Raw genomic sequence first — 258,180 nt, 5'->3', positions numbered from 1 at the left:
AAATCCTTACCATCTGTTCTCATATACTGTTCCAGTCTCAAGCAGTGATTAACCAGCTACTGTGGAAAAACACCTGTTCCTTTAATTCATGGTCATGGTTAGTTATTAATTTAAAGTAAGCTATGACTTGCTTAGAATTTTGAAAATCAGTATGAAAACCCAATTTATATAATACATCAGACAACAGAACTGCAGGTTATACAGGTTGCAGAACTGCGGTTGATTAATTAGAGACAGACAGTCTCTGGCAAGAACTTTCACCCTCAGCTCTTCAATGTGTGTGGCATAGTATTATCATTTGGGTCCATTGGTCCATGATATCAACTCCATTCCACTTTTTCAGAGCTCTTCCTTTCCACTCTCCCATTGTGTTTTTGTTTACTTTCCTCCCTTCCTGAAATCATTCAGTTTATTCAGCTGCAATGAAACCAAGTGCTTGTAACCTGATTCGGATTTGGGACATAGCATTTTAATCGTCGCAGCTGTCTCCTACAATCTATTGTATGGACCCCAAATAGGAAAATAATTAGCCATTATAAGAATCCAGTTCACTTAGCTTCCATTCCCTAAAGTTAGACAACGTACCTCGCACGCAAGTTGATGAAAGGTTGTGATCTAATGCTCTGATCAGAGGTGCCAACTTGAATAAAATATGGGGGGGGCAGGCAGTGTGCTTTTTTCAGGGGGTACTCGTGGGTAGGCATTACCGGCACCTCTTTCTTGTTGTCAAAAGTGTGGCACTTACTTGTAACAACTTCATAAAGTGGACCGGCATCTATTTTTCTATTTAAAGAAGTACTGGGGCAAGTAAGCCCCGCCCTTCATAATCGATCACAAGATGTGGCACATGCACACCGTTTGAATGGCAATGCCCATCAGCTTTGTGGAGGGGCAGCCCCCTCAAATATTTCATTTGGGCGGGGCAAAGGGACCTGATAATAGTAATAGTAATAATAATAATTTATTATTTCTACTCCGGCCATCTGGCTGGGTTTCCCCAGCCACTCTGGGCGGCTTTCAACAGAACATTAAAAACAGAATAAAACTTCAAACATTAAAAACTTCCCTAAACAGGGCTGCCTTCAGATGTCTTCTAAAAGTCAGCTAGTTGTTTATTTCCTTGATATTTGATGGGAGAGCGTTCCACAGGGCAGGTGCCACTACCAAGAAGGCCCTCTGCCTGATTCCCTGTAACCTTACTTCTCGCAGTGAGGGAACTGCCAGAAGGCCCTCAGAGCTGGACCTCAGTGTCCAGGCTGAACAATGGGGGGGAGGTAGGTAGCTGTGTTGGTCTGTCATATTTGAAGAAGCGTGCATGCACACGAAAACTCATACTAATAACAAACTTAGTTGGTCTCTAAGGTGCTACTGGAAGGAGTTTTTTTATTTTGTTTCAGTGGGGGTGGAGACGCTCCTTCAGGTATACTGGGCCGAGGCTGTTTGGGACCTTGGCCTCTAGGAATGGCTCCTATGGCTCTGGTAGTCTCCCATCTCCTCGTCACTGTCACTCGGGTTTCTTCCTCCTCTAGTCCCGCAAAAGTGTTATGCCCACTTTCTGGGCTATGTGCAACCCTTGTGTTTGGCTGCTCAGAGTGACCTGTCAATCAGTGCCCACCCAAGGTCAAGAGCCCTTAAAAACAGAATGTTGCCAACAACCCTTTATCTTTAATCCCTTGTCGTGCAACCAATGCCAGAGATTACAGGGTCAGAAGTGACCTTCAGAGGAAGTTTTGCTGTTATATTTTCTAGCATAGGGTTACACTGGCTAATATTCCGGGTTAGTTGTTTACTACTCATTAATACTACTCCACTTAAATAAACTGCTTAATTAGGCTTCTCGGGCTGGACTGATTTCTGAATGTGCTTAAGGGCCGTTCGTCCTCTCCTGTTGGTTGAACTGCACTGGTTTGGAGGTCAGAAAGGGGTGAAGGGTGGAAGCTGCCAGGCAGGAGACATGGAGTTTGGCTGGCTGTCCTCCTACTCCCAAGTAGAACACCATAAAGCAGTGGGAATCCTGCACACCTTGCCCTAGGTGACAGATGGGCAGATAGCAGCAAGAAGAGAGAGTAGGACCTGTCATCCGCTGCTAGTGAGCTACTCTGCTGGGTTGGCATTGGAGTGGAGGGACACCATCCATGACAGCATTCAAATCAAAGACTGCCCAAAGACTTCAGTCATTCAGCTGTGATGTTATATTAGCTCTTGTGAACCAAAGGCTGGAATCCAGTGAGTGTGTGTACACCAACTGGAGAGCGATACCAAGGTGAACATTGTAAGAGCTTTTAAAAGTAGCAAATGTGATATATTCAAGGGCATGAGCATGGTTGCACAAGGAAAGAAAAAATCCACAGGGGGAAAAACATCTTGCTGCATTATAGAGAAAAACTTTTCTTACTTTCTGCATCCATTCCCCTATTTGGAATGCCAGAATCCAAAACAGTCATAAACTGCATTTAAGGCTTTATCATGAGCATGACTGGAGCTATTGTTGTTGTTATGCTGGCTTTTTTTTAAAATTCCATGCTATGATTCTTCATTTACTGCCCCAGTTTTGCTCTGTAGCATCAAAGATTTAAGAGCTTTGGGGAAAGGCAGATTCTGCAATAAAAACACTTTTTAAGTGTACCATTAGCATTCATACAGTCATGCTTTCACAGAGTCTTCTTAAATGGCTTAGATGCAAACAAAAGGCTTCTCTGTTTTCTTTTATAGCCCCAGCATCTTCTGATCCATTCATGTTTAGCGCAATTGGATTCCAGCAGACATTATCCTTCGAGACGTCTTCATTCTGAATGAAGCTTGCTCTTCCAGCAACTCTCCTCCCCACCCAGCCCTATGAGGCTACTCATGATTTAAAGCAACGCTGCCCAAAGAGGCGGAGAGGCCGATGACAAGGAAGCAGGTTAGACAGATGCTCTAGAGAGCAGAGCCTTTGATGAGCTGGCATCCATTAAATGATTCAGTGTGGCGAAGCGACGCAGTTGTTATCTGTCAACAGCAGCAGACTGCAACCTGAACCCAGGAAAACATGCGCTCAAATGCGCCACTGACCCACAACAATGCAGATACAAATGCCAACATAGAATACAGTGGTACCTCAGGTTAAGTACTTAATTCATTCTGGAGGTCTGTACTTAACCTGAAACTGTTCTTAACCTGAAGCACCACTTTAGCTAATGGGGCCTCCTGCTGCCACCGCGCCGCCGGAGCACGATTTCTGTTCTCATCCTGAAGCAAAGTTCTTAACCCGAGGTACTATTTCTGGGTTAGTGGAGTCTGTAACCTGAAGCGTATGTAACCCGAGGTACCACTGTACAGTGAAACAGTCCCAGCAGGGATATTAGGAAAACTTCCGTCTCTTCCCTTTATCTTCTTCTTGGTAGAGGGAAAAAAATGAAAATCTCATCAACCAAAGAGGCAGGGGCAAGAAATTGTTGGGTCATGGGGAAGGAATTTGCATAAAACCTGCCGACTCTTTCAGAGCTGATGAGGCAAGGTGAGGTGGCTGCCTCAGGCATGTGATGGGGGGGCCATTAAGGACAGCAGATTGAAGGCAGCCTGATATGGCCCTTACTCAGTTCTGCATAAGTCTCATGGAAATGGACAGGCATTGCACAAGGCTTCGTATCCACTATGCAGCTCCGTTCCAGGAGTAAAAGGAGATTTGTTCAGGCTGTCACATATAGCTGCTGGTTATGAACTGCATATGAAGTAATAGTGCTTGCTGTCTTTTAAAGAGCAGAGACCCATCTGAGCCCTGTGGGACTGCCGAGCTGTGATTGGAGCTCAATCTGTGCCTGCTCCTGCAGGTAGAACTTCAAATCATCTGCCGTCATATGATGCCACGTGATGGACCCTGCACATCTGTCAACAAAGGCCCTCCCACCAGGTCCACTTCCTCACCCCAGACCTAGGCAGCGTGAACCATCCTGGGATATAGTTTAATGAACGGTGGTATAGAAATGCGTTAAAATAAATGCATTCCTGTGGGGCACTATTGGGCTTCACCACAGAGAATTGGGCTTCAGGAGAGAAGATCGGCAATGGTGGGGAATCTGTTTGGCATTAAAGGCCTTATCATTATTAACTACTGAAGCTTTAAAAGAATCTAGGACTTTCTGACCAGAAAGCAGTTTAAAAACCGATAGTGTAACACGTAGAGGTATTGCACTAAATTTTGAATATTTATGGATATTTTGTTTGTCTCTAATAAAATAAATACTTCTTGGGGGTTTTTCTCAGTAGGCTCTAAGGAAAGTTGAAAAGCATTCACAGTGAAATTCACATTTAATTAATTTATTGCAGTGTTCAAGTCTAAATTACATTGATAAGAGGGAGTTGCAAGATGTCTAAGATATATTCTTACCCTTCAAAAGTAGCAGTAATGGAAATTGGTTCTTACTGACTGTTATGTACTGAAGTTCTCACCCTGGGCCAGCAAGTGATGTTCAGTGATTGGATGGATACTGCAGATAGTTATGCAAATGAAGGATCGAAAGTGACGTTCAGTGATTGGATAGTTTTAGAAAGTTGTTACAGTAACGTGGTATTGGAGCTCTATATAAGCAGGCTGACTGAGCCCTTCAGTTCAGTTCTGTCCTGGCCTGTGAATAAACAAGAGCTGTTTGAAGAATTGCTGTGTCGTCTGATATGTTCACCCACAACTTAACACTGACAAAACAATTAGCTTGGAACATGATGAAGTTAAAATTCCACTAGTTAATTTATTGTGGTTTCAAGAACAAGCACAAACAAAGTGTTCTTTGGGGATAAAAATCAGTAGAACACTTGATGTTTGGCACAGACTAAAAACCAGATGATCCCAGGTGTGCCACGACTTTCTCGCAGTTCCTTTTTGCAATAATTCATTCCCCTTACCTGATCTCTTAGTTCAGGTTTCCTTATGGCAGGCTTGGGAGAGGAAGTCCCATTACATGTGCACACATAAGTCCTACTTACTGCTACGTGTTCACAGAAGTTAAGAGCCTTAATAAGGTGCAATCCCCTAGCAAAAGTTGGCCCAACACACTATTAAATGTTCTCATTAAAACAAAAAACTACTGTATTTTGTTCAGATCTACAAGTTCACATACATTTCCCCCCTTTTCTGTTGTGACTGCTTTCTTCCCATTCCATCCACATATAATTTTCCCCAGTTTGCAAATAATCCTCTGCTCTGCACTTTATGGAAGCAGTAGTTACCGTATTTTTCGCTCTATAACACGCACCCGACCATAACACGCACATAGTTTTTAGAGGAGGAAAATTCGTAGGCATGCCACCCATAGGCATTTCCTCCATAACACGCACAGACATTTCCCCTTACTTTCTAGGAGGAAAAAAGTGAGTGTTATGGTGCAAAAAATACGGTATTTCATACCTCTCAACAAAGAATAAAGGAATGAGGCTGCAGGATTTACAGGTTCTTAAAGAACTGCCTCATTGATTGAATGAAAATCCCATCTAGTACGGCATTCTGTTTGCAACAGCAGCCAGAGAGATGCCTTTAGGAAGCTCATAAAAAGGCAAGAATCTCTCTTGCCTATTGTCTCTCTCCAGCATCTGGTTATAGAGATATTCTGCCTCTGTATAAAGAGGTTCCATTTCGCTGTTATGGCTAATAATAATTGATAAGCATGATTATCAGTTCATGAATAGTTTTACTCCATTCATTTATCCAATATTTTAAAATAGCCATATGGGCCAAGAACTGGAGGGCTGAATCTTCCAGCGACAAATTAGATTTGGCACCAAAAGTATCGCTGTGGAAGTGTGACCGCTTCAGGGACAAAGTGCTGTTGCAACCACAGAGGGGAAATCTAATTTAAAGTTGTTGTTTAAAAGGAAAACAACTCAATTTGCAAGTTCATGGGTTTGCAAGTTCTGCCCATTCTTGAATATAGATTCCTACATCAACCTGAGAATTTGGGCAGCTGTACTTGAGGCTTAAAGACTGGCAAGCCACATGCTAAAAGTATTACTAGAAACTAAGAGTTACATGCTGACAGAGGCCTGAAGGGCCGTATTCAATGTCGACATCTGTTTTCCCTCCCCTGCCACAAGGGAGAACAATAATAATCTCACTTACGGACTAAGTAGAGAGCTAAGACCATGCGGCAGCTTCTTGGTCTGAGGGTCTGAAGTCAACAACAGAAGCCCTGTCCTCCTTTGCATCTGCTCCCTTGACCTCTCACAAAAGCTAGACTTCTGTCTCAACACACCTGGGAGATTAATAAACTGAAGAGTAGGCATGCAGGAGAAACCCATTCAGCTGGCATTTGAAGCCTTATCTATCAAATCTGCACTTCCCCAAACAATACACCAACTGGCCGGCTAAAGCAGGTGAGTTAGGGAATTCCCCTGCGTGTAAAGACAGGCTCCGGCAAACTGAATTCACACTAAATTCTGATGAATTTTCACTGCAGAAATGCAGAGAACTGTAGTAGTAGTAGTAGTAGTAGTAGTAGTAGTAGTAGTAATTTTTTATTTATACCCCGCCCTTCCCAATTCAAAAACCGGGCTCAGGGTGGCTAACAACAAATTTAAAACATTTAATTGTAAAAGCAGCATAAAATACAGTTTAAAAACATGAATAACAATAAAATTCAAAGTTCAGAAATCAATTTGGGGAAAATCCATCTAATAAGCATTAGATAATCACCAGGGCTAGCTGGCTGAATTAGTCCTACTTGGGCCAGTGAGGAGGCCAGGGGAGAATTAGCTGTGGGGTCTCAGAGCGGGTAATCTTCATAAAAGGGGAGGGGGAGGGAAGGGAAATAAAAGATCAGGCTGAATTCAAATTAAAGGCCCGGCGGAATAGCTCTGTCTTACAGGCCCGACAGAAGGAGGTTAAATCCTGCAGGGTCCTAGTCTCATGGGACAGAGCATTCCACCAGGTCGGAGCCATCACTGAGAAGGCCCTGGCCCTGGTGGAGGATAGCCTGACTTCCTTAGGGCCCGGGACCTCTAAACTGTGGTTATTCATGGACCTTAAGGCTCCCTCGGCCAATAAAGCGAGATGAGCGCCGCAACCCCAGACGGTCACGACTGGACCTAATGGTCAGGGGTCCTTTACCTTTACCGTACCTAATTGTGAGAAATTCTATACCAATGCTCTAAAACCAGACAGTGACAAAACTGACATAGGAGTTCTTTCATCAGAGCAACAAAACCCAGTCCAATAAACCCTGCATCTTTGGTACTTAATTTTGCCATGGCTCAGGTCTTCCTGGAAGCCAATTCTCAGGCTCTTAAGTATTTTGCTTTTCTCCCAGGCACATGAAGGTCAGCAGGGCTCATGCTCAAGCTCTTTACTGTTTTGCATATCCAAATGCAGAACCCCAGGACTCATAGCTAATCTACAAAGTGCAAGGGTCTGTTAGCAGGCTGAGAGAGCAGCTAAATGAAACATTGCACCTAAAAGTTGGTTAACAACTGTTTGGATAAAGTCAAGCACTTAGTGCATCACTGCAGTTTGCTGCACTGTCAAACAACAGTTTTTGGCTCGCATTTAGAACTGTGAACTCCAAGCGGCAGGGCCGGGGCTATTTTTAGCAGAGCACTTAGTTTAATGAAGTTGAACTTGCCTCAAGAGGTTTCCATGAAAAGTCAAAATGCTTTCAGAAGTCTGGAATCCAGAGCTTTCGATTCTGTGTGTTTGCTCAGAGCAAACTTTGTTTCCCTTCACTCTGCAGTTTCATAAAGCTTTGGCAATATTCAAAATCATCTGCCTAGACCACAATTAGACCTATGTCAAATTATATTTTTAAAGTAGGTTCCTGTTTAATTATGGTCCGGGCAGCTGATCTACCGTACTTGTAATATGTATATGCTCATTATCTTTCCTTATGGAACATGTACTATTGTGTGGGAAGGTCAGGAGGAAAATAGTGGGGTAGAGGAAAGGGTTAAGAACTGGTAGCCACTGGTAGCTACTGGTAGCCTTCTGACCCCTGGCTTTGCCTAATCCTCGTTTAAAGCCATCCAAGTTGGAAATGAGAATTACAACCAAACAGCCCACAAATTACAGAACACATATGCGAACACAGAAGTGACCTGTGGCTTTATGATGGTTTTAGAGGACAAGCCTTGGCAAAATAACCAAATCTAAGGTTTGCTTCCGTCCGATCCGCCACTATAAGCTGCAATGTGACGGTAGCTTTTGGGGACGCCATGTGAAAAACTGCAAATTCAGGGATATCCATTTTAATTCTAATGGACCCAAGTTTTATGTGGACCCTGAAGAAATGCAAAGAACCTCTCTTCCCCACTCCATTTTCTTCCTTTCTGCTGTGTGTGTGTGGAGAAATAAGCAGCCGGAGCCTGTGGCGTCCGCACGGCCGTCCAGATTCCAAAAAGGTGAGCGAGACCTTGAGAACCACCACCTGCCACCCAACCACAGCTTTCAGCATTCAGAAACCATGGCAGGAATAGCATTCAGGTGGGCTGCAAGTTCACTGGATGGAAAACAAGTTTTTTCCTATGATGAAATTGCGCTTGAATGCTGGGGAAATTAATATTCCAACCAAAACACTCACCACGCACTCCAGGAAGGAAATGGATTTGTACAACAAATGAGTAACAACTGACTGGGCAACAGCAGCAGCAAAAAATCAATACGTTTGAAATACATACATCTGAAATCAATACACCATCTCAAAAATCACCTTCCCTGTTCCTACACTGCCTAGGTCACATCTTGATTTTCCTGGTGCTCAAACCTGCTTTTTGCCTACCTGGCTTCTGCTGGGCTTCCCCACCTTCAGACCCGCCCCCCCCCATCTTGGGTGGCGCCCACAGCCCTGTCCCAGAAGGCACCCCCCTCCCCTGTGCACTGAGGAGGCGGCGGAGGCAAGTGAGCCGGCACAGGCAGGCAGCCACACAGGCAAGTGAGCTGGCACAGGCAGGCAGCCACACAGACAAGTGAGCCGGCACAGGCAGGCGGCCACACAGTTAAGTGAGCCGGCACAGGCAAGCAGCCACACAGGCAAGTGAGCTGGCACAGGCAGGCAGCCACACAGGCAATGAGCCGGCACAGACAGGCAGCCACACAAGCAAGTGAGACGGCACAGGCAGGCAGCCACACAGGCAAGTGAGCCGGCACAGGCAGGCAGCCACACAGGCAAGTGAGCCGGCACAGGCAGGCAGCCACACAGGCAATGAGCCGGCACAGACAGGCAGCCACACAGGCAAGTGAGCCGGCACAGGCAGGCAGCCACACAGGCAAGTGAGCCGGCACAGGCAGGCGGCCACACAGTTAAGTGAGCCGGCACAGGCAGGCGGCCACACAGTTAAGTGAGCTGGCACAGGCAGGCAGCCACACAGGCAATGAGCCGGCACAGACAGGCAGCCACACAAGCAAGTGAGCCGGCACAGGCAGGCAGCCACACAGGCAAGTGAGCCGGCACAGGCAGGCAGCCACACAGGCAAGTGAGCCGGCACAGGCAGGCAGCCACACAGGCAAGTGAGCCAACACAGGCAGGCAGCCACACAAGCAAGTGAGCCGGCACAGGCAAGCAGCCACACAGGCAAGTGAGCCGGCACAGGCAGGCAGCCACACAGGCAAGTGAGCTGGCACAGGCAGGCAGCAACACCCTCACGTGTGAGGAAGTCTCTTGGCACTTACTCAGGCTTACTTCTGAGTAGGAGGCCGAGTTCTTGGCTGTGTCTCGTCGCTTCTCCCTTTACTCACCTCAGGGGGCTGTTGTGACACCCATCGACCCACCCGCAATGTGCATTCCCCCTGCCCTGAGAATGTACTCAGAGCAAATATAGCACTGATAGCAAGGCAATGCAGACGCCTGGAACACATTCTTGTTTGGTAGTCACTAAAATGAAGTTTAGTCTGTAGCAGCAAGCGAACAAGACCCCCAAGGGAAGCAGCAGAGCACATGCATTTCCCCGGCTTCTGCCGAAAAGAGGGATGGGGCGTGTCGGAGGCTCCCTTCATAAGTTGCTTTATTATTATTATTATTATTATTATTATTATTATTATTATTATTATTTTACACGAACTTGATCTGAAATACAAATGGTTCAACGGAATGTGAGAAGAGTGAACAACCAGCATTGGTAGGGAACCACGAAGGGTTGCAACTAATGAGCAAAACAGATTGGGGAAAAGCATGATGAGAAAAAGCTGTAACAAGAAAAAAAAGAAGCGTTGAACAGAGCAGTAAGAAATGCCCTGGCTCCATCTGGTGGGAGGAGTGAGGAAATGTCCTGCTACCATCTGCATCCCATCCCATTTTCTTTTGAGAAGTTGCAGATCATGTAGTGGAACATCTCTCAACTCTAGTAAGCTCAAGGAACTCGAAGAAGCTGAAAGCTACAAATGTTTAAAAGCTACCAAGGCACAGCCTGTGAAATCAAACTGCCATGATCTGAAGGGTGTTGTTTGTTCCTCTGTCGTGTCAACCAGTAGTTCTGAGCATCTTATGCTTCTGAAGTAGGCTTTGGTTCTGGCAACTTGGCTGAGATGGTTTGCCTGTGCTGGGCTGTAAATATCCAAACAAGCACAGGCTTACAAAAGGGAACTCAAAATCCCAGTGTGCTGTTTCCAGTCCCTTTCCACTCCATATAAAGAGAATAGTAACCGTTGATAGAGCTAAGTACTTTTTTCACATGTGGTAGGAATGACGACCTATTAAACAATTCTGGAATGAAATTTATGAAGAAATCAAAAAGATATTTAAAATATCTTTCAGTAAAAACCTTTTAGGTATAATTACAAACAATATTCCCGACAATCAAAGGAAAGTATTCTTTTATGCAACAACAGCTGCCAGGATACTTATAGCAAAAAATTGGAAAGGGAGAAAAATACCATCAATGAAAGAGTGGCAAATTAAATTTTGTGAATATATAAATCTGGCAAGACTCACAGCATTCATAAGGGGACAATCGGACCAGAAATTATTAAAAGAATAGGGATGTGCTAAAGAGCCTATGAAAAAACATTGTTCTGGAGTAAGCATATTGGTATGTATTGAACGATGCTTTACAGGATTAAAGAAAAAGAAAAATGGTGTAAAAAAGTACAAAGATGGAAGTAATCTACATTAGACACAACAATACAGTAAGAGTAAAAATTTTGAGGTCTTAGAACAAAGGAAGTAAGTCAATATGTAATATATATATATATATATGTAATATATATGTAATGACTAGATTAGAATGATGATATGGTTTTATTTGTAGATGTATGCTTTTTTGTTTTCTTTTCTTTTTGTGTGTGTATGTCTGTGTGTTCTGTTTTTCTTTCTTGTTTGTATAGTATTATTTTGGATTCAATGTTTGTAATTTTTGTTATGATGTTATCATTTTGCATTGAAAATAAAATAATTAAAAAGAAAAGATAGAGCTAAGTACTTCGAAAGCATAAGATGCTACTTCCAAGTCTTTCACCCTGGCAGAAACAACCTGCTGCTCTCCGGCTGTTGGGATCCACTGCCCTATCTGCATCAAAATTAATTTCAGTGCTCCATATTTCACACTAGAGCATGATGGGAGCAATATTGACCCCAATCAGTTTTCTAGCAAATCAACGAACTTTGCCACTAGGAGTAAGCCTCCAGGCTGGCCCATTTATCTAATTCGTTCTTAAACAGAGCAGATGGAGTTTCTTTGCTTAGTGCTGCCTCTCCTGCCTTGGAGCTGTGTACCCAAGTCCAGATCTGGGGCCGTGCCAACGGAAGCAAACAACTTGCTTTGAATACCTTTCTTGTTCAAAGCTGCAGATGTTCTCCCTTGGGCCACTGGGCCTCACAAGCCATGGACATTCTAGAGGTGTTCCCTTTCTGCTGTCTGCAAAGCTATGTTTGCAGATGCAAACTGGAGCTGAAGAGGCAGTGTTTGGCTTTTGCTTGGTTCATGGCATCCTCTGGTTATTTTCCCTATTTGAAAAAACAACAACATGTTCCACAAACATTTCCACCCACGAGAGAGCAAGGGTTTAGAACAGGAGTCAGTTTTCCATAACAAATGCAGGAAGTCTTTTTCATCCGCAGGTGAGGATGGTGGACATCCTCTATCTGGTTTCTTTTTAAAAAAAAGTAGAGAAAAAAGCAACACTGTGGTATATTTTAGCTTCCACTAGTGTAAAAGGTAAAGGTACCCCTGACCATTAGGTCCAGTCGCGGACGACTCTGGGGTTGCGCGCTCATCTCACTCTATAGGCCAAGGGAGCCGGCGTTTGTCCGCAGACAGCTTCCATGTCATATGGCCAGCATGACTAAGCTGCTTCTGGTGAAGCCAGAGCAGCGCATGGAAATGCCGTTTACCTTTCTGCCGGAGCGGTACCTATTTATCTACTTGCACTGGTATGCTTTAGGTGGGCAGGAGCTGGAACCGAGCAACAGGAGCTCACCCCACTGCGGGGATTCGAGCCACTGACCTTCTGATTGGCAAGCCCTAGCTCAGTGGTTTAGACCACAGTGCCACCCGCATCCACTAGTGTTGGAAACCGCTTAAAAGATGTGGTTTCCAGGACAAACTTATAATACTGGCTGGATATACCAGAAGACACAGCAAAAAAGGAGCATCTGGTAAGGGCATGAGCTGTGCTTGGTTTCAATACTTCTTCATAACTAAGCCCATGGTAGGCTGGTTGGTCAGGAAAACAGCCAATTTAAACAATTAAAACAAGTCTCCTATTTTGAAATTAACATTTTAAAAAACAACCCTAGCCAGGTATGACCTCTTAGAAGCTTTTGATACATTAAGCCATGCTATCCTAATGGAGTAGCTGTCCGAGATGCAGGTGGGTGGCCCTGCTTCGCAGTGGACCTAGTCCTACTTGGATGGTTGCTCTCAGAGGGTGATGCTTGGAGAATGCTCTTCAGCCCCATGGGGCATTCAATGTCACAGGGTTTGATTTTAGTCTCCATACAGATGAACACCTACATGAAACCGCTAAATGGGGTCATCCAGGGGATTGGAGTACGCTGTCAGCAATATGCTGATGACACTCAGCTCTACTTCTCCTTCACATCTGCAGGGGAGGCAGTGGAAGTGCTGGACCAGTGTTTTGCCTTGGTAAAGGACTGGATGAGAGCCAATAAACTGAAGCTAAGTGCAGAACAGACTACTAGACCAGATGGATGGGAAATTGCCTCTGTAGCTTTGGGTTATTTCCGGATCCTTTGCTGTCACGAGGTTCAGGTGGCTTCAGTGGTGCAGAATGAAATAGATAAAATATAGCTGACACAAGATATTGGTTTGCAACTAAACTGAAGTCTTTCTAAGGCTAAGATAATGCAAAAATAAACATGCAATGCATGGTTCTCTCTCTACATAAGCAAGGATAGAAAACTCTGTCACTTATCCTACAAATGTCCAGAACTTCGCATTAACAAGGGCTGACATTTTCTCAATAAGAGGAAAAGTAAACAACAAGGCTGTGTTAGATTAGCAGAGTTATAAATATTCATGACTGAAGAGTATAGACTGTGGGAGGGAATAAATAGGAGCCAAATACCAGCCGTATAGGAGCCTAGGGAACTGCCTTCTATTGAGTCAATCAAGCAGTCCATTTACCTCAGTACTGTTTGCACTGACTGGCAGTGGCTGTCCAGGGGTTCAGGCAGGGGGCCTTCCAAGCTGCTCCTTGAGATCCAGCGGATTCAACTAGAGACCTCCTGCAAGCAAAGCGGATGCTATGACCCTTCCCTGATACAATCTTGTAGTGAGATAAAAGGATGGTTTCTAGTGACTATGATTACTTGCTAGATGCTAGCTCCAAGTGGTAGCCCTAAATAATACATATCAGAGTTCATACAGCACCTAACATTTGCTAGGCACTATATGGAGAATTAGTGATGTATGGAATTAAGAGCTGGACCATAAAGAAGGCTGATCGCCGAAGAATTGATGCTTTTGAATTCTGGTGCTGGAGGAGACTCTTGAGAGTCCCATGGACTGCAAGAAGATCAAACCTCTCCATTCTGAAGGAAATCAGCCCTGAGTGCTCACTGGAAGGACAGATCCTGAAGCTGAGGCTCCAAGACTTTGGCCACCTCATGAGAAGAGAAGACTCCTTGGAAAAGACCCTGATGTTGGGAAAGATGGAGGGCACAAGGAGAAGGGGACGACAGAGGACAAGATGGTTGGACAGTGTTCTCAAAGCTACAAACATGAGTTTGACTAAACTGCGGGAGGCAGTGGAAGACAGGAGTGCCTGGCGTGCTCTGGTCCAGTGGGTCACGAAGAGTCGGACACGACTAAATGACTAAACAACAACAACAATACGGAGAATTAAAAACAAGACAGTCTCTGCCCTCACAGTCTAGTGGACAAAAGCAAAAAGATGGGAAGGGATGTTGTGCAGTTGTCATTGCTTTCCTCTTTTCGATGCTGCTCACAGAGAGACGGAACTGAGTGCCCAGAAGGGAACTAACTGCCCATATACATTTCTGAGTGGGGAGAAGGGAACAAGTTATCAGACTCCAAACCTGTGAGTCAGACTTTGGGAGAGTCTTCTTGGAACAGCCCACCCACTACCCAAAGCTGTTCGCCATCCTTCAAGGAAGCAGCAATCACCATTTAAAGCATTCAGCGATGCCGCACTGCATAGCTTCTTCAAACCACAATGCCCCTCCTTGTTTAAAGCATTGCCAACCACCAGCCTTGCTTGAGGAACAGGACAGCTCAGGTGAGTTGTGGAGGAGATGCAAGGAAGGGGCTGGTGATGGTGGCACTTGCCAGGGAGTGCCCCGTGCAGTCGTCTGTTGGCATGGCTCCAATAGTCAAATCACACACGTTCTATTTAACGCATCTACCCAGCCTTCCTGTCTCCTGTCTTTCCCTCTGACCGAACTGGGAGATGGACATGATGAGGTTTTGGGAGCTGCTGGTCATCTTGCTGTTTCTGGCAGGTACAATTGTTTAGTGGGAACAAGTTCTGGGACTGGAATGGGACAGCGTCTGAAGTTGCATCTTAAGCGGGATACATGATTGATTAGGCTTAGGGTAGGAGACATCCCTGCCTCCCCCCCCCTTTAAATGTCCATACTTTGGCCAATAGATTTAGATGTTTGCTTAGAAAAGTCCAGGCTCAAGGTTTTGCAGGTTCTCTCATTACTCCTTCGGTATTCTAAAAGGGGCTGAAAATGCATTTGTTACATTTCTCTGATACCCGAAGTTTGCACAGGTAATACAAAAGAAATGTCTACCTGCAAGATCAGAATATTACCAGCACCAAGCACTAATATTTTCCCCAGAAATTGAATTTGTGGGGGTGGGATGTTTGAATTTTCAGGGGGCCACAGGCTCAGACCCTTTGTCTTTGGCAAATTTGGTCTCAGAGTGGATAGCACCACAGTAGAAGAATTTAAACTGTTTCAGAATCATGACTTCATTAGATTTAACCTAAATTCTAACTAAAACTAGCTACAATTCCTTGTTTTATGTTGTAATTTTGCACAACTCTTAAGTGATTGAATGCAATGTGTTCATTTGCAGCCACCTCATTCATTCAGTAGTTTCAGTCCTTCAGTTGATGCTTTATATAATCACAAAGAACACAACTTTTTTCAAAGTAAAAAATTATGTTCAGGGATAAGAGAACACACTGCACAGTGTTCAAGCTATTGTGCTTGAAAGTAGATAGCAATTTCTACTTCATTAATTCCAGGAAAACAAGAGTGGGTGGAAATAATATCTCCCCCCCCCCAGTTAGAAAACAGCAGCATCTGACAAGTGGATCCCTGGTGGCGTGTGTTCAGAGACCTCAAGAATATGTGTCCCTGTCTCACTCCTTGCTTTGTAAAATTCCCCATGAGCATTTCGGAGGCTGGCAGCAGTTAATGTCCTGACATCCATCTCTTTTTGGTGACAAGTAAACCCTTCCTCTTCTCCCAGATGTTGAATGGAATATGATGAGCCAGTTGCTGTCTTCAGTTGACTCACACACTGGCGACACTTTTGAGTTCCCTTTTGAGAATGGTGCTGTTTTTTATACTGTTATGTTCAATTATTGATGGTTGATCTGTTTTCCATTTTGTGTATGTTTTTAACTGTTGTGCTGTGAAAGGCAATTAAGAAGCTGAACAATTCACTGTCCTTGGCACCATCCAAAGTAGCAGGGATGACAAGAGCTTCCCAGGATACTGTAACTGGCTTAGAAGATGAGCTCCGAGGGTCTCACCCTGCGCTTGTCCTGGGCCTAGAAGACATGCGTCAAAGCTCTCTAGGCATGAGTCTGGGCGCTTTTTTGTTCGTCCCTCCTCTTTCCCCAGGAAAACCCACTCTTTAGCACTGAATCAAAACAAATGTTAATCTCCAGAAAACCCAACAGACATTTCCTCCAGTTCAGTGGTCAAGACTGGGTTTCCCCATGGAAAGCGGCAGGACTTTCAGAAGTCTGGATGAGCCCTAACAATGGGCAGCCAAATACTTTTGGGAAGCTTCCAAAAGCACTCTGAGCACTCAGAATAGTACCTTGTGCGTGGGTGTGCATGCATGCGCAAAGTATGTTTCTTTTTCTCAACACCTAAAACCAAGTTACCTTGGTTCCATTTGCTCCATGTCTTTCTGGACCAGGTGCTGGAAGAGGAACGAGAAACATCCCTGGCAGTGAGGCGGGATCCAAAAGCAGAGCCAGCTTTGCCGATAGCATTGGAGGCGCAGCGAGTGGGATGGGATCTGTCATTGGTGGCTTTTTTGCAGGCAGTTCTGGGAATTCTGCACAGCCTGAGGGGGATTCTGGGACCACCAACTCCCAGCCAGGTACCATATTTTCCCATGTATCTTATACATGACTCCTATTTTTTTTTTAACCCCAAATTAAGAAATTAAGTTGTTCAGCTTTTTTTGGGTGGGGGGAGGTCACTTCTGCCAATTTCTCTCTCTTTTTTTTAAAGAATATTTATTAAGTTTTCCAATTTTTTAAACAAAACAAACAAACAAAACAAACAGAAACATTAAACAAAAGCATAAAATTCATAAACCATACTTTTAAATAACAAATTTCTCAGACCTCCTCATACTTCTCCTTCTTGTATCCCAATTAAGATTATTTGTTCAGCAAATCCTTCATTTAAAGCATTACAGCTTGTAACATTACCTTATTTTTCAAACCCTTTCCCCCCCCCCATCTGTGTTCTTATATATCATTGCAGCTAGAAACCTCTCAATTTCAATCCAACACCATCTAACTTTCTTAAATTTTACAATATTTCTGTAAATTCTGCCAATTTCTCACCTGCCTGCCTGCCACTGCCAATCGCTTGCCACAGCCACTGCCGATTGCGCACCTCGCCGCAGTTGCCAATTACCGTATTTTCTGCACCTAGTTTTTAGAGGGGGAATGCAAGGGGAAAAAAGTATTTAAAGGGAGCGCTGAGCAGAGCCTTGTATGCATCACAGGCTCTGCACAGCGCTCTCTTTCACGAGCCGCCTGGAGCGTGTGTGAGTTGCTTGCAGGCTTTCCCCTGAGGACTGTCACTGACAGGCTGCCCTTCTCCCTCCTCAGGAAAAAGCCCCCAAGAGCCACACACACACTCCGCGCGGCTCTTGGGGGCTTTTGTGGGAGGTGGGGGAAGGGACAGAGCGCACGATGAAGGCTCCCCGTGCCCTCTGGAGGCTTCCGGTGGCTAAGCCAGAAGCTAGAACAGCAAGAAGGAGTGCTGTGCAGTGCTCCCTCTAACTGTTCTGGCTTCTGGGATAGCCGCGCAGCCTGCATTCGCTCCATAAGACGCACACACATTTCCCCTTACTTTTTAGGTATCTGCCCACTCACCGCCACCAACAGCCCACCCACCCACTTGCCGCAGCCGCCAATCACCCGCCCAATCGCCGCTGCCAATCTCCAGTTTGCTGCTGCCATTAATCACATGTCCCCCCCCTGCATTCACTATCCGTTTATAAGACTACGCCCAACTTTTCCCTCACTATTTTAAAGCAAAAAGCATCGTCTTATACACGGAAAAATACGGTATTTGGGACAGCTTTCTTTATTCAAATAACCCCATATTAAAGAATCTCAGGGGTGTATGAACATCATACACCTAGCTTTATGAAAGCTGGTGAAAGGCATCCCATTTGGCAACTAATCTCCATTTTCTTGCTGATGCTCTCCATACAGATGCCATGTACCTTATTGTGAAAGTGGACTTGGTTTCATCGGGCACAGTATCCATTTCTGCTCTGAATCAGCCACTTCTGAAGGAGGTGAGGTGCAAGAGAAACCGCTGGTAGTAACTGATCACAAATTTTGGTTTATGAAAGCATCCTTCTCCCATGCCAATAATCGGCCAGGTAAGTAATAATGAAGAACTGGGTGCTATATAGCCCATAAGGAGATTTCTGCCACCCCAATTTATATTCTGAAAAAACCCAAGAATGTCTGTGCCCCCTGGGATGGCATTAAGACCCATTAAATATGGCCTCCCCACGCCAGTGCAGTAAGATGGCTCATCTATTTAATATACATGTAAGTGAGTAAAGTAAAAACTAAGTTTTGGATCACCTGAAAGGAAAGCCCCCACTCCCTGAACAGTGTCCTCTTTAAAATGCTCAAGCATCATATCCAGTCCAGTTTTAGGGTAGACAACCTAGACCCTTATTCATTTCTATAAAAGCTGGTCTGAGCCCAGCCCAGGAAAATACACAAAACACTCTATTGTGCCAAAATCAAGGGGCTGTGACGGAAAAGTTTGTTTTTGCTGGGCAGGTTAGGTCAACAAGTGTTTTCTTTTTCTTTTTCCCTGCCAGCAAACGGTTAACGAATGGCAGCCTCTGATTGGCCGAGGTTCCAGGAGAGAGGTTTGAAAAGGAGAGGATTTGGAGAGACAGTTCTTTAGGTTGGGAGTCAGGTTGGGATAGGAGGGAGAGTTGGTTCTGGGTAGAAACATCCCCTCTGAGGAATATATCACAAGCTGGAGAAAGGAGTCTCTGAGCTTAGTGTGAAGGACAGTGTGCGGTGTCCTGTGAGAGTAATAGGCCAGGAATTAACTGGGAGGCTGAGGCAGAGCCAGGAGAAGGAGAAACTGAGAGAATACAGTCTACTTAGGTCTCATTCCTGTCAGGAGGGGAGAGATTCCAAAAAGAGAATAATAATAATAATAATAATAATAATAATAATAATAATAATAATAATCTGGCTGGGTTTCCCCAGCCACTCTGGGCAGCTTCCAACAAAACACTAAAATACAACCAGGAGACTCCCAATCCAGTTAAGAGGGGTGTGGAGACCTCTTGGGTCTGTTACATGGAGTACCTCAGGAGTGGGGTTGTCCAAGGGGTGTGTAACTGACAGAAAATACCACCTTGTTTAAGAACCAAAGTATTAAGTGGCAACAGCTGGGCAACAACTGAGACAGAACTGAAATTAACATTATAATCCGAAGTACCCTATGTTTTACCCACTTGTGTCATAAACTTCCTTTGTTTAATAAAATCTTTATTATTTATTTGATCAAATCCTGCCTGAGACTCCAAATTGTTAAGTTTTCCCTCACACAAGAAAATCTGGGGTAGTTTGTAGGAATTCGTGGAATTGGTCTTCTGTGAGGGGGGTGCACTATATTTAGGCGAGGGCAGGCCCAACGGCGATAGGGGGAAAAGTGCCGTTGCGCCGTCGTAGGGGCCAGACAGGATGCTGGGATGGCTGATAGAGGACACCCTGATGGAGAGGTGGACTATGAATTGCAGTGGCCCAAATCTCCATTTCCTTATTAATTTCTGCACAGACTGGCAATTGTTGGCATACCTTGTCTCTCGAAACTACGTTTACTGGAATTTGAGGTGGGGGGAACCTTCTATTACACATAAAAGGATGGACTAATTAGTGAGGACATTTCCTCTGTGATAGCTTTGTATACTGGAAAAGCATAAACAACTATGTGAAGCTCTCACAGAAAAGTTCACTTTAGGTTAAACTCCATTCTTGGAATACTTCACCTTTTTTTTTTTTAAATAAATGTTTATTAAAGTTTTACAGAACATAAAAACATAAAAAACATAAAATCTCATCACATATAACAAACAGAAACAGCAAACAAAAAATACACACTTGACAAAGAAAAGAGAAAAAAGAAAAGAAAAATCCACTTTTAAATTTCAAAATTCCATGTCCCTCTTTCCTGACCTCCTCACATCTCCCCTTTTTGTATTCCTCTTTATTCCGTCAGATTCAGCAAATTCTAACCCTTTTTCAAACCTTGTTTATAATTTATATATTTCCACTTACTATGTCTCTAATTTCCCTTATCTTGGTCCTTTACTCCACCTTATATACTTTGACATAATATTATTCTAGTCATACCCCCCTTCTCCTTTTTTTAAAAATTCATCTTTTCATAGCTCTTTTAACCATATCCCAAATGCCCTGTTACCTTCACATCCCACATCATTTTAACACTCAGACATTTTACAATGTTTTTGTAAATAGTCCTTGAACTTTTTCCAATCCTCTTCCATCAATTCTTCTCCCCACCTTCTTTTTTAATGTGCCAGGTGCAACAGATGTTGGCAGGTTTTCTCAAAGGCACCTTCCACTTGACATGGGTCACCTATAAAGAGAACAAGTAGACCTAGGAAAGGCCTTTGCTCAGATGCCACCTGGACCCAGAGGAGAGAAACTGCATTGTCATTTTGAACCATGGACTGATCATTTCCAGATCACTGGGACAGAGATCAAGAGGGCGTTAGCAATCAGAATTACTTACCTGCTTTAACCTGACTATCCTACTTTCTTGTACTGGTGAAACTTGTTATCATTACCATATGCTCTCGAGATCTTTAACTTTTATATTCTGCTTTATTTTCCTTATACACAACAAAATGATTTTGTAAGTGACTTTGTATATTTTGGATTAATAGAAAGCCATTGCAAATTTAATTCAAAATAGGCGGAGGGGAAGAAATGAGCAACAAGCACATGCCATGCCAAATAATTAACCCGTAAGAAAGGTTGCAAAGCCATACTCTAACCCAACCCCACTTATGTCCAAGAAGTTCCAAACACGGGCTTGTCATCATCAAAACTGTATTTCAGAAAGTATACCAACAGTTCTCTATTGTTAAATCTGTAAAATAACTTAAAATGTGATAAAATGGTAAGACAAATAAAATGATAAGACTTTTAAGACAAATCAGTTTTTATTAGAAGTTGGATCCATGGACCAATTCATATCACAATTTGAGCGTGTTCATCTTATATGTTGTGGCCAATTCAAACTTTTCAATACCCCTTCTTGGAAAGAAAGCACTTACAAGTGTAGAAATTGTGATGTAACACACAAGATAAGATTGCGTGAATGTTGCTGTATGGGCACAAGGTATAGAATGGATGGCAAATCTTGTCAGGCTACAACTCCCACCATCCCTGGCCATGGGCTTGCTAGTCAGGGCTTGTAAAGCTCTATACAATATACCCCTTTTTTCATTTTTTAAAATTTTAATAATTTTTTAAATGAAAAAAGGTGAGGAAATCAAAGTGCATTTCACCTAGATTGCCACAAGGTGTCACCATATCTTTTTAGATCCTGGAGTTGTGCAATTTAAGGCAACCTCAAAGCCAGGGGTCAGTAACAGTTTTCAGCTGTGGGCCGGTCCACTGTCCATAGCTGTCAACTTACAGAAAATAAGGGACCAGCAGCCAAAATAAGGGCCTCACCTGTTCCAGGCACTCCAGTTTTCCTGTCCTCCTGCAGTCTGGTCAAACTCACGCTGGTAGCTTAGAGAACACTGTCCAACCAACTTTGTAACCAGAGGTTCAACTGAATAGAATTTGAATTACATGCACCACAAGGCCTATGCAGCCTCAACTTAAGATGGTTCCCTGGCCTGCCTTTGCACTGCAAAGTTTGCAGCAGCACATGCAACAAAATGGCGTCCAGCATTCAAAAAAACCCCTAGCTTGCATTAACTAGCCACACACATGCAAGCTCCACCCCCCAGTCATTCTTAGACTTCTTATTGGGTGAGCAACACAGCCAAGCAACACAGTTGGAGCCTCCCACCTCCCTGGCCGGCAGGGAGGGAGGGAGAGGAGCTGCTTCCTTTGAAATTTAAGGGACATTTAAGGGACATCCATCAATAAGGGACAGCAGCGGGACATGGCACTGGAATAAGGGACTGTCCCTTCAAATAAGGGACACTTGACAGCTATGCCACTGTCCCTCAGACCATGTGGTTGGCTGGACAATATTTTTTTTTGGGGGGGGGGGAAACGAACCAATTCCTATGCCCCACAAATAACCCAGAGATGCATTTTAAATAAAAGGACACATTCTACTCATGTAAAAACACGCTGATTCCCAGACCGTCCATGGGCCGGATTGAGAAAGTGATTGGGCCGCATCCGGCCCACGGACCTTAGGTTGCCTAACCCTGCTCAAAGCAGACCAAAAACTAGGATGAAAAATAAAGGACAAAACTAGGCATGGTATAGCTGCATCAGTGCCCGTTCTCCATCTCTTTCCTTTCTTTTTCCAAACAGGCATGGGGGGCCCAATCGCAATCAGGATATTGAAGGGAAAGAAGGGGGGGGGAGATCCTACTCTGAGTAAAGCTCCTGATAAAATTCCTCCCCCACCAGTTGCTTAAAGGGAGAGTGTGCAACCCTGTTCAAAACAGACTGCATACCTACTCCTGGACCAGCTGACACCCCCCCGACCAACACTATGACCTTTCAGCATGCCCAGGCCTTTTAATGCTGCATTTTTGAGACATTCTCAGGGTGTGGGTTTGAGCCCCACATTGGGCAAAAGATTCCTGCACTGCAGGGGGTTGGACTAGATGGCCCTCAGGGGTCCCTTCCAACTCTGTAATTCTGATTCTATGTTTTGTCTTGTGCTGGATGTTGTGAACATGCCCAGTCATTCAGATCAGCCTCAGAGGCCCTGCCCTCAGTGTCCCCTGTCTACTGAAGGAAGGCAGATGGAGACTGGAAATAGGGCTCTCTCTATAGTAGCTCCTGTTCATTGAATACCTTTCCTGACGCTAGCATTTTGACAGAACCAGCTGATCTTCTTTCTTGCCCAGGGCTTCCCCTGCTTTTCCTATGCTGAGTTTTAACAACTCCTTAGATCTTGAGGTCTTGTACTCTGCTTTTACTGGCAACTATTGATTATATTGGTTTTATGCATACCACTCTTGCAGCCAATAACAAAATATTAAATATGGTCACCCACATTCTTTCCACTACCGACCTCACACATGGGTTCGTATCATCCATAGGCTCCCTGGGGCCTAATGAAAAGGGAGACAGCATACATGTAATGTGACTAAGCCCACATTTCCAAGTAACCACACCCAGTGTGGTTTAATGTACATATTAAAACAGTATGGGAGACAAAGTGGATCATTTTGGCACCTCATAAGCTGCTGGCTACAGGACAAAACAGCAGTCTCTTAGCAAGCAGTGCCTTCTGAGCGCTGGCCCCCAAGAAAGATGAGAATCACCTAAATAAATCCAGCCCCATACTAGCAATGCATTGCAGGACACCATGAATAGCTGAAGGATGCTGAGAGGGTCCAGGACCTGTCCATCTTTTCACATAGGTTGCCAAGGTGACTTGAGACTAAAACCACGTGGGAAGCTGAACTGAACTTCCTCCAGGAAAACATGGAACTGCTTTGCCATAAACTGCCATGAATCTATCTTGAGCAGGGCTGAGCCAAGATATTTTGGCACCCAAGACAAACCCCCTCATGGCAGGGTCTAACAGAATTTGAGCTGTACACCAACTCCATTGAAAACTCAGATCTGCTTCGAATGATGCACAAAACCTGCCACTTTCGCTCATGGGCCCTGTAATCCTGAGGTCATAAAAGTGCAAGGCTTCATCAATGGTTTGTTCGACAACTCAACATTTCAATTTCTAGCCTGGATGAACAGCTAAAGTTTCCTTCTGAGATTTTTTAGGACATTTCCACTCACCCCAACTCACATGGCTCCATCTTTCATCAGTGCAGACACAGGCTGAGTCCAAAGTGTTTAAAGTTAAAGTTTATTTTGTAATTCTTTGTAGGAATATCAATAAAAGACCTCAAATGTATCTATATCTGTACATATACAAGAAACTGTTCAAAAATATTCACAGAACAAAAATAAATCTTCTTTAGAACAAACCCAGACAATGAAATGCAGAAGTGGTCCAGCATTACTGGCATAAAAATACAGGCTTAGAGAGGGGAACGGGGAAACAAGGTATTGTGTGTTAAGGGGGAAACCATATCAAAATAAATTATTCAAAGCTAACATTGCAAACGAAACAAAACAAAACAAAGGAAAGGGGAGGAAACACTCCTGTAAGATGACCTTCTTGTTAAGGCCCAGGAGGCAGCAGAAAGATTGTGAAAGGACTTGTGGAAGAAGGTCACACCAAAACATGCTGTCTCCTCTCTTTCCTCCCAAAACTTTTGGGATCTAAGTTATTGGAAGGATAGAGATTTCTCTGTACCAAGATCAGAATGGTTTGGGGAAGGGGCTTGACCAAGATTAGCAAAAAGCTGCCTCAATGGTCCCCAAGCCTGCCTGCCTGCCACTGGCGGACGAAGGTGGGGGCGGGGGGAGGGCGGCCCACCCTGGGTGCCATCCCGGGTGTGTGTGTGACATCACGGCTGCCCCTGCCTGCTCATCGCTTGCTGTGCACTCCCCAGATGTTTGGTGCTCACTAGCCACACCCTATAATCTGCGACGCTTGCTGTGCACCCCCCTTACGTGGGCAGCGTGCCACGCCCCCGGGACACGCACCAGACATGCCCCCGGATGTATGCCGCTCCCCAAGCAGGTAGCTCCACCACTGCTGCCTGCCTCAGAGAAGAGGTGGGATCGGCTGCACAGCTTCCTTTGACGGGGGGAGGGAGGGAGGTGGGATGGCAATCCCGCCTTCCCCCCTCCCCCCGTCAAAGGGAACTGTGCAGCCGATGCCGATCCCGCCTCCCCCCCCCCATCAAAGGGAGCCACAGGCAGCGCAGTTGGTGATGGCTGCCCTTAGGGGCTCTGTGCTGCTATGGCTCCCGCCATCTTGCCTCGCCAAAAGACATTCTGACCTTGGTACAGAGAAATCTCTCTTCTTCATCCCCAAAGAGAAGGCAGAAGAGAAGAGCAGGGAGGAAAGAGAGGAGAGAGCCTGTTTTGGTGTGACCTTCTTCCCCAAGCTCTAGTTGTGCAGCATTTCTGCTGCCTCCTGGGCAGGCAGGCAGGCAGGCAGTCTGGGGGAACGTTGAGGCTGTGGTGTGGACAGGCTTGGAGTGGGTGGGAGAAATGAGGAGCTGGCAACTGAGAGAAGTTGCAGTTAGCAGCTGCTGTTTTTAAATTCACCGTTCTCCGTGATGGAAAGCCTGGTGGGGTTGGTGGGGGAGATGCCGTTCCGAGCCTGCATGCTGTAGTGTTCCTTCACTTGCGTTAGGGCACTCATGAGCCGCGTGTTGGCTGAGTCCAGAGACAGGATTCTTTTTTCCTGCAACAAAACACACTGATTCAGATCAGAACTGCCTGGCTTCACTGCAGCGAGGCCTTAATGACTTCACAACCTGCAACATCTGGGTCTCAAGGTGAGCAGCAGTTCTCTAAAGGAGGGCTGTTGCTTTTTCGCCATAGGCTGGCCAGGGCTCTGCAGCAGAACAGAACAAGCCTGCCTCTTTCTGCTGCCCAGCATCTGTCCTGTGGAAGCTGCCAATTAGCCACGTTTAAAAGCTGATTTAGTGGTGGATCATGTAAGATCACAGAGGCAGAAGTCAGCAGGGAGATTCCTGGAGATTTAATGGGTTAGTTTTTGAACAGAGGAAAACAGAAAAAGGCAGCAGGAGGATATGAGAAAGAGAATTCTAGAGTGGAGGTGGAGTATGGATTGGGACCCTCCAGAGACACCCTCCCACTGAGAGAGGGTTTGCAATACACCCCAGGGACACTGAAAATTATAAATGCGGATAGATGCCAGCAGTGTGAGGGTGCAGCAGCAACACAGGAGCGGGGAGGGGGGCAGAAAGCAGCCCAAAGCTGGAGGGAAGGAAGTATGCATGACAGGAAGGGGCAAGGGGGAAGAGGGAGAAGGAGGGAAGTTTGTGCGAAGGGTGGCAGTGATGGTAGGGTGATGGGGAAGGTGGCACTGATAAGACACAAAAACCAAACAGGGCGCCTGGCTTCTTAGACCCATTCCAGCTCAGTTACTCCAGGACTCTGCAGAATCAAAAAGCCCTTTCTGGTTTTGATTCAGAAACTAGGGGCTTTTGCGTTAAAGAGACAAGAGAAGGCCGGGGACATGATTGGCGGACATGTAAATCTCTGGTACTATGTGGCAGGGGAGAACCAAATCAAAGAGGCACAAGGACTTGCTTTGGTTTAACCTTAACTTCCAACAAAAACTGGCAATCGTGTCAGGCTGGCCGGCCTTTGAGTGGAAAAACCACGGGTTGTGCTTGGGCATTCCTGTTGAAACAGGAACTGATGCAACATGCAAGGGCTCTGTAGGGCTCCACACAAATGAGGGAAGGCAGAACAATGTACAGAGGGCACAAACATGAAGGAATGAACACGTCACTTCCCTCTGGAGACAAAAGGCAGGAGACACACTGAGTGCTGCAGTTGCTGCACAAACTCTGCTGGTGGGTAGGGCACAAGCCCTATGGCAATGGAGAGAGGGGGCACAGCAGGAGTGGCAAGGTCACTTCCAAAAGCACTACCTTAGCCAAAGGGGTGGGTTTTCCAGCACCTCCTCCCAGATGGGGCTGCTCTGTGTAATCTGAGGCCTGAAATTCCGAGAAAAGTAGCCTGCGCTGGAGGACAAAGGGTTTGATATGCAAGCCTGCTGCTGATGTATGCTTCTGGCCTTCAGGAGAAGCAACTCACAGTTACCAACATTCATGCGAGAGCTTCCATATTTCTTGCTAAATTCAGAACCCTTCGTGGGCTGGGTAGTTTGGGCTGCTGGGAGCCTTTCACTCATTTACTTCCCCATCATGTCCAAAAGGGACGCGGGTGGCGCTGTGGGTAAAAGCCTCAGCGCCTAGGGCTTGCCAATCGAAAGGTTGGCGGTTCGAATCCCCGCGGCAGGGTGCGCTCCCGTTGCTCGGTCCCAGCGCCTGCCAACCTAGCAGTTCGAAAGCACCTCTGGGTGCAAGTAGATAAATAGGTACCGCTTACTGGCAGGAAGGTAAACGGCGTTTCCGTGTGCTGCGCTGGCTCGCCAGATGCAGCTTTGTCACGCTGGCCACGTGACCCGGAAGTGTCTGCGGACAGCGCTGGCCCCCGGCCTCTTAAGTGAGATGGGCGCACAACCCTAGAGTCTGTCAAGACTGGCCCGTACGGGCAGGGGTACCTTTACCTTTACATGTCCAAAACAGCTCTCAGTCATGGGAAAGCACTGCAATCCATAAGGAGTATGTGCAGCACACATAAGCGATGCATTTGCGAAGACACTATCCCACTTTTTAAGGCACTACTGCACAGAGGTAATACTTTTAGAGGGAGCAATCTGTCTCTACATAGAGGAAGCCTGCCTAAGATCAGCTCTCTTCCTGACTGAGGTCCTTCTCCCTGCCGAAATCTATCAGTTCATTCTCGATAAAAGGAATAACTCCAAAATATCTATCACAAAACAGTACTTTGAAAGGTGCCAAGCCAAAGTCTCTGACACCAAATGAGAATGCCCAGCACTAGAGATGCTAGAATTTCAGAATCCGGGTTCCACCAACTGGATTCGGGGAGGGGGGGGGGTCTGATTATGTTAAGCCACATTTTAGCGTCCGGCTCAAAAAGCCCTAAACATGTGCACAAAGGGCCTATGGGAATCAATCTGGGGGAAACAACTTCCAGTTGCCTCATGACCATCCTTATAATTAATCTAGTTAATTTTTCTGAATCAGTTTTAAATTATATTAAGAGGAGCTCCCTGCATATAACACACCATACTTCCATTGTTGACTCAGAAAGAATGACTGCAAAATTGCAGATGAAAAGCTCTCACTGCTGCTGAAATAATCCAGCAAGGTCTCTTGTTTAAGGTTGACCCTGCTTCCGCTGGCATATGAACATGGGTGCATTTGTCCCTTCTGTGGCGATTCAAATTCAAAAACAAAGGCGTGAGCTTGGGAGTTCAAGGGGAGGGGCGCTGACGACACCCCCTCCGTCCAAAAGCAAGCAAGGGGCAATCCAAGCTTATTCCAAACTGTCTGTGGATGAGGCGCAGGGAGCGGCAGGAGCTGGAATGTGTAGGGGGAGGTGAGTGCGCCAGGCCAGGGCAGGGGGGTGCTCAGCTAGAGAACTGATTGGGTGTACTTGCCTGCTTGAATTATCTCATCCCCATTTAAGACCTGTAATTTAACACAGCAGTGATGTCACTTGCAATCACAAACGGAAGCTCAGTGCACAGTGAAGCTCTGCGAGTTCATGGAGGTGTGCGGGGGGGGGGGGTAGAAGTGACATCCAGGGTCCCCCTTCCCCATCCAGCAAAAAGAGATTGACTAAAGAAACAAGAACTGCCAGGGGGGTGAAATTTGGGGCAAATCATCCTAAAAGCTGATGCTACGAGGATGAGGGCTCCTTGCTTCAGAGCACATGGGAGGGAGGGTAAACCAATGGCCACATGCACTTCAGCAAACCAGCAACGACCGAGTTCAGGGCTTTTGCTTCCTACCCCTCTTGCAATGGCCTCTCATATAGTCATGGTGGCTCCAGCCAGGTTCTTGGTTGCTGCGGGAAACTGAGGCAGCTCTGATGCATTCCTAAAGCCCTCAGCCATCTTCTGGAGAATAACCCATGAAATGATTAAGTACTGGGGAGTTGCGTCCAGAGCTTTAACCAATGGCATGTTTCTGTCACAAATCATTTGGGAGTGGTGCCCTCCACATAGAAACAGACCTTATTCAGCCCAAAACACTCTGTTTGAGTCCTCAAGTTAGACAAGCGGCTCTGATCGAGCTGCTGTGTAATTAACTCAGTCTTGCAAAGAAGTACTTAGAAACTACTAGCCCTTCTGCCTGTACAGATTGTGGCCCCAGAGCAAAAACAAAAAAACCCCCTTGCTTCTGGAAAAGTTCCCTGGAGAAGATTTACACTCATGACAGGAGATCAGGCAATACAGTCATACCTCGGGTTGAATACGCTTCGAGTTGAGCGCATTCGAGTTGTGCTCCTCGGCAACCCGGAAGTAACGGAGCGCGTTACTTCCGGGTTTCGCTGCTTGCGTATGCGCAGACGCTCAAAATGACGTCACGCGCATGTGCAGAAGCGGCGAAAAGCGACGCACGCGTGCACAGATGTGCCGTCGCTACTTACGTTTACTTCTAGATGTGAACGGGGCTCCGGAACAGATCCCATTCGTATCTAGAGTTACCACTGTAACTTGTTCAAAAGCATAAGTTATAGCAAGGCATTTCTGCTTAGATCTGAACTGAGAAATCATCATGGAACAGCTGGGAAAAGTAGCCAATAGGCAAGCTGCATACTCGAGGGCAGGTGCAAAGGGGGTTGGTTAGCCCTTCGCAATAAATCCCTCTTGAGCGGAGTTGTATTAATAGTCTTTCATTTGTAAACTATTTACAAAGTACAGAGCATCTCTTCAAGCATCCGAATGGTCTGTAACGGAGCCCAGGAGTGGGGGCTTCCTGCTCCACCTCCAGCAAAGCAGCCTGGGCAATCCCAGACGTTGGCGTTGTTCTCTACGCTTTAACCCTCTCCTGTCCTGGGTGGATAGAACTGGTGCCCCTCTCCCTCTGATGGAGTGGTGCTGGTGCTCTCTAACATCAGGAAGCTGTGCCTCCGCCTCCCCTCGCTCTCCACCTCCTTCCAAGGCTGCCTCTTCTACTGCCCCCCCCTCCAAACAGAAGGGGTGGAGAACCTTAGGCCTGGGGGACCAAATGTGGCCTTTGGACTCTAAGCCACACCCTTCTCCAGGCCACACATGTCACCAACATCTACCTTGAATGCTTCTGCGCACTACGGTCTTTTCATGCTGGGTAAAGCAGATGTCTATGGCTGATGATGAAAGACACAAAGACAAAGATTATCCAGCAATGATAAATACTATATGGGGAAATAACTTTGTGCTCCGAGGGCAAGGGGGATTCCACACAAGCACAGCACACAAGAAGAGATCAAAGTGATTTCTCTTCCTGTGTGGCTTAATCCTCTTTTCTCTTTGCTGAGCAGAGAGCCAATGGAAGCCCAGGAAAAACTCCCAAACTCACTCCAGGAAAAGCAAGACAGGCGAAAATACGTGCGCCCACATGCAGGTCCATTTCTCCCAATGCCAACCAAGGCAGGTGCCAAAGGAGGACATTTCACAATAGGTACCATTGCAAGCTGCAGTCACCCAAGGTCACAAGCCAAAGCTTTGTCTGCGTCTCCAAGAGCACTCAAGAGCAGTCGCTTGGCCCTCGGCTGTGACCTAATGATGCTTTGAGTGTCAGGAGGGTACATGCTTTGACCCTACATCATCCAGGGAGCCTAAAGCAACAGCAAGCCTGTTCTGTACAAGGGAATAGTCCTTGCCTGCCCCACTGAGATGCTGCCATGGGCATTTTCCAGAAGTTGCTTCAGTGCATCAGTGACTGGTCACAGGAAGTGGAATAGTGGGAGCAATGTCTGTAAGCAAGGACACTTCAAGACTTACCTGTGCGTCAATTATTTTCTGCTTAGTGTCAATAACCGCCTGCATCTCGGCATGGTCCTTCTTCAATTCCTCCTCAACAGCCATCAACCTACGGTAGAGGCAAATGATATAAGAAGGGGATCTGGCTGTGCCTTTGGGGCATCACAGAAAAACAACTCTCAAGCCAGCAACTGACTTAAAAGACAAAAAACCCAACACATTGTGTTCCTCAGCCAACAAGCTTCAAGTCTTTTGAGGAGCTATTTGAAGGAAAGAGGAAGGTCTGAACTTAAAGGCAACACCTTCACACACAGACATGTGAGAAGATGAGCTGGCATTTCAACTCGGGTCCCCCTGTCTGCTTTATGCAGTGGGCTCTAGCTAAAGAACACAGTAGATGATGGAGAACTGACTTCCTGGCTCACCCCCCCCCCCAATCTGCTGCACGATCCTTAGCTGAGTGATTCATCTCCCTTATGTCTCTGGTTCCTATGTGCTAAATAAAGGTAATTTCCTCTTCTGCAAGCCACTGTTACATTTCACAAGGGAGCTGCCCACATGTGAAGATGGAAAGCTCAGATTGCAATTCAGAGCAGTCTTTTTGCTCCTTCCTTCAAACTTTCCAGCCTCTCCCACCTATGACAAGACCCTTTCACCTTACCTGCTAATGATGCTCTTCATCTGACTATCCTTCTCCTCCTGCTGCCTTCGCAACCTCTCCTCGCTGTCTTCCAACCTGGCCTTATATTCCATCAGCAACTTCTGCATTTGCTGCTCCTGCACCAGGAGCCGCTGCTCGTACTCCTCCAGCCGCTGGCTCGACACCTTCAGGCGATCTTTGAGTTTGGTTATCTCCTGTTCATACTGCAGGTTGGAGGCAAGGATGGACATTGTTTAGTTAAAGCATTTATTAGCTCCCTTTCCAGTATTCAAGGTGGTGTTCAATTAAAGTAAAGTAAAAACAGCAAGAAATCTGCAAAAAAGACCAAAAACAAAACCCACAGCAACCCTCAAATAAACGTCAGAAGAGACCAGCTATAGAGCTGAGTCAAATGCCAAATGGAAGAGATGTATTTTGCACGGCTGATAGAGGGCAAATGGTGGACACCAGGGGGAATTTCTTCCCAGAGCTCCTGTGACATTTCTCACTCTGCATGGGTGTTGGTACTTGAAGCAGGGCCTGAGAAGATGATGCGGGAGATGACATAAGGAGATGCTCTTTGAGATAAAATAGGACCCAGGCTGTTTGCATACAGGCAAACCACAGTGCCTTGAACTGGACTGCACTGGAAACATCTTGACAGCCAGTGCAGGTGCAACAAAACCAGCTGGATGCGTTTGCAATGCCTCATATCATAAGGAGAAGTATAGCAATATACTGCACTAGCTGAAACTTCCAAGTTGACTTCAAGGGCAGCCCTATGCAGAGCATGATATAGTAGTCAAGCCCGGAGGTTCCAAAAGCATGGATTTGCATTGCCAGGTTCTCTGTGCCAAAGAAGGGATGAGCCTGAAAAGCATGTGAAACCAATAACCAAAAAAGCAGGGCTGGATCAAAAACAACTGCCAGATTCTGAAGCTGTCCAGCTGAGGGAAATTTTGTTCTGTAAATCACAGAAAAACCTACTCTGTGCTAGTGGCATTGCTAGGTATTTGAAGTTCTGAGAGAACATGTTCATGTTCAATTTGCATATGTATAGATGGGAAATTAAGATGATGGTTTTAGTGCACACTGTAAAAAAACACACCAGTAACTGAAAAACAGGAAGGAGCCCTTAAGCCCCATGGGCAATTCCTCCAATAATGCCCTTGCTCTGCCCAAGACTTGAAGAGATCCTGTTCACCTGTCTGGATTCAGCCTCTATTGGCTACCCCACATCTGCCTAAATTCAGTTTCCAGACACTGATATTATATAACAACAACAGCATCCAGTTGTTTAATAACTGAAATACAGAGCTGGGTGTCGTCAGCACTTGGAAACTTCAGGTGTTTCCCTCTTCTTGCAGACCCGTTTGGGACCCAGAGCTGGCATGCAGCCACTACCTTTTCTGCGTGCTTGGCTTCATCTTGGTTTTGATCGGCATCTTCCTCCTCTTCTTCATACTGCCCATTGTTGAGGACCCAAGCAGCTGTCCTTTCCACAGGCGACATTGTGGCAGAGTCTACAGGTGAATGAATCTGCAAGTAGAGCATGGGAGTGTGAGAGGCTCCCTATCTCACTGTTTGCCAGAAGGAGAGCTATCCTAGCCACAGGTTACACTCAACGACACTGGGAGCCAAGACACACACTTGGGCAGCGGCACGAGACAGCCTGTTCTCCAGAGTGTGCTTGTGCCCCAATCCACTAATGTGCATGAAGGAATCACATTAACAGAGCCCATTCTGTTTCTCCTCCCATGTGAAGGGAGTAAAGGAAAGTATTTTTATTAATTCCATCGACAGATGCATGCAACATTATCAGTTAATAATGTTTTTGCTATAATCTGAAATGCAACACTGTGGGGTGGGTTTTGTAGTGCTGCTTCCATTTTAATATATCACAATGTGGAGGAGTTCAACCCTACGTTTCAACATCTGTTCAGGCTGGACCTGGCCAGGCTTGGGGCATCTTGCTCAAGGTCTCTAGTTTTCATTGGACTTTACTTCACTTAAACCTGGTTTGCAGTGACAGTCTCCCGGCCTCTCCTTCAATCCAGACAAATCACAATTTATAGCAATTCTAGCTTATCAGAAGAGAAGAGTTTTGGACGGCCTGATTGCTGGAAGACAGACTGTGGTATAAATAGGATCCACATATTCAATCACAGTGAAGCACCCTGCTCAAAGGATGCTCTGGGGTCTGTCAGCTGCTGACAAGACATATCACACTCTGCTTCAGGAAAGTATGGAACAGGAGCACAATACAAAGCAATCAAGAAAAGATGGTCATTTTTCTGTGAAAGACAAGATGCAGATGGCAAAAAACTCTTTCTTAACACCACAGCTGACTGCTTTAACTGCAACCCTATACACCAAGCAGGCGCTACCGTTTGAGACTGTGCTCCGCTGTCCTGCAGGGAGCATTGTACAAGGAAGAGAGACTGTGCAACATGAGCCCCCTTGCTGTCCAGGAAAAAGAATGACTGCTGCAGTTAATATGCCTTGCTTAGAAAAGCCGCCAGGAATTTTTTTATCATGGAAGATCATTGGCCATTCTTCCAAGGAAGATGAGAGTGCAGAAGGGAACAGATTAGACTGCATTAGTTAGGCTTATGCAACCGCAGCCATCCCATTTATGATTAAGACAACAGCTGTGACGTTTTTAGAATAGCTGGCACTCTTCCCACCTTTGGTATGAATCTACTTTCCCCCTTTCTTAGATGAGCTCTGGAAAACCAGTTCAGAATTTCCCCCCAATGTGGCTGTTTGCAGAAAGGAAAAGCTGGCGCTAGAGGATGTCAGTTGGCTAGCGCGTGTGACGCCAACCTCCCTCCATGCATTCTGCAATCTCTGAAGCAGTCAGTATTGCATGGTTTTGAAAATTGTTTACACCTTTCAAAAAATAATCTGAAATCTGAACGTTTAAAATAAATGTACATGTGCTGATTTAACATGGCCGGGTAATCTACTTTAAGACACTTTTATGAAGGCAGAGGGAGGAGCTACACTACAATGAAGGGCTGATCAAGTATTAAATACTATTTGATTTTCTGATATTGTTTCATTTGTAATAAAAACAGTTATGTGAAAGAAACCGCTGAGATTATTCTTAAAATAGCATGCCCGTTAACGTTTCAAGTTTCAGAATACAACATTGCAAAGGGACAAAGAAGCAGCAGCAAAAAGATGAAACAGGTTCACTCCATCAGCAGAAACCTAATTACATGAAGTTGCCCAATTCACTTACTTCATCATGAGAACCCATCCTAATAAGAGTAACTATAGCATTATAAAACATCTATTTTTCATATGTATGTTTTATATAAACTCATTTAAAGTGCATAGGCTGCATGCAAGCCAGTCCTCATGTTAAATGATGAAACGGGGTGGGGGGTGGGGGAGAAAGATTACTGAAAATCCCATTCCTCACATGAAATTTATCACTTTCTTTGCTACTATAGGGGTTATAATGCTTCTCTCTTCTTCTGCTCTCTGCCTTTCAAGGGACATATGAGTTCCAATTAGTGCTAGAGGTAGATTTGAATAATTGCTGGCTTTTGTATTTTAAAAGAAACAGCAGCCATTGCGTCTGTGTTCTAGTATGCTTTCATGATTCAGTGCTGACCTGTGATCTACTTGCATTGGTTACATCAAAACAATTAAGTTAATCTGCAAAGAGCTTCCTGAACCTCATCTCCAGGCTTTCACATACTGCAGACAGGGCTTCCACCCTTGCCAGCAACGCTATTTCCTCCCTGCCCTCCTTCTTTTGCTTAACGTCCAGCCCGAAAGCGTTTTGTGAAACTCAAAGGCTCACTACTCTGCTACGACTCTTGCTTGGTTCTAATGAAGGCATTTTGCTGCTGCTGCTTGTTTGCATTTGTTCCCCACCTACTCACTCAAGAGGAATACAGAACACACAGGGGACTCTTCAAGTCCAACAAAGGGCTCCCCTCTCTCGCTGGGAACAAACAACCATTAATAAGGAAAGGGGAATCGGACAATCAAACTTGCCCACAAAAGACTGGCCACATTTGGGGGGAGAATTCCATGGCATAAACTACCAGTATCTGCTGGCATTAAACGATCTCCCCTTCTGCAGGCACTGAACAAACTACAAATGGATTAAAATCTACAAGACTTGAAGGGGAAAAGGGAGAAACAAGAAGTGGAAATCTGAGCAGGCATTTGCAAGGTCAGGCTAATGCTACTGGCTGTAGTGAAAGTGATGTCAGCACCATTTTCTAAGCAAGCATCACTCACTTAGGCTGTGTACACACCATACATTTAAAGCACATGGCTCTCCCCACAAGAATCCTGGGAACTGTAGTTTACCCCTCACAGAGCTACAATTCCCAGCACCCTTCACAAACTACAGTTTTCAGGATTTCTTTTGCTGGGGGTCATGTACTCAAAACACATGGTGTCTACAGAGCCCAGGAAGTCAAAAGCAAATCCTGAAACATACCGTATTTTTTGCTCTATAAGACTCACTTTTCCCCTCCTAAAAAGTAAGGGGAAATGTGTGTGCGTCTTATGGAGCGAATGCAGGCTGCGCAGCTATCACAGAAGCCAGAACAGGAAGAGGGATCGCTGCTTTCACTGCGCAGCAATCCCTCTTGCTGTTCTGGCTTCTGAGATTCAGAATATTTTTTTTCTTGTTTTCCTCCTCCAAAAACTAGGTGCGTCTTATGGTCTGGTGCATCTTATAGAGCGAAAAATACGGTACATGCGCCTGGGGAGCAGTAGAAGGAGTAAGACTAGGAAAAGTTTGTTTTAAATGCTCTGGGCTTATGTGCTTTCCATATGTAAGCCATCCTATGACAGCATGACATCATATGCACGATAGAAGCATCACTGACAGTAAGACATTGCTCCTGAAAAACCCAACAACAAGCATATTTTCCTCCTCCTTCTTCTGTCTTCAAGTAAGTGCTTGTTTATTTTCCAGCTATTTCCAGTAACTTACCCCCAAGGAGACAAACGCACCTCTGGAGGGTGTTATGGCAAGGCAGGGCTTTTCCCAGCAAGAACTGCATTGGTGTGTGAACAAAAACACACATTCACGACGATCCCTCTAAGATCCATAAATTGGGCAAGCAATTGCTGGATTTTCAAATGGGAAATTCTTATTTTGTGGCTCTACACACCACTCACCTGCACTTTCTTGGCCAAAATCAACCAACTGTATCCTAATGACTAACTAAGAGTCAGACGTAAGTCAAAACGGCTGCACAAGCAATGCTTGGATTTTTTTAATTGCATAAACAAGAATGCCTAGAAAATCTGACCTTGACAAAAGATATCAGTCAGTACTTTACATTTATATATTGCACTGGAACATTCAAAATATATTTTCATCAGTAATCCTTACAACAACCTTGTATCATAGTAATTATCACGCCCCACAAACCCAATTTCTGAGGGGTTTGTTTAGGAAAAGAAGATTTTCTCTCAGTGGCTTGCATTTCCTTCTCTGTATAGATAGGACGCAGGTGGCGCTGTGGGTAAAACCTCAGTGCCTAGGACTTGCCGATCGTATGGTCGGCGGTTCGAATCCCTGCGGCGGGGTGAGCTCCCGTCGTTCGGTCCCAGCTCCTGCCCACCTAGCAGTTCGAAAGCACCCCTAAGTGCAAGTAGATAAATAGGTACCGCTTTATAGCGGGAAGGTAAACGGCGTTTCCGTGTGCTGCGCTGGTGCTGGCTCGCCAGAGCAGCTTTGTCATGCTGGCCACGTGACCCGGAAGTGTCTCCGGACAGCGCTGGCCCCCGGCCTCTTAAGTGAGATGGGCGCACAACCCTAGAGTCAGACACGACTGGCCCGTACGGGTAGGGGTACCTTTATAGATATTTCACACATGCACTTTAAATGATTGTGTGCCCATTTTTATTTAGAGTGTTAGTAGTGTTTTAAGTTGTTCACTGCTATGCACTGCAAATTGCATCCCCTGCTCTCTGTCACTGGGAGCCGACTTTTCGTTAATCATTCCACAAGCCGGGACCACAAATGTGGCAGTGCCCATCTTATGAGGACCACGGCGCAGAGGCGCCCCCCACCCATGTACCTTGGAGCCACTTTCTTGCAGTCTAGCAGCTTGGCACTGAAGAAGCAGGCCAGCCTGGGTCCGCCCTAGGACTGCAGGTCATCCTGTTCCTGTCCAGATGTGCCACAAACTACTGCTCCTAAGCCTTTCATGGTCCCCGAGTTGTAAGCTCGCCACTTATGCAAACTGATCCCTGTTCCTTCTATCATGCACAACATACACACACATAAACTAGCCTCAAATTCAGAGGTACCAGCACAGATTATGGTCCTACCTGCTGCGTTTGCTGCCTCTGGATGGCACGCACTTTGGGAACTGGGCTCTCCCGGGACGATGAGGATTGTTGCCGGGACCGGTTGCCGTTCTGAAGAGGCTCCGCTGCCATTGTGGCAGATGCTACAGACACGCTCCCTGTGCTTCGCAGAGAAGCGCTGTGCGGAAGGGACTGGGGCGCCTTGGCTCTGGCACCCAGTCCCGCTTGGTCCACTTTGCGGATCTGGGCCTGCCCAGTGCTGTTCTGGCGAGGTAACACCATGGGCACGTGCTTGTCCAGTGCTGTGCCCCGCCGGGGAAAGTCCTCGCTTTGTGTGCTGCGTTTGGTGAAGTCCTCCATGCTGCTGTTGCTCGGCCCGCTGAGTTTAAGGTCTTCGCTATTCTGGCTCCGGGAACTGGTGACACTCAGATTCTCCAAGCTGGAGTCCATGGACACCTTTGGCATGGCCTGGGCGGGGTTGTTCATATGGTAAACAGGGTTCTGGAAGGAAAGGGCCTGCAGAGGGCCCGGCTGGCTGAGTGGGGTGTGCAGAGGCCTCCTGACCTGAGGGGTGCTCTGCGGTGTGCTGTGGAGCTGCTTGATGTTCGCCACCTGGATGACAGAAAGCTGGCTGCCGGATAAACGTACAGGAGCATCGTGCATCACAGACCCAGAATCACACTGCACAACATTGGGATCTTGGAGATCCATCAGCGATATGCTTCGGACATTGGGCATGTTAGTCTCGTCACTCTTGTCGGAGTAAGTCACACTTCGTGACGATGACTGTTGGATCAGCAACAACTTGCTTTTGAAGTACCCTTCATTTTCCTGGGGTGGCGACTTCAATTTGACCTCACTGTGAAGTTGAACAGAAACAGTACCAATGTCTAATAGGTGAGAACAGAAGCTGTGCCCCACAAAAATGCAGCTCTTTTCTTAAAAACAACAACAAACAAAACAAAACCCACGCATTCACTGGAACAGTATCGCCTAGGCCAGGCTCAGAAAACCACCTAAGCCATTGTTTAGGTTATCATAAATGAGTTGCTGCAAGCCTCTGGGCTCATCTGCTCCCCAGTCTCCCGCTCCTTTGTACATGGGAAGAGAACACGGAAAGCCCTCGATTTCAGTTTTGAATAAAGAACAGTTTTGCATTACTTGTGGCTTGTTCTAACTAAAGTTAGCTTATACAAATCAGGCTCAAACTGTGGAACTGGAAGCCTCCACTGCCCTCCTTTCCTGTATAGTAGGCAGGGAGGGAAAGGGAGTTCACAAGCTGAGACTTGTTTTGATCCCCTAAATCCAAAGACCTGAGCTGGCCCTATAACACACTGAGCATGGCGATTCCTTTTAAGTTTTAAGTGAAACTGACAGAACGTTTACATGAGGTTTCACTTTCCCAAATACCCTCTCCTTTCAGCTACAAAGAGATTGTTTTGACTGTATTTATCTCATAACTTGATAATGAATCCAATTTCGGATTCCAAAGCTAAAGCTCTACCCTCATACTGCGAGCTAAGCCCAGGAAATATCCTTGACATTCCTAGGGTGACTTGCCACCAGAATGGAAACCTTGGGCACCCACATTGTTAGACTCCACTCTTTTTGCCTTCATTCCTGCCTACTCAGAATACCATCGCCCACAATCATGTATTAAACAGTGATGGTGGGAGAAAAGCTTTCTAACCTTACTGGTGACATAGAGAAAAGGGTAAAGTTTGTTAAGGAATAATAAACAAACCCTTGCAAATAAATCATGCCTACCCATACATAGCTGACTCATTTGAGGCCTAAAAAGCATGATAAACAGAACTCTCCGGCACAACTTGCCTGCTTGGAAGACAGGTCTTATCTGCCACAGGCAATTGGCTATTTACAACTATGCATTAAAACGAGTTTGAGAAAATGTGGAAACGCACCGTTTACTCATTGCTATGGCACAGGACTATTACAGAATGAGAGCTAGTGTAGCATGGTGACTTTCACATCTGGTTGGGGATGATCAGACTGGCTTACCTTACAGGGCTGCAGTCAGCACTGCTGAGATAATAACAGTGAGCACTGTTCAGCAGTATATGCATGCTAAGTGTTAATATAATATGGGAAACCCAGTCCTTGAGATACCAGCTTGACCAAGGTCTACTCTGGGTCAAACACTTTGGTCACAAGCTGCAGCTCACTGCTGCCACCTTCACTTAGAAAGGATATCAGACAGCAGGGCTGGGAATGTTTGACTTGGAGATGTGCTGCTGGTCACAGTAGAACACAACAGGCTGCATGGACCAGGGGTTTAGTATAAGGCTTCTCAGTCTATAAAATGATCACTTTAAGCCAGGGACGGGAAAACCTACGGCTTTCCAGATGTTTTTGCGTTACGGCTTCCATCATCCCTACTTGTGAGCCATGCTGGCTAGGGAAAATGGGAACTGGAGTTCAACAACTGGAGGTGTACAGGCTCCCTCATCCCAGGTATAAGCACAGCCAAGACCTCCCCCCTATTTCCCTGGGCAATGCGTCTTCCTGACAGCCATATAACCCCAGGGATAGCTGGGTGCTGCGTACCTGTCAATAGGGTCCTCAAAGATTTTTTGCAGCCCTGAGGAGAGGCTGACGTTGGGGCTTGAGTTGTGATCTGCCAGGCGTCTCAATTGTTGCTGGATCGGCGTGGGGTTTGTTGTGGCCTTCGCAATATCTGCGAGGATGCGTGGCAAAGGTCCCAATTTTTCTACCGTTGCCTGTAGGAAGGAATTTTCACCCTGATTCGACAATAAGCACCGTGGCACCCGCCATTTGAGTATTTGTTTTGTTTTGAATGTGGTTTTTTTTTTAATAAAAAAAATAAAACAATGATGAACATGGGTGGAAGAGTGGAAGTTGGAGGGAAAGAAGGTGGCATTTGTGTGTGGGTGTGGGCAGGACCACAATGCATTGTTATGGAGCAGCGGAACCACGGCGACCAGACGGATGGAGGAGACGAAACAGGGTGCGGCAGACATTGAGGAAAGAAAAGGAAATAGAAATTAAAAACTGACCCCCCAAAATAAAAAGGTCATGCTCAACAGAACAAGACTAATTGCCATTCCAACACAAAACTGTCATGCAAAGCAAACTGCATTCAAAGGGAAGGGTAGTAGAAACGGGACTGGGGGGGGGGCAACTGTAATTGCTACCAACTGAAATGGGATTTAGAAAACTAGAGAATAATTCAACTGCAAAGAAGTTTCCAGCCCCCCACCCCAAAAAGTGTCCTGTGGTCAGGGAAATGCATGCTGACATACAGGGAGATTTGCATTCAGGAGGTTTGCAAGAGCACTAAAAGAATATGTGCAGAAGTGCAGTGTTTGTGTTTAAAGATATCCATTTAATTAGTCTTTGCCTTTAACCTCTTTATGAATTTGCTGTTTGTAATCATTAATAGGTAGAATTCACCTGTTCTGATGTTTAGCTTAACTGGAATAGACCAGGTTAATTTTATGCACGTTCCCTGAGCTCTATATCATTTATTGTTAAAAAAAATGGGATGTTGTGTACAAGCGTGAGTGTGAAGTGGGTTCTGTTCTGTCTATAACAGGTAGGGCATTTTTGCTACCTGGCTATCATGCTGGAGGCAACTGGAAGGTGTGGATGGCCTGATCCTGGGCAAGGTAAAACCTGCTTGGAAGCTGCTGTGTTGTGCGATGGATTCAGAACCTCTCTGCACACAGGAACTATACTTCCAATGTTGACAAATAACTCATCAGTGTGCAATAATATCTATAGCCTAAGAGCAAGATGCATCTTTGTGCCAGACCTTAGAGGCCTCTGAGTGGACTCTGGTTTGGATATAAATTCATTTCTGTCCACAGCAGAGTCCAGGAAGTCCCATCTGAAATCCATATAGAACAGTAATTCCCAAACTGCAATCCAGGGCACACCACTGTGCCAGGAGACAACTGTCAGTGTGTCATGAGAAGCCAGTTAAGGTTCTGATGAATCTCAAGCGCCAACTCACAGAGGAGGTTGCTGCTGTGCCTCTGTGTGAGTTCCTGCTCTGAGCATGCTTCTTTCCAATTAACTGGCCCTGGGAGCATGCAAGTCTACTGTAGTTACCTCTTCTACTTCAGCAGTTAATTAACATAAGATAATTGCACTATTGCAAATGGCAGCTGTTGTGAACGGCCATTGTGCTTATCTTTAAATTTAAAAACTAACAACTAGACTGATAGAGATATAATTAAACACTTCCTTTTTTGAATCCCAAGTGGTCCCCAACTTTATGGCTTTATCCTCTTGCCTGATCATCGCTACTTATTGCGAAGAAATAAAGCAAAAAGCCATTTAAGCTGGAATACCATCAATCACATTAGTCCATAGTATCACTGTACTGGAAAGGAAGAGCACACCTGTCTCTAATGTTAGGTTTTGGCTAATTTGTATTTGCCTACTTTTTCATTAACAACTGAGACAAATGCTTTGCTTTTAAGTGGCCTCATGCACAGGGGAAATAATATTATGTTAAGACATAAAGTCATTCCAGCGGCCTGGGAGGAATAACCTACCTAAGGAAAATTTGTCCAGAAATATGTGGGTTTCATGAATGCAAAATATGGATGTGTGGAGGAATGGAGAAAGGAAAAGAGGCAGGGAACTCCACATTTTGACAAAAACACAAGATGCAAACGTAATGTTCCTGTACAAAATACTTGTGTGCAGTGCCAACAGCAAATTCAATTAACAGTAATTTTTCAGTTCTTCAAAGAGTAATAACCCACCATCACCACCAAAACAATTCCCTGACAATCTGTTCCTTCAGAGGAAAAGTCTAGCTGGAGTAGTTTAATTATAGAGAATTATGGACAGCAAAAACTTGCAAGAGTGATGGGCAGTAGCTACTGAACACAGCTAAACCATCTACCAATGTGAACAGCATCTCTTTGCTGTGTTTTTGGTCCAGGGCAATCATGACTGGTGCACTCCCCCGCCTGCCACCCTCTTTATGTTCTCCCCACCCCACCCTGGCTTCCCCTTTTCAACATTATGCATGGCGCGTTGCATCATCTAAGGTGAAACCCCATGATTATGTTTGTGAGAGGCCAAATTTGTTTTAAAATGTAAAGGCCAAACAAAGAATAGCTTAAGCTGTTCAATTGGAATTAGTGGAGGATTTTAAAAAAACATAAACAGCTTAATAAAACTACACTTGAGGCTCTACAAAATTCATGCAGTTGGCTCAAGCTCCTTATTGACTCTTCTCACCATCTCAAACCTTTAGTCGTGTGTGGAATAAAGGCTGGTCAATTACTTTTCTTTATTTTAAAGTTAACTTCTCATGAAGTATTGACTCCTACAGAGTAAGAATTATTGTAACCAGGAGACTATCACGGATCCGGCCAGCCCTCCCCAACCTCCAGCCTAGATTACCTTGTCCAGCTGACATACAACTTCCCACAGCAAGGAATGCAAGACAGCGATCTCCCGTCCCAAATCTATGAAGCCTTCAAATCCTGGAGTGCCGGAGATGGTGTCCGCATTAGAAATTTCTATCAGGAAGCGTTTCATGCCGCCCCACTCATGCTCGAGAAAGTCATTCATAAATGTAATATATTCTTCTTTGTTCCCAAATCTTGATTTTCATAAGGAGGAAAGAGAGAAAGAGATAGAGAGAGAATTAACTTCTTTTTCTGGGGATGGATGGAACAGTTTCAAGGGAATCTGTGATTTCCTTAACTTATTAAAGGACTGTAATTACTACTTTTTCTCTGACTAAACCACAGGTTCCATATCAATACTCCTTTTAGTTATGGCTGCTGACAATAATTCATTTTAGAAATAATTGAAGATAGAATGAGAAAGTCAGTGTTACCTGTGGTAACTCTGGCTTCTTTTCAGATTGTCCCTGTGGTATGTATGCTTCTTTTTTGAGTTCTGCTATTATCTCTGGCCAAGCAGGCTTTATAGGCTTCAAAAAATGATCAGAGATTATATTTGGAGAAACTACATAATGAACAGGCAAGCAACCTTCAGAGTGGCTGCGGAAACCCAGCCAGATGGGCAGGGTATGTGTGTATGTATAAATCATCATCATCATCATCATCAAACTCTCTACGAGTTACTGCATCTGAGTACTTTTGCTCCATTTCAATCTGTATGCATGGAAATTCAGAGCCAAAGCTTTGACATTAACTTGAAGAGTTGTTTGTTTGTTTAATGCAGATGGCATCAGCTGATGGGAGGCTGAAAATTAATGGGATCAAAGCAAGCAAGGAAAGTCCTCTTTGGAGTTAATGGGAGATTCCCCCACAATGCAAATACATTTATTTATTTAATAAAATTTATATACTGCTTGACTGTGAAAAAAACCTCAAAGAGGTTTGCAAAATATCATCTTCAGAAGTGGCCCTTTCCACCTGGCCTAGGGGGCGAGGCCTACACTCACCAGCCTACTGAAGAGGCTCCTCATGAGGCCGGAGGAACATCGCCTGGCTATTGTTTTATTGTTTTAATATGCTGTAAACCGCTTTGAGATTTTTTTATTAAAAATATAAAGTGGTATAGAATTATTATTTTTTTTTAAAAAAGTGGGATAGTCCTTAGGACCATAGTAAGGAAAGATAAGGTTAGATCTCCATTGCTGCTCTGAACGTATTAATAATCAGACAGCTCCAGGGAATGCAATTTGCATTTAAAACAAAAACAAAAGGGGAAAAACACCTGAGATGCAGAGACGCATTTAACATCAGATGTAGCTGTGGGCCTTCAGAAAGAAGGATCTGTATGTTCAAAATCCACCTCTGAACTCAATGAAGCTGAAATACGTGGATTTTAAGTTAATTATATTCTCATTGATTTCAGAGAAACCAAAGTAGTATCTTGTTTATCTGTTAATTGATACAAAATGTGGTAGTTTGATACTCCTGAAAAACTTCATAGAAGCGGGTTAAGGTGTAGATTCTCACGTCCATTTTTGCTACATAAGGAAGTTGCTTCCTAGAAAACTACTACTTATATGTCCTGTGTGGGACTCTGACTCTTCCTTGCCCAGCCCCATAGGGCTACTAGCACCAGTGCGTGGGACCATCAAACCATACTGGAAAAAAGGAAACTCCAATGCCATTTGAGGCAGTTCAGTGTGCTTTCCCCTTTGCAAAATTTATGTCTGCTGAGTTGTGTTAAGATTGCCCTTTTAAAACAAGCTAAATATCAGTTATAACAATGTGTGGGGTGCATGCAGCAAGGGCGGCATTGAAGTTAGCCCTACGGTGATGTTTTGGGTACTACAATGGGACGCACTGCACATCTCTGCAGGGACCTGTCAGTGGTGCCAGACGAATCAATGTGCGTCTTGCCCTTAGGGGAGCGCCATCTCCAATTACTGGGGGGGGGGGGGAGTAAAGCAGTCAAGGGCACATTGGGGTAGGAGCTGAATTACTTTTGTGACACCAACATCTAGGGCAAGACTGGGGATGAGTCATCTGTAAACCGTAACCCAGAATGCAACCAAACTATTTTGCCATCGCAAAAGTAACAGGGCTAGTGCGATTCTTCTATCTGTAGAGCCGAATCCTAAGTCCCAATGACCACTTTTTTGTAGCACAGTGAGCTGAAATTGGTGTGTCCTTCAAGCCAGTACAATTTCAAGCATGTTATTTCGATATGAAAAAGATTCCCATATACTTTTGACAGAGCCAAGGCAAGTCAGCAGCTGTCGCCATCGGAGCATTCATAAGTAATGACACAACCCACAATGATGTGCCCTAGTTGCTCTTTTTTTGCTCTAATATCACTTACCTTGTGAAATTTGCCAGATTTTGGATAACCTTTGCAATTAGCGTGAGCGTCCGAGAGGTGCGGTCATCAGGGTACTCTTGCATGAGGTTGAAGAGACTTGGAGACATGATGGCTGGGCAGAGGAAACGGAGGAAAAGCGAGGCACTGATCAAGCGTTCACTGATATCTTGCTTCCCCCTGTTGAGGCACTGCTGCTTCCATGATGCAAACACCCCCTTCAGCTCCCGGGGAAAGACACTGGAAATGAATGAAACCGCACAAGGACATTAAGTATGCAAGTTGAACCAGCAAAGCCCTAGGTGCCACTGGGCTTGGTACAGGGTCATTCAGTGAGAGGAAGGAGAGGGGCGCTGGCAGAAATGCAGGGTCAGATGAAGACATTTGCCTATCTAGTTTCATCATTCAGTGCTCTCCCCTCATTTAGTGAGGAGGGCGACGCAAACCAGCCAACTCCCACCTTGTGAGCGATGTGTGTATGACATGCTAATTTGCATGATCTACAAACATACTTACGGTATGACATACCTATTGGGAGAGATCCTGTCCTAGAGTGTACAATTCTGACAAATTAAGCACCTTCCCTTCTGATTGCACCACCAGCCCTTGTGACATTATGGGCTGGTATTCCACATGCAGGAAATGCCGCTAAGTTTTTAAGCTATAGCTTTCACATTGTTATGCCGTTCAGTGTAATTAAAGCACAAATTTAGGCTGGATCTCTTCTTAGGAGGTTCTTCCCAGCTTACAGCCCATTTCTGAGCATGATTTGATTCCACAAATAGGAAGCTGTCTTATATCTGTGCATGGCACAGACAGGCAAGTTATGGAGCATGTGGGCTCCCAGAGGTGGACATGTAGTCACTTTGCTCTTCCCTGTACTTGTCCATCACTTTCAATGGGTCTACTCTAACTAGTGCTGGCTATTTCCTCAAATCTCAGATCCACAAAGCTTCTTCTCTTCCACAACGTTTCTAGGAGATTCAGAATTTCATTCAATATTAGCCTGAATGTCTAGGGCTAAAAGTGAGTCTCTTCTACCTCCACTTATCCTTGTTCCAGCAGGGAACAGTGTTTTAGAAGAATCATGTGGATAATTTCCTTGGTGAATTCAGCTTGGCTATCTGTTTCTGTTTGACCAAACTGCGGGAGGTAGTGGAGGACAGAGGTGCCTGGCGTGCTCTGGTCCATGGGGTCACAAAGAGTCGGACACGACTAAACGACTAAACAACAAAAATCTGTTTCTGACTTGTCCAGTGATGAAACCAGGACATTTAAAATTTTAAAACTTATTAAACATTATTTTTTTGGTAATACCCTTAAGTAGCATCTATAAATATACAAAGACAATGAAGGAAAAACAAAACTAAATAACAGAAAACAGATGCTTTATGTTCTAAATAGAGGAACAAAGAGAAACTAAAGATACAGTTTATCTATCAAGAAGAAATATTTCCCCTTCTAACTTGCATAAGTGCAGGACACTGATTTTCTGTTATCCAGAGCAAAAAAAAAACCCCAATTACAACAAAGATTGTTTTTTCTGGTTAGGAATGGTTTGGTTTTGTATTTGGGGAGATTCAGATACCATTTTCCTTGTATTAGGGAGGCTTAAAAGATATTTGACTGAAGCTGACCTCAACTATGTCCCCCGCAGTGCTTTATTTTATCTTTTAGAAACTGCCATTCACTCTAAGAGAAGGTAAAGATGTCTCCTTGGGAAAACTGTTGGGGTGGGGGGTAAATGCACCCCATGACCTTAGGCCTGTTTCTTGCAGCGGGGAGGCTCCCCAACCCTGACAGTATTCTTGCCAGTTCAAGTCTATTTAGCCTCTGATTAAGTCCTGTGAAACAAAGACTGCCTAGAACTATGGGCAGTGCTGGGGGGGCGGCGGGGGGGGGGGACACACAACCCCCCTCCCAATAGGGAGCTCACTCCTCACTTGCCCCCTCACATTGCTGGACTCCTGTCCTTAACATATACTGCTATTTTTCTTTCAGATATCTTAACATGTGGGGCACAGGTTGCTCACCTAGAAATATACTTTGCCCCTTTTGCGCCCCCCCCCCTGATTTTTTTTTTGTCTGGTGTTGCAACAGGCTAAAACCATATTTTGATCTGCATAGCTCTGCCGTAGTTTTTGTTTGTTTGATTTTTGTTGTTACAGAGTGTGACAAAGATAAGGTTACCAGATTTTTTTCAATGAATCCAGGGACACTTCTCAACTTCAATGGATTTTGTATGGGGACTGATATGTAAATCTGGGGACTGTCTCCAGGAAACGGGGACGTCTGGTAACCTTAGACAAAGACAGGTATGGCCTCTGTATGTATTTGATTGGCTAGCCTTATTAGAACCTTAATGGAACAGTAGCTGCTGAGTTATCCTTTTCAGTGTATTAGTGCATTTGTATTCGCATCTTAAAAAGTAGAGACATCGCCTTGCCAACAAAGGTCTGTATAGTTAAAGCTATGGTTTTCCCAGTAGTGATGTATGGAAGTGAGAGCTGGACCATAAAGAAGGCAGATCGCTGAAGAATTGATGCTTTTGAACTGTGGTGCTGGAGGAGACTCTTGAGAGTCCCATGGACTGCAAGAAGATCAAACCTCTCCATTCTGAAGGAAATCAGCCCTGAGTGCTCACTGGAAGGACAGATCCTGAAGCTGAGGCTCCAAGACTTTGGCCACCTCATGAGAGAGGAGACTCCCTGGAAAAGACCCTGATGTTGGGAAAGATTGAGGGCACAAGGAGAAGGGGACGGCAGAGGATGAGATGGTTGGACAGTGTTCTCAAAGCTACCAACATGAGTCTGACCAAACTGTGGGAGGCAGTGGAAGATAGGAGTGCCTGGCGTGCTCTGGTCCAGGGGGTCACGAAGAGTCGGACACGACTAAACAACAACATTCTTCCTTTGAACTGCCAAAGACCCCTAGAAGTCAGCTCAGCTTTGAGGAAGCTCACTTTACCCATCACAAACCTATCAAAAATCCAGTTGCATAGTCACAGTTCCACTTGACCTCTAAAGCTAATTCATCTCAATTAAGCTGCCTTGTGCTGATAAATGGGACCAGGAAGAACCCACTGAAGCCCACTCCTGGTAAGCTCAATTCGCTTCAATGGGACATGCAGTTCTTGGTTGACCGTGTCTGCGGAGTCCTTTCTGCATACTCCGCTCACAGCATGCAATCCCTGGTGAAATCATTCTTGCCGATCTTTAAAGGAGGAGGCAGGCTGTGTTTACTTTCCTTAAGGTGAACCACCCCAATCAGCAAATCCCCATCGCAGAAGCGCTCCCTGAACTCACCAGTAGGAGTTGATGATCTTGCAGAAGGCTAGCTCGCAACACATTTTAAGATTGGCCTGGTGATCGGCTAGCTCGCTGGGTGAACTTTTGCTGGGATCCACTTCACAGTTCTCGTCCGACTCATACAATGCCTTGATAAATTCACCTAGTAGTTGGGTGGCAAGACACACCAAATCAGGAAACAGTCTTATTGAAATGTTACCTACAAAATTTCTGCTGATAGTTCCACAGATGATGACACCACACATTCCCCCACCCTGATTTGAAGCGTAAGGTTGACCAAAGTGTGTCAAATCACTGATGTTTGGCCAAATTCCGCAAAGGATGCAGAAACTTCATTCCTCTTCCCTGATTTATAATGAAGCCAACATTCTCCCTGAAGGTGGGGTACAGAGACCTCTTTGTCCCCTCCAGCAATCAGCTTATCTTCTAAAGAATGATATTAAACTAACCTTATGTCATATGACCTAGATACAGATTAGTAGTGACCGGAAGATTATTTATCCCCTTTGGAATTAAAACCATGCCACTTATGTCTGTCAACTGCTTTGGCTTATGGCCAAAAAACCTAAACATTCCTTTGCTGCCCTTTAATTTCAGTGGCACATAATTTGATTCTCTCCTTACAGAAAAGGATAAACAATGATTACAGTAAGTCAGCGTTCACCTTGCCCTTCATGAATAATAACTTCACTTATTTAAACTAGGTCAAACAGCTTAAGCCACTCTGCCCTCACTATATCTGTGTCTGTGATTTCTGTAACTAGCCCATTAATTTTAAGGATGAATAGTGAAAATGGACATTGACTTTCAGGAATGAGGTTAGCAGAAGCAAGAGGGCAAGGCCAGTACAGTGGTGCCCCGCAAGACGAATGCCTCGCAAAACGAAAAACGCGCAAGACGAAAGGGTTTTTCCGTTTTTGCGTCGCTTCGCAAGACGATTTTCCCTATGGGCTTGCTTTGCAAGATGAAAATGTCTTGCGAGTTTGTTCGCTTTTTTCCTAAAGCCGCTTGAAGAGGCACAGTTGCGACGGACCGTGCTTCGCAAGACGAAAAACATCGCAAGACGAAGAGACTCGTGGAACGAATTAATTTCGTCTTGCGAGGCACCACTGTAGATTCTTGTTATGACTGTAATGTTGTAGGACTTTGTTGGTGCGCAAGGTTAGCTCTGGGCACTGATTATCCTACCAAAATTGGGAATCACTCTCTTTATCGGATTCTGTTCTCTGCTTCTCATTGGAGCATGGCAGTAACTGTGGAGATCTAATGGGACTTGTGGTAGCACAGCCTCTCTGCTCTGTCAGTAAGTGGTAGTACAAAAATCTTCTGGGAGTCCCAAAAACTCAAGCAAGTTTGTGGACCACACTGTTGCGCAGAAAATAGGAGTAAGTCTTGCAGTTTCTACTGAACAGAAGGGCATACATGGAGATTTTGGTAAGAAGAAAATGGCTTCTTCTCTCCTTACAGGTTATCTCAACTCCCTTTAATCACACGCTGATTCTCTATTTTATTTAAAATCCAAGGCTACTGCGAACTGAAAACTGCATATTCTGCAGAACACACAAATTACGGTTTGAGCGAAGTAACCATTTGAATATTTAATCTGAAGGATGCGTATTTCAGATTTTTAGTGAATTCTAAATTTTTTGCTTTGAGAGTTCAAGAGAAAAGGGAGGCTACTGCTACACCAGACGCATCTGAGCCCCAGGCAGTAATCCCTAATTCCTTAAAGGTAAAGGTAAAGGGACCCCTGACCATTAGGTCCAGTCGTGACCGACTCTGGGGTTGCAGCGCTCATCTCACTTTATTGGCCGAGGGAGCCGGCGTACAGCTTCCGGGTCATGTGGCCAGCATGACTAAGCTGCTTCTGGTGAACCAGAGCAGTGCATGGAAACACCGTTTACCTTTCCGCCGGAGTGGTACCTATTTATCTACTTGCACTTTGACGTGCTTTCGAACTGCTAGGTTGGCAGGAGCTGGGACCAAGCAATGGGAGCTCACCACGTCATGGGGATTAGAACCGCCGACCTTCTGATTGGCAAGTCCTAGGCTCTGTGGTTTAGACCACAGCGCCACCTGCGTCCCTAATTCCTTACTGGATCCCTTTTATTTTTACCTTTCCCAGCTTTCTTTCTGGACCCAGTCCCATCTCTGTAAACTGAACCCACCCATTACGTTATTTTAGAGAGGCTAAGACTTCAAGGTGATTTTCCTGAGAGGTGAAAGCAGCATTGGAAACCAGAAACATTGCAGCAGCTACTGAAAACACCCCCCATGGGCCCAATGTTGTTTTCAAATGCAATTCTCTACACAGGTATCTTTGAACTGGGTAAAAACAACCCTGAACTATTTTTTGAAACGCAAGCAAGCACATTTTGAGCAGCTAAGAGAAATGAACGTTTACGTGCTCAACAGAGCACATTGCCACCAGCAGCTGAAATTGGGTAACTAAAGAAACAGGGGGACATTCTGAGAGCATGAAATAAAGCAATTGGGAGCATTGCTGGAATAACTACTAACAGAAAGATCCAGTTAACGTTCAAAAGAAGCATTCAAGGAAAACACAGGTGATTCAACACAGCAGATAATGAACTATGGCATAGGAGGAATGGAAAAAAGAAACATGGCACAATAGGTTTCCCCCGTCTCTCCCAGCCTCAATATGCTGCAGTACTTATTCAATTTCTTAACAGGCTGACGGACCCTGTATGCGAGGTCTCAGCTTGGAAGTGCCATTTGGAAAGCTTCAGGGTAGCGGGTATGTTTGCATCCCATAGCATCTATGGAGTGCACATTTTGGGATTAAATAGAGAATGTTATAGTCAGGTGTTTTGTGAGGGTACTGGAATATTTTGTCAGGTGTTTTGTGAGAGAAATTGGAGACCAGACAAGGAAACAGGCCTGTTTGCAGAGGAAGAGGAAAATGGGGAACGTGGCCTGGGAAGCGCCTGACAGTGGCACGATTTAACACCAGTCAATTCTCTGAAGCAAGGGTGCCAACTTTAATAAAATATTGGGGGGGCAGGTAGGCCCCACCCCACATAACTGATCACATGATGTGGCACACGAACACCATTTGAATGGCAATGTCTATAAACTTTGGGGGGCCTTGCTCTCTCAAATATTTTATTGGGGGGCAAAGGGACCTTGGCCCCTAAGAGTTGACTCCTAAGCTCTGAAGATTCAGCTCTACACCAGCCTGCGCTCTGTGTGTTTGGCCAATCTTACCAATACATTTCTCTGTGACAATGAGGGATGTAAACTGGGGATGTGTGTGTTTATGGAGGAAACAAAATATTCTCAGGACTTGAGAGTCCGCATTAGATAAGCCTATCTTCCATAGAAAGATTACTGTCTATCTGTTTCCAAGAGCTCCTTTCAGACTGAACTAACCTCAAGGAACCTGTCAGCCTGACTCAGGATATCATTGATACTATTATGCCACCAGGAATGTGACTTTAATACTCTGACTTTAATACCTCACTTTCTTTAATGGCCTTATAATAGGCTTGTTAAAAAAGGCCATGAATGCAAACATGGTTTCCCCCCTGTGAAAATATAGTGAACCACATAACAGTTTATAGTGTAAAAACGCCTAAAACTAACATAGTGCTATCCTATATATGTTTATTCAAAAATAACTCCCATCACATGTCAGTGGAAACAGGATGGCAGCCTTAAAGATTTATTTTAAATAGTCAAGATAAATTAGGTGCTCTTAAAACACACTTTAATCAAACTGTTATTATACTGTGAGATCTAAGTGAAAAGGACTCTAGAAAGAATTACAATGGAAGCAGTCTTGGCTTTTGGAAAAGAAAAGCTGCAGAATCCTAATTAGCATTTTTGATGCTGATGTCTATGATTTAAAATCTTATCTCTCCCAGTGGTATCTTGAATCGCATATTAAAAACTTCTAATTTTAAAATAACTTCATATAATTACTAGACATTAAAGACTTATAGCCAAAGGATGCAATCCAGCAGGATTCTATTTTACGCAATCTCCATTTGAATGAATGGGAGCTGGATGAGAGCACTATTTGCTCTTCCACAGTTGCCAATCCCGCCCTACCAAGCTGTTGTGCAAATCCCATTTATTTCAATGGGTTTGGTGCAAGAGAGATTCCCATCAGATTGTGCCTCTAAAACCTGGATTGAAACGAATTACAGATTTTTAATTTGCTTGGAAATTCATTATTACCACAATGAGAAACATACACAGTAAGTACAGTTGGTAACTGGAAAATGAGGAAAAGACTTAAAAATGTGTACGTAGGAGAAAAAAGGGATGCACTTACTTGAAATTTTGTTAATGAATAGTTTTCTGTGCAGTTTCATACTGGGGAACTTTACATACGTAGATGCCCAGTGTGGAACTGCACAGGGACAATGAAGTATAATTGTCTGCCTAATTTAAGCAAATGTCCCATTTGTCTGGATCCTTAAAAGTTTGATTTTAAGGAGAGTTGTAATTCCCTCCTACCCCAGATTCACTCTGAAGAGTACGAAATATTCCCCAGGTCAGGCCTTCTGGATTGCTTCTAAGGTGTGGTTTTAACAACTTGGGAGTTATTTCATTGCATGTCTTCCCACGCTGTTTTGGTAGAATCAGATACCTCGTGCCACATGGGTAGAGCTGTTGTCCTGGTTTTGTAAGAAGGCAACTGTGGGAAGGGAACCACACTGTGGGTGGGCTCCATTCACTAGAGGAGTCTGATGTTACTGAAGCAGTACTGTGAGAATATTGGCATCCCCATGCCACTTAATCAACATCAGAAAGTTTCCTAATATAGGTACACCAAAGGAGATGATAACCAGATGAATGTATGCGCGTGCACACACACACACAGTCAACACCGACAACCAAATTTGAATCAAATACAGTGGTACCTCTGGTTACGAACTTAATTCGTTCCGGAGGTCCGTTCTTAACCTGAAACCGTTCTTAACCTGAGGTAAAGGTAAAGGAACCCCTGACCATTAGGTCCAGTCACGGACGACTCTGGGGTTGCGGCGCTCATCTCGCTTTATTGGCTGAGGGAGCTGGCGTACAGCTTCTGGGTCATGTGGCCAGCATGACTAAGTGGTTTCTGGCTAACCAGAGCAGCGCACGGAAGCGACGTTTACCTTCCCGCCGGAGCAGTACCTATTTATCTACTTGCACTTTGACGTGCTTTCAAACTGCTAGGTTGGCAGGAGCTGGGACCAAGCAATGGGAGCTCACCCTGTCGCGGGGATTTGAACCGCTGACCTTCTGATTGGCAAGTCTTAGGCTCTGTGGTTTAACCCACAGCGCCACCCGCGACCCTGAGGTACCACTTTCGCTAATGGGGCATCCCACGGCTGCCACTGGCGATTTCTGTTCTCATCCTGGGGCAAAGTTCTTAACCCGAGGTACTACTTCCAGGTTAGTGGAGTCTGTAACCCAAAGTGTTTGTAACCCAAGGTGTTTGTAACCCGAGGCACCACAGTAGAAACATTTTAACCCACAGAATGAACAAAGACCCTATTTCTGCGAAAGCATGTCAGAACAAGAATGAAAAAGCTGTTTTTCCTTTACCGAGAGCATCTTGCAGATACTTCTGTCCCACTAGCTTGAGGTATTCTTCAATGGCTTTAGTGGCAAGTGTATTCTCCCTGAAGATCAACACATCATGCTCCCCACAACGATCGACCTCAGACATCACCAAGTCAGTCAAGAAGTCCTGAAGGAGAAACGGTTGGACAACAGAAAGGTGTTTTAACCCATGGTAAAATGTGCAGCAGGGGTGGGTAGGATGGACTAGATAAGAAGGATAGGAGAATTGCTACATTCAATGGGGAAAGAAAGAGAAGTGGGGCCTAATTAGGCCAATAGGTTGGAGGTTCTCCACCACAGGTTCATAAAATGCCAGTGTGTTGAGCCTCCAAGCTTGTCAGAAACGTAAGTACCACTGAGGAATACGGAGGAGGAGCAATTCCCCCCATCCTGTGCCTTCTGTAAACGGTTACCCAGGACCACACTGGAAAATGGTTGCCAGGTTCAGATCTCAGAGAAAGGGCTGCAGCCGGGTGAAAAGCCAAGGCAATGGGTGAGAGAGTATTCCAAGGTTTCTAAAGCCTGAGCGACAAGGCCAGAGGACAACCCTGACATGTCACTCGCTGCTCCCCAAAGGCCAAAGGAATACTCAGATATTGTTTTATCAAGCTCTCTTCTCTCTCTCTTTACTTATTTAAATGCTTATCCTGCCTTTAATTCATCTTGGAATACAAGGCTTTGCATATGGAATACTCAGGCAGTCTCCCATCCAGGCCCTGGCCCGCTTTAAACGTCACAATAAACCAGAGTTAAACACCAATTAGGAGACTGTGAGCGTGCAGCGTACAGAACTACTTTAAGGCTCCCAGATGTTCCTTTCATTCCTCTCCTCCTCATCCCATGCCAGGCTGGCATGCTGTGATATGTGAACACAAGCACATGGTTTGCTGCTTCTATGCAAACAAACCACAAGCAGTATTACTGTATTTTTTGCACCATAACACTCACTTTTTTCCTCCTAGAAAGTAAGGGGAAATGTCTATGCGTGTTATGGAGGGAATGCCTACGGGTGGCGGGGGGGATCTGCTGCAGTCGTGAGCAGAGGATCCATGGTTCCCCTTCCTTCCCTCCTCCGTGGCTCGCTTTGAAACAGCAAAGCGGGAGAAGAGCCGCTGAGAGGGGAGGAGAGAGGGACAGAGAGCCTGCTTCTTTAAAGGAGCAAAGCGGGAGAGGAGAGGAGCCGCTTACACGAGTGTAAGCGGCTCCTGCCCGGTTGGTTCCTTTAAAGCAAGCAGGCTCTCTGTCCCTCTTTCCTCCCCACTCAGCTCGCTACATAGCAGCAAAGTTTTTCAGCTCGCTAAGCCGGGGATGAGCGGGGAGGAGGGAGAAAAGCAGAGCCTGCTTGCTTTAAAGGAGCAAAGTAGGAGAGGAGAGGAGCCTTCTCCCCTTATACCCCTCTTCTTCATTATTAGCAGCATCCTTCTCCACCCACCCCACGCATGTTCCTTCTCCCCTTAAACCCCTCTTCTGCATTATTAGCAGCATCCTTCTCCACACACCCCACGCGTGCTCCTTGTCCCTTGAGTGCTTTTCCTTCCCTCCCCACTTAAAACGTGGTTACAAAGCACGGGTCCACATGGATCCTCAGGATTTTTGCACTGGGTCACCCCAAATTCACCATCAGATCACATAGCATGTCCATGGCTACAGCTTGCACCAAAAAATCACGCATCCACTGTTGCCTGGTGCAAAAACGTGCTTACAAAGCATAGATCCACATGGATCCTCAGGATTTTTGCACTGGGCTACTCCAAACTCACTATCAGATCACATGTCTGTGGCCACAGCATGAACCACAAAAATCATACATCCACTGTTTCGTTTAGAATATTTTTTTTCTTGTTTTCCTCCTCTAAAAACTATGTGCATGTTATGGTCTGGTGCGTGTTATAGAGCGAAAAATACGGTATTTTCATTAAAATAACTTATCTACTGCCTTTCATTTCAAGAGGAAATGGTCAGTTTCTAGACAAACAAACCACAAGTCTGGGTTCAGACATCACAACAAGTGATACTCTGGCTTGTATCCTGGTAGTACAGCAGGAGGAGGATTAGGGGAGGAACAGTGCAAGAACTGTTCAGCAGTGTGCACTAGCAACTGCTCATTCACATTAAACTACAGGTTTTAGTTTAAACCATAAAAAATATGGTTTAACATGACATGCAAACCAGGCCATTAACTGGTCTCAGACCTGCTTAGCTTCAGCAAGGTTGCAACATCATGCATCTTCAAGACCATGTCCTGGGGAATGGGAATCATCATTGATTATGTTGTAAAAGTCTTGACTTTTCTGGGAGCTTAACATGCCAGTTATCTCAAAGAAAGCATTGATTAGCCTTCAGGATTAGATCTATACATCTCCCTGGGTCTGGGGAGACGTATTTGCTTATAACATCTTGTCAGCGCCCAACGATAATGCAATGGAGGCCTCTTAAACATGCAGTAAAAACGAGTCACCTCTGACTTTGAGGGAATGCTGCAGCTTGGCCTAAGATTTAATGCAAAGCATATTTTCAATTGCTAAATATATTCAAGGATGTCACTTTATACTAGGGAGCTTAATATAATTTTTGGTAACTTTAGTAATATGTACAAAAATTGACTTTGCTTTATCTAAGTTATTAACAATTATTGGTGCTCAGTGGAATGCAAAGAGAGGAAGCGCACAGTTAACAATTAAATCATAAAATCCTCATATGTTCTTTCTCTTCTTAAAACTTGAGTCTTTAAAATTTGAATTCTAATGATTCTGTAGTGTAACAATATTAAGAAGGCAGAGCAACAATATGCTGATATACCCAGTGTACAGTTTGTACCAAAGAAATCTGAGGTCACTTTTCTTCATTACTTCGGGGGAATATTATGGAAGCAATGATAGCTATGAATCATGGTGGTTCAGCAAATAGTTCCTGTAACTCTCACACTAATTGGTCAGACGGAAGAAAAATGAGTTTGATTGATAGAATGCTCAAATAGTAAAGACTGGATGTACAGGAGGAATTCAATGCTTCACTATGTTGAATGTTCAGACGTCCTTGCACAGAGCTTTTATTGACAGGACGCATTAGGTGACTCCTGTGCTATGTTTCTGGTGCCTAGTGTGTAATACAGCAACTTCACTGTAGTGCCTGAATGCGACAGACCCACACATTTCACCTTAAGTCCCATGCAGGAAGGAGGGATATAAAGTGCAAAACACACATTTTTAATGTCAGTGTGTTTATTTTTAAAGCAGTAGATGTCTTTGTATATAGACCCTCTCTTCTTAAAATAATACTTTTGCTGCACAATCCAATGTGTCTACTCAGAAGTCAGACTTCTTGAGTTCAATAGGCTTTATTCCCAGGTAAGTATGCATAGGACCACAGCCTTAATTATTCTTTAAAACACTGACCACTGTCTTTGCGTTATGCTCCGTTTCAAGACATCTATAGGTAGAGACAAATTTTGCTTTCAAGATCATAACAACAAAGAATCAGTTTAATTACTTGGCAGAACCCAATCTGCCACCATCTTTCAATAGCACTAAAAATGACACGGGGGCAAGAGCTTTGCATGTTCTTACCTTGGCTCTGCCAGTGCTCTGAAGAATGTGCACTAAAGCACAGGCCATCTCCTCTTTGTTCCGGACACTGATGACTGGCTCCAGAACAGAGCATAACATTGTGTAGTTGTTGGTCACAAACTCTGCAAACTCTTTGTACTGCTCCATGGGGAGGATGGTAATTGTCTGATAACGGCATTTTATCCGTATGGATGGACCCGTCTTCCCTTTATTGGGCGTGGGAGTGCTGATGGGGTACCACTTCTCCACGAATTGCCGACCAGTCACAGCAGCTATGGGGATGTTAACCAGACCCACATAGTTGTTCTTGTCCTTCTTCTTTTTCTTTTCGACATCTTTATAGATGTGGATGGTGATGCTGTGGGCAGGTGGAAGGCCAGAGAACTCAAAGTGCTCTCCCCAGAAGATATTATCGTTTTTCATTTTGCTGGTTGTGCGGGCAAATAAGGTATCGTCCACGCACAACTCACAAAAGTACCTCTTCTTGGGGGCCAGGTCTTTTGCCTCGATGATCCAAAGGCGGAGCACGTTTTCGGCTCGTCGGCAGTTGTCCTGGAGAGAAAAAGGCTTATTTAGTTTACCCGAGGCCAACCTCATTGCAAGGGTCAAATACCTAACATGTGGATGACTTCTTGTTCTACGCTGCTCTTAACTTTTATTATCACTGGTTTTATATCAAAATGCTGTGAAGGAGAGAAACTGTTCTCAAGTTTGCATAAAACACTAAAGACATAGAAGATAAAACAATTAATCAACCATGCTCTGGGCTACAATGGCGATCAGCCAGCCGGCATGGCGAATGGTCAGGGTGTTCGTAGCCTTTATCACTCTAGGGAGGGTACAGTACTAAAAACACTTGCAAAAAAATAGCCCTCCAGAAGAACCCGCTATGAATAATTTTATGGGAGAGGATGCTTTTTTTCTACGATGTCCTGGACTCAAGCTGTTTGGGACTTAATAAAGCATAATTGGGAGCTTGAACGTATATCCAAGAGAAACTGGTAGCACTGCAGCTCAAGAAGAAATTTGACAGAAACAAATAAAGCCGTTTATCTCACAAGCCCTCGCTGGAAGCCAGATTTAGATGGATCTCTATAGCAGATAGTACCATTATTCATGTTGTAAAAGAGGGATTGGAAAGAAAGACCAGCAATCTAGCAACCGATCACAGATTCTGTCAGTGGATACATTCTATTTTTAATGCAAACACCAAAATTCAAAATTCTTAGCCTCTGTCTGTTGGCCACTTTGCTAAAGAAAGAGCTCACAGGCACTTTTTCAATAAGATAAACCGTGACAAGTCTCCTGGAAAACATAAGCATTAATGAGGGTGACAGAAGACCATGTGTATCTATTAGACCTTTGTGCAAAGTGGAATCGAGTATCATTTTGTGTTATTGAAGAGTTTTCCTCTGGGGCATTGATGGCATTGCTGCCATCAACTTAATTAAATGGCTGTGCTTGTTTGGGGAAGAATGGGAGAGATCTATCACTTGGCCCAGAAATAAATTACCCCGGGTGCATTAAACCACTGGATTTCCCTTATACCTTGTTTGGTTGGATTGCCCTCCGCAGGTTTTCCATCCACTTGTCTCTTTCTCCCGCTGAGGAGCAGCTGAAACATTTACTGCCACACGAATAAGTTACCTAAAACAATTTTTTTAAAAAAAATATTAAAACCAGCTAAACTCATAATTGCAACTTATGTAAAATAAGGAATGGCATGAAAATCTTGAATATCCTACAACAAACAATTCTAGAATACTTGCCAATACTAAATTAAGAAAACAGAGGAAGCATGCACATGTATAAACATGCATGTATGGACGTACAGAAATGTACGCATTATTTAATTCGCCTTCACATATTAAGCTTTCAGAAAAAATGGATTTGAAATGTGGGGGATCAAAGGAGTGCATGGAGATCAGGAGGGAGCAGGGTTCACGCCTGAAATATGGTAAACTGGGTGCAGTCTCTCCCCCCCCCCCAATTCACAAGGCAAGGTCCCTCTAAACTTCTCTCCAAAAGACAAACAACTAGAAACATGATTTCAAAAAACAAACAAACACAGAATGCTGATATTCCCATGTTGCCAAGTTTTGCACTAGACATCTGATTGGATTATTAAATGACAAGGAAGCAACTAAATGACAGAAATTAAAGTTAAAATAGGGTTAAAACAACACAAGGAAAACAACAGAAAAGAAAACAAACAAGTTGGAAAGGGAAAAAGAAAAGCTCAGGGTTGGATTACCTGTTCTGCTCAAATATACCGTATTTTTCGTTCTATAGGGCGCACCGGCCCATAGGACGCACCTCGTTTTTTGGGGGGGGAAGTGAATAAAAAAAATTTATTCCCCCCCCAGCCGCAGCTGCCGCCCCAAGCCTTGCGCACACCAGCCCGAAACACGGGCACCCTCCGGAGGGCTCCGCATGCTTCGGGCTGCAGGCTGCCGCCCCAAGCCTCGCGCGCCCGTTGGGACCTCCCGCCGGGCGCGCAAGGCTTGCAGACACTTGCCCGAAGCACGGGGAGCCCTCCGGAGGGCTCCGCGTGCTTCGGGTGACAGGCTGCCGCCCAAGCCTCGCGCGCCCGTCGGGATCTCCCGCCGGGCGCGCAAGGCTTGCAGACACTCGCCCGAAGCACGGAGAGCCCTCCGGAGGGCTCCGCGTGCTTCGGGTGACAGGCTGCCGCCCCAAGACTCACGCGCTCGGCGGGACCTCCCGCTGGGCGCGCAAGGCTTGCGGACACTCGCCGGGGCTGCAGGCTGCTGCCTGCAAGCCTTGTGAGCCCGCGGGAACTCCCGCCGGGCTTGCAAGGCTTGCGGATAGCTTCCTGAAGCCTGGAGAGCGAGAGGGGTCGGTTCACACCGATGCCTCTCGCTCTCCAGGCTTCAGCGAAAGCCTGCATTCGCCCCATAGGACGCACACACATTTCCCCTTCATTTTTGGAGGGGAAAAAGTGCGTCCTATGGGGCGAAAAATACGGTATTACACAAAACTGCAAGTCTGTTACTTGAGTACTGTTCCCGCCATGGTGTAGGTTCTTTTTTTTTTGTAATTTCAAGAATTTGTTTTTATGCATTGGGTGCTATTTTACTACATCAGCTGCCAATATCACTTTGTGTAAAAAGTTGCTAAATGAAATAAATAAAACAAAAAGTAAAAATGGCCAAATAATTATTTTAGACCATGACGGTTTCCTTATTGTGTAATAGGGGAGCAACTTTTATGATCCTAGTTGCTCTGAAATTAGTTTGAAGTACTGTACCATATTAAAGAAGGAAAGCAAAGTGCCCATGCTAACCGAACTGCTATACAAGTAGAGACGTCTGCAGGACTGCTTGCTCTTTCTGCAAGAATTACTTCACTCAGCAGACAAACCCAGGTTTCTCATAGGTATTTACATTAAATCAAAGCCTGAAGCAAACTAAAACATGTTCCCCTCTAATGAGATACCAATGCAAAGTATGTTGTAATAATTCTTGAGAGTTTCCGCCAGCAAAACAAAGTTGCCAGGACAACCAGAAAAAGAAGCAAGAACAGACCAACGTTTGTGCACAAGTTTTTACATTACATTATCTTAATTTATGTCTATGGGACTGCACATGCACACACTTGCACACAGAAGGCTAACAATATGCCAGTATATAATGTATTGAATCATTTTGCCTGACAAAAGATTATCATTATGTTCCAACGTTTGCACAGATTGTTAGCAGATGACGTTATGCCGGGTTAATACAGCACTTCTAAATCCATTCATTGCAACTCAGAGAAACACAACACTATGGACTTCTCAATAGCTTATGGGTGCTTGAAATAATGCTGTCTCTTTAAATGTAACATACATTATGCACTGGAATAGTAACAGACAGTAATTTACAGAATTACTGAATCACAAAAGGATCAAGCAGGAATGAGGGTGCAGGGGGGAAAGCCGAATTCCTTAGCTTTTCGATGCTAGAGAGGCCCACCTACCAGATTTTTCATAGTCCTCCCTCCAGCGTTATCAATTTTTACCTTTACTGCCTTTTAAGATTATCATTCTAAGGCAGTCTTGCTGCAGGAACTTTCTCCCTAAGTAGCTAGACTGGTGACTGGGAGCGGCCGCTGAAACCATATAACACCGGTCTTGAAAGACCTACACTGGCTCCCAGTACGTTTCCGAGCACAATTCAAAGTGTTGGTGTTGACCTTTAAAGCCCTAAACAGCCTCGGTCCAGTATATCTGAAGGAGCGTCTCCATCTCCATCATTCTGCCCGGACACTGAAGTCCAGCGCCGAGGGCCTTCTGGCGGTTCCCTCACTGCGAGAAGTGAGGTTACAGGGAACCAGGCAGAGGGCCTTCTTGGTAGTGGCACCCGCCCTGTGGAACGCCCTCCCACCAGATGTCAAAGAGAAAAATAACTTTTTAGAAGACATCTGAAGCTTTTAATGTTTAATAGGTTATTGTATTTTAGTGTTTTGTTGGAAGCTGCCCTGAGTGGCTGGGGAAACCCAGCCAGATGCGTGGGGTATAAATAAATAAATTATTATTATTATTATTATTATTATTATTATTATTATTCCTATGTGAGGCATGGACTTTTTGTGGGAGTTGCACAATGGTGGAATGGACCACGGAGACTGGCCGGCTGCTGCTTTAGGAACACTTTGGAAGCTAAATACGTTCCTCCAAATTGCCCCCCCCCCCAAATCAAGTCAATTTGTATTAGTTCAGACTGCTGCTGTTTTAGTTATATATTCTGATTAACTGGTTTTTACAAATTTCCACCAAATCTTTGGTTTATGTGATTTGTAAGTACGCAGGTCCTGTTTGGATCTGAAAGGTATGGCATAGGTATGGCATGTCTCTCAGTCTGACCTACCACAAAGGGTTGTTGTGAGGCTATAATGGGAAGCGGGGAACAACCTTGTAACATCCCCCTGATCTCCTTGGAGGGCAGGTGGGATAGAAATGTGATCAATGTACCGTATTTTTCGCACCATAGGACGCACCGGACAATAGGACGCACCTTGTTTTAGAGGGGGGAGAACAAGGGCAAAAAATTCTTCCGCTCTCTGCCCAGCGCCCCTTCAGTGAAGCGGCAGGAGGCGCTGCGCAGAGAGTGGGAGAATTTCCCCCCTCTTGTTTTCCCGCTCTAAAACAAGGGGCCGTTTAAGGTGCGTTCAGGCGGCTACCTTGGAAGGTTCCTTTCGACCTGCTCTTTGGGGCTGGCGGGGGGAAGCCCACCACCAGCCCCAAAGAGCAGGTCAGGGAGCAGCGGAAAGGCGCAGCGGAGACGCTGCTGCCATAGTCACGCGTCACTTCTCCAGCTGGGAGAGGGTTGCAGGGCTATGGCTTCTTTAGCCCCGCGCACGCTCTCCTGGTTGGAGAGGTGACGCGCGCCTATGGAGGCTCCTGCCATAGGCGCGTGTCACCTGGGAGAGGGTCGCGGGGGGCTTCTTTAGCCCCGCACGCACTCTCCCGGCTGGAGAGGTGACGCGCGCCTATGGAGGCTCCTGCCATAGGCGCGCGTCACCTCTCCAGCCGGGAGAGGGTCGCAGGGCTATGGCGTCTTCGCTCCATAGGACGCACACACATTTCCCCTTCATTTTTGAAGGGGAAAAAGTGCGTCCTATAGAGCGGAAAATACGGTAATATTATAAACAAATATTATCAAATAGATGAAATGTGTCTGCAGAAGACATCCGTGCAGTTACCAAAATATTCAGATTTGAGTAGGCAAATTGTAACGAGTGATGGAGTATAAATTGGGCGGAAATTGGAATATAAATAGGGTTGCCATCTTTTGAAAATGGCCTTCCCGGACAGACCTACCCTTGAGGTGGAAGCCAGGCGGAAGTTTTTTCTCCCTCTCCCTCTCAGGCCCTCAGCTACTGGCAAGGTCGCGCCTGGGATCGGGCCCAGACAGGGAGGCTCGTTGATCTGCGCCTCTCCAGTCCTGCCTGGGTCTTCCCATCCGTCACGGCTTGAGCAGCTGTTGGGGGCCACTGCTGCTGCTGGGGAAGGCCCAGGCAGGACCAAAGAGGTCATGGAGCCGCCAGGGCAGCTGCCGCCGCCGCCCGCATCCCCTCCAACCCGGCTTGAGCAGCCATATGGCTGGATTTTCCCAGATATTCCACTGATTTTCACCTGGACACTGGTTCTGACAGCCGGATCCCAGCAACGTCTGGGAAATTCTGGTCATATGGCAGGCATAGGCAAAAGCGGCCCTCCAAATGTTTTGGGACTCCAACTCCCATCATCCCTAGCTAACAGTACCAGTGGTCAGGGATGATGGGAGTTGTAGTCCCCAAACATCTGGAGGGCTGAGTTTGCCTATGCCTGACATATGGCAACCCTAAATATAAAACTACGCCAGTTCAAAATATCTCACTACAGGAGAAAGGCCGAATCACTGCAAATTTGGTCCTGGGCTTCTGTGGTGCCTGTCAGCAGCTGTCTCTTCACCCTCCTCCCCTTCTTCCAAACTAAGTGCTGGTGGAAAAGGTGGAGTTGTGGCAAAGGCCAGGTCTCCTCCCTTCTTTTTAGTTTCTAGAGTGTATCTGGGATGTTGCTGTTGCAACCTTCTGGGTGCCAGAAAGAGAAGGGGAGAAAGTGACACACAGGAGGGGGTGGAGAAGGAAAGAAGTGGCACTGCCGGAATTGCCCTGTCTCTAAGTAAGTTTGAGTCAAGAAAAGGGGGACAGTGGCTAGCCAAGGCTGCTTGTTATCAACTGCTCTGATCTACTGTGCCACACATACTGTACATGCCTCCCATTTCTCAGGACACTCACCAGGAAATATTGCAAAAAGCAAGTGGAAAGCGGGACTACCCCAAGCACAATTTGCCCCTTACTAATCATGGGACACGGGTGGCGCTGTGGGTTAAACCACAGAGCCTAGGACTTGCCAATCAGAAGGTCAGCGGTTCGAATCCCCGCGATGGGGTGAGCTCCCATTGCTCAGTCCCTGCTCCTGCCAACCTAGCAGTTCGAAAGCACGTCAAAGTGCAAGTAGATAAATAGGTACCGCTGTGGCAGGAAGGTAAACAGTGTTTCCGTGCGCTGCTCTGGTTCTCCAGAAGCGGCTTAGTCATGCTGGCCACATGACCCGGAAGCTGTATGCCGGCTCCCTCAGCCAATAAAGTGAGACGAGTGCCACAATCTCAGAGTCGTCCGTGACTGGAATTAACTGTCAGGGGTCCTTTACCTTTAATCATGACCCGTACAGTCAAAACATGTAAAATAGTTCCTGATCTGGAACTATAATACTAATTCAGTCCTCGCAGGTGGAAAGACTGCTCAACTGTGGGGCAATGCTCAAAATGGCCCAGGAAGTGGTAACGCCTTTCTAAGTTCCCACTCTTACACAGCCCAGCAACTGAAAATATTTCTTTCTGTTGAAGGATTGAAGGCAGTAGCTCCAAGAATTTGAGAGTCATCTGATGATCAGATAGTCCACGCCCTTCCCACGGTAAATCCCAAGCAGACACCAATTTCCTCATCCAATTATGAAATTACAAGGAGTGGGATAAGCAACCAAACCAAGTCGGTTAAGCAATCAATTGTTCCTCCCCCCTTTCTTACTCTTATGTTCCCCCCCCCAGAAACAAAGGAATACATTTGCTTTTTTCTTTGCTTTTTTACCTCAAAGCAGAAGTCGTGTCCCAGTATACTGCTATGAAGTGGCTTGACGAAAACTCTCTCTTCTGCCCCAAGATCTAATGTCTCCACAGCACTGCCTGGACTCAGCAAAGATTCATGAGAACGGGACTCTTTCAGCTTTGGTAAACCGCGAGACCTGTGCAAAGACCAAAAGGGGGTGGAAATAAGACACCACACAAAAAAAGAAGGCGGTTCATAAAACAAAGTTTTCTCAAAAGCGGCTTTTAAGGTGCCTCACTCCAACTGTTGGCTTTAGAAATAAGATACCCCTGACAAATGCCAGACAAGATTTGGCAGATCCAGAAACTCAGAAATATTTGGCCTGTTGGCAAAATAAAACTAGACAACACAACCATAACATGTACACACCCCACTTTCTCCAGCTGCCGGCTAAGTACTTGGGATCTACAACTGGCTTTATGATGCTAACAAAAATAAATAATATATACTAGCATCTCAAACAAACATTGCTTATTTTTACAGGACCCAGAGAATTCTGCTAGTAACAATGCTGTTGATATGATTCAGCATATCTCCTTGGGAACTGCATATATTTCAGCTATAGTGTGAAAATGATACATCTTAAACTGCTCCCAATTCATTTATACATCCTATAAAGCAGGGGTGGCCAACTCCCAAGAGATCGACTCACAGAGTTAAAAACTGGCAGTGATCTACCCCCTTTTGGGGGGTTCAGGTCAAAGTTGTTGATCTTATTTTAGGAAGGAGGAAATTTTTGGGTGAGCTTTTTTTAGGGGAGCCAGTGATCTACCACAGACTTCCAGTGATCTACCGGTAGATCACGATCTACCTGTTGGACGTGCCTGCTATAAAGGAATGAAAAAAGCTGCTCTGGGCCCCCCCTGCTAAGAGTGCAGGGCAGTAACGCCCTGCCCCCCTTCATCCTTTCTTGGGGTTGCACACCAGCCTGGTAGAAATGAGTGAATGTTCATGACTAGCTCAATATGACTTAGCAAAATGGCAGACATTTGAACCTAGAGCTCTCTGGCCCAAGTCCAACACTATTGCCTTAACTACACCATCATTCTGGCTCTTCCCTTTCCAAGGGCAAATTTAACACATTGCGTTTCCATCTTGGGTGTGGGTCCTGCAAGACCTGCTCCTGGCTGCAGGCCTTTTCCACCTAGGCTGGGAGGGCGGGGCCCTGACTGACTCCAGCTACAAAAACTAAAGCTGTTGGGGATGGGGTGTTGTTTTGGTTTTTCCCGGGGGGGGGGGTTGTTGCTGTTATTGTTTTGTATCTTTATTTTAGATTTTAATTGTGTTTTATGTGGAAACTGTTCAGTTAATTTGTGGATTATTTAATGTTTTATTTATTTGTTTATAACTACATTTGTTATAGTGTATATAGTGTATAGTGTATATAGTATATTTTTTCATGTTGTAAGCAGCCTTGAGCATGGCTTGAACCGTGGAAAGGCAGCATAGAAATAAAATTACGCACATATATTTTCCTTAACTACAAAATCGTTAAACTACTGAAATATATAACCAAAGTCAAATCTAAAATCATTTTCATGACAAGAGAAAACAGGCTGTCAACCTTTTACACTAACTTCCTTCATCCGGGTAAGCAATCCAGATTTTCATTACCACCCACTCTTGTCTGTTCCTTGGTTATGATCACCATAGTTTATATATATGTATACCAGCAGGGAGTGCCTGGCTCTGCCCAGTAATTTTTAGAAACAAAAAAAATTGTGATTTTTAAATGGATAGCGTAATTTGTGATTTTGGAACAGTCACACCAAAAATCGGATGAAGTCAAGCCAAAGGGACACTTTGGTCCACCAACTCGATTCAAAATGGTGCACAGCATCCAAATGGTGATGAAGTCTACACCCTCTACAAACACACCATGGGAGTCCTCGTGCCAAGTTTGGCAATGATATCTCAAGAGGCAGACAAACCTATGCAAAAAAACAACAACAATAAAAACACAGGCGATTCAGTTCACCATATTGAATCAAAATGGTGCCTGGCATCCAAAAACTTGTTGGAGATTACTGCCCTCGTCTCAGAAACCCTCATTCCTAGTTTGGTGATGGTATCTCAAGAGGGGTCTGAATGCACAGAGAACCAACTAACAAACCATTTCTTAAAATATGTAGGATATGTGTATGTATTCAAATACAGTGGTACCTCGGGTTACAGACGCTTCAGGTTACAGACTCTGCTAACCCAGAAATAGTACCTTGGGTTTAGAACTTTGCTTCAGGATGAGAACAGAAATTGTGAGGCGGCAGTGTGGCGGCAGCAGGAGGCCCCATTAGCTAAAATGGTACTTCAGGTTAAGAACAGACCTCTGGAATGAACTAAGTTCTTAACCCGAGGTACCACTGTACAACAGAAGACATTGCTAAGTAATAAAACCAATGCACAGTAAAATGCAAGACAATCAGAACAGGAATCACTCTAAAACAAACTAAAAACAAGATGCAGCCAGCAACCTTTACTCACCTACCCATGAGTCCCATTTCCAAACCCATGTGTTCACAAATGACAGAAAGAACATATATGTAAAGCTGGGTGGGTCTCAACCCAAGCAGTGGCCTGCAGGACTCTTTCCTAATCCCTACTACATCTGATGTAAGATATAGTCCCACTGATCTGAGCAGCAAATGCCTTAATTATATAGAAGCTTACTATTTCTCATTGTTAACTTCTCTTTCTGGCCAATACTTTGCTTGCCCCCCCCCCGCCCCCTGAATTTGGTATTAGTCATGGTTAAGTGTTAAAGCAGCATTGATGTTAATTATGGTTCAGGCTGAGGTTTCCTCCTAACCAGGGTTAACTCACTGTTGTCGAGTGGTACAAATGACTCAGTCAGCCATGAAGCAAACTAGGTGATCTTGGGGCAACTCTCTCTCACTCAGCCTCAGGGACGTCTTTACCACTGGGCGTAGTGACGCAGTGAGCCAGGGCGCCAGGCAGAGAGTCCGGGGAGGGGAGAGTGGGGAGGTAAGCGAGGTGGAGCTGGGACTTGGTGCCTGCGCATCTCCAGCACCCGTTGGAGGCAGGAAGGCTCCGGATGTTTTCCCGCAGTCCGGAGCTCTCTCCACTGGCTCTGCGACACACCACCTCCTTGGCTGCATGGTGTGTGCTTGCATCCCAAGCTCTGTGTATAATAAACATGATTCTACCACCGCTCCCCCATCCACTCTACCTCGAAAGATCCCTGCGCTCGAGGCTACACGCTGCAACTGCTGCCCCCAGTGCCTCTCCCTCCTTCCCCTGCTTCTCTACTGCCTTGCACGGAGCCTGCCTCTTCCCGCTGCCCCCAACACCCCTGCACTCCTTCACATCAACCGCGTTTCCTTCCCCTGCCAGTCACGCTCTCTCCTCCCCTCCCTTCCTCCCCAAGCAAGGACGGCGAGGCTGTGGCTGAGTGAGTGCGCTTCTCTGCTGCGGCAACGCAGATGGCCCAACTCGCTTCACCTGTCCCTGCCTGGATGAGACCGCCTGCCTCCCATGCTGCCCCCATTGCGCCCAGCTGCCCAGTCCCACACCATGATCCCGCTGTTGGAGCTGACGCCCGGCTGCTGCTCGGAGCAAGAGCGTGAGCAGCTTGTTAGGATATTTCCGTTCCACCTTAAAAGGGAGCAGGCTTTGTGAGTCACAGAGTCTGCGTATTTCCTGTTCACAGGATGTTTATGTTTTCAGTTGCTTTCGTTTCCTTCTTGTTGCCTGAGCATACCGATGCAGGCGGTCATGTTTTTCTTTGTTCTGATCAACGCTGAATAAACTTGGAAAAATGCTCTCCTGCTGTGCATCTTTCGCTGTGTGAATTCTGCTGATAGAGTGTGCACCAGCCTAAGAATGTGGTAATCTATTTCTGAGGCTTCGTGTCGCTAATTGCTGATACTGCCTGTCTACGGGAGGTCGATGGATCGTCCAGCAGCCGGCTTGGGGGCTATGATGGACTTTGCCTCCCTGGCAGTATCCCAACACAGCTTTGGGGTCCCCCCCTTAAAAAAGGTCAACAACTCTGGGAAACGGGGTGTGTGTGTGTGTGTGCCGGAGGGATCTCTGCATCACAGCACCAGATATGCTTAAGACAGCCCTGCTCAGCCTAAAGGGATAATGCAAGGTTTAGCGTTTGGGGAGAGGGAAAGACCCTGAACTCCTTGGGGAAACGGTGGGGTACAAATGTAGTAAATAAAGAGAAATAGTGCTAGCAGTGGGAATCTGCCATCCAGGAAAGGGGAAGGGCAGCCAAGGAGGAATCCTGCAGCTCACTCTTCATTGCTAAGCCAAAGTTGACTTGTTCACAGGCCCTGTGTAAGACATTTCTCTCTCTTACACACACACACACACCTGCATAAAATGAACAGCATGAAAATCTTCATTCAGACTTGATGAGTATCATAAACATTAACTATTAGAAAATAACATAGGTTTGGTGCGTGTGGAAAAAATATATTTAATCTAATAACAATTAAAAACAGACAATATGTACCTACTTATTTCAGAAGCAAAACCAAATATCAACAATGTGAACTAGTTATGACTCAGTAAGTGTAACAGAACCTAAAAAGTGTTTCAACCTTGGTCTTCCTCAATGTTCTCTGTACTATGTACATAAAACTTTTTGGCATCAAAGCAATTTTTATATATACAAATCAAAAAGCAACACCATCGACTGGGGTTTACATTTATCTGGCCTTTGAGTGTCATACATGAATGTAAGAAGGCATTGTTCAGTTAAAGTGGGCTCTCAAAGCCCTTTCAAATGGAGCAAGTATTGCCAATTAGTTCAGCTAATGTGCCATCAAACATTATGGTACATCCTTAGTCTCTTCTGTCTGGCTTGATAAGTATTATTACTAATCCTAATTGGCGGTATTATTTTGGATTTGTATACTGTATAGCCAATTTGTTTTATTGTTTCTAAAGTCACATTTGCTTTGATGCCAAACAGGTTTTATTATAGGGACGTTGTGGATATTTTGTCAGTACAAACTCTTTCTATTTCAGTTCCTTTATAGGTCTGTTTTCAATTGTCACTAGATTTCATATAAAATTGGTTCAGAGACCAAATTTATTCATAGTAGCTTGTAATAGCTAATTTTTTTTTTTAGATCCCAATCAACTTTCAAGGCATCTTTTAGTTTGTTGGGATGCAGTTTCTTTTTTGTACAACAGGCCTCATCTTATGCAAAGACTATTCCACATCCTAGCTCTGTGCATTAACCCCGACTCCATCATTTTGCTTCCCATCCCATGTAAAATGAAGCAAGCCAAGATACAAAAAGCTTTGCTCAAACCAGTGGATTCCATTATGAATGAGGAATCCTAGCTGGCTGGCTTGGCAGAGCACACAATCTGCATGCAGAAGGACTCAGGGGTCAACCCCAGGCACCTTCTTTTCAAAAGGATTAGGCAGTAGGTGAAAGGGAAGACCCCGAGACCCTGGGGAGCTGCTGTCTGTCAGGGTATGACAAAGAGTTGTACAAATAGGGCTAGATGGCCATAAAGTCCCATTTGATAGAAGACAGCTTCCTAGAAAGAAAGAAATCTTATCAGAGATGGCACTTTGCAAATATTCAGAAGCCTATGCAAATGTCCTAGGAGCCCAACTGGTCCTGTTGCTTTATCCTCTGTATGCGCTTGGAAAACAGAAGTAAAGGCAGCCTGCCCTGCGGTGACTTGACAAGGATGCTTAAGAGAGTCCCCAGTGAAGCTGAGATGTGCCTAATTTGGGAGGGGAGGGCATGCACAGAAAATAAAATGCACGCTATTCTGGTTTCGTTTAAGGGAAGGATTTTGACATTTCCCACAGAATTTCAATGCTTTCTTTATAATAAAAATAAGAATATCCTTGTGCAGTCCCCTTTGGAGGATTTGTAGTACTGCATCCCAATCCTGGATTTGCATTAGGCCAAGGTGTGTGGTGGTGGAGCTAAAGAGGAGGCAGGTTGCACAGCAGCAGTGGCCGTGGCATGGGAGCGAGAGGACAGGGACACGGAGAGGCAGAAAGCGGTGGTTTAAAACATCAGCAGATGCAGAGGGGCACACAAAAGGAGGAGAAGGAGGTATAGGCATGGGGTGAAGATGGAAACTGGGGATGCAGAATAGAAAAGAGAAGTGGCTTCAGAAAGGTGAAAGGGGAGTTTAGGACAGTGGTACCTTGGGTTACATACAGTTCAGGTTACATATGCTTCAGGTTACAGACTCCACTAACCCAGAAATAGTACCTTGGGTTAAGAACTTTGCTTCAGGATGAGAACAGAAATTGTGCAGCGGCAGCGCAGCGGCAGCGGGAGGCCCCATTAGCTAAAGTGGTGCTTCAGGTTAAGAACAGTTTCAGGTTAAGAACGGACCTCCGGAACGAATTAAGTACTTAACCCGAGGTACCACTGTAGTTCTTTGTTGGGGAGGGGAAGCTCTAGGTGGTTAATTTGGGGAAATGGCAAGGGGGTTGACGTGCAGAGTGAGCGAGGGCAGAGCCCCCACTGAAAAAATATTTTTCATTTCTGGTAAACTGCCCATAGCAAGAGAAGGGCATGGTATTAGTATCTTTAACGCAACAACAAATAGAATGGAAAGTGCCATTTCACACCTTGGGTAGTATACTCTGTTTCTGACTGCTCCCTTACATAAAAATTCCAAAGTTTTTAGGGTGCCACAAGCCTCCTTGTTCTGGATCGTTATCACTCCAGCAAACCTAAAGCCCTCGCTTACAAATAAATCACATTTCAACTGTCCTCGTGCTCTCATCTGACATTTAAACAGAAGCAGAATAGTTTCTTGATCATTTCCCCTTTACTCTGAGATTAAAAATTATTCTCTGGGATTAATTCTCTGCATTTGAGATTGGTTGCGTAACAGCTGTAGTTTTTAACTCCCATTGTCTCTTACTTAAACAACGTCCTTTTGTTGGGATCCTATAAATTATATCAGTCGATTTTAAATTCTTAAACACATATTTAGTTTTTATTGGAGGAAAAATACAAATAAAGAAACCGTTTGAAACCCACTGTTCCTACCTTGCAGGTTTGGCAATTCTTACTGGCACTGTTCCTATGCCTTTGAACAGCAATCCCTATTATTATTATTCTTCCTTCCAGGTAAAATTACTTGCTTAATTTCCAAGTGTCAAGCACTCGGAAGGCACAGGAGCAAGAGCAGTTTAAAAAAAGCAGAGGGGGGGGGATGAGAGCAGCATTTCTCCCCCCCCCCCAAGGCTTGAATGTTACACGGTTGCTGCCCAAGTCCGTGTTTAAGAAAAAGCCCACAAGCAGCTGGGGGAATTTGCTTTGCTTCATTCCTGCCTGGGATAGAGAACTCTGATTTAGAAATCCTTAAAAAGGAAAAATTTCAAGTTACACAAAAAATTTCAAGTTACACAAAATATAGTAGCGATAAATGCTGGGGTGCAGGGCAACGGGGGGGGGGGGAGCCTGAGGGGTCTTTGCAAGGAAACAACAAAAGGTTTTTAGATGCAAGATGACAACCTTGCACAGGTACCAATGAAACCTAAAACATCAACCATGTAGATTTCATCACCAGCTGCGAACAGGCAAAGTGCATCAAAAATATTAAATTTAAAAATCAAATCTAACAAAATCCTCTCATTTGACTATCTCCAGCCTGCCAAGGCAGCCCTTTTCTGCCCAATCGCCAGACTCCCTGCTCTGCCCCCCACAAAGGATAGCAAATAGTTGAGACTGAAGGCCAAGGATCACATCTATTCCAAACTCAGGTTTACACCAGAGGGATATACTGGGGAATAGCCAAAGCAATAAGCAATAGAAAACATATTTCTATAACCGTTAGCTGCATTGCTAAATTCCCACATACAAATAACTCACTAATTCTGACAAATCCAGCACACCTACATGAAGCAATTGTATAGCCATCTGACGGTGCAGCCCCAAATCATAGCGGTGCCATGTGCCTTGGTACCCCACACCTTCTCCTCCTCTTTGACTACACCGCAGAAGAGGAATTCCTCCTTGCAGAGGCAGCAATGGCTCAATCCAGAAGCGGGCAAACTGCCGATGGCTCTGTTCTAAAGTTTCACAGGTGCGCCTCTGAGAAGAGCCAGGAGGAAAACCAGTCTGCCCACGCAGGCTAAGGCATCCCTCTTCTCCTCTTCATCTTTCGCACTCCGCATCCTGTCCCTCAGGTGACACAAACAAGGTTCCTGGTATGTGCCCAGCTCACTCAGCCCTGGGCCTGTTGCCATGGTGCCGCATCTATAAGGAGATTAGAGGTGGAAGACAGCAGGGAGAAGCAGCAGTCAGCAGAGCTCAGGGAGCACTCTCTGCAAACACAGCAAAGGTGACCTTTCAGGGGAGAGGAGGAGGCCCTGCCCTCCCTTTCGGCAAGTTAACCAGACACCTACATCGAAGGAGGAATCATCACGTCAGCATCTGAGTGGCAGAAGAACGGCACACCAGAAAAGCCCTATCCATCTTGCCTCACATATGATTCCTTCTCCCGGGGGGGGGGGCATTTACATATCCCCCCATGCAGGCCAAATCCTCCACTAAAATCTGCTCAGCTTCCTAGGCAAACACCACTATTGCTGAACATTGTTTTCTAAGGTTTCAGACCCACTACAATGTGAACAGGTTCATCTGGTCAAGACGGAAGCGGAGTCTTGCATGATATATGCTTTAAATCTAAACCACGAATAATTTAAATGGATGCTTTCTACACCCATAAGCTACGTACTCATATGACAATGGACACTAAGAGCTGTCTCACAATTAATGGCTTCCTTTACAAATCAGCCACCACTGCAAAGGATTGTCTCCACATCATCACAAACACATTCCAGTGACAGTTTTACACGGAGCAGAGAATGCCGGAAGGTGGTGGCCAGTCTATTTGTTTCAGTTCACCACTTCTCTATACATAAACATTTCCTGCATAGTAAAGAAGCTAGGTGTTATGGTAAGTTTCTAGCCGATGCTTTCTGCTTGACATGCTAGTTTTCTTATTGCAAGAAATGTGTGTACATGAAGAAGGATTCAGTTATGTGAACCTCAACCTGCAGTCTGAAGTGGAAAAAGCCTGACTGAAGCCTATGTTTGCTATAATAAATATTTTAAATTACTTTAGATTTACAGCTGTCTATCAGATGCTTGAGGAAAGCCCTTACAATACAGTGGAGGGATGGAAGTTGAGGCATCTGGATTAAGATGGCAAGATGAGAGCTGCAGGCAAAACACAGAATCCAATGAATGCAGATCAAATGGGTGTGAAGGAAAACAGGATGGATGAGATCAGAGATGATGATGAGAAGCTTATAGGGCCCAGATGACATGAGACAGTAAAGAGGGAGAATGAGAAGGCACATCCATTAAATGGCTTGTTGCACAGACATGGAAGCCACAGCAGGGGCAGAGGAAGGGGGTGCGGTCCGCCCCGGGTGTCACCACTGAGGGGGGTGACAAAATGCCAGGCGGCACTCAGTGCGGGGCATGGGAGAGACACGGTGGCTTGGGCACGCACAGGCTTCGCGCTACCCAAACGGTCCGCCCGCTGACTCCCCCTCAGCTTTAGGGCGGCTGAGTGGGAAGAGGCAGGCGGACTCCAGAGGCCCTGCGGTGCGCCCCACCCCTATAGGCGGCTCACCCCACCCCTGGGCACACCGCCCCAGGTGCCCGAGCAATTTCCTCCACCGCTGAGCCACAGGAAGGGGAAGCTGAAATGGGTGCTATGACCATCGTAAAGATGTGAAGAGCTACTTGAGTCAAGGAGGCTGGATGAGCGCAACACATCAGCAGTGGCTCCTCCACACAAGGTCAGCGACAGAATCCATATTCTGTCTGCTTCCTACTATTATCACCATCTTGTAGGTTCAACAGTGTCATTTTTGCCTTATTGTATTAAAAACCCACCACTCGTGCCCATTTTACAGATGGGACACAACTGCATCTTCCAATTCTAGCATGCCTTGGTGGTGAATGTAAGCGCCTGCTTGAAATAGCAGGGATTGATGGAGTAGCCTAGCCACCACCACTTCCACAACTCTGCCACTCATGCCAGAAGAAAACATGTTTGCTGTGCCAGTTCCCAGGCGGGTTCAGTGAAGAGGCCCAGATCTGGCTCGATGGGACTGCATACGGCAGGAAAACTCCTGACAAGTCCTGGTTTTCAGATGTAAAAATGGAATTTGGGGGAATTTTGTCGAATTGGCAAAATGCTAGGGAAAACCCAGAAGTATGGCAAGGTGGTGGAAAAAGTAGCGGAAACAGCTCAAAAAGTTTAAAATCCCTATTTTTGGGGTTTAAAAGGTAAAGGGACCCCTGACCATTAGGTCCAGTCGTGACCGACTCTGGGGTTGCGGCGCTCATCTCGCTTTATTGGCCGAGGGAGCCGGCGTACAGCTTCCGGGTCATATGGCCAGCACGACTAAGCCGCTTCTGGCGAACCAGAGCAGTGCACGGAAATGCCGTTTACCTTCCCGCCAGAGCGGTACCTATTTATCTACTTGCACTTTGATGTGCTTTCGAACTGCTAGGTTGGCAGGAGCAGGGACCGAGCAACGGGAGCTCACCCCGTCGCGGGGATTTGAACCGCCAACCTTCTGATCAGCAAGTCCTAGGCTCTGTGGTTTAACCCACAGCACCAAGCGTGTTTGGGGTTAGGTTTCCCCAAAAAGGCTCAAGAAGCTCAACAAAAAGCTCCACTCTTTGGGGGCTTTCCTGCTGACCGCTGCCCCAGGGGCAGTTTCCACCTGCTTGGATGGATGCATTTTGCTGGTGGGGCTCCCCTGCAGTTGTAGAGCTCCCCCAACAGTGGGGGCTAGCAGAGCGACACTCCCAGCCCATCCAAACCCCTTCCAGCACAGCGGATCATGGATGGATTGCTCTATCCAACATTAATAGACCACAGAGATGGAAAAGCAGCAGCTGCTTTCATATCTGTTAGTCTACAAATAGTTCTAGCTCACAAAGCAATGGCCTATATGTAAAGAGTTATCTTCCTAGAAAATAATAATAATTTGATCCTACCACAAAACAGAATTCTCTTCTGACATCCCAGTGCTGCAATTAACAAGAGGCAATTTGCCCAGCCCTCTTGCTTTGGAGCTCAGAGATAATAACTCAAAGCCACTCCACTTGTTTTCTAATGACCAGTGATGATGGTAGATTAAAAGAGCCTTTCCCGTATTAGGGCGGGGAGGTATTGGAAAAATGAGTGGCGCTTAGTCTCTCTGCAAAGATGGCAGTTAATCACGGGCCAGCAGGATTACTGTAAACAGGAAGATCATGCAGGCATATAGGGTGGCAAGGAGGCTGGTGGGAGGGGGGGATGTTTGCACAAATCTGTTTCTTCTCAACAGCTCCATTAACCACCCAAATCCCTATTTCAATTACACTTAGCTAGGATAATTAACCTTTTATAAGCTATCCAAGTGCAGCATAAACCTGACAGAAGGCGATATCTGATTATCAAAACCTACCAACACAGGATAGTAAGTAGTGTGAAGTTGGTCCCATACAGTGAGGCCAGGAGCAGGTAAATATGTTCTTTTTCACTGTACCAACACTTTAATTGTTCCATAGGCAGTGGCGGAGGAAGAGGAGGGTGGGGGAAGCACACCGCCCCTGGTAGCGCGATCCTGGTGGGGCGCCATCGCTGCTGCCCCCTGGGCACCACGCCCCCACAGGCAGTGCGCCACACCCCCAGGACACCTGCCCTGCCCCTGTAGGCGGCGCACCACGCCCCCGGGACACGTGCCAGCCCCGCCCCGCCTGCTCTCCGCCCCCCGGTGCCAGAGCATGTCCTCTTTTCCAGTTTTTTTTATACAATTGTTTATAAAAGTTTATGAATCCTCTTCTGATTTCTTTTGGGTTTTCTACTTCTTTTCCATCCAATATTATTTTATTTATTGTACTTTGGGCTTTTCTGTTTTTGATTTGCCATGCCAACCATTTACCTGATTTGTTAGCATGTTCAAAATTCATCTCTCTCATTCTCTTTATGTTCCATTCCATGTCTTGGTTAATTATCATTGCAAATTGGCTTTGTAACATCTTTATATTTTGGTTAATTTTTGAGTCTTTCAGATGTTTTATCCCCCCCCCCCCCGTTTTCCATTATCTGATTTAAAATCTCTTTTTTTCCCTTTCTGTCTAAATTTTTTATTGATACTATTTTGTTGTATAAAGAAGCCTCTCATAACCTCTCCAGAGGATTTCTAATTCTGGCCAGTCCCAGCCAAGCAGGGCCAATAGTCACGAGTTGCAGTCCAGCACCATCTGGAGGGCCACAGTTTTCCCATCCCTGCTTTCAAACATTCCTTTCAATCTAGTAAAGGAAAATATTTTAACATCCCTTTGCTGCTCCACAGCTGCACTCACAAAACAGGTTGCAAAACCACAACTCCCCGAGCAGCCGGCTCAGGAGCAGGAGCCACTGCCAGCCAGTAGCAGTTGGGGGAAAAGACTGTCAGCCACAGCAAAGATGGTAAGGAAACACCCCTGTGCATTAGGGAACAAAGGTGGAGGGTGCTGTGGCCAAGTTGCTGAATGGATGCTTGCCCCACTGTAGAGCTCTCTCACTCCAGAATGGATGATTTCAGCCACGGACACCATCAAACATCACTCCTCTGTTCCATTCAGTCTCCATTCGGAGTGGAGAACCGAGGGCAGAGGGAGCCATTCAGGCAATCCAATACTTGCCTGACCAGCCTGGTCTAGCATTCAGGCATAGGGGAAAAAGAAGGGTTAAAAATCAAATTGTCCTCTGCTTATGAAGTCCTCCTGCTGCTTTTGACCTATTTAAAAGCCAGACTCCAAAGTACATGTTTCAATTACTGTGATTACTATGGGATGTGGGGGTTTGCTCTGAAAAATAATTATTAAGGATTGGAAATCTCTCAGAAGCAAATATGACATAGGTGCTAGCACTTAAACAACAAAATGCACAATTTAATTCATCCACCATCTTATTATAGGGAAGAATCAAAGGACATTAATGAAAGGGTGCATCAGTTCACACAGTTAGGTTCCTCTCAGACTTCATATATCTGATTAAAAATGCCACATACTGTTTTCTCAGCTGCCCTTTTATTAGAGAGATGCTTACACTCCCATGCCCTAACGCAGCTTGATTTGTCTCAGGTCAGACCAAAGGCAGCCCATATTCAAATCTCAGTTCAGTTTATGGACTCACTGCTTAGGCCTGAGCAACTTCCTTTCTCAGCCTCAGCTTACTCATCTGCAAAATGGGAATTAAAAAACATGGTGAGAATAAGACTGGGAAAGCAGGTTGCACTATTGATTTTTGGTGGGGTTCAGTCTTCAGTTAAAAAGCTGGCAATCCCTGGTGGGGAATGTTCATGGGAAAAATCCTGCTTTCTCTTTATTGTGCATTGTTGTGCCTGTTTGTAACCCTTTGCTAGGTGATGACATCACTAATGGCAAACGAAGGCTTTGCATTTCCCTGGCTCGCTCAGGTGCTCCGGCTGACACTCCCTGCTTTAACTGGGCTTTGCTGGCAGCTTCATTGCGCTCTAAGAGCGACCAAACAAGACTTTCAACCATGACCAGCCCCAGTTGTGCGTAGTTACTAGTTGGAACAGAATGCAGATGCACATTCCTAGGTGAATCAGTCATAGCCTTTCAAAAGAAGGTGCAAAAAGCTGCTGGAACAAGATGGCACATCTTTGGGAGAGAAAACATACCTTTGTTTTCAGACAAAGTTGATGGGGATATACTGGTTATTAAGTGCCATAAATTTTGGGGCTGCTGAGCTGAACCCTCAAAGGCCTCGTTTTTTAAACCAAAAGCACAAACTATGTTTTCAGCGCCAGCCTCAATTTTACAGACATTATAACCTGCTTGATCGTCTAAATATGAAATAGTCAGACACCCCCCTCTGCCTAGCAAATATTCCTCGACCCACTGCAATTAATGAACAAAGTCTTGACTAAGTTAATGTGCCTAAGTCAAGCAGCTGAATACCATCCTAGAGATTTAACTACTTACGTACACAAAAATTGACGCGAGAGATCTGCCTGGATTAAATTATTTAATAACCTCTGCGTTTGCATGAAAGGCACAGTTCTCATTTAAAAACCATTATATAGCCAAAGATCCTAAACTCAGTTTGGTATGTTTGGTTGCATATGCCTTCCTGAAACATTCTCAATATATTGCAGCTCATTTAAACTGATATATTGTGTGGGACCGCTCAGGATTACAGGCTTAGCTTCTCTCTACTAACAATTCCATTTTACCGAACAGATATATTGCACCTATCAGGTTGCACCAACAGCTATTTATGGAAGTGTACTCCATAGGGTGGAATCCCCATTCTGCCTGCCCCGAAACAATGTGCTACATGTTATTGAGAAGCATTTTGTTACACTGCTGCCAGATCCAACTAAGCTGAAAACAAGGACAGAGCAGTTCCTAACAGAAAAAATCCTCTGTGGAAGGAGGGACATGACTTCCTTCCTCACCCTTCAGAAGAAAACAGTTACTGAAACCTTCATGCAGAACTACTCGTATTCCTTTTCAAAGACAAAACAAAAGGAAGAACTGCAATATTTGCATCTACCTTGAAGCACCCACAAACTCCAGAGTGGAGTCTTACAATTTAGACATTCTCTCAGAAACATATGCACATACCACAATTGTCTCTTATATCAAAGATGTAGAAAAATGTAGCGTCAGAACTATGTAAACCCAGCAAGACTTTGTTTCAAAGACTGACAGAGTCCTATAACACTGTACCACAAACCCTCTTTATGCAATTGCATGCACATATTAATACACCGCAAGTGGAGAACTACAACAACCTTCCCTGTGCGCATGTGCAGGCACACACACAAACACAATGTGCTCAGAAATAGCATCTGCTGAATGTGAGGCAAGTCATCAGCACATTCCTCTCCTTTCAGCTCAAACAGGATCAAATCGACCCGCACCAATATTGTCATTTTCTGTAAACTAGGATTAGAATCCCGACAAACAACAGAGGGTCAACAGCCTGCAATATTTGTTTCTTAGGTTGACTTGCCATTATTCTCTGTATTACAAATATGACATTCTAAATGAAGGAACCCACCCGTAGTAGAAAGCAGCGGTGTGTGCACAGCGGTAACGCTTCACGACAAATCCCAAAGCCATGTCTACTTGATATGCTGGAGCCCAGGAAAGGCCATTCTCAGGAACCAGGGAGAGAATTCTCTGACGAGCTACAGCTGTCTGATAATGCCATAAAATGACTTTTACTAAATCAGGAGGATTCCCACGTGGCAGTAAATCCCAGGACGGCAAAACCCTCCCAGCTGTCCACAGAGCTTTAAGTATATCCACTGACAGCATATGCAACCTGTCTCAACCATCATTCTCTCCCCGCTCATCCCCCCCCATGATAAACAAAACTAAGGTCAAGGATTAGGGGGCCAGTTAGAAAAGCCTGCAGTCCCTGATCCCAAACTGGCAATATCCGCTGACTCCCTCCCTACATACTAAATATGTTTTAACAGAATCGTCCCCTGGTCGTTTGTCGATTATTCTTCACTTTTAAAACTCAAGAGATGGTTTTAATATTTTGGCACTCTTAACAGCGTGCATAAGATGCATATGGGAGCCCTGGAGGGCTAACAATAATGCAATGGACAACAAGCCGCAAAGGGCAAATATTGTGACTGATTCTGTAAAACGATTATATGCATCTCAAAAGAATCCTTCACTGAGTAGAAGACCGTTCAAAATATGCCCAAGGCACAAGCTGGAGCATGTCAGCCAGCATCAGACTTCACGGCGTATTATTGGGAGGATAATTTGCTGAGAGGGACTTGGAATAGCAGGGGGATTTCTAAGACACTAGAAACTGCATACGAAAGTGTTTGTGATACGCAAATAGCTGGGAACAGCTGTTCAGCGAAAGTCAAAAACAAAAACAAAGCTTGCAAAAAAGGACTCTTCTCCTCCTGCAAGCTTATTTCAGACCTGAACCGTACACATTTGGGCACCTGCTCCCTCTTGATGACTGCCGCCCGAGGTCTGCAGCATAGATGTGCAGCCAATGTGCAGCCAAGGGCTGCAGCATCAGGGGGGGTGCAATGCTCTCTGAGAAAAGGCAAAGTCCACACAACTGCCTCTGTGGCACAGGCAGACACCCTTACCTGCTGCTTGCGTCGCTCCCTGGCACTGAACTCAGAGGATCAGAGGCAGTCATATGCGGGGATCACAAAGCAAGAATATTTGTACAGACTATCTTAACCAGGGGTCAGCAAACAGTCCACTGTCCCTCAGACCTTGTGGGGGGCTGGACTATATTTTGAAAAAAAGATATAAACAAATCCCTATGCCCCACAAATAACCCAGAGATGCATTTTAAATAAAAACACACATTCTACTCATGTAAAAACACGCTGATTCCCAGACCATCCGTAGGCCAGATTTAGAAGGCGATTAGGCTGGATCTGGCCCCCGGGCCTTAGTTTGCCTACCCATGATCTGAACAGTTAAGGCACAACTAATCTGGATCTGAGTGAACCTTAGTATGTGTCCCTGCCAGGCCTGCCAACTTGCCCCATGACCATGGGTGCCCAGGGCTGTGGGTGCCATGCACCGGGCATGGCTCTGACACCAAAATTTGTGGGTGCCTAGCCCCTTCATGGGGAATTTTGTGGGTGCTCGGGCACCCAGGGCCCCTGGGAGTTGGCACCTATGCTCCCTGCTTAAGAACAGAACCAAGATCTACCTATGTTATCAGTCTACATAAGAATCGCAGCTGCAGGAACTGGCCAGTCATCCTGGCCAGCCCTCAATGTAGTATATGCCAGCAGTGGCACCATCTAATTACGTGGGACACTTGTTGAAAAGGTTGAAGACTATTACTGCAATGGCAGCCTTTTCGTTTCCAGATTCAATTTAAAGTGCTGGTTTTAGCCATTACAGTCTGGGGACAGTTTGGGGATTGCCTTGGTAAACTCTGCATGTGCCTGCCCACCAGTTAAGATTGATCTCAGAGGTTTATGGTTCTGGGTCTCACTCTTGCATTAGATCAGATGGCCAGGTGTGTAAGACAGTGGCACCAAGACACTGGAACATTCTTCCTGGGGACACCCACCAGGCCTCTTTCCTCTTAGTTTTCAAATATTCATTAAGATTGTTATTTCATAGGACTTTTAATATATTATTTTAGTCTATTAGCAGCCTGCCTTTAAATTCTGCTGCCATTTAAAAGATCTGCTTTTACTGTTACTTTTGTTATCATGTTAGTATTGCTTAGCTTACTAATTTTAATGTGGGTTTTAACTTCTGTAAGCTGCTTTGCATAGCATGTGGGGTTCTTTCTTTTACAACAGTAGAGTAAAACTACAAGAACAACTAACACTAACGTCTCAACAAATGAAACTGATCTGTAGAAAATGTAACTTGAAAAAAGGGACATTGCACATACTTTTGTAAACCAATATATATTTAATTTAAAAGCACGTTTAAAAAAGAACAACAAACAACTATTCATGCCTACAGGATTCTTCTTGAACCTGGAACATAATATGTGACAGCAACTTCATACACTCTAAAATAGGTCCAGGTTTAGTACAGCTTCTTTCTATTTTGTGATATGGTTACATATCTGACTTTCCTCCATTTATAGCCTGCTAAAATACTTTAAAAATAACTTTGCCCCCAGCTCTCCGACTTGCTTGCACAGTATAAATCTGGGGGTGGGGAGTGTGCATGTAGATGCTTCACATTTTACAAGTTTATCATAAACATGTACCCACTGTAATACGTGGGCCTGAGTCTTTGAAGGAATGGAAGACCCAATTCCCTTTTGCACCACAGGCAAGAAGGCAGGGTTTGCACTTTGGTCTTCTGATAAATTAAAGTCAAAAAGGTCTGTATTAAGCAAGTCTAGTTTCTCCAGTCAGGAAACCCAAATTCTATGGGTTGTAGTCAACTAAGTCCTACTAAGAGGGGACCTATTGAAATTAAGGAACCTAAGTTAGTCATGTTTATTAACTAGCACAGAATCCCACCTTATGAATGCATGTGAGTAATTTGTAGAATATGGATTTTTGCTTGATTGATTGGAAGTGGTCCTTTAAAACAAACACATGCAATGCAAGTGAAAATGGTCTCTAAGAGCCAATGGCTACAAACTGGTCATTAACTAATATATACAGAAAATTGAAAGAACATTTTTCAACTATTAGAGGTGTAGATTAATGCAACAGCTGTGGATCAAAGTTCCTCAGTGGGTTCAGGAAAATGTTTAAGAAGAATATTGGAATTTCCAGTTGTGGCTTGTAGGATGGAAGAGTTCCTTCCATAGGGAAAAAGGAAAAAAATGGTAGGTGTCTTGTGCATAAGCATACATGGTTCTTGGCAATAAGATCGTTTGTTTCTGGGGAGCCTAAATTTGGCAATGGATGATGGAACATATGAAGAGGTAATATAACATGTAGAGACCAGGTGGGGAGGGAATTCTGTTCAGTTTGAATTTTCACATGAACTTACCTAATTCACACTTTTCAAAACAATATGCAGTCTGAAACAAACTTTCCTTTAAAATTCATACCTCTGAATCTTTTGATGCAGTTCACCACCACCAACAAAATGTACAGAAAGCATGTATTGGGGGGAAGCGTGCATAAGCATGAATATATTTGTGATAATACGCAAAAATGCATTATATTAAGGAAAACTGCTTGCAAAAGTGTGTTTATTAGGCAAAACTGCATCCAAAAATGTGCATATTGCAAGAAACACACGCTAAAATGCTGACATTTTTTTTGTAAGGACTTAAAAGAAACTTCACAAACTGACATGGACATGTGGCAAACTGATCTTAAGATTGGGTAAACGAGAGAAACTTCTATTTTCTGGGGACCGTCACAGCAACAGACTGCTGAATACAATACAAAGGATGAGTGAGTTCTGTTTTGCTGGCAGACACTGAGAAACAAAGGAAAAGTTGCATTTCAACAACTATATACAAAGCTGGGGTAGCCAAGGAGTTGGCCTGATACGCAGGTGCATTAAAGGGAGATCAGAATTCAGGAAAAACATCCAGCCTCTTTAGCCAGAGGTACTTCCTGGGCTGGGCGTCATTTCCACATGTGCCCATCAATTTCTTCCCAAAGAGGAGTCATTTGTGCAGGCAACTAGCACAGCACTTTTGGAATGGATTGACGGGCTTAATGCCATCAAGAGAAACTGCTGCAGACCTCAGATGGGTGGATAACGCAGGCATAGTGTTAAGAATGCTACTTTACTGGTACCAGTACAGAAGCTGAAGTAGCTTCTGTACTGGTACCCACTGTTAGATGAGAGTTTTACGTCCCCACACAAATCCCCGCCAACTATCCAAACAGGATTCTTCTGCTGTCAATAATCAATCTTATTGGTCTTCTTCACTGTTCAGTTTCTACAGAACCCTGAGGTGGTTCTGTAGCTTAATGCTACAGTTTATAAAGGGACGCGGGTGGTGCTGTGGGTTAAACTACAGAGCCTAGGACTTGCCGATCAGAAGGTCGGCGCTTCGAATCCCCGTGATGGTGTGAGCTCCCGTTTCTCGGCCCCTGCTCCTGCCCACCTAGCAGTTCAAAAGCACGTCAAAGTGCAAGTAGATCAATAGGTACCCCTCTGGCGGGAAGGTAAACGTCGTTTCCGTGCGCTGCTCTGGTTTGCCAGAAGTGGCTTAGTCATGCTGGCCACATGACTCGGAAGCTTTACGCCGGCTTCCTCGGCCAATAAAGCAAGATGAGCACCGCAACCCCAGAATCGGCCATGACTGGACCTAATGGTAAGGGGTCCCTTTACCTTTATAAATGGCTATCTTTGTTTGGACATTTACAAATGCATTTCAGATTCTATAGACTGTAGGGAGTAGATTTGAGCCCCAAACTATGGAGTTAAAGGACTCTGCTTCTAGGAAGATGTGGCAAAGCCCTGTTTAGCTGATAGTTCCTTCTGTGCACAACTCGCCTACCATAGACTGTGTAAAACTCACAGCATGCCCTTTTAAAACACAGGCGAAACAGGGAAATCACTATTTAAAAAATAAGCTGTTTTTTATTTGGATCAAGAGGCTGATTGGCTTTCCAGCAGACCACTCCCTAATAAACAATGCACTATGTCCTACTGTATTATTTCCCATATATGTTGGCTGAAGGGGTGAAAGCAGCAACCTATTATTTTTGCAGGGGCTGGGGCTTCCCTGACACCCCCTCCAAGGATAGGATTCGCGGCTCTGCTCCTCCCTTGACCTATTTTGTGCTTTGCTTTCATTCCCCAATTCCTGTTCAGAATAAGAGAAAATGCTGAGGCAATTTTGCTTTGTTATAAAATGACATTTGTGGAGCCTCGACAATGATAGTCTTGAGCTAGGGATACCCACTGGTGACAGCATTTGGAAAAAGATTAACCATACCAAACCCCAGCAAAGCTTCTGGGGAAATAATTATAGAAAAATGTCTTTCATCCTTTAACAACAGTGCAAACTGATCAGATTTTAAAAAAAGTATAAAAGTTACAAAAATACTGAAAGGAAAGAAACTATTTTCAGCATTTAAAATGGAGATTTACAAGGAATCACAGATGCACATTTTAATATTAAACAAGATAAAAGCATTAAGCTTAAACAAGATGTTCCAGGAAGGAACGTGAGCTCCCTATGCTACTGAAAACTCCAACCCTAATGACTTTCACAAATGATGCCATCTATCAGGTTACTCATAACTACAAGCTAAAGCCCTCATGCTAGAAGCTAGGAGAAAAGCTCAGCATGCTCAGCCGCCAGCTGTTATCTGACAATAAACGAAATTAAATAGCCAGATTGTCTCCTAGGATGAAACTATTTGTAATAATACCCTCCCCACTATACCCTTGCAGCCTTCATGGATTTGTATTTTTTCAAAAACAGCCACTTTTACGAAGTTCCAGCAACAGTGAAAACTGAACACGGCATAAAAGGTTGTTCAGCTTCTTAAATCCCAACTGTGAGCACTTCTTTCTGGATCATGTCTAAAGTGGTCACTTTTCTGCTTTTTAAAATCGGAATACTAAATTCCAACACTAACAGTGCCTCGGTCTTATCTGGATTGAGTTTCAGTTCGTTGGCTCTCATCCAGTCCATTACTGAGGCAAGCACTTTCGCCGCCTCACCTGCAGATGTAAAGGAGGAGTGGAGCTAAGTAACTGACTCCAAACCTCCAGAAAACTCCACTCAGTGGTTTCATGTACATGTTGAACAGCAGAAGGGATAGGATCAAACCCTGCATAAACCCACATTGAAGGCTCCACTGGGGTGAAAAACACTCCTCAAGCAAAACCCTCCGGTAACGACAATTCAAGTAGGACTGGAACCACTGCCAAGCAAGGCCATCCAGCCCTAACTCGGACAGCTGCTGCAAAAGGATACCATGGTCAATGGTAATGAAAGCCGCTGAGAGGCTAAGGTCATCATACTGGGCCACCCAAGCAGTTTCTGTGCGAAAACCAAGTCCAAACCCCAATTGAAATGGATCTAGAAAACCAGAGTCCTCCGAGAGCAGCTGGATCTGGTCTGTGACCATTCGTTCCAGAACCTTGCTCAGTACAGCCGATCTGTCCCGTAACTAAAGCTACCTATCTTTCCCTCCTACATTCCAGTTTGGTTTTCCGCAATACAACTATTTCTGCTGCTTCTTTTTCCTACAGCCTTCCCCCCCTAAAATCCTCAATATTGTGATAATTCATTATCACTGTTACAATAATTCAGGAAAACTAAGATGCTGAATGTAAATCAGCCCTGCTTATTTACATAGCGTTAGGCACAGAAATATATGACCTGCTCAAATAGGACTTCTCTGTTGAGATTCTGTGTGAAGAGAGCTCAATAGCAGGCTGTGGACTTGCATGTTCCTGCCCCTGCTTCCCTCATTGTGGGTAATAAATACAGTAATAAACCATTTAAAAGAATTGCCAGGGCCCCTTGTTGTATTAGAGATGGAATGAGGGGAGCAGTAGGGAGGGGGAGGGAGAATCAGGATTTGAGACCCTGTCCTGACCTTAACTCAGTAGGCTAAGCAAGTTCTGAAACAGGCGAAGAGTATCTTCTGAAACACAATTATTTATTTGGACCAAAGCAAGTGCTATGTACTGCTAAGGGGCTGTAGCAATGAGCTGTGTCAGTAGTTGGAGACTAGGAACCTGAAAGATGTAGGAATGTGCCAGCAGGGAGGGTAAGGGCGTTTGTCATTTCTCATATTACGTCCTCTCTGGGATTTAGGTAACTCAATTCTTCGAACAAGCTCAGACTGCAATATGGACAAAAGTGTCTGCTCAAGATTTCCTCTCTTCTATTGTCCTAAAGGGCTTTTGAGCCAAGCAGGTTATCAGCTTTTAAATGCAATGGCTTTTAAAAACAAAACAAAACACTGACCTGAAGGTCTAAGTCTGAAAAAAATGTACAGTGTTCTCCTTGTCACTCTGAAAGGGGAGAAAGCTCATAGGCAATATTTAGTTCTTTTTTTTTTTGATGAGAGTATACTCTAGACTTAAGATGTCGTATATCAGCTATATTTTTGGGGACATGTGGCCAAATTTGAAGGGAGCAACCAAGGAGAGGGTCTTGACTGACTGGGGAGACCACTAACCCTTGCAGAAAAACAGCAGGGGATTTAAGTCTTCAAACTATCCTACAAGCTCCATAAAATAGTTATTTGGTCTACACCAGGCTTCCTCAACCTCGACCCTCCAGATGCTTTTGGCCTGCTAGCAGGACCAGTGGTCAGGGATGATGGGAATTGTAGTCTCAAAACATCTGGAGGGCCAAGTTTGAGGAAGCCTGGTCTGCACAGTCTTCCTTCCCACTTCTGGTCATTGTGCCTCTGAAGTAAAAATGACTCTCAAACACAAGAACTACCCACGTTGGAAGAGTGGCAGACGAAGGTGATTGACTATATGGGACTGGCTGAGATGACGGGCAGAATCCGTGACCAAGGAAAAGAGACGGTGGAAGAAGACTGGAAGAAATTTAAACTTTATCTTAAGAACTGCTGTAAAATTAATGAGTGCTAAAATGTCATGGGTAATGTAAAGCAGATTTGCAGCGATAAATGATTGGGTAAGAGAAAAAGGTTAAAGAAAGTGAATTATAAGTAATTGAGATTAGGGGTTGCTGAAAAAGTTTAAAACGGGGATGCAGAAAAGGGAGGCATGGGGAAGTCGTCGAAATTGGGTATAAGGAAAAAAAGGTTATGAAATTATACATGTTTATATGTTTGTTTGTTTTTGTATTGTCACTTGTAATGTGTTATAATATATGTTGGAAAATCAATAAAAATTTTATAAAAAAAAAAAGAAGTAAAAATGACTCTGGGGTTGCAGCATTTATCTCGCTTTAAAGGCCAAGGGAGCCGGCGTTTGTCCACTTCCGCAGACAGTTTTTCCGGGTCATGTGGCCAGCATGACTAAGCCACTTCTGGCGAAACCAGAGCTGCGCATGGAAATGCCATTTACCCTCCCACTGGAGCGGTACCTATTTATCTACTTGCACTGCATTGAACTGTTAGGTTGGCAGGAGCTGGTACCGAACAATGGGAGCTCACCCCGTTGCGGGGATTCGAACTGCTGACCTTTTAATCAGCAAGCCCAAGCGGCACAGTGGTTTAACCTACACCTCTGAAGTAATGAAAGGGAAAGAAGAAACTGGGATTTTCAGAGGTAAACTTCTGTTTGTTTCCAAGCTAACTGTTATGGGGAGAGGGTGGGTTTAGAGAAGCCTCTGTGTTTGCCCAACCCAGCTGGGGAAACAAATCATTTAAAACTTTTGTCTTCCCTTTGCCCAGCTCTGCCATCAATCATTACAGGTTCCCTCTTGTATGTGTTTATTGTTGCATATGGACATTAAGCCTGTGGGGACAGACAAGCAACCATGCACGCAGTGCTAATCTATAAACTGGCATCAGTTCCTAAAACACACATTGTTTTTCTTGAGCTCCCCCCAAATCATGGCTCTTTCTTTGAAGATACCTACAAAATCTGAACTCTCTCTCCCCCCGAGCTGGTTGTTCCCCACAAAGTGATTGAGTCTCTCACTATCTAGGACCCAACACAGCAGAGCCCACATAATAGATCATGTGCAATCCATCTTTATAGTCCAGTAATAAGATACACCAAAACAAGAGAGTCAGGAGAAACCTAAAGTTGCTATGATTATTACAGTGATTAAAGAATAAATGTTATCCACTGAAAGTCATATTCGGAAGAAAGGCTTTCCACAAATCACAGAATTAACAAGGCAGTTAGATGTCTGTAAAGCTTTTCTGTCACCATGATTTTATTTTGCTGCTCTCTAAGCAAAGAAGATAATGATATCGATTGAGGCAGCACACTATGACCCCTGCAAATAGCAACACTGGCCCCGATGAAAAAATGAAAATAAGCATGCCACAGTATTGTTACTTGTGTGACATTTTCAGCCCAAATGGTCTTGGGAAGTGAGGAGAATAAACCCGTAGGATTGAAAGTCCTTGACCATTCTCTTCACGCCATGGGAAGAGGTGAAGTGGAAGATACCACAGTTACCTGAACAAGGGATCTTCCCTGTTCTTGGAAGCTTAAACCCTCTTTAAAGAAGGTTTAACTACCCAGGATTCAAATAACTATGGGATCTATCACTTTATCATTCGATAGTCCATGATCCACTGGTTTCTTCAAGTGAAAGCTTATGCCGCAATAAACAAGTTAACAATGCCATTTGGACCACTGCTATAGGTGTGAAAATAATAATAATAATAATAATAATAATAATAATAATAATAATAATAATAATAATAAATTATTTGTACCCCGCCCATCTGGCTGGGTTTCCCCAGCCACTCTGGGCGGCTTCCATAGAAACCAAAAATACACTAAAATATCACACATTAAAAACTTCCCTGAACAGGGCTGCCTTAAGATGTGTTCTGAATGTCAGGTAGTTATTTATCGCTTTGACATCTGATGGGAGGGCGTTCCACAGGGCGGGCGCCACTACCGAGAAGGCCCTCTGCCTGGTTCCCTGTAGCTTTGCTTCTCGCAATGAGGGAACCGCCAGAAGGCCCTTGGCGCTGGACCTCAGCGTCTGGGCAGAACGATGGGGGTAGAGACGCTCCTTCAGGTATACTGGGCTGAGGCCATTTAGGGAGGATGGGAGGAAATGTAGCCAGACTCAGCTCAGTCTCCTCAGAGAAGGAGGACACTCTGAAAACATTCCAAGCAATACTGCAGTAGCTGAAAGGAACGAATGGAAACATGGAGCCACACCCATTGAGCATGTGCACCAGAGTCAGGCTTCCTGTGAAAGCTCTGTTCAGCTCTGGGATGTTATAAATCATGGGTAGGCAAACTAAGGCCCGGGGGCCGGATCCTGCCCAATTGTCTTCTAAATCCAGCCCGCGGTCAGTCCGGGAATCAGCATGTTTTTACATGAGTAGAATGTGTCCTTTTATTTAAAATGCATCTCTTGGTTATTTGTGGGGCCTGCCTGGTGTTTTTACATGAGTAGAATGTGTCCTTTTATTTAAAATACACCTCTGGGTTATTTGTGGGGCATAGGAATTCATTCATTTTTCTTCTTTTTTTCAAAAAGTTTGCTGAACCCTGTTATAAATGAAGCTTTGCACAGGCTCAGAAACCAGTTGCAGAGAGACTACAAAGAAGAACATGGATTTTTAAATGGGGCTATAAGTAGTGTAAGTGGGTTGTGAATTGCAACCTATGCCAAATATTTTGAAAAAAACAACATAAGTAACCTTTGTTTTAAGTGTGACTTCCTGGTTTCATACGCAATATGAGCATATCCACAGATTAATGCAACTTGCCAAATGTCTGGAAGAGAAGTGGAGGCACCCTCCATGACGGTTCTTACCTGTCCTCAGTGGGTCGAAGGGATGGAAGACGGAAGCTGGTATTCCTATCCAGTTTTGACTGGCTCTTCGTTCTTTTGATTGACCCTTTAAGCCGTTTACTGAAGAAGCCCTAAAAGAAAAAAAGGCACAGAAGTGAATCAATTCAAATTATGATTTCTTTGTAAAGGAAACCTGTTGTTGAGTAACGATCAACTTGGTAATCATGAAAGGAATTATTTGTAAGAAAATATTCCACTATGAAGGCCACATGGAGGTTCCTCAACTCACAGTCTAAATTCATCCCAACATAGCTAAGACAAATGGCAATCAGACAGACAGGCCTCACCTTGTGCTCCAGGCACAAATCCAGACAGTCCAATGGAAAAGGTAGAGAGCACACTGTGCTTTAAAGTCACTAAGGAGGAACCCCAGGGAAACAAGCGCTTCCTGTCAACAAGGCCACAGCAAACACCTAAAATAATTGATGCAGTAATGTGTGCCTTTTAATTAAACGCGAGTAAACTATAAATGTATGCAGAAACAATCAGGGTGGCATAAACTCCAAGTGATGCTAACTGGAAGTCTGATGGAGTAGGAAGCAAGTCTGCGATCCTGCCCCAATTTATTGATTATATTTAAATTAATTTATGTCTCATCAAACCTCAGCACAGATACCTTTTTGAAATATTGAAGTCAATGTAAGAGCACTTACAATTTAACATGTTATTGTAAACTATCAGAAGGCCATATTTAATATTTCCGTTTTTGCTACCTACCATAGTCACACACCCGAACAAAGCAGTTTCACACAAGAAAGCTTTCACATAAATAAATTTGCCCAGAAAGCTTCCGGATAGTATTTTAAATAAATAAATCACCATGGCTTAACGTACCCTCTGAACCCAGACCAAGACAAATCATGAGCTGTAACCAAGGTTTCTTCTTCGCTTACAGCTCATGGTTTGCCTGGAGGAGACAAACCACGATTCCAGGTTTGTATGACATGCTAAGCCCAATCATGGCTTGGCTCACAGCAGTGCAGCAGCAGCAAAGCACATTCATGTTTGGCTTCGTGTTACAGGCAAACTGAGCCTATGTGTGTGAAACACTGATGCGAAGAGGCTATGCGCCACCATCAGCTCCTGTTTCCTTCAAAGAATTTCATTTAAGATTCATAATAAGCAGACATCTCTTTCTAGATCACGTCAGGTGGCCTTGGGGGCGCTGAGCACCTTCTATCAGCTTTGGCTGATAGCCTAACTTCTGTCGTCTGTGCTTTGGTGATCTCTAGATTGGAGCACTGCAATGCCTTATAAGTGGGGCTGCCTCCGAAGACGGTTCAGAAACTTCAGATGGTGCAGGATTCAGCAGCCAGGGTGCTCAACAGGGCAAGAGGGTTCAAGCATATCACACCAATCCTGGCCCGACTGCACTAGATGCCAATTAGTTTCCAGACCCCATTCAAAGTGCTGGTTTTGACGTATAAAGCCTTAAACGGCTCAGGACCGCAATTTCCCCATATGAACCGACCTAGATCCTGTGATCATCACCTAAGGCCCTTCTTTGGGTGCCCCTTCCATGGGAGGCCCAGAGAGTGGCAACACGAGAATGGGCCTTTTCTGTAGTGGCTCCCTGTTTGTGGAGTGGCTCATCTGGTGCCATCATTATATATCTTTAGGTGCCAGGCAAAAACATTTCTTTATCACTTTTCTTTATAAACTGCCCTGTGATCCGCAGGTGAAAGATGACATAGAAACATTATTATTATTATTATTATTATTATTATTATTATTATTATTATTATTAAATAAACAACTATCCGACTTTTAGAAGACATCTGAAGGCAGCCCTGTTTAAGGAAGTTTAAATGCCTGATGTTTTATTGTGCTTTTAATTCTGTTGGGAGCCACCCAGAGTGGCTGGGGAAACCCAGTCAGATGGGCGGGGTATAATTATTATTATTATTATTATTATTATTATTATTATTATTATTATTATTTTTCAATACCTTTTTATTCAAATTTTTGTAAATAAACAGTTTCTTATAAATGTAAGGTACACAAATAAACATGCCAATAAATATTACAATATATATATAGATATGCATATCTTTCATTTACATAGTTTATTATATCCCTTCCCTAAGCAAACAAACAAAAACCTTTGGACTCCCCTCTACCCTTTTGGTAAGTATCAAATAAAAATTCTGTAATCACGTACTTTGTTTTTAATCTTATATATTAACTGCTGTTAGCGTTACTCCATCCCCGCTAATATCATCTACAAATTATTTCCAATATATTTCCAATATTTATTCCAATTTTTATGAAATTCCTGTTCATCTTGATCTCGTATTCTTCCTGTTATCCTGGCAAGCTCTGCATAATTTACCATTTTAACCTGCCATTCATTTATATTAGGTATAACTTCCGTTTTCCAGTTTTGAGCCAACATAATTCTTGCGGCTGTAGTGGCATAGAGAAATATTATCTTATCTTCTTTTTTAATTTCTTTACCCAAAATTCCTAACAAAAAGGCTTCAGGTCTTTTGGGAAAAGTATATTTGAAAATTTTTTAAAGCTCATTATAAATTAGTTCCCAAAAGCCTTTCACTTTATTGCATGACCACCATAGATGATAAAGATCGTCCTCCGCCTCACCACATTTCCAACAACTTTTGTTCTTTAATCTATACATTTTGGCCAATTTCACCAATTTTACTTTCCTGATCTCAGTAAAAAAACTCGTGCATCAGACAAGAAGACGTTACAAACTGGGTTTTTTATCTTGTGAACCGCCCTGAAAACTTTGGATGAAGGGTGGTATCATCATCATCATAGAGAAAGGAAAGATGCTTTGAGCTTTTGCTTTGTTTTCACCATCAAGCAATATATAAATTTTATGAGAGAAATAAAAATCTTGCCATCAGTGTTTACATGCACACCTTGCACTAGGTTGGAAAAACAATAAGCTTCATAGACTCAGTAATGGTATCTGAATGAAATTGTCTTTACTCTTTATGTAGAAAGATTAGTATAGCAAGGAGGATTTGACTAATTTAATTATTTCTTGCCTATTAGCAGGGCTTCTGTTTACAGACTGTGAGCTTCAACACTACTAAAAGCTAATTCCACTAGATGCCTATTTGCTATCAAGTGAAGAAAACAGAAACCTTGCCTTCAAATCACGATAAATTAAAACTTGAAAGTTTTCAACGGATGCCCCAGATAGTTCTGTTTGCTTTAAGCATTTTAAATTATTTTGCTTTAATTAATATAGTTTCAAAAGCATGTTGTTACTGTAACTCATCCGGAGGAAACTGTACGTAGGAAAATGGGGTAAAATGAAGAAACGAGTAATAAAAAATTCAGCTCATTTGAGAACAGAGAGCTGTTGATCTCTTGTCAAAAATGCTGGTGGAAAGAACAATAAAGCTGAAGCAGGGTTCCCTAAAAATGAAATGGCAGCTTTGTTAAGAGCAGTGTTTATGTAGCTGTGCATAGCATCAAAAATCAACCCAGTTCACTGGACGTTTTAGTGGAGACTCTGAAAAGTGCCATTAAAAAGCGGATAATCAATACATGCTTTAGGCTCTCTCTTGAGCCCAGTGTTGCAAGCAGACTAGAATAACAAAGGCATTTATACAAGGGAAGGTCAAGGTACACATGAGGCTGCATGAACAAGGTGACAGCAAGGAATATTATTTTTCTTATGATTATTTGATGATGGTAGGCTTAGTTTTAATATTGTACTTTGGAGCAGCCTTCACTAACTTGGTTCTCCCCAGACGTTCAGCTCCCATCAAGCCTCAGCCATTATGGGCAAAGGTCAGGGATAGGAGCTGTAATACAAAACACCTGGAAGGTGCCAGCTTGGCAAAGGCTGCTTTGGAGTGTTCAAAATGTCTCCCACATATTACTCTGTAAGCCTTGTAAGAACTTTAAGCTAGGTCAGCATTATTCCACGTGACCACAGGGTGGGGTCTGAGGTCATGAAAGAGGGGCTTTCCTAAAACTACCCACCAGATGTATAGCAGAAGCAAGATCCCAACCTCAATTTTAGCCACTATACTAATTTTGATTCAAATGCATAAGCTTTAGATAACCTTGAACATGCCTAATCAAGATACCTGAAGCACGGAAATGGAAAACTGACTTTCTCTTGTGGTATGACTCTGTAAATTTTCTCTTCAGCAATAAAAAAAAAATGCCTTCCACAGCAACAAAACGTGCCAGCAGGTGCACTAAAACTTAACTAAGGCTGCAATAATTGTGTATATGCTTAAGTAAAGGTAAAGGTACCCCTGCCCGTACGGGCCAGTCGTGTCCGACTCTAGGGTTGTGCGCCCATCTCACTTAAGAGGCCGGGGGCCAGCGCTGTCTGCAGACACTTCCGGGTCACGTGGCCAGCGGGACAAAGCTGCAACTGGCGAGCCAGAGCCGCACACGGAAACGCCGTTTACCTTTCCGCTAGAAAGCGGTACCTATTTATCTACTTGCACCCGGGGGTGCTTTCGAACTGCTAGGTTGGCAGGTGCTGGGACCGAGCAACGGGAGCGCACCCCGCCGCGGGGATTCGAACCGCCGACCTTTCGATCGGCAAGTCCTAGGCACTGAGGCTTTTACCCACAGGATCACCCGTGTCCCGTGTATATGCTTACCTGGGACCAATTTCTATGGGTACAATTTACCTAAGTACGATTGAACTCAACAAAAGCTTACTTCCTGGTGGAAATGCATTGGATTGAACTGTAATCGGCTTGCAAGCTGTCTATGGTCAGGGGCATCCCAAACCCAGATGAAACAGGTCCTATACACCAGCAAGAACTCTCAGTAAAACTCCCATGAGATGGGCTACGTCTCCACAAAGCTGGAGCTCCTTAAATCCCTGGGCTGGTGACGGCAGTAATATTATTCCCCCCCCCCCATTTTTTTAAAAATAATATATTTCTACCCTGCCTCATTAAATATAATTTTTATGTGTCTTCTTCAAAATGTAAGACACCAGTAAACCAAATAATAAACCAAGAAACAATGACAATAAACATAGCAGGATGCCAGAATAACCAAAGCCACTACAACGTAGAAAATTATTTGGTCTCAGAGCGTGCATGCTGGAGAAGGAGAACTCTTTTTTCAGAAGATGCCACTGAGAGGTGAACACTATAGAATAGGGCGGGGGGAGAGAGTAACTAGTTTGCAAGGAAATGAACCTGTGGACCCAGAAATAAGAAGTTACAGAGATATGCCCTGCTTTAATAGAGGTAAAGGCGAAGGACCCCTGGATGGTTCAGTCCAGTCAAAGGCAACTATGGGGTTGCGGCGCTCACCTCGTTTCAGGCCGAGGGAGCCGGCGTTTGTCCGCAGACAGCTTTCCGGGTCACATGGCCAGCAAGACTAAACCGCTTCTGGCGCAACAGGACACCGTGATGGAAAGCAGAGCGCACGGAAATGCCGTTTACCTTCCCGCTGCACTGGTACCTATTTATCTACTTGCACTGGTGTGCTTTCAAACTGCTAGGTTGGCAGGAGCTGGGACAGAGCAACTTTGAACTGCCGACCTTCTGATCAGCAAGCCCAAGAGCCTCAGTGGTTTAGACCACAGCGCCACCCGCTCCCGCTTTAATAGGACAAATTGCAAGGTAAATAAATCCACTCAGTGGCAACTTTCTTGGGTTCTACAAAACTAAAGGGGGAAAACAGGAGGCATCTAGCAAAACTAGCTGATCAGGCAAATTGAAGCAGATGGAACTCACCAGGTATACCTGTATGGTAGCATATTTAGACAAAAGGATAAGAATTATGGACATATACTGATATGCAACAACTTAACTCGAAGTTTATAAAAAGGTAACTAGAATGCGGTTACGAGAAAGCAATGTAAGCATCTCTTTGGAACATGCCTGTTTAATGCACAGAGGCAAAGAAGAAAGGGAGGTTGTACAAATTTCAGAAGGGCAGGATAGAAACAGCAAAGAAGAACACTACAATTATATTTCATTCCATCTTTCATTTTCATCTAATAGAAAAGGGAGAGGGGGGTGTATCTGTGCACAAAGGAAGAGTAAAACAAATTAAAATGCAGCTTAGGAATAGAAGTAACAGCTGAGGCCCACTTCACCCTGTTTCATAATACATAAGCCAAAGGAAAACATGATGTTACTATTCTTCTACAGCGCAGGAGGGTCACTGCATAACAAGAATAGAATTTTCATTGTCATGTAGCACATAATCATCCTGTAAAATGCAGGTAAGGTATCTGAGACACAAATGTTTCATCATAAAAAAGATTACACGTTATGTAAATTGGAATATTAATTTCAGCAGCTTTAACAAGGTTTAAAAATACGTAAGCATATGTTTATTGTGAGGAAGGATCAGCTCAGAATGCAACATTGTTTGCATCTAGGTAAATTTTAAGCAGATATTATTGGGCCCAGAATACTAACAGGTTAACCCCAGCTATAGTTGCACTACCAGGTAAGTGCTTAAGACGCAGCGCCAAAAAAGTTCATGGCTTTCATTAATTTCCTCCAAAGTCTGTTCCCTGGTATTAAATATGTGGGAACTAGCTACTGTGAATTTAGTGTGCCGTAGGGTATTCTGCACATGCTTAGAGGCATTCTGGCAACCTATCGAGGAGTCTGGAAAATACTTGCTAAGATGCAAATGGAAGATTGGCTCTCGGGCACTGAAAACAGGTTCTGGGGTGAAAACTGGTTTCAGTTTCAAAACCTATTTTTGGTTACACACTATACAGAGGTTGTCAACCTTTCTGGACACATGGGCCCGTCCACAAACCAGGGAAACTGCCATAGGCACTACACACTCACACTACAACCAGCCACACACCGCAAACTATTCTGTTGGGTACAATAAAAAACTTAAGGTAAAGGTAAAGGTACCCCTGCCCGTACGGGCCAGTCGTGTCCGACTCTAGGGTTGTGCGCTCATCTCACTTAAGAGGCCGGGAGCCAGTGCTGCCCGAAGACACTTCCGGGTCACGTGGCCAGCGTGACGAAGCTGCTCTGGCAAGCCAGTGCAGCACACGGAAACGCCGTTTACCTTCCCGCTATAAAGCGGTACCTATTTATCTACTTGCACCGGGGGGTGCTAGGTGGGCAGGAGCTGGGACCGAAAGACGGGAGCTCACCCCGCCGCGGGGATTCGAACCGCCGACCATACGATCGGCAAGTCCTAGGCACTGAGGTTTTACCCACAGCGCCACCCACGTCCCTAGATAAAAAACTTATTTCAAGCCTAATTTCAGGGGGGAGATGTGACCTCTGTGGGGCCATGCAAACCCACAGGTGTCGCACTGGTGACTCCTGCATTATGGTATCATTGCAGAAAGAGGTTTAAGAGACATGCAAAATGTGTCAGCTTAACACTGCATTCCTGTATGACTTTTACGCCTCAAGGTATTTCAAAAATGCAAAGTGATGTTAAGCTCCTGCTGGTATGGCTATTCAATAACTTTATTTTAAAAACTGCAATTGCCTTACCAGGCAATCAGAGAAGTTATCGCTGGTTCTCTTCATAAATTGACACCCCAAAAACTCAGTATAAACTGCAGACTTTAGTGGTAAAACATTTAAAGGCCGTTAACAAAAACCATTAGCTCTGTTCTCAAAAGAAGCAGAGACTTTTAAGAATCTGAAGGGTTGCAACAAATAGGATTTATTAAAGGAAGTCAGCTACCCCCACCCCCGTGTTATTTTACACAGGTAGGAAAAGTTTTACAGCAAAGAAAATTATGAAAAAATGCACAAAAGAGAGAAAAAAGAATGTTGGGTTCGGTAGGCAAGGCAGCATAGACATACAATTGTCAATATCAACATGCAAAATTAAGGTACACATGCACTGTTTGCTCATACATTGAAAGGTATGTCACAAAGAAGGTGGAAGGTTTTTGCTGATCTATGAGACAATAACAAGATTTCATGTTCAGCAGCCCCCCTGCAGCACAGAACTTCAAGGTCACTGAGCTGGAGTAAATTCAGGGAAGGGCTTCACAAATAATTCAAAAGCTAGAAAGTTTCATTTGAGAAGGTTGCTTTCTGCTTTGTAAAACTAAGCCTTGCCATGAATCTGAAAAGCATGAAATCAAAGCAGGAGGAAGATGCTAAGCTGAAACAAATGAGTAGCTCTGGCCTAACAAAAGAAAATTGATGCTTCATGTCAGGAAATATTTCCCAATGTCATGGTCCATTAGATTGTGGCAGTTCCGATCAAAAGAAACAGAGAAAACTGCTTATCTGAATATTTGTGGTGAATTTACAGTAGAGAACAAAATTGTAGGAACAAGAAAGTAAATAACATGTCTTCGGTTCTTCTGATTTTTGCGTACATGGCAGTGCAGCATATCTGAAGACATACTGCAAAATACAAACTGACCGACAGAGCTTTTTATTCAGATGCTACTCGTGATGGCACAAGACCAAAAGGAGTGGGGAGTGCTCAAAGTTCACAACCAACCACCAGTGGAATTCCTTTGCCCGGTCTTTGTCAATCTGGCGGCAGATGGGAGACAGAATTTGGCAAAGTCAGCAGGAAACTACTAGCATCCTTTTCTATCAACATCCAGCACATCTTTGGAAATTGTCAAATTCTGTGCCATTTTGTTTCCTGTGGGAAGGAGTTCCATAGCTCAGCTTCCCTTGTGCTATTTGCTTTGGGGGTATTGTGTCTTAACAGCACCATTCATGTAGAATTTGCTGGTCTAAAAGATCCAAGTAGAAAATGATTTTCATTTCACACTTTCCCCTTTCCAATCCCACCTATTAAAGTATCTTGATGCATCTCCTGTTGATTCTTATCCTATTCTTTCAAACTTTCAAACTTAACTCTACACATACATACCCCACACACGCGAGCCCCCACCCAACATCCTGCCAGTTTTTCATGCTGTTTCCTTGGCCATTCTATATTCACTTCGTCCTCCTTAAGCAGCTTTTCTCACTTACCCCTTCCTTTCTATTTCCAGCGCATCATTACAGTGGTACCTCTGGATCTGTTCCAGAGCCCCGTTTGCATCCTGAAGTGAATGCAACCTGCGTCTGCACATCTGCGCATGCCTGGATCGCGATTTGCTGCTTCTGCGCATGACGTCATTTTGACTGTCTGCGCATGTGCAAGTGGCGAAACCCGGAAGTAACGTGTTCCATTAATTCTGGGTCGCCGCGAAGCGCAACCTGAAAACGCTCAACCTGAAGCAACTTCAACCCGAGGTATGACTGTATTATATTTTTGAAATACAGTGGTACCTCGGTTTAAGAACAGCCTTGTTCATGAACTATTCGGTAAATGAACTTTGCAAAACCGGAAGCAGTGGTTCTGGTTGGCGAACTTTATCTTGATCTACGAATGGAAGCCGAAAGGTGGAAGGGCACTGGCGGTGGCAGGCCTCATTAGGGAAAGAGGGCCTCGGTTTAAGAATGGCTTTGGTTTAAGAACGGACTTCCGGAACGGATTAAGTTCCTAAACCAAGGTACCACTGTATCAGCCTTTAATCTCTTTTTAAAATATCCTTCAACACCTCCTCTGGCCCTTTTCCTTCAGGGTGGGTTTGTTGTTTGTAGCATTCTTGGACTTTTCTGTCTCCTGGCATCAAGGAGATGCTGTTGTTGGAATCAGTGCAACCCAAAGGTTATGGCATGGCTGGGGGGGGGCACAACTGGCAAGTCATGAGGCAATGGGCAGGCTCTGGCACTGAGGTTCTTAAAAATGATTAGACAAACTCCTGGAGCAGAAAGCTATCAATGGCTACTAGCCATGAGAGCTAGGCTCTGCCTCCCTCCATGGTTAGAGGAAGGATGCTTCTGAATGAGAGTTGCTAGAAACACAGGAGGGAAGAGTGCTGTTCTGCTCAGGTGGGCACCTGGGCTTTACAGTGAGAGCAGGATGCTGATTAGATGGGCCACTGGCATGATCCAGCAGGCTCTTATGCTCTTATGAGGTCAGGATCTGACTCTTGAGTCATCCCTTGTAAGCATAAACTGCCAAGTATAAGCTGATCAGTGGGCATTCATTATGCAGCAAGTTGGTAAAAAATAGTAACCTCAAATATTTAAATGGAAGGGCAAAGTTGAATTTTAACCGTCAGCCTCTAAATATGGGCCGTTCCAAACACACAACAGCCAGAGAGCTCTTTGAAGAGTTCCTTCCAAAAAGAACAAGGAAAAAAGCATTTCACTTGCAGTACATTATGTAACTGTAAATCAAAATTCCAAGCGCTGGACAAAGGCCTATTAACAGTTGTACAGTTGAGTCGCCTTCTTTGTATGGATGCCACTGTTTGGCTCCTACATGGACAACTGCGGAAAATGTACTGGATGTGAATGTTCTATTCAGAAGTGAATTTTTAAAATAGCCTGGTTGCATTTTTAAAAGACACACACACAGGCGCACCCTGAACGCAACATATCTCTAACGCCTTTATTTTGAAACCGCCAATTTGTTTCTGAGCATTATGTCATGTTTTACCCAGGAAGTGAGGGCACGAAGAGGTTGAAGTTCAGCTTGTTACATTTTTATCCCATCCCACCCAGGGGCAAAGTTCTGCAGGTTAATTTCATTTTATCCTCACAACAGCTCTCTAAAAAAACTTTGGTAGGGACACAGAAACTCACCAAAGACTCCTCTATAAACCTCAGACCTGAGCTACAATGTGAACCCAGATCTTGCTAGCTCACAAGCCAAACCAAGCCCATTACACACATCTCTGCCTGGAAAATCCAGTGTTCTCCACCACATTTTGAAATGAGAGAATGTAAATGAATCTGAAAGTCTGAATACGCTTTGCATGCAAGCGCTCCTCCTCCTTGAGGATAACTTTACTGTAACAGGGCTCTACTCCATGGAGCCAATAGTTTAAAAGTTGAGCCAATCCTATACCAAATACTTGAGTAAAGAGTTAAAAATCATTTGCCTGTCCCTATGTCTCTGTTGCCTAGAAGTGCAAACTTGACAAAATATGAAACCCAATTGCAACAACAACTTCTTATTTTTTGCAGTCTTCTTCTGCTATAAGTCCTAGAAGACTGGCACTGGACTTCCTTGCAATGTGAATGTCAGAAATCCTTTTCTTTTTTTACATCAAAGCTCTTCAAACCATAGGAAAATATGTTTTCCTTTTGGCACAAACTGAATTTGTAGAGTAGCATGGTAGTTGTGGGTGACCCTGCTTGACAAATAGAAATGTTACCATAGAACACACAAGAGCACATGCCTATCTTTCATACAATGCTTAATTTTACAGATAATCATTGGAATAGCAGCAAGCAAACCATCCCATCAAACCAGAAGGGCCAAGTTCTTGCAGGCAACTCTCTGTGGATGGAAATCAAGTCATTTGAACGGGCCCTCAAGTGTCAAACATTGTTTGTATTTGATAATAAACATTTGGAAACACATGCTAAAACAAATTTCCCTGGGTGAAGAGATTAGGAAATGCAGCTGATTCCATGCCTCAATAAATTATTGTTGTGTTAACTGTACAATATTGATCCCAGAATATACAAATGATTATGGCAGGGTTGCTCAAAGGTTAAATAGGAGGAAGAGTAGGACCCATTACTCCAGTGTAAACTCTCTCTCTCTCTTCACTCTGACAATGCATATAACATGGATCACCTAAATTCTGACATAGCGGTGTTTAATCTGTTTGGGATAGATCTGTCATTCATTTAATACTTTTTAAAAAAGGAAAAGGGAAATGCTCAAACATACAGTTTATGCCAGGTTTGGAATGATTATATAACTAAAGCTCATTAAACGCTGATCCACTTCAATGAAAGCAAAACTCAAAATAGTCTCTTCCTAAAAACAATCCACGATGGCTTTGTATAATAGTTTAAAAGTGCCTAATGTTAAGAACATAAATAGAACTGAAACCATTGTCAGCTGAAAATTTCTATTCTCAATAATTGGAATGGAGATAGGAGGGAGAGGAAAAAGAGGTTGGGAAAGTAAGACAGGCTGGGGGGTTAAGTGAACAAAGGGACCCTTCGCCTATTTCTTACAGACCAGTAAGTGGATCATAAAACTACTGCCCAGAATATTGTGGCTGACTACATTTTTCTTTTTTTTAAAAAGCATAGCACCTTTTGGTATACTTTTTAAAAAGCACGTCAGCTTTAACTTGATTTGTGCAGTAACTGAGTCGCCTTTTCTAGTAGTAGTAGTAATAATCATAATCATTATTATTAAAAGCTACATAAATTTTATAGCAGTAGTGCTACAATTGTGATTCATCAATTATTGTTAACAAATTATGGGAAGAAATTCCCGGCTTTGGGGATTAATGATTACATAACCCAAGTAATTTATAACCAAATATCAGGGCTCATTGTACAAACTGAAGGCCAATACGCAAACCTGAAATGATAAGTTCCTCTGCCTTTGAAATCCACATTGCTTTTTTGATCACTTTGAATAGATTTCCCCCCTTATCGCTGTTGTGAAAGTAAGGCACTTTTGCCCAGTTGGGCAAATGAAGGCTCTCATTCCTCATTGGGTCTGAGTTTTCACACAGATACTAGCCATGAGATGCACCCAAAATGCAAATATATTTTGAAATTGAAGGGTTACATTTTGCAAACCTGATTTTTATGGCATCTATGAGAGTGGCCAGCACACATCAGGATATCCTCATCTATTTATTTATTTGATTTGATTTCTGTACTACTCATCCAACCAACCTCTTCAGGCAGTTTACACAGAATAAAATACAAAATACAATTCATAACAAAACCATTAAAGCCAAAATAAAATAAATCACATCAGAAACTCCAGCTAAAAGCAGTGTAACACACAGCAGCTAAAACAAATAGAATAATTAAAACCAGCACAAAACTCAGTAAGGGAGGGAATAGGAGTAAAAAACTGAAGAACCCAACGAATTGTAATGGAAAGGCCTGAGGGAACAGATGGGTTGTTGCATCTAAAATACCATAGTGCAGGTACCAGGCAAGCCTGTCTGAGAAGAGCATTTCATAAGCAGAAAGCAACCCCCCAAAATGTCCTCTCCATAGATCTCACCCACATCACTTCATTAGGTGGGGTGACCTGGAGAAGACCCTCTGATGAAGTATGGGAAGGTATGTATGGGTCTCAGGATTGTCCTTTTCGCATCACCTTATGGTGAAAAACAGGCATCTTCCTAAAGTGTGTAACCTGGGCCAACTACACGTTTTTTATTTGGAAAAGAGCTTCACTATCTACTATACGGGACGCGGGTGGCGCTGTGGGTAAAAGCCTCAGCGCCTAGGGCTTGCCGATCGAAAGGTCGGCGGTTCGAATCTCCGCGGCGGGGTGCGCTCCCGTTGTTCGGTCCCAGCGCCTGCCAACCTAGCAGTTCGAAAGCACTCCCGGGTGCAAGTAGATAAATAGGGACCGCTTACTAGCGGGAAGGTAAACGGCGTTTCCGTGTGCGGCTCTGGCTCGCCAGAGCAGCGATGTCACGCTGGCCACGTGACCCGGAAGTGTCTGCGGACAGCGCTGGCCCCCGGCCTCTTGAGTGAGATGGGCGCACAACCCTAGAGTCTGTCAAGACTGGCCCGTACGGGCAGGGGTACCTTTACCTTTTTATCTACTATACAGTCAACACAGTGGTATCAGAAGTATTTCAGTATAACAGAGATCCATCCACATGCAGCCTTATCATATAGTTTAAGACATTTATGACTTTGGGACAAGGATTAAAAAAAAGGCAGGGACAAGTTTTGGGTCTATCAGGAGATAAATATTAATCAGACAACTTGTGACAATATGTCTGCCTTTTGGCTGCCTGCTGAATTCTTAGCCCCAAATTGATAAGGAATGCTGTTTGTTCATAGGCCATTTTAGTCACCCTGACCTTCAGCTGGGACCCCTCCCCTTCCAAGGAAAGGATACTTACCGGCACTTTGAATGGAGATGTATTTGATGGGTCCATGGGGTTGGTTTTGTCTGATGTGCTTGTGCCTGAGATACTCCGTCTGCGAGGAGACCTCTCTGCTGGGACCTCTGGAGGGGGGAAGGGGGAAAAGGTGAGAAAAATGAAAGACCACTTCCCGCAGGCAGACACATTTCTCACTATTTACAGGTTATGGAAACTTTACTCTCGTTTGCAAAGCGAACATCGCAAGCAATTCAAAAGACTCTGTCCTGTTCAGTACTTACTTGGCAAAGTTACAGCACACATATTATCTGCAACTGAAAAGTACTCAGGCATGAAGGGAGTTAATTCTGCCAGGCACAATAAGGAGATGCTCCTGATATAAACTGCACTGAACGTAATTTGTTAAAGGTTGAGGTTCGATATCATAGGGATGGTCATCATTCATAGTTCAGACAGTAACAGCCCTAACCTATGCACATTTACCCATAAGTAAGTCTTGAGTTAAATCGTACTTCCTCTAAAGTATGCATGAACAAGACTGTAACCTAAGGCCACCAAAAGATTCACACACTTGATGGTGCATAATATGAAAACCACTGCAGATAAGAAAAAATAGGTCACTTTCTCCTTGCTCTGACAGCATGACCTAAGCTATGACTTTGTGATCACAACATCTGCCTAAACAAAGACGACAGGATCAATATGTACATTTTTCGCAGAGAAAACTATAGATAAGATACCTTTATCACAACTGCTGCCCATTTCCAGTTCACAAACCTAAGCTTAAAGGAATGCAGCTTAACTGACAGACACTCAGCACAGAATAGAGAAAACCACATCCTAAGAAAAAGTCCATTGTTATCTTCGGGATTGAAAAGGAAGGGAGTAAACTATGACGCCGGCGGCTGGCATTTTTTATTCCCGCTGTTCTCCTTTCGGGAGACTGATGCAGCTTAAAGTTCCATTTCTGGCCTCCCGGCCCTTGGGATCCGTGCTACTTCCACTTAAGAGAAAGCCGGTTTTTCCCCACTCTTCCCCCTCCCCTCGCTTCAGCTTGCAGGGAGCAAGGAGGAAATGCACAAGAAGACTGCAGCTATTCAATCAATCGGTCTGAACGCACATCCTCCTCATCAGTGACTTTCAAAGCTATTAACAGACACTCAGCAGCCAGCTCTCCTCAGTTTCAGAATATTTCCCTATCCATCCTGATCCCCGGAGTCAAAGGAGAGGCACAACCAGCCGAGTTCCAGAAAAGGAGGTTTTCTTCACCAAAAAACAACCACGACAAGATTCCCACCAACAAATCCTTCTGTGATGCTTTTGCATAACAGAGTCTGATTTTACCAGTTCTACGGCACGGTGCATCCACGAAGACTTAAAGGGGGGGAAATCTGGCATGATGAGAGATGGCAGAATAAAACTGGATCCTGACAAACTTCACACCAGAGGATACGTCTCTTCTTGTTTAAATGTGAATTACAAGGTTAACTCTGTATCCAGAAACTTGCCAAAAACGGGTAAAAGGCAGCATTTGGGAGATATTCCAAAGTCAACCACGCCATAGGTTTAAAACTGAAGAGGTAGATTTCTCCATGCAGGGTGGAAAATTGTAGTCTGCAACAGAGATCCTTCACTTGTAACTCTCCTTCAGCATAAACTGGTGATAAAAACAGGGTAGTATCTCTCTCCACAACTCATGGACTGTCTGCTCCTTTTTTCAGGATTACTATGTTTTTAAGTCTCTCAAAATCCTTTGCAGAGATTGCTGGTTTTATTCCAAAATGATGCCTTCTTTTCCACAATAAGTAAAAAAAGAAGCCAAAATCTTTGCAGGCAGAACGCTGGATAAGATCACAAATGGCATTTGTTCTTCAGAAAAACAAATACAAAAAAGGCAAAAAAATAAAGAAAGATAGAGCATATTTGGAAAAGGAGGAACTAAAATATGTGCTTTTACTCCAGTTCCGGCACAGTCAAGCATTGCAGTGAGGCTTGGCTAGTCCTGCTATATGCTCACTCAGGAAAATTGCTCCTCCTTATCAAAGCATCTGTAGTAATTTAACACAGTCTGTTGGATTTTGCAGAGTCATACATGAAGAAGCATAAGTCTGGATCCGCCTGTCAAAAACAGACTGCTGTATTTTTTTGGGGAGGGGGGAGGAGGTCTTGTTTTAAAGGAAGGAAGAGGAAAATCCACACTTGTCCACGCAACTTCCACCTACCAGAAATAAGTGACCTAGAGATCAGCCAGTCTGCAAGCTTCTGATTTCAGAAAGGCCAGAAACTTTATTAAAGAGAGTAAGAAGATAAATCCAGATAGAGATGAGATAAACTTCAACTTTGCAATTGATGGACCAGGCATAGCAAAATAAGAAGGCTGCTGTTAGCCATCACAGGTTCTTCTAGCTGAGCATCAACTTGCTGAAAATACTGCAGCTGCTGTTTCTGTGCCCTTAAAATGGCTTTTCTGCTGAGTTGGCTGGAAAATCTATACTACTGCCACCAGGCCAAAATTAGATTGTTGCCCTCCTCTCCCAATGCATGTAACATAGTGCTTCTGCACTATTTTCACCTGCTGCAAAAATCAATGCACCTCTTCATCTTAAAATATTAAATTACCACAATTCACTGCATGACTCATTCACTAGGGCACAGATCATACTGTCTCTGAGAATCAACAGGAGCCTAAAACCTTTAGTCCATTCTCTCTATACAGCTGAAACGTGAATGGGATCCTTCTTCACCAGTACACAAAGATGTGTGTGCAAATGCATGCACACAAACACACACTCATATTGTGGAAATCTATTACGTGGCAAATATTAGTATTTGCAAATGTTTTGATTTGCTGTTAAATAACATTTGTAGATTGAAACAAGCTCAAGAAATTATTCATGAAATGGCAAAGGCCTTCAGAGATAAATTACAGAGCAGCCCTTTCTTTTTAGCATATATATTAGGGCAAAAACCCCACAGAATTTATACAGAACTTTTTGAGTATTCATGGCCCTTCATATGTCTTCTCAGTAATTCTTACACTATCCCTGCAAGGTAGGTCAGTTTTACTATCCCCATGTTGCAGATGGAGATGAAGTAAAGGCTCAGAGCTTGTCTAAAAGTACCTGGGGAGTTCATGACTGAGATAAGACTTGAACCAGTGGCACACTCATTCAATAATTCTTCAAGAACAAGTCAGGAGGAAAGAGGCTTCCTTCAAATCAAAGTGTTACAACCTTACAGTTAATGAGTTTCCGGAAAGGCAGTGATAAAACATGAAAATCACATTTAGCCGTTAGAGTATAGCCCTTAGAGCATAAAGTGATACACTACAAGTCTTCATCAATCAAACATCCAGCTAACAGGCCTGTGGATTTCCTGTAAACTGGTGGTCTGGTTTAGGAACCTTTAGTCCTTTTGCTTGACTTTAATGGCATTGCAGGACAGAGCTACCCTGACAGCGTAACTACCTTGCCCTAACACCCACCCACACCCATTATTCTGGCCCATTCTTTGGTTTCCAACCTTGATTCAGGAGCTCCCTTATCAGCTAAAATGCTAAATCACAATTAAAGGAGACAGAATATATTAGATAGAGGGAGAGAGCACATAATCACTTTTGTACACTCCCAAATATAGTTACTTCTGGGGCAGTTTTGCATCTGTACTGGACATAATACAGTACTTTTTATTGAAACAGGAGAGGAAAGGGGCTTTCACTTCCCAGAGTCATTTTGAATCATAAGATTGTAGAATTGTAGATGATCCCCAAGGATCGTCTAGTCCACCTCCCTACAATGCAGGAAGATGCAGCTGTCCCATATGGGGATCAAACCTGCAACCTTGATGTTATCAGCACCACACTCTAACCAACTGACATGCTTTCTTTTACTTGGGAATACAGGATGGTAGGAGGAAGATGAAAGGTCCCAGATAGGTATTAGAAACCTGTGGCCCTTCAGTTGTTGCTTGACTACAGCTCCATCATCCCTGACCATTGGCCATGGTGGCCACGGCTAATGGGAGTCGGAGTCCAACAACGTCTGGAGGGCCAAATGTTCTCTATCCCTGGTCTAAGGCCTACAGAGAGGAGGTGGGGAAATACCAAACAGTGTTCAAAGGATCGCCACAGCAGGAGGAAGAAATGGGTTGAGAAATCTGATACAGGAGCAGCTGAAGTAAAACATGAGGCGGGTGAACAGGAACTGCCCTGTTGTAATCCAGTCCAAAACCAAGGATCTTCATAGCTTTAGACTAGAGGAAGCGACCTACAGACACCAGCCGTGGATGGCTTGTTGGTATGGTGTTGGAATGGGCAAATGCCTTCGTCAGGGCCCTGCAAACTGGAGGAGCAAGCAGGATGGCTCAGAAGTTCTAGCATTTGGCACAGAGGCAAGCGAGAAGGAACCTTTCAATCTTCCCTTGAGTACATAAATATCTAAGGCTGGATCTAGACACATCAAAAAAGCGTTTGCCTTGCAGGGCCAAACCCACTCAAGTCAGGTCAGCCTAATCTAATTTTAGGACTGCTGAAGAAGATTTAAAAATGTGGAAACATCCATGTATGCTATCATGAGCTCCTTGGAAAAAACACTGGATAGGATAAACAAGTAAAAAATGACTAAAAGGTTAACTTCTATAGAAATATGACATAAAAACAACTGCCAAATACAGTTTTTCAAGAGACCAAAATTTTGGAAGTTCAACCAACAATTATGGCACATCAAACTTGCTGACCTACAGAAATGTATCATTTAAGTACCCATCATTTTTGTGCTTCAAACCAATATCATGCAATTGTAATATGGCCTAGAACTGGGTAAACAATTCGGAATGCTGAGACTTCTGCATGGCCCATGGGTATTTGCTCCTGTTAATCTCTTTTAAACAAATTTCAACATTTTGGTATAAAAAAACATGAGAAATATAGCAAACTACCCGAGAGTTCAGGATTTAGCATATAAATGAAACAATCCCAGCATTTACTGTATTGTCACAGCTCTTAATTTTTATAGGGTGATGGGACTGCTCCTGGTAACACACTCTGGAACCATATGAATATACTCCAAATGACTTTATAGGTGCATTTAACATTTATTTCTGCAAGCAAGTAATATGGATGACAACCCCATCATCGCAGCAAGCAACACTATGAACAACTTCTATTAAACATTGTCACATGCATAATTTGCAAGGTTTCTTGAAAGTTCAACTCAAAACTGTACTAAAACTCAAAAGCCATGTTCTACATACACCAAGGAGCCAAAATGTAAAATAACAAAAGGAAGTTTTGATGGCTTTGGGTTAGACAAAGGAATAGAGCATAGACTCTCCCATAGCTTTTTAGTCATTATAGTTCAATGGAAGGTAGCAGCCAGCATCCCTCTGTGTCCCAAAGAGGAAAATAGCAGGAAAAGGCCATCCCTATGTCCTCCTGGTGAGGACCAGAAACATCTGACGGGACATTGTGAGAAAGAGCTACATAGTTGGACAACACTTCATAAGTTCTACAGCACAAAATGTAAAGTGAACAACTTTCTGCTTTATATTAACTTCTCGCTAACTAGCTTAAACAGTTTTTTATGTTGCTTCAATGCTTAGTGAAGGGCAGGAAACAAACAAGCAAAACTTCAAAGGTCACGAACCATTTTATCTGCTACTTTACTGATTTATTTTGCATCTGAGTTGAATTTCAGAATTAAGTCATACTGGAGAAGTAGAATGGTTGGCATTCTAATGGGATCTCCAGGGTTTTTACGATATACTATAGAAACGATCCAATGTACATGGTGCTTTGCAAAGAAAAGTTTAGAGAGAAACCTGCGATAGGTACCTTGTGCGATACATTGCTAAAAATAGATCCTCTTAGGTTAGTGAGTTAGTCAGATTCCAGTAGGCCAAGTGATCTATAAACTTGCAGACTAAACAGAACAATCAAATATTTTTAGAAAGTGTATTTGTATAAGCAATTACTGTGATACAAATTACTCCAGCTTTTATCTGTTTAACAGAGATCTTTTAACTTGCGGCAAACTTTAGAACTCATGCCTCATCACAGAGTGCAACTAAATGCATTCCTCTGACAATTCCAGGATGAAAAACCAAACCCATCTAAGAAGTCTATGTCAATTAAATGTTTGAAGAAAGTAGTATTCCAAGCCTACCGTACCAAGAAATGACAGGAGGCTTCGCTCATCTTCTGTGCTGCTATCCAGCCACTCGGCCGCATCTCCAGGAGAAAGGAAACTCATTCTCCAGCCAGAAAACTTCTCCATACAGAAGACAATGGCCAAACGAGGGAGGGTGGGAAAGTGCAGATGATCCTGGGAGTCCAGTACTTAAGTTATTGACTGGACTGAACAAAATGAAATGGAAAAAAGGATGGCAGGCTTGGCCCTGCTCCCAACTCCCTAGCTGACAGACCTTTCTGATGAAGGAGACATGAGGAGGAGCAGGAAAGAAAACTGGGTGCCAGTTTCTCACCTCAAGCAGGAAGAACAAAAACAATGTGATGGGGAAGTGGCCTATTGCTTGAGATGAGAAAATAGCATTTGAGAAGATAAAGGGGGAAAACAAAAGAAACTGGTCCCAATGCAGGAAAGATCAACAAGCCACCCAGCATAATAAAGTCTAATATATGACTGTCTTCCTTTGAGGTAAGGGTGAGTAAGATAAAAAAATTCAGTATCTTTGTTTTTCCAAAAAAAGCTTAAAGATCATTAAAAACCCTGTTAACAACCAGAGAGAGCTGCATCGCCACCAGTCCCCTTTCCTGCCCCAGCTATTATTACAATAGCATCCAAGCCTCTCTTGCAACGCATTTGCTCATGCAATGGCAGGTTGATCAATCTGTGAATAGGAAGAGCCCCTCCCCTCCTCCCTCACCCCCCCTCCACCCCTCCCTCCCTCCCGCATGGCGGCTGCATTGATCAACAATAATGGAATCTGTTTCCAACTGCCAACAGCAGCATTAAGGATATTAGAACAGCTCCTCTTCATCAGAATGAGAAGCAGCCAACGCGAGCCCAGCTCAACTTCGCCCTCCTCACTTAATGGGGCTCTCCCCCCCACCCTTTCGGGAGAACAAAGAAGAGGGGTCAGGAGAAAGGAGTCCTGTTAGGAGGAATCAAAAGAGCCCTAGCTACGGAAAGAGAGTCCGTTTAATTGACAAAAGAAGAGAGCATCACAAGACTGCCCTATCTAGGGAGCGTGTGCTGGTCTTGTAGCTGTGCAACGGGTGCTTGCTAGGTCCCCTTGCGACACGGAATTGGGGGGAGGGGGGGATTGAGAAGATATTTTTTATCTGACCTAAAGGGTCACTTCACAGGTTTGTACAAATGCAAGCAAGGACGAGTCCTGACAAATGAGGGGCCTCACAAATCAAAAACGCCTTTGTCCTCAGGGACCAGGCTGACGCTCCGAGAAAAAAAACGGCTTTCTTTAAAGGAGCAGGATCCCCTTTTACTCCTTTTTAAGCAAACCAACATCAAATGCAAAATAAACCTGTTTTGCTAAATGATACGCCCAATTACAGATTGCTTCTCGTCCTTATTTTGCTGCCAAACGTTTAGTGGCAAGAAATTAAGAAAACAACAAGCGAGGAATGGCGAAGCAAAGAAATTGCATCCAAGCTAGCAAAACTCCAGTGGTGGTGGCATCCAGCAGATAACATGCAAAGTTCACGGTTAACGAGGGGATGAGAGAAAGCACAGTGTTGAATTAAGAGGAAATGCCAATGCAGAACTGAAGCTCAGATAGTGTCCCTCTTCTGACAGTGGATGATATTATTATTATTATTATTATTATTATTATTATTATTATTATTATTATTATTATTATTTCTTGACTTTATATACCACCCTATACCCACAGGTATATAAGTAATCAGTAATATTTCCTACCATAAGTTCCCCAAGAACCCAGAACAGGGCTATCCTAATATACTTATTCCTCCTGCAGCAGAAACAGGCTTTCTTCAAACTTGTCTCAGTTTCAGTCAGGAAGCAATTTTAAAAACTTGGTTTAATTGGACAATATGGTAACTTAAAAACTCTAAGGATCAAGTTAAAAAGCTAATGGGCCAGCAGAGCCACCAAGTTGGGGGGGGGCAGGCTTGCATTGCACGTGCATGACATCACACACGTGACACAACTCCCCCCCCAACCAGGCCAGGCTGACTTGGCCCACCATCCCTCACCCACCCACTCCCTGCTGCCTTGTTGTGTTGTTTAGTCGTTTAGTCGTGTCCGACTCTTTGTGACCCCATGGACCAGAGCACGCCAGGCACTCCTCTCTTCCACTGCCTCCCGCAGTTTGGTCAAACTCATGCTGGTAGCTTCGCGAACACTGTCCCACCATCTCGTCCTCTGTTGTCCCCTTCTCCTTGTGCCCTCCATCTTTCCCAGCATCAGAGTCTTTTCCAGGGAGTCTTCTCTTCTCATGAGGTGGCCAAAGTATTGGAGCCTCAGCTTCACGATCTGTCCTTCCAGTGAGCACTCAGGGCTGATTTCCTTCAGAATGGATAGGTTGGATCTTCTTGCAGTCCATGGGACTCTCAAGAGTCTCCTCCAGCACCATAATTCAAAAGCATCAATTCTTCAGCGATCAGCCTTCTTTATGGTCCAGCTTTCACTTCCATACATCACTACTGGGAAAACCATAGCTTTTACTATACGGACCCTGCTGCCTTACCTTGGGTAAATGGACACGGCTGGGTAGAGGTCCTGTGGAACTGAGGGGAGTGGCAGGGCAGGTTCTGAGTGTTCGTACTAGACCTGAACAATATAGAGACCTCTTATTTGCCTGCCAGCCACAGTAGTCAATTCTTTCTCTGGCAAAGGAGGGCTACTTGCCAGTTCATATATAGTTCTAAGTATCTCAATAGACTAGATCCCAACTCACTGTTGGGAGAAACAGATGCAATGCAGGAGCAAAGGCACCTGTTGGGTCCTTAACAGAACCAGAGAAAAGGCCCACAGGGCAAATTAGCACATGCAAATCACCATTTTCATATATGCAACTTTCAGAAAGTTAAAAACAAACTTCAGCTCTTGCTGCCAGGGCTTCCGAAATCAAACATTTCTGTCTCTATCCCCAAACCACTCAAAGATAGCCTCAAAGTAGAATCTTATTGCCCAATCTCACTGATAAATCAAGACCACAAGATATTCACATCAATCTTGGCTAACTGCTTAAAAAAAAACCTCCTACACAAACTAATACTCCAGACCAGGCTGGGTTTGCCTGTGGTTGCAACATAACAGACCCCATTAGGAAACTACTGAATCTGATAATCATAGCAAAATAGCCAAAAAAACCACTGATGATCATGTCCATAAGATATCCTTAAAGCCTTCAATAGAATGGAAATTCCTGCTATCAGTATTACCCAGCATGACCTTTGGTCCCAACTTCCTACAAACCCTCAAACAAATCTAATGCTAAGCCTGCACTAAATGCAAAATTAACAATATGGACACCAACGCTATAGCAATCCAAAGAGGCACAAACAGGGAAGCCTGCTGCCTCCCTTCCTATTCATCCTGGCCCTATGGCCCTAGAACCTCTAGCAATCCAACTCTGGGCAGCCCCTAATATCAAGGGAGTGGAAATAAAAGGTAAAACATATAAACTAGGGCTCTTTGCAGGCCTAATGGTCACGACACCATACCCTATTAATACAGCAATCACCTAGCCAAAGAACTCAACACTTTTGCAGTGGTGTCGGGCCAACAAGTGAAGTTTGCTAAATCAAGACTCTCTCATATCCAAAAATATATAAAATAAAGATAAAACTCTGTTGTACCAAATTCAGATACCTAGGGGTTCAAATATCCAGAAACCTCAACAAATTATACCTCCATAATTAAAAATCCCCGTGGCGACAAATTAACAAAGACCTGAGGTGATGGAACAATACTAACTTCACTCTCTCAGATAAAACAGCCACGATCAAAATGATCACCCTTCCAAAATTAACCTACCCATTCTCAACCCTTCCATTCCACCATCTACCAAACCATCTTAGCATGTGGCCGAACAAATTACAACCACTCATTTTATCGTACAAAACTTAAAGAACAGGTCTCAACTACTTGCTCCTCTCGACCTCAGACTGAGGATGGGGAATTCACAATATAGAATACTACTACCTTGGCAACCAAACACGCATCATAACATACATTCTAGGAGACACTTGGATAAGTTGGAGTTAGATACAATTGAAAACACCCCTGCTGCATATCCCTTCCTCCAAAACAAGCTGAAAAAAACCACCCCACAACACTAAATAGGTTCACACTATCCATTTTTAAGGCATGGAAAGAAAAAGTAGGCATATTGTCCCCAACCCCACTAATCTCCTTGGTTTATCACCCATTATTCCATCACATCACGCAGCACAAAGGCTAAATCACCTAGCAGACATTTACAAGAATAACAAACTCTTATTGACACAGGAAATACAGGACAAACTAGGGGACACCCAAATACCCAAATACCCTGCTCATCAGCTGGTCCATAGCAAGGAGAGGAGGCCAATCTTGTAAACTGGTGCAGAAATGTCTCTAGAAAATTCATTTTTAAATGAATGTTTTTTTGAACAGCAGTATACAAATATTTTTAATAAATAAATACATATGGGGGCAGCCATTTCCCCCATACAGTTTCTTGTGAGTGAAGGTAAATCACATGCCAATGTCCTGTGCCATTTCCTGCTATGAATGTTTCATCTTCAGATCACATGACAGTAATGAGCAGCTGAGCTGCCAAAACATGTTAAAGAAAACTTTGATAGGCCTGCCTTCTGTGTAGAGTCAATGTCTGTCATTAACCTGCCCTTAAGAGGAACAGCCCAGGCCAGGGTGGTACAACCAAGTGTGTTAATACTACGTGCCAGTTTGCCTGCAGGAAGGAAGGTTTTATATCTAGGTAAGAAGGTATGGAACGTTTTGTAAATGCATTAAGAATGGATTCTCTCCTCAATTCCCTGGTAGATGATGCGCCATGAAATGACCAATATTCATAAGAAGGTTGGGCCAGTAATTCTTTTGTGGGCTACTAACTTTGGAAGACTGCCTTATGCACACATAAATGAATTGTGCTTGATCTGTGCCAATTCAGGAAGAAGGAAGAAGGAGAAAAGAAACAGCTTAACGAACTACCACCCTCCTAGGAGCCTCTTGTTTTCCCTTCCTCGCAACTGCAACCATAAGAGCATCGCCCTGAGAGGAGGGAAGAATTAGTAGACACACTTTCTTCAAGACAAAGTGGTGTTTGCTTTCTGTTTATTTTGTATTCGATTCTAATTGTTTTAATAATTTAACAAACACTGTTTTCTGAGGTTCGCCTTAAAACTGGTATACACCACTTTAAATAAATAAATACATCTTTTCTCCCTGTTATGTGTATTATTGGCAGAAGCAATGACAAACCAGGCTTTAATTTACAGGATCTTACCCTTCTAACACTGTGCTGGGTATATAGGACTTAATAATTTTCCAACTTTCAATTCTTCAAATTACTACTCTGTTTTCACTCTTGCGAAATGTTAGATGTATATATGAACTTGATTTTTATTTTTTTGAAAATGTACAGCAGTAAATTTATATTAGAAAAACAAAATATATTTCTCTCACCTTAAAACTTGTGAGAAGAAACATTATTTATGACTTAGAAAAAGAATTGCCTTTTCGAAGTCATAAAGGGTTGTGAAAGCAAACTAGCCAAAGCAGCTTTATGTCTCTTTGAAAGGAAGCACTTAATAGTTCACAGAATCATGGAAATAATTTGAAAAGGGAAAGTAAATTTACAATTTCTCCTTTACTCGCCCAATTATGGTGTTGCCTTGCTAATTCTAAAGCTTTCAGATAAAGAAAAACCAAATGATAACCAACTTTCCCAGAATAATCGAGGCTAAATATTTGAAATAAATATGGACATCTTATTCCAAAATATGAATGCACAACTTATTACATTTATGGGTCTGCTTTTATCTCCTCAATTTCAAATGTGTCACCTCATACAATTACAGCACAGAACAACCTATGAAGCTAAACAGCCGTGGCTACCCTATAGTCGCATTCCTGATAAGCAAAGCTTCACAGAAGTTTGGGTCTGAGTGTTTTAGAAAGTATTCTAGCAAAATTATCATTCATAATGTATGCAAACACTGGAGCCCTAAGAGGCATGGAAAGAGATGCTACGTGTGCACAAAAACCAGGAGTCCTAATACTAAAATCAAAGAGCATTAGCATTCGAAGCATTAAAGACTCACAAGATGCAGAGACATGCCTTTGATTGACCAGCCTTGCTGTAGTCAATGACTTCTTTCACGGCAATATGCATAATCAATATAGGAACACCACTGGAAGTCATTCTTCTTATAATTCCTGAAGCTAATTGAGTGTTGGAAGAAAGTGGTGTGTTTAGTGCACTGGGGATCCTTTCTCCCACCATCCAGTAACAAGATGGACAGTTAGAACTAAAATGTCTCATGTTGTCTTCTTTGTTGTTGTTGTTTAGTCGTTTAGTCGTGTCCGACTCTTCGTGACCCCATGGACCAGAGCATGCCAGGCACTTCTGTCTTCCACTGCCTCCCGCAGTTTGGTCAAACTCATGCTGGTAACCTCGAAAACACTATCCAACCATCTCGTCCTCTGTCGTCCCCTTCTCCTTGTGCCCTCCATCTTTCCCAACATCAGGGTCTTCTCCAGGGAGTCTTCTCTTCTCATGAGGTGGCCAAAGTATTGGAGCCTCAGCTTCACGATCTGTCCTTCCAGTGAGCACTCAGGGCTGATTTCCTTCAGAATGGAGAGGTTTGATCTTCTTGCAGTCCATGGGACTCTCAAGAGTCTCCTCCAGCACCATAATTCAAAAGCATCAATTCTTCGACGGTCAGCCTTCTTTATGGTCCAGCTCTCACTTCCATACATCACTACTGGGAAAACCATAGCTTTAACTATCCTATAGGAGGTCTAGAACAGGGGTTGGCAAGGTTTACCTCGCCTGGGCTGGTACACTCCAGTGGAGATCCCTCCGTGGGCCGGATCAACCCCGCGCCCGCAATTTCCAGCGTCTGCATCTGTGCAGGTGCGATTTCTGGCGTCTGCATCTGTGCAGGTGTGATTTCTGGCGTCTGCAGAAGCGAGTCCCCGTGCCGCACTGGTTTAGTGCAGCACGCGGGGACTCCCCAATTGGGTGGCTCGGTTCGGTTCGGGGGCAGCTCGTTGGCCGGTTAAATGACGCCCGTGGGCTGCTTGTGACCCATGGGCCTTAGGTTGCCGACCCCTGATCTAGAAGGAAATCTGCATTACACCAGCCACTCTGCCAAATATGGAACATGAAGCGTGTACACTAAGATGTGCAGCTCCTCTGGGAATCTGAGCTGGGGGGAGACCCTGATAGAAAGAGTTGGCAAGTTTCTAGCCCTCGTGGAAATTAAGAGGTGCTTTATAATGCCCCTGAAATAGTATTGTCTACCTGCAACAGACAGATTAGCTTAAGAGCCATTCCATATTCTTCAGGGCCCCACTGCTGTTGTATTATGCTGCCTTGAGTGACATTCACTTTCTCATAATCTGAAAGTCCTATTATTACCCATCAGCTCCTCAATAAAGCATTCCTCTGTGAAAAATATATTGAGGAGCTGATGGGTAATAATAGGACCTGAAGTTGGTTACCATGCCCATAACAAGTCAAACTAGCTTGCTTGCTCTGCATGAGCCAGGCAGATTTCTCAAAGTTGAGGGTGGAATACGTTATGTCAGTCATCAGTCCTGCTCCACCCCTCTTGTCCTTGCCTGATCCTTTCAGATACTAAGGAAATCAGAGGATTGCTGGAATCAGCTGAGTGCGAAGCTCCTCCTCAGCTCTGCTGCAATTGGCCCAGCTGCAGAGATCGGTAAGGCACAGCCTGCGTCATTAATTCCCTAAAGCAGAGCAGCTCCCTGAAAAAGAAAATTAAGAGCAAATGCCGTCCGTGTCTGTCTTAACGCCATCAATCGTAATGTCTTCACTAGCTATGAGGCAGCACCACAGCACAGGGACTAAGAGAGAATTCACTTTTTGCAATGGTCGCTGGTAACATTACTACCAAATTAAACCACTTCCATATCATAATCAACAAAATGCTGGTGAGTTTGCAGTTTTCACAGTTATGCTCCAGTGTGTACGCCTTCCTGAGCCAGGTGCATGAGGACAGTGCATCTGGCAAAAATACTCAAGGCAGTGTGTGTGTGTAAATAACTTGAAAGACAGGAAACAATTACTTCAAATTCCAACACAGTCTCACTGTGTTAAGAGGTGTGGATAATTCTCTTTTGTGTGGCTCTGTTTGTTTTAATTCTTTAATATGTCCGTCAATGGGGAATTTTTTCAATGGTTTTTGATGGGTGAATGGCTCCATGGGCTCACTATATATCCTTAGGCAAGACGTCTTCCCTCAACTTCCCTTTTCCCATGTGGAAACAATATAGTGACTGATGTGTTTAGGTTTACACATGACACATGGTGCGTTAAGGGAACACATAATAATGAATGGAGAGAAAAACCTTTTACTCAGGGGAATAACATCTGATTTGCAAGAAGGTCCCAAAGTCTCTCGGAAGGGCTGGAAAAGAACACCTTCTGAATCCTGAAGAGCTGCTGCCAGTCAGCACCAAGCCAGATGGGCTGATTGTCGGATTCGGTTCCCGTTGCATAAGCGACTTCAGAGTGCTAACTGGCTGACAAGCACAGCATACAGGCGCATTAATCAGGGAGCCAGGATTGGCTCGGGGCACCCTTCGTAGCACTTCCAGGTTTGCCTCAAGTTTAGCATATGAAATTTGAGCTTTACAAGCCACTGGGCCCAGTTATGCATTCTGATAAAGTCAGTCAAATTAGGTACGCTTCCTCAAAGACTCCTCTGGGAAAAGGACTGTCAAGGGGAGCATTTGTACTGATGAGCTTATTTGCATTTACTGACTTAGAAGCATTCTTACAAGTAATGATTATGGGTTGAGTTGAGTGGGGCAGCTGGTCTGGAGTACCTTCAGCTATTGAGGGGCACCAGCAGTACTGACCAAGAAAAGGCAAACCACACAGCCTCTTCATGCAAAGGTCATTTTAATTGTTTGGAAACTCACCACTGAAACTCACCATTGCTTTTGAGAATTTTCAAGGGCCGCTTCATTAACTTTATGTTACCTGCCCGAGTTAGTTCCACTTCTTTTTGAACAGGTGCCCACATAACAAAAATGACTATCAAGCAGCCTGTTTAGCAAGAAGCCAGTTCAGGAGAAGGCAGGAAAGAAAAGGAGTGGCCTTATGTCGTAATAGACGCTTCCATGGCTAATGAAGGGCCAGCATTGTTAAAATAATCCCCAATCCTCTGTTCAAAACAACAGAGGTTGCCATTATGTCCCCTGGAGAGGGAACTTTTAAAGGTGGGACTGGAATTGTATGTCCCAAAGTAGACAGTACTGGCCAAGAAGCCACATGACTAAGTTGGAAAAGTCAAACAATAGGAATATGCTATCAGCCAAGGTAGGAAAAAAGCCACCCCACACATTTCAATACACATTATATGCAAATGAGACCTGCAACATAATGTTGCAGTGCTGACTGTTTCTGTTCAGTATTCTAGCCAGCGATGCATTCTTTCAGGATGAACCATTCTGTCTCCTCCCTGGTTTTCCATTCCCTTCCTTCACTCAAGTGTTGATACAGATATTTAGTGTTCTGTGGCTACTGAGTATGCTCAGTCCTTGGGGGCAGGAGGGCTAGGCTCTAATTTTCTTTTTTGGTACTTCAATAAATCTTGGGGTTCCCCTGAGCCTGCCGATACCTCTCTGTTGTTTATCAGTAGCACCATTTTGACTGCATAGCCATCATAACTCTGGACCTGAGTTCAATATATTAGAGGTGTTTTAAGGAAGAATGCAGAATTTAAGATGACACGTTGAAATTGCCAACATGAAAACTTTACACATAAGGTGACCAGAAGCAAAGGGGATGGAGCCTCAGTGTGCAGAAAAGGGAATTTCATCTGCTGCTGAAAATCTACGCAACTACAATTGTGCTGTTCTCTAAATACATGCACAATGTGTTACAAGGTTTGGTTACTATCATTCTTAGCTCTACCTATTGCTGCTTTCAATCAGGATGGAGAACCAGCGGCTCACATTCCTAATGAGGCCCACTGAGCTGTTTCAGTCGAGCCAGGCACACCAGCCCTCTATGGCACCAGGTGTGGGGCAGGTAAAAGCGGGGCTTGAAGGCACTTCCCAAGCACCAATTAGCCAAATGTCAGTGCTTGGACAGCGTAGTGCAGAGTTTGTGAGTGTGGGTGTGTGGATAAGGATCTGGTTTCTCCTAAAATTTAGAGCCATAGACATGCAATCAATAGCACACAGAATGGATAGTTGAGAAAGTGAAAGTTCTCACAACGGCCACTTTTTATCATTCTCCCTGTAGCTAGGTTTGTGCCTTGTTTATTTTACAAATTTGTATAGGGATTATATCGTACTTCTCCACTTGCTTTTATAATTAACCTGAGAGGCAAACTAAATAATCCAACATTAAAAAGCCAAAATAAATTACACGGAACTGATGTTGTATAGTGGCTAATCTATCAGCTGCATTCGTTCAAAACTCACCTCACACACTAACCAACTGAACAGTCTTAGGAAAGCAGCAACTACTAACCTATTGCATGCAGCTACTGAACGGATTGCATACTGAATGGATTGCATGGAGCTACTGAACTATTGCATGGAGCTACTGAATGGAGGAATGCAGGTGGCGCTGTGGGTTAAACCACAGAGCCTAGGACTTGCTGATCAGAAGGTCGGCGGTTCGAATCCCTGTGACGGGGTGAGCTCCCATTGCTCTGTCCCTGCTCCTGCCAACCTAGCAGTTCAAAAGCACGTGAAAGTGCAAGTAGATAAATAGGTACCGCTCCGGCGGGAAGGTAAACGGCGTTTCCGTGTGCTGCTCTGGTTCGCCAGAAGCGGCTTAGTCATGCTGGCCACATGACCCGGAAGCTGTACGCCGGCTCCCTCGGCCAATAAAGCGAGATGAGCGCCGCAACCCCAGAGTCGGTCACGACTAGACCTAATGGTCAGGGGTCCCTTTCCCTTTACTGAACGGATCATTGAGATAAAGGCCTCAGGCGTAAGAGATCAGGGGCAGCTGTGGGGAGGATTCCTGCGTTGCTGGGGTTGGACTAGATGACTAGTCAATCCTACAATTCTGTGAAATCTATTAAACCTCACTGCAACTATATCTAAGAACATGTAACTGAAATAACAACATATTATTGCCCTGTTCAACGCTAACTCTCTTGTGTTTATTTCTAGATCTTAAGACCCCACGGCTAAAGTCCTGTCCTATCATTCTATACCCAGCTGTGACCTTTGCTGCAGACCACACGGGATTCTGTGCTCCAGTAAGGTTCTTCCAAGGCAGAAGACAGATACATTGTACTGCCCCTTCTCAGTCAGTAGCACTAATGGGGTGCTGTACCCACCCAACATCATGGCTTACTGCGCTGGGTGCATTTTCCAGATGCCCCTCCTTGTTCTCCTCATAGAAAGACACTGACCATAGTCCTTCTCGCTCCACATGAGAAGCGAACTCTGCCTTAGCTGCTCCTCTCCTGCAGCAATCAGGTTTTTCCTAAACGTAGGGAGGCTCACCGCACTGGAGAACTCCTGGCCTATGGCATAGAGGCAAGTGATGGTGTCTGCCCTCTTTTCCAACTTGCCAGCGACAACTTTGCAGCCAGAAAGGCTATTAAAGGAAAATGAAGGGCTAACGTTGAAGGCGTCAACTGTTGCCTCCGTGACCACATTCAGCCATGCTGACATGTAGCATGTGTCTTTTGCTTCTGCTTTTAATAGCTACACAGGAGGGACCTGCTTGGCAGGCCATAATTCTGCCAGAAGGATGGGAGAGATATTTTTAGATTCCTGTGTTTTGGCCATGTTTGTTTTAGCTTTTGTGAGCAGCCTTGAGTCCTGGTTCTTGGACAAAGGGGGGGGGGGCTAAATACAACAACAACAACAACAACAACAACAACAACAACAACAACAACAACAACAACGTGTCTTCCAATCAGTTACTGGGCTAAGTTCAATTAGTTGGTCCTGATACGCAAAGCCCTATACAGCTCGGGACCAGGATAGCCAAAAGATTGTCTCACTCCATCTATAGCCAACTGACCACTGTGCTTTGTAGGAGAGGACCTCCTGCAGACACGCATCCTCATCAGGAGGTCCACTGCATATGATCTTGCTACAGGGCCTTTGTGTGGAGGCAACTACCCTTTGGAACTCCCTCCTGTTGCATTACAGGCACCGCACTTTTCCAAATGGAGGTTTTAGAAGGGGAAGAAATGGAGGCAGTGAGAGATTTTACTTTCTTGGGATCCATGATCACTGCAGATGGTGACAGCAGTCACAAAATTAAAAGACGCCTGCTTCTTGGGAGAAAAGCAATGGCAAACCTAGACAGCATCTCAAAAAGCAGAAACATCACCTTGTTGACAAAGGTCCATATAGTTCAAGCTATGGTTTTACCAGTAGTGATGTATGGAAGTGAGAACTGGGCCATAAAGAAGGCTGATCGCCAAAGAATTGATGCTTTTGAATTCTGGTGCTGGAGGAGACTCTTGAGAGTCCCATGGACTGCAAGAAGATCCAACCTATCCATCCTGAAGGAAATCAGCCCTGAGTGCTCACTGGAAGGACAGATCCTGAAGTTGAGGCTCCAATACTTTGGCCACCTCATGAGAAGAGAAGACCCCCTGGAAAAGACCCTGATGCTGGGAAAGATGGAGGGCACAAGGAGAAGAGGACGACAGAGGACGAGATGGTTGGACAGTGTTCTCGAAGCTACAAACATGAGTAGCGGGAGGCAGTGGAAGACAGGAGTGCCTGGTGTACTCTGGTCCATGGGGGTCACGAAGAGTCGGACACGACTAAAAGACTAAACAACAACAACAACAACAACAACAACAACTGTAATTGGATCTAACATTGTTTTCACATACATTTTTTATTGTCAAATCACTTTGAGATGTTTTGTAGGAAGTGACTCATACGTGAAATTAAATGAATGCATATTTTTATTGTTGTTGTTCATATAGTATGCTCCATGATGCTTTAAAAACACAAGTCAGGTAGGTCCCTGCCCTGTAATCTAAAATGGGAGTGGGGAGGACTGAATTTCTTCAGGGATATCTTGGGGCCATATATTGGCAGTGGTTAGGGATGGAGACAAAAGCGAGTGGGTGGGGTCACACTTTCTTCTCTCGTCTGCCCCATTGACACCCATATGAAATTAGACCAAAGATCGCATGCTGTCCTAGGGCCACAGGCTATTCACCTGTGATTTAAAATTTGCTGAGAGAGAGGCTAATGGGGGTTGGGGAGGAAGATAGGAATGAGGATAAGGAAGGGAAGAGAAGAATGTGTGTTCAGTTGCGTGTACTAGGGCTTCATTTCAGTAGGGGATGAGGACTAGGGAGATTACATTGGAAATATATGTTTTAGGGAGGAATCTGATGGACAGAAAAAAAGCATCAGCACCTGGGTGTTCTGGGAGGCAATTTTAAGCAAAGAGGGCATTTGGAGAGAAAGGGCAGAGAAGGAAATCTGATGGCTGAGTGACAGAGCCAGGGAGCAAAGGTCACCACCAGGCATGTACTGGAAAACTAGAGCTGAAAGATAAGTGGTGATTTTTGATACAGGGATGACCTTGTGTCAGATGACCATCTCCCCCTTCTTAACATTCCTTGCTCTCCAACTATTAGGAAGAGGATCTGACTTTCAGTAAGCTCTACATTTATTTTTCACCCATAAAAATATATGAGCTTGATTCAGAAAATAGAAGCAATTTCAACACATAGCATGGGTAGCCATTTTGCCATTACCTTCAGAAACACCTTGATTAACTCTACAAATCTAGCATAAGTTGAATTAACTTTCTAGCACAAAATGCACAGAAAAATAAATTCTGATCTATCTGACAGGGACCAACCAGGTTGTATTTTAGAAGATCACAGTGCTTAACAGGAGACTTCATAACATGAACACAAACTATGAACAACTTTTTAAGTTTCCGGAACAGCTTTTATTTTTCCACTTCCACAGAAAAGCAGGAAGCTTTGCCTGGTACAATTTGACACTGATTACATGTTAATCATGCCAGCTGCGGGCTGCATATTTTAAACACAACTGCAAGTATTTTATATGTAAAAATAGTGGGGTTTTTTTTTTTACCCTTATATACCAGCCTCTATGAAGCTTTAGGCCAATAACTCTATTTTAAAAGGCCTGGAATAAGCAAACACACTATTTTATTACAGCAACTTCTTTCTGGAAACTCTCATGTGTTGTTAATGACGTATTGAAAGGAGAAGAAAAGTTGTTTTCATACTGAACCAGCACTGTACCTGTTGTAGCTCGCTCATTCAACTTCCATATTTAGCAAATGTATAACACAGTTAAGGCCACAATCCTATAAACACCTAAATGTAAGTCCCACTGAACTCAGCAAATCTATTTGTGTGCAGATATGCATAGGATTGTGCTGCTGGTGCTACTTGTAAAACCAAGAGTAGGCTCTGGAAAGCGATATCAAAACACTTTCAGATTTCAAAAGGAAGCAGAAAGGGAGCAATGGCTCTTCTCTCTCAACTTTTCACTTAGGATATGAAAGTCACTGATAAAAGGGGAAAAACAGCTGTTTGATACAAGGCAGATGGTATAGGAAAGCACCTATTTTTAGGAAAGAAAAATGCAACATTCCCCGCCCCTCCACAGGCTTTCTGGTATGCCCCTAAAGTTTTTGCTGATGGGAACCTTACCTGAAACCTGCATGCTGTGACCTTGCCGGTGCCTCAGTCATGGTCCTGCCGGCATGCCAGCCCCCGTCTAACAGCACCGCTTTCGGCAGCCACACTCCTTGCCTGTCCTCTGCCTTGGACAGTGTGGAATGAAGAAAAGCCAGGACAAAAACTGAGGCCAAGCTTCTCTATCCAGTTCCCTGGCTCCGGGCAGTCGAACAATAGCTACCCTTTCTCTTGCGCTCGTTCTCTCCCACGGCAGAGGAGAGTGCCGGAATCCCGTGTGTGTGTGTGTGTGTGTGTGAACCAAGGCAAACTAACAGGGACGGACTTTTCGTTTTCCTCTCCCCAAAGGGGTGTGCGCATGTGAGTAAGAGAAGGCGGCGTCCGGCAGCCAAAACATGAGCTCATGAAAGAACAGCTCCCTTTAAACTGCCGCTCAACTACGGAGAAACTGCAGTCCGTGTAACACGATGCCATCTAATCCAATCTGAACCGAGTGGATACCAAAATGAGGAGCGCCAGACTTCTGACAGGAAGGCAAACTCAATGACAAAAAGTTTTACGTGACACTGAGGCAAGTGGAGGACTATTTCCACCCGGCACTTTCCCCGCAACTCAGGGAAGCAAACAACTCTCGACAAGTAAGTGAAACACAGGCACCCACTCTGCTTATTGTCAAGTGTTGAACGGGAGCTTTTCAAAAGCAAGGGGAAGAAGTCAAGGATCAGGAGGGTGTTCTACTATCTTGTTGCTGCACATACGGGACAAAAACATCCTTTTTTTAATATGCTGAGAGAAGGGGGTGGGGGGAATAAGCGCCTCTACACTCCAGACTTTTGCTGCTAATGCACTACATTAAAGACATGACAATACCACTGCAGAGAACAAAACATCAAGTCTGAATCATTTAAAAGAACCCCACAATTCCCACCTGCCTATCCAGAGTTGCAGAGAGATACTGCGTAGAGGAAAGATCCCTTTGCCTGGCGCTGTAATTTAATCATGGGCTGAAGACAAGCTGAGCACACGCTTCCCACTACTGCCAGCTCCTCCTGCACGTCCTCAAAACTAGGATATTCCTATTTTCTTCCTTCCGATTCAGCAGATGCACAATCTCTCCTTCCTTGTGGTGCATGTCTCCACCCCACAGCGCAATGTAGATTTGTGATAAGCCTCTGTTCTTTTCCTACTTATGCAACAGCCCTTGTGCCCTCAGACTTCCCCCCTCCCCTCTGCCAGAAGTCGGAACGGCAGCTTTGACGAGCCCACCCTCTGCTACTGCTCACAAGGAAAATCCCAGGGAAAAAGCCTCCGGACAATTCTTGGGATGCTGAATGCATGCTGCTATGAAGCTAACCAAGCAGACATTTATAAGCTGGAAGTTACCTCCACCCCCTTCTCAAACGCTCATCAAAACAAAACCAACCTGAAGCTTAATTATGGCTCAGAGTGATTTCTGAATTCTAAAACCATCATTAGGGCTGCAGAAGCAGAAGTACATCTGCAGAAGCTGCTGTGCTGTGGAGATGGGACTGAACTTATACAGCAGAGTATTGATGGGTGAATTCCTGTCGCCTCAATTTGGAATTGGGTTCAGTTAATACAAACTGGTTTTTTTATTGTTTGTTTGTTGTGAATTTCCCTCCAAGCTCTTCAAATTTCAGAAACTCCAGTATGGTTCTGATGCCATCAGTGGGAGCATGATGAAACATAAATCAGGGAACAAAACTTGGCTTTTTTCCACCCAGGTCAAAGACCCAGTTTGGCACCCCCAAGCATTTGCATACACACACAAGGACAGGACTATGCAGGCTTTGAGTGACTCATTCTACTTGAAGCAGAAATCAGTGCAACTCAATTGTACATATTCATTTTTTAATATTCATTTTGGCCCTTGACTATTCAGTAAAATGTTTGTTGTTAGCATACTCTTCAACCAACAGAAGTATGTCCAATGGAAAGTAACATTTTCTTCACCTTGTGCTTCCCGTTCTGGGACCGAGCAATGCGACTTGATGGTTCTTTCTCTTTCCTTTCATCACTTCCACAAAGTGGCATTGAATATATCAACTATTCTCTGAGCATCTCAGAAAACTTATAGTTCTGTTGCGAATGGCACATTTCCACAGAAAGAATGCCCATTTACAAGATCTCTCTCGACACATTCGGCAGTAATTCCTATTTACGCTAAAGCATTAAATCTAACATTGTACAATTGAGAAATATTCTGCTTTTATGATGGAATACAAAACGGGATCCACATCCCATGCTTTCATTACTAAGGCTTTCCCAAAATGATGTTGCTGCCCACAATTAGGAATGAGTTAAAACTCCAGCTTCATTTGTGTTTTCAGTGTTAATGGAACATATTTCTAGTAATCTGAGAGGCTCTAAACTTGTTTAACCTGCAAAGAACAGAAAGATTCCTGAAATACCACAGGAGCTTCCCAAAGTGATCCACCTCAGGGAAATGGCTTTCCACAAACCGAGTGATGACAGAAAACTGGGGTGGGTGAGAGACAAAAGCTTCACAGCTTCATTCCAGATATTGCAAAGCAAACAAGCTGATTTGGACAGGTTGGAAAAAATGTAGACTGCTGGTGAAATATTCAGTTCCCCCTGAAAACAAAAACAAAACCCTGTTCTAAATAGTTAAATATAAAAGCTCCCTTGCAAACATATCATCTTTAATTTAAATAAAAATCTGTCACAGAAGCAACTGTGCAAAGCACCAAAGAGACTGTTATTTACAGATGATTTCAGAAAGAGCAAAGGAGGAATAACGTAGCGACAGGAGACATGTGACTAGTTTATGAGAGGAGGGAAACACAGGTTCAGAGAGGACGGCGACCTGGTTCCCACGAACCCACTGTAGCTGAGACTAGAACTGATGGCAGTATCCCCAAGATGTACTGCGCCTGGAAAGGAAACTCACCAAAGATACCAGTGACAGCATCTGCAGCCAAAGAATTGGCTGGTTGGCTCAGATCAATAAATGAAACTCAGCCCAAACTGCCATCTACTGCTTTATGAACCTCATTCTCCCTTAGAATTGTGAGGCTGAAATACCTTAGTGAAAGCAGAAGCCACAGTGTGCAGAATCCCCACCTTGGCTTCCTCCCTTTCCTGACAATAGTGCACAACCCCTCTAGTCTCCGACTCTTATGAACTGTTTTGGGGCTGCTCTGTCCCACTTTACTATCCTGCAGCCAAACCACACCTCAAAACATTCTGCTCACTTTCTGCTATTCAGCATCTCCTGAACATGAATGCTCAGGCCTTGCGTTTCTTCAGAGCACCATCTATGACTAGCCTTTGCTGCAGTTCCCTTTCTCCGTTCCCTCAAGCCTTGCTCTCCAACAGGTCTTTTCCTCGGGTTCCTCTTTATTAGCTCATTACACCCTTCTTTTGGCTTCCTTTCCTCTAGACCAGGGGTAGCCAACCTAAGGCCCAGGGGTCAGATGTGGCCCAATTGCCTTCTCAATCCGGCCTGCGAACAGTCCGGGAATCAGCGTGTTTTTACATGAGTAGAATGTGTCCTTTTATTTAAAATGCATCTCTGGGTTATTTGGGGGGCCTGCCTCGTGTTTTTACATGAGTAGAATGTGTGCTTTTATTTAAAACGCATTTCTGGGTTATTTGTGGGGCATAGAAATTCATTCATTATTATTGTTTTTTTCAAAATATAGTCCAGCCCCCAGCAAGGTCTGAGGGACAGTGGACCGGCCCATGGCTGGAAAAGGTTGCTGACTCCTGCTCTAGACTGCATGTCCCTGCACCTCTTCCCAGTCCTTGGCTGCGCCCAATGTGATGTTTTGATCCCAGCCAAAAATTCCCTTCCTCTAGAGAGCTGGGAGTGCACATTATGCTGCTCCCTAAAACTACAGAATATTCTGAGCTACCACATATTAGCTCAAGCAATCACAACCAGAGGCTTCGCTGCTGCAAGCTCCGCTTAATTAGGCATTTCCCATAATTCCTAAATATTCCAACTGATCATATGGGGCATATATTAATAATTTGCAGTCTGCAAATTCCTCCAAGGCACTCCAGAGAATGTTTTATCCTTACACACACACACACACACACACACACACACACACACCCACCCCAGTTAGGTAGATTAGAATGGGAAAGGCTGACCTGCCTAAAGTTACCCAGTGACCCTTGTGGCCGATATCATGGGCATCATATGTAATTGTCCCTTAGGAGGAAGAGAATGTTCGACCTCAATTCACACAATTTCCAAGTCATGCTAGGAAGGCAAAACTTGGCACCATTAAGGTGTACTGAGTGAACTTGACAGATTGACTGGGCCTTGGTTCCCACATCACTCCAGGCGCTGCTATCTGTCACCAAGCCTAATTGGCTGTGCCTGGCATTTAAACAGCATTCCAACAGCTAATGGCCAGCTACAAATGCCAGTAATTTCTCCTGCTATCTCAGGGATGGAGATCATCAAACCTGGTGTGTTCATGTTACATATTCCAGAGAAGAGGCTGTCACTCATGTTGGAGCATATCAAAGGCCCCAGCACTGCTGCTCAAAAATATCAGCCCTTCTAAATGCATAGAAACTTAGAAAACTGTCTTACACCAAGTCAGACTGTTGGCCCATCTGGTTCAGTACTGTTAACCTTAATTGGCACCAGCTCTCTTGGGTTTCGGGACGTGGGTGGCGCTGTGGGTTAAACCACAGAGCCTAGGACTTGCCGATCAGAAGGTCGGTGGTTCGAATCCCCACGACGGGGTGAGCTCCCGTTGCTTGGTCCCTGCTCCTGCCAACCTAGCAGTTCGAAAGCACGTCAAGTGCAAGTAGATAAATAGGTACCACTCCGGCAGGAAGGTAAACGGCGTTTCCATGCGCTGCTCTGGTTCACCAGAAGCGGCTTTGTCATGCTGGCCACATGACCCAGAAGCTGTACGCTAGCTCCCTCGGCCAATAAAGCGAGATGAGCGCCGCAACCCCAGAGTCGGTCACGACTGGACCTAATGGTCAGGGGTCCCTTTACCTTTACCTTTACTCTTGGGTTTCAGGAAAAAGTCTTTCCCAGCCTTAACTGGAGATACCGGCGATCAAACCTGGGACCCTTTGCATGCAAAGCATGCACACTACCACTTGAGCTACAGCTTCCTCCCATGTCTTTATACCTTGATATTTTACAGAAAACATTTATTCAATTTATTCAGTGCAGAGGAGGACAACTAAGATAATCAAGGGTCTACAAGCCAAGCCATATGGGCAGCTGTTGAACGAGCTGGGTATGTTTAACCCAGTGATGGCCAAACTTGGCCCTCCAGCTGTTTTGGGACTACAGTTCCCATCATCCCTGACCACTGGTTCTGTTAGCTAGGGATGATGGGAGTTGTAGTCCCAAAACAGCTGGAGGGCCAAGTTTGGCCATCACTGGTTTAGCCTAAAAAAGAGGAGACTGGGAGCAGATATGATAGTCATCTTCAAATATCTCTGTCACATGGAAGATGGAACAAGCTTGTTTTCTCCTGCTCTGAATGGCTTCAAGGTGATTCTGACTAAACATGGGGAAGAACTTTTGACAGTGAAACGGTCTCCCTCGGGAGGTTGTGGACTCTCCTTCCTTGGAGGTTTTTAAGCAGAGGTTGGATGGCCATCTGTCATTGATGCTTTAGTTGAGATTCCTGCATCGCAGGGGGTTGGACTAGATGACTCCATGATCCCTTCCATCTCTACGATTCTATGATTCAAAGATTCCTCTTTGAATCCTCATCCTGACCCAAATAACATAATTGGAATTCTGCTTCTCAAAATCTGTATTCTCTTTTTCAGGACTGGTTCTGGTTTGATGGGGCCCTGGGCAAAGTGCCCTCTGGTGGGCACCCTCCTTTGCTGGTGGGCCCTCTCAGGCAATGGAACAGGCAGCAACAGCACCACCATTTTTATATGTCCACCATTTTTATTTTCCCAAAATGCTCCACAGTGGCACCATTCTGGGGGCATTTTAGACCCAGATGGTACTTGTAATGCCAGACTTGGGTGGGTGGATTAAAAAGAGCCCGTGTACCAGCAGCTGCTCAAGGACATCTGCCCTGCTTTCCCCCCCTCTAACGCAGTGGTGGATTCTTCCGATAACATATTTCAGGCTATAATTGGGAAAGCAGCAAACCAAATTATGTTCCAAGACTTTTCGAAGCGCTTGCAATGTGTGGGCAAATGCAATGTCATGAAAGCATTTTGGCTTACTCTGAGCTTCTTGGCCTGCTGTGCCAATTAGAAGACCACTGGGCACTGGGATAATGTATGTGAAGTAATTTGAATATTCAGAAAGTGCACTATAAAAATCCTCAGTGTTATTAGGAGCAACACAGAGATCCTCTGAAGGAGTTTACAGTTATGATTTATCTTCCTCATCACAAGATCTCCAGATATTTACTTCCGTGTAAGCTCTGGACAGTTATCCTTCAGCCAGCATTTCTGTGGAAACTATACAGCATTTCCCCTGCAAGTGCAGGGCTTTGTCACTAAAAAAACCCAACATCACCTGCTGACATCAGCAGTTGGAGAAGTGTGGAATATTATTACCATAATTGCATCCTGTCATTTCTCCAAAGAGCTCAGTTATGCTACTGTGGCCCCATAACAATCCTATGAAGGAAGTTAAAACTGCTGAAGAGAACAACTATCCCATTCAGGCACAGAAGTACTTATGCAGCTCAAAATGGCGGTAGCCTCCCTTTGCTCACGGTTGGTTTTTTTTAAGGTCTTTGTGCTCTCTCTCATTCAAGTTCACTTCTCCCCTCTTTTGTTTTTAATCCAATTCATAAAGCTTTTGACAAGATTTGCAGCTGCTGGCACTGCAGCTTCCCAGACTAGAATAAAATGTGCATTTTAAAACATTTTATGAAATGTCCATCTATCCCAATCTCTTTGCGGCATCCGTGATATAGCTATAAAAGGTGAGCCTTAAGGACATAATCAAAGGTTATATATTACATTGGTTTGATGAAAGGAACCTATTTGCAGTTTTCTCTGCATATCCTACAGGCAGGGAAAGGTATAAACTCCCTTTGCTCTCTCTTGCTTGAAATACAGGGTACTTTGAAATGTGCCTTATTAAAAGTATGGCGGGCTACAGCGCATACAATGGTTCAAGAGTACGAGATGCCTTTCCCAAGGCCTTGATCTGAGATTCACAGCTTTTTGTTAAGGTATCCCCAAAGCGTAGAATGAAAAGAACCATCATTCCCATTTCCAATGCATCCTGACCCCAAAGCCAACCTTGAAAGTAAGTCTGCAGAAGTTTTGAGACCATTAAATATTTTACTAGCCACTTGTCTGCCAGTCATGGCTGGTGATGTGCCATGCTGAGAGTTATGGGGCAGGAGGAAGATGCCACTGCTGGGGTGGACGGGACGTGGGGGACACAATCCCCTTAAGCTGATGGCACGGGAGGCAAAGGGATGCTGCTGCCTGGCTAAGAGCACCTTGAGCCTTCTGCAAGTAAGGGGACTCTTCTCCCAACAGCTACCAGCAGCAGTTTCCCTCCATGTGACGGCACTGGGACCTTCTACCCCGGTCCTGGAGGCAATTTTTGCTCAGCAGTCAACCAAGCAAGAGCCCGTTTCCAGTTGCATCCTAAGGTGTACCAAACAACAACACATCTATCAACAATACAACTATTTCACACACCCAACAGCATTTGCCTCACTTTTTGGCTCAATTTAACTTTAAACATAAATTACTATCTTCATTTTGAAGCCCCTTCCCAGGTTCATTACTATACCAATACTTTATATTGTTTTATTGGTACCATAAGAGGAAAAGTTATTATTACTATTCATAAATAATCTAAGTACAACCACAATGGCTGCTGATTAGATGTTTAGCTACGCCATGTTGAATGTTATCTGCTAACTCTGTTCTGTCCTGTTTCCCCTTTGTTTTTCTTTAAACCAATTCATGAACCAAGAACTTAAACATTTATGTTTCTTTTCAGGAAGTGATGTCCCAAGTGAGCTGCTGATATAATCCATAGCAATCCATATTCTTGTACACATTCCAAATATAAAAAGAGTAATTGTCAAGGTAAAGGTGTTGGTATTTTTTAAAAATAAAAACTATCCTCTAATCATGGTGGAACAAGTTTCCAGCTCATGTTTAAGCTGTTTCATAATTAAGGACATGCTTGAGCTTTTATGTTTCCAAAGCATGTTAACCAAATCCTTAGGGCTGCAGCAGGATCTCAAAATCCAATAAAAACCACCTTGCTTCAGTAACTTTTTAAAACGTCTAATGCTTAGAGGCGCTACAAAGATTAATTAGTGTGTGTCAGGATATCACTCAAGCCACTGAGTAGGATTACCAAATATATGAACATACGAAACTGCTTTCCGCTGAGAGAACACCGTGGGTCTAACTAGCAGTATTTTGCATGCTCTCAGGTAGAGGCCTTTCTCAGCACTGCTACCTGAAACCTAGAATCATAGAATCATAGAGTTGGAAGAGACCACAAGGGCCATCGAGTCCAACCCCCTGCCAAGCAGGAAACACCATCAGAGCACTCCTGACATATGGTTGTCAAGCCTCTGCTTAAAGACCTCCAAAGAAGGAGACTCCACCACACTCCTTGGCAGCAAATCCCACTGTCAAACAGCTCTTACTGTCAGGAAGTTCTTCCTAATGTTTAGGTGGAATCTTCTTTCCTGCAGTTTGGATCCATTGCTCCGTGTCCGCTTCTCTGGAGCAGCAGAAAACAACCTTTCTCCCTCCTCTATGTGACATCCTTTTATATATTTGAACATGGCTATCATATCACCCCTTAACCTCCTCTTCTCCAGGCTAAACATGCCCAGCTCCCTTAGCCGTTCCTCATTAACCTATTTAACTGGGAATGCTAACGAATGATCCTGGTACCTTCTGAATATGTGCTCTACCACTGAACTATGACCCAACTCCATAAATAAAGATGGTTTAAGGCTGCAACTCCACTCACAACTGACCATGAATGAATCTAACCGATGTCTGTAGGACTTACATCTGTGTAAAACTGTGTAAAACTATGAAACCTATGCTGATGCCATGCTGAGTCAATTCATTACCACTGGGCAACAAAGAGTCTTCCACAAAAATCAAGCACATTCATGATGCAGCCTTCCAATTGGTTGAGTTCAGGACAGCTCATTGGAAGTTTGCAGACCACAATAGGGTCACGGTTTGGTTTTGGAACCCCTAATCAGCTAAAGGTGATCTTTACTTGCCACTGCACAGTGGCAACTTACAAGCCTGTTACATGGGTTTGTTTCCTAATATGAAGATAGCTAACATGTTCTGCCTTGCCTTCTCCAACGAAGGACTCAAATTGTTCGTCAAATTGTTTTAATTTTAGGCCGATTTAATCAACCTTATTTAAACCAGTGGCAGTTTAAACCACCTGAAAGTTCATAGGCAGTCAGATCCACCAGCTGGATCCGTTCCCCTGCCTCCTCCACTCTTTCCTAACATCCATCAATCAAAGGACTGTTTTGATTAGTCCCATTTGCCATTGGATCTTTTGGCTAAATCAATTAGATTTAATAAACGTGCATATTGCCAGGGCTGGGAAATGGATTCCTGTTTGAGGCACTGAACTATCAGGTAACTTACAGGTAAAGGTACTACTCCTTGTTATAAGGTCATCTTTAACATTTTCTTATTCATTTCATACTACATACAATTGCCAAAAGACTCTTTAAAATAGAAGTGCACGACTGACTCTTGACCCATCAATTAAAATTTGCCCCTGATGTAAACAACTAGAACATCAGTTGATCAACCAATCAATTAAAATATTTAACCTTAGTTAAACTCAATTTAGTTAAACAGCACACTTGGCTAATATGAAGATTTAAGAAGAAAATCTGAAAAACAAGGTCATCTGCATGAGACAGGATCTATTTTAGCAACAAGTATCTATTAAAATAAATCAGATGTAGGGCACTGCCTACTTTCATCAGCAAGGCATCAACTTGTTCTATCCCCGAATCTATGGGTAGGGAAATCAGGAGGGGTCGCTCTCTGGAAACGGGGTGTTAATCCTTTTGTCCTGCATTTACTTATGAGAAAAGGAACAAGCCACCTGTTCAAATGACAAAAACTTAAAAACCTTTCTAAAGAGATTTATTTCGTGTGGGATGGCAAATGCTTTTCTAAGAATAAAAATGCAGGGATTATGGACCCAGTGTACTGAGAGTTAAGATTATGTGTCCATACTCCAGTTAATCCTTGCTCTACAGGGATTTACGTTTTAAACAGATAAATTTGTTCTAGGGCCAAACTTGGCATTAGGTGCACAGGACCTGGAGCCGTGATTCTTAATTTCAACTGCACAGATTTTAAAGGAAGAAAGTTATCCATCTCTATGTAATATAATATGGGGGTGGCAAGGACCTCGGAGGTTACACAGACCGTTACAGATGCAAATCAGGGAACTGCTTGGAATACCCTGATTCCCCTATGAAGCACCCCTGCTCAATTCCTCCCCACACTATTACTCAATGCTGTAATCTCTACTATACCTGTTGCATTTTGCAAGAGCCTCCCCTTCACTGATTTAAAAGCCAATGAAGTTTTGTTCTTTTGTTTAAAGATAAATGAAAAACTGTAACTGTTCTACAATACAATATCATCAGTTTAAAAAGTAACTTAGCATATGAAACAGCATACATATGACAGGTCAGACCTACTGCTGGCATCCGGAAACAAGACCATTTACCTAGATGTTAAATTATAGTTTTAGAATTTCAGTATCTCATTTCAGATATTTGTGACTCAAGGCAAATTCACACAATACATTTAAAGCACATTCAACACACATTTAAAGCATGTGATTTTTTCCTAAAGAATTCTGGGAACTGTAGTTTGTTTAAAGAGCTAGGAATTGCAGCTCTGTTAGGGAAAAGCAATAGTTCCCGGGATTCTTTCAAGGAAGACATGTGCTTTAAATGTATGATGTGTTCCATAGGCCACAGCATTCTCAGCTTATGGCACAGATCTAAACCGAATACTTGAAAATGATCAATCACTCTCCCCCAGTAACTCTGAGAATTACAGTTTTTGGATAAAGTAGGGATTCTCAGGATCATCCTTCAATAGTTAACGAAAGCTAGAAGTTTTGTCTCTCCATGCTAACAAGAAATCAGAAAAGTAACATAGAAAAAACTAACTTGAATCGTCTGACTTATCAGGCACCTTAACCTACAGCTCCTACCTATCTTCCAAATAGACCTCCAATGTGAAAGATTGAGATAATTTGATAACTCCATCTGTTTCACTGGAACTGCTTCAAAAGTTTTCCCTTCTCCCATCGAAAATAGATGTATTCTGCTGACTTAACCCAATTGGTGCATTGCAGATTCTTTGAATAACCGAGGTTCACAGCTGATATCTCATCAGATAAAGGGGGCTCAATCCTGCTCAAGGAGAAGTCTGAGCCCTCTAGCAATCATTTTAAGACTTAGCTGCACTACACAACTAAAGAGGTCATTATCCTAGTGCACCAACACGTAAAATCTATTATTCATCCATAGCATTAATAAGCATTAAGTATTTATTATTAATCTCTCCTGGAATGAATAAGTAGAATAACTGAGTTTCAACTGTTTCAGGTACACAGCACCTTGAACTTCAGAAATACTGGCGACTAATCTATTACTAGGCATCTTTTAGGTTACTGTTCTCTCGTCTAGTTTTTACCTGGAGATGCGTGAACTGTTGGCTTCATTGGTGCAATCATCTCTCCAGCCAGGAGAGCTCAGCAGCAGCTTGCAGAAAGTGATTTTGGGCATACATTCCAAGACACAGGCACCGGAGTATTACTTAATCAGTCATTTTTTGTTGCTGTCTCTTCTTCCAAGAACTGAAAAGATTCTCGCCCTTAGCAGCCAGGCAGAATTTCTATATAGCTGACTGGTCACCTGATAGCAAAGCAAAGCAGTATGGATCTAGCAGCTCAGCAAGACAATGACTCAGTTTTATCCTCTCTCCCTTGGACAGCAAAATTCACAGAAATTGGATTTACATTCAGTGTGCAAAGACAGAAAGCAGCAGCTAAGTTTTTTAGGTTGTAAGGGAAATGATCCATTAAACATCCTGAAAACAGAATGTGCCTTAATGTATAGGTTTAAAATACTACATATCATGCTTCCCCCTTTTTAAATGTGAGAGATCACACCCATGTTCATGGATCATGTCTAGTTGTGTCCTCAAAGCCGTACAGCAACTCCTGAAGTTGGGATCTTTGTGACATGTTTCTTTAAGCCCTTGTTCAAACTCATCTGATATTGACAAGCTGGAACATGTGCAGAGGAGGGCAACCAAGATGATCAAGGTTCTGGAAACCAAGCTTTATGAGGAGTGGTTGAGGGAGTTGGATATTGTTTAGCCTGGTAAAGAGGAGACTGAGAAGAGATATGATAGCCACCTTCAAATATCTAAAGGGCTCTCACATGGGTAGGACCCAAACCAATGGCTTCAAATTACAAGAAATGAGACTCCAACTAACCAGGAAGACGTTTCTGACAGTAAGAGCTGTTCAGCAGTGGAACAGACTCGAACAAGAGGTGATGGACCCTCCTTCCTTGGAGGTTTCAAGCGGAGGTTGGATAGCTGTCTGTCATGGATGATCTAGCTGAGATTCCTGCATTACAATTCCAAGATTCTTCAACTGCAGTCTTCATTGCCTTGGTTTTTAATAAAATTGAATATGGATTTAATTGCGATTGCTAATAATCATTAACACAAGCTTGGTCTTATCCGTACTGGCCCTAGAAGCAGTTTCAAAAGTTGAAAATGGGCCTCTGTTGTTGAGAATGTCCACTGCCAACATGACACCCAGAGACAAACATATGCCTGCAGAAGCCTTCGCTAGAACCCACGGGGTCCCTTATCTCTACTGAATCTAAACTAGAATTAAGCATTTTTTTCTACAGCCTCTGTTTTATACTGCATTCATCTAGGGAAGCTTCAATACCTAGCACTATTCATAGGATGCTTTGCCACTTTCTCTCCTTCTGTAGCATTTAAAAAGATGTGCACAGCAGCTGGTACCTCTATTCCAACAAGAAAGGTCTAGTATTGTGATGATCTTGACAGGAAGAGACACATTAAGTCCTAATATCTCATCTCCCACCCACCAAGCTTCCAATTTACTACCAAGATCTAGCTTCATAACTTGTTTGCAATTCATTAGGATGAAATCACTTTATGTCCAGGAAAGATAAACCATGGGGGGGGGAGAGAAGTGGCAAGCCCAGTGTCTCCCCCTCAGTACTCACTGCAGAATCCACCTCCTAAGGAAGCTCAGGAAGATACATGACTTATGCCACCAGATCTGTACATTAAGAACATCCATGGGCCCCACCTTTAAGTATGGAGGACTGGTTGGAAGAAATATGGATCCTGAAGGGCCAGAGCTTCTCCGAGATTTGGTGTTTAATTTTAAGGACTATCAGAAAAACCAGCAGAGAGGAATTGAGAGAGAATTAAGAGCCTCGGATGTGAGGTCTCCAGGCTAATACTAGATTAAGACTGGTGGATATTTGTGGGGGACTGAAACCGGGAAAGGGGGGTGTGGGGCTTGGGAATCCAAAGGGTACATAATTATAATGTGTTTTTGCTTTCATTTTGTTTTGGTAATGGGTATGAAATTTGGGAAATTCGTGGAAGGGAACCTGGGTCGACTTTAGAAAGAATGTTTTAAGAATGTGTATTGAGGTACAAGTGTTGATGTTGAAGTTTGGATAAGGTAAAATTGGTTTGTTTTAAAACGGACTAAATTAAAGGAAAATAAGGTTAGCAAAAATAAATTGAGGAAATGAATGAAAGAGAAAAAGTAAAATAATAATATGTTAAATTAAGCATAGAAATAGGTTAAAAATTATGGATAAGGATTTGCTGAATTAACAATTTGAATTGGAATACAAGAAAGGGGGGTATGAGGAGGTCAGGGAAATATGTTATTGAAAAATAGGTTTTGTGAATTTTATGTGTTTTTAAATTTTTTTTTTGCTTTTTGTTTCTCTTTTTTTCTTTTTGACTTTTTGTTTTTTTATTGTATTAAATTCAAAAATCTTAATAAATATATTTTTTAAAAAAAGAACATCCAGATAAGTCCCAAACTTCAAGCATGCTCACATCAACTTGAGGGACAGCTGCTCCCTTATTCCAAGGGCATCCTTCTATAGAAAGGAAGTGACTTTTCAATTCTATGCTTGTGGGATGAGGGAGAAACGGCTTGTTCAATCAGCTTGCATGATTACATTCTCAAATTTGAGGGCTTCTCTTACAGTCAGGGCCAAAACAGGACATTTTGCCACTTGAGGCAAGACAGACCAGTCACTATCACCTCTCTGCACACCAGCTCCTGCTTGTGAAGCCATTTCACTCTGAAGAAGAAAGGGCTCTTCCTCAGAGTGAAGACTTGAGAGTGCATAGGAACTGCCACCTTTGCAGTGACAAAGCCATTTCCGGCCTGCCCAGGAGGTGGGGTTGCGGGATTCACGCCCACCCCCCACTTGAGCGGGGGCTGGTTTCAGCCCCCCCGTCGAGAGCAGGGGAATCCCGGCCGTGTCTGCCCCCCCAGCCAGCCAATTGGCTGGCTGGGGGGGGGTGCGTGACCTGCCCTATTTAGGGCCGACGCAGAGGGGACTCGCCCTCTTTTCGCCGGCTAGCCCTCACGTTTTCCCACCCTCCCTCCCTTTAGGTAGGCTTTAGGTAGGTCTCTGACTTTGCTATGGACTTCGGTCTGTCGCCGCAAGGGGCATGGTAGGAATTTTTCCCAATTGGCAATTTCAGCCATTTGGTTTTTCGCCTACCTCGTAGCAACTCGTCACAACTTTTCGGCATTGGCGGTAGGCATTGGTAAGAAGGGGTTAAGAGGATGTGTGTGGGGGAGGAACGCCATCACCTCCCCCCAGTGAACGAAGGGTGGTCCGTTAAAAGACTCCGGGGGGCGTGGCCCTGTCCGAAGCCTATGGAGGTGTGGGCCAAAGGCACGCCCCAGAGCGGTGACCCGGGGGAGCTCCTAGTAGACGTGCCTCAGCGGGAGACTCCCCCGATATAGTGTTAACCCTTCCCCGTGTCTCCAGCAAGTGGGCTGGAGCCGGATAGTCGTTAGGACCAATGCCTAAGCCAATGCCTCTCATTCCTGAATTCAATAAAGTTGTGGCCTAATTCGCCCATTAACCTTAAACTATGGTGTCTCGTGTCTTTATTTATCCTGGTGGGGGGCGGGAACTCGCCACGCAAACATTGGTCAGTTTTGCTATAATAAACTATGGAGCTCTCCCATGGCATCAACAATGCGAGGAAGGACCCTTCGCTCTTGCTATGGCAGACAGATGGCGGCAACACTTCTAGAAGCCTAGTAGCCTGTTGCTGCCTGGCGAGTAGCAGTGGAAGAGGCAGAAGGCATCCCATCAGCTAGGTAGCCAGCTGGTCAAACAGAAGCAGGCTGGTTCTCAGGCAGGAGGAAATGGCAGGAAGGCAAAAGGAATGTGATCCACCACTGCTTTCCATCCATCGGCTAGGCAAGGCATTCCCTTTGTCTAATGGGTGGACCCATTCTGTTCATAGTCAGGTGGGGAATCTTCGTGACTGCCTCTAGGGTCCTTAAAGGTAAAGGTAAAGGGACCCCTGACCAATAGGTAAGTCGCGGACGACTCTGGGGTTGCGGCGCTCATCTCGCGTTATTGGCCGAGGGAGCCAGCGTACAGCTTCCGAGTCATGTGGCCAGCAGGACTAAGCCGCTTCTGGCGAACCAGAGCAGCGCACGGAAACGCCGTTTACCTTCCTGCTGGAGTGGTACCTATTTATCTACTTGCACTTCAATGTGCTTTTGAACTGCTAGGTTGGCAGAAGCAGGGAACGAGCAACGGGAGCTCACCCCGTTGCGGGGATTCGAACCGCCAACCTTCTGATCGGCAAGTTCTAGGTCCTTAGGTAAGTGCAAATCAACAAGAAATCACATGCACATAATCACTCCTGATACCTTAACTGGAGCAACTGAGAAACAGGAGGGAAGGAAGCAGATTGTGAATACTTTGTTTCTCCGAATGAAATCCCCTTCTGTCTCTGTTAGATGTTAAGGGCTCTTGAACAGCCAACTTATAACAGAGATGTGGATGCAAGGGCAAAACAATACAGTGGTATCTTGGTTCTCAAACTTAATTCCGGAAGTCTGTTCCAAAACCAAAGCGTTCCAAAACCAAGGCGCATAGAAAGTAATGCAAAACGGATCAATCCGTTCCAGACATTTAAAAACAACCCCTAAAACAGCAATTTAACATGAATTATACTATCTAACAAGACCATTGATCCATAAAATGAAAGCAATAATTGATGTACAGCAATATAAAATAAATAAAACAGTATTGTAGATGGTAAAATTAAAGTAATTTTTTCTTCTTCCCTGCACTGATGATAGTCATTGTTTGGATGGGGGGCTTTTATCCATTTCCACAGTCAACAATCAATCAATCAATCAATCAGTAGCTGAACTGGGATCCACACAGTCACAAAAACAAATTACCGTATTTTTCGCCCTATAGGACGCACAGGCCCATAGGACGCACCTAGATTTGGGGGGGGGGGGGAATAAAGGGGGGAAATTATTTTTCCCCCCCAGGCGCGGGGCTAGAGGCGGGGGAAGCTCGGGCTTCCCCCGCCCCAGCCCCCAGAACAGGCTGCTGCCCGCAAGGCTTGTGTGCCAGGCGGGACCTCCTGCCGGGCGCGCAAGGCTTGCGGACATCTGCCTGAAGCACAGGGCGTGCTCCGCAGCGCACCCCGTGCTTTGGGCTGCAGGCTGCCGCCCCAAGCCTTGTGTGCCAGGCGGGACCTCCTGCCGGGCGCGCAAGGCTTGCGGACATCTGCCTGAAGCACGGGGCATGCTCCGAAGCGCGCCCTGTGCTTCGGGCTGCAGGCTGCTGCCCGCGAGCCCGGCGGGCACTCCCGTCGGGCTCCCAAGGCTTGCGGATAGCTTCCTGAAGCCTGGAGAGCGAGAGGGGTCGGTGCACACCGACGCCTCTCGCTCTCCAGGCTTCAGTGAAAGCCTGCATTCGCCCTATAGGACGAACACACATTTCCCCTTCATTTTTGGTGGGGGAAAAGTGCGTCCTATAGGGCGAAAAATACGGTGACTGAAAAAGCCTCAAAACAAAAAATGCAAAATAACAAAAACAAAAGCACCAAATATAAGCTCCAAATATCACTTCAGAACACTGCAATCGGAAACGGAAGGCTTGAATTACAATGGGGGGACGCAAATTAGCAGCGCAACAGGAAACACGGAAACGAAAGGCTTGAATTACAATGGGGGGACGCAAAATAGCAGCGCAACAGGAAACAAGGGGACGCAAAACGGAGCATATTCGGCTTCTGAAAAAAAGTTTGAAGACCGGAACACCTACTTCTGGTTTTGCAGCGTTCAGGTTCCAAGTTGTTTGTGAACTAAGCTGTTCAAAAACCAAGGTACCACTGTACTTTATCGGGCAAAAGAAGCTAGTCAACCTTGTGGCAGGGCAGCAGACAACAAGGCATCGCTGAAGACATAAAGATATGTTAAAATAGGACTCTTCTTCACAATGATGCTTCCCCTCTTGGTCTGGGAGCCAATTTCATTTAGAGCTCTCTAGCCAGACAGAAATTCTTCAACAAGTCACAAGTACATATTTTACCATCAGAAGACTTAGGCATCCAAATAGCATTATCAATCTACTAGAAATACCTCCTGTGTAAGCCTAATCGAAATAAATGAGAGCCTTGCAACTGTATGACTGGCTACAACCATGGATATTCGATTCATTAGCTAAACTCCCATCATCCATAGCTAACAGGAGCAGTGGTCAGGGATAGTGGGAATTGTAGTCCCAAAACAGCTGGAGGGCCAAATTTGGCCATGCCTGAGCTAAAGAGTTACTTTGGGTGTGGGGAAATCACCATTTTGGATTAAGAACAGCAGAGTTGAGATCTGTAAACCTAAATAATAAAAATCATTCGTTATCAATAAGAAACAAGTAAAAAAACCATCTCTAACCAAAGAAAAGATCTCTATATGGAGTGTGAGAATCTAGTATTCATTCATTTTGAAGGATATTCAGCCGTGGTGCCAGTTGGGTTAACAAATCTTAAGGCACTTAGAAGATTCCCAGTGCCTGTTCTCGCTCCTCTTGCCTTTTGCTAGAGCTGATAGTCCCTAATGAACAAACACTAAAATCTGCCATATGCAAAGATGCAGAAAAAGTAAACTTCTCAACAGGTCATGGTCATTAATTTCTCTTCCCAAGGACTCATTTCAGGCCTGACTTTCCCTCATTTGCAACAATTACAGCTTTCCAAAACACAAGGGAATCCCCCAAACCATGTTTTGCCTTCTTTCCAATTAGAGAAAGAAGCAACAGCAGGCTTTGTTGTTACTAATTACAGCTTCAGCACGGCGCAGTATTTCTTTCCTGGTAACCAAAACCATTATTAGGGAGATATTTCCCCTAAGCTGCACTTTCGATAGATTCTGGGGGATAACTTCACCACCCAGAAACCCTATAGATTTTCAAAAACAGAATACTCAGAATATGAAGGCCTTGTAAATCTACATGCAGCCGCTGGGAGAGATCATCAGGGGGTTTGGGCTGGGTGTTCATCAGTATGCGGATGATACCCAGCTCTACCTCTCTTTCAAATCAGAACCAGTGAAGGCGGTGAAGGTCCTGGGTGAGTGTCTGGAGGCAGTTGGAGGTTGGATGGCAGCTAACCGATTGAGATTGAATCCTGACAAGACAGAAGTACTGTTTTGGGGGGACAGGAGGCGAGCAGGTGTGGAGGATTCCCTGGTCCTGAATGGGGTAAATGTGCCCCTGAAGGACCAGGTGCGCAGCCTGGGAGTCATTTTGGACTCACAGTTGTCCATGGAGGCACAGGTCAATTCTGCGTCTAGGGCAGCTATTTATCAGCTCCATCTGGTACGCAGGCTGAGACCCTACCTGCCCGCGGACTGCCTTGCCAGATTGGTGCATGCTCTGGTTATCTCCTGCTTGGACTACTGCAATGCGCTCTATGTGGGGCTACCTTTGAAGGTGACCCGGAAACTACAACTAATCCAGAACGCAGCAGCCAGACTGGTGACTGGGAGCGGCCACAGAGACCACATAACACCGGTCTTGAAAGACCTACATTGGCTCCCAGTACGTTTCCGAGCACAATTCAACGTGTTGGTGCTGACCTTTAAAGCCCTAAATGGCCTCGATATATATCCGAAGGAGCGTCTCCACCCCCATCGTTTTACCCGGACACTGAGGTCCAATGCCGAGGGCCTTTTGGCGGTTCCTCATTGTGAGAAGTGAAGTTACAGGGAACCAGGCAGAGGGCCTTCTCGGTAGTGGCGCCCTCCCTGTGGAACGCCCTCCCACCAGATGTCAAAGAGAACAACAACTACGAGACTTTTAGAAGACATCTGAAGGCAGCCCTGTTTAGGGAAGCTTTTAATGTTTGATGTATTGCAGTGTTTTAGTATTTTTTTGGAAGCCGCCCAGAGTGGCTGGGGAAGCCCAGCCAGATGGGCGGGGTATAAATAAATAAATTATTATTATTATTATTATTATTATTATTATTATTATTATTATTGATGCACTAAAAAGACTAGTTCAAAAAAGCTATTAATTTACTACAGAAATCAGTGGATTAGGAAGTATCCTTTTTTTAAAACAAAAAGTTATGTCCCCACTTTTTTTCTCAAGACACACACACACAAGGAGCCCCCAGTGGCACAATGGGTTGGGGTGCCTGGCTGTTAAAACCAGAAAGTTTGTGGTTTGATCCCACCCGAGGACGGCTGTGAGGAGGATTCCTGCACTGCAGTGGGGTTGGACTAGATGACCCTCAGGTCCCTTCCCACAATTCTATGATTCTAAGGTGGTTTGCAACAAATACTGAACAAGTTCCTCATAATGTACAACAGGATTAAAAACCAAAACCTTTCCACATGGAGAACAAGTTCAAAAAGTGTAACAAGATTCCCCCCCCCCAAGAGGACCAGAGAACTATATTGATTTCCAGACTATCAGAATGTCCCAGATCCTTGTCCCTTGAAGTTAGAAATGTAATTAAAATAATGAGGGACAGCTGCAAGGGTGGTGAACACAGAGGCCCCAGTCGTAACTATGATGTGCAATAATTACCCACAAACAAAGCAAATGCAAACTGTTTGCAATTTGGCAATTTTCCTGATTATGGTCATGGATTAAATATAGGTGTCCGAGTGTGCATTTGCTGCATAGGTTTATATATTGTGATCAGTTATTGAGCTGGATCAACAGAAAGCATACTCTTTTATTAGTTTCTTATTTATGTCTGATCTCTAATTCAGGCCATGGAAAGGGTTCTAGCTTAGCCTTTCTGCTTCCTTTTCTTTCTAGGTTCAGAGACATTTTGTTCATTCTGGTAGAGCATTCTAACATGCAACCCATTCACCCCATATGCTGACTGAAGTGTTACAGTCTCAAAAAGGCTTTTATAAACTGCCACGCTCACGTCTAAACAGGGGTTTTGAATCCAGGACTCCAAATGAAACAGCTGGGCCACTGAACTACATGGGATAATGTATATAATAAATCTAGCTCAAGATCCCCAAGCAGTAAGTTCAGCCACCACCCTTCAAAAAATATAATAAGACAATTATATAGATTGTATGTGCACACATACGGAGGTGGCGCTGGAAATTCTGCATTACAGTTTCTATCCTAGCAATTTGGTCTATCCTCTTGTGCTTTCAGCATTTGGTGTCCATTCCAAAGCTATTTTGGGTGCAGCTGTTGCTGTTAGCACATGCTGCTGGCTGCCATCTGTTTCTCCTTTTCGCTTCAGTCACGTCCAGCTCCAACGCTCTCCTTCCCCGGGATCAGCTCTCATTGTCATCTTTAAGGGGGACACTTAAGTATTCAGCTCACTGCGAAGCATGCCCTTCAAACAAGGAGATTCTCCCAAAAAAGCAATCCTAAACTAACTAAACTATCGGAAAAACAGTGAGCATAATTCAAAGCTATATATTTCGGCCATCGTTCACAATCTTTTATTTTCCAGAGATGTGTTCTGTTCTTTCCATTCTTGCACTGTCGCAGTGCTGCCTACAAAATCTAGTCCCTTTAAAATATCTGATATACAGTGGTACCTCGGTTTAAGAACAGTCCTGCTTACGAACTATCCGGTTTACGAACTCTGCAAAACCCAAAGTAGTGTCCTGGTTTGTGAACTTTACCTTGGTCTAAGAATGGAATCCGAATGGTGGAAGGGCACCGGCGACGGAAGGCCTCATTAGGGAAAGTGCACCTCGGTTTAAGAACGGATTCGGTTTAAGAACGGACTTCAGGAACAGATTAGGTTCGTAAACCGAGGTATCACTGTATTAGTTGCCCTGCAATGCATTGTACAGTGGTACCTCGAGTTACAGACACTTCAGGTTACAGACTCCGCTAACCCAGAAACAGTACCTCAGGTTAAGAACTTTACCTCAGGATGAGAACAGAAATCATGTGGTGGTGGCACAGCAAGCCCCATTAGCTAAAGTGGTACCTCAGGTTAAGAACAGTTTCAGGTTAAGAACAGACCTCCAGAACAAATTAAGTCCTTAACCCGAGGTACCACTATATAGTCCTGGGTTTCCAATGCAGTGTGCACAAATGCCAGGGCATCTGCTAAAGGGCTGCCCTGGTGCTCATTAGGCTATTTCTCCCCTCTGAACCAAATTATCAAAAAAAAACCACCCACACCATTAAAATGGCCTCCCAGCGCAGTTCCTCCAGTCACTTGTAGGTCCTTGCTAGAGCCTCTGTTGCACATGTCTGCTTCCATTCTGATTTGATGGCAGCAGGCTTTTGGATTGGTTGGGGTGAAAGGAAGAAATATGGGTGGTGGTTAAGCTGTGTTAATATAGGAAGTGCAGAATAGTGGGAGGAGTGGGGTTGAAAAGAGAACTTATGGAAGGGGAGGCCAGAAAGATAGAAGCCAGAACTATGGGAGGAGGGCAGAAAATAGGGCTAGTTTTCTACAGTTTGTGGTAGAAAAATATGGATTAAAAGAGTGTTTTGTGCTCAGATTCCCACATCCGCCTTATACTCAAGTTATTGTGCAAGTTACTTGTTCTTCTTCATTAAGCCATGATTCCATGGTGGCCATTTTGTGGTGGTGTCCACAATAGGTTCCCCCCTCCAAATTTCTAAGAAAGTTGGTGAGCCCCAATATAGTCCTTATGAAATATGCTGCAGAAAATATGGACTATCCCATCATGCCAGCGGGCTTTTTCCCACTTTGGTTGCACACATTAATAAAATGGGCAAGGAGGTTAAATTTCTTAGCCTCATTCAGCCTCCAGGCAGGTTACATTGCCCTTGGAATCCATGGGCTATAGAAATATAAATGTCTCCTGGTATGCTTTGGGTACAATTCCATTTCAATCAACTAATTTGTGAGGTAGAAGAGGTAGAATCAAATGCCCTTGAATCCTAATTTCATTTGTCAGTTTAGCAATGTGTCTCGCTTGTTAATTGTTGTACCTCTTGTCATTTCCCATCTCCTTTAAAAGCCAAGACAGCATTTCTTTCTCCTAACAATACCTACTTAAAGGTAAAGGTAAAGGGACCCCTGACTATCAGGTCCAGTCGTGACTGACTCTGTGGTTGCGGCGCTCATCTCACTTTACTGGCTGAGGGAGCCGGCGTACAGCTTCCGGGTCATGTGGCCAGCATGACTAAGCCGCTTCTGGCAAACCAGAGCAGCGCACGGAAACACCGTTTACCTTCTCGCCGGAGTGGTACCTATTTATCTTCTTGCACTTTGACGTGCTTTTGAACTGCTAGGTGGGCAGGAGCAGGGACCGAGCAATGGGAGCTCACCCCATCGCGGGGATTCGAACCACCGACCTTCTGATCGGCAAGCCCTAGGCTCTGTGGTTTAACCCACAGCGCCACCTGCATCCCTAACAATACCTACTTACGTCTCTGCAAATGCTCCGAGATTAGCACCTTGTCGAGAAACACAAGGCAGGTGCTTCAGAAATAGTGTCATTATGACTGTAACTGCAAAATGCTAATCACTAAGCCACAAGTAGAGTTTGTTAGCCACATAATTTGCTGATTAAAGATGGAAGAGCAAAACTGACAAACAACCTCTGATGCATTCTTCCCGTCAACAGGAAGTCACTAATATGTATGCTGCTGCCAAAAGATCAGAGTGTCCTTTAAATATATATATTTGAGCTCTTTTCAAGCGAGTCACTCAGTGATGTAATTTCAGCAAAGCACTCTCAGAAAGAGCAACAAAGAGTCCTCATGTGAGAAGCCAGAGGCAGACCATACAGGTATGGCATATATACACCTGTATCTGTCAGGTTAAACCTGTGGGTTTAACCACAGAACCAAGGGTTTGCTGATCGGAAGGTCGCGGTTCGAATCCCCGTGACGGGGTGAGCTCCTGTTCCTCGGTCCCTGCTCCTGCCAACCTAGCAGTTCGAAAGCACGTCAAAGTGCAAGTAGATAAATAGGTACCGCTCCAACAGGAAGGTAAACGGCGTTTCCGTGCGCTGCTCTGGTTTGCCAGAAGCGGCTTAGTCATGCTGGCCACATGACCCGGCTCTCTCGGCCAATAAAGCGAGATGAGCGCCGCAACCCCAGAGTCGGTCACGACTGGACCTAATGGTCAGGGGTCCCTTTACCTTTACCTGTCAGCTAACAGGTGAGAGGCCTTCCTTAGGTGACCAGCCTCCAAGGGCCAAACACGACACAATGGACGATGCCTAAGTCCCTGCCCTGTTGACACAGCCAGTGGTGGCATCTGATATTTAGACTCAAAAAGTGTGCCCTCCTCTGCCATTATATTCGGGTACTTCTCATGCCAGCCCAGCTTATATCTTGCTTTGGACAAGTGTATCACTGAGGAGAAAAGTACCCAAAGCAATAGAGTGTGGCAAGGTATGGCACAGGAGGGGGCAGGTTAGGTTTGTCGCTTTATTTATTTAACAACTGACTACCTTGTCTTTGGTGTGTTTGTGGTTAAACCACAGAGCCTAGGACTTGCCAATCAGAAGGTCGGAGGTTCGAATCCCCATGACGGGGTGAGCTCCCGTTGCTCGGTCCCTGCTCCTGCCCACCTAGCAGTTCCAAAGCACGTCAAAGTGCAAGTAGATAAATAGGTACCGCTCCGGCGGGAAGGTAAACGGCGTTTCCGTGCGCTGCTCTGGTTCGCCAGAAGTGGCTTAGTCATGCTGGCCACATGACCTGAAAGCTGTACGCTGGCCAGTAAAGCGAGATGAGTGCCGCAACCCCAGAGTTGGCCACGACTGGACCTAATGGTCATGGGTCCCTTTACCTTTACCTTGTCTTTCAGGGCATGCTTCTGGGATAGATCTCCCCTCACCCAGGCACAAAACATGCTGCTAAAAAACAGAGGTCTGCTCACTCTGTACATAAATGGGGCAAACATGGGAACAAACAAATGCAACTGCCGTCCCCACCCCCCCAACCACTGTGTTCCATTCGGCCCTTGTCTGTAGGCAATGAATGAACACAGGAATGAGAATGAACAAGCCAGCCATGACCGCTTCCATCATGTCAAGTTTGGCTCGCCAATGATAAAACAGGGTTTATTGTATTTACGGGACCGCCTCTCCTGGTATGCCCCGGAGAGGACCTTAAGGTCCATGAATAATCATAGTTTAGAGGTCCTGGGCCCTAAGGAAGTCATATTATCCTCCACCAGAGCCAGAGCCTTCTCAGTGATGGCTCTGACCTGGTGGAATGCTCTGTCCCTGAGACCAGGGCCCTGCAGGTTTTAACTTCCTTCCGCAGGGCCTGTAAGACAGAGCTATTCCGCCTGCCTTTCAATTTGAACTTAGCCTGATCTTTTATTCTCCTTCCTTCCCTCCCCGTCCCCTTTTTATGAAGATTACCCGCTCTTGGATCCCACAGCTAATTCTCCCCTGGTCTCCTCGCTGGCCCAAATAGGACTAATTTAGCCAGCTAGCCCTGGTGATCATCTAATGTTTATTGGATGGATTTCCCCCCTAAATTGACTTTTGAATTCTGAATTTATGATTCACATTTTATACTGTATTTTATGCTGTTTTTTGTTGCATCAATTAAGTGTTTTAAATTTGTTGTTAGCCGCCCTGAGCCCGGTTTTCTGAACCGGGAAGGGCAGGGTATAAATAAAAATGTATTGCTATTTATTATTATTATATATGGTGCTTGAAGCCAAAGCTGTGGTACTTAAGACACCAACTCCCAAGCCAAAGACAGAGAGAATGAGACTCTTGCGACAAGCCTTGGGGACTTCTGGCTACACCAAACTCTTGCTTCTTAGCTCTTCCCACTCCCTTCAACAGTTCTCAAGGGGGACAGCCCCGCCCCTGCAGAAAAAGTATGATTTTATCATAAACTGGTTTCCAATAGACTCTTATTAAAACTTTTTATGTTAAACTGAGTGGGGGGTGCTATGACAAAACAGTGGAAATCTCAGAACAAAGCACAGGTTTCGGTTTATTACTTGCAAGCGCCAAGGGCTCAAATAAAAAGGAAACAAAACTAGGCAGCTCACACCAGTAGTTGGAGTCACCTTAAACTGCCCATAGAAGATACTGTGCTATTGGGATAAACAGTTTTAAATTCGAACACTTTGGAATTATTGAGCTGCCCAACATTAACTGACAGTGTCAGTGCTATATGGTCTTCACTGGAACACTCCTCCAGTGCTGTCTGTTCAAACAGGAAGATTATAGTACTCTGCAATGGAATGCAGTTTCTCATGGAAATTTAGCTTCAAAAGCTACATTGCGTGTTCTACTCATATAGCTTACCAAGCTTAGTAGCTCCCTCTGGTGGATAGTCAGGAAACTGACCCTCCGAAGGAACACTCACGGTGCGCCGCAGGCAACGCCCTTTGGAAGGCTCCGATGCCTGTTCCTGCCCTCCTTCCACAGCCATCTGCACATGAAAAAGACACAGGCAGGTTATAAATTTCTTTTTTTCAACATAAATTGCTGGAAGCAATCAAGAATTTTTCCTGCCCAGAATTAATGCCTCGATTCCATAGCACTGGTTGGCAAAACTGAGGGCTATTTAGATGACATCTGGACACATCTGCAATCTAGTTTTTATTTGAAACCGTGCACGGCAAAAGGAAGCAAGCATCACAGTTCCACAGAGAATGCAATTAAAAGGTCCAAAGAAATCCTGTATTTCTCTGTTGCAGCAAAAACAAAAAGGGAATTGGGGCAGCATAAAGACTAATACATTTTATCACAGCACAAACTTTTGTGGAGCAAGGTTCACTTTGTCAGATGTGCAATGCATCAAGTTATCGTTTCCAACTGTGTCTCGAAAAACTCTCCCAACTTTCTCCAATGCCCACAGGGTTCCCTGCGCTCCCGCTACGAAACTGAATATATTAAAAACTGAAATAGGCAGGTGGAAGCCACTCTGTGGGTAAAAGCATCCCAGTGCCAGGGATGAAATCTGGGACCTTGTCTCTCTGACCAAGGGATGGTCTCTCTTGTGAGAGAGTTATAAATTGCCCCAAGTGTACTTTCTGCTAACAAAGAGCTAGAGTGAAAGCAGAGAAAGACACTGCAACAGACATATCGTAATTTTGGGTGGGTGGGAAATGGGGACAGATGCTCAGCCAGGGGCACACAACCACCACCAATATGTTGACATATATGGATTTAGTACATGTTCTCTCACATTAGTTGCAGTTTTCCAGACTGAAATTCACACTTTCAGCTCTGCTTTCTGCCCAGATCCCATGATTGTTCTTCAGTTCCTTAGTCATGGAGTCCTACATGAATATTTATGTGTGTACAGACTCAGCTCGGGTGTGTGTGTAAAAAAATACAGTATTTTTTGCTCTATAAGACGCACCAGACCACAAGATGCACCTAGTTTTTGGTGGAGGAAAACAAGAAAAAAAAATTTTGAATCTCAGAAGCCAGAAGAGCAAGAGGGATCGCTGCGCAGTGAAAGCAGCAACCCCTCTTGCTGTTCTGGCTTCTGGGATAGCTGCGCAGCCTGCATTCGCTCCATAAGACGCACACACATTTCCCCTTACTTTTTAGGAGGGAAAAAGTGAGTCTTATAGAGCAAAAAATACGGTATGTCCACTCTTCCTCCTTTAGGCATTGGAACAAATCATGCAATGCACTAAGAAAGATTTGGACAGCAAATTTCATCGGGCCAAGTATTTGTAAAACCAAGATCTGCAAGGTCATAAACCAGGAGTAGCACGTCTAAATTATGCAGCATCGCTGCTTGCCCCTCTTCCTTCTCATCAATCCTCTATTGTCAGCACAAGCATGCCTTGCTCTTAAGTTTCTGTTTTCAAGAAGGGAGACTTCACCCTCCAAGAAGCTCCAAGCCAGCTGATGGAGCAGTTCTGGTTGCCCAGCGCACAAATTCTACTTGGCCCTGTCAATTATTCATCCCCTGCACTTGCGAGTTTTTGCTGATATTTCCTTTCCAGCTGAACACTCTCATGACCGTGTCTGCAATTACCTTTTAAGATATGGCTAGAACTCAGCATACTATCTCTCTATCCAGACACATCTAGATATATATATAAAGTTTCTCATATTCGTGTATGTTCTCAATAGTTTTGAAAGTTACTGGCTAGATTCCTTTTTCATTTGTAAAGTTTCTTTTTAAGCATTACACGGATGAGGCATCCACCTCTTTATGCCCGGTGGGGGAAACCTTTCTCAGCCCAAGAGAAGCTTCAAGGTGGGTAGAGCCTGAGCCAAACATGGGTGTCATAGCTGTCAACTTACAGATTTGAAAATAAGGGACCAGCAGCCTCAAAAATAAGGGATCAGCAGCCAAAATAAGGGATTTTCCAAGCACAACTATGTTCAACTTCTGAGCCCCTCCGAGCCAAAGGCAGAAAGCCCAGCCAGCAGCCAAACGAAGCCTCAAGCGGTGGTTCCCACAGCGCAGCAACCCGGCAAAGGGGATGCAGCAAGGAAAACCACCGTCACCTCTCCGCTGGGAAGCGCTGAGCAAAGGCGAGTCACCAGGCAACGCGGCTGATTTGATCAGCACAAGGCATGCAAGCTCCACCCCCGAGTCGTTCTTAGACTCCTTATTGGGTGAGCAACGCAGCCAAGCAACACAGTTGGAGTGTAGCCGGCAGGGAGGGAGGGAGGGAGAGGAGCTGCTTCCTTTGAAACCCGGGGAATTTAAGGGACATCATCAAAAAGGGACAGCAGCGGGACACAGAGCTGGGATAAGGGACTTTCCCACCAAATAAGGGACGGTTGACATCTATCATGGGCGTGGCCAGAGGAAAAGTAGGTGGAGCAAAGGATGCAAAACCCTTGCCTTTCCACAGGCGACCACGTTCCAGCAGACAAAAAAGGTCCACACCCACAAACACCCACCTACCCCTGACATTATCACACTGTTTAAGGACATAGCCAAGCCAGGCAAAAGCACTCAAGGAGGGTATGGAGCAGGAAGTTGGGGTTTGGCCAGAGCCTGCTTTATGCACCCTCTGGAAAATTTAATGCAGAAGTCCATTGTCCTCTTATATATCTGAATAGTAACTGGATGTCCAGTGAACCCCGTATGGCTTATAGCTTACCAATAACCCCCTCTTACCTATTCCTCTCTAGTGACCTAAGTTTTTAACTGCCAACCTTCTCGAAGCTGATGGAAGAAGAGTGGTCGAGCCTTTTTGTAACATGCTGATGGGAGACAAAGAGGGATAACTTGGCTGGAAAGGGGAATAACTTGGCCATAGAACAGCCACACGTGTTTTGAGAAGACAACTGGCCTTCCTGCTATTCTGATCTACGGCTACGTTTGCTTTGGCTATATGTCCCAGATGTAATTCCCCAAGTGAGAAATCCTCAGCAAATGGTTTAGATAAAGCATAGAATTGTAGAGTTAAAAGGGACCCTGAGGATCATCCCATCCCCTAAAATGCATGAATATGCAGTTGTCCCATAGGGGATTAAACCTGCAACCTTGACATTATCAGCACCATATATCAACTCCTTTTCAGGATTCCCTGGTTCGTAAGTGGTATGCTCTTTCTAGGCGGCAGAAATATTCAGATCTTACCTTCAGAACTACACTTTGTGCTAGTTTTATTGCCAGTATAATGTGCCAGAGTGCAGGGATGAGATATGGCAGATAGGAGATTCAAGATCCTGCTCTGGAGCTTCAGGGCAAGTTAATCTCCAAGCCAAACCTATCTCATAGTGACATGAGCTTAATTCCTGCTCTGAGCTTCTTGTAGAAAGGGCAGAATGCTGACATAACAAACAGACTGATCTATTTTTTAAAAACTGATTTTTATTGAAATTTTCAAATATACATTTCCATCACTGAATATCCACCATTATAATTGTACATCCATCAACTTCCCTCCTTCCCCTTCCATGGTTCTTTGAATTTCCCCATAATTTCTGCATATTCTAACAAAGAATCCATTTAATTTAGTCCCCCCATTATCTCTCTTTATTATATGTTATACAGTGGTACCTCAGGTTATGTTACCTTCGGGTAACGTAATTTCAGGTTGCAAACGTGACAAACCTGGAAGCGTATACTTCCGGCTTTTGCCGCGCACGCATGCGCAGAAGTGCTGTTTGTGTGTGTGTCTGTGTGTGTGTGTGTGCAGAAGTGCTCTAACGCACCGTGCGCATGCACAGAAGTGGCGCCTCTGGATATGGACTTTTCGGGGCAAGTACGGACCCCGAGGGTGAATTAAGTTCGTATCCAGATGGTCTACTCTATTGTTGAATTTACCTTAATCCTGCTAGTGTTTTCACTTGCTTGCAATTATTTTCCAAAAATTCCACTCCTCTTTATATATTTGATCTCCTTGCTCTCTTATTCTGTTAGTAGGCCTGCATATGCGTACATAAATAAAAAACAAACAGACTGATCTAGTGTTGGTAGAAAGGGCATTTTCCTAACAATAAGTCATTGTTGTCTGAGTGCTGGGATAATGCAATGCCCTGGAAACAGAAGTGACACCTTGCAAAAAGAGGCATTCAGATCTCATGCAACTATTGGGTAACATCTGCACAAAAATAAAAGCCTGTTGTCAGGAAAGGCCCATAAACCTCAGTTCTTATCGAAGAATTTATCATACACTAGCAAAGTCTTCAGCTGATAATTACCTATCACATTCTAGCACTTCCAACAAAAGGACTGATACTATTCACATCCTTGTTTTGAATGTAATTATGTTCACAATTCTGCCCACTTAAAAATGCACTTTCCCCCTCTCCTGCATGTAGGAAAGATAAGCATCTCTGTGGTTAAGCAACTTTCTCAGATTATTTTTTGTTATATAGAACACAAGACATCACACTGAACATAATCATATCTCATCTCTACTATGTTATAGGAGAAGATGATTTTGTTGCATTTAAGTGGCTGCACGTTTAAAATGTGATGTGAGAAATCACCGTGAACAACCGTAAACTGTGTGGGTGGGTTCAAAATGTGCAGGCTTATGTCAAACCATCACATTTACCTATGCCTGAAAGGTAGACCGAAAAATATTCAGCAGTGGCAAATCAATGCCTTAACATTTATCTGCTACTTCTGAATACTCAAAGTGGTTTACACATTTATCACATTATAGAGCAAGTGGGTTAGCTTGTCTAAGGCAGCCCAGGGAGTCCACTGCTCTTGAGCTTAGACCAGGCTTCCTCATCCTTGCCCTCCAGATGTTTTTGGCCTACAACTCCCATGATCCCTATCTAGCAGGACCAGTGGTCAGGGATGATGGGAATTGTAGTCCAAAACATCTGGATGGCCGAGGTTGAGGAAGCCTGGCTTGGACTCAACCATTGTGCTATGCAAGTCCTGCAGTTATCTTTCAGCATGAGACTGTGTAATTAAAAATTATGAGTCTCTCAACTCACCTGCAGTCCTGTATGGTAATTACTAAATTGACCAACTGACCTAAAAATCCAGACTAAGTTTGGGAGGCGGGGAGGGGGGTTGCCTGCATTTTTTGGTGAATTGCCAAGAAAGTAAGGGCAATACAGTGTTTTCTTCAGTTGAATACTTTAGGTCAGGGGTGGGGAAGCTTTCTGGCTCCATGGGCCAGATCCTTATCAGGATGCGCCTCATTTTACATGTGGGTGGCCTTGCTTGGGAACTGTAGCACAAGGTGGTTGTGGAAGTGCCGAGCATATGGCTAGCAAGGCGCTTATTTCCCCTCTCCCCTGAGTGTGTGTTAAAAACAGGCTTATTCTTGGGGCTGAGGATGCGTGTTCCTGGCTGGGTTCAACCTTCACTCTTTAGCTGTCAAACAGGAGTTAAATCCTGCTGCACTGGCAACACACGCCTGTTCCCAGCAGGGGACAGGCATGCACAACCAAAGTAAGTACACCCTTTCCTCACAAGTATCAGATGGGGAGAAGAGCAGCCTCTGCTTTCAATTGCCTAGACAACATCTGGGGCTGCTTCCTTTGGTGGTGTGTGCCTATTCTCAGTAGGATACAGGTGTGCACAGACAAACTGAGCAGCATTTAACTCCAATCCATCAACTGTCAAGCTGAGAACAGGTACCTGCTGTTGATAAAGCAAAGGGACATCAGTTGATTGACAGGTAACATGGCTTGGGAGATATGGCCTCCTGCGGCAACTGAGCCCCTGGCTGGCCAAGATTAGCTGCAGGCTAGACGTTTCCCAGCATTGCTGCAAGTCAAGGGTGGAAAACCTTTGGTTTTCCAGTTGTTGCTGAACAACTCCTCCCATCAGCCCCAGCTGCCACAGCCAGTGGCCAAGGATGATGGGAAATGGGAAAGCCAAGAAACATCTGGAAAGCCAAGAAGATCTGGAAAGCAAGAAGATCAAACCTATCCATTCTGAAGGAAATCAGCCCTGAGTGCTCACTGGAAGGACCGATCCTGAAGCTGAGGCTCCAATACCTTGGCCACCTCATGAGAAGAGAAGACTCCCTGGAAGACCCTGATGTTGGGAAAGATGGAGGGCACAAGGAGAAGGGGATGACAGAGGACGAGATGGTTGGACACTGTTCTTGAAGAGACTAGCATGAGTTTGACCAAACTGTGGGAGGCAGTGGAAGACAGGAGTGCCTGACGTACTCTGGTCCATGGGGTCACGAAGAGTCGGACACGACTAAACGGCAACATCTGGAGGGGCAATGGTTCCTCATCCCTCCATAAAAGCTAGGTCACGGTTTGACTGAGTGTGTCATCTGTATCTGGGCTTGTGACAATTCACAAGCAAGGTTTGCCCTATGGTTTACAGTTTGTGGTTTGTCTGGAGAGAGCTAAATCAGGAGCCTGAGTTCAGACGACACACTAAGCCAAACTATGGCCTAGCTCAGCTCAACAGAAAAACAACTGGAGATGGAACTAACTGGCCACAATCTCCTCTCTAGAAGTCCACACTTTTGCTTGTTTGCACTAAGTTGTGGTTGGTTTAGCATTACGTGCAAAGTGGGATTTTGTTGTTTTTTGCTGCAATGGATGGAGAAGGCCAATGCTCCTCTGAAAGAACGTAACACCCAGAAATCATGATAATGTTAAAATGCTACAAGCACTTGCTTAGATGTAGGTTCTTTAACACCTATGAATAATGCACCCAGTGAATCCCTGCGGATCAAATCGCCATAATACTGTCCCCTCCCTCTCCTTCCTGCACATACAATAGATTTATAATTTAGAGTAACAGCATTTGCAACCGCTCTGAGCAATCTGTGTCAGTAACACCTCATCACAACTGTAGAATTAGCAAACAGCTGTCACAAAGTATATAGTTAACCTCTACAGAGGACCCCATAGAGGACTACAAACAGATCTGGAAGCACTGCTCCATCTAACAACATGCGAAAACATTCAGCCATCAAGCTCAGCTTCTTTTCATCTGCTGAAATACACTGGAGCCATTCAGCTCGCCTTTATTCATAAATATTGATAGACGTGAAAAAATCCATTTTGATACTGCTGTACAGATTTTTCAAACACCCATAAATGCAAGGAAACAGCAATGTGCAGAGGACAATCACTGGACATTAGAGGCAAAACTTACATGAAAGGGAATGTGAATGGAGGCCGTTTTACACAGCTATAAAAACATGCACATTGCCTGCAGCTTTGAGAGCAAAAGAGGAGGAACAGAATTCTGGTGAAACGAAAGAATGGATTTAAATAAAAGTTTCTCCATGTTTAACTGCTTTGTACTACAATAGTAATCATCATCTCTGCCTGCTCCCATCCATCTCAACTCCGTCTCTGAAAGGCTCGTGCTTCATAATATCAACATGGTTTTGGGGTGATGTCCAGCTTACGCTGCCTGGTCATTTGATTTATATCCCACTCTTCTTTCCCCCAAAGGAGCCCAAGGATATGCCACTGGCTGCAACCACCTGTACCCCAGGGAACCCACTTTGCTCAACTTAGCCCCGCCTGATGGTCAACTTGATTCCAAGGGTTGGTTGCCATGATCCTGTCCCCGGTTGGGATGCAGACAGCCAATGAACCCCAACAAGAAGGAAAATTTATTGCTGGACAAAGCTAAAAAACTGGAAGCAGCTGTTTCAAATTGGCTTTGAACTAGATTTGATAAAATGTACTGTTTTCATTCAATGACGCATCTCCTTGAATTGCTTAGACATTAAAGGACATACACCTCCCATGTTTTAATACAATACTGTGATTTTTTCCCCCCTGTATTTGGAACCAGGATGGAATCTACATGCATATAAAAAATGTTCTGAACATGTTTTTTTTAGAAAGCGTTTTTTAAAATGCATTGAATTTTCCATAAGGCTCACCATCACCATCTCGAGTCACATTATATATTGCACTTTAAACACACTAAAAATGTTTTATTGACAGCTGTCTGAGTCCCAGGTCAAGCAGCTCATAGTGCTTAAAAAAAAAAGGAAACCAGACATGACATAAACTTTCTCTTTCTGAAGGAAGTTCAAAATGTTTTTCAAGTTGAATCTTTTCTCTGATTCCCTTGATGCAACAACTTGTGGTCATTTTTTTCTTGGGGTATTTTAAGTGAAAATGTAATGATATTCTTTTTGAAAAGCAGCCATGCCCCTATAAATGAGAGTCAGAAAGAAACCTCCATGATCTCTTTCTTTCTTTTTACTTTTTCTGGATTTTGCCAGACTTTCTGTTCTTACTTTGCATCTGTGTCAATGACAATATGATGTAACTCAAAATAGGAAAGTTTTAAAGCCTCTTGCAAATTTTGCCTCAACAATAAATAGATTCTTATTTTGCTGTTTAAACTTCTGACTTTAAAAAAAGAGATTCGTTTGTGATAGCTGATCAACTGACAAACCAGTTCTGAAGGCTATGGTTCCCAGACAACATGGACAGCCATTCAAATATTTCCCATATAATTCTACATTATCCTCTAGTTTAAAACTTGGGGCCTTTTAAGTACCACAAACAACTCAGCTAAGCCACAGCTAAGAATTTCAAAATTATTTTCTGAAGAACATTGTGGTTTCTTGATAAGAATATTCTATAATATCAAATAATTTCCTCTGAAAGAGGTTTGTACATGATTACCCATCTACCCCTGCAAACTGAAACACTGGAAGGGAGACACTGGGAACATTTTAGGTACCAACAATTCATGAATGACAGTTAGTGAAGTCCAACAGATGTGCACTGTTATGCCAAATGCAGCCGAGAACATGACCCAAAATTATCTGCTGAACACCCAGTGTGCCAAGAATTTTTAAAGCAAACGAAGATGGAAAAGTGCTTAATTAGACCAGAACATAATACAGGATCAAATGCAGATGGTTTTGTTTAGCAGTTTCTGAGCCCGCTTAAAAACACACACATTTTTACTTATTGAACTGCAATGTTTAGCCCTTACAATTGGGATTTTCTATGAATCAGGGAAACAGGGAGAGAGTGATGTTACGGGGAACTGCAGGTGCAGCCAGCCAAACCATTATGCTAAATACAGACACTGCAGAGAGGCAGAAACCATATGGACACTTTTCTCCTGTCCAAATATCCTTGCACAGCAGTACTGCTTACCCAAGGATTCGGTATCCTTGTGTAGCCTGCTGAGAGAGTGATACTGCTGGTGATCAAGGAACTCTACTCAGGAGGTAAGTTTAGAAAGGGCCAGAGTCCAAAAAGTTTGAGCAATCCTGCATTAAGTGCATGAAGTTATAGGAAAAAGGGAAAGTTTCAAAAGCTATTTACAAAGCCTCCTGAAGGCTGATTATTTCCATTCATGAGAATAAAAGATTTTTCCCACTACACATGCAAGACAAACAGAAGCTATTCAAGTGCCATTGTGGTCCAAAATTGCTAAGACAAAGGGAGTTCTTGCATAGTTTTTCTCTCACCTCCTTCTCTTTGTTCAGCAGCACAAGTTGGCTGTCCGTCAGAATGGAGTACTTGGTCTCCCATATTATAGTTTCCGAATCAGGGGACTGGCCACAAGACAGCCTGTGGGTTGGTGGTCCTTTCACGTCTGGGGGGAAAAAAGGAGCAATATTAAAACATTTTAATCACTTTGCTCATTGTGGTGGAAATTACTCAGCTGAGTCTTATGTTAAAAGAGTTTAGTTATCAGATTAACAGCAATCTTAGGCATGCTTAATCAGAAATACATTCCACTAGGTCCAACGGAGTTTAGGATTGCACCCCCCCCCAAAAAAAAATGATGCTATGGAGAAATTTCACTGCCGCATTTAAAAAAAACAAAGTTAGCAGTTTGAAAACTATATCCAATGGACAGAATGCTAAACCATTTAGTTCCGCTTCCACGGAATCCCAAACTTCTTGTTTTGTATGAATCAGAGATCTGTCCTGCTCTGTGGCAAGATTTTGGGCAGGTTCAGGCTGAATGCAAACAGATAGCAAAGCTTCAGCAGACAAATAAACGAAGAATGAGCCCTGTAATAGCGGCAGCTGCACCCCAACTGCTAGCCCTGCCTGCAGTGGAAAATGCCTTTTCAGTTAAATGGACCCAGCCAAATGCAATAGTCTTTTATTCCAATGGTGGGTGGGTGGGTGTGGCAGCACTCTGGTCTCATTGGGGCTTTGGCAATGGAACCCTCCGCATGTCATCCCCCCCACCCCCGGAAGAATCTGACTCCAGGGTCAAGACATATCATGACTTTATCACAAACTCTGGTGAGTTGAACAAGTACTTTTTTTTTTACCCATGGTGTGAAGTTCGCTTGTTTTGAATCTAACCAGGATGTGCACACAAGCCAGAGATTGTGGTTTATCACAACAGCAAACCAAGGTTCTGTGAAACAGGAGAACTGCTCCTCCTGGCTACACACGAGGACAGAGGAAGCAGGGTAGGCAAGCATTACGTTTCTCACTGGTTGATTCCAATTACAGTGGTTCCTCTGGTTACGAACTGAATCCGTTCTGGAGGTTTGTTTGTAGCCGGAAACCGTTCTTATCCTGAGGAGCGCTTTCGCTAATGGCGTTTCCACACTCTGGTCTCTTGTCTCATCATTTGGGGTAAAGGCATAGGCACCACAGACAGGGTTTAGCGCGTGTACCTGCAATATCCCCCCTCCCTTCCCCACAGGTGGGCGGGGTTTGTGGCACAGAGCGGGGCTCACCTGGGCGGGTGCCACCCACCTGCTTGGGCCAGCCTTTGACCCGCCCTCAGCTAGGGAGGGCAATGGCCGGCCGGGGGTGGACCTAAGGCCAAAAGAAAAGAGGCTGACTCCGTTGTCCAAACCTCTTTTGCTTTGACGCATGATTTCCGCTCGCTTCCTGGAGCAAAGTTTGCAACCAGGAGCAGCTACTTCTGGGTTAGTGGAGCTCGTAACCCGAAACGTGCGTAACCAGAAGCGTTCGTAACCAGAGGTACCACTGTAGTACACATAGTACTAAACCACCCATCAGTCACCAGCTTATTGAGAAGCTGAAAACCACAGCAATGGCAATACAGTATCCACAGCAGTATCTAAACAAGCTGCATTCAAGAACAAAAAACAAAAATAATCCCCAAAAGCCTTCTGACATTTTATCAGTAGGTATAAAGCCTTTATAGCAGTTAATTCAACAGAGCAGGGTCGGGATGTGTGTATACCTGTATACCTCAAGAGCATCTCCACCCCCCGTCATCCAGCCCAAACACTGAGGTCCAGCTCCGAGGGCCTTCTGGTGGTTCCCTCACTGCAAGAAGTGAGGTTACAGGGAACCAGGCAGAGGGCTTTTCGGTGGTCGCACCCACCCTGTGAAATGCCCTTCCCAGCAGATGTCAAACAGATAAACAGCTATGCAATTTTTAAAAGACATCTGAAGGCACCCCTGTTTATGGAAGTTTTTAGTGCTTGGTGTTGTATTGTGTTTTTACTAATTTTTGTTGGGAGCCACCCAAAGTGGCTGGGGCAACCCAGTCAGACAGGAATAATAATGATGATGATAATTAATTTTCCCATAAACAGGAAACAGCTGCTCTTTCCTTAGTTGGAAATATAAAGGTGCGTGGTGGCAGTGTGGCTAAGTTCTGACCTACTTCTGTACCAAAGTTACAATCTTGCTACAGGATCTCTTTCTAACATCAACCAAGAATCACTGAAGGCATCAACTCTGTTGAGATGTAATGGGGAACCACATTTTCTCCCCTACAAAAATGAGCCAAAGCAAGCTTCAGATTTGCATGCTTCTCCTCACTCTTGTTCCTTTTTCTGTGAAGGCACTTAAATGCCTTCCCACTGCAATGCTTTTATTTTAAAACCACAGTTCTCACTGATGTCTGAACTCAGGAAACGGTGGTTTGCTTATGGTCTGAGAGCAAGCCATGATCTAAAAAAAGGAGAAGGGAGAATATGAGTTCGAGGGCCCACCACTGCTTGTTCCAGCCATCGTCTACAATCACAAAATGGGGGTTATAAAACCTAAAAAGAAAAAAAGGTAGGCTATTGAGACTGAAGGAACTATAAGACAGACATGGTGGTTGGCTGCCACTGAAAAACAGAACAGAAAAAAATGAATGTATCTTAGTTTTCAAAGCATCTTTACAAACTATTCCGAAAGGTCAGAGCTATGATTCGTTTCTACAGAAGATTTTCGCAAAAAGCAGCAGTGTGACATTTAAGCAAACCTTCACCACTAGGTGGTGGTGAATCCACACCCACAGCAACTCCGGTTTCTAGGAAGTACGTACAGGAAAAACACAGAAATAAACATTACCGGGTGACCCTGAAAACAATGTTAAGTAATTCAAAAGCATTGAGAGCCACGCTCCTCTTATTTTGGGCCTTCCACTTCCTGCTATATCGCCAGCTGGTAGTGTTTAAACCCCTTCCCACTGCAATACCTTTGTTTCTCAGTGCTTTAAGTCCCTGCACAAGCCTTCAAAGTTCTGGTCCTTACTTCTAAAATTGACTATCCTGTTACTCTTAATTGCACAACTTACTTTCACTCCCCCACCCCTTTCTGAGCCTTTATCCCATGTCTCGATTTCCTAAAAAAACACCAAACCCTTTTAAAACATGGCCTTCCCTGACCCACTGCAGACTCAATGCTTGTCCTTTCACTGGCATGGCACCAGCAGTGTTGGCACCCCTAGTGCTTTCAGGACTAGGTTCCTCCAATGGGATAAACTGCAGATTATGGAGCATGATGAAGGGCAGGGCTAATAAATGAACCCAGCAGCTAGGCAGGAAGAAAGAGAAAGAAGACGAGCTCCAGGGAAGGAGAACTAACAGGACCTAGGAAGTATGAAGTGGGTGCAGATGAAGATTGCATTAGTGTATGAGGCCAGCATGCAAGTCCTGAGTGGGCCAACCCTACTTTTTGCAGGGGCAATAATTGGTACAAGCTCCCTTCACTTTAATGGGAGGAAGCTGGGAGCTTAACCCCTTAGCTCCCAACAGTCTGATTGGAAGAGGCAGGAGTGCTGATCTCAGAACCCCATTTGAGATAAATGGTCACCCCCATAATATATAGGAAGTGCCCCTAATTTCAGTGCAGAACCTGAGGTCAGACCAGGGGGACAGGGGTGTCTCATCAAAGCTCCAAGGGAAGACAAGGCAGGCTGAGTGTGCCTGTTCCAGAGAATCCCTTTGTCAGGAGTGCATGCAGGAGCCCGGCCGTGGGACTGGTAGGGCTTCGCAGGACTGGGGCTTTCCTAAGAGGCAAGGCGCAGCCGCACAGGTGAGGTTGATTGGTAACTGACAGCACCTGGTGGCAAGAGCTGGAAAGGGATATAAGGTCAGCATTTCCCTACGCTTCCTGCCTTGAGCTTTTTGACTCCTTGCTTCCTGATCCTTGGACCCTTGGCTTCTTGACTCCCGGCTCCCTGACCCTTGGCTTCTGGACTCCTGGCTTCCGGACTCCCATTCCTGCTCCCACCCTGCCATCTTGCCCCCGGTCCCGATGTCCTCAGCCAGGACTTTGACCACCCGTAAACTGGACTGTGACACCCTTCTTACTTTATGGGATACCTTTCAGCCTACCCACCTGGACCCAGTGCCCATCTCCCCTGTCTTCAACTTAAGCCTCAGACATCAAGTTCCTGAGTGAGAACCACTGGAGCAGACCAGGAAAATCGAGAGAAGCAAATTAGAAACCTTAAAGGAAGAACTAAGCTGGCGCCGATTCCAAAGCCTTGGAAGGTATAGCTCCCTGAAGTACTGACTCACTAGCTGCTGTATGTGAAGCAACATGTGGTAAATCATTGCCAATCCATTTCTTACAGAATATCTGGTGCTGTTATTTGATCAAGGGCCTTAAAAGGGGGTAGTGCATGGGACCTATGGACCAAGACAGGTTTGGGGTGTCCCTCCCCTGGACCACTCCACACATACCCTTCCCTTTTCCTTGCTAGCTGCCTTTGACATCTCTGATAGTCTTGAGTCTCTAAAGCAGACTGGAGAGTAATCCTATACATTGCTGGCACCACCCTGGGCACCCACGTAATTGTCCAATGCACTGCTAGTCATTTAGAAGGCCTAGAGAAATGCTGTTACCATCACTATGTCGACTAATTTTTTATTCCTGGGGATTATTTGTGCCCTCTTCCAGAAATTGGTTTGACTGGATTTGGGGTGTGTGTGTGTGTGTGTGTGTGTGTGTGTGTGGCTTATGGAAGTTTTTCCTCTCAAGACTGGCCCAATTGCTGTACCTGCCATTTTCTGATTTCTTTTCTGCATGTTTTATTGACATAGGAACTGGGTTCTTCCTGGGATGCGTGGTTTTTTGTTTGCGGGTGGCGCTGTGGGTAAAACCTCAGTGCCTAGGACTTGCCGATCGCATGGCCGGCGGTTTGAATCCCCGCGGCGGGGTGAGCTCCCGTCTTTCGGTCCCAGCTCCTGCCCACTTAGCAGTTTGGAAGCACCCCTAAGTGCAAGTAGATAAATAGGTACCGCTTTATAGCGGGAAGGTAAACGGCGTTTCCGCATGCTGCGCTGGTGCTGGCCACGTGACCCGGAAGTGTCTGCGGACAGCGCTGGCTCCCGGCCTCTTAAGTGAGATGGGCGCACAACCCTAGAGTCGGACACGACTGGCCTGTACGGGCAGGGGTACCTTTACCTATTATTCTCCCAAACTGACTTTTTAAAACGACAGAATAATTCCAAACAGACTTATTTACAAATATGTTAGCTTTCCCCTGAATCCTTCAACCATGCTCTTAGCAAGAAGTTATATGAATTGCTTTTTGAAGTAGTAAATGGAGATGGGTGAACAAGCTTGCATGGACCCTTTTCGTGAGAAACAAAGGCTGTTCCCAAAGCTTTGTGGAATTGTGGGTGTTTCTTTTTCGCAATAGTTCTATTTACACACCAGCACCACTGCACTGTGGCTCCCATTGTCATGTCTAGTGGGCTCATAGGCATCAGAGGAGAGAATGGTTTGCTCTCGTTTGAGGCTTTTCACAAAACAGTTTCTCATCTTATTGGCATGGTTCAGTGTGAACTTGTCTCAACTCCACCAAAGTTTCATTCTAAAATAGGTTTTCCTTAGAATTTTTTTTAAACAAAAGCAATCTGCCTTAACTTTCTTCTAAAAATCTATTAATGAATGAGATGAATGGACAAGGTACTACTCCCAATGCATTTTAAAAAGCGACCATCAACCCCAAAGTTGTAATTTTCAAAAGCTTATTGAAAAAGAAAAGGTCACAGAAATGGCATAAGCGGCATCTGAATTTTAAATAATTTGTATAACTACCTAACAAGTGAGTTATGAGCACCAAACTGCTCTATCAGAGCATGAGAAGACACTAAAAAGGGTTGAGATACTTATAGTTTTAGAGCACTAGAAAAAGTGAGTGTAACTGGGAAACTTGCACATTACTGCTGTTTTTAAAGAAACTTAACGTTCCCAATAGGAAGTTCAGTATTAGATGCCACAAGCAAATGCCAGTGAAAATTTTGAACAAGTTAAAATAAACACATTGCCTTAAAGGTAAAGGGACCCCTGACTATTAGGTCCAGTCGTGACCGACTCTGGGGTTGTGGCACTCACCTCGCTTTACTGGCCGAGGGAGCCGGCGTACAGCTTCCGGGTCATGTGGCCAGCATGACTAAGCCGCTTCTGGCAAACCAGAGCACTGCACGGAAACGCCGTTTACCTTCCCGCCGGAGCAGTACCTATTTATCTACTTGCACTTTGACGTGCTTTCGAATTGCTAGGTGGGCAGGAGCTGGGATGAGCAACGGGAGCTCACCCCGTTGCGGAGATTCGAACCGCCGACCTTCTGATCGGCAAGTCCTAGGCTCTATGGTTTAAACCACAGTGCCACCCGCGTCCCTGTTTATTGCCTTACTTTATCTTAATCACACCTTGTAAAGCCTTCCTTCACTAGCCTGAACAGTGACAACTTGAGTTGATTTATCAAATAAAACATCCACCTTATTTAAATGCACACATTGGACCAATTATTTACACGACGCAGTGAGAAAGACAGACAGAGAATACCTAAAAACATGATACATTAAATTCTAGTATAGTGCTAGAAGCATCTAATAGATAAGTTCATTTATGGATCAATTTAAAAGAATATTTGCAATACAGTGGTACCTCGGGTTACAGACGGTCCAGGTTACAGACTCCGCTAACCCAGAAATAGTACCTTGGGTTAAGAATTTTGCTTCAGGATGAGAACAGAAATCGTGCTCTGGTGGCGCAGTGGCCCCATTAGCTAAAGTGGTGCTTCAGGTTAAGAACAGTTTCAGGTTAAGAACAGACCTCCAGAACGAATTAAGTTCTTAACCCGAGGTACCACTGTACTGTACAACTGAAATATCTTTGATAATCAACTTTCTCAAAATCTGAAAAAATATAGAGAATTAGTGCATCCAATTAAATCTCCAATTGCTGCAGTGATTTGTTCTTTGTATTTTAATCCCAACAGTAATTGAATTTTTTTGAGTTGTGGAGAGAACATAATTTATGTGCATGTAAAGATCTACTACGTCAAACTCAAACCAGAACATAAGATGTAAAATGAATAGTGAATAATTAGTTGCTGCCATGATTCTTGTTTCTATAAATTCAATTTTTTATTTTTTTTTTAGAAGAACACTAAACAAGGGTTACCAGTTAAGAAATCTAAACACATTTGAGGAAGCTGGAGTTTTGATAAGGTACATTCAGATTCTAGAGTTCTTCTAAGATCAATATACATTTTCAGTGTGAAGTGGACCATTACGAACTACATAAATTAGCTGAGGGCAAGATCTTGGAACACATATTAAATTTCCTATCTGGAATGACAAAGGGAGATGCAGTAATAGTTTTTCACTATAGTAATTTGAGAGAATTGCTTTATGTTCCTGGCCAGCTAATATAGGAAATCAAAAATGACAAGAGATAATGGGGCACATACATTCCTCTCTGCTGGAAGCACCAGAGAGAATGGAATCTTTTTCATTAATATAGTGTTACCTTGCCATCTAATCACCCCGAAGTTATCTTCTACAAGATTATGATAGTAAAAATAGCATACACAAAATATTGAAGGGATCAGTGACTGGCAACCAAATGAGGATGCATTTGAACCAAGATCACCTTTTGAAGTCCAACTGTTCACTTGTTCTGACTCAATATACAGTGGTACCTCAGTTTATGAACTTAATCCGTTCTGGAAGTCTGTTTTTAAAGCGAAACCATTCTTAAACTGAGGCGCGCTTTCCCTAATGAGGCCTCCCGCCGCCAGTGCCTCTCCACCGTTCGGCTTCCGTTCTTAGACCAAGGTAAAGTTCGCAAACCGGGACACTACTTTTGGTTTTGCGGAGTTCGTAAACCGAATAGTTCGTAAACAGGGCTGTTCTTAAACCGAGTTACCACTGTACCATCAAGTCAAAACTGTCAGGCTATGTTACAGTGAAAGGAAGTAAAAACAAGGTCATAACAACTTTACTCAGAAATAGATTTCATTTTTAAGTACAGTCATACCTCGGGATAAATACGCTTCAGGATAAATATTTTCGGGTTGCGCTCTGCGGCGACCCAGAAGTAACGGAGCGAGTTACTTCCGCCTTTCACCGCATGCGCAGACGGTCAAAGTGACGTCACGCGCATGCGTGGAAGCGGCGAAACGCGACCTGCGCACACGCTGCTTAAGTTCTGTTCAGGATGCAAACGGGGCTCCGGAACGGATCCCGTTCGCATCCCGAGGTACCACTGTACTGACAAAATAAGCCACATAAGTCTACAACAAATACGACCTGCGGATATGATCCACAAAAGGAACGGGTTCCATTCAAAGGAGAACCAGCCTAAAATAAAAAATATGGCAGAACAGCTTTTAAACTGATCCCTCGGAAAAAACCCAACAGGGGCTGGGATGAGGGTGAAAATGGACCAAATGAAGACAGGGGAAAAACCAGACAACGGAAGTCAAGAGGGGCTTGACAGCCATTCATGGAAGTCAAAGAAACATACATGTCAATGACACCTAGGGAGAGAATGGTTGCAGGTGCCATTTCTAGAAACCTCTGGAGCAAAATGGGGAAGGTGGAGTGCTTGGTTTTAAAAGCAAAAAAGAAGTAGCAGATATTGCAGGCATACCTGGAACTTGGTAGCATGGCAAACAGCCAGCAGCAAACAGTCATCTCTGGATACAAACTATGGGCGACAATTTCCAGCCCCAAAAGTAATTTTGCACAGTGTTGCCAGTCCTTCTCCACCCCCACCAAAATGCTAAGTGTGATCTTGAGATGGAAACTGAACGGGAAGCATCAAAAGGAGCAAATGTTGTAGAAATGGGTGACTTCAATTACCATCACATAGACCTGGGTAGATGTGTGCACCACTATCAGCTAAGAGGTGAACTTTCCAGATAGTCTAAATCAGGCATAGGCAAACTCAGCCCTCCAGATGTTTTGGGACTACAACTCCCATCATTCCTAGCTAACAGGACCAGTGGTCAGGGATGATGGGAGTTGTAGTCCCAAAACATCTGGAGGGCCGAGTTTGCCTATGCCTGGTCTAAATGACTACACCCTAGAATAACTGGTCCATGTTGTATTTGAAGGTAGCACAAAAAAGCTGAAGGTAAAAAGAGGACTTCTTACCACTTAAGAAACTGCTGTCAGAACCAAATGTTAAGCATCTGCCTGCCAAAATGCTTTCCCCCCCACACCTGTGACCTGCCCACTGGGCAGCATACTGGGGGCGAGAGGGTTCACTCAGCCTGAGTTCCAATACAAATTCATTGTGCTATTTTTAATAACATTGATCAAGAGGTTACCAAAAAGCACGCATAGCTAAACTACCTTCATTCCGCTTCCTGAACAAGGCTGCTACAGGATGTGAACAAAGAGAAAAACGAAAAATGAAAAAGTAATTAGCCTCACCTCATCTTCTTCGACCATCTGCAAGCCAGCTGAGAGACAGTTGCTCAATTGCTCAGCTGCTCTGCTTTATAAAATATGTTTTAAATTGGCACTCCGGTTTTTTAAAAAAAATAAGAATTACAAGTGTTTGAGAAAGGATCCCCTTTATGCCCCAAAACTATAGAAGAAATTATTTGGCAAACTATTTAGCTTAGGGATGTGTCAAAGATGCAGAAGCCAAGGGAAGATGAGGGCCTTAGGAATTAAAAAGAAGATAAGTGATGTGATGGAGAGATGAGTGAATTGACCGTATATTTTGGCTGCTACCAAAATGTCTACATTTGTGAGCCCAAGTGGAGCCCAAATGTCTACATTTGTGAGCCCAAGTGGAGACACAAATTATCTCCTTCAAATAATATGCAGTTACCCAAACTTTTCAGAATGCTTCTTCCTAGAACACTTAGTGGACACCTCCCACTTAGGCCAATTCATCATTTCTGAGAGAGGGAATTTTGTCACCAAGTATTCTGCTGATTCCCTGAAATTTGTGAATTGGCCTTGAGAAACCGCTTCCATGCCATGTCACCCCCATTTTGATTTGTTACAGGACATGGTAACTGACTGCAACCTTGCCTACTCAAGCCCATTTCTCAAGAACACATAATGACTAAAAGAGACAAAAAGTCACAACAGGGAGGTTAATCCAGCTCAAAAATGGCCACATGGATTGGCCCTTACTCAGCCATTATTCAGCACAGGCGGCAAAGATTTTGCTCTTCTCTCATCTGTTAAATGGCCTCGTCTGTCAACTTGTGAAATGCCAGGGATTCTCAAAGCAAGGATGAGTATTAAACTCACGAAAGGCTTAAAAGATTATCTGGCCCAGTTACCCAGAAGCCAAGCTCAAAGGAGCTCATTGAGCATCACTTCTGGTTGGGGTGAGTCAAGGAAAGCAGCTTTCATCTAGGGCTTAAAGGACAGGTGTAATATGCCTCCTTTGGGGGAAAGGTTAGAATTGCTGTTTTCTCTGCTCACTCTTCCTTTTTAATTGTACCGTCTCTCTCCTTACCTCTGCCAATATCCCTTGTCCAGCCCCCCAGTCTGATTGCAGAAGTGTTGTTTTGTACATTAGAATTCACTTCCCTCCCATTATTACACTGTATCATACTTGTTAATTGTATTGTATCATATAATTGTTTTAATAGTATATTATCTTGTGAGATCTTCTGATGAGGCATCTTTTATGCAATCAAGTTGTATTTAAAACAACACAACCTATACACGAATTGTCAAGGACAGCTTGACATTTTGTTCTTCTGCCTCTAATGAAAAAAATAGCCCCCCTCCATTATCAATACAGTGGTACCTTGGTTCTCAAACACCTTGGTTCTCAAATGCCAAAAACCTGGAAGTAAGTGCTCTGGTTTTTGAACGTTTTTCGGAAGCTGAACATCCAATGCGGCTGTCAGCAATTGTTTCCAGGGCACCTGCACCAATCAGAAGCTGTGCCTTGGTTTTCAAACACTTTGGAAGTCAAACGGACTTCCAGAACAGATTAAGCTTGGCGCTTTTGTTTTTGCTATTATTTTGCATTTTTGTTTTTGAGGCTATTTTGGTTATTTTATTTTTGTGACTGTGTGGAACCCAGTTCAGCTGCTGATTGATTGTGTGACTGTGGAAATGGATAAAAGCCCTCCCCCATCCAAACAATGACTATCATCAGTGCAGGGAAGGAAAAAAATTAACTTTAATTTTTATCATCTACAATACTGTCTTATTTATTTTATAGTACAGTACATTGATTATTGCTTTTATTTTATGGATCAATTGTCTTGTTAAGACAGTAAAATTCATGTTAAATTGCTGTTTTAGTTTGTTGTTTTTCAAAAGTCTGGAACAAATTAATCTGTTTTGCATTACTTTCTATGGGAAAGTGCACCTTGGTTTTGGAACACTTTGGTTTTGGAACAGACTTCTGGAACGGATTAAGTTTGAGAACCAAGGTACCACTGTATATAAACACAGACATTTCAGAGGCACCTCTTGAATTTTGTTTCCACAGCAACCATAATAATAATGTAAATATGCATCTCATAATGCAAGAAGATTTATATGATATTTACTGATGCAGGCACAAAAAATATTTAGTCTGTCTTCAAAAGCCATTTTAGTTAGTGCAAGTGAATTCAGAACTTTTCATATTTGCTATGATTCTAGTCTTCTTAACTGGGATCACTGAAGAAGTTTCTGAAAACTCCGTTCATTGAACTGCAATAAAACATCTGCTCTTCTGGTGATTAAGTTATGGGCAATGTTTCATAATACAGTTTTCTCCAGTAATCCACCAAGTAATAAGAGAGACTGAAGGGGACAAGGCTGTACAAACAGAAAGCTACAAAGAAAATTCCACAGTGAAGTGGAATTATCAAAGTTAGAATAAGGAAAAGATATATTCTTAGGAGAAATAAGGAAAGAGGAGCTCACTGCCCCCTCATGATTCAGCACTCTGGCCGTGCCTCCTTCCAGCTGAACTCTGGAAATAGGGAATCCTTTTTGCATTAAGTATGATGGAGATATAGCTCAATGATCTACCTTCAGAGGTGGCCTGGTGTGTCTACAAGAGTTTCTGCTCTTAAATCCTTCTAATCACCGTGCAACCGACTATTTGTAACTCCTGTAGAAACGTAGGGAGAATACACTTCTGAGGGATGGGTGTTCAAGCACTTACTCTCAAAGCAAGCCTTTCTGGATGGCAGAGTGATGCATGCCTTTTTACTTTAATTCAGAAAATAAAAGTGTCTCACTGTTCTAGGGGTTAGGAAAAGGGCATTTTCCTCTGAAACTAGCACTCATGGGACTTCTGCAAGGATGACTTTAGTGCACCAGTTCCATTTGTCACTTCTAAGACGATTCACACACTTCAAAACTGATATATACCCAGAAGCTTTGTAAATTACTTTCACCTGCTGGGGTGTGTATGTACTCGCTTTCTGTATCTGAGAAGGCAAGGGGGTCACTCTAAGCACCTTTTAGCAATGGGCTTCTGTAGCCACATGTAATCTACTCCTCCCAAACTTTCCGCCTTTCAAAGTACAAGAGGTTATTCCTAACTGCTAAATGCCACGAGGTTGAAAGAAGAATGAAACACCTCCTTAGATTGCACAGTTATAATCACAGAACTAAAATTTAAAAAGCAGCAGGGGTGAGACAATTCAACTCATGTTTTAATGGCATGGACATTGTTCCTTAAATTTATAAGGCAGAACCTAGTTCTCCTGCAGGTTACAGGCAGGGCCAGGGAGCCAGAAACCTTCCCACAGAGGCGGACCATATCTGTGAACCTTACAAACTAAGACAGAAAAAGCTGTGTGCAGAGTTGTGGTTTTTTGACTTGTCCTCAGGCAATCTACAGCCAGCCAGACAAATTTACTTACTTATACAAAGATATACCCCACTATTTCCGTCCAAAAAGGTGATGCTTGAAGCAGCTTGCAAAATATAAAAAGGAGGCATAAAACAATAATGTGCTATGATTCAAACACAATTCCTTAAAAAAATTTTTTTTAAGAAGAATCAAAATATACACACAAACAGAAAATAAACTTATAGACACACAATTTTCGACCACGTGCTTTTACATTCATATTTAATTGCAAAAAGGAAAAAACAGTAGCTACTTGATTAAATGTGCATGCAGAGGAAGTGCCATTTCCAAACTAAATGCAGAATCAAAGAGCAAGAGGAAAAACTAACTGTACAATAAATTAAATAAGGCAACCTCACAATCCAAAAAGCCATGGTTTTCCCAGTAGTGATGTATGGAAGTGAGAGCTGGACCATAAAGAAGGCTAATCGCCAAAGAATTGATGCTTTTGAATTCTGGTGCTGGAGGAGACTCTTGAGAGTCTCACGAACTGCAAGATCAAACCTATCTATTCTGAAGGAAATCAGCCCTGAGTGCTCACTGGAAGGACAGATCCTGAAGCTGAGGCTCCAATACTTTGGCCACCTCATGAGAAGAGAAGACTCCCTGGAAAAGACCCTGATGTTGGGAAAGATGGAGGGCACAAGAAGAAGGGGACGACAGAGGACAAGATGGTTGGTCAGCGTCCTCGAAGCTACCAACGTGAGTTTGACCCAACTGTGGGAGGCAGTGGAAGACAGGAGTGCCTGGCATGCTCTGGTCCATGGGGTCACGAAGAGTTGGACACAACTAAACGACTAAACAACAACAACACACAATCCAAAGTTTGCTTAAATTCAGTAGTAGAATCCTGGTTATGGGATAGTCTTTCCAGGCAGCCTTGCCTGGTGCCATCTTTGTGGTGTTTTTGGTACTAGACCTCTCTGTTCATGCCAGTCTTTTAAATTTTAAGCAAACTGGTCCTCTGGTTTTAAACCTTTTTAATGTGGGAAATGTGACATGTTTTGCTTTTATGTAGTCTCTTCTCACTTTTTTAAAGAATGGATTTATGTTTTACTTTGTCTTTCAGTTGCTTTTAAGTTGCCCCCCAAAAGTTATCTTATAGGGACAGCACATGAATGTAACTGAATGAATGAATGAATGAGTATTCATTTGCCAGTGGGCACAAATAGAGAGAAGATAATACAAGAACCTACCCGGGAGAAACCCTGTCACATGTTGCAACAAACTGCACCTCAGAAAGAAATGGTACATGCAAGAGAGGCACAAAAGCTGATACGATATGATGGAGAGATTAGCACAGGATGAGACCATCCTTCAAGTAACTAGGTCCCAAGCTATTTAGGACTTGAAAGGTAATCACCAAAACTTCCATTTTTGCCAGGCTTCCCTGGTCAGGAAGAACATGGACAAAATTCAGTTTCCTTATGAATTCTTTGTTGCTGTATCAAAATGCTTCTCCCCTTTGATGACAAACTTCAACACAAGGGAGAGGACAAGGAGGGTAAGTGAGTGAATGAGTTGAGTCTGCAAAACGTCAATAGAAGGAAACTTCAACTGAATGTACAGCCAGAGTAGCCTCAACATGAAGTAATCACACATGAAACTATGAAGAACAGCAGATCTAAGAGAGGCAGTTTTCATCTCTCAGTTGACTATCACTTCTTGTTTGGCATTAAATACAAAAAAAGGTCTAAGCCAATACCTACAAAGATCTGGTCCAAAATACAGTCAAGTATGCATTGATTTTAAACCTAAATAGACTTTATTGTCTTGTAGATCTTTATGTAGAGCTTTTCAGGCAGACCTCACATAGCAGTTTATGTTGGTACTAAAGGGTTAAGAGGTAACAAGTCGCTCTAATTAATCACTGAGCAGCTGGAAGTCATTAAGCATCCAGGAATGTGAGTTAGTTTGTATAAATAGTCAGTTCACCCGTGTGTTTTTTCCCCCTTGACCTGACTCGCAGACTCAGTTTGTGGCCATGGGCGTGTTTGCTGATATGAGTTAAGTTTAGAGTAAAGTTTTCTTTATGCCGGAGATAAAAGCATGTGTGCTTTATCGCCAGGGTTTTTCTTTTGTAAATAAAGTTTTTTCCTGAGTTCCAAAGTGCTTGCTCCAGGATTCTTCATTGAAAGGTACTGACTCTCCTGCCTTCTTCAACCGCTGCACGAAATTCTCTGCTGAGATAAGATTTATGGCGTTGGAAGCGCACTGGACATTTACTTAACATTAAACTAATTAAAGTTTAATGGACAGTTTACATTGAAATTCTAAAATAATTAAAGCCATACAATAAACCAGCCATGACAAGCTGCAAGGGGGGGTGGCAGACCTTTTGAAAACTAGAGCTCTCCTCAGGGTCCTCAGAGAGACCAGCGGTGGCAGTTGGGGAAGGGAGAGGGCACCTTAGTCAGAAGTCTGGAGCTAGATGGCCACATTGTTCTGTCTTCTCTCTTTTTCCTCCCCCGCTTAAGAACACAAATGTAGATCTTCACAGAGTCATAAAATCAGCCTAACTTTGAAATACCACAGCATTCAAAAGCTTTTTTGATATAGATAGAATGCAGTCTACTCCCCCTCACCAGAGAAAAAAAAGAATCACAAATATAATTCCAGCAAGGGGATAACAAGTGTGGGTGGATTTTTTGACATTTCTCAATATACCTCTGATTATTTTTAGTATCGGTAATTGCTAGTTATTTCACTGCCGTTCTTTTCAGTAAAAGCATTAAGTGTGTTAATACTAGCTGCCCACCCCTGCACACCCTGCCATGTAATCACTGAGTGCTAAAATGGATCTGGGCAAGTAGTTGGAGCTCCTCAGAGCAAAACATCCTAACCACCCAGAGGCTAGAAGGGCTTAATTGAAAAGTAATTTCAAAAAGTGTTCCATCCTTAATAATTCTTAACATAGTGCCTAGGCAACCACACTACTCTTCTAAGCTATAGTAAAGTGTTAAAATTAGTTTTAATTTCATTTGTAATGGATTTCCATATGCAAATGCAAGTAAGTAAATCCACGATCAACAAACTAGATTCCAGTATGCTTGAGTGCAGGAATACACTGGTCAGCAAATGTGTTTAGTTGAGCAGGAGAGATAGCCAGCCCAATTTCTAAGCATAATGTAATTAGACATAGAGTTCTCTCTCTTTCCTCTCTCTCTCTCTCTCTCTCTCTCTCTCTCTCTCTGTGTGTGTGTGTGTGTCTATCATTGCCTTACCTGTCCGACCTACTATGGGTACCTCTACTTTAGCTCTGACCTGGCCATCTCCAATTGGGTTCAGGTATGCCTATACAAAATCTAATGGCTCTGGTTAGGTATACATGTTTTCACCCAAGGTGCAAAACATGACAGAGAGCCTATTCAATTAGATTCGAATAAGCACCATAGTATGAATCTGCATCATTATGCATGTATAATCCTGTTTCCCAAAGAAAGGGTCTTCTTTGCTGAATCAGGCAATCTGTGTTCATATTCACAACTATTTTATGGAGAGCTAAGTCAGAGCTGCTGTAATTTATCCAAGACCAGGCAAGGAGTCCGTGGTAGAAATGGCAACACATCTGAATGTCCATCCCCCAGACAGCAACTGTTCATCCACTAGACAGCATAATTTCTCTCCTCTTGACATTTGAGTTCATGGTGGTCAGTTCTACGGCTCATCCCAAGTGTTAAGAGGAAACTGAAGCTTCCTTAATAAAGCCATTTTAGTTAAAAAGAAAGCTTTGAATGTACATGGAAGGTCTTGGTTCTTATGCATACAGTATTCTAGTAAGGGTTGCAAAAGGGTTTCTCTGAGCAGAGAAAAGGGTTCCAGTTACAAGCAGATTTAGTAACTACAATTTACACAGCAGCATTTTACAACTTTCTGAGTTACAGAACAAATTACTGAGTGTGGAGTACAAACAAAGCAGCTTAAAAGCATCAAAACTACATGGTAAAATTTGTATCATAGCCTCTTTTGACTACGAACATACAAAAATCTAAAATAACGCAAGTGTACAATGATGTCACAAAGTGAGTCTGAAGATTCCCCACTGAAATATACCCAGGTGGTGACAAGCTGAGAGTACAGTTGCCAGATTGCCTTAAAAATAGTATGTTGGCTTTATAGAAATCTGTAAATAGAACTCCAGGAAAGCAAGACTGCCTGCCACAGCAACCCTCTGTCCAGCTAAGGTCAAGCGAGACAGCATACACTGATTAAATGGCCTAGCTGACTTTGAATGATTTTAAAGTCTTCATAATTTTGTTTTTGCTTTGTCCTGAGGAAGCACCAGGAGGAAAACATTCTCCAGGAAATGCCATCATCACATTACTGATAGAGAAATTGCCTTGTTGTAGCCAAGAGGAATCGGTGTATGATATAACCTCATTTGTTTCCAGTTTCCCATGATCCTGGCAGGATTAAAATATTAATTCTGTTGAAAGAGTTGAAAACATTACCTGGAATTTAAAAGAGAATGAAATAACGATTGAAAAAAAAAGTAGCATGCATTTTGGAACTTTTTCTGGTTTCAATGGCATTCTTAAAAAAACCAAAATAGAGATCCGAGTGGAAAGTTCCAATGAGGCAGACAGAGGAACAGACCCCAAACTGTCCCGGCTTGTCTTGTTCCTCATCCTGTTTCTATTGAGGCAACCACTACAGCTTCTTATAGGGGCTTGTGGTTTCAGAACATGTTTACTGAAACAAGCTCTTTCAAAAGTACTTCAAAATGTTCTCTCCCTTTACGAACTGAGGATCAGTTAGTTCCTGAGTTGCCTTACAGCTTTACACGTTCTGTCACCATTTCTGTCTAGATCTTGTTGAGGAGGCAATCGGATACCTGCATCTGGGCTGTATCACTTCGGACTGCAGGTAGGACTAACATGATGGAACACTCCTACAGGATGTGGGAAGCAACTTTCCAGGAATGTCACTCATTTCTATAGGGTCTCAATGAGAATGCAGCCCCTTTGAAGTACATCTCCTCTGTAGCCAGTGCAAACAAAACAGGAAATCTTCCATTAATTACAGTTTCCTGATTCATCCAAAACAGGAAACTATGGCTACCGGCTCCAGAACCAGCCAGGATATTAATCCATGGTTTCATATAATTGCCACTGGCGTGCTAGCTGTCTGGCCTTAGTTGCCTGGTGCACCAGAGTTCAGAATAGGCTCCACGATGCCAGAGATGACATTCAGGGGCAATGATGTCCAGAGCTGTTCACACAGCATGGCAATGGCTTCAACAGAGTCACCTGCTTTGTCTACTGAAAACTCCTCCAGGGCATTCAGAATTCACTGGATTCCATTAGTCTCTGGGGGCACATCATCTTAATCTGTCCACCACCCCGGCAGAAGAGGATCAGAGCTGTAAGGCAAAACTTCACAAGGAAGTGATCCGTGACAAGAGGGTGACACCCACTCGCTGATCTCCCCTCCTCCAATGGAAGCAAACTAAGTGTTGCAGTGGATTGAACGAGATGACCCTTGGGGTCCCTTCCGACTCTACAATTCTATGATTCTAACAGATGGGTTAGCAAAATAGAATCATAGAATGGTAGAGGTGGAAGGGATCCGAGGGTCATCTAGTCCAACCCCCAACAATGCAGGAATCTTTTGTCCAGCATGGGGCTTGAACACATGACCCAGAAATGAAGAGTCTCATGCTCTTACCAACCAAGCTATAATATAAAATGTACCTGTGTAAATGAACCTGCTTGCTGAATGCTATCCCCTTTCTTTTACAGCTTTTAGATTAGATAGGACCTTGACAAAGCAATGATGGGATAACACTATAATATATATATATCTAAACATGTCATGATATAGAATGTATTTCTCAGCAATTAGGAACATAAAATAAAATAAAATAGGCTGGATCCCAGCATTCCAAAACAGGTTGAATCCCAATATTCCCTTTTTGAATCTGGAAGCCGTATTTCCTAAGACCACATAAAACCAATTTATGGTAGTTTTAGCAGCTGTGCATCATTGTTCAATCACACCCCTTCTGAAGAGCGGGTGGGTGGCTGCCACCTTACACAAGGAAAACTACACAATGTTTTGCACCACTTCCATATCAGAGGAGCACATACACACATGACATGCTGCCTCCATCCACTATTACACATTCTCTGTGCAAACAATCAAAGCAGCTTTGGTGGATCCATCAAAGGATCCACGTAGCCCAGCAATGCATTGCCAACAGCAGTCAATAAAGTGCCTCCAGGACAGTGGTCCCCAACTGGTGCCCCTCCACACAAACAACACCCAGCCAATGGGGTTAAAAGTCCCATTCTGATTTAAACAGTAATTTTTAATGGGATGGCCCATGCCCTTGCTCCACCCCCCAAAGCGATGGCTCCCTTTAGTGTCTTCCCTTCAGTGTCAACCTTCCCTTTTTTTGTGGGAAATTCCCTTATTTCAGCGTCATTTCCCGCTGCTTCCCGCTGTAGATGTTTTCAATAGCAATAGCCCTCCTTTCTCCTTCATATCCTTGTTGCTCAGCACTTAGGTTTCAGCATCCCTGCTATCACATTTTTGTTTTTAAACGTTTTAGAGCTCGACATCTGAATTCTGCAGTTTGTCAAATACTGGATCTCTACGCTAGGATCCACTGGAAACTCCTCACATTACACTGAAATACTGTGTAGACAGCTGTCATGAACTGGCTTGGTGCAGAGGACTGGTGGGAGGCAACAGCTGGGGGAACTCCATCTTCTCCCCAGGGGACTGGTGGTGGGACAATGAAGAGTGTGGTCAGAGGGAGAAGAGGGGGCAGACTGGGAGGAGGAAGTGTCAGATAGTTGAACAGGCAACAGGATTTAATGGGCAGGAAGAGGCTGCAACAGAGAGGAGAGGAGGGGGGCCAGGAGACAGATGAAGAAGGCTGCTGAGAAATCAAAGTCAAAGCAAAATCAAAGCAGTCTCCCCCTGCTGCTGCAACCAGCTCCCCTCTCCCCCTGGAAGAGGGCAGAGCAACAAGAGACAAGATGACGAAGCCTTAGACTGCTAGGCAAGGAACCAAGGGAGGAGCCTTAGAGAGTGGTGGGGAGGTGGGGACTTGAGTCCTCTCAACTGCCTCATTGGAGCAAGACCTATTGAGAAGAGTTGGTGGAATCACTAGGCCTGCTCTGTTTTGGTTTCTTTGAATAAAGAGTTTAGTTCACTGACGCTGGTGGTCTTTTTCATTTATTTCTGATTTACTCCTGACTCCGGCTCCTAACAACAGCCTACTTGGGCAGCTGTGTACAATGGACAAGGTTCTCCAGTGCAAATGATGTGGAGCTCCCCTATAAATGCCTCTTTGGGGGCCAGAAGTCTGCACTTCACCACCTTTGGTTTCTGAATAGAACTGAATTTTACAGATGTTCACATACTGTCATATGGGGCCTGTCAGATGGTCATTGGGAGGTCTCATGAGAGCCAAGGCCTTCAAGGCCTCATGACAGCCAAGAAGAGGCTTGATCTGCAACTTCCTTCCCTCTATATATCAACGGGCTGAGGATCAGACAGCAGTATTTATCTCTGAGTGAACAACTTGTTGCAAATAGTGAACCAATTCTTACAAACCTGGTTGCCTTATACAAAGTGCCTGACAGCAAATGGCACTGTACACATATATTTATCTCCTATCATACAGGTATGTTTGATTTCTACTGTGCCCTTCAACAGGTTCCCAGGACAGATTACAAAAAAGTTTAAACAAATTAAAACAAAACCAACATCAGTTAATGATACCTTGGCAATCCATCATACTCCTTTTGCCAGCATTCTCCCCTCCCCCATGGTTTTGCTATTAAATCTTGCTTGTTTTATTCTAAAAGTTTTAATTTAAAAAACCCCTTCTGCACTCAGAATTCAGAAAATTATTTTGCAAGTTCTAGCAATATTTATAATTATAATAATAATTTATTATTTCTACCACGCCCATCTGGCTGGGTTTCCCCAGCCACTCTGGGCAACTTCCAACAAAAGATTAAAAATACATTAAAACATCAGTCAGGGCTGCCTCCAGATGTCTTCTAAATGTCATATAGTTGTTTATTTCTTTGACATCTGATGGGAGGGCGTTATAATGTTTTGCAGAGAACAAATAGCCAAAAAGAAGCACTTTCAAGTGCAGCTTAAGTGTCTAGTTTTGATGGTTACTGTTTTATTTCTAGTAATTGTAGGGTTACCCAATACAAGAGCACACTAGACTGTGATTAAGAGGTTTTAAATGCCCATGTCAGCATAGCTGCTCATAATAATCAGAGGACTTTTGATTGCAGAGGACCAGTCCAGCAATGGACTCAATGGTTTCCAGATGTTTCCAACAATTTAATGAGATAATCAAAAGTATTCAGGGATTTTTAAATGGAAGACCTTACAGCCATTTTTCACAGTTGAATCAGTAACAGTTCAAATTAGATTGATTCTCTTTTTAAGGAACCTTTTTAAAATTACCAGTGGAGAAGATTTATCTGAAATCCAGAGTTGGGGATTAGAATGTTTGCTGACCGCAATCCCAACTGGCCAAACCTTTACAACTTTCCTCTGCTTGGCATCTTAGCATGCATCAGTTTAGCTGACTGATTACAAAGCCATAAATCTCACATGATGAACTGGTTTAGTTTCAGTGCCTAGTGTGCAATTTAAAGACAGCATTATTTTCCTCTGTGCCTTTGGCTTCCCAGTAGCAAGCTTTAAATGTCATCGTGTCATTACAAATGCCAGGCATCTGCTATCCTTTAGCACACTGTGCTCTAATACTCTTGTGCAGATAGCTATCACACTCAACTATGATTCCTGTTTTTTAATTTTTTAACGGTCTGAGATAAGAATACGCATCAACTCCAAACAATACCATGTCATTCTATAAAAGCAACATTAAGTGAGATATGTGGAAAGAATAGTAACTGAAAATATTGTGAAAAATTAAAATTCCCACCACTTTAAGAGGTGCTATAAGCTGCTGCACCCACTAGCTCCTTATTTTGTTGTGTATCACCTAGTTGGCTATTGTGCTTTACAAATTGAGAGCAGCATGTTTACTGGGCCATGGACCTAACCCAGCCAAGGGCTACTGGTTGTTCCTGATGGCACAAGTCCTCAATGAAAACAGGGAGAAACGCTTAATAATTGTTTCTTTGCAGTTTGAATGAGACAGCTTTCTTCTCAACTGAACATTTTAAGCTGAAATGTATCTTGCCTCTTTTGCAGCCCAAGTTGCTACAGGATAGCAGAAAGCTCAACAAAATCTTTAACTGTACATATATATGTATGTACTCTCCCTAAGCTGGGCCTATAGTTTTGCTGAATCACGGCCGAAACCTTTTCATCAGTGTTGCCCCCATAGTGGCAGTAGCAAAATGTGACAGAAAACACTAAAACATAGCTGTCAACTTACAGATTTGCTTTGGCTGCCACTGACGGTGTTTTGCAGGGGGTTGGACTAGATGATCCTAAGGGGCTACAACTCCGACCAAAGAAGAGGGGCAGACAAAACTGATGAACGGCGTCGAGAGCTTACAGGCAGAATTAGAAACCAGGAAGAGGACCTCTTTCATAAAGAATGGGGAAAGTTTATTTGAACAGCTATTGTAAAGAGTTACATACGTTGGTAGGATTGACAGAAAACTTGTTGTAAAAATTTGAACTATGAATGGACAAATGATTTATAAAAATAGAGTTCTGAAAGGGATGCAGAGGAGCAAATCACTACATTAAGGTGCTGCACTGGTTGGAGGGTATGCAAAGCAGCACGTCGGGGCTGCCGTCATCCTGGCGTGAGGAGTTCCATCGGCCCTTCCCCGCCCGAGAAAGAGAGAGACTCTTGCCCACGCCGCCTGCGAGCCCGGCATGAGGCGGTTGCGGCCACCGCGACCACTGAAGTGCCGCCCTTCTGCGTCCTTCCCCATCCCCTCCTCTTCCTCCTCAGCCACCGCCGCCACCGCCTCCAGCTTCCCCTGGCAGCGCGACATAAGTCTCGCAAGAGAGGGGCTGCCTGCCCGCCCGCCACCACCTGTCTCCTCACGATGCACCCCTGAGGGGGGAAAGGGAGAGACGGAGACGCAGCAGCTCGTGTGCGCGCTCTCTCAAGGCGGAGGACCCCGAGCCGCTGCTTCCCTCCCGAGCCGGGCGAGCATGAAACCTGGGAAATTTAAGGGACATCATCAATCCGGGACAGCAGCGGGAAATGGCGCTGGGATAAGGGAGTTTCCCGCCAAATGAGGGACGGTTGACAGCTATGCACTAAGAAGGTTGAAGAACTCCTGACAAGCATTTGAACCAATCACCTTTGCTGTAACAGCTTAACACCCAGGTAAAAATCCCTCAATCTAAACAACCATGTTTATGCTGATTAATAACAAACTGGGATACTTACAAACTCACCTTCTTACTACACAACTAGATGGTATGACTCCATTAAATTGTATTACTTTGTTTATTCAGTATATACTGTACATGCAACCCTTGGTTTGGGTGGGGGTGGGGTTCCAGGTTATTGTGTGTGATGGCAGAGTACGTAGAAGCACGTTAACATCCCCACCCCCTTTTCCTGCCACATCTGGGTTTGTGGCAATGCATGCATGCACAGTCGTGCATGCTTTGAATCTGTGCAAAAGGGTTATTGCCTGTGCTGCACAAACAGGTCAACACTAAACAGCTACTGATAAGCTAATACATTGGCTAGCTGCCCCCCTTCCCCAAATCAGAGAACACAAATCAGCTTCTTCATACTATTTATTTTTACAAAATGACCAATGGAAATGCAGAAAAACCTTGGCTATTTCGGGGGACGGGGACGGGGACAAGACACTGCACACTATGAAGCAAGTAATTCACTCACCCTTACAGAACATTAGGGAAAGTAGAAAAATAATACCTTCAGTCAAATCCATCTGACTACTCTCCACTCCCTCATTTGTCACGGCAGCATTCTGTTCCCCCTTCCGATTCAGCACCTTAGAAAAGCTGCTGGAGATTGTAGAAAAGAAGCCACGGACAAAATAACTGTCCTGCTCCTCACACTCTGGTTGCAGAAGTGGCTTTGTGTTCCTTTCTTTCCAGTGCGGGGCAGGTTCAGATAAAGATCTGCAGAAAGGAACCCGAAATGGCCTTGTTGCTGGCATGACAGCCTTCTCTTCTGGGTCTTCTTGGTGACTGTCAGCGATCAACATGGACACTGTCAAAGGCTCTTCGGCAGTCCTTGCTGCATCTGGCCTCTTGGCCACTTTCCACGGAAGTCTGGGATGAGTCTGCCATCGGTAAGTTCCAAGCAGCTTCCCTAAATCTGAATCTGCTTCTTCCAAAGTCCTCTTGCTTTTCACTTGATAGCACCAATGGTAGTCCTTCAAACTAGCTCTTACCTTTGTAGAATCACCATCCTGCACTGACACAGATCTTTGAAAACGTGCAGGGGGACCAGGGCGCTTTTTAAACACATTCATTTTCCACCTTTCAGGTTCAGCTACCTCACCTTACACTTACTTTGGTGCACATGCTCCTACTTGTTAAGATTACCATCCAAGCAACTTCCTTCCAGCGGTGGCAAATGTTCTTCTTGAACAGGTACCATTCAGACCCAATTCTACATCATCTTACATCAACTCTGTGTTTATAGTGAAGCACAGTTGGCACCCAGATACAGATCCTTCTCTCTTGTGATTAAGAGACAGCTTGTGGTGCTAATTTTCAGTTCCTGGGTTTCAGATCTCAGCTGCAGACTTTCAGGAAGTGACAAAAAGAAGAAAAAACAGCAAAAAAATCCCACCAATTAAGTGCCGGGCAAATTGTACTTCTGCCTCTCATGTTGTAACCATGAATTAAAAATAGACCGTGAAAGTACCTTTAGTTTCCACATAAGATCAAGTAGAACTAAACTGACACCCACAAGAGTCTTGATTATAAAAATAGGATGCATCAAGATGAGGGCTTCAAAGCAACAGGGACTGGATATAGTTCAGTCCTTGAACAATTTAATCTATAGTCGTTGTTACCATCCCTGTCTTCAGATCCAGAATAGTACTTAGAAGTAATGCCAAATCCATGAGGACTCAATGCAGCAATTCTTCCAGTGATGCATATGAATTGAATGAAGGAAAGGAAAGGAAAGAGCAGCTGAAACGAAGAACCCTGCAAATACACTAAAGGAAAATATGCACAAAGGAGGAGTTAAGCGAGGGGAGGTAGGTGGTGTTTAGTAAATCACTGACCAAAGTAAAGAAGCAGACCACTCTTGAGGCCAGATTTTGTGGCAAACGAAACATGGGAATGTGCATATTTTTAAAGTGAGCAGGGTTTTTGTTTTCATAAATCTAATTGGAGTCAGTAGACTGGAAAGTAATACCCCTATCTAGTTAAGTAAAAGAAAAACGGCCACCTCAACAAGTTCAGGAACAGCTTACCATATTAAATTTGCTAAGAAAACATATCTGCTAATAGGCACAAGCCAAGTTTCAGACCAGATTGAAACAATGTGCTCAAAACCCCCAGAAAATATGGGGTTTCAAATGGAAAGGCTGACAGGCCCTTGGCAAACCTTGCAGAATAATAATAAAAAAAGAGTTTGGTTATTCGAAAGAATGATGCAGTTTGGCAGACTAATAAAAACAGACCAATCCATCACAGATTCTTAAGCTATCGCTTTTTTATCAGTTGCATAGTGATGCTGTTGAAGCCTCCAAGATACTCTCTTCAAGCAAGGCCACACATTATATTTGGTTTCCCTCTCCCACCAGAAAATGGGCACAGAAAACAGCCTTGCTGAAAGAAATCCCACTGAATGTGGGGCCTTCTGTTTGCAGAACGCTGAGAGGGCGGACTAGGCAGTGCCATAGCCTACTCTGAAAAAAACAGGATAAATCAGCATTGCCAATGGTATTGTAACAATCCTTACTAGTTCATTTGTGTGTGCGAGTGCACATTACAGTGGTACCTTGGGTTACATACGCTTCAGGTTACATACACTTCGGGTTACAGACTCCCCTAACCCAGAAATAGTATCTCGGGTTAAGAACTTTGCTTCAGGATGAGAACAGAAATCGTGCAGCAGCGGCACAGTGGCAGCAGGAGGCACCATTAGCTAAAGTGGTGCTTCAGGTTAAGAACAGTTTCAAGTTAGGAACGGACCTCCGGAACGAATTAAGTACTTAACCCGAGGCACCACTGTATTGAATTTTGTATCCTAAAAGGGGGATCACTTGGTTCTTCCCACCAGCAATCAATTCAGGGCTATTTACAGGATAGCGACAAATGTCACAGTCCTCCTAGTACTAACTCAGATCCTCCAAGTGTCCCTTTTTTTGCAGAGAGAGTCACAGATTTACAGAAGCTGTCCCGGAATGTCCTGCTTTTCCTTTGGAGGAATGTCGGAGGGTATGGAGTTATGCGACCCCTGAGCCAAGGAGGGCAGCCCTATATAGGGAAGTTTTAAAATGTTTAATAAAGATTAAAGATTCTTTTCTAGTTTTTAAGAAAATATTTTTATTTGTTGGTTCTATTGGTTCTATGTTAAAGAAAAAGGAAAAGGAAAAGTTAGCACAAAAGTCAATTCAATTCATCAGAATCAGTGAGAAAAAGAAAATCAAAAACGGAAGAGAAATAAAACTGGCATATTGCTGCTGGGAAATTTTCCTTCCAAGTATTCTAATAGTGATTCACTGTTGTCTCATCCATATTCACTGCGGTTTAGTCTGGATTACTCAGCATCACACAATGATGCATGAAAATTGGTCCATATGACTTTGTTAAGCAAGCCTGGCGGCAAAGCCTTAGACAAGATTACATTTGCATTAATATTAATAGGTTTTCTTTTAAAAGCTACCTTATTAAATCAATCACTTAATTGATACAAGCTTATATCGAAATAAATTATGTATTCCCATGTGTGCTTTGGTGTAACTGCTTTTAGAAGCAAGAATTTGTTGCCTTTCACAATCTTTTCAGGCCAGTTAAATTTAATCTCTGAGTGGATGTAGACAGGCAACTGCTGCCACTACCATTGTACACTAAGAAATTATCAAAATAGTTTGTTTAATAGATTGTTCTAGACAAAACAGCTTCACTTGCGGAGGCAGCCACAACCCAAATAAGGGGGGGTTAATCTGAGAGTGGCTGCAAGACACCCCCAGAGGAGTTTTAAGACTGACAACAGTCTAGGTCACCTGGTACTATGACTACTCCTTGACTTGATATTCAGGAACCTTCAAACATAACCAAGTGGGTGGGATTTGGATGTAAGTGGGATATGCAGAAGAATGGCTTGGTATACTTTCTTCTCTGGGGAGCTATATTATCTGAGCATCTACAGCAGGACTGGAATATTCAATATAACCATCTCATTGTGCACCCTCAACAAACATATTATAAGAATTGTTCACTTGATTACATAACTTCAATGGACTATTAGCCAAGCAATATTAGTTTAAAGTTAATCAATAGGCTCACTCTAATCTATCACAATGAATCACCATCCCTCAGAGAAACCATAACTTAGGAGAAAATTATGAGCTCCTATCAAGTGCTCAGTAACCGCTATCTACTGAAAAACTGAGCCTGGCAACTGGTACTTTCTAAGTGAAGCGGTCAGGAAGAATGGTTACCATATTTCTGGACAAAACATTCATTAACCAAGGCATGATTAATATACCAGCTGCCATCTCAGAATGCTTAGCGATTCTCAAACTTCTTTCTCTAGGCCACATTTTAAGAATTAAAATTTGCTTGCTTGCACCATACCAAATTTTCTATTGATAAGGAATGCATTGGAAAACAAAAGGAAAGAACTCCTGGCGGTGCTTGATTTTGAAAAGATATCTATCCATATTCTGCAAATATTTTAAAAAGAGAGATTTCAATACTATACTGCACTGAAATGTTTAAATGTGTCACTGATTGCCTTTGATTCCTAACACATTTGCCATTCTCTCCTGCCACACACCCTTTGAGAACCACTGGCTTTGCCATTTTCACTGACCGTTCTCCCTCCTCAGTCAGCAGTCCCATTAGAACCCACACAGGGGAATTCAGGGAGAGCAGGAAGGAGTTACCAGATTGCCAAAGGGAAGAAAGTATTTCCTTCTTTGCTCCATTGCTACTTTCACCACATCTGGAAAACTCATTTCACCTACCAACAGGACATTCTAGAAAGCTCTACAATTGGGATTAGTGTTTCTGGCCTCTCAACCAGTGCAGGGCAGATCTCTGGCCGTGGACAAGAAGAAGGGAAATACCAATACTCATATTTCAGATCCTTTTAGGATACATCTAATATAGTCTGTATTGTAACCTGCATTATAGCCTGTATATAGCCACCTCCCTGCCTTCGAAGATCTTGCTTGTGTCCTACTGAAATCCCTATAGCTGTGTGATCCAACATATGTAGATGGAGACTTAGAAGACACAAGATGGAATGATGAGGTTTAGGAGGCAACCAACCGTCTTGTGCCTGGTTTCAGAACTTGACAAAAAACTTGGCAACAATCCAGGAACTACAAAATGCAAGCAATTTTGTGGCATGCAGGGAAGTCCTTTGATGAGACCCATTTCATGCTGTCACTGTTTTCTAAAATAAAAATCGGCTGTAGGAGTAAGTCAAAAGGAAATATTTTTTCAACTCTCTTCATTTAACTGAAATTGAAGATACATCAAACAAAGCCTGGGATAGTTGGGGGACAATTGTTTACAGTTTCCTATACTTTTTTCATCAAGGTGCTGTATGTTTTTCTCTGGAAGTTTTCTCGAACCTGGCGCTGACCATAATTCATTATTGACTTGTTGTGACACAGAAAAGGGCTTTTACATTTTGGGCACTAGTGTTCCGGAATGTCTCATCAATATTGGCACACAACTAGTTCCTGAAGTCACAGCTGTTTAGCAAGCATTCCCTTGATCCTGAACTTCTGATTTTATTGTTTTTAGCTGTATTTTAACTACATTTAGTTGTCATGCTTTTTGACTGGCTTCCTTTATTATGAATTTTAATTAAGGATATTTTAATGCTCTGATGGAATTGTTATTATATGTTAATTTAATGATGTATGGATTTTATAATTGATTTTATTATATCATTTATATTTTTTTAATTGACTATATACTGCTTAGAAGCCATGTTGGCATATAAGCAGTATATAGAGTAATAAAAAATAAAGGGCGAGATTCAACAAAATAACTGTGCTAGTGGGAGACAGCACAATGAGGCTTTCCTCCCCCAGAGGCCCTTCCCCACAATTGAAGCTTGGCTTAGGTGTTGTTCTTTTCATCCAATGCTCCCAAATAACTGAGTTGTGTAAGGCCAAATGATACACTTATCTAGATCAGCATGACTCTGACATCTTAAAACCAGCTTCATTTAACATCCAGTATCTGCTGCTGGTTGTATGATTCCAGGCATAGGCAAACTCGGCCCTCCAGATGTTTTGGGACTACAAGTCCCATCATCCCTAGCTAACAGGACCAGTGGTCAGGTTTCTCCTTCTTCATCTCCTAATCCAGCCTTCCTCAACCTGCTTCCCAACAGATATTTCGGATTATAACTCTATAGCAGGAGTAGCACCAGGTATGGGGAGGCTGTCCTGATCTGATTTGAAGTTACTAGTCTTACCCCCGCCACACAGAAAATCCCACATATATTTCTGTTTCATTCAGTCAAAAGACTCATTTACAAATTGTGCATACTGTTTACAAACTCCAGGTGTCCCTGGAGCCAGAATGATCAGGGATCATGCAAGTTGTAATCCAACAACATCTAGAGAGCTTCATGTTGGCTACCCATGTACTAGCAGGTCTCTTGCATTTGAGAAATGGTTAAAAGTTTAGACTTTAAACTCTAGATCATAGATTTTAGCTGAAGGAGTGCTAGTTTTAATGCAAATAAGTTTATAGGGAATTTTTAATTTCATCTACAGCGTCGGCCCCTTGGTACTGATGTAGTATACATTGCTGTTATTAATTCTGCTGTCTGGTCTTTGGACGCAATAAAGATTGATTGAAATCTTATTGACTTCAGTAATCCCCCCCACCCCCCGCCAAAAAAACTAAGCATGCTTGCATAGGATTTGGCTTTTGTTGCTTTCACCTACTGAGAATAGAAGAGTAAGGAAAGATTTTGGCTTACTTTAACAGTGGCTGGGTTTCATACTACAGTACTTTCAGTTTATAGCCCCAACATGGCTTAGAAGTGTTTCAAAACAGGTAGCCAAAGTATTTATCATCACGGATGGAATCCGTCTCTGGTATCTTCAGTTCTCAAGGGAGTCTGCTGTCTGATGCATGGCTCATTGTTGATGTTTCTATCCAAGCATTTTATAATAATGGAAAGAAATACTTACTGCCAGTTTCCAGCAAAGAGAATGAAGTCATTATTTTTGTATGAGAACAGGGTCAATATAGATCCATGTCTTTGCTAACTCAGAAGAACTCTTAAGTGGAACTGGAGGCAAGCAAGCAAGCAGGATTTGGTATTCACTGGAACAACCTGGAACCATGAATCCAGTCCTGACTGAAGCTTCCGGCAAGTCAAGATAAATCCCTTCATTCTGTACAAGCTTTTGGTGACGATACTAAAAGGTGGTGCTGAGATTAGGACAGCCAAACGATAGAGACACATATCTGCTGTCACATGGAGATGACTCATGACAGTAGAGCAGCTGAGTGGAAATAATTAAGAGAGGTGGAAGCAAAGGTCACTTTTTCAGTTTCAATGTGTCCAGGATTGGAAAAAGCCAAAAAGCCACAACCGTTTTGGCTTTTGATTAAATAATAACTTTCTCTATGGTTGTGAAGAAGAGTCCATAGTCCACGGCTCATGTTTACTAGCTGGCACAGAAGCACTTTCAAGATGGCAGTATCTTGAGTCCCCCATTCCATCCCAGTTAAGCATTCACCAAGGCAATTAAACCATTTGCACATTCATCTGCAACACACCTGCCTAAGCTGATTGCAGTGATGTTGCTAAAATTGTGGAGTGCCCAGATCTATGATTCCTAAAGGCTGTCATAGGTTAATGGAAAATTATTAGAGTCCAGTCCCTAAAGCACACCATTAGTAACTCAAAACCTGAGGGAAAGTCAAGAGATGGTCCCTTAAATTGTCTGACGCTTCTTCTTGTAGCTTCTTCTTCTCCCTCACTGCAAAAAGCTTACAGGGAACCAGGCAGAGGGCCTTCTCGGTAGTGGCACCCGCCCTGTGGAACGCCCTCCTTTCAGATGTCAAAGAGATAAAGAATTACACAACTTTTAGAAGACATCTGAAGACAGTCCTGTATCAGAAGGATTTTAACGCTTGATGTTTTTATTATGTTTTTAGATATGCTGTAAACCGCCCAGAGTGATTGGGGAAACCCAGTCAAATGGGCGGGGTATAAACAATACCATTATTTTTATTGTTGTTATTGTTATTATAAAAAATCAGACCTGAAAAGCTACATAAGAACAAATAAGGTCAAAAGGAGTGTTGCCTTTTAAAACATTTATTTTGCTAGTATCATCATTAAAAGGTCTTTTGAGTGAGAACTGACCAGATTTAGGAGCTGGAATGTAAGGGAAGAGAGTCTTGGATGAGTGTTGTACGAAGAACAAAGTTTCCAAGAGTGATTCTGACATTTATCTCTTGGAAACCACATTCACAGACTGGATCAATTTGTAAGCAGTCACAGATGCAACTCAACATTTCTGCACAAATCAGGAAGCTAAGCTGATTTTCAGGAAGACAAACACAGAGAACAGTTAAGTATTTTAATGAGACAGATGGGAGGATAAGCCTAGTTCAGTCTTCAATCATGATTTTTATTATTTTGTTCTCTGATCTCTCATAATCATAGATTCTCTGTCTTTCACTTTGATTTCCATTAAATATGGTGATATATGAACAATATAATGGTTAGGTGACATAGGGAAGGATACTGGATGTTCATTTCCAAGACTCAGTTTTTTAGCCTTTTGATGCAAAAGTTTTTATTACCTTTCTTAATATGACACATGAGTGTCATATTCCATTTCAAAATTAAGGCAATGTTATGCACTAGGATGACTGAAGTGGAAGGGACGCTTTTCACATTTCGGGTTACAGCATCAAAAAGCACACATAGCTCTACCTCATAGTTTTTCAGAGGTTACTCCAGAAGAGAGCAAATGTTTTTGTTTACTGAGAGCAAGGGCAATGATGATCAAGAACTTTGTCCTTAATTTACTGCCTCTCACTGCCATCATCACTAGCCAAATCTGCCTGGCTTTGTGGAACTGTAGCATCTTCATGGTCCATGCATGGCTCACCAAATGGCTAGAATGGCCGACATGGGGGGGGGGGTGGCACCAACAGTACTGAAGCAACAGCAGGAAATAGCAGCAGTAAACAGAAAATAAAAAGAGTTGCAAGTCACATAATTTAAGCTTTTTTTCTGGAATCATTTCAGAGAGAGAGAGAGAGACTGAAAATACCATTGTTTGCCCAATTATTGAAACGTGAATATTTACCGCAGCTCTAGCTTACATCAATATGATTTGAAAATTGACATGGGAAGGAAGGGAAGGAGGGAGGGCACAAAAAGTACATGCAAATTCATTTGCATACACATATAGCTTAGGGTCAGTTTCTTATACCACTGTTTCACCGGTCCAATTAGAACTTGAACTGTACAGTTTGCACTTCCCTTTTAAGATTTAGCTAATGGTAGAACATCCGGTACCAATCCGTGCTCCTGGCTTATGTAACACAAACATTAACAGGAAGCAATTTTATTACCTTTTTGTACCTGAGTACACAGTGATGCTGGTTTCCTTTTTTCTGAAAGCATGCACTGATCATTCACCTTATTTTCAGAAAAGGAACACTACTGGAAAACCTAAAAGGGCTATAAACAAGGACTGTTAAGAGATCTTCTAGGTGAATAGGATAGGGTTGACTTATCTATAATACTTATAAACCATTTTTATACACTACGCTCTGGTCTCAAAAGCCTAGGGCAGAAATTACTAACCTGCTGGGCACTGACTGATGAGGGATGGAGAGCTAAATTGAACCATTAAATCCTTAAGAGAAACTTTTTGTGTGCAATTACTGTATTTTTTGCACCATAACACTCACTTTTTTCCTCCTAAAAAGTAAGGGGAAATGTCTGTGCGTGTTATGGAGGAAATGCCTACAGGTGGCATGCCTACGGATTTTCCTCCTCTAAAAACTACGTGCGTGTTATGGTCGGGTGCGTGTTATAGAGCGAAAAATACGGTAAAAGAAAACTCATCAAAAATCAGATTTTATTCTTTAAAAATCTACTCTGCTTTCCCCTTAGCTGGATTCAGTCTAGAAGTTAAACAATGCAGAAGACAAGATGCATCCCAGTGGTAGCCTATGCAAACTATCATCCATGGAGCAGAGAAGATATCTTCCAGAAGTATTTTCTCAGACCTACCCTCAAGCTGCACACTGTATCCCTGCCCTACACCAGCAAAGCAGTTCTGAAAGGGCACCATGGCTCATTACAGCTGGTAGCACTAAGAGCTCTATGACAAAACAAAAGCGTCACATCTTTCTCCTGGCACAGGTCATCACTATAGCATCTAAGGAAGTTTCAATCCCAAAATCAAGTTGCAAGCCACAATGAAATGGATCAACATCTGCCACACTCAAGAAACTTGCTAAAAAATTCAAGATTTAGCAAAGTTGTTTAATTTAACCCTTCAGCAAGGCATTAATTACCACAACTGCCTTAGAGGTGAGCCCCTCTTCCCCAGCCGCCCTAAAAATAGCAGGGAAGGGCAAGTGCGGAGCGCAAGTGTGTCAGTCTCAAGTCTCCAAAAATCCTGTACACAGTCTCAGGCTGTGCAAATTGAACGCTATCCAGAGAAACCTGATAAGGGAGAGGCAGAAAAACAGTCAGCGCTGGTCCTGTACAAAAGGAATCCGAATAGGAATTGCTAAGTTTTATCACATTTGCTATCCAAGAGAGTATGGAAAATGAAGAAATGAAATTAGTGTGAGTTCAACTGTTCCCACTGCATTTATTTATTTGGCCCATTTTTCTGTTGTGCTTAACTTTCATTATAACCAGGGCTTTTTTTTCTGTTGGTACGCATCGGTACCAACGGTTTTGGCCCAGTATACCTGAAGGAGCGCCTCCACCCCCCTCGTTCAGGACACCGAGGTCCAGCACCGAGGGCCTTCTGGTGGTTCCCTCACTGCGAGAAGTGATGTTACAGGGAACCAGGCAGAGGGCCTTCTCAGTAGTGGCGCCCGCCCATCAAATATCAAGGAAATAAACAACTATCTGACTTTTAGAAGACATCTGAAGGCAACCCTGTTTAGGGAAGTTTCTAATGTTTGAAGTTTTACTGTATTTTAATTTTTTTGTTGGAAGCTGCCCAGAGTGGCTGGAGAAACCCAGCCAGATGGGCAGGGTATAAATAAATTATTATTATTACTGCTACTACTACTACTACTACTACTACTACGGCATACTGGCACCATCTTGCTACCACCGCTTGCCCCCACTTGCTCGCACCCCCTCCTCACCTTTGCCGCTTGACCTCCTCCTCTGTCACTGCTGCTTCCTGTGGAAGGCACAGCCTCCTAGAGGTGCTTGGATGCAACCCTTATGATCGTCAAAGCGCCTTCTGGTGATCGCAAGAGTCGTGCCAAAGCACCTCTGCTCTGGCGCAACTTTTATGATTGTCAGGCACCTTCCTGCAAAGAGCTTTGGCAATCATAAGGGCTGCACCAAAGCACCTCCAGGAGGCTGTGCCCTCCGCAGGAAGCAGCGGCGATGGAGGAGGAGGAGGAAGAGGCAAAGGTGGGGGGGGGGGGAGTGAGTGGCGGGGGTGTTGGTTGGTGTGTGGTGCGTACCGGCACCTATTTTTCCTCAAACCCCCCCCCCCCCGATTGTAACAACAGAGCAACTTATAATTAACATATACGATAAAAACTGGAATAAATGTATATGTAAATTAAATAGCTGTTCTGAGTAATCTTTCACCAAAATGAAGTTGTTTAAGCAGTCTTTAAAAACAAAAGCCACCTCTTCCTTCTTTTTCTTTGCAATTAGTATTCAAACAAGGAAAACTGAATGAGACAAAAAACTTCCATTTCTCCAGCAGTTCAAAATTCTGTTCACTTTGAACAAGCTAAAGGTAAAAGGACCCCTGGCCATTGGGTCCAGTCGTGGCCGACTCTGGGGTTGTGGCGCACATCTCGCTTTATTGGCCGAGGGAGCCGGCGTACAGCTTCCAGGTCATGTGGCCAGCATGAGTAAGCTGTGTCAGGATGTTTTTCCCTCGCATGGATGTAGAAAAGGCATGTACCCTATCATCTGGGAAGGTAGTGAATACACCCATTTTGCCACATGCAGGATACACATTGAAAATCTAAGACAACTGTGACTTTCCATGACATCTTGACCTATTCTGAAACAGAATATCTGCTAGAATTGGACACCTTGAACGGTCAAAAGACGATTAGGGTCAAACGACCAGTAAAACAAAGAACAGCTATTTTTAAATAATTGATGTAACTTGCAATAAATAAATAATATTAGCACGAAGCAATATATCTGATACTTACAATAGCTACAACAGCAAATGAGTTAATAATGTCACTTTTAAAAAAAAAAGTTAAATGAATTTGTGTAACATAACAAGGTTGGATCAGTGCCATGCTACATCAGGCATCCCCAAACTCGGCCCTCCAGATGTTTTGGGACTACAACTCCCATCATCCCTAGCTAACAGGACCAGTGGTCATGGATGATGGGAATTGTAGTCCCAAAACAGCTGGAGGGCTGAGTTTGGGGATGCCTGTGCTACATTCACAGTGGCTTTCGTGGCTTCACTGTGAATCTAACAATATTTGATTGGTCAACTGGCTGTCACAACAGTCAGAAATAATGTTTATTTCCCACCTCCCTGTCCCTACCAGTATGCATCCATGTAAGAGAAATGTCATACGTGAAGCACGCCTTAGTGTTAAGGATAAGGATTTTGTCTTGCTCAAATAAAAATTAAAAACAGACCGCTTTTCATCCGAGCTCCTTTCCTCATTTCATACAGTCATGACAAGCCACATCCTCCACATAGAGCCTATCAAACGTAAGAGGCCTGCCAATGCAAGCAGACTCCATATCAAACATATGCTATTAAAAGAGAAGCACAGCAGGCCAGCAGGACACTGTACAGCTGACTTCAAACACACCCTCGACGGCAAGTAGGAAGGGGAAGGCCAAACTTCCTGTCCATAAGCAACATCTGCACAATAATCTCTGTCTATATATAGAAAGTGAGGAAGCTATAACACTGTCTCCAAATGATATTTAGCTGCCATGTACACTCAGATCTTTCCCCTCTTGAATCCAATAAAATTGCCATGCCCCAAATATATGGTTGATAGCCAAAGGCCCTAATGAAATAAATTGCGTCATGTGTTCAAAAGCGTTTAACCAACAAAATTAAGTGACATGCCGTGGCCAACATGATGTCAAAATTCAAGAAGTACAGTTAATACTGGTCTATAATTCAGCTTATTACAGCTTAAAATGGAAACTTTTCAGTCATCTGAATGAATAATTATGGTGTGCATAAATATCAAAGTCTTCACTGAAAAATCCTCTTTCTGACCTCATGTTCAGCTTCTGTTTCTGCACTATTGGGCAGGTGACGTCCTGGATGCCATTATTATATCCATGCATTCAACTACCACACATTAATATAGACAAGATATCTAAAAACTGCAGCCCTGGGATTATAGAAAACAGAGAATGCAGCGCTCAGTTTTGAATATCTTTGTGTATCCGCCTCAAAGAACCCTGAGCAAGATGGATGTCTGGGAAGAAGTATGAGTGGGGAAAGGATTAACCCCCACCCCCCAAAAAACCAGCAATCATAATATTTGTGAAAGATACTGAGTTTTGTAACCCTCCATCTTAATCATGTGACAAAGAACCACAATTTCCTCCCAAAAGTATTTCTAAATATTTCCAAGGTGTTATCATTACTGTATTTTACTGTATTTTAATATTTTGTTGGAAGCCACCCAGAGTGGCTGGGGAAACCCAGCCAGATGGGCGGGGTATAAATCATCATCATCATCATCATAGCAAATTGGAACAACTGGTAATTTACAACCATTTCCATAATTTATTGTAATCGCAGAATTGAACATAAAGTTTCACTTCTGACATGTTCCAATTTCAGATGCCATCCCATTAATCTGTGGCATTGCCCCTGGAATTTTCGCTCCACTTTCTATCTCTTGAGTATCGCATATAGAATTCAAAACAAGTCAGTTTTACTTTCCCCTTCCTCAGTTGCTTATGGGCGCCTATTCCTCCTTCCACGCCATGCGTGCCTGTATTTTGTATTCTGCTCAATACTACTAGGTCCCCAAACTCAAATCTGATGATAGTTGTGACCTTATTAACAGCATAAAATAGATGCCTCGAGGCAAGAGGTTAGCTGTGGCAGTTAAATCTGCTCATTAAAAATTGTGCAGGACCTTTACAGTATTCTGCATTCTCGGGAGGCCGCTGCCTGAGCAACCTTTTAAGATGGCTGGCTTTTTTTTTCCTTTGCAAAGGTAAACAAGGAGACACTCCAGTTAGTAGATGAAAGACAGCGTTCAGACACATTGCGACAGAAGAAAGAGGGCAATTGATAATGTTGAGTGGCATGGGGCAGCACATACACACCCAGGTGGGATGCATTACCCGCTGGGTACTCTTGCATGCTTCAGTATCTCTTGTCCAGGAAGAAGCATGCTAGGAAACATCACAAGCAAGATTTCTATGGCAGATTCCAGCCACATACATGAAATGATCACATGTTCTTCTAAGCCAGGCATAGGCAAACTCGGCCCTCCAGATGTTTTGGGACTACAACTCCCATCATCCCTAGCTAACAGGACCAGTGGTCAGGGGTGATGGGAGTTGTAGTCCCAAAACATCTGGAGGGCCGAGTTTGCCTATGCCTGTTCTAAGCCTCCATGTCCCTCTGCTTCCGGCACTGTATCTGCTCATGGTAATAATCTACAGAAGTGGCAAGTAGCCATAGAAAACTGGAGAATGGCAGGAGAGGACACTGAAAAAGATGGTGGGTTTAGTTGGGAGGGCACAAGATTAGTCAAGGTAGGTTAATGGCTTTTTGTATCATAGTGAGGGAATTTGAAGAGTGTAAACAAGCATTGGAAAAGTGGGGTAAAATGTATTATTATTATTATTATTATTATCATCTAGCACCTTTTATCTGAAGATCCCAGGGTGGGGTACAACATTAAAAGCATAATTTACACAACATAATAATAATAATAAAACAACCACGTAAAAAATCTTAACAACAGTCTTCCCACATTTAGTATAAACTCTCACTATCTCTACTAATTACTCTGAGAACAGCAGCAGGGAACAGTAGTTAACATTTGGAAAAACGTGTTGTTTACAAGCACATCAACGTATTAGAGAAATAATTAGGATGGTGCTAGACATTAGTGTGGAGAAGGTGGGAAGATATAAAACAACATCCATTGTCACTTTTAACACCTATTAGTTGGCACATGACAGAAAGTGAAGGTAAATTTAAAATGGGAAAATGAGATCAAGCATGCACCTTCACTGTACTCTTTTTGGGGCCTGCTAAAAACATTCTTGTTTAGACAAGCCTACCCAGATGCTTAGAAAGCCAAGGTAATTTTAATCTGTTTTGGTATTTAAATTGTGTAGTTGCGAGTTTTTCTACATTTTACTGTTTGGTCTTCTGTAATCCACATTGTGGTTTGTTTGCTTGTTTTTACAAAATGTGGCGTATAAATTTTATGAAGCAAAATTAACAAATAGGCAAATAAACAGATAAATAAAAGTTACAAAATTTATAGATTCAAGACATGGATTACTCTTTCTACATTGGGTTGGCAAACATTTTTGGGCTTGAGGGCCCTCACTGATGGTTAGCCACGTATCTGATGGGCACATGTAAGCAGGGTCCTATTTATTATTAAGGGTACATGCAGGTGAACCCTCATTCTGTGCCTGCTGTTTGGAGAAAGATTAAGAGCAGACACAGGGATTTTTTTAAAAAAACAGTATCTCCAAGAGTTAATGCTGAGTCCGACAGTGTTGAGATCAAGCAACGCTGCCTGTACTTCACAGAGCCATCCCTAGAGCAGGCAGAGCTCTTTCTCTCCTAACTCAGTGTTGAGATCAGGAGACAAAGCAACAGAGGCCAGGCCATATCCTGTGGCTTGCGAGGCACACCCTGCCGATGGTCTGCCCACCCAACCGGGCCCTTCATGGGATTTTTTTAAACGCTGGTGTTTCCATGTGTTGTTTTTTTAAATCATTTTTATTGATTTTCCAATAAAATACATCCAATTAATATACCCATTCATAATACTCCAATTAAAATAAAAAACTAAAATAAAAAAGACCAAATTATAGTCCAAATTATAATTATTAATTTTTCGGAGCTCCCCAAAGTCTGGATCTCTGAAGCATATCTCCACATCTCAGTCCTGCCTCTCCTCGTTGCTTCCATATTTTCCACATCTCGATTTTGACGCTTTGCTGTTTCCATATGTTTTAAAGAAGCAAGGAAGACATGGGTGAGGAGTCAGCAACAACTATGCCACACTTCTGTGCGCACCTGCCAAAGACCCCATGGACAGTGAACAAGGTCAGGCTGAAGAGCACTTGTCTCCCTTTGACATGTAGGGATAAGACAGAAATGCCCCAAAGAAGAGTGGCAGGTGAAGATGGTGGACTTTGCGGAATTGGCAAAGCTGACCGGAAAAATCCAAAACCAGCGTGATCAAGCTTTCCAAAAAGACTGGAGCAAATTTATACAATATCTGAGGAAACGTTGTAAACAACTAACAACACTAGCAGGGCTGTACGAAGACTTATACAGTGGTACCTCTGGTTGCGAACGGGATCCATTCCGGAGGCCCGTTCGCAACATGCAAAGTCCGCAACCTGAGGCGCCGTATCTGCGCAGGTGCGTGGTGCGATTTGGTGCTTGTGTGCATGCGCAAAGCACGATTTAGCACTTCTGCGCATGTGCAAGCGGCGAAACCCGGAAGTAACCCTTTCCGGTACATTCATACCTCGGGATAAATACGCTTCAAGATAAGTATTTTCCGGTTGCGCTCCGCTGCAACCTGGAAGTAACGGAGCGCGTTACTTCCGGGTTTCACCTTTCACGCATGCGCAGACGGTCAAAATGATGTCACACGCATGCACGGAAGCGGCGAAACGCGGCCCAAACACATGCAGACGCGCAGTTGCGTCTTACATTCTGTTCAAGATGCGAATGGGGCTCCGGAACGGATCCTGTTCGCATCCCGAGGTACCACTGTACTTCCAGGTCGCCGCAGGACACAAACTGAAAAAACATAACATGAAGCAAACGTATGAATGTAATGATAATTGTTCTTACCTTTTCATATTTATTTAAAAATTGTGATATTTTAAATGAGTGAAACCTAAATTGGAAAATGTATAAATGCTATACCATAAAGATGAACTTTGAAAACCAAGAGGCCGGGGGGGGGGGGAGGGAAGTCATTAAGCTCTTAAGAGCAAAAGAAGTAAAGTGGATAATGAATTTTATAAAATGAAAATTTAATTAAAATTATTTTTTAAAAAGACAGGATTGCCCCAAGGATGGTGTGGGCTTGATCGGGAATCAAAAAAGAGGAGATTAAGAGGATGGGAAGAGGGGGGGTACATTCCGCTCCGCTTGCAGAGCGAGCCGGTTAGGGGAATACAACGAAGAGGACGGTGTCTACTAAAGCAGCGTTCAAAGAAAGGAAACCGGGGAGAAATGGATTTGAAGGCCTGTATGTGGGGTAATTTGTAAAGCTGGGGGGGGGGGAGAATTACTGACTTGGGAGTCATTCTGGTACAAAGAGTCCAAGTGGCAAGCCTATAAACGATGTTGTGGAAGCTCATAAGGAAAATAGCAGAACGAAGCAGTATCCAAATAGCAGAGTAGGAAGCCAGTGGTGAGAAAGATGCTGGAGCAGCTAAAGCAACAGCCCCATCCAGTATGAGGATCCTCAAAGGGGAGCCACGTGGTATGACTTTAACAACTAGATTTGCACACAAGTCCAGCCTTTGCAACTGAGGCTCTTTGTTTTGTATCAGACAGAGAGACAGACAGCAATGCAAAAATATAGCACACAACCCTGGTCTCACTCACTATAAAATTGATTTTCCTTCTACAGAGGGGCTACTTCTGACAATGTAAAAAAATTGCATAGCAAGAACACTCTAATCACCAGAAAGAGCAGCAAAATAGAATTTTGCCAGAAGTGGTATTTAAGTTAGGCTTTAAATACACATCATAGAACAACACTTGAAAATGCACATCAATAGTCAGAAGGAAGTGAAGTATTTTGGTGCTGGTAGCAGAGACAAGGCAGAAAAGAACACTGTGGACCTTACATGGCAACACAGTGGGAAGGGGACACAGCATTTTTTAGGGTTGCCCTGGCAAGTTTATCCGTCATTCCGAATGAATGTGCTGCCGAGCTCAAAACCATAATGTTGAAAGAACCGTGTGGAACAATAGCCTCTGGCCTTGCCTGTGACATCATGCGTCACTGCCATCCCAGACATTTTATTGCTAGATGTTCCACGTTGTTGTGTTAATGGAAAATGAAGTCATAACGGAAAATTATGTTATAGAGGACAAATCCACTGGGAGCACCAGTGAGACTTAAAAGCAGGAAAGGTTCCAGATGCTGTTACAACAAAAGCCCAACTTTGATCGGGGACCAAACTGGGGAAGTTAGTCATCCCCAAAAGTCTGCTTCTGACTTAAAAGTGCACAAATTTGTACCACAGACTCAACAGGCAACCACACCATTCTCGTTGTCTTCTACCAGGCATAGTGTAATAAGCATTGCAAAGAACTGAACTTGGCAGTTCTGTGTCTTGCCTTAATCACAGTAGACCAATGCTCAGTCAGATCAACAAATATTCTGACCTGCTATGTCAGCTTCCTGTGTGTTACCAAAAAGAGACCAGTAAACAACATGGCTTCAGTGTCTGCAAAGTAGGATCTACTTGCTTCAAAACACAGAAATAAAAGAAAGAACTGGAGTTATAACTGTAGTCTGAAGGGGGTGGAGGGCAGAAGGAATTTGTGCTAGGGAAATTTTTGGTTCAGCCCTCCAATCTCTCTTATTAATAAATTGCATCAATATTGACAGTTTAAAAATTTAGAAGGGCAAACTTCCATTTTGCTGGTAAGTTATTATAATGAAAGGGAAATAAATGTATTTATTTAACTGCAGCAAGGGAAAAGGGCAGAGGTAGAAAAGAAGGGGTGTATATTTTTGTGTGTGGAGGGAAGAGGACTGTGGGCTAACTCTTCATTCTGAAACATCTGCTCCTGAGTGTTAAGTACCTAAAGACTGCAACTGTGAGGTAACAGCACTCTGCACATGCTCAAACGTACTTATTGTTCCATGGAATCAGTACTGAAGATGCTCCTGGAGCAAAACCTATTGAAGTCAGGACAGAAATCAGGAGGGGGTGTGTGGTAAAAGTGAATAGGCAAAGACAGCTCGACTGTCAGAAGGAATGGGGTAATGGAAAGTGTGGAGTAAAAATAAAATTTTTGTTTGAAGGGGAAAGAACACTTGTGAACTCTGGTTGTGGTTTGCTGTGTGGTTGGGATGTTAACACAGGGGAGAGGTAGACCATAGAATCATGGAGTTAGAAGGGACCCTGAGGGTCATCTAGTCCAACCCCCTGCAATACAACCTTGTGAGCCCTGCTACTTAATTCTAAATGTGTAGAGTGACAGAGGCAACAGTAGCCTAGAGGCAGCCTCGTATTTTAAAGAATTCCATGCAATAGTTCCAGTGCTTGATCTTGTTGGGAAGAGAAGTCTGGAAGAGAGCTCCTACTGTCCAGTAGAAGAGTTAAGCACAATGGCAGTTGTGCCAAGGACATTAAAACTTGGTTAGATCTTCATTTGCCCTCATTTACCTTTAAACAAATGTTTCCCACAAAAATGCTTAGGCTAGAATAAATCACAGACACTTATCTTTGCAAATAATTGAATGTTTTACTCAGAGGAGCATCAAAGAAGTCTCCATTCACTGGTAGTAAAATAAGGATGGGAAAAGGTTTCCTTGGTTTCCTTACAAAAAGGATCGTGCAAAGATGCAGGCGTTAAATGTCCCTTTTTGGAAAGATTCTGGTCATTTGGTTTTCCTTGCAGCCGGGAGCCATTGACTGCATGGCTCCTTGCTTGTCCTAGGAAGCACTAAGTAAAGCGACTGACAGAGGGAGAGCAGAAGCTGCTAAGAGCCTGCTAAGCCACACCCACTTACAACCTGAGCTCTGGGCTCAGGTTAATCATTTCATGTATACATGTGTGAATCAGTAACTGTATATTACAACAGATCTTTCTATGTCTGTTATTCCTATGTCCCTGTGTTCATCTGCTGTTAAAAGGGATCAATATCCCCCAAATGAAATAAAGGCAATGCAGGGCATACATGCATTTTTTATGTACTGATTTGTTGTATAGACTGTAGTTGTCTTAGTGCTTGTGTCAACTGGAGCACTTTTGGGATGTACGGCAGTTCTCGTTCCCACTTCCTGCTTGTGGCACATCTGAGTGTGGATTGTTTTGGCTTCTCCACTGTCTGCTATGTCAGCCTACTGAGCTAAAAGACTCCCATCCCTTGTCCAACTCAGTCTGGTACAGAGCGTCCCTATTTTCCATTTGTGAAATGTTAACAGAATATACAAAACTGACTGGTAGATTTTAAGACAGATTGAGGGGGAAATCATATTTTTTTTTCTTTTACATGAATATATTCATTAGATATTAGGTTATATTGTTCAGTTTCTTTTCTATATTATTGACCTATTTTCTGTTAAAATCTAAATACTATTGTAAATATATATAACAAAAAGTTGACATTACAGTACTGAATTATACTCTTGGTTGCAGATACTGTACAGTTACAGATGTAGTCCAGATCAATATTACGGATTGATATAGGCTCAGATTTAACAACAGATGAATACTGGGGTCTTCATTAACATTTTCCATTTTGGCAATAAGAAATGCGGTTGAAACAGAAATGAACACATTGCAATGGCTGCAGCCCCATCTAAATTATGCACAAAACCTTGCTACCAAGTCTAAAAGGAAAACTTCAGAAAAGATTATAGAGGTTTCTTTTTCAGCAAGCTCCAGGGTTCTTGTACGGATTGTTAACTCTAGTTAGTGTGCAGCAGTTTCCAGCCTCTCCTTTCGTGGCAGCTTTCACACTCCTGCCAGAGTGACGCAGGCCACAGGAATCCTAGTTAACCTGAAAATGCAGTGCAATGCCTTGGACCTGGAGGCTGCCAATGTGCTTGGAAGCGTTTCAAAATATGCATCAGTCCTTGGGTATGTATGCATTGGTAATTCCCACAGAGAGGCTGAAGAACTGACCAAAGGCAGAAATGAACCATCAAAAAACCTGACTCAACTTCTGAAAACAAGAGTATCACCGAGGCCACAGTAGAACTGCCAGTAGCATGAGATTTCTTGCGGCAAAACAGGAAGCTGGACAGAGAAGGGAGAATAGCACACTAGCTTTAATCAGGATTCTGCAGGAAGGAATCTCAGCAAAATAATGATACCATTCCGTTAAAAGTGTACAAGAGTACAATAATTATAGCTCTTAACCTTATTAATATATTATCAAAAGCCTATGCTAGAACATTTTCTACAAGTGTAATTAGAAATGGCTTCCCAATTAGCCAAAATATAAAACAGGCCATAATCCATCCCAGAATTGCCAAAAGGATTTTCTGTGCCTAGAACACTGTATGTGGATTGGGTTTTCAGATGTTAAAAGCCACCACAGGAAAAGATGCGTCCTGGTTGCTATGAAATAAGGAAGGACAAACTACAGAGATTTCAGGAACTAGAAAATGAGACAGAAGCAGGGAAGAAAAGTAAGCTAAAAGGGTCGGGAAAACAGCAGCTCTTCTGGACCCCCGGAATTTCTATACTGTAGCCTGCTGTCCAACACCTCTCATCACTGTTCTGATTCACCCATTGGCTGAAAACACTCAAAGGCGGGAACAGCCTATCTGGCTCATCGGACAGAAATCACTGCACATCACTGCACATCGGACAGGGAAAACCTGCACATTTTGCATCAAAATAACTAAATCCTATATAAATTATTTTCCCCTTGCTTTCCCAATCCCACTCTCTTCAATGCAAATATTTGTACCATCAATAGCAGTATCCACAATGCCCTCTCTGCAGTTTAAGATCTACATTCAAGTTGTTCTCTCTACTATTTGTTAGAGACAAATGCCTATGAGCATTGAAAATTCTTCTTTTGTGGTGCAGCTTTCCAAGCAGCCCTTTTCAAAATGCTAATTTTTATTTTTAGCTTTAGACCTAAATGCTTTTTTGAAATCTAAGAGTGCAAATGCTGGTTCAAAGTTTTTGCCAGCACATGCAGAAAGAGCCTTATTTAATACACTTTAAAAACTAGATAACATGGAATTCTGGCTATGCTGCAAAACAACCCTCTACAAATTAAAGGAAAGTAGACAGGTTGCTTCCCAAATAAATACTACTACTACTACTACTACTACTAATAATAATAATAATAATAATAATAATTAATAGTAATATTTTTACTCTGCCCATCTGGCAGGGTTGCCCAAGCCACTCTGAATGGCTTCCAACACATATAGAAACAGAATAAAACATCAAACATTAAAAACAGGGCTGCTTTCAGATGTCATCTAAAAGTTGTATAGTTCTTTATCTTCTTGACATCTGATGGAAGGGTGTTCCACAGGGAGTGCGCCACTGCCAAGAAGGCCCTCTGCCTGGTTCCCTGTAACTTCACTTCTCGCAGTTAGAAGACTGCCAGAAGGTCCTTGGAGCTTGACCTCGGTGTCTGGGCTGAATGATGGGAATTGTAAAATCACAGAATCATAGAATTGTAGAATTGGAAGGGACCCCAAGGGTCATGGAAGGCTGAAGCCGTTTAGGGCTTTAAAGGTCAGCACCAACACTTTGAATGGTGCCTGGAGCCAATGCAGATCCTGGTCTGGGAGGCTGCTTGCAGTCAAGAGCACATGGTCCTTCAGGAGCACAGGTACCCCATTCAGGACCAGAGAGTCCCCCCACACCCACTCACACCCTTTCCCCCAGAAACAGTACTTCTGTCTTGTCAGGATTCAACCATTAACTGCCATCCATTCTCCAACTACCACTCACAGGACACTCACTGCTTTCACTCGTTCTGATGTAAAGGAGAGGTAGAGCTGGGTATCACCTGCATATTAGTGAAAACCCAGCATAACCTCCCTACCCCCTCTAATGGCTTCACATAGATGTTAAAAAACATGGGGGAGAGGACAGAGCCCTGAGGCATTCCATAAGTAAGCATCCCCCAACACCACTTTCTGGACATGGCCCAGGAAGAAGGAGTGGAACCACGGCAAAACAGTGCCACCAGATTCCCAACTCCTCTAGATGGTCCAGAAGGATACCATGGTCAATGGTATCAAAAGCTGCTGTGAGAACCAACAGATCATTACACTTTCCGATGGGAAGAAGAACAGAAGCAAACAAAGGTTCGCCTTCCATACTGCCTAAAGAAATAGGCCCTTCTCACACCATAAATATGTTAGTTATGCCTTTTTTTATCCATACAGGTAAACCAAGTGGATGTCAGGATTTTCTTCAATAGATGTATATTTAATATATGTATTAAATGTGGGATGCGGGTGCCAATCAGAAGGTCGGCAGTTCAAATCCCCGTGACAGGGTGAGCTCCCGTTGTTTGGTCCCTGCTTCTGCCAACCTAGCAGTTCGAAAGCACCTCAAAGTGCAAGTAGATAAATAGGTACTGCTCCGGTGGGAAGGTAAATGGCGTTTCCATGCTCTGCTTTGGTTCCCCAGAAGCGGCTTAGTCATGCTGGCCACATGACCTGGAAGCTGTACACCGCCTCCCTCGGCCAGTAAAGCAAGATGAGCGCCGCAACCCCAGAGTCGTCCGAGACTGGACCTAATGGTCAGGGGTCCATTTATTAAATGTACTTCTTGTGAACAGTGTAGCATTGCCCACCCAATCCAATGCAACAACAGGCAACTTTTCCCGAGTGCTCACCATTGCAGAAGAGAGATGGTAGCCAGTCATATGGCTATTGTCTCTGATGCTAGCCCCAGCCCAAATCCAGTCCACTATTGTCTCAGAAGCAAAGGGGCTAGGTGTTAATTAATCTCCTCAGGACACAATCCCAAAGGAAAGATGGGTGCAGAATTATGCTACATGCAGGACAGCTGTGAACAGATCCATACGTTTTGCATGATACCCTAAGATCTTTGGAGAAAGGATCGAATATTTCAGGAAATCAACCTCCATATGAGTGGGCTCTAAGCCACACAACTGGTAGGCCCTACATTTTGGGAGCGTTACTGATAGAAAATTTATCTTTTTAGCCTGTGGGTGGCAAAATACAGAGCAACTATAAGTCAGAAATCCTCCAATCAGAGGTCTAAGGATTGACTCAGTACCTTATACAGTGGTACCTCGGGTTAAGTACTTAATTCGTTCTGGAGGTCCGTTCTTAACCTGAAACTATTCTTAACCTGAAGCACCACTTTAGCTAATGGGGCCTCCTGCAGCTGCCACGCCGCTGGAGCCCGATTTCTGTTCTTATCCTGAAGCAAACTTCTTAACCTGAAGCACTATTTCTGGGTGTAACCTGAAGCGTATGTAACCCGAGGTACCACTGTACTTGTAAAATGCATTTTCCACCATTGAACTATGCTCTATCAGTTTTCCATTTCCTGAAGTAATCTGTGTTATTTTGTATCAGGCACATTCTTAAAACGAAAGAGTTCTCAAAACACCGATAATGTGACTGTCTAGAGGACAAAAGTAATGAATCAAGCTTTGTGTCTTATATTCTTTCAGTAACGTGTTACAGTTGTACATCATTCTGAAATTAATTGCAAAGTGGCTGGGGAAGAAAAGCTGCAACTTGAAAGCTCCCAACTGGTATACATGCCAGCTGCAGAATATCCTTCAATTAAAAATAAATAAATCCCCCTAATGTAATCCTTAACCAATAATCTTAAGAGTTTAACAAGATTTCTCCCTAGAGTATTAATGTTTTAAAGCTGATTTCAGAACCCTAATCTTAGTTTCTTTCTATACAAATCTGTATATTCCTACATTTGACTGCCAAATACTGTAACATTAACAGTGTTTTAACACACTGGATTGCTAACCTCCAATTAAGCCCCCCAAAATGAGAATGTTAAGCTTTCTTACCTCATAGAAAGCTTAAGGAACAGCTTCCTTCTGGCAATAAAACAGCAAGACCACAGGTCCACAAATGCTAGGTTTAGGTTAGATTTTTTTTCAATGTATACATTGCTTACCACTTAAAAAGTCCCAAAGCAATTTACGGCCAAAGTAAAAAATACATAATAAAATTGCAAACATATGAAAAGCAGATTTAACAGTGCAATGAAATATAATTGGTGCTGCCCAAATATGTTCACTATCGTTGCTATCCCCACCCCAACATAGCCCTTCCCTCACCTGAGATGTTACACTGTGCTTCACAAAGACACTTTTAACCTCCAAAGCACAATAGAAATCAGGGGTTGAATGGAACTCTGGAAAGAGATGGAGGTAAACTTAACTGACTTATTCTTATTCTTCTTAAGACAAACCAAGATTTCAAGATTGTTATACCAACAGAGTGTTTGAAAACTCTTGTCATACGTATTGTCAGCTGCTCTTTATAGTCTTTTATAGATCACCAACTGTTGCCTACAGAGATGGAAATACAGACCTGGCTACCCCATTGGCCATGTGGCTTTATGCCTTTTAAAGCCTGGGGAAATCTATTGTAATCTGATATTATGACACCAGAGAAGGTAAGCCAATGATGATTGGAGGCCATGACACCTAGACACCTTAGACTATGACAACAGTGTGACATTAGAGGGACTGAAGTAACTGATCATATGGCTTTTGAAGCTGGGCATGGATAAGTAGAAAGGTGAGGAAAATGGGAGCTTAAAGGAGGGAATGTGAGCTCCTGGATGTTCTCTTTGCCAGAGAACTAGGTGCACCCCGACTGCACACATTTGAGGACATCCATGTCTAAATTTTAACCCAAATCCATAATTTCAATTTATTAGCTTTTTGTTCTGACACCCGGGAATATGAGCAATTCTGTCCTCCTTCAGACATGCCACTGAAGCTGGGTAAATATAGCTAGCTCTGCAAACCTTTTCTAATGGAACCTGCCTGTCAAACTCTTTACCATCCTGCTGTGGCTCTTCTGAGTCATAGCCAGGATCTTCCTTGAATTGTGATGGCCACTGCGCTGACCTGCTGCACAGACGGAGAAAATCATTACAAAGAGTCAACCCTGGCAATGTCAAAATTTCCCAAATGATTCTCCAATAATGAAAGCTTTTAAGGTGAAGATTTGTGAGAGACAGCAGTTTTATGAACCTGTTCTACCAAAATATATTTCCTGGAACTGTCAACGCTTATCTAGTCTAGCACTTACAAATGAGCCAGGAGAAGAAATCTACCCCAGGGAAACAAACTTCACTTCCTTTATACCATTGCCTACTGTTCTGTCACTACTTTGACATGTTTTTCCAGTTGTATTTGACACACAAAATTTAACCAGCTGCATTCAAGGTACTTTTTTTCTTTTTTTGCAAGAATGCTACAGCAAACATGGAGCCAGGTGCAATGTTGGAAACTCAGGTAGACAAGCTAGGCACCACATGGCCCCTGAAAACTAGGTTACAGCTACAATAACAAAAGCATCCAGTCACAATCCGCCCCCCCCAATTCAGACACACCTCCTATTTATTTTTTCAAAATGCTTGAACTAATATGCAAATCCCATCAGCGACACACTGTGAACACCACATTTTTAATAGTGATTGTTAATAGGACACCACAAACATAAATGGGTCTCGGCCCCTGCAATAGTGGCCCAAACCATAAGTCATTTGAATAATTAATATTTACAAATACCAGTATACATATACAGTATATACTCTTATTAATGTTGAGTTAACAAGAACTTTAAAATTGCTACTGGCACAGAACCCACAGTTGGTACAGGGGTTAAGTACTTAATTCGTTCCGGAGGTCTGTACTTAACCTGAAACTGTTCTTAACCTGAAGCACCACTTTAGCTAATGGGGCCTCCTGCTGCCGCCGCGCCGCCAGAGCAGCAGGTTCTTAGCCTGAAGCAAAGTTCTTAACCTGAAGCACTATTTCTAGGTTAGCGGAGTGTGTAACCTGAAGCGTATGTACCACTGTATGTCACTGCTTCAGCAAGTACTGCAGTCACAGTTAAGCATGTCTATTATATCAAAATTCTTGGAAGAACAGATCTCTATGGCTGCAGCAAATGCAGCATCAGTCAGCAGACAGGGGCAGGATGGACTAACAGAGGGGGGGCACCACAGAGGGGAAAGCCAATAATTACTTAGTTCTGTTCAGACGTTACTTTCTCAACCAGTGATGTGGGATGTCCAGGGGGGAAAAACTGGAGTAAAACATGGGGTAGTTTTCACAGGGGGTGGTAATCCAATTGCATTAAAAATGTTCTGATGCCCTAACTTAAGAGTTTACTTTAAAAAGGTAAAGGTAAAGGACCCCTGACAGTTAATTCCAGTCGCAGACGACTCTGGGGTTGCGGCACTCATCTCGCTTTACTGGCCAAGGGAGCCAACGTTTGTCCGCAGACAGTTTTTCCGGGTGATGTGGCCAGCAGGACTAAGCCGCTTCTGGCGAAACCAGAGCAGCGCACGGAAACACTGTTTACCTTCCCGCCGGAGCGGTACCTATTTATCTACTTTGACGTGCTTTCGAACTGCTAGGTAGGCAGGCGCTGGGACCGAGCAATGGGAGCTCACCCCGTCGCGGGGATTCGAACCGCCGACCTTCCGATCGGCAAGCCCTAGGCTTGGTGGTTTACACCACAGCGCCACCCACAGAGTTTATTTTACTTGTATTTAATAAACTGCTAGGCTTACCTATTAATTTATTTGCAACTGACTTCCATTCAGTGTTACTAATGAACTTATGAAATGGAAAAGAAAAAAATTGTGGAAGCATAAAGCACTGAAAAACTTACTCTCCCACATCATTGATCTCAACCTGGCAAACATTTGTCATGCATATTTGCCTCTAGCTGCAGGAAGAAGTAAATACTGGGTTCGGGATGTGCCCCGACAATTTGAACATCTCCCTGATGCAGTGATGACTGAAACCTAGTCAAACAGAGATGTGGTTGGGGTGTGTGTGTGTGTGTGTGTGTGAGAGAGAGAGAGAGAGACTGCATTCAAATGGAGATAACCACAGTAATGGTGGATAAACAACTGAAGGTTAACTCTGTCCTCAAATTTATTCATCTTAGGAATGTATATCATCCCTTCAAGAAAATTTCCATGGCAGCATAAACACAGCATAAAATAAATGTAAAACATAGAAATTAAAAACACATTAAAATAAACTAAAAGCAATAGTATATGCTAAGAACTGAAAAGAAAGAGGAATCCCTACAAAAGAACAACGGCTGCATAAACCGACAGCATTTGCAGAACTAGCAAACATGGCAGCCAAAATAAGGAACCACAAGGGGCGAGTGGGAATGCTTTGAGGAGTATTGAAAAAGATATGATATCAAAAGCAACTTTCAAGTCGGGATAGCCTTATGGTAGAAAGGACAGCAGCTGACTACAGCGAAGGAATGAAAGAGGAAAAATTGGGTAGATAAAGTATCTGATATGCAGCAAAAACAAGGTATATCTAGTATGCCTCTGAGTGTAGAGTTGGGAAGTCTGTATAGAAACAAGGTGCAGTAGGAAAACATGATGTGTAATCAGGAAACTGGAAAAACGTTAAAAAATAACATTAAAAAAAATAATAATAGTAAAATCACTAGGGGCTGCAAAAAACAACTCCAGAACAAAATTGTTCCTGGTTGCAAAAACACGCTCAATTGAACACAGCTAACATCTTCAAAACTAAGAAACAGGCAAAGGCTCTTTGACATCTCCTGCAGTTTGAACAGCAAGAAACCTTTTGGCAGAGCTGCTTCACCACCTTGGCAAGGTAATGTTACAGGTTACTCTCAGAAAGATTTAAAGAACCACTGGATGAGAGTCAGGCAAAAAAAAAAAAATGACACAATGTATAAAAGTTACTTGCTGATCAGGGTTGTAAAAAATTAGGGTGCACTCATACAATTGACACAGAAGCAGAACCCTCCCTGAGGAACGCCCTCTCATCAGATGTCCAGGAAATAAAGAACTACATAACTTTTAGAAGACATCTGAAGGCAGCCCTGTATTGGAAAGTTTTTAATGTTTGATGTTTTACTGTTTTAATGTGCAGGTGGAGGTGTGGGTTAAACCACAGAGCCTAGGACTTGCCGATCTGAAGGTCGGCGGTTCGAATCCCCGTGCTGGCCACATGACCCGGAAGCTGTACCCTGGCTCCCTCGGCCAATAAAGCGAGATAAGCGCTGCAATCCCAGTCGGTCACGACTGGACCTAGTGGTCAGGGGTCCCTTTAGCTTTAACTTTTTAAAATAAACTCTTAAGTTAGGGCATCAGAATTTTTTTAATGCAATTGGATTACACCCCCCCCCCCCGTGAAAACTACCCCATGAAAATTACTCCAGTTTCTTTTTTCTGGACATCCCACATCACTGGTTGAGAAAGTAACATCCCCTTTTCCTTTAATGTGTACAGTACTGTAAGCTGCCCAGAGTGGCTAAGTAAACCCAGTCAGATGGGAGGAGTATAAATATAAATATAATAATAATAATAATAATAATAATAATAATAATAATAATGGCAATAGGATTTGCTGCGTTTCTAAGTTCAAAGTCAGAGAAAAAAGGAAAACAGTTGTATGTCATTACATGAAATCAAATCCTCAGAACCCATGAGAAAGGTAAGGTGGAAAAATAAAGAATGAGGTAAGCAGCAAGAATGATGACTACCAATGAGATAAGTTGAAAGACATTAGGTCATTGGGAAAAGAGGAGACATAACCTAAGCAGCTTTAAAGCCAATAATTACGAAGATATTTACAACTCCTGGTGAGAGAATAAGCAATGAAAGGGAGGGCTGGTCCCCTTAAAAAGATAATGATAAAACTGGTGGTACTGAAAAGCTTGTAATGTGTCTAGATTGTGTGAAGTCTTTGACTATACCACACTGCTAGCGTGATGGAGTTTGGTTTCTAAGAATCTGTATCCCCCACCCCACCCCAAAAAAGCCTGGTTCAAGAATACTAAACATGCCAGTACTATATTGTTAAGAATTGTGTATATTAGCATTGCCATATTCCCAAAAGTAAAAATCCGGACAGAGTTGTTGAGGTTTCCACCCCCCCCCCCCCGCCAAAGTTCTTGAAAACATCTCCCTCAAAAACATTTGTTTTGGGGCTATTCTTAGGTATATATTTTTTTGAATTCTTAAAAATAAATATACCGGATTCAGCAAAAATCTGCCCAGACATCATTTTTCTGGATGTACGGCAGTCCTAGTTTGTGTATATCTGTATTAGTGAGAGAACAAAGTGTTGCTATGGTCAATGTGTGGTTGAGCACTGAGTGTTTTGTGCTCAATCCAGACATGTAAAATTAACTTTGCATCAGATAAATAACATTAGTCCTAAAGCAATTTAAAATAACTGCGAATAACCCACACTGATGAGACCAATCAATCCTTTGGGGGGGGACATCTGATCCTCTGTAAGCTTGGTTGTATCCAACAGCCTGCCAAATGTTCAGGAGGGTTCCCTTTGTTACAGATGTATTAGAAAAGCAGGATGTAGAATGGGCCCAGACCAGCAAACTTTTTCAGCCATGTGGTTGGCTGGACAATTTTTTTATTTTTTTATTTTTGCGGGGGACGAACCAATTCCTATGCCCCACAAATAACCCAGATATGCATTTTAAATAAAAGGATACATTCTACTCATGTAAAAACACGCTGATTCCAGGACCATCCACGGGCTGGATTTAGAAGGCGATTGGGCCGGATCTGGCCCCCGGGCCTTAGTTTGCCTACTCAGGTCCTAAGGCAGGGGTCAGCAAACTTTTTCAGCAGGGGGCCGGTCCACTGTCCCTCAGATCTTGTGGGATTGGGCCGGATCCGGTCCCCGGGCCTCAGTTTGCCTACCCACTACCCATGGCCCAGACACATACTTTCCGGCATAAGAACCATGCATCAAAGTTTCAAGCCCAAAATGGAAGGAGAGTCTAATGGACATAATGCAAATACACTGTGCGGGAATACAAGTTTTCTTATTGCATGGGGGGAGGGGGGAGCGCTCTGGGGAAAGTTAAAGAAGAACAACAAATTTTAAGGGGTGTGTTTGCATACAGCAATGAACCAGCACCTCCATGTGGGTGATGCATAATCAACTTCTGTTATTTCTACAGGAGCAGCAACAAGGGAAAATTTCAGCAGCAGCAGCAGCAGCACAAAAGTAATAACATCTGCATCTAACTAGCTTCACGCCGGAAAAACAAGTGGCACTTCTCTATGAACATGCTCCGGCTGTGAGCCAAGCAGTGCCTTGTGCTCCCCAGCTGATAGCACAAAAGCCACAATTGTGATGATGCCTAATTATTTCAGATGCTCAGCAGAAATCAAGTTCAAAAACTACACATCAATTGTTCTTGTCTAAACCCATGCTTTCTTAATATAGCTCTCAGTACATGATTACTGCTATAAATTAATATTAATTCATAATTTGTAATAGCATGTAGGGAGCATTCAAAACATTACTGTATTTTTCAGTGTATAAGACGACCCCTATTTTTTTGAAGCCAGAATTAAGAAATCAATATTTTGTACAAGATATTTTTAAAAATTAGATAGTTAAAAAAAATACCGTATTTTTTGCACCATAACACTCACTTTTTCCCTCCTAGAAAGTAAGGGGAAATGTCTGTGCGTGTTATGGAGGGAATGCCTACGGGTGGCATGCCTACGGATTTTCCTCCTCTAAAAACTACGTGCGTGTTATGGTCGGGTGCATGTTATAGAGCGAAAAATACGGTACATAATAGAGCTATAAATGATTCTTAGTCTATCTTTAACAAAGCCTTAAACTATATGTTTTTAAAAGTACTATGGGATAGTCATCATCTGCATGCCCTGGCTGCTGGCTTGGTGTTTGGTCTCAACGAGCAAAACAATGTTTTTAAGCTTCTGTGGGAAAAGTGAGATCAGCAGATTTTCATAAACTGGTTCCTGCAAGTCTGTATTTCTGTCAAGTCGGGATCCATTTTTCTTTTTTTAAAAAAACAACCTGTAGTCAGTAATGCTTAAAGTTTGCCATGATGCATAATACAGAATACACTGGTATTATACAGACCATATTAGCATGCCGTTGATAAGGTAGATTGATAAATAGATGCATATGGGATTATTTAAAAAAACAAAACTGATCTGCCTGACTGTATTTGATCAGAACTGCTCATTTGTAGAGGGTGATGCTTGCTGCTGTCCCTCCCCCCCCCCCCGCATGATGTAAGATTTTTTTAAAAATCAGAAGACATCATTTTAAGACACCACTTAATTGCATTCTTGAAGGAATGCATGACACAATTAAAGCAGCAGTAATGAAATGCACACTGCAAAACGCAGGCAAGCGCTTGCCAACTTGGATCATTCCAAGTGTTTGCATCATAAATATATAATGTGGGGCTGCAGCTGCTTTGCATGTTTCGCTTACATATAATTAACAATATGTGCATTGTGGTCATTGAGACACTTGGCAGATATATCCACATACTGCACAAAGTTCTTATTGTGAAGTTATTTTCCAGTAGGAAAAAACCTTGAGTCAATCTAGGAAAATCTTTAAGAACAGATACCATACTAGTTGCAATTTATAAGAAATTTGCTTTGATTTGCTTCCTTGTGATTCCCCCCCCCCCAACCTATCCCTACAGCAGCATTTACAATAAAAACTCGTTTCTTTAAATGGAAGCTTAAATTCTCCACATTCTGGAAAGACATTGTGGGTTGCATAAAAGTGTAACAGAGATTGCGCACTGCCTAATCTTGCAGTTGAGTGTTAAAACAAATGGCATAAGGCAGGAAACATCAGCAAGACAGAAGCATTCTCCTTGTGCCATCTGATCAAGGTAGTCCAATACTGGGAGTCTACTGAGAAACATCCCAATTATTGCCCTTCAAAAGCAGACATTATCATTCAACATAGCCATATTTAAATGGTCAATGCAACTTTGGGCAAAACACAACCATATTTTTACTAACACTTAAAAGTGAAGAAAACACGGTGTTTTTAAACTAAAATCTGTGTCTTGCCTTCAGAATTAAAACATTTTAACTGCAAGATAGGTTTCCGCCATAAGCATGCAAAAGAAGAAACAGAAAGCTGAGGACAGTATTCTTCAAACCTCAGCCACAGGAGACTAAACTGAGAAATGGGGAAACAGCCTTAGAAAGAGCTCAGGGGGGAGAAAAGAAAGGAGAACACTACACAAATTAATCTTTTTACCGAGATGCTGAAAAGAATCTGCAGCTGGCACAGGGCATTGTGTGCCAACTGCACATTCTCCAACCTCAGGCTGCAAGGACTCTGCTAATTACCCCTATTAAATGTTAGGAGAGCAAATCAAAGACAAGGCAAACAGGAAACCTATTGGAGGCCAACCAAAAGCTACAAGCTTGCCTTTTTCCATTGAAATGGACAATGAGAAGGCCTTTTAAATGATACAATTTGTTCCATAAGAGCACACAAAGAAGCAAGAAAACGGGTGAACAGGTCTTACATCTGAAAGGGAAGCAAACAAAACTGTTCTCAGATGGAACAGAGCCTGAAGAGTTACTATCAAGCCTTTGGACTCCTCACCTAAAGTTCTCCCCTCCCAAGATGTCTGTATCTTTACAAATTCTGAAAATATTAGGTAGTAACAAGATTTCATTGCTCAGCCAGTAAGAGGATGCCTTCATGCAACAGGGAACTTTCCCACTAGTCATATAAGGTAATTCTGTAAGACTGACTCTAATAGTTCAAGTTCAATTTAGAATAGACACATGGCATTTCCTATTACAGTGGTACCTCGGGTTAAGTACTTAATTCGTTCCGGAGGTCCGTACTTAACCTGAAACGGTTCTTAACCTGAAGCACCACTTTAGCTAATGGGGCCTCCTGCTGCTGCCGCGCCACCGGAGCACAATTTCTGTTCTCACCCTGAAGCAAAGTTCTTAACCTGAAGCACTATTTCTGGGTTAGCAGAGTCTGTAACCTGAAGCGTATGTAACCCGAGGTACCACTGTATATTCAATAAGTAATCAAGAGTCAGGGCCAAGAAGAGATGGCCAAGAAGAAGAAAAAACTGGGGGAAAGGAGGGGGACTTTTAATTTTTTGATATATTTTTTAATGGAAGGATTATTGGGGGGGGGGGAGATTAGAATGCTGACCAAAATGTTGAAGAGAAGATATTCCTATACACAGTTCCCCAAAATTATTTCTAAAACCGTGTAACAGGAAGTATTTTATGTAAGACTGTGTACAGTACAGTATCAGATCATTACAATACCTGCACATAAAGGACAGGCAAGATGCGTTTCTAACTCTAAGGCGCACTGCCATTGTCACACAAAAAAGGAAGAAGGAAGCCGCCTTTGCTTCCTCTCCTTTGCATAGTTGGTGGATCTGATTCTGTCGCCTTGACTAGTCCTCAAAGGACTTTGAGATGAGAGAGGGAAAAAGCACAGAAGAACGTAACTTTATTGCCATCCGATTCATGCTGCTGAAAATCTGTTGGATCCAAAATTCAAAGGCAGAAATGTAAGTGATGACAGCACAGCTTCCGCATTTGACTGGGTTGCAAAGGGAAAAAGCAGCATGCTTCAGGGTTGATGCTGGAAAGGGACTTTCAAATGCTGCAGAGTGCAGAACATTCTCAGATATTTGGCCAAGGAGTGCAGTCTAGGACTCTTGTCAAATACATCCCTCCTGCAACATGGTGGCAAGGCCTTTGCACAACACAGCCCCACACAACTCCTGCTGCTTCTTACCAACGTCAGATTCCTCCATCTTCTATAGCATGTGAAAGAAACTGGTCTATGTTTCAAAATACACCAGATCAAGAAATAAGCTCATACGTGAAAGGGTACAAGCTTGTTTCAATCTGGGCACACCTTCAGATTCTAGATCTCCATGATGAATATGATGGCAGATACATAGAAACAGAAATTTACAGTGGTAACTTAGAAAAAAAGAGACAGATTAAATTTCATGTGGTGGTCACCGAGTTTTGTTTCCCCTCAACTCTTTTTATGTTATAAATTAGTGCTTTATGACTGCCTGACACTGTGTAGGTCTAGAAAATACATAATTATTATTTACTCTGAAAAGCATTGTATTGCTATAATATTGATGGTTTCTGGGGGTATTTTGGGGGCTTCATAAACCTGCAAAACCAGAGATGCTATATTCCTTACAGTTCAGCAGCTTGTAACTCCATTTGTAACTAGAAACATTAAAGAATTGATTCAATTTGTAATTTTCTGAATAAACTCTATTTTAATATATTATTTTAATATATTAGACATGATAATTGTATGGCAAACAAAGTTAAATATAATGCATTTTATTTTTCCAAAGTAACGCAATGTCTTTTGATATTTATAATGAATGGGGGTAAAGTACTGTGTGTTTTTCAGGGTGTTTTTTTTTAAAAAAATCCTTAGTCTCCTTTCCCACAACAAACATGGCTTAAAAATTGCCATAAATTTTACATCTCTAGAGCCAAGCTCAAATACTTGTTTTGGCCATGTAGTTCAATGAGCTACCTGGACTGATCACCATCTCTCAGCCTAACCAACTTTCACAGAGCTATTGAGAGGATGAAATGAGGGGCCATATGCGGGGCACCCCATGTTCCTTGATGGAAGCGGAGGATAAAAAAGAAGCACAGATTATTTGAACACAGAAATTAACCTTGCTCAATATGTGTTTGGCCCCATGACTGAAAGTAAGTATAGAAAACAATAACTGCAACAATATATTTATAAAACTGCTCAGTGTAATTGCCATCCTGGGCTCCTTTGGGAGGAGATGCATTTAATTAATAAATAAATACAATGAAAACATTCTTTAAAGTATTTATAAGCCACCTTTCACTCAAGGTTCCCAAGGCAGAAATATGTGAATCTCAAAATCACACTAACAACCAAACTAAAGGAGGTATTCTCAAAGATATTTGAGACATAAGTGGTTTAGGGCCATCTTAAATGTCATCATAAGCACTTTAAATCAGGACTGGGGGAGTAAACCAGTAAACCAGGACAATAGTTTCAGAGTTGCTGTTTTAGACGAACACCCAAGGGTACCCAATAGCACCTTGGCTACTGCATTTTACTCCAGCTGCAACTACTACTGAATTCACAATGGCAATGAAAGTCTATTTTAGCGGACCTTTAAGCACACAGGGTCTGTGAAGATGTAATGCCTAATCATGTTTTGTTTTTCTTTACCAGAGTTGAGCGGTACTTAATCACACTCAGGTGTGAAATCGTGGCTTGAAGCAATTTTGCAAAATATAGTCTGCTCTCATCACGGTTCAGCACTGCGTTTGCACGAGCAAGCCATGGTTAGGAGATTTTCTTGCCTTGCATCTTTCAAGTTGACCTTCCTCAGGTGCTATGAAAACATGTGAGAAGGGACAGCAGGGACGAGCACAGTAGCTTTGCCCCCCCCCTTTAATTTTCATTGTCTTCTGTGAGTTGGGGAGCCTCTTATATCTGTGGAGGCTCCCTATATATTTTGGAACAGCTACAGTTTGCAGAATGGTTTAACCATTGCTCCTCCTTTCCAAGGAACTTTGGGAATGGTAGCTCTGTGAGGGAAACAGGGGTCTCCTTACTGAACCAATGTCTTGTTTTGGTAATGGTCTGGATGACAGCCAACAAACTGAAGCTCAATCTAGATAAGAATGAGGCACAGTTAGTGGGCAGTTCCTCAGACCAGATGGCTGGGAGGCTGCCTGCTCTTGATGGGGTTACACTTCCTCTGAAGGAGCTTGGGGGTACTCCTGGATCTTCTGTTGTTGCTTGAGGCTCAGGTGGCCTCAGTAGCTCAGAGTATCTTCCATCAGCTTCAGCTTGGTGGCCCAGCTACACCCCTATCTGGACAGGGATAGTCTAACTTCTATTGTCTATGCTCTGGTAATCTCTTGGTTAGATTACTCCAGAACGTTGTATGTGGGGCTGCCTCTGAAGACTGTTCAGGAGCTTCAGCTGGTGCAGAATTTGGCGGCCAGGTTGCTCACTGCCTCTGGGTCCAATTCAAAGTGCTGGTTTTGACCTATAGAGCCTGAAATGGCTCAGGACAATACCTGAAGGACCTCCTCTCCTCATATAAACCGTCCCAGACTGAGACCTTTCTTCGTGTGCCTCCTACACATGAGATCTGGAGGATGGCAACACGAGAAAGGCCTGTAGTGGCTCCCTCTTTGCAGAATGCACTCCCCAGGGAGGTTCGCTTGGCACCTTCATTATATATTTTTAGGCACCAGGCGAAAACATTCCTCTTCCACCAGGCCTTTGGCTGATTAATATCCTACAGCCTTTTAGATGTGTCTGTGGGAAGGCGGGGGGTATTCTTTTGCTGTTTTGTTTTACTTCTTTATTTGTTTTTATCCTGGATTTTATTCTGTGAACCGCCCCGAAATCTTACGATGAAAGGCAGTATATAAATCTAATAGATAAAATAAATAAATAATAGTGAACTCATGGCAGAGCTGAGATTCAAACCTAGAAGCTGTGGAATCATTGTTCTGTCTTGTGTGTGAAATATAGCAATCATGGTTCACTTAAAATAAGTTAGGTGTACACTTAAAAACCAACCATGCAAAAGGGCCAACACAGCAGACTGCCACAAGTGACAAAAAACAGCAAAAGCAAACGCTCAGGGCTCAGTTGGCTGCATAATGCAGTTCTCCACCAGAGTTTCCTAATTGCATGGATTAACTACTCCATTAACACAGCAGCTACGCAAAGCTTTAGGGCTACTATTGAATCGGTGGTATTTAATGTTGATACTGCTAGGGCAGGGCAGAGGCCCACCATATGGCAAGGACTAATGAGAAGCTATCTGTTTTTGGCAGGGATCATCTCAAATGGGAGATGCTTCTGTACAGCGTAAGATGTACGATTTTGAATCAATATATTTACAGAATTCAGTAATTAAAAATGAAAAACTCAGTTATCTCTGGTTTGAAAGTTCCCACTTTTTATTGTCCCATCACCACATCATAAGAAGCCCATTAAAAATTATGTTTTATGTTTATGATAATATTTTATTCTCTTGTTAATTGTGCTGTTTTAAATGTGCACTTTATATTTGACTTCCTTTAGCAATGTTTCCTTTTCGAATGTTTAAGGGTTTTTTGTTAACTTTGCTGCGTTAAATGTGCATTCTGCTACTGAATTCCTTTGTAACGTTTTATTTTAAAATCTTTAATATTTTAGTTTCCTGTTAGCTACATTGCTTTGAATGTATACTTTATATTTAACTTGTGGAGCAAGTAATGCTTTACTCTGTGTTGTTTTATTTGCTGTAAACCGCTTTAAGTTTTTTTCTTAAAAACATAGAAGCAGCATAGAAAGGAAATGAATAATAATAATATTTCACTATTTTATTTAAAAGGGACGCGGGTGGCGCTGTGGGTAAAACCACAGTGCCTAGGACTTGCCGGTCGTATGGTCGGCGGTTCGAATCCCCGCGGCGGGGTGAGCTTCCGTCTTTCGGTCCCAGCTCCTGCCCACCTAGAAGTTCGAAAGCACCCTTAAGTGCAAGTAGATAAAAAGGTACCGCTTTATAGCGGGAAGGTAAACGGCGTTCCGTGTGCTGCGCTGGCTCGCCAGAGCAGCGATGTCACACTGGCCACGTGACCCGGAAGTGTTTGTGGACGGCGCCGGCTCCCGGCCTCTAGAGTGAGATGAGCGCACAACCCTAGAGTCTGACAAGACTGGCCCGTACGGGCAGGGGTACCTTTACCTTTACTATTTTATTTAAAAGCTGTTTTACTTTGACCTTTAGCCAAAAAGACCTTTAGCCAGAGTGGCATAGAAGGATCAGTAGCAGGGCCGTCTCTGCCTTCAGGCTTATGATCTAAAAGGAATTACACACAAGGGAAAAAGCAAGCTTAGGAATGAGTTCTTTAAGTTATACGTTGGGTAGCCTGATGAAAAGGCTGACCCTAGATGACAGCTGAGGGAAGGCCAGAGGCTGGTCTCTCTCTCAGCAGAGGCAATGGAATAATGCAGCTTCCCTTCTCTCCTCTGACGAGGCTGATCAGGTCTCAACGGTTATGGTCTAAAATGTGAATGTGGTTACTGCCAAAAATCTGTGGCAAATACAAAGATGCACTGAACCCACAAAGCAACCATCTCCTTAAAAGTATCTCCATCTGACCTCAGCAACTTCTCCATTCTGTCTCCTGGCACATACCAAGTATTACACCTCTAAACAGATTCAAATGCCTTTCCCACTTCCTGCACAGAGCCAGAAACTAAGAAGAAAACTCTCAGATTAATACTTACTGTTCTACCAGCTCAGATAATGGCCAACATTCCGCTGTATACCTGACAAACTTCATGTGTCTTATAGTAGTGTTGGCATTCATCTGTCTCGGGACATGATGGGAGAGTGCTCCTCAGGAGTAAAGTCAAACTACTGGAGAGTTACAGTCCTGCTGAGGCTGTAGAGAGACATGTTTTATTGCAGGTGGGCCGGATGAAGGAATCTGTTTTTGCTGTTATGGGTGCACCATACTGTATTTTAATATTTTGCTGGAAGCTGCCCAGAGTGTCTGGGGAAACCCAGCCAGATGGGCGGGGTATAAATAAATTATTATTATTATTATTATTATTATTATTATTATTATTATTACTATTATTATTATTACCATGGTGCTTCTTCTTTCTATGCTCCTCCCAGTGGTCATCCCTCCTCTAGTCACTTAAGGGTTTAAGAAAATTTGATCAAGGAGAGCTTGTCTCACCTGGTTGAAGGCGTCTTCTTCAACCAATGCTCCACATCTGAGGGTTAAAAATGAAATTTTGTTCCCTACAATTTTGTAGGAAACATGTTTGAACATGTGCTTGCCATTGCAGAATTCATGGGTGATCCATGGGCCTTTTGTATATATAAGTCTGTAACTTCACTTTGGGACTGTGTTATATGTAGGGTATTTAGCGAGTTTTGTTCTGATCTCACACTTCCCTGATGCTAAACCTTAATTTTAAAAAGCTATTTAAATTAGAATCTTGTGCTTTGACAACTCAAGGTTTATCCCTTATATCCCAGATCACTCATTTTTCTACACTACATGTTTAGATTTAAAGCAAGGGTAGATAACCTCATAGCCAGGTGCCTCATCCAGTTCCCAAAGCATTTTTTGTACCCCGCCCCCAATCCCAAGACACTACTGATTTTGGCAATGGCAGTAAAAGAGGGGGGAAATTAAAAAAGAGACAGTACTGGGGTAGGTGGAAAAGTTTAAAACTTCCTGTCAATGTCCTGATTGGCAGGAAAATTACACACACACCCTGACAATCATATTTTTCATTTGATGAGCAGAGAGAGCAATAACCACCCCTTAGCAGATCTGCATGGATCAGCTGAGCAGGGGAGCTGTGTGGTATGCTTCAAGCAAAAGGACTTATGGACTCTACCCATAATGTTTCAATGAAAAAGTTCTGAGTAACAGTGAAATTAATCCCTCCCTGCAAGTTAGATCAGCGTGTTCCTCTACTGCTCTAGACTCTTTTGCAGCTTGGAGGAAGCATGGGCCTGGCATGGTGAAATAAAGGCTTTGTTGCTTCTAGGCTACAAAACTGCACATGGTCATTAGAGTAGATCTCTTCTCTTGGCAATATTCCCAGAGTAGTTGCTGTTGAAAGAGCCACATTAAGCTTTCGATATGAATTTCCCTGTTCGGGTACAGATTACGCATCCCCTAACCCAATGTTAATTCCACTCTTATTTTGATGTGAAGCTTTCACTAGAGAGATGTGAAATACGGGGCCGTAAGTGCTGTGTACAGATGCTAGTCCTTGCCAAGCACTGGTACTTCTGGAGGTAAAAAGGACTGTCTGGCTATCTCCGTGGCCCCACACAATTTATTTTTCAATCATCCCTAAACTGTGTTTCCCACACCAAACTTGGAATCTAAATTATTTGTTATTATGCTATCAAAAGGATATTTACCTTATCCTGTTTTGCTTCCTGTCCACAGTCCACTCATAATTTTTATCATTCAAAGAGGTTTCTAATAAGGGTAGAACCCATAGGGAACTTCTGCACAAGGCAAAGAATAATGAATGATTTTGTACTGAACCTCTTTCATTTATAAGGAAAGAAAATCCCCCACTGATTGTGCCCAAGCATTTGTATTTGTTTGTTTACAAACTGTATATACTGATTTTTCTTAAAATCATGCTCATTGGTTTGCAATACTAATGCATAAGAGGCACCTGTCTCCAAAACAGATTTCTAGCTTCCCCTACTTTTAGAACATCTCTGCTTGCTGCAGTTAAAACCTGGCAGATGTATCAGTGATTGAAATGATGTACAGCTGGCTTAAATGATGCCAAACTGCGTTTTCTAATTTAGAGGACGAGAAGGGTGCTAAAAATGGTATTTCTAACTACCCTTCCAATAATTCTTCTCAGCCCCTTTATCAACTGGAATAAAGCAAAATAAACCAGCAACCAAAAGCTTATAAAGATATGATCTTAATAATAATAATAATAATAACAACAACAACAATAACAAATTATTTATTGTACCTTGCCAATCTGACTGAGTTGCCCCAGCCACTCTGGGCAACTTCCAACATAATAGGGATATAATAAGCAAGGACTGAAAAGGGAGCATGGCCTTTTTTTTTTTAAGACATCCACACTTTCTTATCTGCTGTGGTTCTCCAAGTGGCTTATACAGCGGTACCTCGGATTACATACGCTTCAGGTTACATACGCTTCAGGTTACAGACTCTGCTAACCCAGAAATAGTGCTTCAGGTTAAGAACTTTGCTTCAGGATGAGAACAGAAATCGTGCTCCGGCGGCGTGGCAGCAGCAGGAGGCCCCATTAGCTAAAGTGGTGCTTCAGGTTAAGAACAGTTTCAGGTTAAGTACAGACCTCCGGAACGAATTAAGTACTTAACCCGAGGTACCACTGTACTGTTATCACAAAACAACTCCACTCTGTAGAAACAGTAACAATAGCTAAAATAAAATTTAAAAAAAAACAAGAAGTGAGAATCAAGAAGTGAAAATAATAGGAGCAACAAGATAAACCCGCTAAGATATATTTTTAGCTTATTCTAGGAAAAATAGCTTTGGTGGGAATAAACAACTGCTGTAGGCAAGAATATGCTTGATAGCATTATGTGGAAGTTTTTTTAAAAATTGTCCTAAGGGCAATTTAAAAAATAGTAACCAATAAACCCCGAGATTTCTAACTTGCAGCAAAAGTGAACTTAGTTCCTTTTTGTGCAATAATGAACTGTGCTGTCATAGGTAAACTGCATCTTGTTTATTTGCTGGACTTTGTGTGACTGTATGTGCTTTGAAAATTATGCTGCAGAATATTATGCAAAACTAAAAGGGATGCAAATTTCAGTTCATGCAATGCATCTAGGCTGCAAAATATATTGGGCCAGCCCTTATGCGCCTCTACCACAAAGCCCCAAAACGAGCCTGTGTAACTTAGCATGCATGTGTAGAATCAAACATACATGGATAAGCCTCTCTCATAATTAATGAGAAGAAATGAATTATCCAAGATCTGTGTGCTGCATTTTAAGGCTGTAATTACATACACACTTATCTGAGAGTATCCCGCTGAATCCAGTGAAGTCTACTTCTGAGTAGATGTGTACAGGGTTGCACTGTTAACTTTTAATGACAAGTTCTGTATCTTGTCAAAGACTCAATTTCATCTACAAAACCATTCAGTTACTAAGTGAGAGAGGAAGCAGATTCATTTAAGAGAAATTCCGTTAGCAGGTCAGGAAGAACTGTATTCCCAGTTGGCTATTTAAGGAGTATCCATTGTTTAGGGACAAAGTTCACTGAAGGGCGTGGGGACAGAACATTTGACATGGAACAATATGCTTTGGCTGTAGATCGTGGTATGGAAAACTATTGCATATATTGGAATGCTTCTGAGAGATTACTGTAGGAGAAATCAAACTAGCGATGTTGTCGAGATTTGGCATGGAGGAAGAGTCAGAAGTGAGTCGCCTTAGTTTGAAACACAAAGCTTATTTAAAAACAGAGCCAAAATTCCTATTGATCACTTTAACTGTGCTGTTCTACACCTTCCTGTTGATATAGACAATACAGCGCTCTAGGATTTCTCCTCCCAGAAGTAAAATCTTGGACATCACAACAAGAGGAGGTTTTGTTTGCTTGTTTCGGGTTTTTTCCTTAAGCTATCCTTTCCAAATATCACGACACGTAGATACAATCTTCTCCCTAAGGACAATGCAATGCTTGCTAACAGCTCCCAGCCTTCCCCCCTTTTTTCTTTTAACGTGATCTTTGAAAGACAGATGGGCAGACTGTTATTGCACATTGAGCTAAATTTATGCTGCACGAGGGGTGGGGGAGAAAAGAGACCAGCACTTTATTTACAAAGGGAGTGCACGTATTGCAAAGGAGCTTCTTATTGTTACAGCTAACAACTTAACAAGGCTTGCCAGTGCTTAAAAAGTGTACTTTTTAAAAAAAAAATAGTCCATCAAGCGCACAGCTAGCAGAGCAACTGGAGACTTCCCACAACACAGCAGCACAGGCTAGAAGTTCCCCAGATTAGCAGACTGCCCACAAATGCTTTCCTACAAACACTGGGAATGTAAATTAACAATTTGAATCAAAAGCATGAAGTATGGTAAAAATTAGGCCACTAACTAAAATTATAATAATCTAAATTAGTTCATAATCATTCAAACGTACTTATATTGCATTTTTAGCCCACCCATTCTCCAAGGAGCTCTGAGTGGGGTGTGCAAACTGTGCTCCACATTTTACTCTCACAACAACCTAATGGAGTAGCTGAGAGAGTGCAACTAGCCTAAGGTTCATCTCCTCTCTCTCTCTCTCTCTCTCTCTCTCTCTCACACACACACACACACACACACATACACACACACACACACACACACACACACACACGTGCTTTGATGCCATCACAATAGCTCCGTGTAATGAGACATCAATACACCTGTCTTGTCCTGCTGAGTGAGTCTCCACACTTTCCCAACTCTCTTCAACGATCCCATTCCAAATTCTAGTTACTGTTAATTACCGTATTTTTTGCTCTATAAGACTCACTTTTTCCCTCCTAAAAAGTAAGGGGAAATGTGTGTGCATCTTATGGAGCGAATACAGGCTGTGCAGCTATCCCAGAAGCCAGAACAGCAAGAGAGATCGCTTCTGAGGATTGGCTTCTGAGATTCAGAATATATTTTTTCTTGTTTTCCTCCTCCAAAAACTAGGTGCGTCTTATGGCCTGGTTCTTATAGGGCGAAAAATACGGTATTTTCTCTCTACTCCCTATTCATCAGGGGTGCCATCTAGGTGGGGCCCCCTTATGTTCAAAGTGGTGGTACCTCTGGATGCGAATGGGATCCATTCTGGAGCCCCGTTCGCATCCTGAAACGAACGCAACCCGCGTCTGTGTGGGTCGCGATTCACCGCTTCTGTGCATGCACTTGACGTCATTTGTGCATCTGCGAGAGCGGCAAAACCCAGAAGTAACGCGCTCCGTTACTTCAGGGTCGCCGCAGAGCGCAACCCGAAGCTACTTCAACCCAAGGTATGACTGTATTCCATGTGTGCACACTGAGCACACATGCCATGCGACATGCTCACATCACTTGCGCTTGCCATGAACACACTGCGCAGCACTGGCCCCCTGAGTTGCAGGGGCAAGCTGGCACACCTGCTGTTCATTAACTTCAAACACTTTTGTTTGAATATTTAGTGTTACAAAGTTGCAAGCGCACTCACTAGATGAGGATGCTGCAGGTCCTGAAGAACTAAAGGCTATTCCTAGCAACTGCATTTGCTGCGTTCTTGGAAACTAGAGACTGATTGTTGTTTACTGACAAAGTAAAGGCAGAGTCAAATGAAAACAATAGGTTATGGAGGGTGCTAAATAGGATGGACAACAGAGAACATGTTAGCACAAGAATTTTCACTTGCACAATGTTATGCATACAATTATGTTTGGGCTTTATTTAAGAAAGTCAACACTGATGTTGATGAAAGAGCAAACTTACTGTGTGTCCAGGGACAAGTCATAGGTGCCAAATTGAAGGAAATATTTGCAGGGCCTAGACAAGGTTGGTGATATGGGATGGAGGGTGTGGGGCGAGGAGGAAGAAGGGACAGCAGAAAAGAAACTTGAAAGTAAATGGTGGAGCTCTGGACAATGTCCCCCCTCCCCCAGCTCTTACAGGGTGTCTTATGTGGTTGAAACTGAGAGTCTGGGATGGATTTAACTGAGAGGAGCCAGCAGCTGGGACTGTCAATGGGGGCTTCTCTTGCTGCTGAAAGTACGTGTGGCAGACAAGCAAACACGCAAACACGCACACACACACACACACACACACTTTACAGAAGTAGCCAGAGAATGCAAGTCTCAGTTTCCTCTTCTTGTTTGGAAGTTCAGGTGCGAGGATTTCCTCGGCTTCACCCCCCCCCCAGCACATATCCCTTCTGGCTTCAATCACAAGGGCCGCAAGAAACGATGTCGGAGGTTTTTGCCCAATCGCAGTTCCCTTGCCATCCAGCAACCCTTTTACAAGTTCCTTTACACGGCTTGTTGGGAAATGAAGTCCAAGCGTGGAAAAGAAAGAAAGGCAGCAATGCCAATTAACTGGGGGGGGGGCAGTTCAAATATTTTATGGGGAGGTAAAGGGACCTGGGCCGCTAGGAAGTGCTGCCTGTGGCACAAGTTATGATCCGTTGCTTCTCAAGTTCTTAAAACGAGTTTTAGATATTTTATTATGTCTTTGTATATGCTGGAAGCTGCCCAGAGTGGCTTGGGCAACCCTGTCAGATAGGCATGGTATTATTATTATTATTATTCAGAACTTTCATTCTAAGGCTAGAAGAAAATGGATTGCCCTCAACCTTTAAAATCTGAAGTGCTTCTTGGAAGTAACAAAAGAAATTTAGGCAGCAGCCTAGCTGTGCATTACTATACATTTCTACTCATAGGTTCTACAGAGCTCAGGAGGATTTGCTCCCAGATAAGAGTGCACCCTCTCCAAAGCAGCCATTCACTCTCTTGCAGGCCTTGGCTCCCCCTGTACTTTCAATGTACACTTCTGAAACCTTTTCTATGCAGCCAAACCTGCCATCAGTTTCTTACGTATAGGCTGCACAGGGTATTATAGAAGCAAATGGTAAAGTATAGGCTTGGCCTGATTAATCCTCCAGCTGTTGGCATGACTAAGAAAGGCAAATGCCACTGGCTGAATAAAAGAGCTGCAGAGGAACTCACTAGCAAATAGCATATGCCACTTTCAAACTGCAGATGAGGATAAATTTTAAAACATTGCTTTATAAAAGGCTTAAACAATAATTTTAGACTCTAAGGCTTCGGCACCACATTTTTAGGAGTGCAGACAACCAGGCACCCTGGGGTTAACTAGCACTAGATACACATTTGTTTTTAAAAGTAGTAGCTTCTACTGTTAAAACTGCAAGAACCAATTACTTCTGTTAGTTATGGTATACAAACTCAGTTTAGACTAATACTTTGATTTACAGAGCCAAAGTTTTGTGAAAGGCTACAAAAGTTATAAAAGCAGACCATCCAAGTGCCTCTGTTTTCCAGGTATAGTCCTAGATTTATAGAAGCTGTCCCAGTTTTTGATCTGATCCTGGAATGTCCCATCTTTCCTTGGGACGTCCCTATTTTCATCGGAGAGATGTTGGAGTGTATGGAGTTATCCAACCCCTGAGCCATCTGAACGCAGCTCTGTTTAGGGAAGTTTTTTAATGTTTAATGTTTCGTTATGTTCTTATATATGTTGGAAGCCACCCAGAGTGGCTGGGGCAACCCAGTCAGATGGGCGGGGTATAAATAGTAAAATTATTATTATGGAATGGGATCCTCCTATTTTCCTTGGAGAAATGTTGGAGGGAATGTAAAAGCAATTAACAGATAGGAATCTTGAGAATTAGAATTTACGTTTTCTGCTTTGTATTTCAATATACCAAATTGTGAAGCACATTTAACATCCATCTATTTATTGACAAAAAAATAAAGAATTCCTCAAACCACCAGGGCAATATACTGACTAAACTCCAAACTTTCACGCCAACTACAATTAGACTTTTCCTCCATGTGTTGGTTGTACTCTAACTTTACTCATCTTAACAAACTGGAAAAGCCACTTTATAGCTAATAATGTGAATAATATGCTTATTTTGGAGGCCGCAACTCCACAAAAAAGTAGCCTTTCAGCTAACGAAATTCCCGCAGTGTCTAGACTGTCTCCAGACCTCCAAGACAGCATTTAGATTACAAGCACATTCTAGCCAATTGTTGTATATAAAGACTTCTTGCATTTGTTCCCAAATCACTTGCAAGAGCATCCCTTCTGCTTGCCACTATTCTCTTCTGATAAAGACACTGAAAAGCACAATGACTTTTGGTCTCAGACAAAAGAGCTTAACAGCCTGAAAGCCCCCATACAGACGTGCACACAATTCACATTATGCTCTGACATCCACAGACCAAAGCTGCTTTCCTAAAAACTCTTAAATAAGGAGGGTGGGAACAGTAACACTTGACGAAAGGCCACAGAGCAGACCTAGACTGGCCAGGCTGTATTAGCACAGATGCAGGCAAAAAGCTATTGAAGTCATTTACTGGAACTGCTATGTGCAGCTGTTCTCTCCTCATTTCAAGTTTAACTTCAGGCTATTAACCACAAATTTACAGCAAATTTTCAAATCTCTTTGAAAGCAGCTAGCTAGGTAGTTCTAATTCTGTGATTTAGTCTGTACCTATTTCAAACAACCAGATTCTAAAAAGCAAGCACACGCTAACTGATATCTGGAAAAAGGTAAAAAACAACAAGTCGTTCATTTGGGGGTTTGAGAACTTTCTCTTGTATATCTAGTTTTTGAATCTAACTCATTTGATGATTGGCCCAACATTGGAAATCATCTTTTGTAAATATGCATTTATCTACCTGAAAAAGCACTTTTCTATCTCGAAAGCAGCTTTAATATTTTGGATTTAAAGCTTTTTAAAAAGGTGCCAGTAACCAGCAACAATAACAATCTGGATTTTTTAATATATTGATAGACTAGATATTGTATGAAGAGATAGTTGGCCATTACAACATGGGCCAATATATTGCTTTATGCATGTTTGGCTTGTTGAAGACTATGCAGTTATGTTCCCACTTGAGAGAACTAAAAATAGGTCCAAGAGCAAGTACTGCCTGCTCTCTTAAAAAAGTGTCACATTTCCTTATACTCCAGTTAAAAGCATAAGTAGCTTACACCATGAAATGAAAATGTGAAGTTTAGACACCTTATTACCCATGTTACCTATCTTTTAATCAGAAGAGTGTTGCCTCTGGAATGGGCCACAGGTTCCCACATCTGGTTCAGATAATTAAACTTATGAAATCAAGGCAATGCAGGAAACTCAGTTATATTAACAGTATACAAATGAAATAAATAATATTTTGAAGATAAAAGCAATGATGAAGAGAAAAATTAAATACATATTTTAAAAGGTGGCATCTAATGAGAGCTAGGAATTTAAGTCCGCATTCTTCAGTCAAGGACATCATGTTCACACTGAGTGGCTTACCCCAAGCAACGGATCTGCCACTTGGACTCAAGAGTGAACATATCCTCTCAGAGGCACCTGACAACTCATTTTGAGAGCAGCAGAGAAGTGTTCTTCTGACTGCTCCACAGCAACAGTGAACATTAGCTTCCCTCCGTACCCTTGGCAACAAACCTTAAGCAAGTGTTTTCCACTGCTATTATAAGACATGGTTCAGTTTTCCTTTGGGGGGCAGGGATCAGCGGACTTCTAAAAGCCATTTACCATACGAGGTTAACGTGTGATCACTTGCACAAAGCAGCCTCGCACCAGAACAACAAATGTCTACATCACTAGCATACCCAAGAAATCATGAAATCAAAATAAATGGATGAAAGCATGCAGTTCTTAAGCGTTCGGAACAAATGCTGAGTGCTCACACCCAGGACAGAGGGGACTCTCCACAAACTCACAAGATTATGACTCAGTTTTCAGCAGAGTCACTACAGAAAACTTAGTGGGAGAATAAAGGAAGGGTCTTTTAATGACCTTTCTTCCAGTCAGGCTATTGGCAGCAGCAAAAGCCATGACGGATCAAAGAGCTCTGCAACTTTCTCAGTTCATGACAATGAAACTACATATAAAGCCCCTCATTTCCCAATCTCCTTGCTGTTATCTTCAGATCAATGTCAGTTATTCTGAATAAACATTACCCATATACTAAAATTTCAATAACCCTAAAATCTGGTTGTTTTTTTAAGAAAAAAAATCACATCATCAACAAAAGGGGCAGGGGTAATGAGATGCAACACAGGACAGGGTTTCTGTGCCTTTTAGAGTTGTATAGAAGATTTCAGCAGGTTCTATATTGTTTTCCACACCATATATAATGTATATCTTAACAAAGGGGGAATATGATTTGTTTCTTGGGCTCATCAAAGAAAAGTTCCCAATACTTTGCTGGTAGATAAGAATGACAGTGACCTTGGGGAAATGGTTATGGGCACCAGTTTAGGGGACAGGCTCTTGGGCTAGAAGAACCTTTCGCCTGATCAAGCAGGGTTTGGTATTTGTGAATGGGGGTTTAAAGGAGGCTCTGTGTATGTACCATACATTTAAAGCACATTTCCCCCCTTCCTCAAAGAATCCTGAGAACTGTACCTTTTCCCTCACAGATCTATAGTTCCTAGCACCCATAACAAACAACAATTCCCAGGATTCTTTAAATGTTTGGTGTGCATCACTGTTGTATCTCAAGTTGAGGATCTCCTGGGCAGAGTAGAGAACCTGGTGTTATTGGCAAGTTGTGTTGGGCAGATCAGTTAGTGTCTGGCAGTCTGATATTTCAACTAACTGACACAAATTTAATAAACATGGTTGATTTATAGATCCACATTTGCTTTCTTTCAGGAGACCCTTTAGGGACACTTAGAAATGAATTCTATGATTCTATAAATGAGAGAGTAATGGGAGAAGGATGTCTTTACATTCTGCTTGCATTAACTTTCCAGAAGTATCTGGCTTACTGCTACTGGAAACAGGATGCCAGACTAGATAAACCCTTGCCTCTGCTACTATGTTCTTCCGTAGAAGATTCCAAAGTTGTTCGTATAAAGAAAGTAAACCTGAATGAAGTCTGAGCAACAGCATGACTGTTGTACTTAACCAGCCATCCAGAGCACTGTGAGAACACTTCATTTCTACCGGTAGGTTCCATCACCACTACCCTCCTCCTTACAAACTACAAAGGAGAGAATAATCTATATGGAGAACAAATACTTTATTGTATCACATTGGCATTTACAGTGCGATTCTGTATAGCACTCCTCAGGAGTCCAACTGAACTGAATGTGGCTTAATCCAAGGTAATTCTGAACAGGACTGCAGCCTCAGTCTTTATTCCTGATTTGTTCTAGATTTTCCAACACCTGGGAGCCATTGAAGATTTCAATTATATGAAGTTCTATTTTCCTACATTTCCTGGGACTCTTTCTGAAAGAGGACCTACAATGGCATACAAAAGTTACATTTTAAAAACAATAAAAAGCAGCAATAAAAAAACTTAAAAAGCAAACACAAAAACAGAGCCATCATACACGATAGACAAATATTAAAGAAAAAGCCCATTTGAACACAATGGCCCTCAGCAACATGCAAAAAAGTGGCCTATATAGGAGCTCCTAAAACTGTTTTAAGCCTGGGTGCAGCAACCAAGTCAGCCTCAAACTTCTGAGTTGTCTTAACATTTGCAGGCTGAACAAACAGGAACATACCCACAGATCCAGGACAAACTATGACTTTAAAACACTTACAGACTCCACTACCAACCTGAAGACTGAATCAGAACAGATGTGAGCAATTTCATATGCCCAGTGTTTTGCAAACTGGTAACAGCATGCATACAAAGAGCACCACCTCACCCCCATAAGAGTGAAGACACCACAAGCCCCTCACCATCTGGAATAACTAAATGGTGATGATATACCCTGCAAATGCAATGGTAGCAGCCAAGTAAGATATTTTTCCCACCGTTACTATCATTACTACCACAGAGCAGGCCCCCAAATGTCAGTGTTCCATCAGACTCATAATGAAGCTTTCTATCTGCCATGGGCTCCATTATCACTGCACATGGTGACAGCAGTCACGAAAATAAAAGAAGCCTGCTTCTTGGGAGAAAAGCAATGAGAAACCTAGACAGCATCTCGAGGACTTCCGGGTTAGCGCCATCGGCTAATGGCGGATTCCCTCCGAGCTCCGGAGGGAATTGGCTCCGCAAGATCCGGGTCTTGCTGCTGCGGCGACGCGGGGACCCTCAGAAATCACAGGCGCTGAAGCCTGTGAACTTGGTGACTCGGCGGGCACCATTTGCGCCCCCCTGACCCGCAAAGGAGCCTTTCTAAAGGCTTCGGAACTGGGGACGGGTGAGCGGCGCGGTGCTGAGAGTCGACTGCTTCTCCTGCGGATTGAAGCCGCATGCCATGGTCGGAGAGCGCTGACTTCTTCTTGTGAACAATTGGACTCTAAAAGCAACAACCCGTGAGTAATACGGAAATTGGATTTGTAAAGAATTTTTTTTTTTTTTTGAATTAGGCACGATCGGGGAAGGCGCAAACAGGAAGTCCGTCTCCCCGTCTTATAAATAATCTAAAGCAAGGACTAGCTAACTAAGGTCGAGAGAATTTCTTCTTCTTTATTGGGTAAAAGACATTAATTTCATGATTTGGCAGTATAAGTAATTTCACTGGAGGATAAGAGCTAATTTTGAGAGCTGAAGTGCCACCCCCCCGGACCCGGGAGTGATCCGCGAGAGAGCCTGTTGAGGAGATATAGAAGAGTTTGACAGCTGTCAAATTAGCTGTCAAGAAGGAAAAAGAGAACTTTGTTTCTGCTATCTCTTCTGGATATATTTGCTACAATTTGGTTATATTTTGTTGAAAACAAGGAAGAACTGATACAAACTAACTTGATTTTTGGATTTGAACTGGAGGGAAGATAAAGTAACCAAAATCCCTCTAGAGGGGATTTTGGGACATTACAAGAATGGCTGAAGGAGGAAAAATTCAAGCTAAATTGGACAGAGTGTTTCTTCTCTTGGGAAAGTTACAAGGCCAAATTGATGTTTTGGCTACAAATGTTGCAACTCTGGACTTAACAGTAAACAAATCCATTGAATTTGATAAGGACTTGACTCATGAAGTCCATGCAGCTGGACAAGAAGAGAAACTTGAAAGATTTGAGAGTGTGGAGAAAGAGATATATGTTGTTTCTGAGGAAAAGGAAGGAGGAGATGTAATGTTGCAGATGACAAAGGAGAGCCAGAGGCCTGACATGATGGCTACAAAGGAAAATAAGTACTGGATGATGAAAATCTGTTTTGAATTGAAGATTGAAGAATGGAGAGATCTCCTTATGTGGAGATCTGAAGACCTATGGATTACAAATTTGATTAAGGTGAAAGTTGGAGCTTTTGGGACATTTGGACTTAAAAGGAGTAAGAAACAAGATTCAGGCTCCACTTTTAAGTATGGAGGTCTGGCTGGAAGAAATATGGATCCTATCGGGACAGAGCTTCTCCGAGATCTGGTGTTTAATATTAAGGACTACCAAAAAAACCGGCAGAGAGGAATTGAGAGAGAATTAAGAGCCTCGGACGTGAGGTCTCCAGGCTGATAGTAGACTAAGACTGATGGACATTTGTTGGGGATTGAAACCGGGAAAGGGGTGTGGTGGGGTTTAGGAATCCAAAGGGTGCAGAATTATAATCTGTTTTTTTATTTTGTTTTGTTATTAGTATGAAAATTGGGGAATTCGTGGAAGGGAATTTGGGTCGACTTTAGAAAAAAGTTTTAAGAATGAGCACTGATGTTTAAATACTGATGTTTATAAGTTAAAATTGGTTTGTTTGTTTTAAAATGAATTAAATATAAAAATGTCAAAAATTGGGGACAAGAACTTGTTGAATTAACAATTTGAATTGGAATATAAGAAGGGGAGGTGTGGAGAAGTCAGGGAAATATGTTATTGAAAATAAGGATTGTAAACTTTATGTGTTTTTAACTTTTTTGTTTTTTCTTTTTGATTTTTTAATGTAAAAAAAAAAGAGAGAGAGAAACCTAGACAGCATCTCAAAAAGCAGAGACAGCGCCTTGCCGGCAAAGGTCCGTATAGTTAAAGCTATGGTTTTCCCAGTAGTGATGAATGGAAGTGAGAGCTGGACCATAAGGAAGGCTGAAAGCCAAAGAACTGATGCTTTAGAATTATGGTGCTGGAGGAGACTCTTGAGACTGCAAGAAGATCAAACCTCTCCATTCTTAAGGAAATCAGCCCTGAGTGCTCACTGGAAGAACAGATCCTGAAGCTGAGGCTCCAATACTTTGGCCACCTCATGAGAAGAGAAGACTCCCTGGAAAAGACCCTGATGCTGGGAAAGATGGAGGGCACAAGGAGAAGGGGACGACAGAGGACGAGATGGTTGGACAGTGTTCTCAAAGCTACAAACATGAGTTTGACCAAACTGCGGGAGGCAGTAGAAGACAGCAGTGCCTGGCGTGCTCTGGTCCATGGGGTCACAAAGAGTCAGACACGACTAAACGACTAAACAACAACATCTGTCATTTCTGCGGTATCCAGAGTCAAAGGCTAAAATGCTTCCCCTACAATCCTTCTTTACATTCTTAGCAACCAGCTTCTATGCATCGTTTGCCCCAATTGGGCTGGTATAAAGACTCAACTTATTGAAGCAGGGGGCAGAGGGGGTTTGGTCGCCTTATATTTTATGTCAGCTTCCTAAGCTGCTGTGGACAAAGGCTACAGGGCAGAGCCAATTCAACCAAGAACCCACCACCTTGATCCCCATAATCCGAACACGGATTGTTATTGTCTCACACATATTCCATCAGCCTCTGGGGGGAAAGTGATATCAATGGTTCACAAACCGTGCTATAAGGAATATACTTAGGTGAACTTCCACCAAGCACAAAGGTAAAAAAGCAACAACAGAGCTGTTCTTCCTTCTAATCCAAAGGTAGGCAAATCAAAGGCAAATGTAGACAGCACATTCCCAGACAGTGCTTTCTACCTCCAGAGAGAAACATATAAGAGGAGAAAAAATCCTCATAGATTCGTTATTGCAAATCTGTCTCTACCAGTGCTGAAGCCCTGCAAGTACAAAGGCTCTCAAAATGGCAGGTGGGTAGGGAAGAATAATTTCACAGGTCACCAAGGATTTTCCAAAGTCAACCTATCAGAATACATTAATCCCAGATGGGAGATAAATTGTGTTAAACAAAATCTACAATAGGAGCTACATGGAATTCATTTGAATAATTACAATAAGTCAATATGCCACCCTCCTGTATTAAATACAGTCCTAGACCTGTAAATATATGTTAGTATATATTTGGGGAAATGCTAACATAGTACAATAACTCTAGTAATGGGGCATTTCGTAAATATAAGTGTGTTTGAGTAGTATACTACAATTCAACAAGGGATATATTTATGCATCAAAGGTTACCTCTTCATTAAGATAAATGTGCACATAAGAGACTATGTTTCTATGGAAATGACAGCTGCAGACTTGGACATAAAGGCTGCACGCATATGAAGCCCTAAAGCACAGCTTACCACTACGTAAATGAGCCACAATGAGCCTTGAGCTTGCACACAACTCCGGCCTGCGTCCTCCCCCTGCACAGCCAGGAGAATGACTTCAGTTGCAGATACTTCCAGTTTCCTTTAAAGCCAGCTTGCCATTTTGCTCAAACTGGGGGTTACTGTTTATACTAACTATGGTTAGTTCAATCAAGCCAGTTTCATAACCCACGGTATGAAGTTGCATTATGTGAAAGGGATTATAGATAACAATGAACTATGATGAACCATGAACCAGGCACAAGGTCAAACTGAGTATAAATAAGAACACACACACACCCCTCTTAAGTTCCCCTCCTAAGCACACAGGAGGAAATACAGGAGTGCATAAATCCAAAGCTCACTGTAGCTCATTCACATCATGCTAAACCATGGTTTATAGATGCAACCACATTGCGAACAACCCCAAATTTATACACAGATTGTAGTGACTCTTCCATTACTGCAGTATTTGCAAGATACATAGACAACAAATCCATAGGTTACCTCTTTTGTTTGTATAGAAAACCATGCAAGCAACTAACTCAGGGCTGGGGAACCTATGGCTCTCCAGATGTTGTTGGGCTCCAGGTTCCTCATCTGCAATCCAGCCATATTCAGAACACAAAAAAGCTTGTAATATTTTCGAGATGTAGAATTAAGCTGCCCTGGAAAAAAGAATACTCTGCGTGAAACTTTTTAGTCTGATGCCCATTTCTCACCAGCATCCTGTCCTGATTTGGTGGCAAGTTGCTAGGCAGCATGAGGACACTGCCGCCTTCTGTCTAATATTTCACAAAAGAACCCACCAAGTATTTGCTGATTCCCGAGCAAACATGGTGAGAAGGAAACATATTTGCCATTCCCGGATGCATTTCTTTGAGCAAATCCTTCTACAAGAAGCTTAATATTTACTGGTTGTCTAATGTGCATCTACTCTGAAGGGTTTCATCTTCTTCAAATGATGAAAGGAACCCAAGAAACATGGTAGCTTCACCAACTTTGCACAGAACTACAGCTGGTCTGAGAAATCTACCACTCATTGAACCTTCAGTTCCCTTTTCACCAGTTTTCATATTTCTTGTTCTGCCCTGACGCATTAAAGGACATTACACAGAATGCCAACAAATGCGGAAAACTGCTGCTAGTCAACCCTTCCAACAAGCTGAATACAATCTGAATGCGCTACCCACTGGCAGCAGATCTCAACTGCTGATGAAGAGATGCCAGGGATGCAGGAAGCACCTCTTTCTCAGAATAATCTCTGCCCAAGGGTGCTTCCGTTTCACTCTCTGATGTGCAACAGAGGGAAATATAATAAATGAATCTCCAATGTACCAAAGATACAAAAATGCATCCAACTTTAAATATAAGCAGAGTACTAACTCATTAATCAATCATTATCAGTGTATTATCTGGAGGGGATGAAAGAAAAATGGATTAGCTTCACAGCATGCTCTGTTGGGGGAAAACTTGACTTCAAAGCCCATCAGAAGAGTCAAACAAGGTAAGATATAAAACACAGCACCTCTTTCACTGTTTTCTTCTTTTTAAATATCTGGGCAGGAAGGAAGGGTTCATCTGGTTCTTGAATATGTCAGGTGGAAAGATGATTAACTTCCTTCCCCATTCTGTTTTCCCACCAGAAATCTCACATACAGAAGCTGCTACTCGCCTCCAAAGGGAGCATTGCCATAAAAATGGCACTACAGGGGCGGGGGGAGTCATAAGATATTTACTGTTAACTGTTACAAAAATGAAGCTTTGGATATAGGCATAAACAAACATTACAGGATTCCAACACCTAACTGTGTGTGATCTTTCTCAGGTGCTACATTTATTTAAACTCTACTTCCTCAAATAGGAATAATACTGCCTCATTTCACACAGAGGAATGTGCTATTTAAGAAACAGCCACATTGTAAAAGAGTTTGATATATATATATATAGTGCCTTTTATTTCCCCAAAGAAAAAGTCCAATTACTAATTCTGACCAATACAGAGGTCATTTGGAATGACTCAGATGGCTGCACAGGGATAAATCCCAATTGCTCAACTTTGATAAACCATCCAAGTTGTTTCAGCATGCCGTCAATGAAATAGTCCTTTCCAAATGTAGGGCGTTTCCTCCCTTTTGTTCAAAGCATGCACAATGGTGGCAGCTTGCTGTGTTGAAACATACAAGTGCCCTGACCCCATAGAAAAGAGAGAGGTGGAAGTTAAAATTAGCAGCAGAAGGGGTGCATGGTGAGGTCTGCTCAACCCTGAGCACGCCTGCTATTTCTCTCTCTCCAGCTCTTCTGCAAGTGCTTTTCAACCAGCTGAGCATGCTTTTCACTTCAGGACTTTGTTAAGGAGAAGGGAAGCAGGAGGCAGGGGTTTTTACTCCCACACACCCCATTTGCTGTTAAAATCAAGTCCCCATCCCTTCTTTCTACATAACTAGGAAGTTCTGCATTCAGAAGTATAAAACTGCAACCATCCCATCTAATTTGGCCCTTCCGGAGCTGTGGCATCAGTACTCATCACCAAATCTGCCTGATGTACTGAAGAATGAACTAGTCACATATCGCTAAAAGCCAAATAAGGCTTTGAGTGAGTGGTTAGAATTGTACACAGATAGTTTCAATTCTCAAATGTATTACCGCATGGAGGAACAGGAATCAAAGAAACATTCAGCTATCAAGTCAATCCTGTGGCTCCTCTAAAATATCAGTGACAAAAGGAAAATTTACAACTTGAGCATATTTTAAAAGGAAGTAGATCATGGTCATATGCTTCACACCACATCATTTGGAAACTTTCTCCAGTGAAAGAAAATCAAAGAAAAGAAATTAAAACCAGGCTTCCAGGATTACTACGCTTTTTATAACTTACAACATGCATAAATTGTGCCATGCACATGTTTATTATCGTCACAAAGGAAAAGCTTCTGTAAGAAAAGTTACAGCAGGGTGCATATGGCTCACATGGCCTCAGAATAAAAAGAGTCAAGAGCCAGTGGATATTGAATAGGAGGAGTCTTAGTTGGGAAGTTCCCCGTTCAAATCCCACCTCAGCCACTCTCTGGTTTTAGGCAAGTCACTATTCTCTCAGCCTTTGCTGCCCACAAATATGTGGGATCATGTAGATAGGCCTGTTGAAGGGATTACCGATATAATGCATGTGAAATGATCTGAATACTCTAAAAGTACACTATAAATCCATAAAGTCGCTTTGGGTCACTTTTGTGAGGAAAGTGATTAACAAATATTAATATATAAATGCAAAACTCACTGTAAGTACTGAATGGCAAGTTATGTATTCTTTCTCCTCTTGCATATATCATAACCCTAATAAATCAGGCATAGTGGCAAAAGGAAGAGAGAAAAGCAGCACAGGCAAGAAGAAAATCTCCAATTTGTGGGTGGGACCCCTACTGGGACATGTGGCGATGGCTGGGGCTTCTTGTCGTCTTCTTTTTAAAGCACAGTTTGGTTGTTCACCGCAAGTAGTGATGGCTCTGCTATCAACAACCAGCCATGTTCACCCCACATGGCACCATTATTATTATTATTATTATTATTATTATTATTATTATTAATAAATTTTTATTGATTTTCCAACATGCATTAAGACACATCACAACTCACAATACATAGACAAACAAACATATAAACACGTATAATTTCATAACCTCTTTTTCTTAAACCTTATTTCAACGACTTCCCCATGCCTCCCTTTTCTGCATCCCTGTTTTAAACTTTTTCAGCAACCCCTAATTTCAATTACTTATAATTCACTTTCTTTAATCCTTTTTCTCTTACCCAATCATTTACCGCTGCAATTCTGTTTTACGTTACCCATGACATTTTAGCACTCATTGATTTTACAACAGTTCTTAAGATAAACTTTAAATTTCTTCCAATCTTCTTCCACCGTCTCTTTTCCTTGGTCACGGATTCTGCCAGTCATCTCAGCCAGTCCCATGTAGTCTATCACCTTCGTCTGCCACGGCACCATTATTATTATTGCCCCAGCGATGCCTCTCTAGAATGATGCTACAACATTATGTGGCATTATTTCAAATAAGATATTGCGGTGGAACATAATGATGTGCCAGACCACCGATAACAGGGCCATCAGCCACCACACCACTTTTAAAAAAGAACGCGGGCAGCCATTGCCACTAATCATAGCAAGCCCATGACTCTGAAAATTGATCCTGCCCTTCCACAAATAAATCCCATCCACCCCCACACAAAAAAATGGGGCCTATGAAAACCTGGTAACATATTCAGCTCAGCACTATTTCTTACCAGTATGGGTTGGGCTCTTAACCTGAGGTACCACTTTAGCTAATGGGGCCTCCCGCTGCCGCCGGCGCACAATTTCTGTTCTCATCCTGAGGTAAAGTTCTTAACCCAAGGTACTATTTCCAGGTTAGAGGAGTGTGTAACCCGAGGTGCTTGTAACCCGAGGTACCACTGTATAGTGATAATCTCAACAGCCTTGTGGTCAACTAACAATGGTTCACAAAAGACAACAATAAAAGCTGAGTTAATTCATGCTGAATTTAGAAATATACCATTTGAACGGCAACCATGACATGAAAATGTATGACTGGGTTATGGTCCCATTTCTTTTTTCTTCCAGTGGTTTAAACATAGCAAATAACATTAAAAAAAGAGGTAAAAAGTTTGTTTCATTGAAACTTTAAGAAGGCAATCATACTAAATGCAGCCCAACATACTGGTGGCCTTTCAGTATGCTAAGCAGAGAGACAAGAAAAAAATTCTGCTTTAAAGATGAACTCTAACACTTGTATGTCTTATAAGGATTAAGCTTAAAGTTGCTTGAATGTTCTCTGTGGTTCATCCTCTTAAAGACACAAGACTAATTACTTCTATACTTAGAGGCATAAACGAAGAACAGTAATAAAAGGGAACCAAGCAGATCCAGCCATGAAGCATAACATATCATGCCAGAGTTTTCAGTACACAAGGAAAATTAGGTAGCAAACTGAATAGTTTTCCTAGATTTCAGAAGGCTGACAAAACCCCCCCGGCAAAACCCTACTCTTGAAGCATCATAGCCCAATAAACCAATCTAGCTAGGAGGAATTGTCCAGTAAATGAGCATGGCTAAAAGACCATCCATTAACCACATATTTATATTCTACAGCCCTATTTATGAGCTTTGATAAACACTACTTTAGCCTAATGGGTGGCGCATGGGACGCGGGTGACGCTGTGGGTAAAACCTCAGCGCCTAGGACTTGCCGATCGCATGGTCAGCAGTTCGAATCCCCGCGGCGGGGTGCGCTCCCGTCATTCAGTCCCAGAGCCTGCCAACCTAGCAGTTCGAAAGCACTCCCGGGTGCAAGTAGATAAATAGGGACCGCTTACTGGCGGGAAGGTAAACGGCGTTTCCGTGTGCTGCGCTGGCTCGCCAGAGCAGCTTTGTCACGCTGGCCACGTGACCCGGAAGTGTCTGCGGACAGCGCTGGCTCCCGGCCTCTAGAGTGAGATGAGCGCACAACCCTAGAGTCTGGCAAGACTGGCCCGTACAGGCAGGGGTACCTTTACCTTTACTTCAGCCTAGATATGGACCCATAAACTATATAGTTAACTTTTTTCTAAAACATTTACTTGAAAATTAATCTCCCCTCTTCTGCTTCAAAGGATGTGATTCTGAACATAACTTGTGACACATATAAGCAACTGCTCCTTGCCAGCCATGTATGTTTGATTTGTGTTAACCCAGTGCTTACTGTCTGTCTACAAGACAGTCAAGATGCATGTGTGAAATATATATAAAACATTATTTTTAGTCTGGTGCTTCAATCATGACTCATTAGGGCATAAAACTGTTAGGATATAGTTCCGTTCCACCTTAAAAGGAACAGGCTGTTGTGTGTCACATGCCTGTTTACTTCCAGCTCTCACTGGGAACTTCCGTTTTGTATATAGCTTTTTTGTTGCTGCTGTTTTGCTGGACACGAAGGCAAGCAGACATGTTTTCCTTTGCTCCTGAGCTATGCTGAATAAAATGCTGTACATTTTGCTTGCACATCTCTCTGTCCGCCTCTTCTGCTGTGAGGTGTTTTACACACACTGCTGACAGAGCGTGCACGGGTCTCTAAACGTATCTGAGGCTCGTGTCGCTGACTGACTGATGCTGTTCCACGGGAGACCAGTGATCGTCCGGAGCCAGCTGGGGGCCTGCCTGATGCCCCCGACTCCCCGGCAGTATCCCAACAACAGGGTTATGGGCCCAGCACGCTTCTGCTGTGCCACTCCACTTAATTTTAGAAATCAGAAATTGTCAAAATTGGAAGCAAATTGAATTTTTTTTTTAGGTTGACTGGATAGTTTTGAGCTAATGGCCTCACTCAGCCAATCCTTAAACTGGCAAGGGAGGTTCTTTCTCACATATGCCCATTTGAGCCAACTGTACTACTTTACCAAGTTATTGTCTATGACTGAAAAGGCAGTGTTACTTCCAGATCATCTCTTTATAATTATGGGAGTCTAAGAATATTTGTGTTTATGTTCAGTTACTATATCACTGATTTATTGTCTGCTATATAAAACATTCTTTGATAATATAATTGAATTATTTAAAATATTTTTGCATACTCTCCTTCCCTTAAATGCCAATAGAACTCCAAGAAGTTGCATTCTATGTTGGTTTTGTAATACAAACATAAAAACAATACTGAAGCAAAAAAATGCAGAGTAAAATTTGCCAGAATATCTCCACAAACTTCATATCAATTGGTGGGAGCATGAATAGTGAACTTTTCAGGTTTGTGTGTGAGTCAAACATTTTGGAGAGTAGGGTTCAGGAATTACTTCCCTGTTATGGATATTCTCCTTGCATGGTTGCAATCTGGATAAGGCTTATATGCATGAATGCTTCTGAAAGAGACTTGGGTTGTGTGGAAAATCCAGGAGCTGCTTCTTAACGATCACAAATATAAACTTTTTTGTAAATCCTTTCTGTGCTTGGTTTGTAGATACAGAATTTGTGTAAAAATGTAATTTCTATTAGTGATAGCTATCTGTTTTAGCATTAAGCATCTAGTTGCAGACTAGAAATACATCCATTCAATTGAAGTGAAGCTTGTGAAGATATTCTGGCAATATCTGTGTTTATTCTGTGTTTTTTTTCAAACAATTATCTAGAATTTCCTCTTTCCTGTGCCATCTCAACAGATTTTTCCAAACCTTGGAAAAAAGCAATAGATTTTTAAGTATTCACAATCATACTCATCAGCCAGTCATTTGTGTATTCAATCACTGGCAGCAATCATGCAAAGTTCAGAAAAAATAAAAGAGCGACTGGTGAAATGGGAAAACATGTTCAGTTGATTTAGGGCTCCTACTGAAGAGAGAGCAGGCAAAGACCTTGGAGTCACATTGAAAGCACATCCCATAGTGAAGCCCTTCCTTTGCACACACACACCACGGTCACACTGCCAGCCTATCACCGCAGCTGGTTATTATGATGCATTATTTGCAAATCCGCTTCCCAGTGCCTACAAATACAAGCTGTATAGCCTCTATAACTGGAGGAGTCCCTGAATGAGCTCCCTGGACAGATGCAAGCCGAAAAGCACACAGTACCTAGCACATATACAAGATTAATCAGCTCTGAGAAGTGGCCAACAATTTCATTTCAAATTAAGTAACTGCTTCTTCTAACCAAGCTATTTTTGAGCAATGTACCTTTCAATTGCAACAATTGGAAAATCCACTCTCTGTATCTGTAAGGACACGTGGGGGAAACTGAACCATGGGTGGCTATTATATTAATAGCTCCCCTGACTGCAAAGTTAGAAGAGTGATGCTTAGCATTTATTACACAAGACAGGCTTCCCCTCCAGAGTCATTCGTGGCACAGAGTGGTGTTAGCCATTCCCAATATTTACTGGGAAATACAGATCGCAAAGGTCAAACTTAGAGCCCATTTCCCTTTGCTCAGTGGGCATACTTACTCACTAACTAACTACAAAAAGCTCCACAGTTCTATAAATATCTACATACTAAAAACTACATTTAGTTGTACACCAGCATGGAATTGTTTTGATTTGATTACTAATGCACAGAAACATATCCAGGTCACTCTATGCAAGGCAAGAACAGGATTAAAATGATCTGAAAATATATATATACTTCAACCTAATTTAAGTAAAACAAGATACCGTGGAAAGGAAAGGAAGCATATACTTTATTTTCAACTGAACTTGCCATTTCTGTAGTTCATTTTGATATTAACCAGAAAGAATTACTTGTTGCCTTTGGGTTACAGAATCACTTCTTAGCCCAATCATGCTTGAAAAATCATTGTATTCTTTCATAGTTTTTAAAGTTGAAATGTTTTTGTATCTGTGCAGCTTACATCAGCAACCTTTATCTTCTGCTTAGCTAATTACAGTCCATCGCTGAACAAAAAACCTATGACTTCATCAACATTTTACATGTAGCTAACTGGAGTATTCATCACTCCCTATGTGCATTCGCAGTGTTTCACTTTAAAACAGACATATTTGTAAATGCCTCCATTTTATTTACTGTATATGTACATATTAGCCTAGGCGTGTGTGCACATACAAACTCATCAAACAAACAGATTCTCATTTCTGTTTAACATACTGTATTAGGAAGCAGGAAGGACTCAGACTTTACAGTAAGCCCCCCCCCCAAAGGCAAAGAAACAACAATTAAAGCTTCCTCAATAAAAACTAGGACATTGCCTGACAACCCACATTCTTGCTCATAACAAAGGAACGTATAGCCAACGCACACAGGAAAATAGAGGAAACTGAGCCTATGTAAACCTACAGCATGCTACTAAGGCCCTAGGGAGAGAGGATCCCAGTGATAATTAACAGAAGGGACAGGAAACCCTGTACAGTGGACGCTCGAGTTTCGAACATGATCCATGCGGGATGCACGTTCACAACCTGCATCGTCCGCAACGCTCAGCGGCGAGTCTGCGCATGCACAGGTTGTGATTCGGCGCATCTGAGCATGCGTAAAGCGCAACTTAGCGCTTCTGCACATGAACATCTGCCGAAGAAGAAGAAGAAGAAGAAGAGGAGGAGGAGGAGGAGGAGGAGTTTGGATTTGATACCCCGCTTTATCACTACCCGAAGGAGTCTCAAAGCGGCTAACATTCTCCTTTCCCTTCCTTCCCCACAATAAACACTCTGTGAGGTGAGTGGGGCTGAGAGACTTCAGAGAAGTGTGACTAGCCAAGGTCACCCAGCAGCTGCATGTGGAGGAGCGGGGACGCGAACCCGGTTCACCAGATTACGAGTCTATCGCTCTTAACCACTACACCACACTGGTAACCCGTTCCAGTACTTCCAGGTTTCGGCAGTCCACAACCCGAAAAAATGCAACCTGAAGTGTCTGTAACCCGAAGTATGACTGTATTCTGAGCACTGGTGAGGAGGTATGAGGAGAAGATACATTCTGCGTTCAGACCCACACGGTGATAGAAAAAATAATAAGGAAGAACTTGTGCCCTCTCTGGGAAATATGCAAACCTTAGTGTGAAGGGTTTCACTTGAGAACATTTGTTCTACACAAGAGAAGCTCCAGGCTGTTTCTTCTTATGGCATGCTCCCATAGGAACTGCGCTGGACTTTTGGTGTGGGGGGCTCTCTTCAAGGGATACACACATCGCTAGAGGAAACACCAAACATAACAATGAACCAGAAATGGAGACAATGAACTTCTGGGCAAGTAAACACCCTGCTGGTGCATGGACCCCTCAGGGCTCATCTCCATATTCTTCTTTCAGAGAAGTAGTCAGTGGCACCAACCAACCTCTTGCAAGACAATGAAGGCAAAGGTAGTAATTGCATGTCTTGAGTAGAAGACAGCTTTTGTCCCACATACTCTGCACTTTTAATAACAGTACCTCTACTTTGTAGGGGATGTGGGTGGCGCTATGGTCTAAACCACTAAGTCTACGGCCACTAAATCACTGAGTCTACGGTCAGCGGTTCGAATCCTCGTGACGGGGTGAGTTCCTGTTGCTCGGTCCCAGCTCCTGCCAACCTAGCAGATTGAAAGCACGTCAAAGTGCAAGTAGATAAATAGGTATCGCTTCAGCGGGAAGGTAAATGGCGTTTCTGTGCGCTGCTCTGGTTTCTCCAGAAGTGGCTTAGTCATGCTGGCCACATGATCCAGAAAAAACTGTCTGCGGACAAACGTCGGCTCCCTTGGCCTGTAAAGCGAGATGAGCGCTGCAACCCCAGAGTTGTTCATGACTGGACTTAACTGTCAGGGGTCCTTTACCTTTTTACCTCTACTTTGCTACTAACATGAGCTTGACCAAACTGCAGGAGGCAGTGGAAGACAGGAGTGCCTGGTGTGCTCTGGTCCATGGGGTCCATGGGATCACGAAGAGTCGGACATGACTAAACAACAACATCTCTACTTTTCTCCACGTATGTAAATGGGAGCCAATTTTTTTAAAAAGAGGAAGGTGCTATGATGCCCAAAACTGTGAAGCTGAAACCTCAACCCTGACACAAGTGACCTCAACATCAGGTCTTCCCCTAAGTTAATGCCAATCACTTACTGCAGCACCTTAACTTTCCTCTACAGAAGTCAACAATGGCCATTCACTTTTATGTAATAAAGTAAACTTTGTCTGCTATAGTGATGGGCATTTTACAGATTTATTAGGAGGCAGTTTGTCTAGCAGCCTATATCATTCAAGCACACTGTCTAGCAACATTTATCATATTAGCACACAGTCTCTCATAGTAACAGAAGCCAGTCCAATAAAAATTATCAGCTTACCCATTTCATCTTCCTCATTGTCTACTGCCAACTTGGCAACAACTGTCCACACTTAAGTTTAAAATTTGCCGAGAAGCCCAGCAACATTTAAGCGCTCAGCAAAAGATCTTTATTAGCAAACTACTTAATTGACAAGGAAATCAATAGTTCACTGAGAAGCAAAATACTACCCAGTAAATTAATACTTTAGAGCAAAGTATGAAGGTACAGAATAACAAAAAAAACCACCCCAACCCCTGATTGCTGTCTTGTTTTAAGACTGAGTCACAATATATTTCTATAATAGAGTGCACAGTATGGCTAAAAAAAGCTGAGTCTGGGAATAGGCAAGGCGTACTGATACAGATTTATTTTGGGAGGTTACATACCAAGGAGGATTTGAAAAAGAAATAGGAAATAACACTGTGTCTTGTACATCAGCCAGATCACTAAAGAATTTAACATCCTTTTTCCAGGCTCTCATCAACCTTTTCTATAAATAAGGATGCCAGTTGAATGCAAGTCAGTAAGTACAAAACCACAAGATGAACAATGTCAGTATCTTCTAGCAACTCATTAATAGTCATCCAAAATCCAGCTGTAAAGGGGAGAAAATAAGGCTTTACTCACACTGCTTCTCTTCTTGACTTCTTGCAAGCACAAAGGACTTAAATACAGATTACAAAATGATAGCATTCCACATCTAGATCCTGGGGTGCTTTCAACTGAGCATCCTGTACTTGACTTATTCAAAACTAGTACAAAGGGCAGTTGGCTAATAATTATCAGCTTCTTAACATTTTAGAATACATTGAATAATCACAGAGGAGTGTTTCCTGTCATATAATCACAGAATTGTTGAGTTGGAAGGGATCCTGAGAGCCATTTAGTCCAACCCCCTGCAATGCAGAAATGTTTTGCCCAAGGTCTGTCTGCACATGTGTCCAAGTTACAGGCTTGGTTGTTTAAAGCCTGTGAATTTAAAAACAAATAAGCCACTATTTAGGCTGCAGTCATGCAGTATGCACACTTACCCAGAAGTAAACACAACTGAACTTAATGAGCTTATTTCCGAGTAGATATCCAGCTTTAAAACTGATATTAGTCATGTGTTCAACCATAAACAAATCAATTGTGGTTGCAATTTCCCCATGTTAAGAGTGACATGAACATGAGATATTTTTGCTCATTTATCATTATTTCAACATGCTGCTGGGTCTGTTGGAATAAATACCCAGAGATCGGACAATAGGACTGTATGCAACAGCACATTCTGCAACCTAATCTGTTCTTCTGCAAACATGATTTCTGAAATTAACGGGTTGGCTCTTTCTAAAAGGGTGATGAGGAAGCTAGGAAGAAGCAGTGCCAGGAGGTGGGTATCTCTCTCACACACACTCCTAAGAAGTTACTTTGTTTTATCTTTTTATTTCCATAAAAAGCAGCTTCCACTAAGGAATTCTCTTAACCCTTTGGTTGGTGACCAGTCCAAGTTCTGAGGCAGTAATATGCAGCCAAGCCAGTACCTGCCCAGAGGGAAATTTTCATGGACGCAAAGAAAGGAGCACATCCGTAATAATCAAAATGCTTATCAAAGACATTATTGGATATTGTCACAAGGAAGGTAGAGAAGCAGGCTTCATACAACAGGGTTAGCAGTACAGAAGTTCCAAACAAAATTTTGCCATAAGCAGCCATGGGAAGATACTTCATATGAAGGTCATTTACTCAGTCCAGAAGTATGATACAAAATAAAAGAAGCATCACTATTATTAGCCAGTCAACATTTGTCTTAAGCAGCCTTGGGGCAGATACAAAAAGGAGCTGTCTGAAAATGGAAAAGAAAAGCATTAGAAAGACTGTGCTGGGAAAGAGCGCAGGGACCATGAGGCAAGTGTTTCCAAACCAGTGGGTTGAAACCTGATGGTTAAGTTGCCAATATCAGGATCAGCGTTGCCCTCCATAGCGTTAAGAAAGGTCCAGGAAGAAGACTCACATATGGCCCTAAAGCAAAGGCACATCATCTTCATAAAAGGTTTAAAGGCATCCCACGCTGCTGAAGGTGAACGCACAACAAGCTGTTTTGTGCTTATGAGAGGGAGAAGATACGATTGCGGTGTGGGGGGGGGTATCAATGCAAAAAAAAGAAAGGTCCAGGGCGTGTGAGGGGTTTGGTTAGCGGCACCCTGGAGTCGCACCTTGAAACACACCTGAGATAACAGACGGGGGGGGGGTGCGTCCCCAGGTAGATCGGCGCTGGAGTGCCAACTCTTCCATCTTTGAAACGAAGCAGGGGGCGGCGGCTGTATACTTACCTGACGGCGCTCCCCAATACGGGGCTATGAATGGGGTGCGAGGTGTGGATAGCCGGGGGGGGTGTGGTGGAGAGAGAAAATATAGTCTATCCCACCTCCTCCCCAGATCCAGATCCGTGAGTCGGGGGTGGCAGAGAGGGGGGAGGGGGAGAGGTCGCATCCAGGCGGAGAGGAAGGGGAAAACCCACCTTTTAGGCGGGAGACCCGGGAGGAGGTGATGTTGCTGAGGGAGGTATTTGGGGGGGGATGGAGGGGGGGGGAAACGCGTCCAGGGGGAGCCGAAGGGGGCGTGTGAGGGGCTCGGGGGGGGCGGGTCTCCCCCCGCTCCTTACCGTAGACGCGGAGCCAGCCCTGCAGCTGGCACACCGACTCCCTCAGGATCCTCTCCAGCGTGCTGGCCGCCCCGGCCAGGTCGGCGGGGCCCGGCAGGGAATTCCTGAGGCGCTCCAGGCAGCCCTCCGCCGCTTCCGCCGAGGGCGCGCCGGGCTCCATCCTGCCGCCGCCGCCGCCGGCTGCTCCCCTCCGCTCCTCGGTCACTGCACGCCGCCGCCCCGCGCCGGCTCCATCCCGCGCCCGGCGCCGCCGCCTCCCCGCTGCCCCCGACGCCGCCCGGGCTCCTTCGCCGCTTCTCCCTCACACCCGGCGGCATCGGCGGGCGGCATTCCCAGGGAGGGAGGCGCGAGCAATGGATCGCCGAGCCAGCCGGCCGGGCTCCCTGCCTGAGGCAACGGCGTGGACGGGCGCGGAGGCGGGGGGGGCGGGGGGCTCGGCCAGACGCACTCAATCGCCCATCGACGCGCACCTACAGGCTCGGACGCGCCCTCCCGCGCGCGCACCCCCCCCCAGCCTTCTCGCGGTAGAGGCCGCTGATTGGTTATATGCAAATGAAGGAGGACGCCCCGAGGGGGTGGATTGGCTGTATGCAAATGAGGGAGGGCGCCCGGGGACTCGTAGTTGGTTCGCCGCAGTTGGCGGCGGCGGCTGCTGTTGCTTAGCTGGGGTATTTATTTATTTATTTATTTATACGCCGCTTGGTTGTTAGCAAGACGGTTTACAGAAAGACGAGGCAGTAAAAGCAGAGGAAACTTCACAGCCCTCCTTTAAAACACACACACACACGTTCAAATGCTGCTGCGGGAGATTGCAGGGAGATCCAGGCAACACTTCTCTGCGTTTCCTTACAGAGACGAGGCGCAAAGGAGGCGGGTGTCTTTGTGAAGAAGCAAAGATCGCCTGGAAGTGAGAGCTGGACCATCAAGAAGGCTGATCGCCGAAGAATTGATGCTTTTGAATTAGGGTGCTGGAGGAGACTCTTGAGAGTCCCATGGTCTGCAAGAAGATCAAACGCATCCATTCTGAAGGAAATCAGCCCTGAGTGCTCACTGGAAGGACAGATCCTGAAGCTGAGGCTCCAAGACTTTGGCCTGAGAAGAGAAGACTCCCTGGAAAAGACCCTGATGTTGGGAAAGATGGAGGGCACAAGGAGAAGGGGACGACAGAGGATGAGATGGTTGGATAGTGTTTTCGAGGTTACCAGCATGAGTTTGACCAAACTGCGGGAGGCAGTGGAGGACAGAGGTGCCTGGCGTGCTCTGGTCCATGGGGTCACGAAGAGTCGGACACGACTAAACGACTAAACAACAACAACAAAAGATCGCCAGTGTTGAAGCGATGATTCTTCAACATCCACTTCGTTGGACTGGTCATGTTGTGCGGATGCCTGATGATCGTCTCCCAAAGCAACTACTACAGTGGTACCTCGGGTTACATGCACTTCATGTTACAGACTCCACTAACCCAGAAATATTACCTCGGGTTAAGAACTTTGTTTCAGGATGAGAACAGAAATCGTGCAGCAGCGGCACAGCGGCAGCAGGAGGCCCCATTAGCTAAAGTGGTGCTTCAGGTTAAGAACAGTTTCAGGTTAAGAACGGAGCTCCGGAACAAATTAAGTACTTAACCTGAGGTACCACTGTACTCTATTCCGAACTTAAAAATGGAAAGCGTAAACAAAAGAGGTTTAAAGACTCTCTCAAGGCAAATGTAAAAAAATGTAGTATAAACACTGACAATTGGGAAACACTGGCCTGCAAGTGCCCCAATTGGAGAACAGCCTTTACCAAAGGTGTCATGCGCTTTGAAGACGCTCGAACTCAGGACGCAAGGGAGAAACGTGCTAGGAGGAAGGCACACTTGGCAAACTCTCATCGTGATCAACTACCGCCTGGAAACCAATGTCCCCACTGTGGAAGGATGTGTGGATCCAGAATTGGCCTCCACAGTCCCTTATGGACTCACTGTTAAAACCGTGTTTATGGAAGACAATCTTACTCGGCTACGAGGGATTGCCAAAGAAGAAGAAAAAATGTGCTTGATTTGCGCATCTATAAAATCTTAGCCAGCCATGGAGAGGCTCACAGCATCAACACCCCAAAAAAGCTCTTCCTTCTCCCACAGCCTTCGATTTGGATGGAAATCAAGCATCGTGCTCGAACTCTCTCTCCGGCTTGCTGCTTTTCCTCTAGTTCACATCACAGCCCCTCAACTCTGCTTCACCCGCTAGCCGTGTCCTTCTAGGATTTCGTAAATTGAGGGAGGGGCCATACCCATTTGTCATCTCGCACAGAGCCTTCATTCCTTTGTTCTCTTCATAGCCCAGCACCCAGGGGATCAACACAGGAAGCTTATATTTTAACACTTACTGGGGTCCAGAGGTTAGAGGAGTCTCAACTCCCGCACCCCAAACTCATAGCAAAACCAAAACAGATTATAATTACCTCATATTTCTGAGCATCTGGATAGGCTTGCCTGTACAAGAACGTTTTTTAGAAGGCACTGAAGGGAGCACAGTGCTTTTCACTACCTGGGTCTTGAAGCAGATTACAATTATTAAAAAGTTTTGATTTAAAACATCAATCTCAAAAATTTAGAACCTCAGAAATTTAAAATTAAATAAATTACACAATACCCCCGAGATAATTTAAAACGGAGAAACATTAATAAAGCAAAGACCTGAAAAAACATGGTTTTAACTAAGTGCCAAAAACTCAGCAGTCTCTTTCAGTTGATACATGTTCAGGGTTCAGCAAGGACAAAAAATGGAATACCTGAGGGGTTTCTTTTATAATTATTTACAGCTCATTTTATTTCTTAGGGTGGATAACAAACTTTTTTATATGTCCTGTACCTATCGTTACTTACAAACCTGTATTTTACTAATCAGCCAAAGTGGTCCAGATTGCATTGCCTCAGAAGCAGACACAAAGCTTCAGCTGTGCAATTAATGTCTCTCTTGTGGCAAGTAACATGCATAGTTATTGACCCTTTGTCGCAGTAGCAACTTGAAATTTGTTTAGCATCAAGCCAAGGGTTATCTAATTAAGGATACACAACTCTTTCTACACTTCATCTTAAGCGTGTTGGAAAAGCTTGCTCTTGCATTTGTGACATTTGGGTTCTTTCTACTGTGGCTTTGGGGATTTCTGGCTTGCTGAAATCAATGCCCTCTTTGACATACAGAGCAACACCCTTTCTGTTATATCCTTCCCCGCCCTTCCTATAGAGTTTTATAACCAGAGATAACTCTGTCCCACTGTTTCTCTTCATTCCATCAAGTTTCCATTATGCTCACTGTATCAATGCCATAATATAAGACCAAGCACTCCAGTTTACCTTTCTTGGCTTGGAGTCTTCTACCTTCCTAAAAAGTGGGATTTTGGACTGGGAGATGTTTGTTTATGTGGCAGTCTCAATTAGCTCACTTCATAATTTCCTTTCTGTGATCACACCCATAACCCACCCACCCCGATGGTGGAACCTCAGTGGCTGGACTATGGAATATAGACCCTCCAACATTTCTTGAATGAAAATAGGGACATCCTAAGGAAAAGCGGGACATTCCAGGATCAATTCCAGGACTGTCCCTGGAAAATAGGGACACTTGGAGGGTCTGTCGTTGTTATGTACTGAAGTTCTCACCCTGGGCCAGCAGGGGGATACTGTAGATAGTTTTCACTCAGGTCCACGTCAGTTATTTTAGGCGGGAAACCCTGGGTTGTTGTTGCTACAATGTTGACAGGCGGCTGCCTATAAAAGCAGGCCGGCTGAGCTGTCTGCTGTTCAGTTTCTGTTCCAGCTTACAAAATAAAGAGCTGCTTGGAGAAATCGCTGTGTCGTCTGCCATGTCTATCCACTATTCAACAGTCGTAAGGGGTATTTATTTAATGTGGTTAGTAGTTTTAACCCTTGTGTGATTTCCCCCCTCTGCCATCTATGAAAGCTAAGACTTCAAGCAACATTAGAATATAGTCTTGGTAGTGGCCACCCCAATCTCTGCCTAGCATTGTGCAAGATTCCAAGGGGCCTTGGCACTCAACCAGGGAAAACGAGACACAGTGGAGTCTGCAGTGCCTTTGAAATATGATTTATTTACACATATTTACACTTGAAGCTTTCAATGGAGAGAGAGTCACAGCATTCAGGAGGAGCTCGTTTCTTCACAGCAGCCCAGGATTGGATTCTGATAAATCTCTGTGCCTCTTATGGAGCTCTTCCGCTTCATCCCCCAACTCTAAAGTTCAAAAGGACACATTTTTCCTGTGTGACATCATGCCCTCCCCACCACTGTCACACTGATGGGTTAATTACTTGCTTTATGTTTTTGTTTCTTAAAAGGACTTCTATGACAGGTGGGGTCCTAGTCTGGAAAAGAAGTTTAGCCTGTATTTTTCACTGGCCTGACATCTTCACTTTAGTAATCCTCATATTATCTACATTCCACCATTTATTAATTTCTAACATTCACTAACTCTAGAAGTTATGGGTGCCCAGGCACCCTGAATCTATTACCCCAGATCTGTAACAGTACCATATGTTAGAGCTTGGTACGTGTTTGACTGTCTTGCCTATAGTGGCACTAGGGGTGGAATAGTATTGGTACCTAAATAGGTTGACATATGCTGAATATCAAATGTTAAATATCATTGGCTGTCAAATGCCCTTCCATTTGTGATCTTGCCATACTTAAGGGAGACAGCACATTTTTGTGTGTTCTACATCTTCCTTGACTCCTTTCATAATGGAAGCAAGGGTCAAGTGGTGCTTTGAACTTTCAACTCAGAATGGAGTCCTGAATGTGCACATATTAATCTTCATTCCAAAACCAACAAGGCAAGTATAACTTTACAATATATTTTGCTTCCCCTACTCCTTTGAAAACAAGTGGGAATTGACCTGGTATTTGAACTTGGAATGTGTCCTGCATTGTGTGTCTCAAATTTTACGTTGATATTTTGATCTTTGAAGCACAAGATGGAATACTGAACAGGTGAGCTAAACTCAGCCAGAAAAGTTGACATGGTGTTACAACAACATTATCGCAGCTTTGCAGGCAGATAGGCTGGCACACATAGCTAGAGCTGGAGTGGCTCTCTTCTTGGTCAGCTGCTTCTCTCAGGAGCAGCTGTGTGGAACAGCTTAGAGGTGGCTTCAGGGGCGCATCCTGGACTTGCTGCAGGCAATAGTTGAAGGAAGGACATTGCCAATGTTGAGCTGCCCTCAAAAGAGCATGAGCTCAGTTTTGAAAAGCCTCTTATTTCTGCCACTGAGCCCTGGGCCCTTGCCAGGACACCAATTATGTAAGATTAGATTTGAAAACTGCCCTGCCTTGCCAAATCAGCACAGTTGGCCATTGTGGAGCTGATAAACCAAATTTGTTTAAAAAACTCTAAATTATGGTACGTGTCAGGGAACATCTTTCTCCTTTACATCTGCAGGTGAGGCAGTGGAAGTGCTGGACCAGCGTCTTGCCTCGGTAATGGACTGGATGAGAGCCAACAAACTGAAACTCGGTGCCAGTTAGTTAGTGGGCAGTTCCTCAGACCAGATGGCTACTCTTGATAGGGCTACATTGCCTCTGAAGGAGCAGGTACATAGCTTGGGGGTACTCCTGGATCCATTGCTGTCACATGAGGC

At 43.5% G+C, this 258,180-nt stretch overlaps 1 protein-coding gene across 10 annotated transcripts; it reads right to left on the bottom strand.

Annotated features, from left to right (window-relative positions):
- Nucleotides 1-23,938: 23,938 nt before the first annotated feature.
- Nucleotides 23,939-252,707, bottom strand: RASAL2 (RAS protein activator like 2). 10 transcript variants are annotated; one of them, XM_053391256.1, is made up of 19 exons: nucleotides 252,540-252,707; nucleotides 161,257-161,384; nucleotides 151,736-151,862; nucleotides 105,078-105,184; nucleotides 91,199-91,308; nucleotides 65,330-65,483; nucleotides 59,246-59,344; nucleotides 57,698-58,249; nucleotides 54,114-54,258; nucleotides 48,549-48,693; nucleotides 45,247-45,483; nucleotides 42,880-43,081; nucleotides 40,042-40,235; nucleotides 37,498-38,335; nucleotides 32,584-32,718; nucleotides 31,201-31,403; nucleotides 30,561-30,648; nucleotides 28,230-28,260; nucleotides 23,939-25,409 (listed from the first exon to the last, which is right to left on the bottom strand). In XM_053391256.1, the coding sequence occupies exons 1-19, from the start codon at nucleotides 252,697-252,699 to the stop codon at nucleotides 25,267-25,269; spliced, it is 3,798 nt and encodes a 1,265-aa protein (XP_053247231.1). In that variant the 5' UTR covers nucleotides 252,700-252,707; the 3' UTR covers nucleotides 23,939-25,266. The 10 variants fall into 10 exon arrangements, with proteins under 10 accessions (XP_053247231.1, XP_053247225.1, XP_053247227.1 ...); XM_053391250.1 differs by lacking the exon at nucleotides 252,540-252,707 and adding an exon at nucleotides 184,959-185,660; XM_053391252.1 differs by lacking the exon at nucleotides 252,540-252,707 and adding an exon at nucleotides 184,959-185,657 and having other exon boundaries at nucleotides 40,042-40,214.
- Nucleotides 252,708-258,180: the final 5,473 nt, after the last annotated feature.

The sequence above is a fragment of the Podarcis raffonei genome, chromosome 6 (genome assembly GCF_027172205.1).
Source record: "Podarcis raffonei isolate rPodRaf1 chromosome 6, rPodRaf1.pri, whole genome shotgun sequence".
NCBI classification, from domain to species: domain Eukaryota; kingdom Metazoa; phylum Chordata; class Lepidosauria; order Squamata; family Lacertidae; genus Podarcis; species Podarcis raffonei.
Note: the sequence above shows the minus strand (reverse complement) of the source record. Positions and strands in the feature narration are given on the sequence as shown.

What these genes read in the sequence shown, in the direction of transcription:
- RASAL2 (XM_053391250.1), bottom strand. Translation starts at nt 185,523, where the DNA reads ATGAATGTGTTTAAAAAGCGCCCTGGTCCCCCTGCACGTTTTCAAAGA. An exon ending in AGAGGGAGCTACTAAGCTTG is followed by an intron (nt 105,185 to 151,735) that starts GTAAGCTATATG and finishes TCCCCCCTCCAG; the next exon opens with AGGTCCCAGCAGAGAGGTCT. An exon ending in AGAAAATAATTGACGCACAG is followed by an intron (nt 28,261 to 30,560) that starts GTAAGTCTTGAA and finishes GTTAAATTACAG; the next exon opens with GTCTTAAATGGGGATGAGAT.